General features: G+C 41.1%; 1 protein-coding gene across 1 annotated transcript; it reads right to left on the reverse strand.

The window, feature by feature from the left end:
* Positions 1-6,207: 6,207 nt before the first annotated feature.
* On the reverse strand, positions 6,208-210,027 carry PDZRN3 (PDZ domain containing ring finger 3). Its single transcript, XM_073351133.2, has 10 exons — positions 209,097-210,027; positions 199,157-199,243; positions 197,840-197,947; positions 28,188-28,441; positions 24,670-24,757; positions 16,172-16,270; positions 13,055-13,117; positions 11,621-11,722; positions 9,709-9,825; positions 6,208-8,587 (listed from the first exon to the last, which is right to left on the reverse strand). Exons 1-10 carry the CDS (start codon positions 209,811-209,813, stop codon positions 7,040-7,042), a joined length of 3,183 nt encoding a protein of 1,060 aa, XP_073207234.2. The 5' UTR covers positions 209,814-210,027; the 3' UTR covers positions 6,208-7,039.
* Between the last annotated feature and the right edge of the window lie 78,331 nt (positions 210,028-288,358).

The following is a 288,358-nucleotide window of genomic DNA, read 5'->3' on the forward strand; positions in this document are numbered from 1 at the left end:
CTGATCAAGAAACTCACCAGGTTTTCAAGACTATATGGGAATAGGGTACCATACCCCAGGAGTATAAGGATGCTTTCCTAGGCCATCTATGCAAAAGGAAGGAAGCATATCTAGCTCTGACAACCATTGCAGAATCTTACTGCTGTCTACAGAGGGGAAGATTCTTGCCTGGATTGTCCTCAACAGGCTCGTCTCTCTCCAAGTGGACTTGGTGTATCCAGAGTCACAGTAAGAAAAGGAGTACTTGTGGCACCTTAGAGTCACAGTGTGGCTTTTGGGCTGGCCATCGCACCATGGGGACATGATTTTTGTAGCTCAACAAATACAAGAGAAGGCTCATGAGCAGAACAAGGACCTGTATGTCGTTGATATGATCAAGGCCTTTGACATGGTGAAGGGGCTATGGAAACTCCTTTATACATTTGACTGCCCAGAGAAGATGATTGCTGTCATTTGCTCATTTCACAATGGTGTGATGGCCAGGGTCATGGAGTGTGGTGACTCATCAGAAGTCTTCCCTGTCACCAGAGGTGCCAAACAAGAATAAGTAGTGGCTTGTCCTTTTTGCCATTGTCTTTTCAGCCATGTTCTTGTTTGCATTCTAGGACCTGGATAGAGGTGTACACATCCAGTTTAGATTGGGTTGGGGTCTAGTCAATCTACAGTGATTCAGGGCCCATCCCCAGGTAATGAAAGAGCTATTAAGAGAGCTCTTGTTTGCTAACGACTGTGCCCTCATTGCACACACTCTTGAGGATATTCAGCTTACTATGGACCGCTTTGTCTGTGCCTTAGAATGTTTGGTTTCACAATCAGGCTGAAAAAGATCAAGGTCAGGTACTAGGCAACACCAGACCATCACAATCCCATTGTCACAATTGACAATACACCCCTGAACTTGGTCAGCAAATTCTGCTACCTGGCATTCCAGCAATGACATATTGGATGAGATCATTCAGCCCCTTGCAAAGGCCAGCTTGGAGGGAGCGTGGAGTTAACCTCAGAACCAAGATAAAAAACTCCTGCAGTGTTGTACTTGCCTCACGCCTCTACAGCTGCAAGATGTCAACACTTTACTGATGCCACATCAAACAGCTTCCCATAACAATATCTGTCCTTGTCTTATGGGGCCTGCTCCTAAACCCAATGGGAAGTCAATGGGAGTCTTTCCATTGACATCAGTGGGCTTTGGGGTAGGCCCATGCATCAGGGACTCCTAGCTCAACATCACAATCACCAGCTGTCCTCTACACATGACCCACAGAAGTTATGCATTGATGTATTGACTGTTCAGCTTCATCAGTACACGGAGCTGCCCATCTCATAGAAAATGGTTGAAACAAGGATCACGAGGCAGAGACAAGCTTCCTTATGGAAGCACCTGACTCCATTGCTACTCTGCATCCTGAAAGACACATTTCTTTAAAGTGCCATTAGTTCCGCATGTTTCCTTTTAAAAGATGCATACACCTTCATAATTGTTAGCTAATGAAATCTAAACACTCTATTCCTGGGAATTTGTCTTCAACTAGAAGCATCACCCCTCATTAGGATTAACTCTGATTAGAAGCCTAAGAAAAAATGTCTGCTAGGGGAATTAAAATCCAACCATGATGGAACCCTGAGCAGAATCTTTTCTTTGTTTGCTTGGAGTGAGGAATTTAATCACATACAGGGACCTCTGCATTGAGTTACAGCATCTGCTGTGACAATTCTGGTGTCTTACCTTTGTTTCCTGACTTCTTTCTAATTAGTTTATTTTCCAAATAAATCCTTAATACAAGCACTGTGCTGAAAACAAAATAAAGAAGAGTTTAAATTGCTTATGGCTTGCTTTATATGGCTTCCAGGCATTTGAGCAATTTTGCTAAGAAGTATCCTGTAACCTATTTCCAAAGGCCACTAGCAGATAATTATATTTTGGTTAATTTACATACTTTCAGTTTATAATCCTAATTAGTTCTCCAACCAGTAGTCCCTAGGCAATATGTAGTCCTACCTCATCTTATTTGTGATCTTTAATGTGCAAGATCTCTTGTTTTAATTTAAAAAAAACACAACAAAACGCTGTTAGGTTTGGTTGAGGGCTTTTCCATTTCAGTGTGCGTCTGATCTGGGTGATTCCATGCTGATTCAAATCCTGTTTTCAAATAAATATCTTGCACTGTTATAGATCATCCTTTATATTGGGGTCAGGAGCTGTTCCCTGCTTAAATGGGCATGGGGGGAGCATGAGTTCATGCAGAATTTGGTCCGACATGTTTAAAATAAAAATAATCACGGTGTCAAACTTATGTCAGTTCCCTTTAAAGTCTCTGGGGCTGCATGGGGTATACATAGGAAGAGAATTTGGTCCAAAATGTTCGCTTTCATTGGTCTGGCCCAACAGTGGTAGAATGCCACCATGGCAAACTGTAGGGGTTGGTGTGTGTGGCAGGAATAATCAGCCTCTCTTACTAAAAAAGCCATTTGAGGGCAACTGGGGAGAGGAAATCTCCTTGAATTTCCTCTTGGTGGAGTCTCCCAATTTGCTTCGTTAGAACAGCAGTGTTGCTTCTTCATGTAAAGGGTTTGGGCCCCTTCCATACTGATGTCCTGTGCCTCCATGCTTCCTCTGGGCCCCAGCCTTGCCTTGAACCCTGGGTTACACTCAAGTGCATGCTGTTGCCCAGTATCAAGGGAGAAGGGACTAGGGCAGATGTAGAAAAATTAATACAGCCGCTTTTGTGTAGATTTCTGGGATAACCAATAAGCATACTCCTGACTCCTCCCATGCTCAGTTCCACAGAGGGTCTTTTTCCTTACCGAACAGATCACTCCTTCCATCTTCATCCATAAAAATAATATAAAATTTAAAACATCTCTTCCAAGCCACCATGCTGAGCGAATTTGTAGAACTGTGACATACCTTGGGACTACAATTCTTGGAAAAATAAGCTAATCAAACTAAAACTAAAAATCAACAGTATATATCCACCTGCAGAAAGAAAACAAGGAACAAAATTTAAGGTTGGACGACCAGTGTAAATCAGTGCGTGAAGGAAGTTTATCCATTTCTCAACATCTTGAATATTTTAAGGTTTTTTTTTTTTTAAAGGTGTAGGATATGTCTCAAGTACATGTGATGGGGTTTTTTTTGATGGGAACGGAGAGTGTTAGCTGGTAGCTACTGCTATGTATTGAGGGTATATAATAATACACACTTCCAATCTTAATACTTTTTAAAAAGCATTTTTTTGGGGGGGGAATTTGGACAAAATTTGGCAATAATTTGGATATATTCAGAATTCATACAGGTGGACTTTGCATAAGCGAAACAAGCAAAATGAAGAATGTTAGAATTTTACAAATTTGATCCAGAAAGAAATTCTACATTTTCACTCAGCTTGTGTACAAAATCAGCCTGACTAGTTGAAGTGGCACATCTCTACTGCAGAGATTACTTCTGCAAGGAGTATGAACAGCCTGTGCTGACAGGAAGGGGCTGTTCGTCATTGCTATCATTCTTGTATGCACAAGAACATGTGGATCATTTCCCTTGCCCACTTAGCTTGGAATGCCACTTCACAGTTCATGGAGGGCTTGCCAAGATGTCTTCCCTTGGATTTTAGGGACAACCTGCATGTGGGTAGAAAACATTATCTTCTGATATTCCATCCTGGCACATGGATTTTCTTGTGGGAACCAATGTGTTTCAGGAACCAGAGTTGTGATTCAGGTTATAGTCAAATGTCTTATACAATTTCATGTGATTCCTGGGAAGATCTTAGCCGAAAACATTATTTCCTGTATGCATAATGGATTGAAATCTGATCTCATTTTTCTCCTGTGTAAATGAGGTCAAAATTGGTATAATAGTATGGTAATCCCCAATATTCCTTTTGCAAGCAATACAAAAGATTGAAATCACTCCTTTAACCATTACAGTAACTACTTTGATAAGGCCAGAAAAAAGAGTGGTGTTAATAAACATTTTCATAAGAAAACTAGCTGAGAAATCAAAATCTAAAGAGCTGCAGAATCCATAGTTTGGATAATTTTGGCAAAGATCTGCTAGATAACTAAAGATTCTAATATGAAAATTTGATTTTTGCTCTTTTTGTGGATTACAATCAGTATATAAATTATAGTACTAATAGGTAAATGTGATTTTAAAATGTTAGAAACCGTGACTTGTGTTTACTAGTAAAGAGATCCAGGAAAGGCATTGGTGACCGAGGAAATCTGTAGCCAACAATTTGAGTTAAGAATCTTAGAGTGAGTAACTTCTATTTTTCATGCTTTGGCATCATTTATTATTTCTATATTTAAATCTTTTCTTCCAGACACAAAATAATGTTTCCTGCTGTTCTGTCAATATTACATATTATCATATTTGGCACTAGATGACCTTCAGGGGTCCCTTCCAACCCTGATATTCTATGATTCTATGTGTAACTGAGGACAAAAGGATCCGCGTGAGAATGTTGTTCTAAAGGATCATTTTATTTATGGGAAGTGTCTCAATTTCATTTCTTCCCCCATAATAGCTTTTCAGGTCCCATTCAAGAATTGCACTTTGATGACACACACATTGGTACTGAGAAAGTGTTTATAGCAGAAATAATCAGGTTTAAGTATCTTTTCGTGCATGGCTTATAGCTTTGCTCTTCCACCTAGAGCTCTAAATTTTATAAGAGGCAATATTATGACATGGTTGATGTTGTAATAGTTGGGTTAATGTAGAATCATAGAAAAGGAGGGATAGGAGGGACCTCAAGAGGTCATTAAGTCCAACCCCCTGTGCTGAGGCAGGATCAAGTAAACCAAGACCATCCATGACAAGTATTTGTCTAACCTGTTCTTAAAATCCTCCAATGACGGGGATTCTACAACCTCACTTGAATGACTATTCCAGTGGTTAACTACCCTTATAGTTAGAAAGCTTTTCCTAATATCTCACCTAAATCTCCCTTGTTGCAGATTAAACCCATTACTACTCGTCCTACCTTTAGTGGACATGAAGAACGATTGATTACTGTCCTCTTTATAACAGCCCTTAATGTATTTGAAGACTGTTGTCTGGTCCCTCCTTGGTCTTCTTTTCCCAGGACTAAATATGCCTGTTTTTTTTAGCCTTTCCTTGTAGGTCAGGTTTTTCTAAACCTTTCATAATTTTTGTTGCTCTCCTCTGGACTTTTTCCAATTTATTCACCTCTTTCCGAAAGTGTGGTGCCCAGAATTGGACATGGTACTCCAGCTGAGGCCTTATCAGTGCTGAATAGAGCTGGACAGTTACCTCCCATGTTCATTTAACAACACTCCTGTTAATACACCTCAGAATGATATTTGCTTTTTTCCCAACTGCATCGTACTGTTGGTACTCATTCAATTTTGATCCACTATAACCTCCAGATCCTTTTCAGCAGCACTACTGCCTAGCCAGTTATTCCCCATCTTGTAGTTATGCATTTGATTTTTCCTTCCTAAATGCAATAACTTATACTTGCCTTTACTGAATTTCATCTTGCTGATTTCAGACCAGTTCTCCTATGTGTAGGTCGTTCTGAATTCCAATCCTGTCCTCCAAAGTGCTTGCAATCCTTCCTAGTTTGGAATTATCTGCACATTTTATAAGCCTACTGTCCACTCCATTATCCAAGTCATCAATGAAAATACTGAACAGTATCAAACCCAGGACTGACCCCTGTGCTGCCCCACTAAATATGCCCTCACAGTTTGACAGCAAACCATTGATAATTACTCTTTGAGTATGCTCTTTCAACCAGTTTTGCACCTACCTTATAGTAATTTCATCTAGACCACATTTCACTAGTTTGCTTATGAGACTGACATGTGGGACTGTGTCAAGGGCCTTACTAAAATCAAGATATATCACATCTACTGTTTTCCCCTATCCACTGGGCCAGTAACCTGTCAAAGAAGGAAATGAGGTTGGTTTGGTATAATTCGTTCTTGACAAATCCATGCTGCCAATTGGTACAAAACCATGCTGGTTGATTTGTACAAAGGAGGTAAAACATCTCCAGTGCATTTTTGTCATGATGATTTAGAATCTAGTAGTTTGTCCAATTGGTCCTCTACCAAAGGACACTTCTACTGTACTCTAGCAAAGGCTTAATCTGAACAATATAACTTGACTGAGTCTTGGGTTAAAGAAAAAATTCAAAACATATGAAATATAAAACAATAATTTATTTACTTGTTAATGTTTGTAACTAATGATTTCATGAAACTGCTTTTATAATTCAGTACATTCAAATCTACAAAGCAAACAGTTACTACAATGGGCATTTCAAATTACACAAACTGTTTTGTGTAAACAGCTTAGCTGTGCATGCACATTCTTTCAACAGGTTGCAACACTTGCAAACATGCTTTAAAATCCTTTAAAGCTGCAGTATAGTGTACTTTGCCTCAGGCCTTTCAGCTGAAACCTATATATTTCCTTTAGATACCTTTAAAAAGAAAAATGTTTAAATGCTGATCATAACTCTAAAGCCTGCTGGTTTGATAAATGTTAAATATTACAGGAGAATGACTCTATCAGGAGTTCAATACTTTTGCGCTTAACCTTGAGCTAAATATTGATAAACAGCGGTGTGTGCAGTAGTGCACAACAGCAAAGTAATATCACAAAATATGCTTTCATAAAAATACATATTTGCGGTTGCTTTTGTGTTTTTTAGGCAAAGAAAAGCATGTGTAACCTTTTATATGAATACAGTTTAAACAAATTATCTGCTTAAGTACGGTTAATACGTTTTATGATATTTAAACACTTGATGTAAAAGGTAATGAGTAAAAAAGTACACTCAGTATTCCAAAAAGTTGTGTTAATATTGCCTTCAAAGGGGATGGGCGGGTTCTGTCTCCACTTTCCAATAAAGAATGTTGGCACCCAGAGTTGTAGAATTCAGTACTTTAATTATAAAGTTGATGACTGTATCTTATATACAAAAAAAACTTGCCACATTGAACGAGGCAGGGATTTCTACCCCAATGGTAGTGTTTTATGTACATAATGCAGCAATGGTGATTATACAGTAGTCACTGACAGGAAGGAATTGTACACTCTTGTGCCATCGGGGGACTTTGTGCCATGGGTTAAGAGTTCTTGGATTGTCATCCAATTATCAAAGATTTTTTTATTCCTCTTCTTCATCATTTTTTTGTGGCTCAGTTCAATGATGTTCATCTCTTTCTTTTCTTCTGCACCTTGCTGTTCCTTTAAACAATCTAACCTGCTCTGCATCATAAACTCACGCCGCCTCCTCTGCTCCTTCGCTTTCACCAAATGCTGCTTCCGTTCCTCCTTGCTCCAATAGCGGCCCATCTTCATCTCGCTTATAGCATCGTCATCTGTCGTCATACCACTGCGCTCTTCCTTAATCTTTATGGCACGTTCTCTCAGCAGCCTGTCCCTGACTGGCCTCTTTGTGATGTAGCGGGTTCCATCACTCCTGACCTTGACTTTCCATTCCATCCTGGGTTCACTCTGGCTTGAAGAATTAAAGTCTTTGCACATACTCACTAGGCTCATTTGGCTCTGTGCATATTCCACAGCTGATTTCTGTTGTATTAGCTGCATGTAGCTCTGATAGTGCTGAGCGTGGGCTGGGATATGAGCGTGTTTATAGGGAGAGTGATGATATGGAGAGATGTAGGAGCCAGCCAGTTTCTGAGCTGGGCTTTTGCTTCCATCACTGGCTTTTCTCTCTTTGCTTTCCAGCTGCTTGTCTAGGTCCGGATCTTTAGGTGACGAGAGATAGTTAGCAGAGCCGGATTCGTGACTTTCTGAGCTAGGTAGCAAATTCTTCTGGGAGACGTTGTATGCCACTGCCCCCTCATTACCTTGACAACTGCTGCCTTCTGCAGTTCTGTACAGTGAATTGTCAGGGGAAATCTGCAGTGTGAGCGGTGTGCTTCGACAGCTCTCGCCTGTATTATACGCACTCGAGCTATCCTTGTCAGATTTCTCAGGGAGCTCTGTAATGTCTGAGAGCTCGTGCCTGCGTGCATCGATGCTTGTGTTGTAGTTACGGAATCCGCTGTTATGGAGCATCCAGGGCTCCCGGTATTGATCCTTCAGCTGTTGCATTTTATGAGCTCTCACGATATTCAGACACTCTAGCTCAATATTCCGCAGTTCCTCGTTCAGCATCTCCAGCTCCCTGTCAACGCTTTCGTGGTCACTCTTACTTATATCCAGGGCACTGTTATGATAATACAGACTGTATGGGTTGGCAGACTTGACTTGGCACTTCAGCTCCAGCAGTTCGCGGAATCTCTCACATTCATCCACTGGGATGCTGAGGAAGTCTGTGTCTGTGCAGTCGGCTGAGATAAATGACTCATTGCTGAACTGCATGTCACCACTTCCTAGAGTGTCATGACTGTAGACCAGCTTCTTCTGGCTTCCTAAAGTGTTAGAGGAAGTAGTGTGATCATCGGCATTATTCTCCTGCTCTGAGCTTTCATCATTTCGCGTGCTCTCATCTGTGCGGCCCACACCGCTATCCTTCTCGTGCTGGTTAGATAAGATAGTAGCAGTGTCTGTGGTGCCTCCATCTTCTTCGTGCTTCTTCTAAAATAAAAAATAAAAAAGTATAAATGTAAAAACTAAAAACAAGCTCTTTGCAGGTTTAAATAATAATAAAAGTCATCTGAAGTTTTCTTAACTCTATCAGTCATTACATGTTCACTTATTACCCCAGTGAGTTTAGAAAACATACCACAGACCGGATTTTCAACAGAGCTCAGTGGCAGATTTTCAATTGCTCAACAACCACACTAGGGGCTAGGTTTCTGAAAGATCTCCACTCCCATTCAGTGCTGAAATTGGGAACAAATTTTAAAAATTGCTCAGCATTTAGCAGCTCCTACTGTGACGGTTATGACCCAACGTGCTGAGCTCTTTTAAAAAAAATCTGATCTCTTATTTTTGGGGTTGAAATGGGAGCAGAACTCTCTTGAAAATCTGGTCCCAATTTTAGATCATGGAATGTTGTAGAAAATTCTGGCTGAGAACTGTAGAATTATATGTGAATTAGCATAATTGCAAATGCATTATAAATATGTATGTCAAGGAAGTAAGATGGTCTTGTGGTTAAAGTCCTGGGCTTGGGCACAGGAGATCTGGATTCAATTCTTGGCTCTGCCACATACTTTGTGTGTGATCCTGGGTAAGTCACTTGTTCTCTGCCTCAGTTCCCCAGGTGGGGACTCTAGGTACCACTGTGATAATAATTGTCCTTGACACTCTTTGTCACTATCAAGTGTGTTAAACCTGATTTACAATTAAAGCTGATTCAATTTTTCAAACACGTGGAATGTTCTTTCCAGAACTGATTTATGTTTATTAATTAGCTTCCCGTCCATCTTGCTAGCTATCATGTACCTAATTCTATTCACCTCAATGACCACAGCCAGAATGGTGGATTCCTATGAAGAAGGCTATTAAACTCTTGAACTGTGCTTGTGTTTTAAATGGGAAAAAAAAGTAGCAGATTTGAAAATGTATGCTTATTGAGATGAAGTCTGCTATACAGTTTGCAGATATCATCCTGGAACATCTAGATTTTGCAGAGCCCCTTTCTGCTTAGGTCGTCATTAAAGATACTGGTTGGTTCATTCAGTTGAATTCAGTATCAGAATATCGAGTGCGGTGTGACGTTTTGACAGTGCTGCACAATGGAGTGGCATTACCTGCTGAAGCATGCTGGCAGTAAACTGCATTGCCTGGTGGTGCTGTTCCTCTAGCATGTCCATGTGTAAGTCATCCAGAAAATCATTTCTGTCATCATCCATCCATCCTTCATCCAGCTACATGAAAGGGAATAAATAAATAAAAAAACCCCACACCAAGCGTTGTCATAAGGATGAAAACTGACATAAATATATGCTCCTTCTTGGTGGAAAATTATCAGGAGATCAGGGGAGCTGCTTTCTGCAACTTTGCTGTATATCACTCTATGTCTGGCCTATCAGTCCTCATCCTCAAAGGAAACCTGCACACTTTCAAAAGAGAAGCCTGGGAGCTTAAATTGATCACTCTGCGAGACACTAAAAAGCATGGACTGAACAGAGACACTGGATTGAAGGCTAATTACAACAATCTGTAATCCATTAACCCCCATTTTTGTCTTCTGAGGGCAGAGATGTTAATGGGCCACTCTACCTGGAATGGTTCCTTACTATTTATGCTAAACAATCTGTTCCACCTCACATTTTGCTGGGACCCTGGGAGTACTTTTCCCAGACCTGAAGCAGAGCTCTGTGTGGCTCGAAACCTTGTCTCTCTTCACCAACGGAAGTTGGTCCAATAAAAGATATTACCTCACCCACCTTGTCCCTAATGTCATGGGACTGACATGGCTACAACTACAGTGCCTACATGGAAATGAATATGCCTCTCTTCTTTATGTGCTACTCTAAGGGCAAACAATGACCTGCCACAAGGAGAACTTTTAGGATTCAATCCCTTCTTTGCATGTGGCTGCCTGCATTCCCAGTAGCAAGATCTGGCCTGTAATAATAGATTTGTGCTGTTTGCTCAGTTTAGAATACAAATCAATTCTAAAAAAAATCTCCTTGTCTTTCCTCAAAAGTCCCTCCCCCTCACTACCTCTCCCCCGCCCCCAAATTCCCTGCTGTTCCTAGAAATATAGTTATTTACTTCTGAGGTGGGTGGTTGTTTTGGTGCATGTAACCAGTATATAGTGTGTATATATATATATACTAGTTACGTGCACCAAAACAATCACCATATATATATATTTTCTATACTCAAATCTTGAACCTATTCCTCAGGCTGGGTGGTCAGGCTCGGTAGATGCCATTCCTGGAAGTACTGAAATGTTCAGTTTTCTAGGGATGTGAAAGTGGCTACACTATCCCTCCTCCCCCACATCTCCAAGGAAAGAGCAGGAGTGTCCAGGTAGCTGTGGATTCTCCAGACCGACCCTCACCCATGCCCCACTGCCTGCATGCACGATCACAACAGTTTTGAGCAAGGGGGATGCATTCACAGGACGACTATCATACTACTAATAACTATAGTAAATGCTGCTGAATGTGTGGGACACTCAAATCCCAGCCCTGGAGGAAGCAGGGTAGGATTCCGTTTCAAACCTAGGTCTTGCAGATGAGAGGAGAAAGCCATGTAGGTTAGACCTGACCAAAATGTTAATCACACTTTACATAAAGGCTCCATTTATAGATAGGACACAAAGGGCTAATAAATGATTAATAAGTGCTGGTTAATCAATTGCTATAGAATATTATAGAGATCAGCATGTTATTTGTAACCATGGCATGTAACTATCCACAACTCCTTCTACTGATGTATCTATAACCATCTGTAACAGGTACTCCTCATATCTGGAACATGGTTAATTATTTATTAACCCTTTATACACTGAACCTTAATATAAAGTGTGACAAATGTCATAGTGAACTCCCATGAACTTATTTCATGTGTTGTATGTGTTTCCAATCTAACCGTATATTACTTTTTTAAAAATAGAAAACGAAATCACCTCAAAATCCAGTTACTTTTTTCTGGAGCACAGATTCTCTGTTTTAAATGTACAGTAAGTATATAGTAGTCTCTCTGTACCTGGATTTCTGGTCTTGCTACAAGTAAGGAGACATTCTTGCTCTCTTCACTGGTTAGAAGTGCCACAGCTTCTTCTCGGTTCTGTACCTCTATGCCATTAATCTAAAAAATATATATAGTAAAAAAACCAAATCTGAGGGAAAAAAAGTGAAATAATGTTGCCATTTGGATGCTCAACTTCCATTTTGGTGGGCTCCACTGAACTATATGGCTAGATGGATTCTCATATGAGACATGCTGCATATTGTCTCTGTACACATCTACAACAGTAGAGCATGTATGTCAATGTTGTGGCAGATATTTTGATGAAGAACAGCTGAGACTGGTATCTATCCCATGTTTTTCATATTTTGTGTGTGTGTAGCTATATGGCAGGAGTCTTGTCACAGAGCTGGAGCCAGAGAGGAGGGGAGAGATATGAGTAGAATCACAACAACAGGGAACCAGAATAGTTTAATAACTGTGGATATGGTCAAGGCGATAGAATTTCCCAATGAAGACCATGCCGGCAATTAAAAAGGAGGTGGGACTTCTAGTCAGTATGATCCTGAGCAATGAAGTTCTAAAGTACTATCAGATAAATCACTCCTGAAATAGATGCTGTGTTGTGGGAGGACTGCTTACACTGGTACAGGTCTCTGTGTGTCCACATTGCCACAGTGTCAGTAGAACTATGCTGGAATGATGCTTATGCTGCTCCAAAGGAGAGAATAACTATTGGAAAAAGTGGACAGTTTCCTTGGTAGGAGACAAAACTAAGCATGGATGCATGGCAGGCTGTGCCGGGAAAAAAAACGGGTTTTGCTGGTGAAATATTCTAGTGTAGACCAGGTCTGAGGGCAGGCTAAAGAGAATGAAAACAAGCCATTAATATCGGAAAAGAGGCAGTTAATTAGGTGGAGAATACTGGCTAACTTTTCATTGCCACACAACTTCAAAATGGCTCCTCCAGTTTTACTCAGCCTTTCAATATAAAACATTTTGGGCTAGTACACTATATCTGCAACTTGACCAAGGCTACCAAAACTTGGCCCTTAAGGGTTTACACTGAGGGTGTCTAGATGGGGAGAGAGTGTGCAGCAAGCTGGGTTGTAAATCAATCGCGCACTAACCTGCCACACCCTAATTGGCTGTGTGGACCCTGCTATCATGCACTAAAGGGAACTTTCAGCGCACAGGACCAAGGGTCTACATGCCCAGTTAAACTCCATCTTGACGCACTGTCTAGACAAGCCCTAAACCTGAAAAATGGTAGCTCAAAGGAAAATCTTTGACAAAAATTACAAGGGAGGGCAGAATTATTAAGGCTACAATGGAATAAGATTCACTGCAGCAATCCTAAAATAAAGTGTGTGAAGCAATTTGATGTGTAAGTTCAAATGGCTACTGTATATCGCGGAATACAAGTAATCTCTGAATTATTTGCACACATACTTGAATAATGCGATCTCCCTCCTGCAGGCGACCATCTTTTGCAGCAATGCTGTTGGGATCAATCTGCAAAACAAAAGACTTGTAAACAGTGCTTAATTTGTAAAGAAAGAGGTGCTGGGGCTCAAGCAATTTTTTTACTGCTGCAGCGAGCCCAGAGGCACCGGGACTATGAACTGCTAAGCCTAGAGGTGCCGGGGCTCAGCCATGTCACAAATTAAGCACTGCTTGAATATGCTATGGAGGTTTAAAAGCTCAATCTTTCACCTCCCATTTTAAACATGATATTTGCAATGCAAGTAACATGGGTTAAATTGAGATATCAGTATCCAGGGCTGGGTCCATGTTTTTTATTTCATAAATAATTATTCGAGTTCTCCCTTGCTTTCATGAGAAGGGGGGAATGACAAATTTAAAATGACTGGGTTAAATGTAAAAAGTTTACTTCCTGACATGAGCCTCCAAAGAAGACAGGCTTGTATTACATATTAGAAAAGTTTGCTCATTTGCGCTTTCATAATTAACATTTTAATTTTCAAATGCAGTTCTCTGATCTATGCCTGCAATTCTTTTACATGGAATAATGGAAGGATTAGGTCCTAATTGGTACATTGTAATGGAGGGATATGTTACTTTTAAATTTGTTTTTCCCTAAATAACTATTTAATTTGAAATGGATCCACGAGTGATAAAAGGTTAGATAAGTCTATGTATAAATTACTGTTTGTTGCATAAAAGGAAGCACAGAATGTCAAGCAGGCATGAAATATTCATCTGTACCCTAATAAAAATGCTTGCAATTTTATTCTATTTATCTTGGTTTTCAGAGGAATTAAAAATAGACTTCAGCTGCATTAAGAACATTAAGAATTCTTGGTAAATTTAATCTGAAGTTAAATACACTGTATGGATCTATTTCCATGAGTAAACATGAGGGTTAGGTGTCAATAAAATGATTGTGGTATCCAGGGACAACATTTTTTTAAGGGGCTAATGATCTGACACTGCTAAAAATATACATTTTTATTTCATGGTAGAGAGGATGTGGCATTTCATGTTTGTTGGCACAGTCACTCAGAGAAACAGGTTTTTCATTAGAAAGACTGGGACTTTTCAGCTTGGAAAAGAGGCAACTGAGGGGGAATATGATAGAGGTCTACAAAATCATGACTGGTGTGGAGAAACTGATGAAGTGATATTTACTCCTTCAAATAACACAAGAGCTGGGAGTCACCAAATGAAATTAATAGGCAGCAGGTTTAAAACAAACAAAGGAAGCACTTCACACAATGCACAGTCAACCTGTGGAACTCATTGCCAGGGGATGTTGTGAAAGCCAAAACTCTAATGGGGTTCAAAAAAGAACTATATAAATTCATGGAGGCTAGGTCCAAGATGGTCAGGGATGCAACCCCACATTTCGGGTGCCCCCAGCTTTTTGAGTGCCAGAAGCTGGGAATGGATGACAGGGGATATAACTACCCTGTTCTGTTCATTCCCTCTGAAGCACCTGCCATTGGCCTCTGTTGGGGGACAGGATACTGGGCTACATGGACCATTGTCTGACCCAGTGTGGCCGTTCTTATGTTCTTATGCGATAGTTCCGGAGTAAGGCTGCGTCTACACTAGAAACTTCGAAGCGCTCCCATGGCAGTGCTTTGAAGTGGTGAGTGTGGTCACGCGCGAGCGCTGGGAGAGAGCTCTCCCAACGCTCCTGGTCATCCACCTCCACGAGGGGAATAGCTCCTAGTGCTGGAAGCGGGGCTCCAAGCGCTCCGACCCTGTCCACACTAGCGCTTTAAAGCCCTCAAACTTACTGCACTCGGGGGGGTGGGGGTGATTTTTCACCCCCGGAGCCAGCAAGTTAGAGGGCTATAAAATGTAAGTGTAGACAAGCCCTAACTCTCAAGGTGGTAGAAAGGCGCTTTGCCCTTGGACATAGTCTCCGGATTATGTTACAGGATTAGGCTGGGGTTCTCAAATTAGGGGCACAACTAGAATTTGCTTGGACATGTTTTGTTACTGAGAACAATTTATAAGAAAATAAAACTGGTTTTACTTTGCTCAACACTTTTTCTTCAAAAGATTTTGGGTTTTCAATTAAAATATGAAAAATTTCATCAAAATCAAACAGTTTCTGTGAAAATGTCCCTTTTGAGAAAAAAAGTAATTTTTCGACAAAAAAAAATAAAAAAACATGAACTTCACTTGGGAAGCTGAGAACAGATTTTTGTGGGAGTTACAACATTAGTGACACCTGAACCAGGCTTTTTATGTATATACTGATGACTCCTCCCAATTTTTCAGCCATCCCATATGACTGTGTGTGGGATTTTGCAATGGTTAGTGCTTCTCTGAACAGTGTTGTTCCATTGGAGAGAACAACAGGCCAGTCATTGGTGGCACCTTTTATAGTAGAATTATATAATCTGTCCACACACGTACAGCACTCCAGGTTATTAACCTGGAATATAGCATATAAAAAAGGTTTGGGTTGGTGCAGCTCATATGGAGGCCATAAGCTCCCGTAGCCCTCTGACCGCATGGATGGGTGGGGGTAGTTGAGCTGGGTGGGGGCCGAGGGGAGGGATCAGATTAGGTGGGAGCCTCATCAGCACAACGGGGTGTTGGGTGAAAGGGAATTGGTGCCAGATTGTCTAATGATGGCATACCTGGTTTTAGAGCTCAGCAAGATGAGTGGAAGTTCTGTGGGTGGTGGATCTAGAACAAATGTGTGGGCCTTAACTCGTAGAAATACAAATATTTGTTATTGTTAGAGAAGAGAGCACAAAAGAAGAAACATAGATGAGAAACGCTGCAGGGAAATTGTTTTCTATTTTAAGGTACAATCTTGTCTTTGGACATGCACTAAACTGAAATATTGGGTGAAATCTTGCCCCCACTAAAGTTAATGGGAATTTTGCCATTGACTTCAATGGACACAGAATTTTACCCATTACTTGGTGGAAAGGAAAATAAGCAATTATCTTCCAATTATTCCACTCCCAAATGTTTTTGGAACATCACCAGATATGACAGAATAGGAGCAGGGATAATATTTTTCTTAGCCTTTGTTTTACAAAGACAAATTGTACCATATGTAAAGCAGCTCAATCTTACCTCACTAACATAAATACCAATGTCATCCTCATCATCAGTTCGATAACACACAGTAAGGCCGAGCTTGTCCTGGCTGTTCACTCTATGCAAGTCTACTTCCTAGGCAAAGAAAAGGATGTTCTGAATAAGACATCAGTGAGTGATGAAAGCAATTTTTCAAATTCAATGGAAATATTTTGCTTCAATGATATACTGGATCTCTTTTAATTTTACTGTGAAGACCATGTTAACTTACTGAGTGAAAAGTGGATTATGTGCAGACAATCAATACCTAGGCCATTTTTGACCCTTCAATCAATATAAAGTCATTTTGAAAACGGACCTTTTATTGATCTCAAAGAAGAAAAATTACCTATATTTCTCATGGTGTCAAGACTTCCAATGCTAAAATATTTTAGAAGGTATTATTTCAATATTTTTCATAGGTTGCATATATTTTCCTGTGAATAGTGCAACATTTGACAATATTTTCTGATTTATTTGGAAGAGTACAGCATGCTGCGTTACATTCATCTTCATAGTTTTGTAACTTTCAGAGACGAATGACTTAATAAGTTGCTAAAAGAAAAGAAAGAAGCCGGTGGTTGCAAGATCAATGTATTTTCAGCAATGGGTGTGACAGTGGCTGTAGAAATATATTTTTAGCTTTGCCAGAATGTAGATTAAGCAGACAGGCCACTCTGTACCATTCCAGCATTCTCTGGTGCACAGTTAGTCTTGGAGGAATGTAAGTTTTCATTTAAAAATATATTAAGATTCTAACATTGTTGTGAAAAAACATCCTCTGTTAGATTCTCCCCATGTTCATGTGCCCTTTGCACTGGTCCATCAGTACAAAGGTTGGTAAAGCCAGTTAATATTGCCCAGCTGAGTTTTTTCCATAGTCCAGAGGAATCTCCAGCTGGCACAGTCTGCATAGCTGCCTCCTCCCACTGCCTCACCATCTCAAGAGTGCTGTGCTGAGAATCACAGAAAATTTCAAGCACTCACAGTTCTCAGACATAGGACCTTGCCTGGAATCATGTCCTAGTCGTGGCGAATTTGTGATTCTGCTGCATCACTCCTGAGAAGGCTTCCACAAGTGACATGAGGAATGATGTCCTTTCCACCCCCCACAGATAGGTAAGCAATGGTAAGGGTAGCAAACTGTTTTTAGAGGGCTCTGACAGCTGATTAATGGAGTGCAGCCTTGGAAGGGGCCATATGTTCTTTGCAGCCTGCTTTACGCTGGATGCAAAATAAAGATGCTGTGATGGAGACCTGCTGTTGGAAATGGGATTAGAGAGAGCCGAAAAACTGGGCAAAAGCATGGGACCAGAACGAGGGCATGTATGCATCCCTGAACTTTCTCACGACAAGACGTGAAGAAAACCTATCTTAGCAACTTTTGCAGCTTCTTGTCCATTCTAATGTAAAAGTCTTGATAACATAATTAATTATTTCTGAACATCTCTCAATTTCAACCTGTGGTGCCATTCATAAGGGGAAAGACAATGAAACAAGCTGATATGAATAATTTATTGGCTTGTCTTGATGACAGCTGCCAAGATGAGCAGTCTCTTGTTATTTACTTGTCAACATGTGTAATTTAAAAAAAAACAAAAAACATAGCAGTAAATGTCAATGACATTTCAGATGATATTTAAATGGTTTCAATCAATAGTATCCATGGTGAACTACAGCTTCCCCCCTCCCCTCTTATGTTACAAAAAGGTTGAACACCTCGCTCTAATTGCAGAATTTTTCCATATTTCTAAAACTTTGCCATTTTTAGAGAGGAGACTGAAACTGTTCAATAGGAATGATTAGATAAAGTGGGGCTAATTCTAATCTCAGTTATGCTGGTGTAAATCCAGAGTAACTCTTTTGATATCAGTGGGTTTATTCTGGATTTTATGGGGGAGAATCAGGCATTATGCCCCTAAATTAGGTTTAGCACAGTTCTTCTGCATTTTTCTGTGTATCTTAACAAAGGGGCGTCATGTCTTTAAGAGGGCTTTATGCACTCTATGCATCTGAGAATGTGTCTTGAAGAAAAGAATAAGAGATCATATTTAGCTGCTGTACAGGATCATCTTGTCTTCTATCTGCAATGAAAGAATACAGCAAAGTGTGAAACATGTCAGCCTCGTTAGATGAATCCTACTTGATGATTAATACTTTACTATTTTTTTTGGGAGGTGGACAAGGTATTTGTCCATTCTTGCTTATAGCTTATATTTAATATTGATACTCATTTGTTTCAATGCATTTTAAATAATTGTGCATTTTAATACATAAGCATGAGAGAGAGTCTGATGTGACATATTTGGAAGGGGATAAATCACCTCAGGGAATTTTAAAATATATATAAGGAAACCAATCTTTAGACAGGTGGCCTTTTGAAAGAAAAATCCTGCAAAAAGAGACTCAGAGCAGGTGTTTAATACCTGATTTTTTTTTTTTACAGATAATTAATTGGTAGACTTACCCTTGGGTAATCCCTCTAGCCCTGGGAAGAAGAAGAACTGGGATTTCATGTTACTCTAAATGTGATAATTTTGTGTACTTAAAAATAGGAACAGCTCTTTTCTATGTGCCTTTTCCTCAATAAAGTTTTAATGTAATCATAAAGCTTTGAAAGGTTTTATAGGTACAAGTATACAAATCCAAATTCTTTAAAGCAAAGGCTATTTTCCATATTCAGAGTCAATTTTTTTTAAAGCATAGGTTCTGTTACATGAAAAAAAATCACAATCTGCAAAGCCCAATGATAGTTTGTCCATTTGTACTGAGAATGTAAAAGTCTAGGAATTAATACTGGCATGTAAATTTTTTTGAAACAGTGAATTAAAACTTGACTCCTTTGACCTTCTACATCTCCTGCCTATCACTTCGAAGTTCCTGTACTGCAAGACAGGCAAGGCAAAGGGCTCAATCCTGCAAGCTCTAATCCTGTTGCAGATGACTAGTTTCATGTGTAGTGATTGCTGGACTGCTCCCAAAGTCCCTGCCATGTGGACATTCTTTTAGCTTAGTTTGGTGTTTTATAATAGAACTGGGATGGAGGAATATTTTGGGCTGGATAGATGCTCAGATGTTGTGGGGATGACCCCTGTAGAAGATCATAACTACATTATGAAACACATCAGCCACCTACATTGGGAAGAGGAGCCCAATGTATGTGTACGACACCTGGAACAGATCCACAGACATTAGAAACTGGACAATGGCGGTTTCCACTAGATGCTGTAATGTCAGGAGCAGTGTTCAGACGATACAAATCAGAATTACATTCTATATGTATTGCTGTAATATAACCTTTATAGACATAAGCAAAATGACCTGGATCCTTTGCTTGCATACATCAAGTAAAAGTGGAGTTTGTACATATGTTTGATGGAAATGTTAGAATACTCTCCATACTCAATATGAAAACTGCTTAAAAGAATGGCTGGCTTAGAGCCAAGGGGAGCTCAAAAAGTGTGTTGCCTGTATGACATTTATAGCAAGGCAACAAGAATGATCATGTACTATGATATTATTATGCCTCCACACACTTGTAATAATAGATTCAGAATTAGTGGTAACCGTAAATTAACCTCTATACCCAAAAGGACATTCATTCGCAACAGATTATTGAATTGTTTTACAGATGATCTGAAATTATGGCCAGTTTGCACATTTATAAAAAACCCAGACCTTTGCTTAAAAAGGCAAAAATGAGCATTAAACATTTGAAACAAATGGCTAGTGATGACTGAAAGGTTCAGAGATTCAATTTGGATGTCTAGCCAAAGCTTGAAATAAATACGTTTTTTTAAAATGAAGCTTTTTGTATGCTGAGCCTTCAGATACCAAACCAACAGACCTTCTCCTTTTCTGCCAGTCTCCACAGTGGATAAAACGTGGAGATGGGGAGATGTCAAAGCCTTTGTGATGTCAGTATGCCTACATATAGTAAGGAGCTTACTGACCACCATGTTGTAGTTGTTTCTTTATTCAGCGGGAGGAAAAAACTTTTGTTGGCTGTCTCTTGAGCTAACAGCACAGAAACTGGTCCCTATATTAGAGCATGGTGCTTAGAATGGTTCCCCTGCTTTGTGCTGAAGATGATTTCCCATTTGTACCTCAACAAGGAAGCTGATCTTCTTTCCCTGTTTCTTTTCTCTAGGAGTGGCAAAGGAAAAGATGTTTCAAGCATTGTATTTCTAAGGGTAAAGTACATTTAGTATTCTGCTGCTTCTTTCCGCCTGGGTGCCAAGAGGGCCTTTTAGGGGTAACTGAATGAAGGAGGCAACCTAGTGACAGAGGATGTGCTTTTTTTGCTTCTGTCTTCACGAACAAGGTCAGCTCCCAGACTACTGCACTGGGCAGCACAGCATGGGGAGGAGGTGGCCAGCCCTCTGTGCTAAAGAAATTGGCGGATGTGATTGCAGAGCCATGGGCCATTATCTTTGAAAACTCATGGCGATCGGGGGAAGTCCTGGAAGACTGGAAAAAGACTAATGTAGTGCCAATCTTTAAAAAAGGGAAGAAGGAGGATCCTGGGAACTAAAAGCCAGTCAGCCTCACCTCAGTCCCCAGAAAAATCATGGAGCATGTCCTCAAAGAATCAATTCTGAAGCACTTAGACGAGAGGAAAGTGATCAGGAACAGTCAGCATGGATTCACCAAGGGAAAGTCATGCCTGACTAATCTAATTGCCTTCTATGACGAGATAACTGGTTCTGTGGATGAAGGGAAAGCAGTGGACGTGTTATTCCTCGACTTTAGCAAAGCTTTTGACACCGTCTCCCACAGTAGTCTTGTCAGCAAGTTAAAGAAGTATGGGCTGGATGGATGCACTACAAGGTGGGTAGAAAGTTGGCTAGATTGTCGGGCCCAACGGATAGTGATCAATGGCTCCATATCTCGTTGGCAGCTGGTATCTAGTGGAGTGCCCCAAAGGTCGGTCCTGGGGCCGGTTTTGTTCAATATCTTCATTAATGATCTGGAGGATGGTGTGGATTGCACCCTCAGCAAGTTTGTGGATGATACTAAACTGGGAGGAGTGGTAGATACGCTGGAGGGTACGGATAGGATACAGAGGGACCTAGACAAATTGGAGGATTGGGCCAAAAGAAATCTGATGAGGTTCAACAAGGACAAGTGCAGAGTCCTGCACTTAGGACGGAAGAATCCAATGCACCACTACAGACTAGGGACCGAATGGCTAGGCAGCAGTTCTGCAGAGAAGGACCTAGGTGTTACAGTGGATGAGAAGCTGGATATGAGTCAACAGTGTGCCCTTGTTGCCAAGAAGGCCAGTGGCATTTTGGGGTGTATAAGTAGGGGCATTGCCAGCAGATCGAGGGACGTGATCATTCCCCTCTATTTGACATTGGTGAGGCCTCATCTGGAATACGGTGTCCAGTTTTGGGCCCCACACTACAAGAAGGATGTGGAGAAATTGGAGAGAGTCCAGCGAAGGGCAACAAAAATGGACACTAATGGAGGGATACCTCAATGGTTTGAGCATTGGCCTGCTAAACGCAGGGTTGTGAGTTCAATCCTTGAGGAGGCCATTTAGGGATTAGGGGCAAAAACAGGGGATTGGTCTGAGCAGAGGGTTGGACTAGATGACCTCCTGAGGTCCCTTCCAACCCTGATATTCTATGATTCTACGGGGGGGTCAGATTGCTGCGTGCAACTAAAGACCCATTTCAGGCTTTGAAGAGTGGATTTCAGTCATCAAAGTATCTATCACCAATGTTAAGATATTGGGGGAGGGGGTACACCAGGATAGAGCTTTGTGAGAGGATGGGTATCAGAGACACATGCCTCTTCATGCTGTGGAACATCCTGCCAGAGTGGTTCTTGCCTAGCATGAATTGTGCATAATAGGCTCGACTGGAAGAACTTGGAAGAGTCAAAGGGCTTCTGTTGTGTTCCCCCTTCCCTCACATGATATGCTTTGTCTCAAACTGAAATGTAACTTGGAAGAATTCTTCTCAATCCCTATACTTGAGAATAAGACACACATCCTGCTTGGACAAACAGAAAAGTTGGAAAGGGAAATAACATAGTAAACATTGAGAGAACAAGTGCACATACCCTCAGTTCAGAATTTTCTCCTTTATAGTCCAAAGGAATTAACATACTGAGGGAAACTTCTATAGTGGCTGTCTGGCAGCTGGGCTGACTTGGCTGAATAAACATTTAATCCATGACATCCCAGGGAAATCCTGCAGTGATATATTGCTTCTCTTTGAACCTGAAATTAATTCTGTCTGGGTCTCTTTGCAAAGTTGAATGTATTTGCTAACTTAAAATGAAATATTAATTCCATATTTTTTCAGTCAGATCCTTGTGTAAGAACTGTTAAAGAAATCATTTTGTTTATTTACATTTACCGAATTGAACACATAATAGTTAAATTTGAATCATGAATCAATTTTGGGTACACAATTTTGGTGTCTTTTTTTAATGATTCCAGCATAAACTATACCCTATGGACATTTACAGAAGAATGTTGCAACCTGTGTGTTTCACTGGTTTGACCTTGTTTACTTGTTACAAGTTAATAACTAGACAGTTATAGCTCATAAAAGTTTAGACAAGTTTATTTCAAATGTGATTGAAATTCAGAGCACATTTTATAGACATAAAAGCCCACAAGGGTGACTAGATGGTTTTCTTGCTTTAGACATTCCCACTACAGGCAATGAAACAAGTGCCTTTGTGGTCTGTTAAAGCACATCTATCAATAGGCAAACAAAAAAGCAACTAGCTAGTCAAGTCTTTGTTATAGTACTTTGACTCTTCCATTGATCTTAGTCTCCAAGATTTGAACAAGAATCTTTAGTGGTTTTTAAGAAATCCCATTAGGCCACAGAGATGTTTCTAATGTTCAGCTGCTTGTGTTACTGAGCTGATCACCTTTTGCCACCAAGTACTATATCAATGTCAAAATTATTAATGTTGGGATTTAAGCCACGTTAACAACTGGCTACTGAAGTGCACATGTTTAAACAATTTTCAGCTCAACTGGTTGATCTTCTAATGGAAGCAATATGATTTATCCACAATATTAGATTTCTTAAGACACTATTTTGAAAAGACAGTAGCAGAAAATGATAATGTGCTCAACATTTTCCCTTTAAATTGAAATCCATATTGTATAAAAGATACTGTACAAAGAGACATAAAAACAGAAACGTCGACAGCTGCTGCTGAGATCACTCATCCCTTGATTCTTGTCTGATTTCTATTTGAATTTTTATACGGAAACCAATTACAGCCAGACCTGTAGAATTTAGTCATCTTGTAAATTTGTAGGTGAGCAACTTCATGCTCATGGGGTGAGATTCTCAAAAAGTGCTGTCAAACTCTGCTTCCATTGAATTCAATGGTAAAACTTGCACTGATTTAAATAGTCGCAGAGCTAAGTGAGCACTGATCTCTTTGGAAAGTGAAGTGTTAGCAGGACTGAGATGTAAGAAATCAGTGGTGCACACAAACTGAATGTAACCTTTTGTGTTACATCAGCATATGGGCAACTAAGCATATATTAACCAGCTTAGACTTCAGTGACAAAGACAGATGCATTAGTCAGTGGCTACAGAAATATTAGAACCTTTATGACCAGTGTAAATGTAGAAGTAAAAATAATAACTTCAGTGAAGCTACTCATGAGCATAATGTTAGACACATGCTTAGGTACCTTGCTGAATCATGCCCCACATGTTTAAATTACACTCTCAGTGGCAGGAGAGTTGGTAGTAATGTAATGAAATTCATAAAGGGAAAATTGAAAAATAAGCTTTCGGTTGGGACATGCAAGATTTTCACAATGGAAGTGTTGGAAGTTCCATTGCTTTAAGACATTTTAAAATTGACTGGATACAACAGAAATTTTGCATTAGCAGGAAGAGGGATTTAGATGCGCTCAGATGTCTGTTCTGCTTTTAATGTCTATGATTCTGTACATCTACTGCTGTAACTTTTCAGTTATGAGAGAGGAAAAACAGCTTCGGAATTTGAGATATTTTCTTTGATCTCCTCTTACAATTTTAAAATAGCTTTACATGATTAAGACTAGCAATCTTTGTTTCCAATCCCATGGATATTTAGAAAACAAGTAATACTACTGAAACGCTGAAGTGTAAAAATAATCTATTATGAATTTGTGGTACATGTTCCACCTACCAAATCATATTGTTTTTTGCATGTAATAAATATGTAATTTCATATGGCCAGATCCTCAGGTACTGTACATCAGTATAGTTCCAAAGGAACAATGTCAGTTTACACCAGCTGAGGATCTAGCTCATCATTACACGACATAGTTGTATAAGCTTTAATGTTTACTACCTACGGAGTAACTGGAGAGAAATATGCTTATGCATAATTGTTAAAAATGTCTTTTGACATTATACATGTGTAATTGTAGTTAAATGCTAAATAAGAAGACCATGACACATGACAATATATAAAACGTTTTGAATTTTACATTTTTGTGAATAGTTATTAAATACCTCTAATTCTAACTCGTCTCTGTCCATTTCTTGATGAATGCTTCCCATGTAGTCATTTGGGTCATAGTATTCATGCACCGATGAATGACTGGAAGAACAAAGTATGTTTTAGGATATCATGCCCTGTGCTAATTAGCATATTGATCCATCTCAGTCTCATGGCAGGTCATCACTAACATGACAGACTTACAATCAGACAAACAAGTATGGGGTAGAGTGCACTGTTTATAATAATAAATACACCAAATGAAAACTACACGAATATAAAACCTGCAGTGCACCTTAAACATGATGAATACAAAGACGGAAGTAAAAGACCCCGAAAATGTTTTATAATTGTAAATTTAAAATTTGTGACCTTTCCCTCCCAAACGCAAAGCCAATCCCATAAACCAAAAAGGAGTTGCTGAGGTGAGAAGGGGGCTGCATGATGGACTGGTAAAACTAGGATGAAATTGTACGATAAATGAAACTATCACTCTGCTGATAGATTGGCAGAATGTCACATGCATAAGATGATTCTTCAGAATTTCTGAATGAAAACCTGGGGCTGCAAAAGTGCTACGGTTTTCAGAAAAGATCTTATAGCGCACATATACTTCACATCTGAGTAGCACCTTTCATCAAAGAATGTCCAAGTGCTTTGGATATATTAAGATATGCAATATTTCTGAGGGGTGCAGTTATATAGATGGGGATATGGAGGCACAAAGAGGTTTAAGTAACTTGCCAAAGAGGTCAGAGTGAATCTAGCTGAAAAGGGATTAGAAGCATGCAGTTTGAGGAAAAGATGTAATATATATGAGATTATGGAGATCAGAACTTTGACAACTTTGCACAAGAATAGCTGGAGTGTGAAAGGTTAGCACAAAGGCAGAGATCAACTGGATACAGCCAAGAATACTGGAGGCTCTCACAGTTTTGCAAATGCAGTTTGGCTCTTGCTTGCAACACCCCTACTGTTTCTTCTCCTGGTTTCTGCTAAGCAGACACTTCCAATTGTTCTCAGCTGTGTGATTACTGCTGTTTTGTGATATGGACAAATGTTCTTCAGGGAGTATGATGAGACTGCTAGGCTTGTTTTTATTTATAAACTGAGTTGGATTGCAGCCCATGTATGCAGAGGTGAAACTACCTTTGTCATCTTAGTTAATATTTGTACTTTTCTTTGAAGATGTAAAATGCTATCAAATTGCTAAGTATTATTATAATCATTATTTGGTCCTCAGTTATTGAGGATTAAAACAATAGGCTATTAGTGATTGGCAATTGAAACACAATGGGGTGTGTTTAATGGTTAGCAATTTAAACACACTCCACCCTCTTTAAATTGCCAATCATTATTGGCACGTTGTTTTTAAATTCCAGCTCCCCTCAGACAGCTGCACTATTCGCACTTTGGGGATTTTCAGCAGTATAATGCTTTGGTGATCGCCAATGAATATGAAGCACCTTTATTTACTTCTAAGATTGAAGTGAACTCCATTTGATTCCTTGTTAACTAGATGCACGTTTCTATGTAAGTGAGAGGCCATTTAAAAGCAGTATCTGCTATTTTGCTGATGTCGGGGTTGTTCTTCAAGGGTCACACTGATTTCAGTGGACATGGAAACAGGCAGCAAGAGACGTTAAATATAAAGGATCATTTTTACACTTCTTGTACCCAGGAAAAAAAAGCATGAAAACCATTTGCATCTGCAAAACTCTTCATTTGCATGCACAGTTGGGTTAGTGGGGTATTTAAGTGCCTCTTTGCAGGAACAAGCCCTTTTACGTCTGAATATGAGTTTTGCATGCACAGTTGTTCAGCTGCGGCTCAAAACCAGGCCACTGATGATGTCCAGAGTTCTAATCAATATCTCATGTGTGAGTGGCAGAGTTAGGATCAATCTTACTGATGGGCCTGCTGTTATGCAGGCATGTTGTAACCTAAATGACTTCTCTCATGAATTCCTCTTCTTTACCACGTTTATGGTGTAGTTGTTGCATTACAGTGCTTGCCTAGCAGCTGGGAATTCAGGCAGAGGTCTCCTCAGAGACTGCAATGGCATTACCATCAACCCCCGGGTATATTTCTATGGAACGTAACGTAACTTAGCTAAGAAGAAGAAGAGCATCCCCTCCAGAATGCTCTAAACTTCACTGCCAGTTGACTGTCAGAGAGCCTGAAAACTAGCCCTCAACGCAGCACTAAAATGTGGGCTGGGAACAGGGAGGCAAGGCAGTGACTTCTTAATTGAACCCCCCCTTTCAAATAGTTAATAGAAAAAAATGCCCAACAATGAAACATTCGGAACACCATGCACTTATGGACACGCAACCAATTTCTGGCTCAGTTTGTGCATGCTCACATGCCGCAAAACCCACAAGGAGCAGTACAGCATTGATGTCCATTCCTGCTCTAGGTTTCTCCTTTACAGGAACCCTCTGAAAGGAGTCTGGGAGGGCACAATGGGATTTTTTCTTATGTTTACGCTCACAGCCTGCCTGGTCTTATACTAGGAACTTATGTTGGTAAAACTACGTCGCTCAGGGGGTGTGGAAAATCCGTAGTTATTCCGACCTAACCCCTGGTGCAGACAGCACTATGTAGACAGGAGGGCTTCTGTCAACGTAGCTACCTCCTCTTTGGGAGGCGGAGTACTTATATCAACAGGAGAAGCTCTTCCGTTGGCGTTGGTAGCACCTTCACTAATTGCTACAGCAACGCAGCTGTGCTGCTGCCACGCTTTAAGTGTAGACAAGCCCTAAGTTTGCTGTTCATATCTCTCCACGGACTCCTACACTGTATAGCCAGAATAAAGGGTGCACATTAACACTGCTTTGTACAATATACGTGCACTCATTTAAAGGAAGTTACAGCCGCATGCTATGAACTAACTAGAATTTGGTCCATAATGCACAACAGTTGACATCTTTAGAAGCTTTTGTATCTTCTATGCCTCACCAGAGGCAAATGTGGATTGAGTGGTGACAATTAGCATGGATTCTATGGGGAACTGTTTCCCCTTCAAACAATGTGTGTGGGGTGGGGTGCATGTGTGTCTGAAAGTAATTATAGTTTTTTATTTGTAAGTACAAAAGCATCGAACTACCATTAACAATAATTACATTTTGATTCTAAAACATCCTTGATAGCACTGGTAAGTAATTTCAGTCCTAAAATATAATTTATGTGAGTAACATTGCTTCAGGGTTATAATAAAGTAATTAATACACCGGAACAGAATGCAGCTGCTCTTAGCAGTATGCAATTTATGGCAGCCATAAAAAATAAAGTTAAAACATAAGCAACCCAAAGAGGTAGTGAGGGGAATTACAAGCAACATTAGCCTTTTCCTTTAAAACAACTACAAACAAAAATGATTTATAGGGCCTGATTGTGAACTCAGTGGGACTACTCATGTGAGTAACTGCTCATCCGTGTGTGTGAAGGGTTCAAAATCTTGTCCTTAATGTGGTTCTTAGGTTAAGAAACACAGTGGTTTTCTAGTGCTTTACAAAAAACTGTTACTTACTCCTCAGGTAAGAGGTATGGATCTAGTACTGAGACTGGTGGAGGAGGGGATCCCATCCTGGTTAGAGCCATGATGTGTTCAAAGGTTATATCGGTCTGGGTGCCCATATCTACCAGATGAGACTCATGAGAAGGACTGAAGATCTTAGCGCGTGGGGTTCTCCTCAGGACCTGTACAACGATGGGCTCTTTGGCTGTTTTGAATGCTTCCACTGCCTGGTCATGTGTTGCTTTCGATAAATCTTTTCCATTTACCTGTGGAAAGAGTGAATGGGAAACCATTAGAAGAGAACAGGAGATAATACTTCCACCCTTTGTTTGCTTATTCATGTAAAATGCCCATGAACAGTCAGAAGTGAAAAGTCTGCTCTCCAACTTCATGCCTCATCTTTAAAAAAAAAAATTAAAAAATTGTCCAGCAGCTTAGATACCATGGTGAGAGTTGCTGTGCAAAACCCTGAAATACAGAAGTGATAGGCTCTTAGGGTCAGGGACTTGTCTAAACAATGTGGCTTACTTAACTGCCTGGGACCTTCAGAGCACTATGTACATGATAATTAGTAAAGGTAAAACAAGAGCTAGAGGATTAAGGGGACAGATAATGCAGGTTATGGAGCCTTTCCCCTCAAGGGAGGAAGGATGGTCTTTTGGTAAAGGCACTGTACTGAAATTCAGCAGATGTGGGTTCAATTCCTGGTTGTGCTATAAACTATTTGTGTGTCCTTGGGCACATCACTTCGGAGCCAGATTTTCAAAAGTGCATAGCCTATTGGCTGATAAACTCTTAAAAAAAAATCTGACCCTAGTGTGTCAGCCTCACTGAGTGTCTGGCCTCAGTTCTGTGTCTGTAATAGGGAACATGTGACTACCTAGTAAGGTAGGTCACCAGCTTCAATTTGGATTAAGCTGACAGTGGCCAAAAGGGGCACTCACTGGATGGCTATTCAGTGATCCATGTGAAATGTTCCCAGTTATTTATCTGTAGTAGACAGGCACCAACAGCTCATCATAATTGGCTCCCAAATGGTAGGCAAACCTTGGGGATCAAGGGGCAAACAGTATGAAGAAGTTTGCAAAGCCACTGGCCAGGTTTTACTAGTTTTATTTCTCTAGTGGAGAGGACTTCCTTTCCCTCTACTTCCCATCTGGCACCTTTCAGAACTCTACATTCACTTTAACTTTGAAATGCTAGAAGAGTGGTGGTGGTTGATGTCTTCATTCACTGTGTGATCTGCCTGAGACAGATCACACAATAAATGAAGACATCAACCACTGCCACTCACAGTGTTGCCAACTCTCGTGAGTTTATTGTGGGTCTCATAATATTTGGTGGTTTTCTTAAAGCTGCTGGAAGCAAGAAATTATATGAGAATCTCAGCATCCATTTAAAAACACAATGCAAGTTTCTACCCCTCATGGCTGCATAGAAAAGCTTGGCAATGTGAAGCGAGTGTAGCCTAAAGACCCAGAAACCAGGAAACAAAGACAAGGAACTGCAAAGTTCTATCCATTATTAAAGTTGTTATTTTAAGCCAATCTCAAGATATTTGGGGGCCTGAGTCTTAACTTTTGAATGCTTGGAGCTGGGCCCTTGTTGTTCATTGTGTGTACACATGAAGTGCTATGAGCAGCGCTGCATAAATAACCATCCGTATGTGTGACTTTCTCTTTCCTTTCACCATACACAAGCATTTTGTAAATGTTGACATTTACCTTTCACATGCCTCTCTGCCTATAATACAAATATGAGTTCATGACAGTTTCCAAACGAAGAAGCCGAGCACCCTGAGCTCAGTTGGCCAGAGGGTGTGGCATAGAATGCTACTCATGTGGACAAGAAGCACAGCCACACCATTCCCATCATCAGACAACTCCACTGCCTCCCTCCCTCCCTAATTTACGGACTCTGTTCACAACTGTCCTCGATAGATTTTCTCCAACTCTCCTCTCTCTTTTTAATCCTGCCCCCTAAGGGTGACCTTGTAAACTGGAGTAATAGTAATAGGATGAAATTTAATAGTGAAAAGTACAAGGTCATGCATTTAGGGATTAATAACAAGAATTTTTGTTATAAATTGGGAACTCATCAGTTGGAAGTAACAGAGGAGGAGAAGGACTTTGGAGTACTGGTTGATCACAGGATGGCTATGAGCCGCCAATGTGATATGGCTGTGAAAAAAGCTAATGCGGTCTTGGGATGCATCAGGTGAGGTATTTCCAATAGAGATAAGGAGGTGTTAGTGCCGTTATACAAGGCACTGGTGAGACCTCACCTGGAATACTGTGTGCAGTTCTGGTCTCCCATTTTAAGATGGATGAATTCAAACTGGAACAGATACAGAGAAGGGCTACTAGGATGATCCGAGGAATGGAAAACCTGTCTTACGAAAGGAGACTCAAAGAGCTTGGCTTGTTTAGCCTAACCAAAAGAAGGCTGAGGGGAAACATGACTGCTCTCTAAGTATATCAGAGGGATAAATTCCAGGGAGGGAGAGGAATTATTTAAGCTCAGTACCAATGTGCATACAAGAACAAATGGATATAAACTGGCAATCAGGAAGTTTAGACTTGAAATTAGACAAAAGTTTGTAACCATCAGAGGAGTGAAGTTCTGGAACAGCCTTCCTAGGGGAGCAGTGCGGGCAAAAGACATATCTGGCTTCAAGACTAAGCTTGATAAGTTTATGGAGGGGATGGTATGATGGGATAGCGTAATTTTGGCAATTAATTGATCTTTGATTATGTGTGGTAAATATGCCCAATGGGATGTTAGATGGAGTGGGATCTGAGTTACTACAGAGAATTCTTTCCTGGGTGTCTGGCTGTTGAGTCTTGCCCACATGGTCAGGGTTTAGCTGATCGCCATATTTGGGGTTGGGAAGGAATTTTCCTCCAGGGCAGATTGGCAGAGGCCCTGGGGGTTTTTCACCTTCCTCTGCAGCGTGGGGCACGGGTCACTTGCTGAAGGATTCTCTACACCTTGAAGTCTTTAAAGTACGCTTCAATAGCTCAGACATAGGTTAGGGGTTTATTACAGGAGTGGGTGGGTGAGATTCTGTGGCCTGCGTTGTGCAGGAGGTGAGACTAGACAATCATGATGGTCCCTTCTGACCTTAAAATCTATGACTCTCTGTCTCTTTATGTTGTTGGTACAAAAGTGGTCTTCACTGCAGCCTGGGAATATCTTCCTGTTTTTCTCTACTATTTTGGGCTACAGTTTGCATTAAAGACTCTGTGGAAAATGTTGTATTTATAGTTATTTTCATTCACCAGGTAGCAACAGGTCCCATATTCTACTTTTTATTTCAGCTGTAAGATTTCACTAGGTTAATCGTTTGAGCAAGACACAAACTGGCGCCCTGTTTACTTCTTACAGATTAGAGATCCCTCAGTGCTTGTCCACGCAGAACAAGATATTGATTCTTCCGACTATTTTTTCAAGTTTCTTTCAAAATCATTTAACCATATTACTGTATTACAAAACTATTGGGACAAGACCTCTGAATAAGCAATTTTGCATCAGTATCTTGTAAATAGCTTTTCAGATAAAACATTGTAATGGTGCCCTAACATTGTAATAAAGACAAAGGGTGTGTCTACACTGCACTCAGAGGATTTGTAGACATACCTGAGCCAGCTGGGATCTAGCTAGCTTGAATAACAATATCAGTGGAGCTGTGGCAGCATGGACTATTCAAGCACATCCAGGACCATGGGTGTGTTCTTGAATGGCTTCCCATGCTGCCGTGACTTCATCGCTTATTGCTGTTCAAGCTAACTATACCAAAGCTAGTTTGGGTATGTTTACATGCGCTGCAGTCGCACCTCCGGTTACGGAGCACGCATACCCTAAGATACCACTGTAAAGATGGGTAGAGAGATTAGATGAGCACTGAAAGAGTTCCTGGACTCCCTATCCCAGTGAGAGCCAATTTTAAAAATAGAATTTCTGAGCATGGAGTCTATTCTAAAAATCTTCCATCCCAATGCACTTCATTTTTTTAGATCCCCTCGATTGATGGATACTCACCTTACAGAAAGAACTTTATTGCTAATTGACCATTCACATTTTTACACCTAAATCCTTTGAAAGAGCTAGTCTGAAATGTTGGGAGCATCATACTGTAATTTAACAGCTCTGCTCAGACCAAAATTAGCTTTTCTGTGAACCCTCTGAATTGCTGCAGTGGCATATCTCTCATGGGTTTATCTCTCATATTGACTGACAAGCTCTTCTACAAAATTTGGGACTTCTTGCGATTCAGCAGCCAAACGTTCCATGAGGAATGACCACGACCAACCTACTTCACAACCCTTCCAGTCAATGTGTGTGTGTGTGAGAATTCTGTCTTGAACAGCTATTACTTTACTCCAAAACAGTCCCATTGAAGCAAATGTATTACTTATAGATAAGGCTATGATTTTTTCACAGAGGTCACGGAAGTCATGGACCCCCAGAGCTCTTGGCCGCTGTGGGCCGGAGCTCCTGGGTGACGGGGGGAGGGGGCGCAGGCAGCTCCGGAGCGCTCGGCCGCCATGGATGGGCATTGGGGTAACCCCGGAGCTCCTAGGCGGTGGGGTACCCTTGGAGCTCCCTGCCATCATGGCTGGTGTGGGACCCCCCCCAGAGTTCCAAGCCCCCACAGGTGGTGGGGGCCCCCGGAGCTCCGAGCAGACCCCGCAGATGCCTAGCCACTGCTGGCAGTGTGGGGACTCTGCAGTGGAGCTCCTTATTTTGTCATCGATATTTTTAGTAAAAGTCACAGACAGGTCATGGGCTTCTGTGAATTTTTCTTTATTGCCCATGATCTGTCCATTACTTTTACTAAAAATATCCGTGACAAAATCTTAGCCTTACTTATAGAGTAAGGTGCAACTCCACGTGACAATGATATCTGGGTTTGGCTTGTAGTTAACATATTGCCTATGGCAAAAAGCAATAAAGAGCAGGTTAATGTCAGTGCATAGACCTGCTCCTTTTGAGTTACCTTGTGCACATACTGATTACACTGTCATCTTAGGGTCATCATGGAGAAACTGGGAAAGGTGATGACTCCAGATTTTTGATCAGCCAGTTGAGAATGGGAGCATTTGTTATGTGCAAGCATTACATTTGCATTACACTAACAGTTGCACTGACTGCAATTGCTCAAAGTAATGAACAACATGTAAAGTTTGGCCTGGTCAAATTAAACTCGTCCAACTGAGCAGATTACTTTTAAAATAATTTGTACAGCTGTAATATTAAGTCCAATGTAATATTTTCTGTTTAAAGAGGAACTGCTGATTAGGTTCCTGCTTTTATTATTTACTATAAATTAAATGTTGCAGATGTTTATTGTGTAAAGCCTACAATTGATTTTTTAAATAATTTGTGTACAATTAAGGTAATTAAGCAATCAATTAATACCAACCCCAAGTTATATCGAGTATTTCATTTTACAGCTCTGGCCTGAAATCATTGTTAGGCAGGCAAACTTTACATGATCCACTTTCCACAACTTAATGTTATAAAAGCTAGTAAAACTGTCCAACTAGTGCTAGCTGGATCAATCATTCTGTGATCAGTTTTCTCGCAAGTAATATAGCTAATTTTTTTATGTTAAAATGTTCGCTAGAGGCTTTGCATTTCTAGTTTGCTGCATAACTTATTTCAACAAAACATAAGGTCAGTTTCCTCACCTGAATCTTAACTCTTTGTACTCTCACAAATAATTACTAGGGAGATAAGTAAGACATCATAACGTTTGACATCAGGTGGAGAACAGGCAGTAGGACTGGATCAAAGATCTTTGAAAAAAATACCTATTTTAATTGTAGTTACAGCAGAACAACTTCCAACTGCAGCATCTTGCTAAATGTTCTACAGGGTGACTGTGGGTAAAAATTAAATGAAGAAGGGTTGCATAACAGAGCGGCAAGATGTCCAATCTGATGCAGGGGGTATTTGTAAGAAAAGCCAGATAAAGCAGGGAAGATAAATAAAGCAGGGTTCAATAAGGATAAGTGCAGGGTCCTGCACTTAGGACGGAAGAACCCAATGCACAGCTACAGACTAGGGACCGAATGGCTAGGCAGCAGTTCTGCGGAAAAGGACCTAGGGGTGACAGTGGATGAGAAGCTGGATATGAGTCAGCAGTGTGCCCTTGTTGCCAAGAAGGCCAATGGCATTTTGGGATGTATAAGTAGGGGCATAGCGAGCAGATCGAGGGACGTGATCGTTCCCCTCTATTCGACATTGGTGAGGCCTCATCTGGAGTACTGTGTCCAGTTTTGGGCCCCACACTTCAAGAAGGATGTGGATAAATTGGAGAGAGTCCAGCGAAGGGCAACAAAAATGATTAGGGGACTGGAACACATGAGTTATGAGGAGAGGCTGAGGGAGCTGGGATTGTTTAGCCTGCAGAAGAGAAGAATGAGGGGGGATTTGATAGCTGCTTTCAACTATCTGAAAGGGGGTTCCAAAGAGGATGGCTCTAGACTGTTCTCAATGGTAGCAGATGACAGAACGAGGAGTAATGGTCTCAAGTTGCAGTGGGGGAGGTTTAGATTGGATATTAGGAAAAACTTTTTCACTAAGAGGGTGGTGAAACACTGGAATGCGTTACCGAGGGAGGTGGTAGAATCTCCTTCCTTAGAGGTTTTTAAGGTCAGGCTTGACAAAGTGCTGGCTGGGATGATTTAGTTGGGGATTGGTCCTGCTTTGAGCAGGGGGTTGGACTAGATGACCTTCTGGGGTCCCTTCCAACCCTGATATTCTATGATTCTATGATTCTAAGATTTGCTGATGGAAAGATTTTCCTGTCAGAATGATTCATCCCAGATTCTGGAATCTATAACTTCCAGCTGCCAAGTTTCTTTACACAGCTGGCTCACAAATCAGAATGAGACAAAACAACCCCCCGCAAACAACAATAACAAAACCCAACCCAAAGGCTGACGTTTACAAAGCTTACCAGGGGATTTAGAGACACAGTTCCCATTTAAGTTGAGGCTTGAGTATGTAAATCACCTCATCAGATTTGAAAATCACAGCCAAGTGTTACAGAGAAAAAGGACGGCACAGTGCACAATACTTTGGCTAATGAATGATTTAGAAGTGGACTGTCTCTGACATATATATTTTTGATGTTAGTAGTTTGATAAGGTTCTAATGACTATAACAAAATAGAAGATGTAATTAAATGTATTGTTTTTATGACACTTCAAAAAATTCAATTGGTTCAATGCAAAAACAGGGTTGGGATTTTGGTCTTTGGAAATGGGTAGTTCCAGGAAAGATGCGATTTATGGTGACACACAGGTAATTTATACTACGTAGGTAATTCTGCGGCTAGTAACTTCTCAACCTACCCATCTGTCTGTCCTCCTAAGTAATCAATGGATGTGTAACTGGTTCATCAATCAAGGAGAAAGCCTTGTTAGATGTCTTCTTTTCACTGTGAAACCTCTTTAAAGATATGAGATTAATCATTGTGGTTACTTGGTGTATATATATAGATAGATAGATTAGATATGGATAGAGATAGACATGTCCTATTCACACATGTGGTGTCAACATCTGTATTTTTAAAAATATGCTTCTCTTCTTAAGTAGGCGTAAATACATTTCAAAACTTAAAAATACCTTTATTGATGAACATGCTGTTTGGGGTCCCGGACCAGACTCTATTCTTAGTTGCTCTGGGTTGACATTAGTTTAACTGTACTGATTGTCAGGGAGTTATTTCAGATTTACACTAGTGTTGCTGAGATCAGAATCTGATTCCATATCCTTCAAATGAGGGCCCACAGAATGCTGCTATTTGGGAATGAAGTGCTGAAAAGAGCAGAATGGTTATTTCCCCTAGGAAGCCAATAAACTTCAGTTAGGAAGTATGGATAAGATCAATGGGGTAATGTAAATCACTGGTCAGTGTGTGTTACATGTTCCCATCTGTGCCTGATCCACAGAGGATGTGAGTTTGTTAAACTCGCTGTTACAGAAGCTGGTTCTTTAGCTCAAAGTGCAGAGAGAATCATTCTCTTAGCTCTGAACATCACTAGTTTGACTCTCAGAGTTGGCCAAGACTGTAGCCATGGCAGTAGGATATCTGGCTCGATAGTTCAGTAGAAGAGCTGTGTTAACAGGAAATCTGCCTATGGTGTGAGTGTGTGCTGCTTTGCTGATATCAATTGGAGTCCTATCTTTGGAATGATGGGACAATATGGATAAAGTGATTTATAGTAACTAGTCTCTGTGGAGCCACGCATCCCAGTATCTATGTGTAACAGATACATTCAAGACATCTTGTTTTCCTCTTGTCTATTAGGATGTAAACTCTATATGTCTTTAACTAGCAAATTACAAACAAATGTGTAGTAGAAGTCTTTAAAGACGGTTTTCTTGTGAAATGTGATTACAGTGGTGATTCAGTAAATACTTTGTAAATAATTCTGGTGTGCTAGTTGACATTTCCTCCTTCTTTTATTGTGGAATAAAACTAAAATCAATGGAAACATAAATTTAAAATGTGGTTTAACTCTACGATAGTAATAAGGGGCCATATTATATTATTGATTTGAAGCAGACCTCTTCATTAATTTCAACAGGAAGCTCTTAAAAACTGAAGGGACCATATGGACTATTTTCTAGAAAATTTATTTGAAAAAAGAAGATGGTGTGGGCCCAATTTGCAAATGTGGGCACTCAAAGAGGACATCCAAACACTCAGACGTTTGAACACTCAGGCTGGCACTTAGTGACTAAACTTACCACTTCAGTGCCTACGGGCTGATTTGAGAACCCAAGTACAAGATTTGAACATCCTGGGCCAGTTCTTTGATCCACACTAAATCTTCTTTGCATTATTCCAGTGATGCAATACACCCCTAAAGCCAGTATAGCCAGCCATGGGATCAACACTCCACTGTAGATTTTGGCTCGGGCAGAGTCATTAAGGGCTGGAGGCATGGCTGAACCCTGGTGATCCAGACCTTTGGCCCCTCTGCCCCAGCTGCAGCCAAAGATTGTGGCCTATAAATTTGTATAAATCTTTCCTGACGACACTTATTGCAGGAACAGGAATTAATTCAGGGAAATCTTATGGTCTGTATCATACAGGAGATCAGACAATTTGGTCACAGTGGTCTCTGGCAGCCTTTTAGTTGATGAACTATGCAAGCTGCAGTTGCTGCTTTTTAATCCTCAATATTGGGGCTGTTTTGTGTCTATCAGAATCTGACAAGCAATTAAACCAGGCTATTGTAGATACTCATCTCTTGCCCAGTCTGATTAATTCAGTTATCTGTGAGAGAGCACAGTAGTATCCTTTCACATTAACATTATTTCAGTTCTATTTGCTTTTTCAACTGGGGGAAAAATTTGCTCCTAGGTTGAAAATCTTGTTTGCCAAGGTTTGGCCTAAAACCTAAGCTTAAACCTGAAACAAGGGATTGTAATAAAAATGCTGACCCAACCTTCACTGTAGACCAGTGGTCCTCAAACTGGAAGACATGGAGCAATGTTCGGGCGGGGCCCAGGCCAGCCCCCATGGGGGGTAGGAAGGCAGCGCCTCCCGCTCTGCTCCAGCCCTCGCTAGCTCTTCCCCCAGCTGCAGTTCTGCTCCACCCCCAGCCCAGCTGTGGCCCCAGCTGCAGGTCCACTCTGCCCCCTGCTCTGCACCCAGGCCAGCTCTACCCTCGTTCCCTCTCTGCCTCTAGCCCTAGCTCCTGCCTCATCCCCAGTTCTGCCCCCAGCTCTGCTGCTGAGCCAACTGTGCAGTAATGGGGTGGAGGGGGGCATGGACAGATTCCATGATTGGTGGTGGGGGCGTGACAGGAAAAGTTTTGGCCCCACTGTTCTAGACACTAATCTACACAGGCAAATTGCATTGTGTTAGACAATGACCTTGAGGACTCATGTTCACTGGCACAATGTTAAACACAACTGAGCACGCAGCGGAGACAGACGATTGTCTTTAACATTTCATTAGTTAAAGTTGTGTTCTAACGTGATGCAGTTTCCAGTGGAGGGGAACGAAAAGGGCAGTGCTGCAATAGAGGCACCTAGGATTAACTGTGAATTTTCAAAACTTTCTTCAACAACTGCTTCAAGACACCGTTTTTTCCTCATTACGGATCTACCGCGGTACGTGAGGTGCAAGGCTTCTATTATTTATTATTTGTAGCCCCACAGCACCTAGGAGCTCTAGTTGTGGCCCTAGTCCCCTTTACAGTAAGTGCTGTACAAGCACAGAACAAAAAAAAAGAGTCCCTGCCCCAAAGAACTTTCAGTCTAAGGGGCAAGCTTTCATTATTCTAACAGAGTCCTTAACTGATCTGCTTAGAAAGAACTGCAGGTCAAGCCTATGGGAATATAATACGGTTAGCTAGAGACACTGGTGCAGGTAGAGTTTCAAATCTGAACAGTATGGTACATTGATATCTAGTTCAAGATCGGCATATCGGGGTATTTTCAGGTACTCTTAAAAATTGTTTAAAAAAACTGCTTGTTCTTCATATAATGAAAATTGCCAAACTCAGATCTGCAGATGGCTAGCTCAACCATTTGCTCAAGCTTTCTTCTGTCGGAGGGTAGCAGCTGTTGATATTTTATTCCTATGATTCCTAGCACTGTAAACAAAGATCACAAAATGTTTGAGAGGAACGTATTTGCACTGATATCAAGAGCTTGCTTTTTGGTTTCCATACAAAATTAATGCTCGCAGCTAAGCTTACGTCCTTCCTAAACTACATCAGATAACAATACCGCATTTGTATTGATCTAATCTGAATGGAAAACATGAGTCACAATAGACAAATGTCTCTATTTCCAATTATTGTAAAGGTGGTAAACAGATTTGTTAGGCTACAGTTTAAATAAGACGAATATAACTACATTTACTTTCTGCTGTATAAACATACATTTTACTTGTAGTGTTTGTAAACTGTATGCAGCAAAATTCTTATTTATAAATGGGTACATCTGAAATAACGTGGAAGAAAATCCATATAAACAAATGCTTTATTAGCTGGCCAACGTTTACAAATATGCATAATTTCTTAAGACACTTACTTGCCATGTAACAGAGATAAAAGGACCTTTTCATGGCAAAAAGATGGATAGATTAGCTTGACTAAAACATGCAATTGCTTAAATTCTGGATTCTTTTTTGTACTTTATCTACTGGAAATATATTCAGTATGGAGACTGCTACAATTAAATTATTAGGAAGAGTAGGCCCCGATGAAATCTATGATGGAGCTAGACCAGTGGTTCCCAAACTTGTTCCGCCGCTTATGCAGGGAAAGCCCCTGGCGGGCCGCGCCGGTTTGTTTACGTGCCGCGTCCGCGGGTTCAGCCGATCACGGCTCCCACTGGCCGCGGTTCGCTGCTCCAGGCCAATGGGAGCTGCTGGAAGTGGCGTGGCCAAGGGATGTACTGGCTGCCGCTTCCTGCAGCCCACATTGGCCTGGAGCAGCGAACTGCAGCCACTGGGAGCCGCGATCGGCTGAACCCACGGACGCAGCAGGTAAACAAACCAGCCCAGCCTGCCAGGGGCTTTCCCTGCACAAGCGGCGAAACAAGTTTGGGAACCACTGAGCTAGACAATATGAATAGTAACATGAGACAGAGACAGTTTCACATATCATTATGTGAAACTTGAATGTAGAACACACACTAAACTAGAACTGTAGTAGGGTGACTAAGTAACAAGGAAAAGTTTGTATTTTTTCACAGAATTTTCAAATATTGTCCAATATAATTAAGTTACAGTATACACTGTTCTGTTGGATTTATGATCGTATGCTATAAAGCAGTGGTGGACAACCTGCAGCCCATCAGGGTAATCTGATTGTAGGCCACGAGACATTTTGCTGACTTCACTGTCTGCTGGCACGGCCCCCCACAGCTCCCACTGGCCACCCGGGGTCTTCCCGGCCACTGGGAGCTGTGGGGGGCCGTACCTGCAGATGGTCAACGTCAGAAAATTGTCTCATGGCCCAAAATCAGATTACCTTGATGTGCCGCAGGAAATATATTCAGTATGGAGACTGCTACAATTAAATTATTAGGAAGAGTAGGCCCCGATGAAATCTATGATGGAGCTAGACCAGTGGTTCCCAAACTTGTTCCGCCGCTTATGCAGGGAAAGCCCCTGGCGGGCCGCGCCGGTTTGTTTACGTGCCGCGTCCGCGGGTTCAGCCGATCACGGCTCCCACTGGCCGCGGTTCGCTGCTCCAGGCCAATGGGAGCTGCTGGAAGTGGCGTGGCCAAGGGATGTACTGGCTGCCGCTTCCTGCAGCCCACATTGGCCTGGAGCAGCGAACTGCAGCCACTGGGAGCCGCGATCGGCTGAACCCACGGACGCAGCAGGTAAACAAACCAGCCCAGCCTGCCAGGGGCTTTCCCTGCACAAGCGGCGAAACAAGTTTGGGAACCACTGAGCTAGACAATATGAATAGTAACATGAGACAGAGACAGTTTCACATATCATTATGTGAAACTTGAATGTAGAACACACACTAAACTAGAACTGTAGTAGGGTGACTAAGTAACAAGGAAAAGTTTGTATTTTTTCACAGAATTTTCAAATATTGTCCAATATAATTAAGTTACAGTATACACTGTTCTGTTGGATTTATGATCGTATGCTATAAAGCAGTGGTGGACAACCTGCAGCCCATCAGGGTAATCTGATTGTAGGCCACGAGACATTTTGCTGACTTCACTGTCTGCTGGCACGGCCCCCCACAGCTCCCACTGGCCACCCGGGGTCTTCCCGGCCACTGGGAGCTGTGGGGGGCCGTACCTGCAGATGGTCAACGTCAGAAAATTGTCTCATGGCCCAAAATCAGATTACCTTGATGTGCCGCAGGTTATCCACCACTGCTATAAAGGGAAAGAAGTAAGGCTACTTTGTAAAGACAAAATGAAATTCGTAAATATTCAAGGTACAATCATTTAGAGGAAGTCTACTTTTCTTTTCTTTTTAAAAGGGTTGGTGGTAGTTTGGGCCTGTTCCAACACCTATTGAAATCAAAGGGATTCATTCCATTGACTTCAGTGGGCCTTGGTTCAGGTCCTGACTGAGACAAATAGATACATACAATAAGGAAAAAACAAGGCAAGATGTTATGAAGGAAAGTGAGCCATTCGCATGCAATAGACATGGGCAGAGTCTGACAATGGGAAACCAAGGAAGGGATATGAAATGACACAATAGTCCATTATGTGAGACATGATATATGTTTTTAGTCCAGAAAAGGGAAGAAAGATGATAAAATAAGGAGAAAAAAAAAGGGAGGCCAAGACACAAATCCAGATGGAAAGTCCCTTGAACCAAGTGAGTGGAAATGACGTGTTAAACTGACATCTCAGTCATATGGCTTTCATTAATTTTTATTCCCAAGAAATAAAGAGTAAAGGAAATAGAAGTTAATAAAAGGAAAAGATGACAGTATGCTATTATAGGCTGGGAACATACCCAAATGTTGTGGAGCAGAAGCTGAACTATAGTATAGCGCATTGGGCATCAGATGATGCTTCTAGAAAATAGACTAAGCAAGGCAGGGAATGTGAACTTGAATTGGTATAATATGATGATTTGTGAAGATATTTATGATGCCTATTAAAAAGGCGGCAGGACTTGGGTAGCACAAGAGAGAGAAGGAAATAACAGTGTCCACCCTGTCTCAGTATGGCCTTGGTAGGTCCCAAATGGTTCCAAATCTACTGTCCACTGAAGCTTTGGCTTGTTTCAGTGGTGGATGGACAGAAGATGAGGCAAAATGGATGGGTTTGACACAAAACAAAGAGAAAAGAAGGAGTCTGATACAAAGGAGGGGAAACTGGGGAAGATGTTGGTAGCTTTAATAATTTGTAAAGAATTTGCAACATGTAGGACAGAGCTTCCATCATGATTAACACATTTAAAATCACCTTCACCCAACAAGGACACTCCACCAGAAAAGTATATTGCATTAAGGAACAAGCCACCCAAATCTCCAAGAAAACCTGCTTCAATACAGATTCCCCCCACCAACTGTACACTCCTTGTTGTCATCTACCACTCAACACTGGAACCTATATTGGCTATCATCAAACAATTACAACTGAGACCACTTAAAATGAAGTAGGCAGTTAACACCTCTGCAGTCATGGGACAAAAAAAGGGGGGTTAGTGGATTACAAATTACATAAACCCAGTGTATTAAATCTAGCAGAGTTATGAATTTAAGTTCCCAGTCTCATCTTTCGAAGATGATGTTCAGGTTTCCTTTGAGTTTGAGGATTGAGAGGTCAGATATGGAGTGATCATTATGTGAAAAGTGTTCATCCACAGGTGATATGGTATTTTTGTCTTTTATCATTTTTCTGTGTGAGTTCATCCAAGAGTGTCTCGTTTCACCCACAGAGGAGTTGTTGGGCCATCTCATGCACTAGATGGAGGTACACAAGGTGTTGTGTAGTGCCCATGGATCTTGAAAGGTGTGTTGTGGGGGGTATTGATCATTGTAGCAGTGGAGATATGTCTGCAGGTTTTGCATCTGTTTTTTCTGACAGGTTCTGGTGTTGAATTGAGTTGGTGTGTCCTGGTCTGTGAGGAGCTTGCTTCTGATTATAAGCTTGGCAAGGCTGGGGGATTGTTTGAAGGCCAGAAAAGGGGGTTCTGGAAAGATTTCTGTCAGAATGTGGTCTCCATCAAATATCATGCAACATGTGTTAACCAATTAAAATCTGTTCCACCTTGTATTTAGCTGTGATTACTCTGTTTATCTTTTCCAGATCTGAAGAAGAGCTCTGTGCAGCTCAAAAATGTGTCTCTTCCACCAACAGAAGTTGGTCCAACAAAAGCTATTATCTCACCCACCTTGTCTCTCTCATCACTGAGATATACATACATGGACAGATCCTCGCCTGGTGAAAACTGGTGTAACTCCAATGAAGTCAATATAGTTACTCTAATTTTCACCAGCTGCGGATCTCGGCCATAATTCTTACAGAAGTTGTCAATGAGAGGTGCACTCAGTATCAAGATGGTAGAAGATGGCTCTAATTTGTTGTAAAACAACTTCTGAGAGGGAAGAATTTTTAGTATAATATACAATATTATTATTGATTAATTTGCCAATAGCCATTGTGTAAGAATTTAAATTATTAGATAAATGTAACCGTGTAAAAACCCTCTGTGTGTTTAGCTTTTCTGGCCAAGGAGAGAGGGATAACTGGCAGCCACTTAGGTAATGTTGGGAACTTTTATCAGGGTCTTGAGGGTACATTACAGTGCGTCACCCATTTTGGTAAGAGGAATTTGCACTATGCATAGATGTGGCCATTAGTGTTAGTGAATTACAAAAATATTGAGAAGCAGAGCATGTTTCTGAGCATAAATGTTTCTTGATTAGTATTTTAATACTTCTTTTATATCTAGTATTTATTAGTTGCAAAGTTAGTTTTTGGCTATAGACTAAACAAAACATCAAAAGACAAGTGAAAAATACTATATTGTTTCAGCTACAGTAAAATCTGTAATGTATGGAAAGAAAATGTTTATTTTCCCAGCTGTTCGTCAGATTGGGTTGGTTTTACATTAGTTTAATGTCATGAATAGTAAACATTTGTCTACGTTATATGGCTTGTTGGTTGTTCTATAATTCACAAATGTCACAGAGGAAAACTTTTTTGCTTAAGAATGAGTAAGAAGCTTTTCTTTGTAGAAAACCATGCAAATCCTTGGGAAACGCACTACAGAAATGCTAGTTCTTTTAGACTAGCGATGTCTGTATCTCATTTAAAACACTCTTTATGGTCTGATACACTTCTTTAGCAAGTTCTTAAGAAGCCTGCATTTTAAGAAAAAGCAGCACAACTTTAGATGTTATAGAAAGTGGAACAGCAAAAAAGCCTATTTCTAAACCTCCTTCTCCTCAAGCATTGGAGAAAGAAGGTTCAAAATGTAGGTTAATTCTTCTTGCAGCTCAGTCTAATCCTCCTTTTATTTCACTCGTATGGACAGACTTTCTCTTTTTAAAAAAGAAGAATCATATTGTTTCATAATAGACTGTTTCCATGTGCGTGCATTTCCCTTTTTCCCTGTGAGCCACTCATAACAAAAAAGTTAAGACTAAAGGAAAGTTCTTTACTTAAGACAGAATCCATTTGTTCTCTAAAATATTTAGCTTCCAAAAGGAAAATCTTGGGAGTAAGTTTAACTCTGTTGATATTTCGATGTGTTAATTAGTAACAATACAGCATAAGTACTGTCATAGCATATTGGAAATACACCTTTTGGTGGTATTCTCAGGCTCAGGATTGGTGTCACACTGCTCAAATGGGAGTTTTACCATTGACTTCAATGCTCAGTGCTTTTCAAACGATTGATCCTCAGACCTTTTGTTTTTGTGTAGCACGTTTGTCATCTGAAATGGGAGAAGAAAATAACTGCCTATTCTATCAACATTAAAAAGTATCTGCTTAAAAAGTTAATAACTGACTGGTCCATATAAAACATAGATATAAGTTTACAGGCCCTTCTCTTTAATGAATCTTTCTATCATTTTACTGAGCATGACCTTGAGGAAGCCAATCAATTATATTTATGTGTGAGATACAAATGGCAGCCATAAATTAGCATGAATTGCTCACTAACAGAATTTAGCAATGGCAATTAACCCAATTTCTTTAACTCCCCAGAAGAGCTGCCCATGTGTGCTGCAGATGATAGGCACTATAAAGTCATCTTTCTCAGCATGCGTTTCTAATGATGTTATGTTGTAATGCACTGCTCCATCCCAACTACACAGTGCAAGAGGCAAGAATTGTGTGCAAGGTGCTTTTTCTGAAGGGGATTTTATAAATTACTTTACTCGGTATAGTTAGAAGACCAGAGCCTTAATACAGGAGTAGCTTTAAAACACAGGGTCCTGTAACAAAGGATCATTACAAAGGGAGGTGTCTGAGTCAGTGGTGTGTCTCTTCCCTGAGCCATCTCTTCTTTTTGTCCTGCTGGCACAACTTTATTGCAATAATAGTAAGTAACATTAGAAGTTTTAGCAGTTAAAGTCAGGGTGTAAGGTTGCGCTGATTTAGCAAAACAGCTAGATAAATCCAGGGGCAATCTAAACCAGTGTAAGAGCATCCACACACACAGTCGCATTGGTCTGGAAAACTTGTTTAACCTTTAGCTACACCAGTGCAAGTTTGTGTGTAGACCAGTTCTTATTACAATAGTAATTTCTATTTCAGTAGCACCTGGAACCCCCAACTGAGACTGGCCTGCCGTTGTGCTAGGTGCAGTGCAAAACAACGCGGTAGAGAGTCTGCGCCCTGAACAACTTACAGTCCAATAGACAAAGGTAGTCCCCTAGAGATTAGGAATCAAGGCACAGAGATGAAGCAACTTGCCTAAAGTTACACAGGGGGTCTGGTGAAGCTGACAACTGAACTCGGGAGACACAGTGTAGTGCTTTGAGCATACGACCATGCTTCCCCTCTACCCATTCTAATGCACCACATTCTCCTTCCTCAGCTGTCACTCTCCCTTTCTCCATCTCCTCAATCCCCCTTGGCTGTCCCATCTGTTGCTCTCCTCTTCCCCTTCTCACTCCTCTGCCTTTCTTCCCCATTGTACTACTGATCCATGGCCATAGGCAGGGTTTCAATGAGGCAGGGGAGGGCTGGAGCAGCTATGGACAACTATTGAGAAATCTACATCTGAGAGGGAAAGTTGTCATCAGATGAATGGAAAAATGCTCTTGGCTATGGCTGCAACCTGGGAATGCAGGAGCTGCTACGGCTCCAACACGACACCTAGAGGTTCCTCTTACAAGCGGGCCTACTCCTTCAACAGAAGACATCTATATAGGGTTGCCAACTTTCTACTTGCACAAATCCGACCACCCTTGCCCCGCTCCTTCTCCAAGGCCCCACACCCACTCACTCTATCCCCCCTCCCTCTGTCACTCGCTCTCCCCACCCTCACTCACTCGCTCATTTTCACCAGGCTGGCTCAGAGGGCTGGGGTGTGGGAGGGGGTGAGGGCTGCGGCTGGTGGTGCGGGCTCTGGGGTGGGGCCAGAAATGAGTTCAGAGTGTGGGAGGGGGCTCCAGGCTGAGGCAGTGGGTTGGGATGCGAGAGGGGGTGAGGGCTCCGGCTCAGGGTGTGGGCTCCGTGCTGGGGCTGAGGAGTTCAGAGTGCAAGAGGGGGCTCTGGGCTGGGGGAAGGGGTTGGGGTGTGTGAGGGCTCTGGCTGTGCGTGCAGACTCTGGTATGGGACATGGGGTGTAGGAAGGTGCTCCAGGCTAGGACCGAGGGGTTTGGAAGGCGGGAGGGGGTTCAGAGCTGGGGTGGGGGGTTGGGGTATGGGGTGGGGGCGGTGAGGGCTCCGGATGGCGGTGCAGGCTCTGGGGTGGGGCTGGGGATGAGGGGTTTGGGGTACAGGAGGATCCCTTTTCAACCGGGTGTTCTGGTCAAAAATTGGACACCGAGTCACCCTATGTCTGTAGGGTGGACACTTCGGACTCTTGTATAGTTTGCTGCTTTCAGGTTAATAACAACAACAAACCAATGGTCTTAGAATCTACTGAGGCTATGATTCCAAATAGGACACCTGCTACTGCCTCATTCAGTCCTTTCACTCCATGCTGCACTTACTATTTTTCAGCATTTCATGACAAAGGGGGTGATGTTAATTACTATGTTAATTAGGAAAAGTAACTTCATTTTGGTGAACTGTAACTTGCAGTGTGGGGAAGGGAAATACCCCTTTCTCTCCCCCACCTTTTCTTAGGGCTTGCAATTTATGACAATCATATGGGCACAGCTACCGCCCACTACAAAGAGCAAGGGCTACAGGACTGTGTGGCAGTAAATTTGTCCAACTCAGACCGGCTTGCTGACTGGCATCAAAATCAATGCAGTGAGCATCTGATGTATGGGCATTCAGTTCTTCTGAGATAACATTGTATGACACGTAGGATCTAATTCACCACTGGTCTGAGTGGGCACAAGTCCATCAAAGTCAACCAGTCAAAGGCCAAATTCTGTTTGTGGTCTGATCCTGCCATTATCACTCGTGCTATGCAGCACCTGATCTCTCCAGTAATTCCCAGTCAGACCATTTGAGAAGTAAGGTACTACTCAACACAGGTAAGTTTTCACCCCAGTGAAAATCCAGAGAAATTCCAATGAAACCAGTTTGAGAACAGCGTTGGACTTTTAAGCAAATGGAGAATTTGGACCCTGGTCCCTCAAACATTCCACTAGAGAATCAGCATTTCTCTGAGACTGGTGAGAAAACATTGGTCTAATAGTTTTTTGTTGACCAAATAACAGATGACTTCTTGTTGTTTAGCTCAACAAATATTGCATCAGCACGGAGGCTTGGATTCCAGTAATAGTGTTTACAGTATGCTGTAGTGCCATTTAACGGACCCGTATATTTTCCAGTCCCCCTTTCCCTTTCACAATCCTCGACTGGCTAACCAGTTCAGAGAGTCTGAATGGGGACCCTCTTATTTGCATTTCCCCAACTAGCCTTCTATTGAATCAATCCCAGTATATACCAACGTTCTCTTGTGCTACTGAAAGCAAACCAGGACCTTTCATTTCATTATTAATGAACACAACGAAACACAATTATTAAACCTGCACTTTTTCATTGTTCCATAGGTTTCCTTTGTGCCTGCCCATGTCTGACATGTGACAGTAAAGCGCTGAGTGATTGTCCCTCGTGCCTCATCCCTTGCAACTCCTCGCCACCTGCTTGGCAGCATTAAACAGATGTATAAGTGTAAAGCCCTGCAAAACCCATCATTTCAATCACTGATCATTTTAAAAAAAAGCAAACCCGACTGTCCAAACAAAGCTGTGCCGGGTCAGCATTTTTTGTTGTTTGAAGTAAAGGGGAACAGCACGAAGAGTAAGCGAGGAACAATAAGATATTTCAGCTGCACAGTCGGTCATGGTATCCATTTGTGTCGCAAGTGACCATAAGGCATTTTGTTTATTTCATATTGCTTCGTGTTTATGTTGCTTTAACAACCAAAATATTCCTCCAGCATGGAATAAAGAGTATTTTCCTCAGAGATTCTAACAGAGGCACTGCATTATTCATCGTCAAGTGAAGAGGAAAATTTCAATTGCCAGTTTCTGGTAAATGTCTAATTAAGAAAGGGGACTTCTGAGCCACAGACAGGCGCCACAATCATTAAAGGACAGTTTTCTGAAGATTACGGGTCTACAGTCTGTCAAGCGGAGTTTTTCTTTTTTTTCCCCTTTCTTTCTTTCCTACAGCTGAACTAATTCAGCAGTAGAAAACTGCCTAGAACAAAGCCCTTGGAATTAACATCTTGTTTAAGCAAACACACGCCTACTTTGAAGTAAGTGTGATCAGTTCACCATTGTTATTGAGGTCAAGTTTATATTCTGTCACTTAACTACCATTAACTTCAATGCTACTCTTAGTTCTGAATCTCAGTTGAAATTTGTATGGACAGTGTCTGCTCAGGATAATTTTTTGATCAGGGAACATATCTCAAGTAGGTCAGTTTAATATGGTTTACATCAATTTGAAGCTAAACTTTGAAAACTACTGAAATCTAGCCTAATTGCCTATTGTCTGCCTAATTAAATGCTAGGGTACACTCAGAATACAATTAGAGGCAGTTTTCTGTGTTCCCCTAATCAACCTTTTAAATTATTTTTTTAAAGTTTTGATGTTTATATACTTATTTTACCAATCCACCTTTGGGCCCCAATTTAGGGAAGCATCACTATTCAGAAAGTGTAAGCATGGGTTTGATTTTAAGCTTGAAGTCAAATTGACTTAAGCACAGGCTTAAGTGTTTACCTGAATCAGGGTCTTTCTTTATGGCTCATTAGTTAAACTTGCCTCATTGTAGCAACTACAAGTATATGAGAATATGTGGGATTCTAATGGAAAAAAGACATTTGTCTGAATAATTTATTCCTTTATAACTACTTTGCATAACTGTTTTGTATTTTAAGCATGGAGAAGGAAGTGACTCTTCACTGCTGCTGTAAATTTGTTGTTGTAAGTTGCCAATAAAATAGAGCAATAGTGAGTTCCTTATCACTATGATTTTCTCATTGTCACAGGAAGTTGTACATTGACCTTAGTGTTCATATAGCACTGGTCACTTAGCAGCTAATTCTAGTTTAAAGCACAAATCCAATTTGAATACTATGGTTTTTACTTCTATCAGTGGCGTGTGAGGCCAAGAATGGAGCTTTCTGTTTGTTTTATTCAGAGACAAAAAGGTCATTATGTCAATTATTTATTTATATGGGAACTTCAGTGCTTGTGAAAGATGCCAGCTCCACATCCATGGTAGCGGAAATCTTTTGACTCCAGATCAAATACAATAAGGCAGTGGCAATGCAAGCTTGCACCCTACCAATGTATCTCAGCTCTGCTCCAGAGGGACATCCCAGATTGGTGAGACGAAGAGTACAGTCTCTAGGCTCATTCAAGCCTGGATCTCTCAGCTGGGAATGTCAACTGTGATGGGTGCCTTGTGTGATATGGACACCTGTCCCTTTCAGGCATTGGAGTGAGTTCCACCAATGCATTCCACATGGAACAAACAACTTATCACACAGAATCATAGTGGGAACAGCTAATCATGTGGGAAGAGCTTTCAGCCACTGCCACCGGATTTAAACTTGTGACTTCGAGCTGAAAGGGTGGGTATTCCTATATCTGAAACATTTACCCCTATTCACGAAAGAACTTCAGCAAGTGCTTTAGTCCCATTGAAGTTAATAGGACTTAAGCATGTGCTTAAAAGTTATGCATGCACTTAAGTGCTTTCTTCAGCTGGGGGCTTAGTCTTTTAATGTCAGGTTAGAAATATAAAAAGATCCACCTCAGACAACGTACTTCTATAATGTTTCTTCAGCAGTATTTGCTTTGGGTTTTATCTTACTATTAGCTTCAGTGGGAGCTGAAGGTGTTGAGTGAGAAAAATGGTCTAAAAAAGAGCTTTCTGATTATACCCCATGGCACAAAGCTACTCCTCTCCCCCACCACCCCATGATAGTACTGAAAAACATCATTCGGCCAGGAAGACAAAATCAAATAGAAGATAATTCTTTATCTTAGGTGCTGCAGATGATAATTAAACCATTGCAGGTGTAGAAGTACTTTGGAAGTGCCAGGACTTATGTATATAGTGGACTGAGCACAGTTTGCTCTTATGGGTATTAGAGGACTAGAACGAATCAGGTACTGGTTGCTTACTACAAGCTTAGCTGCCTCCAGCGACAACTGCCATTCTAGATCATTGAGATTTTAAGTTGCCACAGTCCACTTTAAATTCATAACCCAAAGCATTGATATGCACAACATCTACAATGCACTTTAATCACTAGGTGTCTTAATTTGTTTTTTATTAGGTGATTAAAGGTACAATAAGGTATGTGTTCAACAAGAGGGAAGACCATTGTTCTGCATCATTAAGCTCACAGCGGCCCAAAAAGAAATTGTAGGCAATGTGCCAAAGCCCTTAATGAAGAGGATCTCTTTGAATTATCTGTGGATAAGGAAGGGATAAAGCCTGAGCCCTGGTATATTTGATCCTCTTTGTTTTCCCTGTTATGAGGACTTACAAAGCCAGACGTATTGGACCTTCTGGAATTGTAATTTATTGAAGCATTAATTTCCCAGCCATATTAAAGCTCTTGGTCTCATAGAGAAAGTGTAGTTATGTACTATTATTAATTCTGCAAGTGTTTTCTGAATTCCTGCATGCCACAGTGCTGAAATTTTAAAAAATAAGGTTAAGAGGATTTATTTATACTAATACTTAGTATTTCATAAAACTGAATTATGCAAACTTTATCAGACAGGCTTTTTTTAAAAAAATGTTTCCTTTAGTTTCAATGTAAGTAGCAAAAGTATAGCTTCATTATACTAGACTTACATGAATGTTATAAAGTAAAAAGCTATGGTAAGAGCCATATTATTAATAAGCGTTTACATTTTATTTGAAATTAAAGTGATTCTGCATGGCTCACTAGCTGCTAAATCTGGCTGATTGATTATCAGAGATAAGTAAAAGGGTGCGTTTTAGTAACCAATATCTTGCTAAATACATTTCCTAAATATAAAGTTAACCTCACTGTCCTAGAACATGTAGGAAATGTGCTTTTGTCAAGGTATAACAGAAAATAACGTGCATAAAAAAACCTGATTGTCTTGTCTTAAAATAAAAACATAGTAGCACAGGCTTTTGGTCTCTAAATTAATTATGCACAAAAACGTGTATAAACACATGATTACTGCTTCCTTATATAAATAAAATAGAAGTCTAGTACATTAAAGGACATAATTCTGCAGAATGCTGAACAACCTATAGAAGTTGACGGCATTCAGGTCCTGGTTGGGCAAAGCATTTAAGCATATGCTTAAAGCTGAGCATGGCTGCAATGGGACATGTTTAAATGCCTTGCTGAAACAGGGCCTCCGTACCTAGCAGGCTCGTGCCCTAATTTAGCACTTGGGCTCCAGATCCTGCAAACACCTCGACTCATGCTTAACATTAGGCATGCAAGTAGGCTGACTGACATCAACCGGGACTGCTCCCTGTGACTAAACTTAAGCATGTGCTTTAAGTGATTGCAAAAAGGGGACCTGTATCTGGTAAATGATGTCAGTATGTTGCAAAGACTGTCTCTTCCTGATATCTAATGATATTTTGCAAGCTGCATAAACAGTTAAAAATATTCATAATTTGCTGCCGTCTCAGTTTGTTCTGCTTGTTGCACTTCTGACTATGCAACGCATTGATAGTCATCAAATCCAGACTGCGTGAAAACTTGGCGACACTGTGGGCTAACTATTAGGACAGACACCGCCTGATATTAACAGAAGGGTTCACACAAACAATATCAGCATCAAGCCTGCTGTTGTAGGCACCATCAGAAGCTAGTTCTCAATGGGGAATGATGTTCAAGAAATCTTGTTATCTTGCCTGAAAATTCTTCCCATTGTGACATGCATAGCAGCAGCTTAATAAGGGGGAGTGAGCTGGGATAAATAAAAATGACAGTAAACATGGTCTTCTATTTGTTTTAACAAAGTGTTTTTTCCACCAAGCAACATTGTCCTTATCAGGGTGACACAGAATTAGATAAAAACTGTGTTTAAAACTGAGTCACTTCCCTGCTTGCAGAGCATACAGGACACAGTTTATTCCCAGTGTTGTGAAGGACATCAATATGTCTTGTGATCAAATCGAGGTAGCACCATAACAAAGGCCACATGATTTTGCTCTGTACCGCTTTTGTAATGATACTCAACACCCTCTGCTGATGAGTGTAGAAAACTACATCTTATATGTCAACTGATCCTATACTGTTTGTGGTCGTTTGTGATTGTTGCATGTTCTTAAAAGGCGTTATTAACTGAAAATTCCTATTATTAAAATTTCCAAGTACTTAAGTATTTGATGCAATTTTGGCATAGTATCAAAAAGTCACATTTTTCAGATGTTAAAAAAATTACAAGGTATTTTCAAATTTTTGTTTTTGAGGTTGAAAATAAGTAAATATCCACTACAGTACCCTTCCAACATTTTACATAATGCAAACCTGCACTTCCAACCCAAAGAACATTTTAGTTGGGCAGTCAAAGTAGCATGTTTCAGACATATATACAATACAGACAAAACTCTGAGTAGGGAAATTAGAAGTTGCACTTATTTTAAAATAGGGGTGAGTACATCATCAATGGTCTTAACCTCATCTGAAATTTGATATGAAAAATAAATTTGAAAGAAATTTAGAGCCATACTTCTGGTTTTCTGCCAGCTGATACATTTCCACACACAGGGGAGCAGAAACTGCAAGAGTTAAACATAAACTTGATTTAAAGTCCTGGTATGAACAGTTACTTTAAAAGCTGAAGTCAGAAGTAAATACATGTGTTCCACAGAAAATAAGTATCTTGTAACTATTTGTAAAAAGAGACAAAACCTTTCTAAGCATCAATCATCGCAGATGTCTTTCTTAACTTGTTCAAAGAGTGCATGACCAAGCTATGACCCTTCTTGAGACGTTTTACTTAACATGTGCTGGAGAAAATGACTCTGGCACACTGGTTTGTGACACAAAGATTTAAAGCAAGTTTGATAGTGTACCCACCTGAATTTAAATATTTGATCTTCCGCAAGCACAGTTGGGAAGGCATATCATAAACGGAGTCAAAATTACACAGGCATCAAAAAAAGGTGACAAACCCTTTAATTTCCAATAGTGCAAGCCAGACTCTCTCCATTCCTTTCTTCCTACAATAACAACAACAATTGTTGCTAGGCTAGATGAGAACATTTGGTCTTAGAAACGAAATCCAGTGACATTACCTGACAAACTTCATACAGTAATTTGTACTGCTCTTCTTGCTTCTGTAGAGTGCACAAACTGCATCCCATATTTCATTAAGTGTCAGAGAAAGTCTTCCTTATGCACCAGCACAGCCTCAGAAATATTTGCTATCAAGCATGCACACAGATATCCTAGGTGAGTCAGCTGGACTGAAACAATTCACATTGGTATTACACTGACTGTTGGAAAGCAACTATGCCTGTTTCTTTCGTGCTTTCCCTCCTTCACTCACAGTACACAACACTCCCTCTACTGCTTTAGTCAAGCTGCTGTACTGTGGTCCAATGCACACGCTATATACTGCTACTCATGCATATTAATCAGTTCTCATTGACTATTCATAACAGACAGTGATACAGAAGCTATAATTGCCGGCTATGACAGCTGAAATTTCTCTAATTAACAAGCAAGTGCTTCAGTAGCAGGGCATAATAAAAGACACTAACAATTTTGTAAACCATTTTGTAGCAATTACAAATAAACATGACTACATTTTACTGTGGTCCCTCAGGATAATTCTTAGCATATTTAAGTGGAATACAAATACATTTTAAATGTAAGTCACAATGAAATGAATCTGACAGTGCAAGACTCTTACGTTCAGCATTAAATGTGGACAAGTCATGTCCTCTGTTATTATTTATACTGCAATTGCACCTATTAGCTGCAGTCATGGACTAGGACCCCACTGTGCTTGGTGCTGTACAAACACACAACAAAAAGGCACTCCCTTAAAAAGGTAGGGAGAATACGTTGGTATTTGGAAAAAAGGGCATGTTTGCATTTTAACGGTTCAATTTAAATGTTTTAGATTTAGTAGCTGCAACAATTGGAACATCACTCCTTGCTCTCATTAGGCAATGTTACCCCATATTGAGATGATGAAATATAAAGTGTGTTTGGGGTAATCTATAGCTATATCATTTTTGTGTGCATCTATGTATATGAAACATTGCATATCTATATAATGATAGCAAACAAAAGATCTGCCAAACTAACTAGGAGAATCATTTAAGCAGTCAGCTATATGTATATTTCACAGCTTCGTGAGAGATACTCTAGAGTCTATATCACTGAATTAACTGGCACAATGAATCTGGATCAAGTATTCTGTCCCTGAATGGATAATTACCCAAAAAAGTGATTAGCATTTACCAGTTGCAAGTTGTCTTTTATTATGTTATAATGGAGTTAAGGGGATGGGCCATCCAATCAAGCAGGAAAATAGAACCACTCTGATGCCAGTGTTTAAAGGTGGATGTATTGGATCTCTTATTGTGGGTCTCTAACTTGGATATGCACTCACTCAGCATGTTCAGGGCTTCTGTGGATGACTCTGTGAATTTGTGCAGGGATCAAGTGCAGATTATGCAACTGAAATCTACCCTGTGGATAAGAGTGACACTGCAGAGCAGATAGTGAGATTTTCCCACAATTTTTAGAGAGACCTATAATTCATATTTAAATTATTTGATTTCAAGATCTTTGAAAGAAAATGTGGGTAGGTTATATTTTTTATTGGGCCAACTTCTGCTAATGACAGAGACAAGCTTTCGAGCTTACACAGAGCTCTTTAAGTCCACAGCTGACTGCAAAGAGTTACAGGGAGATCTCACAAAACTGGGTGATAGAGCAACAAAATTGCAGATGATATTCAATTTTGATAAATGCAAAGTAATACATATTGGAAAACATAATCCCAACTTTACATACAAAATGATGGGGTCAAAATTAGCAGTTACCACTCAAGACAGAGACTTTGGATTTATCGTGGATAGTTTTCTGAAAACACCTGCTCAATGTGCAGTAGCAGTCTAAAATGCTAACAATATTAGGAACCATTAGAAAAGGGATGGATAGATAGATATGACAGAAAATATCATCATACCACTATATAAATTCATGGTACGCTCCCACCTTGAATATTGCATGGTACGTTCTGGTTGCTCCATCTCAAAAAATATATTGGAATTGAAAAAAGAGCAGAGAAGGGCAACAAACGTAATGAGGGGGATGAAACAGCTTCCACGTGAGGAGAGATTAAAAAGACTGGGACTGTTCAGTTTAGAAAAGAGACGACCAAATGGGGATATGAGAGAGCTCTACAAAATCATGACTGGTGTGGAGAAAGCTAATAGGGAACTGTTATTTACCCCTTCACATAACACAAGAACCAGAGGTCACCCAATGAAATTAATAGGCAACAGGCTTAAAACAAATATAAGGAAGTAATTCTGCACACAACACATAGTCACCAATGGAACTCGCTGTCAGGGGATGTTATGAAAGCCAAAAGTATAAATGTATTCAAAAAATAATTAGATAAGTTCATGGAAGATATTGCCAAGATGGTCAGAGATGCAACCCCATGCTCTGGGTGTCCCTAAACCTCTGACTGGCAGAACCTGGGACTGGATGACAGGATGGATCACTCAATAAACTGTCCTGTTCATTCCCACTGAAGCATCTGGCACCAATCGCTGTCAGAAGACAGGACATTAGGCTAGATGGACCATTGTTCTGACCCAGTACGGCCATTCTTATATTCATACGTTCTCTTGTGTTTCTCACCAACAGAAGTTGGTCCAAAAAAAGATATCACCTCACCTAACTTGTCTCTCTAATATTCTGGGACCAACACAGCTACAATAACACTGCTAACGAGATCTTTGAAATTATCTAGAGCATCCACCTAAAACAGATTCTCTGATCACTAAGCAGAGACTCTAGAACCATGAAACCTCTGCTTTGTTTCAAATGGGCCATGGTCTTCTGTCTTTGAATTTACAATATTTCTTAAGGGTACGTCTACACAGCAAAGAAAAGCCCATGGCTGGCCCATACCGTCTGATTCGGGTTCGCGGGGCTCAGGCTGCAGGGCTGTTACCTTGCTGTGTAGACGTCCAGGCTCGCACTGGAGCCCTCCCAACTCATAGGGTCCTAGAGCCAAGGCTCCAGCCCAAGCCTAGACATCTACACAGCAGGGAAATAGCCTGAGCCTCGCAAGCTCAAGTCAACTGTCAGGGGCCAGCCACAGGTGTCTAGTTGCTGAGTTGACATACTCCAAGCGCTCAAGTCACAGGGCCTGAAGTACTCAGAAGTACCTTCATTGAGGTCAAGTTAAAATTAAGCATGTGTTTTAAGTGCTTTCCTGAACTGGGATGGTGACAAATCCCTATTCCTTTTTCCTATCATAACTACATGGTGCACTTCAGTAGTTCTTAATACTGTCACTAGCCTGGTGTTTCCGTACTATATATAGGGATAGATATTTCACCTGTTGGGTCTGTCTTAGTAGCAGAGCCTACCCAACTAGGGAAAGAGGGGAGCACCCTTTCCAATAGCTGCTGAACACCTGAGGATATACACTCAGAGAAGTCAGAAAGGAGACAGAGAGAGATGCAATGAGCCCCATGACTGTGACAGGGATGCTTTCCTGAAAAAGGCCCTTGGAATGAGATTGGAAGGCTGTGATTTGTTTTCTTTAACAGATACTTTGAGTAACTTCTGCATAGGGTGGTGGTTGAACTTCTGGGATCACAGCATTTCAAGATACTCTGTGTCCTTGGGTCTTGTTATGTGCCTACCACGTTGAGGAACGATACAGAATGTCCCAGCTTAGATGTGTTTATCTACATTGGAGTAATGTGGGGCTAACAGAAAGTCCAATGCAAAGAATTCAGTTGACTTCAATGGGCTTTGGATCTAATCATACAATTTAAGGCCAGAAAGGACCACCAGATCATCTAGTCTGACCTTTTGTACACCACAGGCCACCAACACCACCCAGCACCTACACACTAAACCCAGTTAGATGAAAGTATTACAGCCCTCAAGAGACTAGATTATTATGTGCCACAGGCAGAGAATAGGAGAGATTGAGGTGCCCTAGTGCTCGAGGCCTCTGCAATGGCAGGGAAATGATTAAGTGAGATACACCCAGATCTGGCCCTAAATTACCCGGTACTTAAATATGTGATCTAGTATAAAGGTATGGATTTGATGTCCTTCTGAAAATGCTAGAGATAATAAACCTGAATGACTTAAAAGAACAAGGAGTAAATGTACTGTAACAAGCATATTATTTGGCTTTGAATACATATATTCAAGTTATTTTAAGGTAAGGGTCAATTTAATATTGCATATTTCAGAGATATTGCATAAGATGTATCTTCCTTTATGGAATGTAAATGCTGGCTCCTGACAAGGTTAACAGTGTCTCCTTAAACACCAGTTGCTCTTTAAAAGTTACATTTCAATTGTCACCTTGAGAAAATTTTCAGCAATTGTGTGTGATCAGAAATGGAAGAAGAAGGGGGGAGGGGGAGATGAAGGAACCAAAAGTTAGTTTATTGCATGATATGTTCCAGCTGCAATCCCCATAGCAAAGTATCATCCTACTATTTTTTCATACTGGTACAATGGACTATGCTGATATCGAATCAGATGCAACAAATGCCCTGGCGACCCGTCTGCATTAGAATACAAGAGCATGGGAAAAAGAATAGTTCAGAAAGTAGGCCAGGGGAGTAACTTCAGCACAGCATCGCGCTGTTCAATTGACTAGCAGAGCTCTCAGATAAAACAGGGCTCCCAGGTCCTTGGCTAACAGAGATTAACCAGGCTGCTCAGCAGCAAACAGTATAATAGGTAAAGCTGGCTGGGCTGTGAGCTCTGGTAAGTACGTCTGATATTCAAGTAAAAATGTTGATCTAAATGCAGATATTTTCCATTATCTGAACCTATTTCCTATTACTCGGTCGCTGTTCTAGGCGGGGCTGGTAGTGCAGCCTATTGTGAGACATTCCCGACCCTCCTGACTGTAAGACCCTGTTTTCAGTTGCTTATGACTTTGCTAAACTTCAACCGTTTGAGCTGAAACACTCGGTGTGTATTCTGCCTCAGGCTGGATCTTTAGGAAAATTACAGCTAAAATAGTTCAGTTATTTCTGAGAATGAGTCTAGGGACAAATAAATTTTGTGCATTGTTTTGATTAAAAAAAATACCTCAGCATTCTGTTCTTTGAGAAGCTCGAGCACCCCCATTCTTTCGAACAGGGACTTGAAATGTGTTTTGCTGTCCCAGTGAAAATCTGTCCAAATTCAGCAAAGTTTTATTATAAGCCTTTGAAAACCTACGGTGTGCAGATGCTCCATAGAGACTCGCTAGATTTTTGCAGCTTAATTCCCTGGAGATTCTGTCAACGCAATCTAGGCTCCAGCTGGGGCTAGGGGACTGAGCAGGATTTTCCCTGCAATCGCAGTTCCCAGCTGCTCCAGGTAGTGCTGAGTCTGAGTCCAGGCACTGCAAATGCAAGCAGGGAGACATTCTCTCCTGTCAGTGACCCCCTCTGCTGAGCTGAGGCAGCATGGAAGAGGAACTGCCTGAACTGAATGCAGAGGGGCAAGAACAAGATTTGTGGTGGGGGAAGCAGTAGATTGGAACAAGGAGCTTGGAAGTGGGGGGAAGACTGGGAGTTGGAGTGGGGGGACTGGCTGGAGAAGAAGACTGAGAGCTGGGAGAGGAGACTAGCACCGGCTGGCAAAGAGACTGCAATGGGAAGCCAGAGAGGGAAATGGGGGTGCAGAGACCAAAAGCCAGTGGCCGTGTGAGTGAGGAGACTGAGATTGGATGAGAAGCTGTGGGTGAGTGTAGAGGGAAGTGGGAATGGCTGGGCAAGGAGACTGGGCTGGGGATGAGAAGCCTAAGCAGCAGAGACTAGGACTGGCTAGGTGAGGAGAATGGGATGTGGGGAAGATATGGGATTGGATCAGAGACGGATTGGAGGCGAAGGGGCTGTGTCCACTAGAGTAGATGCTCCTCCAGAGCCTGGAATGGAACTCTAGCTTCCTGAGTCTGACCCTTCCTCTGATATCAGCAAATAGCTAGCAAAATGTCCCATCCTCCACTAGTGCTGGTCCACATAGAGGATGACAACCTACTACTGCTGTCAGTTACTCTGCTAACTCACGTGGAAGAGTCTATGCAGTGTATCTAAAGGTTTTAACCCTTCTGATGGCCGTGTGGGTATCAATATGATGCCAAAAGAGCACGCTCCCCTACAGAGCCTTAATTCCAGCATTCCTAACTTCTGAGTGCTTGACTTTGCAACTGTGCCACTGTACTTTTAATGCATTTTTGAGTGCATAAGAGCCATTTAAGATCTATATTACTTTGTATATATTTATCAGATTCTGTTTAAACAAGTAATTCCCACTTAAGTAGGATGTGGTGGAATCATTTTTGCCTAATATATCAACAATCTAATTAGTTTCCTTAATTTTAAAAATTTTCAAGACTCAAATGAAACACAGACAAGGGAAGAGAACAGCTGCCACCTTTTAATAAATCTTCCATTCATGTGCAATTTGAAAGGAGTAAGGATGACTACAAGGAGTGAGAAAGAAAATTGTTTTTTTCCCAGACAATAGCACTTAAAAAAAAATCTGAAATTTTAAAAATGTAGCCAGTATGCTTCAAAGTGTAGTCAATGGGCCAGCTCCATCAGCACGGTAGTGCCTGTGTGTTGAGAGTGAATTCAATCAGAATTCATGTTCAGTGGGTCTATTTAAAAGTGAATTTTCAACACTCTGAACCTCTGATAAGTACCCTAAGTGATTGATTTTTAATAATACATTTAATTATGGTGGATCTTATTTTAAAAAAATATCCCTTTTAAAAGTCTTTTGTTGGCTTTTGAGAATTTGAAAGCAAGCCAGTATCTTTCCCATGCCATTGTGTAAGTGCTACAATTAAAACAAATATATATATTCTGAATACAAACACAGAAAGACCGTAATCCTGTAATTTCTTGCATCTGGGTATAGCCACCTGCCCATGAGGACTGGAGCCAAAATATGTAAACTTCATACCAAAAGATAAGGACTTTGAAAGCAAATATAGAATGGTGCTGGCCTTACTCCTGTAAGTTGATGTTGGAGCTGTTGAGCCCTGATTTTCCTCACCTCGCTCCTCTGAAAAAGTCCCAGTGCTTCATTTTAAAATAAGTGCAATGATATGTCGTCTTATTATTTAAACCATCAAAGGAACAATCCTGTCCTCAGAGCGATGCGAAGGAGTCTAAAGTCCCTTAGATAGTCACATTTAGCTCCCATTGCTGAAACAGTACGGCAATAGTATATGAACAGATTATTGTACTAAAAATAACCCTGAGAAGCAGCTTGATTGTTTCTAAGGCTGAAAAGCAAAGAGAATTGTGTTGCAATAGCTCAGTCATTTCTGTCAATGATGACACGGTAATGTAAATTGCTGGATAATATGTCATCACTGCCTTATAGCGAAGAGAACTAGAATACTAATGGTTGTCTCATAGAGCATGAAAGGCCTACTCCTACTAAAGACGTACCTTTTTAAATGGAAATTTAGAGTGGCACATAGAGATCCCAATGAAGGATTGGGGACCTATTGTACTTGGTGAAGTACAGACACTTAAAAAGATGATCCCTGTACCAGAGACTTTACAATCTAGATTTATGACAAGATGTGAGAAGTGGGTGAAACAGACAAGTATATTTGGGAGGCGGCTATCAAGGAAGGGGAAGAGGAGCTTAGAGTAAAAGGAACACACTTTGCATAATACAACTAAAGTATGAATCTGCCACCTGCTTAGCTATCGTTCTGTAGGCATCACGGATCTGAAGACAGACACAGCTTTAAAAAGATTTATCTTTAGCTCAAGTGCTAGTGGCATCAGCCCAATGTTCTTCCAGGCCAAGTCCAGCACTGAACCCCATCTAGACCAGCTCTACGCTGGCTGTCCCACACTGTGGGAAACCTCAGCTACCTGTGAAAGTCAGCTTTAATTTCCTTTTATGCCACTAGAACAGCATAGAGTCAAAACTGAGCCCATAATTTCTGCTGGTGATATAACTGCCTTAAAATGAAAGAGTGTTGGACCCAAGATATTAAAGAGGTGAGGTGGGTGAGGTAATATCTTTATTGGACCAACTTCTGTTGGTGCTTGTCTCTCTCACCAACAGAAGATGGTCCAATAAAAGATATTACCTTGCTCTCCTTGTCTCTTTAAAATGAAAGAAACGTCTGAATGTACACAAAGTATCAATCTGGGGGTTTGGTGGAGGAAGTGAATGGTAATCAGGCTCTGCGTCTTATTCTCACAGAGTAATAATAATTTTAAAAAGAAAATTAAAGACATTTAAAAACGGCTCAGCAAAGAAAAGCAAATTATGAAAGAGCAGCACTGCAAAGTCAAACTTTAGTAATTCACTTGTACCTATAAGGTTCATGTGCTATCAAGTCTGAAATTACTTACAGACCATCTAACCCCATTGTGCTTTTTCTATGAAATATCACTTTGGAGAGCTGCTGGTGGTGGTAAGCAAAGACTGTTATGAATGATGGTTCATTTTAAAATAAAAATGTTTTCAGGAAAGGCAATAATATTCTTTTAACCATCTGAGGGCAAACAAAATGATTCAGCGTACTTCCACCCTGCGTAAGAATTATTGACAAAATACTTAATCTTTAAAACTGATAGACGTGTGCCTAAAAGCTAATAAAGTTCACCCTAATACAGATGAGCAAGTAAAATCATAGATCACAACCTATGATAGCGTTAGATCATGATCATATGACCGTAGCCAAGGGATAAAGAAAATTGAAGTGATTTAGAATGGAACCCAATAGGTTATATCTGATATTAGCCAGTTTGTGAAGCAAAACAGTAATGTCAGGAAGATACAAAGGTGTAAAATCCATGTAACTGTGTCCAAATGCTTCTACTCTTTGACCCTAATGTCTTTAAGGGGAACTCCCCTTAGGGTCAGCCCAAGAGTGCTTAATAATAAAAAGCCACAGCCAGTTGATACTGTATGACAACTTTAAATGGCTATGTGTTTTAGCTATTATATTTATGTAAAGATTTTGAGCCATTTCTATATGAAAAGGTATTAACTGTCAACTTCCTCCCAATCTACTTAAATACAGGGCAAAATAAACAGTCTAGTGTTCATTAGGCTTTCTATTAGTAGCACTTTTCAACAGCAGGTGAAGCTGTGTGTGAGTGTGGAGATTCGATGCAATTAAAGAATTAATGGTAAATAGTGGCCAATAGGAAATAAACATGGTTACTATACATATATTTTTATAGTCATTTCTAGACATTATTGATCAGTGATTAATCTGCTTTCTAATTCTCTTCCAGAAACCCCGAGAAGAAGATTCAGAAGACGGAGTGGGATTTAATGAGAGTGGAGCAAGGCCTCTTAGTGCAACAGAAACTGTAAGAGCAAGGTACTATCTTTGCAATTTGGGAATTTGTATTTCCCTTTAACATACTCTGTTGCATTAAAGTAGTGCATGAACACCCCAACAAACATGGCACAATTTTGTGCTAGGTGCTGTACAAACACACAATAAGAGACAATCTCTGCTTCAGAAAGCTTATAATCTAAGTAGATAAGACAGACATACTGGGAGAAAGGAAACATTATGCCTGTTTTACAGATGGGTAACTGAGGCACAGAGGGATTAAGTGACTGTTCCGAAGTCTGTGGCAGAGTTGGGAATTGAACTTTTAAGGTCTATGCCAGTACCTCAACCACTAGACCATCCATTCTCTCTAAGAAAGAGGACAGCTAACTTTTTATTAATCTTTCTTTTGCAGTCACAATTTTCCATCATTTGTATAAAATATAGCAACATCAATACAAATGTTGCATTTGGTCTCCCTCTATTGTATTTATGGTATAATCGTATCAGTATATGAAACTGCAATTGCATCACACCCTTCCAGCAGGAGAGTGAATTTGTGTGGGGGGGTGGAGGGTGAGAAAACCTGGATTTGTGCTGGAAATGGCCCACCTGTTGATCACTTTAGATAAGCTATTACCAGCAGGACAGTGGGGTGGGAGGAGGTATTGTTTCATGATTTCTGTGTGTATATAAAGTCTGCTGCAGTTTCCACGGTAAACATCTGATGAAGTGAGCTGTAGCTCACGAAAGCTCATGCTCAAATAAATTGGTTAGTCTCTAAGGTGCCACAAGTAATCCTTTTCTTTTTAGTGAAATAGATGATAATCTAATGCAATAATTCTTGTTAACATAGCAGGTACACTCTTCCTTCCGAACTAGATCACTTTGAAAACAGAATTCCAGGTTTCTGAGCTGATATAACATTATTCTCTTTACTGTTGACGTTATCCAGCTGAGTCTTGTACTTCTGCAGAAACTATTTCTCCATTGTCCATTTGTTATTAGCAGTGTGGTGTGTTTGGGAAGCACAGAGAATCAATATGTCAGTTAATATATTTACCTGAAGGAAAAAGAATAAATTACCTCACCAGCCTATTGTATTAGTTTACTAGGTAGGTTTATTATGTAGGTACATTTTCTAGGCAATTTCCCAACCCTTCCACAAACATATTTTGATAGCCAGTATTGATTGGCAAGATTTGAACTGAATACAAAAATATTGCATAACTATTGATAGGAGAAATGTGAAAGTACATAGGCAATCAGACGCTATGCTGGTGAGCACTAAAAATTGCTTCAGAATGAATAGTTCTGTTATCTTTCCTATCCCCTAATCCTTGGTCTTGTCATTTGCAGTACTATTCTACATCCAGAGACTTTCAGAGACACCTTACAGCTGAACTCTTTACTCGTGGTTTTGTTTTGAGATCCCCATTTTTGGAAACAGGCTGTTTTCAAGACCAGTATGAGGTTAGTAACATACGTTATCTTCTCTGCATTCTGATCATAGATACTATGAAAAACATAAGATAGATAGCTGTGATCCATTTGTGAGACATATAGGAATGAAGAGTTTGATAATTGCAAAATATGGTTTTAGATCCAAGGTATTAGTCCAAATCCAGGTTCAGTTAATATCAATGGAAAACTGTGATGGGCTGATTGGGCCTTTCAGAATAAGTTAGAGCTGTTACAATCTGGTTATGACTTCTATACTTTTAATTTTTTCTGTTTGTTAAAACATTTGTAAGTTGCAGATTGTCTAACTTTTGGGAATCAGATGTTGCAGCAAAAGTTTTTAAGAAATACATTCGTGTTTTGAGGAGATTTTAATACCCATTGTCCATTAATTCATACAGTTTCCCCTGCACTACCCTTGAACTGAGATTGTCACTCTATGATAGAACATTGTGTATTCAAATGGTTTTTTTGTTCAACTCTGCCAAAATGAAATTGAATAACCTGGATATTTTCTGAGCATAGTACTGGACAATAAATGTACCATATTGTATCTGAACATGTGAAGAGGCAGGCTCATGTAATGGGCAGTGAGGAAGAGCTCTTTAGATTACTGGAAAATGCACAATAGAAAGATCCATGGAAAAATCTGTAATGATTGCATAAAAGAGAGGAAGGGTCAACTTTATATTTAAACTCAGTTGCTGTTATGATGATCAACCCAGTTTTCTGTGCTGTTTAAAAACATTTTTTTTACTGTTCAAATGCAGAGTTTGATATGTTACAAACTATCAAGCTGATGATATTCATGGGCCTTTGAATCTCAAATTTTTCTGTGCTTCCTTTTGAATTTTGTCTTAAGTCAGGTCTTAGCAGAAAAGGGAAGAAATCATGGATAATTAAAGGTTAAAATATTCTCATTTCATGGTGTGGCTAACAAGTGAAACTACAAGTAATGATGTAATCTAACATGTCAAAAAGAAAATGAAAAGAGGAGACAGAAGGCAGGACAGAGCCAAGGGATGCAATGTGCCATGTTATCTTCTAATTAACTAACTGATCCTTTAAACTGTCAAACTCAGCAAGGAACTTCATGGCCTGGCTTCTTATTAATATTCATATTAGGGCACTAGAAGCTATGATTTCAATCCCACTGCTTATAGTTAAACATTTTTTTTTTAAAATTCCTGGCTAACCAAGGTCTCAACAGCTTCACATTCACAGGGAAATGAAGGCAGGCCACCCTGAATTCTATAATCCACTGCTGGGGAAAATTCTCTGAGGATGCATATTGATTTCTGAATTATTAAGGGAGCTTGTATATTGAAAAAACAATTATTTTTCTTTTTGCTACGAGCAGCTACGTTGTTAATCACATTGAGCTCTGCATTGTCAAATAAAAGAAACATGCACGTAACATTCTGTAAAACAATCCCACTTTTAATTTCACACACACAAATGAATATGCAATTTAATAAAACCCTGTCATAAGCAGGCCTGGATGAGTTCATTTTACCTTGTAGGTTGCAATCGAGGACCACTTCTGCAAAAATTTGAGTCCCACAAGAAAAATAATCTTTAAGGACTGATAATACAGCTTTTCTCTTACATTTCAATCTGCTGGTTTTCTCTTGCACCCAGTAGACTTGCCTCTAGCCTAAAGTCTAGGGGAACAGCTGACATTTGGCTCATTACTGCTTATCAGTTTTAAATGGAAAAGGCAGGATGTTTAAAAAATGACTGTGTCCATCTACAATGCCTGTATTCTGTTTGGGTCCAGTTTTCCATGCACATCTTTCACTCACTGTGACTTGCATGTGTGCAACGAAGGGTGGAATTAGGGCTTGATCCTGCCCTACTAAGTCCATGGGAATTTAACACTGACTTCAACAGCAGTCAGATCTCACCGCGAGCTGCTGAGGACTGTTAATTTCATTTTACACTTGCAATTCATCTCTCTCTATACACAGTATATTACATTGTGCTTTACGGCAGTACGTTCAGCAAAGGGGCAGCTGAGCTATAAATCATGGCCACATGCATAATACTGCTCATTGCAACAATAATTAAATTGTTTGAATACCATTAATGACTTTAATGATACACTTAAAAGGAAAAATGGGCTTCCAGCTCTCATTCCCCAAGTGTTTTCCCTCTATCCAGCTTCCGCTGCCATAGCTTTTCTGCCGTTTTCAACGTGCTGCGTTAGGAAATCAAATTTTCAATCCATTAAATATTTTCCATAGTGAAAAGTGTTAAGTTTAACCCATGTTCGCCTCTGTGCCCAAATGGGGAAGGGAGCAGGTGCACCTGCATCCCTGCTGGTGTTGGGGGGAGGAGGAGAGAAGGAAGAAGTGCTACTTTCTTCTATCTGACATTTCTTCTTCCCGTGGACCCCCTCTCCAGGGGCTGAACAGCAAGTCTCTCTTGGCTTCTCCCCCCAAAACCCACGGGCCACCAAAGCATAAGTTTTAGCAGAGAATCTGTAGTAACTTATGCTCTGCCCCTGAAATGGTTTGGAAACTCCATTGGTGTTGTTCCTAGGATCATTACTCATGCTGTCCAGAGGCTGCAGTGAGTCAGACGGAGTAGTTAGAGGCAAGAGACATCTTTCATTGCCTTTGGCAGACCCCTAGGATCACTAGGTTTGCCTCTATTCTCTTCCATGAGGACAAGCTTCACTTGCCAATGCTGCAGAAATTCTGTGCCTGAGACACTGCGTGTGTAAGAAAACGTACGCACACATAGATAAACACAGAGGTCTTTCAAAACCCCGGTGTTCTAACAACAATGGATGGCCTCTCTGGGTCTTCCTATCCAGATAAAGTACATAGATATTTTCAGATGTTAATCCAAATATATAACCCTGCACACACATTGTACACTTTGAATATGACCTATTGTGTGTGAATGAGAGGCTTAATAAAAAAACATTCAAATACATAAACTGTCCATCAGCTAGGTTAACATCAGAGACTGAACCGCCAGACCACAAATGTTGAATATGTTGACTTTAAATTTCTACGGGGAGCATATGTTATGGATCAAAGAACACACTGATTAATCCAACAGAGACAAAAGGCTGTCACTTTGGTCATGGTGGCATGATACCACCAGTGTTTACTAAGGAAATAAATAAAAGGGAAAACACGTCCTGGTGGAAAATTAGCCATAAAGAGAGGTTACATTCAAAAATACTGTTTTTATTAGGTGAAATATGTTTTCATCAATAAATATTTTGATATTTATTATTTTCTAAATGCCATCTTTAGCAATACTGGATTTTTTTTAAACAATTATTACATATCGCTTTGCTCTGGTGAGGTTTATATTGAATGTAATCAAACTCGGTGTTTCTAATTGTTGTAAAATCTGACTAGATTTAATTATATAAACCATCAAATGTACTCATAGGGAACCGTAAGGATTTGGGATTGCAGCAATGTTTTATTATATATTTGTTTTGTTTACAACCCTATAATTATACAGAATCTTATTAAACTAATGTGTCGGGTGGAATGCCCTCAACTCCTAATAACATCAGTAGGTGTGGAAGACACTTCAGATTTTCCAGATCCAACCCATTTAAATATTCATCAGGATGTAATCCGAGACATGCTAGTATTCACATTTGAAACCGATTTCCCTCTATGCGCAAGAAAACCCCTGGCCAGCAGAACCAGTTCAGCTTCACATGGGAGTTGGGTATGAGAGTCAATTCCCCATGTTCTGTGGACCCCACCTCTCTAAAGGTGGGGTCAGAGATGCTTCTGTGCTTATCCAGTGCTGCAGGGGCTGCACTGGGGCTATGTTAGCTTACTGTTGAGATGTATGGCCTTGGGGGAATATTCCTTTCTTCCCTGTCTGACATAGAGACACTCAATGCCCATCCCCTCTCCAGCGCGGTCCTAAGTTTGGGACATACTGCACTGTGCCATTTTTGAGTTTACAACAGGAACATTTTAAGCAGTCAGAGTATGTAAAGTGTCAATTCTCAGTAGCACCATTTCATTTATACCGTGAAATGTGCACAACCGCTTCGTTAAATAAAGACCAGAGTCTCAGATTTTCTAACGAGCTGTGCACCCCCATTTACTCTCCTGAAAAAATATCTGAATGGGACGGCTGGGGGCTGAGTATTTCTGAAAATCTAGCGTGTTGTCAGTTTCTAAGCAGAAATGCATCTCTATAAGCAGAAACAGACATTTCCTTGTGCACTATGTTGTATTTGGGAAATGAAATGCTTAGCTCAATCTTACTTCTCTGATATTTCCACCTGAATAGTCCATCAGTTATTCTTATGGAAGCAGTTACATAACACGCATCTTGAAAGGTTTCTAAAAGATCACTGGAAAAACTAATGCTAAGTACTTTTTTCCAAAAGTCGGGCTCCTAATAAGGTATTGTAATAGGTCTATTCATGAACTGGTTTTCTTATGTTGCCTGGTACACCTTTTCTTCTCCAATTTGTGCATCCTTCCAAACCCCTCGGCACGCATAATTTTCAGGAGTACTTACAAGTTTCAGATATTTCTGCTACTTTACATAATCTCTGTACTTCATTTTCCATTTCTTTCTTATTACGCAATAGCTTTTGAACTAGTAAGAAACATGGTAGGTTCTGAATTATAAGACTCTGTTGCAAGCCAAGTTTCAGTGTTAAAAATACGTCCTGTGGCTTGAAAATGTACCTGACGCAATACACAGTGATGGCTCATAGCTTGTAGATTTTGGGATGTCTACTCAAGAAAAAAGATCCGGCGCAGTGATTTCTGATTATTCTTAGAGACGGAGGAGGGGCTTGGTGATTCCATCATTTGCATTTTCAGCTTCCCTGAGAGCCAGTGTGTTTAGCTCTGTAAAGGATCAGCTCTCCGATCTACCTCTTGCTGTACAATGTTTTAGTTTGTGTACTGTACATTATATATATATACTCTTCTCTGTGGATAATATAACTTTCTGCAAATGCATGCATATTTAGCTGCTCACTTGAACTGATAAATTATGAGAATTTTCAAAAGTGCTCAGTATTAGCCAGTTTCTGCTCTCACTGAATTCAGTCGGCCTTTTTACCACTGATTTCAGTGAGGACAGTTAGGCCAACACTGCGCACTTTCTGAAAATATCTCTCTCTCTAATACGCATTGTGTATGTGTATTTTATTCACAGTATGACATGTACATTAGATATGTCAGAAAATATATAATATGCCCACCTGCAGTATGTATCTACACACAAACATTTTATTTACCATAAAATAAAGCTATGATGCTTTTTCTCCTTTTCCAGGGGAATTATTGAATTGTTACTACTGTTCTATACTGGGTGGATTCCTTTAACAAGCTGCTAATCTGTTGTGTTTTTAAGTCAGTTGTATTTGTCCTCCACTTGTTCCTCTGCATAATTTAAGAGAAAAGCTGGCCTACATGCCATCCCATCTCAGATTTGATACTTGTACAGTGGCAAATAAAATCTCATACTGGGTTCAATACTACAAGTACTGAGTGATCTCCACTCCCATTGACTTCAGACACAGCACAGGGTGCCTCTAGCTTTGCCAGAGGTGCTCAGAACCTTGCAGGATGGGGCCTGCATTGTACACACTGATAAAGGTTAAAAAAATGTATAGGAAACTTATGATCCATTATGGTGCTTGCCTACAGCATTCCTCCTTCAGGAAAGCACGAGTGAGGTCTTGGTGGTAAATTCCCATTGTGCTACTGGCCTGATCAGGTAGCATGTTGATTACTAGAGCTGGCCATTGGGAAGCAACATATTGCTAAAACGTACCCTGAGAATTGTTTAGAGGAAACAATGCTAACACAGAACTTTGAATGTATAATGGAATCAAAAAGTAACAGTACTCAAGTTACAGTACTGGAACAAGTTATGCCCTTGCTCAGGGAAAACTAATTAAAGTCAACTGAAATTTTGCTTGAGTAAGCTATAAAGATCAGGGTCTATATTAATCATGAGCCAATTTGTGCACTGCTAATGGCATTAGCAAAAACACATATCCATTGGAGAAGAGGGGGAAACAATTCTTCCTATTTTATTTTTTAAAAACTGAGTCACTCAAAGAAAATCTATGACCTTATTTAGTCAAACTATAAAAGCTTGTTACTTATCACACACTGACGTATTGATTCTGTTTAATCTTCCCCCTTTCCGACACTTCATTTTCTGTTATCACTGTATAACACCAATTATAGAACACTGAGCAGAGTGTGGTGATTGGCCAATGTACATAACCAATTTAAAAATCCTATTGTTCGCTGGAAAAACAATTAAAAGAACATGTCTATATTATATCTGCTCATATTATTATTCTCGCAAGTACATTTGAAATCTGTAGCCAAGTAATAAGACTACATTAACATGCGCCAAATAAAAAAATCTCAGCTTTAATATGAAATTAACTCAGTTTCATAGGTTTTCAGACATCAAAATGTTTGGTGTACCAGGCTGTTTTCTGTCAAAAGGACTTATCAGTACAACGGTTCTAAAACAGAGCAAGCATGTAAAAAGCTATTAAAAATGAACTATAGAAAGTGGGCATTTAGCTTTAATACTGTTGTTTATCCAGAAATACTTTGTTATTTACTAAATTTTGAAGGTGAATACAATTATTAATCTAACTTTCCTCTTTGTGGGAAAAAGCACATGTGGATGCAGATGTAATCAGGGCCTTTTCTTTACTTTCTCACGCCTACTTATAGACATTTTATAGAGCTGAGGCTATCTTCAAACATGTGGTGAGACCAATAATAGGAATTTACAAAATGGAAATTCCCACTAACTTGGAACTCTGCTCTAAGTTTTTGTATACAAGATTAATCACATAGATACTGAGTTTCCAGAAGGATGCAGGGTTCAGAAATGCATGTCTGTGAAGTTTATCTGGAAGTTAGTGATCATGTCCTATTTTGGGTCTTTTTCTTCAGTAGTCTTGTGAGGAAGTGCAAGTTTCTTCATGCTATTGTCTTAGAGTGCACTTCCAAAAGACTCTCCTTTAAGCCCCAAAACTCAAACACTTGAAGAAATGAAGATGTAATAGTTAAACTAGAATAGTCAGGGCTTGCCTAATTTCAGGATCAAGGGGCAATTTCTGTAAAGCAATCTATGTTCTCAAAAAGAAACTAACAAACCTCTTGATGTAATGCACACCGTAGCGGTCTTATACCCCTGGTATATTTTCACCTTTCCTGCCCTACATACAACAACTTTTCACCCTTAGTGTAATATGATTTCCAACTAGGATTAGGAACCAATGCTAACTGATGTAGTTATTTTTACAACTATCCCTTTAAAGTTCCTCTCTGATCTGAAGTGCTATGGAAGCTTTATCTAGGGAATTTGGGCGAGACAGGGTTGGGATAAGAATCATTGCCATCAAAACTGCTGACATAATTTTCATGGTGCTTTTGCCTGCTTTCCCTTACTGCAAGCGACTCTTCCAAGAGTTCTAGACTCATGCAGTAGAGATCCAAAAATATTTTAAATGACTCTGGAGTTAAGGGTAATTTTTAGTCTTGCTATCAGGGCAGAATAGAGCTAATGACTTCTCCGTTCACTTTCTAAATCTGAACTTCCCCACTGTAAATTCAGACATAGAGGGGAGGGGAAGAATTACCAGCTGGTTTTCTGCCCAGCAAACATACATCTCTTAGTGGTGGGAGGCAAGAATTGCTTTTATAAAAAATAATACAAACACCAGCTACCAGACTCTGTAAGACACTGGTGGGGATTGTGAACACCTAGCAAAAGTTTACAGAACCTGCTATGGTCCCAACCAAAATGGAACTGATGACAGCTATGTCAAAACCTGTCCTGGGATACATGCCATGCAGAAAGCTCCCACTGGGTTCATCCAGGGATAGATACCATTATGTCATAATGGAGCTGTTAGGCGGATCATTTTGACACAACGGTATTTGACAGTGTCCCTTTTCCAAATGTAGACCTGTTGCAAAGTATATTAGTGAAAGGATACAGCACTCGGTACTAGGGGGATAACCTCCTTGTTACTCTCGTAATTATTCGGATTAGGCTACAGGATTTGCTCAGCTCAGCGTACAAGTGTTGCTCAGATCTGGTAGATAAAAGATATGTATTTTTAACCCTTACTGCACATAGCAGGCATATTACCCTTAACCATGGCGATAGTTTCTTAGGTCCCATAACGTAGGGTGTAAATCCTGCTCTCGAGTTTCAGAATGTGACTAGGATTTAAGTATCTGTTTTGTGTGATTAAGAGTAATTTTGAGCAATTAAAGAAAACAGTTCACTTGTGATAGGTGGCAGAAAACTAAAAAAGATAATTGCTCTTTTTAGCCATCTGTGTTAACTGCCATTAGCAGAATTAAACTGAGATTCACCACTTTAAAATTTGAGGCAGAACTCCTTTTCCCTTAACTGAATAATATAACATGGTCTGAAGACTAATTAGAAAAAGTAATTTCAGCCTGCTTGCCATGAGGTGCCTATTTATTAATTTTATTAGCGATGTCAGAGCTCCAAGATATGATAAATTAAACCACCACTTGCATTAAAAGTCTATGAATATTATCAGGGCTCAGAAAAACTAGTCATTCCTTGTGAGTGGGAAATTTGTCCTGGCAAGTGAGCAGACCCACATCACCAATGCCTGAAGAATCTGAACATTCATTCATGAAAAAAAAAGTTTTTAGCTCTTATGGTTGCAGAAAGAACCTTCTAAATGCAAGGCAAGAGTAAAATGACGTAATGTTGTCTCCCTGAAGTTGCGGACACCCCGAGGGCCTGTGCTGTTGCTCTCCGCTTTGGGCATGTCTCCACTGGCGATGTCAAAGCTGTGTGTGTAGTTGTCTCATAGCGCTGGGAGAGAGCTCTAAGAAACCCACCTCCACGAGGGGGATAGCTCTGGTGCACGGTCTACACTGGCACTTTACAGCGCTGAAACTTGGAGCGCTTGGGGTGGGGGGGGCGTGCTTTTCCACACCCCTGAGCGAGAAAGCTGCAGTGCTGTAAAGTGTCAGTGTAACTATCGAGATCATGCTAGTGCTGTATCTTGGGAAAGCTACGAGCAGCTGCACGAGACATACTCTCTTTCATCCTGAAGCATCTTTGCACATATGGGGAATCGTTCGGCATCACCATTCATTCTGGTCCCTGGCTTGTTCCTACAGGAAGCCAAGCCTGGTCTGTTCCTGTATGTGATGTCCTTCCATTTAGTAGATGATCAGTCTCTAGGTAGATGATCAGTCTCTAGACTGGGCTGTCCTTGCATTATTTTCTTTGGCATCTGTCATAAATATAAAGGGAAGGGTAAACCCCTTTGAAATCCCTCCTGGCCAGGGGAAAGCTCCTCTCACCTGTAAAGAGTTAAGAAGCTAAAGGTAACCTCACTGGCACCTGACCAAAATGACCAATGAGGAGACAAGATACTTTCAAAAGCTGGGAGGAGGGAGAGAAACAAAGGGTCTGTGTGTCTGTCTATATTCTGTCTTGGCCGGGGATAGACCAGGAATGGAGTCTTAGAACTTTTAGTAAGTAATCTAGCTAGGTACGTGTTAGATTATGATTTCTTTAAATGGCTGAGAAAAGAGCTGTGTTGAATAGAATAACTATTTCTGTCTGTGTATCTTTTTTGTAACTTTATTTCTATTTACTTCTATTTTTATTAAAAGTCTTCTTGTAAGAAAACTGAATGCTTTTTCATTGTTCTCAGATCCAAGGGTTTGGGTCTGTGGTCACCTATGCAAACTGGTGAGGCTTTTTATCCAACATTTCCCAGGAAAAGAGGGGGTGCAAGTGTTGGGAGGATTGTTCATTGTTCTTAAGATCCAAGGGTCTGGGTCTGTAGTCACCTAGGCAAATTGGTGAGGCTTTTTACCAAACCTTGTCCAGGAAGTGGGGTGCAAGGTTTTGGGAAGTATTTTGGGGGGAAAGACGCGTCCAAACAGCTCTTCCCCAGTAACCAGTATTAGTTTGGTGGTGGTAGCGGCCAGTCCAAGGACAACGGATGGAATATTTTGTACCTTGGGGAAGTTTTGACCTAAGCTGGTAAAGATAAGCTTAGGAGGTTTTTCATGCAGGTCCCCACATCTGTACCCTAGAGTTCAGAGTGGGGGAGGAACCTTGACAGCATCCTATCATCAATTTGTCTCCTGCAGTGTCCCCACCATCATAATCTTTTTGATAGTTGCCAATCTCGTATCCTGATTTTGCATTCTACTCTCCTCCTAACTTCTTCAGGCAAGTCAGTCTAGGACAGTGGTTCTGAACCTTTCCAGACTACTGGACCCCTTTCAGGAGTCTTGAGTACCTTAAGTTTCACCTCACTTAAAAACTACCTGCTTACAAAATCAGACATAAAAATACAGAAGTGTCATAGCACACTATTACTGAAAAATTGCTTCCTTTCTCTTTTTTTTACCATATAATTTTAAAATAATCGATTAGAATATAAATATTGTATTTACATTTCATTGCTTTTTACTTGTGAGCCTTGTCATTCAGCGGCTGGAGAGCAGTGGCTGCTGGCCAGGCACCCAGCTCCAAAGGCAGCAGCACAGAAGTAAGGGTGGCAAGGTAGGGTATCGCCACCCTTACTTCTGCACTGCTGCTGGTGGGGTGCAGCCTTCATAGCTGGGTGGCTGCAGATCGGCGGCTACTGGCCATGACGTTCATGTTGTTTGGGAGCGGAAGGGATCGGCGGCTACTGGCCATGACGTTCATGTTGTTTGGGAGCGGAAGGGCTATTTTTTTAATCCCGCTCCTGTCCTGCCCTGGATAGGGTGGATTGGCCTACCAAACACGTATATCCGAAACTCATTTTTTATAGAACCAGTACATCAAACAAACTAATTGTCTGGATTTTGAGTCAGATCTATAAAGTAACAAGTGGAAATGGTCGTGGATTTTGGAGGAACAGCTAACCATATTACACATATTGCAATCTGGAGTGTTAGATCCCTGCTTGCTCCAGACCAGACTGAGCTAGCAGTGGAGGGGGCAAGTTAAGTTTCCCTGGCTGCCATACAAGAGGCACATTGGTTCGGTACAGGAGAGTTGGCAGTTGGAAGTTACTTTCATGTATTCTGAATATTCAAGGGGACAAGGGAAGCATAGAGCTAGGGTTGCTATACCGGTGGGCAAGAGAACAGTTGCTTCAGCTAACAGCTGGAAACCAATGTCTGAGCAGATTGTCATAGCAAGGTTTACTACTGCCTACAATAAACTATGCATAACTGTGATCTGCTGTTACGCACCCACAAAAGTAGAAGGAGAAGAAGAGAAGGATGGTTTTTATCAACAGCTGGCTAGCATTGTAGATGAGATTCCTGATCATGATCTGATTCTGATACTGGGAGAGGTGAATGTAAAGGTTGCTAATATGCCTGGCAAACCGAGATAGGCACTGAGTTATTTATGGGTGAAGGTGAGGCAGGGGAGAGGTATAAGGGAAATGAGAGCATTTCTACCCCACACATAGTAACCAGAAGTTGCTGAGTGAGGGGTAGAATACTGGAGACCCTCCCTTCTTCTAGCAGCTAAGAGTCTGCGGGGGGAGAACAAATTTTCTTTTACCACCCAGCAGCTTAAAATGTACATGACACTAACTAGGCAGAGGCTGATACAAAAGATGGAGCCCATGAGGAAGATCCAGGGACAGCACCTAGACTGAAACCTAGTACCGTACCTTTCCCTTTCTTTCCACTACCTGGATATTGCAGGCAGGCTGGACTTCTCCCCAAAGGGTTGCCTCTAGTCCTTGCTGATGAGACCACCCATGCTTGTCCTTTGTATCTATGCTTTGCTTAGTGAGTTTAGTCCTCTGGCTTTAGAGTGTAACCTTTTTGGGGCAGGGGCTGTCTTTTTGTTGTGTGTGTATACCGTATTAGCACAATAGGGTCGTGGTCCATGAATAGGGCTCCTATGCACTATGATAATACAAGTAATAACAACAATAGGAGTCTGGAAAATTTTTCACTATCTGAATATTGTCCTTGGCTACTATGGTCATACCCCTACAAAGCCATAGCAACAGCCTCTATGCTGCTAAAACAAAAGGGTGCTACTGAAATACTATGAAATTTCCTGAACATCTGTTGGACCTTTGAGTAATAATGTATTCTCAAATAAACTGTCAATTCTAGTGTAAACACTATGCTAATCACCAGTGAGAGGTTTCATTTTCTCACAGGTTCATCCTGTCTAATTACTGCATCTTCTGTAAAGACTAATACTAAGTACAAGTTCATTAAAAAAATGAAGTGATAATAGGGGTGGATTAGATTAAAGGCATCATATCTGGGTTTTAACCATTGTAGTCACCAATTATAAAACTGGGAATAATGTCATGGTTCCTTGCTTGTGTGAAGTAGTTTACAAGTGCATTTTTCAAACACTTGAGTATGTGGTTAATGACAGACCTTTTGTCATGGTCTGCTGAAATTACTCTTTAGAGGGGGAGGAAATATGCCTCCAGTAACTAAGTATGTAACTTTCAGGTGGAGTTTCACATAGGTTAATAAAGTATGTAAAGGTAAGACAAGATGTTTCAACAAAACGATCTGAAATTATCATTAGAAAAGACCAACATAAAGGGACAGATCCTTAACTAGTATAAACTGGCATAGCACTATCAAGTATCAAGGAACTAGACTGATTTATACCATCTGAGAATGTGGCCCCATGGCTGGATTACAAATTCTCAGGGGTAGTGCTTGTGTGATAGGTTTGTTGGTTACACAGGCTACTGCCTGGTGTAGTTCAGTTCTCCCTGCCAAAATTTGTGTGTGTGTGTGAATATGAATAGGAAACAAGGTGAATTCAGTATCTTCCCATGTTGGCAAACTCAGGCTTTCTGTTTCTAAGAAACATGAAGACTGACTCAGTGTTAAGCATTCCAACATATGCATGGAACCTAAATATAATTACTAGATTGGTGCTGGTCACTTTCTAAAGTGATGTAGGACATCTGCAAATGCACTGGTTATTTTGAGAGGTGGAATAACGTAACGGTGCCGTTTGTTGCTGCCAAGTTTCTCAGACAGTTGCACAGGTCCAAGGTGGCAATACCGTGAACATACTAATAGAAATTGGGTCTCTAGAGATCTGTCTTCTGTTTGTGATTACTGTGATAGAGATGAGGTGGCTCTCATTTGGTGGCTTGGCAACTGATGTCACCCTCAAGTGCTGGTCCACAGAAATAAGGGATGACTTCTGCCAGCTAAGGAGATATCTACTTTGGCATGAGAGGCAGACTTGTGATTTTGGAGCTAAAGAACCCAAATACTGGTCTCAGCATTTCAGTGGTTGGCAGTGTGTGATTTATGTAGAACGATAATTATCTGAATGCTGTATGTGTATTCTTTACAGTAAGAGCACAATTAACAGCCTTATTCCTGCTCTGGAGGGGTTTTCATGTCCATACACCCCATGTTTGTCTTTCTGAATGTGTATGAAATTAAACAATAAAATACACTATTGTGTATTATAAGTGCTATTGCCCACTTGATTAGCAACCCAGTAGCCAGAGTCTTGAGAAATGAAATATGTATAGATAGATTCTGTATTAAATTGTTCATTAGGTTGTTTAATTGTGATCCATACATCACCCCTATTTGTGATCCATACATCACCCCTATAGCTTGCACGTCTTATTTAAACAACAGAAAATATTTGCTATCAAGGAAAAATGAAACAAGTTTAATTCTAGTAAATAGCTGTCCTGTTCTATATATTTAATGTGTAGCTGCTCCAATCTGCTCTGCACACCGGTGATACCGGAAATGTTCCTCTTTGTTTTTGTGTGCAGGTGTAAAGTCCTTTCTTCAGCAGAGGATAGTTTTTTTTTCTTTTACTTTAATTGAATATATTATCTGTAGATCTCAGCTCTCCAGGTGCTTTCAGCTACCATGTCCTCAGTTGTTTATATTTAAACTAGATAATTTGATGTACTTTATACCTAAGTAGATTTTACAATTTATTTTAATAAAAAATATCAAATTGCCAAGGATTCTGGTTTGGAATATAGCAATCAATCAGGCAGCCCATTGCATCTCTTCTTGGACCTCAGTCATTAAACAGTTAATATCTCAACTAATGCATTATTGCAGAGATATAAGCTCTGTTTCCAATGAGCACTACAGATCACTAACATGACACATATGCACAAAAAAGTACATATGTCAACTGGCAAGTCAGCCACTGTCTGGAGTTCCCCAAGGGGAGGGATTCATGCATGGGGCTGCCAAACGAAGGGTCATGATTCAGTCTGGCAGGGGGCATAGCCTGGACACATTTTTTCTTAATTGCCTAGCTGTCATCTGAGACATGATCCTGGGTGACATTGTGGCTAGAGCAATGGAGAAAATAAATACACAGAATCTCATATGTACCAGACTCTCAAAACGCTCTGTTTATTTGTTCAATAGTCATTATGAATAAAAATAAAAATAACTCTCCTTTCACGTCTAGCCATAACTATTGCCCATCATTTTGCCTGTGTGTACAAACACACACAAAACTACATATTAAGAATAGCACAGCATAAAAATATGATCACTTTTCAATGTTTAATGTTCCACTTTTACATTCCATCTGACTGTGCCTTATGTTGTAACTTCATCAACTATGGGGAGAAAGGTTAAAGATATTTGCATTTGCCTGTAAAGCCTGATGGCTGGGAATGTACAAACAGTTTATTCACAGCAGGAAGCAGTGTAATTGTCCGTTCTATTTTTCTCTTCTAAAGAGTAATTCTCTGGTGAAAGGGGAAACTTCCCTCCTCCTCCTCCCCCCCCAAACACCACCTATGTTAACAAGATTTTACAAATTTGGCATATGGTATCCTAACTGAAATGAGTGCAAATGACCTAGCTGTTGCAAGGTAAGAAGACAGGGTACAATACTGAATATAGTGAAACCTGTATTATGAAACCACACGAGACTGACAAAATAAAGTTGATTTAATGACGGTAGTGTTTCCAATAAATGTGGAAAAGAATTGCACTGAATACACATGGGGATACTTTAGGGGTAGTCTCTTTGGAGATTTGCCTAGTAAGGAAGGTTTCAGAGCGGTAGCTGTGTTAGTCTGTATCAGCAAAAAGAACGAGGAGGACTTGTGGCACCTTAGAGACTAACCAATTTATTTGAGCATAAGCTTTTGTGGGCTAAAGCCCACTTCATTGGATGCATGCCGTGGAAAATACAGTAGGAAGATATATATATACACACAGAGAACATGAAAAAATGGGGGTTGCCATACCAGCTATAACGAGACTAATCAATTAAGGTGGGCTATTATCAGCAGGAGAAAAAAAACTTTTGTCCTGATAATCAGGATGGCCCATTTCCAACAGTTGACAAGAAGGTGTGAGTAACAGTAGGGGAAAAATTAGCATGGGGAAATAGTTTTACTTTGTGTAATGACCCATACACTCCCAGTCTTTATTCAATTCTAATTTAATGGTGTCCAGTTTGCAAATTAATTCCAATTCTGCAGTTTCTCATTGGAGTCTGTTTTTGAAGTTTTTTTTAGGTCTGTAATTGAGTGACCAGAGAGATTGAAGTGTTCTCCGACTGGTTTTTGAATGTTATAACTCTTGACATCTGATTTGTGTCCATTTATTCTTTTACATAGAGACTGTCCGGTTTGGCCAATGTACATGGCAGAGGGGTATTGCTGGCACATGATGGCATCTGTCACATTGGGGGATGTGCAGGTGAACGAGCCTCTGATGGTGTGGCTGATGTGATTAGGTCCTATGACGGTGTCCCTTGAATAGATATGTGGACAGAGTTGGCAACGGGCTTTGTGGCAAGGATAGGTTCCTGGGTTGTACAAACACCCATTTTTTCATGTTCTCTATGTATATATATCTTCCTACTATATTTTTCATTGCATGTATCCGATGAAGTGGGTTTTAGCCCATGAAAGCTTATGCCCAAATAAATTTGTGTTTCTCTGAGGTGCCACAAGTACTCCTCATTTTTTTTTTCAGTAAGGAAGGGTCTCCTGTACAGGTTTTGTTGTAATAGTGAAAGATTGAAATATGTCCCCAGCTAGCCAGTAATGGATATGGCTGATAGAAGGTCATCATAAGGCCTGTGAGGTGAATGTGTGCAGATGGAGGAGAAGGGAGAGATCTTTGCAGATAGGCAATGTGGTCAGATAGGCAGCATGGTCTGTGGTCTGAGCAAAGGGAGAGGGGGCTAAGAATTCACATCCTGGCTCTAGCAGGTCCACTGAACCAGATCTTCCAGTGATCACGTTGCCCCTTTTTACCACTCAGGTGTCAGAAAGGGGCCATAATCTGACTGTAAATGTCTAGCAGAGAATTCCCCTGGCCTAACGGAATTGTCTGCTGGGTGTAAGTGTGTCTGTTCCAGCTCTGTGCTTCTGCCTCATTTCTACAACCGTCAGCCCTGCTGTAGGGGAATATTTAGAGTATGAGGATGAGGGCAGAAGAACTCCATTTTGCCATGGCAATCCTCTAGTGGCCTAGGACCAATCAGACCCTGAGGTCAGCAGCAGAATTTAGAGCCATCTGATGACAGCTCTAAGTTTCATTGATGCTAGGCCCCAAGAGTCAGGGAGCCTTACCCAGCACCCTAATTACCCTTTTTTATCCTGCCCTGACACCGTCAGGTGTGATACAAAACCTAGTAACGCTAGTCTTTTAAGCAATCATTTACTAGCACTGAGGGAAAGGTCTTTGTTTTACTTGCCCACAGCATGGTCGACTAAAGCTGTGTACTCACTGTGTGATTATCATTAACAGTGAGTCCAGTGCTTGAAAGGGTCAGCCATTTAATTGCATAAAAACAAAAGTTTAACCACAAAAGCTGCCAGGTATCTGTACAATTATCATTTATCAATGGACGCAATATCTTCAGGCTATGTATTCATCAAATGTTTATTGATCTAAGCCTGGGGTTTTTACAGGATTAGAAAATATTACTTCCGATTTAAATAGTGTTTAGAGGACAGAAATCAAATACCAAGCAGTATTTATATCGTTACAGTTTTCTTAAGAATGGCCCAATGGAATAGTTGGAAAACAAGAGGCTTTCCTGAATTTTCTCGAGTAAAATTTGCTCCCAAGAGAAGACAACCAGCTAATTATTTCAAAATAAAATGGGACTGATTTTCAGAGATTGAGCATCTGCTGTTCCAGCTGACTTCATTTGGAGTAGTGGATATTCAGGATCTGTCTGTCTATCTGATATATATTTTTTTCCATCAGGTTGTGGTGTTGGGTTGCTCTGTGAGAGCCTGATTGCTGGAGTCTTTCCACTGACTTCAGCAGGAGCTGGCTAAGAAGCTAGTACTCATGGTTCACTGCTATTTATTTAAAAGTATAAGTAGCACTGAAGAATTGTTTTTAAGGAAAAAAGCATATAAAGGTCCTTCTCCCTGCCCCAAACAGATATAATAAAACAAAGAAAGGTTGTAGGTTGAAATGTGGGTTTTTTGATCCTGGTAGGGTCGATCAGAGAGCTTGATCATGTCATACTAAGAGTTTCCCTAAAGGTAAATGTGCACTTCTGGATAATTCTCAGCAGTTCAGTCATACCTGCTAAATCTAAGCAACTTAACTCCCGCAAGAAGTTGTCTGCTTTTCAGTTACTAAAGTATTTAATCATTTCAATTACATTGAGCACATTTTCAGTGGGTCAAACCTGCAGCCTTTGGCCTCATGTCAGAAATATGCATTTAAGACCATGCTGAAGAGCTTGACTGCATAGGAATGGCTTGACCACATGCCTAAGTGCTTTCCTCAATTGTGGGCTTTGCAAGAAGATAATGGTACTGTGACACTCCTCCCAGAGAGCACATTCCCCAACGTTCTACACCATTTGCCTTAGTCAGTTCATTTCTAAAGAAAGATCTGTGGATCACACTCAGACTTAATGAGACAGAAATATTTCTATCATTAAGCTAATCTTATCGTGAAACTCCCTGCATTTTTGTTGTTAAATCTGGAAAGTACTATTATTTAATGTTTCACCTTCGCCCTGTTATAGCCTTGTCCTATATACAGCCATAAAAGTGTGGAATTTGTTTATAGGTGTCCTTCACTTAAAACAGGCTTCAGCTTGCAGCACCAATTTGTCAGTGACTAAAGAGCCTGAGGCAAGGAGTAGACATTTACTTACAGAATCTTCAGACTATTTTAAATAGGCCTTTGGGACCTTACAATTGACCAGCCTACAACATGCCCCTCTGTAGCATCTCACAGTGCTATTTCTTTTAATTGACTAACCTCAATACTGGCTGTTCAAAATCACTTTAACCCAAACATGCCCCCGGTCTGACGCTCCTAATGACCTTCCCCTGGCCCTAAACACATATGGCTGAGACAATGCAAACATCATTTGGAAGATGAGTAAATTCAATAACTCAATTACCACTGCACCAAAGTAACATTTATCAAACACTGGCCACAGCAGTTTGTATCTTTAGCTCCCTGCATTTCAATGGCTAGGCATTTGACTGAAGGTAACTAATCAATTTAGGAATGATTAAATAGAAATTTGTAACGCTCAGCATTATTAAACCTTCAATCTTCATTACAACTGCTTAATGATTACATCATGGCTGTGTAAAATAAATTGACAATAGCTGGAAACAATCTCATCATAACTGAAAGTGAAAATATTAGAATAGCATTCAATCACAGTCTAACAGAAATATATACGTGCTGGGTTCCAAACACTGAGACTCAAAAGCATTTCAAATCTGAAAGACCAAAAAAGTAACACACTAGCATCTAAGACTGAAATATTTACATTAAAAAGTTGTATTTGGATCACCCATTCGCCTTAAATTCAGCTGAATCTGATGACTAGAGATGAACAAACAGGTCTAGAAAAAAATAAGAATGGCCTTCTATGGATTGTTGCATTAATACACTGATTTATATTTATGAAGTGCTATATTAGAAATGTAAGTTAATTTATTGAAGGAAAATTATAAGTGAAGTGGCTTCTGCTCTTTGGCCCCTTCAGGTTGAATTACACCACTCTACATTTTATCGGTAGCCTGATAGCTGGTCTGTCTTCTGCAACCTTTAGCTTCCAGAATTGGAAGTTTCACAGCACTGGTCACTATTCTACCTTAACACTCAGATAGCAAAAATAAAATATACCTTTTCTATACCTCCCATTTCCATCTCCTCAAGAAACTGAACGCTCATATTCAAGAGACCCCCCGCGCTCCTGTTCTTGAATGATTAGTAAAGTGAAAGCAAAACTGGAATAAAAAACATTTTTTTAAAAAGGATTTATCAGTGATTTTTTTTTTATTATTTAGAAAAGGTTATACAAGCACAGAAATATTTCCAAAACAAGTAATCGTTAACAGTTCGGTGGGAAAAATATTATTACCCTCTACCACAAGGTTTAAAACTGTCCAGGTTACTAAAACTGGCAATGTGAATTAGTTACCAAATACCAAATACTAGAGACACAAGGTGGGTGAGGTAATATCTTTTATTGGACCAAATATTGGTTTTTATACTGCAGCATAGATATAATAAAGCAAATGTCCTTAGCAATCATAAATGTAGCTGCTTGCTTCATTTTCTAAATTGAGTCTGGAGAAAGGATGACTACATTAAAGTGGAATAGGTCTATCATTTTCTTCCAATCCCAACTTTACCATGATAAAAGCATTTAGCAAATGCTGTCATTATGTCAATGGTCTGCTCTTTTTAAGCTGAGGGAACAGCTCCCATTAAACAAAAGCAAGTCAGCAAGGGGTCTACCCATTCTCGGTCCTTTATTTATTTCTTTAAACTCACTTTTGCCAAGTGAATGGGAAAAAGAAGATGAATCTTCTGGGAGAATGAAGGAGCAAGCTGTGAAATGAACCACAGAATAGACAGTGTGGCTCTTGGCCCTATAAAGTTACAGCACACACGCCTACTGTCCCAGGATAACAAATGAAGACACGTGTTTAAGGCTTGAGTGCCAAAGGGTAGCATTATTAAAGCATGGGTCATAAGGTTAAATGCACAGTTATGGTCTGCTTAATTAATTTATTTCTTAAAACCACTAAGTTAAAATATAAATATTTGGGCTAAAACTTAAAATCTGTGTTTCTTTCCACCTAAAATCTCCATGTATATGGGTAGCACTATTATGCTCATATATTAAATAAAATGTGTTCACACAAGGAAAGGCCCTTTCATGTGAGCTTCCATTTCTTTTCCACTAATGAAATGAATAATTATTCCTTAAGGTTCTGGCATCCAGCCACTTTGAATTCTTGGTATCTGGTCACTGTGAAGATTTTATTTGTTGGTGTTGTCTGTATCCCATCTCATAAGACACAACCTCTCAGCTTGGTTCATTAAAAATTATTCTTTAAACTGTTAAATGGAAAACTGAAAAAAAAAAAAAAGCAGGAAATAGGGAAATATTAACCTGAAAAGTCCAGGAAAACACTCCGAGCTCTGACTGAATACCAATTTACTGCCACCGGCCAGCTTGTAATGAAATACAACTATTGCTGACGGCTGATATGCTTATAGAACTGACTGCAAGATGTACCATGCCCAGCAAGGATTTGATGTATACCAAAAAAGAGGTCTGCAATAAAGGCTCCATGGTGCAGAGTAATGTGATGCAAAGTAAGATACTGAAACTGAGACACACACACAGTATGATGTGAGGGTTACCTCTAGCTCCCTAAGCTGTAGGAATTTTATATTTCATAGTTTTAAAAGCAATTTCAAATAAACAGGTGCTGCCTAATGAAATAGGTGTATGTGTGTGTCAAAACTTCAGTTCTTTCACACAGACTGGAGGTGAAATCCTGGCCCCATTGAAGTGCGAGTCTTTCCATTTTCTTCAATGAACATTGAATCAGTCCTAGGGCACCTGGTTCTAAAGCTGATGGACATGAAAAATAATCATAATAAAAATAATTCCCAGAATATTTTTTCTGAAAAGTATGTGGCATATGCAGAACACATGAAGGTGAGACATGGTTTAAAATTCTGGAGGTTCTATCAGGACCATCAACATAAGTCATTTGTGGGATACAGCAGCTGTCCCAAACTCATAGAAATAGAGCCTGTGTTCACATACTCTCATGTACTCCCTGTGTATGATGGAAAGCTTTTATCAGTATGACTTTGGTATACCAGCATTACTCCCACAAGTGAGTTCTGTTGATTGTCCCCAAATTGCCATATGTTAAGCACAGCGGTATTAAAAACCATGAATTGGTTGGAGATTGGAAAGCCCATAAGATCAAAAAAGCGCCTTTTATCTCAAGATCACTGGTTTGAATTTATCCCAGTGACCGAAAGTCGTTACCACCTGACTGCTGTTCAGGGGCCTATGTGAAAGCATTCCGTGGGCTCAGACCAGTAGCTAGTGAATGTAATTAAAATCTCATCACAACTGGCACCCTTGATAGGAGTCTGAGAAGATAACTGGAACTATTTAATTTACACGGTGAAAGAAGTTGCCTCTTACTCCAAAGCAACAGGCTTGAGTTGTACTAGAAGGACAGCGAGAGAATTTGCTCTGTCACGGTCTACTCCAGACTGTACCATGGATCTCTAAAATCACAACACCCTTGTTTGTAAAGACAGAAAAGCCTGCCAAGTTTATGCAGTGGCATGTAACGCATTTTCTCCACTCCCATCCTCAGGGGTCTGATCCAAAATCGATTAAGTCAATGGAAAGACTCCCATTGATTTCAAGTGGCTTCGGATCATGCCCTAGTGTCCAATGTAAATTTGGAAAAGTCAATAAGTCTAAGTTTCAACAGCTTTCTAGACTCATAGACTTTAAGACAAGAAGGGACCACTGTGATTATCTACTCTGACCACATAACAACAGCCAGACTGAGTCAGACCAAAGGTCCATCTAGCCCAGTATCCTGTCTTCCGACAGTGGCCAGTGCCAGGTGCCCCAGAGGGAATGAACAGAACAGGTAATTATCAAATGATCCATCCCCTCTTGCTCATTCCCAGCTTCTGGCAAACAGAGGCGAGGGACACCATCCGTGGCTAATAGCCATTGATGGACCTATCTTCCATGAATGTATCTAGTTCATATTTGAACGCTGTTATAGTCTTGGCCTTCACAAAATCCCCTGGCAAAGAGTTCCACAGGTTGACTGAGTGTTGTGTGAAGAAATACTTCCTTTTGTTTGTTTTAAACCTGCTGCCTACTAATTTCATTTGGTGACCCCAAGTTCTCATTTGGTGACCACCTTCACTTGCAGGCAACAGAACCGCACTCACCAACTCCTGTAACAGACCCATAACCTCTGGCTGAATTCCTGAAGTCCTCAAACCATGATTGTTTTATAACCAAGCACAGTGTACATCACAATCAGATTATATGTATGGCGTTGTAACAACTGTACCCAGAATGCCGCTGCTTTTTTTTTTTTATTTGGAGCGGTGTGTCAGTGAAGAACAACAGTGTCCTCCTTTAAGCGTGTTGAGTTGATCTAAGGTGGTGGCACTGTCTGTCAGCAAACCACTGTGTAAGTATTCTTGTTTTAATTTTACAGGCTAATTAAATGATCCTGAAAGCGAAGGTTGGATAACAGTGGCATAGCCAGAATTGCAAATCGCTACTACAGTCTTTTTAACGTATCTCTGTTGGTGCTCCCAATTCTGGCCGGCAGTTCCATTCTGGAACTTCTCTTGAGCAAGAAATGCTAAGTGTGAATGCTGCGGTGCTTCTGCACGTGCACCGATGGGGTATTTATTTGCATTCACTGCCAAACCCAGAGCAAGAACTCTAATCAACCAACCCAGTGTGCTCCCTACTCCTCCCTTTTTGAACACTCATAATAGAGAGGGAATTTACTTTAGGACTGGTACCTTAACTTGACTCTCTATACACATTTACAGTATTTACAAGACTTTCTTTATAATAAATCACAGGTTATCATGGCATCTACTTAATGACAAGAAAAAGATCAGGGAGAAGCAAACCGCTTCTTGCTTAGTTAATTTTGCAGAGAATCAGTGCACACAATAAACACTAGCAGATCAACATCCAAACTCCATGACTCTTGGGCCTTTTTCTAATTATAAGCAGTATTTACACCTTATCTATCTAATCTGTCCAACTTGAATGTGGTGTAACAATGAATCACAGCCTATGCTGAATTTTAGCACAGCACCAGAGGTACTGAAGTCTCAGATATACAGCTTATGCCTATTTATCAGGGAGAGTAAACAGTGCACCTTTTCACGTTTAACTCTGTGGTTTGTTTAGATTTTGCAGACAGTTTTAAGACTTGTTACTGTCATATATCCCACTTATTTTGCACTAAAATTAACTGCAGAATAATTGAAAGCAGATGTAGGGTAATAATGCAACAGACAGGACTGTCTTGTTATCAGCTCACAAGATAGCAGACAATCCTTTCTATCTTCTCTGCAGAGAGATCTTTTGTAATGATTAGTATTGCAGCAACATATTACTCATGCTAGGGGTATGAAAATCTACCATCGTAGGGTAAAGAATACAATCTTCGGGAGAACAGTAACAGCTAGGACTCAGAGTAAAGATATTTGAGTTCAGCTCTCCAAATTTCCGTGTTTTAGTAATTTTATTCATTTACTTTACAGAGAAACAGAGAGTGCAACGTGGAATAGTAAAGCTGATCTGAAATGTTTCAGCTAGATGTATTTTAGTGAGCCAAGGTAGTGCTCATTTAGCGAAAACCTCACAGTGGTATTGGGTGCATCACTGAATAAATGCAACTTCTGCTCCTAAACATCCAAGTGTTTATGGAGCAGGATAAATTTATCCCTGAGTTCACAAGATGCTACTGAGGAAGTTATCACTATTCTGTTTAACGTTTTTTCTAGGCATTTATTGCTGGTGAACTGTGCCTAGCATGGCAGTTAATCATTTGGGCACATCAAGCATTAACTGTTAGCAATCTGACTGGCCCATCACTGTTTTCAGTCAGTTTAAAGGCTATATACCTAATTATACCCATCATGTGGATAGAGGTGAATAGTGCAAAGGATACTCTATTCTGATTGCCGTGTTTGGAACGTCAAATGCATAACTGAGATGCTTGTCATCTGGGATAAATATAACCCTTTGGATGCTGGCCCTCCTTTACACCTGCTGTCACACAGTAATTTATAATCAGAGGAATGTTTGAAGATTACAGTATTTGGTGGATTCTGCTGCACAGCAGGTGCATTCCACCTGGATGTACCCAGCACCTTTTCAACTTGTCCAGCAGCTAAATCAGTCACATTTATAAAAAAATCAATACAAAGGCTAAGGTGGTTTCTTGAATGCCACTTTTCTATGCCTCTTCCTCGCATTTCTTTCTGAACTGTTAGTATGGCTGTGTATCACAGTCAGAAGAGAATGGGAAAGAGATTTAGATGTCTGTTTGGCTGGGTTTTTCCCTGTATAGTTTTCTCTCTACCGATTGTTCCTAAACAAGACATTATGGCTCAAACGTTCTTGCTACCTTAATGTTCCTTGTACAATGCGCATTTAAAGTTCTATTTACTTCCTTCTGAGTTGCAACAAATGCAAAAACAAGCAAACCCCAAAGCATTAACCAGGTGAGATTTTTTTGTAAGTGACTTAAAAATCAAACCCATTTCATTAATTTTTTTAAAGCCACTTCCTGGCCAAGGTCTTTGTATGGAAGTTCTCAGGCAAGAGCAAATTTCTGAAGCTGAGTTATAAACCTATGAAAAATGGAATTTACAATGTAGGTACCAACACAGTCTTAATTGTATTGGTGCAAATGATGCCATTCTAACACAATAATCAAATGAGTTTCATATAAACTGGTCTATAATCCAATAAAGCAACAGCCTCTTTTTTTAACCTTTATCAATCTCAATCTGCAATATTTACATACATTTCACAGAAAGGGGATGAAAGGGAATTGGAAAAACTGACAGGCAAACTGAGATAAGTGAGAAATAACCCATCATTATGGGAAAAGACGCAAAAGGCAGCATTATGTAGAAATTTTATCTAGTAATTAATGATCTATCTGGGAATAATTACATGTGACTCACTGCTCCCATTTTCTTTAAATGAATTTAAAAGCTATTAAATATTCCCTCACCAATAAACAGCAAATGAGATACTGCTTAGCAGCTTTTGTCCACAAGAATTTTATCTTAATCAGTGGCTATGGATAGCAATGAGGAAAAGTGGTTTGGTGGATACAGTTGTCATGTAGCTGAGAAAATGCACACTACAAGGAATGTCTAAAAGGACTGGTAATGGCATATAGAACTTTGCACTCTAGGTTCAAGCCAGGTGAGGTCTGAAGCCATAACACCCTCCAGTCCATGTGAGGTCGTGTGAGAGGTCTTCTCCATCCAGCTTCTGTTGGCTCAAAAGCATAAAGCTGGTGCATTGGTATGGACTCCAGCATACGGAGCAGATGACCAAGATACCTGAGCTGCTGTTGAGTCACTTGGAAGGACATTGGAGGCAGGTTGGTCTGACGCCTGACATCCTCATTCATAATGTCATGAAACTGCTATATGCCTTCAATGCATCATTGCTGTTTCATGTTGAATGTGTCCAGCTGGCAAATTTGTGTCTCTGTGGTGGCCCAGATTTCAGAGCCATACAGAAGGACAGACATCACTGCTGCTTGATGCACACACATCTGAGTCCAAGCTGATATGTGGTGTTGATGCCCTGACACTTCCAAAGGGTGTTTCACTCTTACTTGGACTATACTATGAATGTTGTTGTCAACTGAAGCTATACTGTGGCTTATGTCCAAAGGAGGAAGATGGTCTCAGGACATTTCCTAGCAGATAGGGGATGCACATGAGAAACAACATCAACATTTTACAATGCTATTGGACCTGGTTGGCATTCTTCCCATGGAAGTTTAGGATTGAATGAGTATGACAGCTGAACTACTTTCTTACTAACCCAGTGGTCACAATGGGCAGGATGGTATAGGTGAGGGTCACAGTGTTTACGCTGAGCTATTCTACGGACAAATAGTACGTCAGTCTCTCATGCTTTCCAGTTCCAGTGCAGCACATCCTCTTACATTCATTTTATTTAAAATCAGTTGGGGAAAAGTAACAATAAACGAACCCAGCACGGTACCAGACATAGGCGCCGACTTCCCCTCTTTCCTGTGAGTGCTTGACCCCCCGCCACGTCTGCCCCCGGCCCCGCCCCCACTCCACCCCTTTTATGAGGCCCTGCCCCCATTCCAATCCCTTCCCCAAATTCCCCGCCCTCTCCCTGCTCCTATTCCAACTCCTGCCCCAAATCCCTGCCCCAGCCCTGCCTCTTCCCAGGAGCATGCCACATTCCCGCTCCTCCCCCTCCCTCCTGGAGCATGCTAACACTTCCAAACAGCTGTTTGGCGACAGCCGGGTGGGAAATGCTGGGAGGTAGGCAGAGGATCAGGGACACGGTGCACTCAGGGGTGGAGAAGGTGGTAGGGAAGGGAGTGAGGGGAGCTTGGCTGCCAGTGGGTGCAGAGCACCCACTAATTTTTCCCCATGGGTGCTCCAGCCCTGGAGCACCCATGGAGTTGGCGCCTATGATGCCAGATACCACCCAGAATAGAAGTATCTGAGAGCTTCCAGCATCCCAGGTAGAGGGACAGATGCTTTAAGTTTTGGTTGCCAAACTACACCACAGGTCAGGTTCTACAGACAGATTCTGACTGTTTGCCAGAAGCTGGGAATGGGTAACAGGGGATAGATCAATCGATGATTTCCTGTTCTATTCATTCCTTCCGAAGCACCTGGCATTGGCCACTGTTGGATACTGTTGGATACTGTTCGATACAGGATACTGAGCTAGATGGTCCTTTGGTCTGCCCCACTATGGCTGTTCTTATGATTAGCAACAATGTTAATGACAAAATAACACTGTTCAAAATATTCCTCATCTTTCAGCAAAATGGCAGATGAAAATGTATATGTGTTTGGTGCCTGCTGTCACTTAGAATCCAGCAGGCACACAGGAGTGTGTGTTGTGCACACTGGTCCTCATGCACATTGTTAGACATGAAATTAACCAGATGTGGTTCCAGCCTGACACACATCCTGGAATCTGCAACTGTCACAAACTGTCCTTCATAGTTTTTAAAAAGTTAAAAAATAATAAGGCTTTATTATTCAAAGCACTATCTATCTGCAAGTTTTAGTTCACTGAATAGGAAGAGAAAGGAGGGGCCAGCAGTTAGAATGTTAGCCTGTGACATTGGAGACCTGAGTTCAGTTCCCTGCCCCTGCTTTGCAGACGTCTCTGAGCCCAGACAAGCCACTTAGGCCCCAGGAAATCAATGGGAGTTAGGCACTGAAATACCTTTGAGGATATAGATCTTACTCATTCTCTGCCTCAGATCCCTGTAAAACAGGGATAATGATAAAATAAAAAGGGGGATAATAAATCCCTATTTCACAGATGTGTTGTGAGGATAATTACATTAAAGATGGTAATGGGGGGCATATAATAAGCATCTAAGATAGATATGTAACTCTCCTGGTGATGAGACCATTAGCATTTACTGAGCACTGACTATGTGCGCAGCACAGTACTAACCTATGGCTAAATCGTATCCTTGCCCAAAAGAACTTACAATGTAATTCTGACAATATGACCAGTTCTGGAGGGGAGCAGGCACAAGTGACTTTGGTTGCCTCTGGTTTTGGGATGCCCAAGTTGAGATACCGTACAGTGTTTAAAAGGCTGAGTAGCCAGTCTCTGAAAACTCTTTAAGGTGCGTCAACTAAAGGCCGGCAAAATTATTAACCCCTTCTGAAAAATCTTTGCATGTGGGTGCACACATTCTCTCCCTTTCTCTCCTCCCTGGATCTCCTGGAGAAATGGCTTGCTGAATAGCTTTAGGGAATACCTGTGTTTTAAGGAGAGTTCTGCAGGAATAGAGTGAGGTCTTCCTGCCATGCACGAAGTGGGAGAGAGTTCACATGCAAGGGGCCATCAACATGTCGGAAGGTACAAAGATGAGAACGAGCCATGTTTGAGCAGCGGGGGTGGAGAGAAGAGGGAGAGAGGCTCAGGAGAAGCAAAAGGAAGAAGACAAGAAGCAGGAGGGATTGCAAGCAGATGTGTAAGCAGAGAGGGGTTGTGCAGGTGAGGGCAGAAGCAAGAAACTTGCTGTTTTAGCAGGATAGAGCCATCAAAGTTACCTGCTTTTGTTCAACTGCAGCATAAACATCTTCTTAGAAAACAAAATAAAACCTTTCTAAGCAGAATGTGGCTAAGTATATTATTTTAATGGAAAAAACCTGGTATAAAGCACCTTAACCTGCCCTCCCTCCCCCCCCCCAACCAAATCCCCCTACTAAATTGTTCATTAAAATGTTGCTTGACAATTGCCATTGTGGACTCTTTGCTGTTATCTATGGCCAGCATATATTTGTGGAAACCTTTAAAAGGCCCCCATCTGGCTTTGCCACTGAATTTGCTCTAATTGTGAGAGGTGAGGATGTGCTTGCACCTCATTAGAATAAGCTCACTTGCCTTTGAGTCTGTTTTATAATGGCACAAGTCAAAGAAGCATCACCTTAATGAGAATCTTTGTAACATGTCACAAGGAAATGTATCTCAGCTTCACTTGCAACATAGAATCCCACATAAAAATGGAAACCCTAAGTTCCTTTTTATTCATTGTCTCTCTCTCTCTCTCTCTATCTAATCACTCTAAAATGGTGGTTGACCCTACAGTACTAGGATTTTACTATATATTTTAAGTAAATTTTAAGTGTGAATTTTTGCATATATCTGTATTATCTTACTAATATATGAGCTGATCGCAGCAACGTATTAAACCACAACAGAATCCTAATTCTTCTGCCATAGTAAGGAAGCAAACAGCTGATCTCACTACCTCAACCCCCAAAATTCAAGGGGGGAAAAAATCAACCAACTAGCTGAGGATTAAAGCCATTAAAAGAGAAAACAATAAACATAGCAACAAAGAAAGGACAAGACATTTCAGTGTTCTCTCAACAAGGCCTTCACCTACCTTTCTTACTCACACTCACAAACAAAATGAAACTATTTTTCCTATCGGCTGTGAAGGAAGAAAAAAGGAGACACTGTTACTGTTACTTCACTTTCGTAAGTGGTACTAAGATATATGCCCTATAATTACCAAGAGACTATATATATATATATATTTTTCTAGGTAATTATATGGAATATATATGGGGGGGGAGTGCCCACCTTCTTCTGCTACATTTGTGATGCAACCCACACATCTGCCATATCAGAGCTACAGAGCCAGATTCTCAGCTGACAAAAGTGGGCCCAGACCTCCACTGAAGTCAATGGAGCTATGGCTAGTTATACCAGCTGAGGATTTGGTTATCAGTGTTCAAGTTTAGTACGGCAGACTTCAGAAAGACTGGTTGGTTCAGGTTGAGTTCAGTCCTCTCCTTCAGCCCTACATGTGACACTTCACTCAGGACTTGTCTTCCCTGCAGAGTTAACACAAGTTATAATTTAACTGTTGCTCCTAACTGGAGTCCTGCCACACCCCAAAATCCTTACCATGAGTTGGGTAGTGCTTTTAAAGTGCCTGTCAAGGGCTATGGGCTACAACTTGAGTTAGACTGACTTGTCAGCTGCTAATGCAATAATTCTGTGTAGCTCAAGTGTTATTTTGCATCATGGCTCTCTCACTCAAGGTGTCAGCTCACTCAAGTTAACCATGCAGTACCTCATAGGTAGACCATGTGTCAAAATGGGTTGCTCACCACTGACATAATTTTTTGGACCAGCTCTAGTTTGGACACTTAGCATTGAAGTGAAACATCTTCCAAATTAAAAGGCAGTTTAGTAGAGTAGAACTGAAATGGTTATTTTCATTGTCCACAGTTTAATACAACAGCTACACATTTTAAATATAGCTCTCTTGAATGATTTATTCCTGGGGGAATTCTGTGCCACTGCACACATGCATAATTAATGAGCCACACATATTTTTAATCTTTTGTGCAGAAAAAAAGCATCTGCTGAAAAGTTGCTGCAGTTCCACCTTTTTCCCACCAGTGGGAGCTATGGCACTAGAACAGAGCAGCATCAGCAGAAAATAACTTTGGCTGAAAAATTGCTGCAGTTCTGCCTTTTGTCCACCAGAGGGCGCTGTGGTGATAGACTAGAGCAGCGGCTCCAGGCCAGCTAGGGAAGAGAAAGAGGCTGCAGTGCCTTCTTCACAGCGCCTCTTGGGCCAGATCAGGAGACAGGGGCTATGGGGAGACAATGTGGGGCTGCTGGGGGGGGGGTCAGACAGGGCTCATAAGGGCTAGTGAGGGAGGACAGACTGGGGCAGGTTCTGAATGGGAGTGGAGGCACAGGGCCACAGGGGGAGGGGTTGCAGGGCGACATGGAGATGGGGTGGGGATGCAGAGCTACAGGAGGAAGGGGGATGGCTGTGTGGGGGCACAGAGACACATGGGGACAGGGGGAGGGGGTACAGGGCCACATGGGGATGGGGAGAGTGGGTGTCTGAGTTGGGGTGGAAGGACACGTGGACTGGGGCAGATGTTCTTGATTGAATGGGAGAGGCTAGGTTTCAGCTACGGTCTGCATGGGGGAAGTGCCCTAACAATCCCTCACTACCCCCCCCCCCCAAAAAAAAACCCCTGTTCTATACTTTTCCCACCCATACCCAACAACCATCCACGTTCACACCCAGGCTTCTTCCCAGCAATTACTTCCCTCTCCATCAGTTCCTCCATTACCCCTGACTCCCCCAAGCCTTTGAATTGCTTCTGAGGGGTGTGGGAAATATGGTTCTGTATTGTAGTTTAAATGAATACAACTCAGAGTTCTCTATTAATATGCCTAGTAAGGAATCTATTTGTCAAAAAAAAATTCCTGAATCTTTTTTGTTGTCAGTATTGTTACAGATATACTTGCTAACAGGTATTTTGAAATAAATAACCAAAAATAATTGAAACTGCTGTGATTATATCATGTTATTTTGAAAAATAAAATACACAGAATTTTGCAGAATTTGAAAATATTGTGTGCAGATTTTTAAATTTTTTGTTGCACTTTTAATTTTTTACACTTTTAATTTTTTGGCACAGCATAAATAGTTTTGGGAATAGGACCATCCCATAAAATCACGTGGTACACCTTACAAAAGTCACTGTTGCTCTGGTTCTTTCCCTTCTTTAATTGAGGAGATCCATATAATAATTGTCACATTCACTTATATAAAGCTACTCCAGGGAAGGTATGTGAACATAATTTATGTCTGCCTGTGCAAGGTCATTAGCTCACAGAAGAAGTCTGTGGCAGACTTAATCCAAATCTCCTGAGTCCCAGACCAGGACCACAAGATAGTCCATTCTCTCTAAAGTCCCAATTCAGTGATCAGTCTGACAATATAAAAGAGGCCCAAGTGAAGAAATTATATGAAGTTAATTGAATCAGATTATGAGGTTACTATTTGGTGAGAAAAGCGGTAGTAGGATCTATGGATGCTGAATTAGCTTTTTTCATTCTGTAATCTTCCATGGGTGAGACTGGATGATCATGATGAGCCATATTTGAGCCATTAGTGATTATCTTAGAAAGTTTTGGAGAGATTCTAGAGGACTGGAAAAGGGCAAATGTAGTGCCAATCTATAAAAAGGAGAAGGACAACCTGGGGAATTGCAAATCAGTCAGCTTAACTTCAGTACCCAGAAAGATAATAGAGCAAATAATTAAGCAATCAATTTGCAAACACCTAGAAGATAATAAGGTGATAAGTAAAAGTCAGCATTGATTTGTCAAGAAAAAATCATGTCAAGCCAACCTAATGGCTTTCTTTGAAAGTGTAACAAGCCCTGTGGATAGAGGGGAAGTGGTAGATGTGGTATATCTTGACTTTAGTAAGGCTTTTGAGTCTGTCTCACATGACCTTCTCATAAACAAACTAGGGAAATATAACCTAGATGGATCTACTACAAGGTGGGTACATAACTGGTTGGAAAACTGTTCCCAGAGAGTAGTTATCAGTGGTTCATAGTCAAGCTAGAAGGGCATATAGAGTGGGGTTCTGCAGGGATCAGTTCTGGGTCAAGTTCCGTTCAATATCTTCATCAATGATTTAGATAATGACATAGAAAATACACTTATAAAGTCTGCAGATAATACCAAGCTGGGAGGGGTTGCAAGTGCTTTGGAGGATAGGATTAAAATTCAAAATGATTTTGACAAACTGGAGAAATGATCTGAAGTAAATAGGATGAAATTCAATAAGGACAAATGCAAAATACTCCACTTAGGAAGGAACAATCAGTTGCACACATACAAAATGGGAAATGACTGCCTAGGAGTATTGCAGAAAGGGATTTGGGGTTCATGGTGGATCACAAGCTAAATACGAGTTAACATTGTAACACTGTTGCAAAAAAAAAAAGCAAAAAATATCATTCTGGGATGTGTTGGCTGGAGTGTTGTAAGCAAGATGGAAGTAATTCTTCCATTTTACTGCATGCTGATTTGGCCTCAACTAGAGTATTGTGCCCAGTTTTGGGTGCCACATTTCAGCAAAGATATGGACAAACTGGAGACAGTCCAGAGAAGAGCAACAAAAATGATTAAAAGTCTAGAAAACATGACCTATGAGAGAAGATTGAAAAAGTGAAGAAATTGGGTTTGTTTACTCTGGAGAAGAGAAGATTGAGGGGGGACATAACAGTTTTCAAGTATATAAAAGGTTTCAGAGTAACAGCCGTGTTAGTCTGTATTCGCAAAAAGAAAAGGAGTACTTGTGGCACCTTAGAGACTAACCAATTTATTTGAGCATGAGCTTTCGTGAGCTACAGCTCACTTCATCGGATGCATACCGTGGAAACTGCAGCAGACTTTATATATACACAGGTGGGCCATTTCCAGCACAAATCCAGGTTTTCTCACATCCCCCCCACCCCCATACACACACAAACTCACTCTCCTGCTGGTAATAGCTCATCCAAACTGACCACTCTCCAAGTTTAAATCCAAGTGCTGGAAATGGCCCACCTTAATTATCATGCACATTGTAGGGAGAATGGTCACTTTGGATGAGCTATTACCAGCAGGACAGTGAGTTTGTGTGTGTGGTTTTTGGGAGGGGGTGAGGGGGTGAGAGAACCTGGATTTGTGCAGGAAATGGCCCAACTTGATTATCATGCACATTGTGTAAAGAGTTGTCACTTTGGATGGGCTATCACCAGCAGGAGAGTGAATTTGTGTGGGGGGGTGGAGGGTGAGAAAACCTGGATTTGTGCTGGAAATGGCCCAACCTGATGATCACTTTAGATAAGCTATTACCAGCAGGACAGTGGGTGGGAGGAGGTATTGTTTCATATTCTCTGTGTATATATAAAGTCTGCTGCAGTTTCCACGGTATGCATCCGATGAAGTGAGCTGTAGCTCACGAAAGCTCATGCTCAAATAAATTGGTTAGTCTCTAAGGTGCCACAAGTACAAGTATATAAAAGGTTGTTACAAGGAGGAGGGAGAAAAATTATTCTCGTTAACCTTGAGGACAGGACAAGAAGCAATGGGCTTAAATTGCAGCAAAGACTGGACATTAGGAAAAACTTCCTAACCATCGGAATGGTTAAGCACTGGAATAAATCACCTAGGGAGGTTGGGGAATTTCTGTCATTGGAGATTTTTAAGCGCGGGTTAGGCAAATACCTATCAGGGATGGTCTAGAGAATACTTAACCCTGCAATGAGTGCAGGGGACTAGACTAGATGACCTCTTGAGGTCCCTTCCAGTCCTACAATTTTATGATTCTATCATGGTCCCTTCTGACCATAAAGTCTATGAGTCTATGGTTAAATGTGTGCTGCTTCCTGAGACCTGTAAGCCCTCAAAGGCCAAATATGCTAGCTGCTGAGTAAGAAAGCCTGTCCCAGGAAGATGGCCCTCTGAGTAAGGCCAGAATGCATGAAAGAAGAGGGAAAAGCCCCACAGAAGAGAATCATCTATCTATTTGGGGGAGGGGTGATGATATTGGAAAAGAAGGCAAACAGACCACAGTTTAAAACTGCCAGTTGAAGTGCATTATTTACCTAAAATCTGATGATGATGCAAGAAGTAAATTATAACCAGTAAGAATCTTTAATTTCTCAATCATGCTCAGGGCCAACGGCTTATTAAACTGAATTGGCTCTTGGAAATAAATCATGCAGGAAAGCCTATTTTGGCACTGCAAACAAAGTAAAATGATTTCATTTTACCATGGCATCCAGCAAAATTACCAATAAATAAAACAATTGGCAAGGCTTTAATGTCCAGAAGAATATATGACAGAGTAACAAACTAAATCATGCAATTGCTGCCATGTTATGATGTGGGTAATAGGCACAATGGACCCAATTTTCCGAACTTCATAATAACCTGAAAAGCCCAACGGAGTGCTTGCTTTTTGCTTGTTTATTTTGCTTCCTTAACAAGGGCTCATGATTAATTTAAACTGTATAATTCAAGAACAGTTAGATCATTGTTTGGGCAAGCTTAGTAGAGTTTTTAGATATACAAATATGGCAAGGTGTATTGGAACAACTGTGTAAATGATGAAGCAGCCATTGTATTTACCTTTGTCCCCTTTACTGACTTCATTATCACTTAGAATCTGATCTTGCAAACCCTTACTCATGATCTGAAGTGGGTGTGCCAGAAGAGAAGAAACATGCAAGGCATACCACACACATCACTGCTCTGTGCAAGGCCCTAGAGAATTACCATCCTTGAGCATCAAGGAATGCTGAGATAGCTTGGCTGGACATCTATGGGACATCCATTGCTAAACGCTTTCGGAGCAGTCCTGTTTCTGCGGATGGAGGGTAGGGGACAAGAAACATGGGCAATGTTTAGCCCTTCATCCACAGGAGCAGGGCTGCTCACAAGGGGTGTGGCAATAGGTATGCTTCTCCTCCATGTGAGAAAGCTCCTGGGAGCAGGCTGTACCTTATGTACTGGTGTAGCAATGGACACTCTCTCCCTTTGCCCCAAGGAACTCTGGGAGACATTCTACTTGCCTGAGACAGAACAGTTCCCTGAGATCTCTGTAATGTGCTCTGTATTGCCCAAACAATGGCCTGTGTCTAATGATTATGAGAGAGCCCCCGCTAAAGACTATTTATATAAGGGCTGGAAGGATCAGGTCTTCATATTAATATCAGCTACTCTACAGTTCACCAGCACTGAATGCCAAACGGAAGGTAAATCTGACCATCATCAGGCATATTGTAGTGGAAACAAAGATCCGGCAGAAGGCTAGTTCCAAACTGGGTGTGTCTAAGCATACAAATAAATCCACTGTCAACCTTTTAAAGGGGCATCTCCCATGCCATGAACCGTCACTGTGTTCATGAATGTCTGTGCCCACCATTCATCTAGGATTGAATTTGTGCTCTGAATAGCAGAGTACGGTACTTATTTTTTTTAAACAAAATGACGGATGAACAGGCCCCTTTAATGGACAAAAGTGTTAAACAGATGGAATGTACAGGTGGGATCTACACTCATTATGAATGAAGCCAGCATACGCATGTCAACACCTCACCTCCAAGCTTGTAAGCAACTACTTGGTGATGAACAAAACCGAATGTTTCAAGCAGGGATCAGATGGGAGGCAGGGGAAATAAATCTGTTTGAAAAATAGGAACATTCTTTGTGAAAATCTTAATAAAAAATGTCAAACATGGATTTTGTTTTTACTGGTTCTTTAAAAGGGGTTTGGGAGAAGGGTGATTGGGTGGGGAGTGAAGGCATTATTCTCTAAATCTCCATCTACCACCAGGCTTTACTCATGCATGATGCAAAACGATAGGCCACTCACAATAGATTGTGTAGATCTTCATAATATGCTAGGCATTTTTTCTTGTGCTCCGTGACAGCAATGAAATAGTTAACAATGCTGACATTTAAATTACCACTCTCCCTCAGAGTCAATATCCAATTCCAATGCCAATTCGCATTCCTCTCAGAGCCATTTCACATTGTGTTCTCTTAGACAACACTTTGTCAGCTGCCCTTCAGTTCAGGTATTGAAGGTTTTCTTTGTAACCAGAAGGGCAAGAGACTGAATATTGTCTTTTTTGTTTAATGTTTTTATTTCATACAGGGGAAAAAAACCTTAAAGTCAAATAAGAAAAACAAAGGGACGTACAATATAAAGCCATATTTGTCATATCAAAAGAAGCCACAGGAAACAAGGGAAAGATGACATGCAAGAACATGGCATGTGAGACAGAAGAAATACCCTACAGAGCCCAGAGACTTATGTTGAAATTCTGGTCTCACTGTAGTCAATGGAAGTTTTGCTACTATCTTAAAAAAAAAGCTTAGATTCTGGAGCACAGGATGGCAGCTACCCCAAAAAAACACCAGCTTGCTGAGCCATGAGATGCTGACTCAGTCCAAAACCCGTTCTGAGCCTGGGGCTGAGTATTATTTTTGGCATAATTTTGCACCCTCTCTTATTTCATTAGCCACAGTGTTATACAGGGATTTGTATATGACCCAAGTGAGAGAAATCTGCAAATAAACACTATGGTGGCGGAGGGAGGGGGGGATCTATGATAGTGGGGAATTGCCAGTAAAATGCTGATAGCAGTGGAAGAAAATATAGTGGAAGGGAAAAGCACAGAGAAAAGTCTCGTAGAGTTTTTGGGAAAGGAACAGTGATGAGAGACAGGGGAAATGAGTTATGATCAGCTGAAACAAGGTCAGCTGGCTGAGATACGTGGAGAAAGGCAGCTCAGGGCTGAGGAGTTGACAAAGGCATGCTAGCTGACCTGCTGTAATCTGAGGACCAGAAAAGGAATGATGGTCTAGTATTGGAGGTAACATCCAGCCCACTGGCAGAGTCCAGCAGGTGGGGGAAATCTTGGAGACGCCTTCCTAAAAGGAAGCAGGGAAGAGGCTGACAGAGAGAGCGACTGTGTTCCATCCAGATCGATTGCAGAACTGCAATAAGTATTGTGGACAAATCGACAGCTAGAGCAAGGGAAACTGCAGCTGGAGAAGGACAGACTATGACTGGAAACCCAGCTGCTTGCAGATCAGGAGCAAGAGACAGCAGACTGGGAGAAGCAGCCCCAGCCTGACAGCAGGACAAGGATCATCATCACCAGCTCAATACGGAGAGACAGCGCCAGCAAAATCCTAGTCTGGTAGGTGGAGCCAGACCCCAAGTACCTGTCCCAGTATGTGGCATAGACGCCAAATTATTTCAGTGCTTTAGGGACAGGAACGTGTTTCTAAATGCTTTTAAAATGGGGCATGACTTGATCCAGGAGGAGATGGTAAGGTACCTGCTTCACTTCTGTCAAAGACAAAGGCCCCAGATATTTTCACTCAGGTGGAGAAAGTGGACTATAAAGATTATGGGCTATGTGAACAAGCTTTGATTGAAGAGGTTAAATTGACCCCTGAGGAGTATAGGAGAAAGTTTCACGGAGTTAAAAAAAAAGAGGGGGGCTGGGGGGAGGATATGACCTATGTTGAGGTGTCAACCCAAATCAGTGTTACATAATAAAATGGGGAACTGGTTGGGGAGTTATCACTGTTGATGAGGTCTATGAATGAATAGACTTAGAACAATTCTACAAACTCTGTCACCCAAACCTAAGATAATTTTTTAATTGACAAAGAGCCTAGAGACGTAACCCTACCTGGGAAACTGGCAGACCATTATGTGGATAGTTGGCCCAGGTTTGATAGAAAGCCTAATAGGGATGGAATGAGATCAAAGGACAGGGACTGAGCCCATGCCAAGACCCAGCATCCAGAGGGAGGGAAACCACCTCTGAGAAGCCTCAGGATGAGTGGGGGGAAAAGTAGTAGTCCATCTGTGTCACTTTGCTCAGGATTGCAGAATGAGGCCCAGCACAGTGCTGAAAAGGCCACCTGTACCCCAACCTCACTGAGTTACCTGGGTAACTGAATCTCCAGAGGGAAGGAATCAAACAGCCCATCCACAGATGGCATATAATGTTCATACTGAGCCATCACACCCCAAACCACTACCCATCTGTGATGCTGCACCCTTCTGGCTACAGATCCATTGGACCCCCCATGGAAGCACAAGGTGATAGTTAATGGGAGGATAGTCTTTGGATGGAAAGATATTGGGATTACTAACACTATAGTGAAACCCCATGTCATGAAACTCTCAAATGCTCCCAGGGTGTGAAATCTGGATTAAAGTTCCCAGTATAAAAGCCTTCACTCTACCTACAGCACAGACCCATTGTGGTGTATCACTACATGTAGCAGTGAAAAGCTCTGGCCGGGGAGGCAGTTGGACACTACACTCCTAAAATTAGCAGCGTTGATGGAGGAAACGCTGATCACATGCTTAGAGAGCCGTGTAGGGCATGTATCCTGAGGTTCTGTCATATCTTTCCTCACCGGAGCAGAGCCTCACTCTTTTAACTGCTATTTATACCCATGCTAGGGGGCATGCAGTGCATGTATTCTACATGCCATTGTCAGTGTTGACGTAAATTAACCTAAGACTATTTTTCTCCATCCAGTGCCTTTACATAGATACAGTTATAGGCCATTATTTTATTCCTTTGCATATTGTACTAGATAGAAGCACCTGTTTAGGTGCAAATCCCTTTTTATTGTACCAAATGATTGAGAGTTCTCCAAAACCTGATAGGGTGAAATTCACTTGTGTGTAAAAGGCTAGCACTGGGCCTGTGCATCCCTTCCAATTTCTATTCTAAAGGGATAAGTGGGATTTAAACAGTGCATAGGCTACTCATTGAGAGTACACAGTTATTCTTTTTGCCAGGTCTGGGATTAATGTGCAGACATAGAATCATAGAATATCAGGGTTAGAAGGGACCTCCGGAGGTCATCTAGTCCAACCCCCTGCTCAAAGCAGGACCAATCCCCAATCAAATCATCCCAGCCAGGGCTTTGTCAAGCCTGACCTTGAAAACCTCTGAAGAAGGAGATTCCACCACCTCCCTAGGCAACCCATTCCAGTGCTTCACCACCCTCCTAGTGAAAAAGTTTGTCTTAACATCCAACCTAAACCTCCCCCACTGCAACTTGAGACCATTACTCCTTGTTCCGTCATCTGCTACCTCTGAAACAGTTTAGATCCATCCTCTTTGGAACTCCCCTTCAGGTAGTTGAAAGCAACTATCAAATCCCCCCTCATTCTTCTCTTCTGCAGACTAAACAATCCCAGTTCTCTCAGCCTCTCCTCATAAGTCATGTGCTCCAGCCCCTAATTATTTTTGTTGCCCTCCCCTGGACTCTTTCCAATTTTTCCACATCCTTCTTGTAGTGTGGGGCCCTAAACTGGACACAGTACTCCAGATGAGGCCTCACCAATGTCGAATAGAGGGGAATGATCACGTCCCTCGATCTGCTGGCAATGCCCGTACGTATACAGCCCAAAATGCCATTAGCCTTCTTGGCAACAAGGGCATGCTATCGACTCATATCTAGCTTCTCGTCCACTGTAACCCCTAGGTCCTTCTCTGCAGAACTGCTGCCTAGCCATTCAGTCCCTAGTCTGTAGCGGTGTATGGGATTCTTCCGTCCTAAGTGCAGGACTCTGCGCTTGTCCTTGTTGAACCTCATCAGATTTCTTTTGGCCCAATTCTCTAATTTGTCTAGGTCCCTCTGTATCCTATCCCTACCCACCAGCGTATCTACCACTCCTCCCAGTTTAGTGTCATCTGCAAACTTGCTGAGGGTGCAGTCCACACCATCCTCCAGATCATTAATGAAGATATTGAACAAAACTGGCCCCAGGACCGACCATTGGGGTACTCTGCTTGATTTATCCATCTTATTTTCCGCGCTAATATGCCTCCAAGCTGATATTACTAATAAAGGAATCGAGCATCCAGAATTCACCTGGATGTGTGGTTATCCATTGTTGTTGGCCAATATGTTACACAGAGTTAACCACAGAGCAGCTGCCAACATTTAAATGCCAAATCACTCAATGCCCAGACGTGGTGAAGCAGTGGTGAGATATGTCCATACCGGTCTCCCTATGAGTGTTTCAGTGCTATAAAATAACTGTTGATGAGGAAAAACAGAAATCCTTTATTCAATCAAGGATCAATCTGGATGATACTGACTGCAATGAACTGTGACAAGCACATGGGTGGCAGAAGGGTCCATCTGATTAGGAGTCCACCGGAAAATGAGATATGTTAAGAAAAGCTACTAACTGCATTTTACTTAGTCTTCTCTACAGCAGTCTCCAAAGAATACAGTTCAGTCATCCTTGTCATTGCTTGATATGAAATGGGGCCAGGAAGGTGAATGATTGTCATCTTTTGCATTCCCATGGGATTGTCAGCAACTTGGAATGTCTCTTAAAAATACGACCAATGACCTCATTAATCAACACCCCACTTTGCAAAGATCTACAAGGACTTGTAATAAGGCACTGCAGCCTGTTAGATTACACCATTTCCCTCTCTACAGTTCGATCACAGTTTTCTTCCTTCATTTTTTGTACTTACCAAATGGTGAGAATTCTAACAACACCTCTCAATAAAATATCTGGGAGTTATGTACATTTGCACTGGCTTATGATGTGAGTTGTGCTATTTCTCAGGAAAAATATACCTTATTTGAGAAAAAATAGGCAATTTCTTTGGTACTTGCCATGACACCTGACACCAAAGTGGGAGGGAACACAAATGTTGTGGAACTAAGTATTTGCCCTAAATATAGCCATGTCCAACACAACCTTGAATGTATCCATTCGAAACATATTAACCTTGAAAATAGTTATTGGATCCCTGTTTCCAGCTCTGTCCCCTTTCCACTGCTCTTGGGTGATGTCAAGCCAGTACAACTGGCTCTAGGTTACCCACTCCTCCTGTATGCCAGTCCAGGTATAGGGCTGTTGTGAGGTGGCCAATGGCATGGTTAGGAGAAAGAGGTCAGAGCAACGGTACTCCAGCCAGTGTAATCTGGACCATCCTTTAGGCTGAGAGAATGGGCCTAAAAAGGTGGCTTCTTCCCACAGCTGACCTTCAATCCTGTGTTACTTCAGTTTGGCTGCATCTGGGGATCTGGTCCATATTCTTTATGCAGTTTTACATAAAGGGCCAGATCCTGCTCCAACCGAAATTAATAGCAAAACTGCCGTTGATTTCAGTGGAAGTAAGGTCAGACCCAAAGAAACCAGGAAAAAAAAAAAGAAAACAATAGGGATGAAGGAGTTTTTGTCTAGCTATTATTCATCATGGCTGCTGCTGAACTGCAAAGCAACAACCACAGCTTTATTCCAAACCTAAGTCTGAGGTTTAGAAATTGCTGCAGTTACAGGACCGCAGAGATTTACCCCATTCCAACTCCACCACCACCATTACAACAACTGCATGTTTTAATCATAGAAAGAATGTCGCCCTCATATTAAAATGATCAAAACCAGTTTTTAGGGCATGTGAGTCAGCAAAGTCCTTAGAGGGTAAAAATGTAGCGGCGGCAGTAGTCATTGTTTCATGCAGAATGAAGAGAGAAAGTAATTCACTGTCGTTTTGTGTTGGGAATAGAATAATATATGTGATTTTCCAGTTTGAAAAGGTATTTTGTAATCCTATTTACTGCTGAGTTAAACATTCCATTGTTTGCCATGACTAATCCATGGATTTGAAGGGGAAATTCCACTTTAAGGTGTAATGGAACTTCTTTGCTCCTCTTTTGAATGAGTATTAAATAACACCATTGTGAGGATAAATTTGCTCAGATATTGTCCAGCATGTGCTCTAACATACTGATCATAAGTACAGTGAAATAGTGGGTGCTTTGGATAACAAATGCAAATTATGTTACTCTAATAAAACCAGTAGAATCTTCACTTAGAGAAACCTTCTAATTAAATGAATAAAATTATTTTGAAAAGATGTTCAATGAAGGGCGCAGAATAGGATTATTCTACTCCATCAAGCATCCTTTTGATGTTTAATGAATCCCCAACGCCAGGTAAATTATGGTTTTGTGTTCACTGCACACTTTTAAATGAGATTATAAAGAAAAATCTCCAATAAAATGAGTGGGCCAGATATATTTATATAGAGGAGAGACAACCTCTACGCTGATCATTTGGAAATGTGATTAGCCAATTAGTTGACTATATAAAGAACACTTCAATAAGTGCAACACTATTAAAAACAGACTGCCAACTGGTACTTTTTGGAATCACAGTGCTTATGCACTGATTAGTGGGGCCTTCATGTTAAAAATGTTAAGATATTTATTAATGAGCAGTAAAAATGACTAAATATTAGCAATGTAATACAGTCCCAAGAATTTGGGTAGTTCACTGAAATTCTGTAATGTGCATTGGCACAATACCTAAATGTGTCAGTTTAAGAGTTCAATTTTCTCTCAGGCTATACATGTAATTGTATGTAACAGATACCACAGACATGGAGGTGATATCAATGCAAAAGTGCTCAGGGTCTGTCTGACTCGGCTTCCAAGAAAGTCAATGGTCAAACTCCTGTTGACTTCAATTGACACCCAAATAGCTAACACTAAGTGCTTTTGAAATTCCCACCTGTAATAAATTGTGATGCCATGTGATTCATTTACCTTTGTGAGCCTCACCTGCCCACTCCTCACTAATCCATCTTCCATGAGACTACTATCAGCATTCCAAACTTCTAAGCTGCTTCTTTCAACCTTGCAAAGATCGGTTTTCTCCTCTTTCCCCTCGGCTCATCGCCCAGGATGGGGGCAACAGTCAGACTTGGAACAGTAACATACATTCCAAACATAACAATATCAGATCTTAAATTCTGTTATATCTTGTGAACCTTTAGAGCTAGAAGTGGGTCCTTTCTGCCAATAGGAAAGGGAGAAATCTCGTAATTGCACTACATGTTGTTTTTCATACGTATCATGCAGCATCTTATAAACGATGGGTCAGATGGTGCCCTCTTATGTCAAAAGTCAAGGGAGGGCCCAAAGTGGGAAACTCTATGAACTTGAAGCTGTCGCACACTCATTTCCTGTGGTGGCTGAAAAAAAGGGTGTGCCCTCCAACTTTGCAGATGTCCTTGGATTGAAATTGCCCTTTTCTCACTCAAAATTGCCCTATTCTGTTCATTCCCTCTGAAGAATCTGCTACTGAATATTGTCAGAAGACAGGATATTGGACTAGCTGGACCACTGGCCTGATCCAGTATGGCCGTTCTTATGAGTCATTGGGAAAGTGGAGTTAGAGAGAGAAGGCCATGATGCTTCTTAGGCTCAACAATTTGGGAGTTTTCGTAAGTTTTCTGCTATTTTTTAACCCCTCCATAAGTAAAATCGGAAGATCTGTGTTAACAGCTATATAATTTTCATGGTGAGCTCTGTAAGTTAAATGTTATTTGTATTAAAATATCTATAGTTTTGATATAGGTTATATTACTGAGAAACTTAACAATCCTAAAAATGATCAAGAAGATAAGAGTCCTGTATACTGTAGGTGTACTTTATGGGATAAAACTTTCGTTTCACAGAAAAGGTTGACACTTTTTTTCTCACCAGAACAGTAGGAATATCAAGATTACAAAGATGGGAAGCTTATGGGTGGTTGTACTTTTCTAAAAGAACAAAATTTATTCTCTAAAGTACCTTCAGACCATTCTCCAGCCAACCCTGTTGACCCTGCACCAACAGGAAAGCCTTGATAGGACACGATTTTATACTGTGTTAATATAAATGAATATGTCAAACTCATGATTGTATTCACCTGTTCAGTGTAGTGCAGTCCAGGGGGAGATGTGTAGAAGTAAACTTACAAATACTTTCACTGATATAAAAACAGTGAGTTTAAAAAGAATCCTAAATGTAAGGTTGATCTGAAGTCAATGGGTGTCTTGCCCGGGCTTTGGCTCAGGTACTAAGGCCTGTGAAGTCACTAGGTCTTCAGCACACGCCTAAATGTTTTGTTGAATAGGGAGAGACTTAAGCATGCACTTAAGCTCTTTGCTTTATGAGGGCCTTTAGTACTGTATCTATACACTGAGCTTCGCTTGCATGTAATTGTCTCATCACAGGATAATCAATTTATTCATTCTGAATTGCATAATACTGCATATCTGAATCGCATAGCCTTGAACAGTTAAAGAAAATGCAGATAATCTTAGCAATAGGAATATCAGTGCTTTTCTACAAATACCTTCCTCTTGCATTGTTAATACTGTTTAGAGGAAATACAGGGTGCCTTATAATATTCTTCACACCATTTGATAGAATTCTTCAGAGAAAGATTTAGTGGTAAGACAAATTTCCTTGCTTGGTAAACACTTCTAAGATTTAGGGGCCAGAGTCTCATCTGGTATATGCCACTGAAACTCCACTGAAGTCAGTGAAGCTACGACAAATTACACCAAATGAAGATCTGGCTCTAGATCTCTATTTTCTAAGCTTCAGGGGAGTCAGAAGATTGTGGCCAGACTACTTTCTTGCTCCAGGAAGAAGACATATAATATCCCAGGGTATGTCACTGTCACTGGCTTTTTTTAAGCCTCCAAATTCAATCTGAAAATTCCGTCTTGGTTTTTAAAGCTCTGTAGAGTTTCTGCTTGATATATTTAGAATCTCTCTGAGATTATAGTTAGTTACTTTTTCATCCACTTTGTCTGATCCTCCAGTCTTGGCCTCCTCTCTCTTCCTCCTTCCTAGTATTCATTTACAGCTGATAGTTGTTATGCTTCTGCTGACCCATCCATTCTTGGTTGAACTCTCTTCTCCCCTCTTTTCCCTGTGAGCTGAATTACTTTTTCTATTGAAAACTTCCCTTAGACCTTTCCACTATGCTTTAGCTTTTTGGCCTTCTCTGTCAAAGGTGAGAGAGGTCCTCTCTCTCTCTTTCTCTATGCGAGTTGATCTAGACTACAACATGATTTATTTTTTATGATATTACTAATCACAATAGTACCTCATGTTTATTACCCCAGTGGTTCTCAACCTTTCCAAACTAAAGTACTCCTTTCAGGAGTCTGATTTGTCTTGCGCACCCCAAGTTTCACCTCCCTTAAAAACTAGTTGCTTACAAAATCAGACATAAAAATACAGAAGGGTCACAGCACACTATTACTGAAAAATTGCTGACTTTCTCATTTTTACCATATAATTATAAAATAAATCAATTGGAATATAAATATTGTACTTCCATTTCAGTGTATAGTATATAGAGCAGTATAAACAAGTCACTGTCTGTATGAAATTGTATTGATTTTGCTGGTGCTTTTAATGTAGCCTGTTGTAAAAGTAGGCAGATATCTAGATTAACTGATGTACCTCCTGGAAGACATCTGCGTACCCCCAGGGTACCCCTGCATACCCCTGCTTGAGAACAACTGTATTACACAACTGAACTGCACTGTATCTCTGATATGCTAGAGTTGATCTACTCCATGGTATCGTTTACTCAAAGTTTATGGTATTCTAGTGCCATCTAGTGAAACACTGTATTCACGGTGGTTACATGTTATAATAGTTCAAGGAAGACATTTATTCCGGTGTTATTAAATTGCACAATATTCATTTCCAAAAGCCGTAACACTGAAAGTGTAATATATCATCTCTCAGTGATGCTGGTGCTCTCTGTGTAAACTTCAGTTGCTGATTAGAAAAAAATGGCACCGTCCCATGTAAAAGCACACATAATAAACTTATTGATTAGTTTTATGTTCTGCTACAGCTCTTTCTCTAGAATGATGTTTGGTTTCCTATGGTGGTCTAACTGTACATGACTTAACATTCCATTGCAAATAAAAAGCCTAGTTCTTAAACTCTTTAAGTCCATTCCAAGTAGAAACAAAGGACCCTAAATTATTTTAACCATTTTGTAGACTAACCTACAACTTGTATAATCAGTCTCAACAAGCTGTTTACATTATTTGCTATGCTTAGAAGAAGATGTGTAAGGGCCGGTTATCTACCTTAAATAGTTTCTTAAGGTCATAAATCCTGAACAAGTTCTCATTTATAACAGATGGTTAAAACAGCTGGAAATGCAGAGCAGGATTCCTTGGCTTTAGATTGGTAATTTCACATTTTTTAAACCTCAAGAATGTATGATGCATTACTCCTCGGTTCTAAAAGGCTGTTGAAACATCTTTCAGTTTAAACTAATTATTAGTCCTGAATACGCTTGCTTTACTCTGTGAGTGACATTGCTATCCATTAGTCTGCTTTAGTGAGAAATGAAAAATATGTCCACCTGTTCCTATTTGATTACAGAATTTGTTAGACAAAATGGGTACAGCTTTAAATGATACACTGCTCTTAAACACAAGCAATATGCATAGATTTAAAAAAAAACCTGGAAGTTGTTTTAAGATCCTACTACTATATCCTGTTTTTCTTTTTACTATAGCTACAGTGAATCTTCACGCTTCTTAAGGATACAGGTTTCATGATCGGAAGGAAAAACTTGTCTATAAGCTTTTATCAATATCTATTTCCATCTCATGGTTCTGATCCAGAGCCCCTTGAAATAAATGAGAAACCTTTCACTGACCTCAGTGGGCTTTGGATCAGGCCTGAAAGCATAGGCTTTCCCCACAAAGTGAGAATGAGCTGTAGCTCATGAAAGCTTATGCTCGAATAAATTGGTTAGTCTCTAAGGTGCCACAAGTACTCCTTTTCATTTTGGAATTGGTGGTGCAGTTGAAGTTTCAGTTTCCATGGAATGCAACACAAAATAATATTTTACACCAGTTTTATACATATGCTGGAAATCTGATTTCAATTATTCCTATGGCTGCTTTATTTGGTTTCAGGAAATCGGTGGATATATATTTACATGTCCACATTGTTACTACATTAGCCTGTCTGGAGTACCATGCTACCTATAGTACCTGATTTTCACCATTCATTTAAAGTGTTATGAGGTTAAACACACCTAGGAAATAGGATTGTCGAGCAAGTGTGTGACACATGAGCTTGTATAAAACTAATGGTGATTTAATTAGTTGATAATAGATCATTAATTATAATGCTAGAGAAATGAAACACATTGTAATAGGAACACATAATGGAACTATTGAGGAAGAATGGATTTGTTTTTACTAAGTACTCGTCTGGTGGGAAAACCACCTGTGCAAATAGCTGGCTCAAGTCAGATGACAAGCAGATTTTTTATTGCGCAAAAAAGGTTTCCGTTTCCATGACGATGCACCGAGGTCAAAACAGCAAAATGTATTTTTTTTCTGCAACAAACATTTAATTCACCACAACAGGTTTAACATTCACGTTTATAATGTGTCTAAAATATATTTATTAGCCAGCAATTATTTAATACAATGGCTTCTGCCCAGTACTTACTGTGAGTGGCTAGGGATTCAACTAGAAATGCATGAGATCTATCCTAAGACTCCTGACATTTTATACAAATGCTGTAATGCAGTTTGGCTCAGAGTAACCTACTGTGAACTCGAGGGAAAACCAAGCAAATATTTTAAAAATTACATAAAAGTTTTATTTAATTGAATTCAAGCATTTATAAAATATTAAATTAGGTCATATGGTTAGGCTATACACTATTTAACATTCTGACCAGCAATTATATCGACATATAATTTAATATTTAATGACATTATTTAGAAAAATGGTTTCTTGATCTGAGGGCCAATAATCTTTATTTATAGGGCCTTTTCTCAGACTGAGGATGGAAAGTACAAATGTGTTATTCATTAACTCCTGTGCTGTTACATGATCAGACGACCAAATCACCACTTCACCCGTAGGGCGCATAATCCAAAAAAGGACGGGAGTCAGCAAAAAAAGAAAAATATGTGTTCTCATTTCCAGGGTTCCAAATCAAGGAAACAATTGGTAAATCTTTGAAATAATGAGGGTTTTATTCATGAGAGCTGCCTGAAAGCAGCTCTGAACATGAGCTGAAACCATTTGCCTGAGATTTGATGGAATTACATCTTACAGTACTCAGCCAAAGAACAGCAACTCCTGCTTTCCCTCCTCCATATGGTACCTGAAGGCTTACTATGAGTCGGATCCAAAGTCCACCGCATTTTCATTTACTTGACAGGCCTTTGAATCAGGCCTATTGTTCCCTGGTCTCTAGGGGCAGCAAGTTTTGATGCTGACTGAAATAATTCTGAGCCGGATAACACCTTAAAAATTGCCATTTTCCCAGTGTTTACATTCATTTTTGTTTTTGAGGGACTCCCCTGGGACTCCTTTATTTGTTACCACCCAGCACACTTACTTCAAAGACTCAGTGGCACAGCAACCTTTCTTTTTGGCTAAGAATTCTGAAACAAAAGACAAATGGGACAATAACAAAATAGAGCCCACAGCTGACGCACATGTTAAAGCTGGGTAAACCATTTCTGAGGGCAGCTTTCTGGTCACTGGGTGCTACAGGAGTAGCCAGATGGATCAGAACATTTCTCACTTTTTCTGCAACTCCACTCTCATACTGGAAATTCACTGGGTGGGAGAAAGAGGAGGGGCCTCCTGTCTCTCTAACAAATAACCTTCTACAAGAATCATAGGTTTTTCTTTGATATCATTGACGCACAACTAGTGCTTAAGAAGATGTACTAGTCCTGAAGGAATTTATACTGGGATTTCTAGCTCTGGTAGTTTGAAAGATATCAGAGCTTAAAAATCACATCATTCTTAATGTTATCTTGATCCCCCCCCACATCCCGCCACTTCAATTCCAACATGGTTCAACAAACAAATAAAATAGAGATAAGTGCCACAGTTATAGCACTAATTTTGAGCTCCTGAGTTTCTCAACACAATAGCTGCTATGGAGCTAGTTTGACTTCCAAGGGACTTCTTGCTTGAGTAAGGTGAACAGATCTGGCCTGTGGTCTACATCTCCTGAGCTGAGCCTAATGATGTTACTATAGAGAGGGTTCTTTGCAACAACAGTGAGCTGGAGAGACGGAAAAGTTAGACCCTGTAGTGGTCTATTACTCTAGGAGCCCTGGTGATGTCTGCTGTGACTCTTTTACCAGTAAGGTGTTGCTAGATGGCATTTCAGCAAAGAATTCAGAGGGACTGCACTTATGGGAACTACAGTGAAACAAAATGACCTTCCATTCCATTTTTCTAAGATAAATCCGTCTATTATGAATGAATACGTGCAACTGTATCAATGTATTTTAATAAATAAAAGGATTTTAAAGAATTCCTGAAGATACATTGGCTCTTGTCAACTGTTTTTTTTTGTTTTGTTTTATTCCTTAGGACGGTAGAAAAGCCTCTTCCATCTCCTCTTTCAGTAAGAATGAGTTAAACTGAAATTAAAAGTAACTGTTTGCAGAGAATACAAAACAACTCAAGTTAGTTAAATCCAAAGCAGGCTGTGAAGAGTCACAAAACTTGGTGACTCGGCAACAAAATGGCAGATGAAATTCAATGTTGATAAATGCAAAGAAATTCACATCAGAAACCATGATCCCAGCTATGCATACAAAACGATAAGGTTTAAATTAGTTGTTACCACTCAAGAAAGAGATTTTGGAATCATTGTTAAGAATTTTCTGAAAACATTTACTCAGTGTATAGTGGCAGTCAGAAAAGCTAACAAAATGTTAGGAACCATTAGGAAAGGGATAGATAATAAGACAGAAAATATCATAATTCCACCATATAAATCTATGGTATGCTCACCCTTGAACACTGCCTGCAGTTTTGGTCACCCTATCTCCAAAAAGATAAATCAGAATTGGAAAAAGTACAGAAATGGGCAACAAAAATGATTAGGGGTATGAGGGGAGATTAAAAAGAATGGGACTGTTCATCTTGGAAAAAGGGGGTATATATATCACAGAAGTCTATAAAATCATGAATGAGGTGGAACAAGTGAATAAGGAAGTGTTATTTACTTCTCAACGCACAAGAACCGGGGGTCACCCAATGGAATTAATAGGTAGCAGGTTCAAAACAAACACAAGGAAGTACTTCTGTACACAACACACAGTCAACCTGGGTACTGTTTCAGAAACTGCTGTGAGACAGAGCAGCCCCAATGCTGCTCTAACTTTTGACTGCTGGAATAAACCCAGATTTTTGGAGTACAAGGTGCTTCAACCATGTCCCTTCCTATCCTCATAGTGCCCTCCTTTTTCCACTGTCACCAGGGAGCAGGTATGGTAGAACTAGCTATGCCCTATCTCCCCTAACTAAACCTGCTATCTATCTAGCTATCAATCCTTCCACCCACTGCAGAAGGTATTAACTGTTCTATGTCACCATTTGCTTCCTCCCTCTGAGGGGAGGGTGGGGAGAAGGGAGGAGTGAAGCTCCTTGACTTTTGCAATGCTTATTTCATTTTTGATTAACATCTTTATCCTATATCTCACTTGCTATATAATCCACAATAGGGGTCCAATCCTGCAAACACTGCTTCATGTGAGTAGGAAGTGGGGCCATATATGCCAATAAGGGCTTGAAGGATTGTGCCCCCAGTTTGTAAGATTTTACTTGCCATATTAGTGTTCCCTTTATTTCGTTTTGTGTGTTGGTTTGTTCTGAATCTAAAATAAAATAAAGAACAGAAGTGTAATTTACAAAGCTGGCAATTTGTTTGACCAAGGAAACAAACCATCATTATGACCAAGGTGTTAATTGGGATCCTTCCTGTGATGGTGCTGGAGAAGCTGAAAATAATGGCACTTGTTGGTTCTGACGTCCACAGAGATGGTGATTTTTCATGGACTCCAGGACTATCTTAGGGTTTGGCTAAAATCACAGAGCAGGGATCACTGGGAAATTGGGCAGGGATTAGAAGTTAGGCACATGAAGAATATATCTTTGTCTTGGACCAGCTGTTTCCTCATTTGGTTTGCGACTAGGGCATGCTTAAACTGTCAAAGCAAGGGACGTGAGTTGATAATCTGCCCTCGGAGGTTAATGGAACCAATGCATTTCTCGGTGTCTCTGAAGCAGAATGTTTCTCAGTGACAGAACTCTCTACTAATGGCCATCCGTGACTTTATTATAACCTTTTGTCTTCTATTGTTGAAACAGCGGTCTCTAAAATTACTGTCTCCACCAGCTGTGCTGTCACAGGTCACAACGGTATACAGATAACCTGTAATGAATGATGGAAGAGAGAAGGCTCATTTGTGCTAATGGCAGAGGTCTTCAGGTGAATTTCTTTGACTGCGACATACACAATTTTGGAAGTCCTAGGTTGCCTCTGTGTAGGAACTAAAGAAAGTCCTTCCACTAAAGCACCCACAAAAACTCACAGAGCAGAATTATCCCAAGAAGGACAAAGCCTAATAAACCCTGGCTGGTTTCACTTGGTTAAGTGTCCTTGTTGTGGTGGATTTGCCTGCTGTTCTGCAGAGAGAAACTCTTGAATCTGGACTGATATGTCTAGCTTTTTGAGGAAGTGTTAACTCCACTATATAGATTTACTATTTAGGGATATTGTTAGATCTTTTGCTGCCCCTGTATGGTCAGGCAGCAGTTGTGGTCAATAGTCAAATGTGTCCTTTCTTAGCATATGGTCTCTGCTGTGGTTAATCATGTCTCAAAACTAGGCTATTGTGAAGTGCTCTCCAATCAACTACTGTTTGAGACCATCTCAATGCTGAAATTAATACAGTATGTGGCTTCAGGTATATTAAGTGGTACATTATTTAGGTAGTACATACAAATATACCTTAACCTGGTTTCCTCTAAACTTTCAGTGGAGTTTAAGAATTTCAACCTACAAAGCCCTAAATGGTTTGAGACATAATTTGTCCCCACCTCTGTTGTGATCAGCTGGGACTCTTGAGCTGGGACACCCCTGGTTTAAAACAGAGGAGGCTGATGTCAGTTGTGGAGCTTGCTTCCCAGCTTGGTCCACCACAGCCCTGTAAAGCTCATCTCTCCTTTCAGGCATTTGGGAAGAGCGTGGGTTGAGAAAGACATGGTTCAATGTGGTTGATATTATAATAATATTAATTATTATTATTATTATTATATATTTATAATATTGTCTGGATTTTATTTTTGCATGGTATATTTTTATTATTAATACACCTAGAATGCATGGCAGGGTGCCTAAATGGGGATGATTTTATCCCATAAACAATGCCATATGCCAGCTAGAGGAAGGGGCATCAAATGAAGATTCAATATACTATCCATTATCTGCTGTAGAATTCCCAGTGAAGTCAATGTCACATGTAAACACCGTACAGAAATTTTTGCTTTCCATTGCTCTTCTAATAATTTAGAACAGAATTTTCAAGGAGGCTCAGCACCCACAATTAACCATCAGATTTGCAAAGGAGCTGAGCTCATTGGGATCATAAGTGTCGCAATGGGAGGTGACTGGTGCTGAGCACTTGAAAATCTGGACCTAAGTGAGACACTCTGAAGACTGTGAGCTTTATTGAGTCCATCTGTGATAACCAGAAATAAACAAAAACCTAACTTCCTCTCTAAGCGAACTGTTATAAGTACATATTCTTTCACCATGTCACGTATTTGCAATCCTAAAGTAAAACTTTCCAGCTGGGGACTATGTCATGGTAGTATAAGTCACAATGTAGGCCACAGCATGTTTTTGTAGTCTGAAAAAAATGGTGTGATTGATTCTAGAGTCAAAGTTCTGCAATATCAATTTTCAGATGTGAATCAAATTTTACGGGTGTTTATAAATCTGAATACAGAAATTCCTAATCAAAATCTGATAGAAGTTAACTATAATGGTGCACCTGTGTTATGAATAAGAGCTAGGTTGTGATTTTACAATTCTCTCTCAGTATGGGATGACATGTAGCTGCACTGTCCCAGAAGCAGACTAGAGAACGAATTGTAACTCAGACCCTGTTTAGATAGGGAAAAGGGGTGTGTTTAAATTAGGTTAGCGTAAGTCTCTTGAAAAGCCCTGTTAAGATGCAGGCTAATATGTCTGAAGCTGTGTGAACTGGCAACGTTGTGTAGCATAAGCTGGAAAAGTCTAGTTTGCATCTTCACTTGACTTTTTAGCCATATTAAGGAATCATGGTTGAGCTACCGTGACTGGAAACGCCCACCCTTTTTGCTCATCACAACAGGCCCTGGCAGTCTCATTTCTTCTCCTGCTCTCTGCCTGCTCTGGTGGGGAGTAGTAAATCACTTCACCCCTTATCACCGAGCAACTTGCTTTCCCATATAGGAGGGGTGGGGAGGGACAGAGACAGGGCTCCTCCCACTCTCTGCCCCTCGCTACGCTTACGCAATTGCTTTCAGGGGGAAGTATTTGATGAACAACCCCTGCTCTCCCCTCCATGGCTGGAGTTGCAAACTGAACCAGGGTGAAGGATACAGAGGGACCTAGACAAACTGAAGGATTGGGCCAAAAGAAATCTGATGAGGTTCAATAAGGATAAGTGCAGGGTCCTGCACTTAGGACGGAAGAACCCAATGCACAGCTACAGACTAGGGACCGAATGGCTAGGCAGCAGTTCTGCGGAAAAGGACCTAGGGGTGACAGTGGACGAGAAGCTGGATATGAGCCAGCAGTGTGCCCTTGTTGCCAAGAAGGCCAATGGCATTTTGGGATGTATAAGTAGGGGCATAGCGAGCAGATCGAGGGACGTGATCGTCCCCCTCTATTCGACATTGGTGAGGCCTCATCTGGAGTACTGTGTCCAGTTTAGGGCCCCACACTACAAGAAGGATGTGGATAAATTGGAGAGAGTCCAGCGAAGGGCAACAAAAATGATTAGGGGTCTGGAACACATGAGTTATGAGGAGAGGCTGAGGAAACTGGGATTGTTTAGTCTGCAGAAGAGAAGAATGAGGGGGGATTTGATAGCTGCTTTCATCTACCTGAGAGGTAGTTCCAGAGAGGATGGTTCTAGACTATTCTCAGTGGTGGAAGAGGACAGGACAAGGAGTAATGGTCTCAAGTTGCAGTGGGGGAGGTTTAGGTTGGATATTAGGAAAAACTTTTTCACTAGGAGGGTGGTGAAACACTGGAATGTGTTGCCTAGGGAGGTGGTGGAATCTCCTTCCTTAGAAGTTTTTAAGGTCAGGCTTGACAAAGCCCTGGCTGGGATGATTTAATTGGGTATGGGTCCTGCTTTTGAGCAGGGGGTTGGACTAGATGACCTCCTGAGGTCCCTTCCAACCCTGATATTCTATGATTCTATGAAGACCTTTCTCTCCTGCGTGATTGTGTAAGAGCTGTCACAACCTAGTCCGAAGAGTAACAAAAAGTGGTCTATTCTTCAGTGATGATCCAAATATATGTATTTAAGACTAGCACTTAAAACCAACCCTTCACTGTATTCACTTTAAAACAAACCTCTAAGAAGTTGTGCTTGTCCTTTAGATGGCTAAATCAAGTCTGGCTCTATCTATAATCACAACTGATAACCAGCCAGGTATACAGTTAATATTTCTATTTCACAGAAAGCAGAGGTGTTAACAATACAGCAGCTTTCTGAACCAGAAAGTAAACTTTTGACTAGCAACTATGTTTGAAAACATAACTTGTGTGTTCTTGGAGAGAGTTAGCACAGTTCTTTAGAAAACCATAGCAAAGATCTGGAAGAAGGAATTAATATAACAGTTCATAGCCCACATTATACATGCTTTTTTCAAGCGCATCTTATGCATTAAATAAGGCATGTCTCTATTCAGTGACTGTAACCATTTGTATTTTGAGGCGTTAGACAAAAAGTAAAATATTTTGCTGCTGCATATTAAGGCTATAAAAGCATTGCTTAGTAAACCTATCATGAGCTAATAGCCATTCCAAACTTCAGACAGGAAACACCTGGACTTCTGTGGTAAAACATCTCTGTGAGTGTACTGTACATTTTGGAACAGATCACTTTGAATTGTTAATAAATATTCATCTTGTTGCAGTAAAACATTCTCTGACCAGTTCTATAAACATTGGTGCAGCAGAACTAAATACGTGCTAGTCAGATTTTCCCTAAAATTCATACTGAATTTTTCACAAGTACACTCCAAATTTAGAACCTGTGGACAGTATATGGTGATTCTATAGGATATATTGATTAAATATTTCAGGAGCTGTTATATTTATTCCTTAGTAGCACACGCTCTTCTCTTTGATTTTATGTTTCATTGTTCAGTGAAACACTAACTAAAATAAAGACAAGTTTTCTTGTTTTTGTTTTGTTTTTCTGAGAAGAAATTCTACTTTGGCAAACAAGAACTTATGAATTCCACTGCCTGGTGGCCTTGATTTGAAAAGAAAACCTAGATGTGCCACTAATTAAGTTAAACAGAAAGTGCAAATCCCCAAACCCTTGTTATATAAGTAGATCTAAAATACACATCTATTCCTATTGAATTTTGTGAGATTGCCTATGTGAATAAGGGTTGCCAGATTGGGCCATAAATTAGCATCTGATTTCAATTAATCAAAGCAAATCTATTCTGAATGGAGGGTGAAAATCCAGCTTTAACTTTTTGTGCCCAGGTACAGTATTATAACCTCATAAGGCAAAGAGGCTGGATAGTAAAAGACTGAATGTAAAGCTGGGAAAGAAGTTATACTTTAACAGAGATAATTAAACAGTTTTGCCTTAAAAACAGCTAAAGGGCCAAGGCATTATTATGAACCTGCAGTTTAAAACAATATTTAAAATAGTATTTGAAGCTTGTTTTCTCAAATTATCTGCATACTTCGTTCCTGATTCAGGAGAGCTACCCTACTCAGAAAAGACCTTGAGCGTATGCTTAAGTTCCATTAGCATGTGCTTAAAGTTAGAGTTTGCCTGAGTGCTTTCCTGAACTGAGGTCATGAACTGTAGAGTACTGAAGTTCACAAACAAACTAATAAACAGACTTTAAAATAGTAAAGAGACGGTGTATTCCCTTGCGAGAGCCTCTGGTTCCGGGAGACATGATCCACTAGTATGTGTGTTTCAGAGTAGCAGCCATGTTAGTCTGTATCCACAAAAAGAAAAGGAGGACTTGTGGCACCTTAGAAACTAACAAATTTATTTAAGCATAAGCTTTCGTGAGCTACAGCTCACTTAATCGGATGCATGCAGTAGAAAATTCAGTGGGGAGATTTTATATACACAGACAACATGAAACAATGGATGGGACCATACACACTCTAATGAGAGTGATCAGGTAAGGTGAGCTATTACCAGCAGGGGGTGGGGGGAAGGAAAAAACAAAACAAAAATCCTTCTGTAGTGATAATCAAGGTGGGCCATTTCCAGCAGTTGACAAGAACGTTAGAGGAACAGTAAGGGGGGGGGGGGGGAAATAAACACGGGGAAATAGTAATGTCCAGAAAGTGGATCTCTTGTGTGGACTGGTCTAGGCTGAGATTGATGGTGGGATGGAAATTGTTGAAATCATGGGGGAATTCCTCAAGGGCTTCTTTTCCATGGGTCCAGATGATGAAGATGTCATCAATGTAGCGCAAGTAGAGTAGGGGCATCAGGCAACGAGAGCTGAGGAAGCGTTGTTCTAAGTCAGCCATAAAAATGTTGGCATACTGTGGGGCCATGCAGGTACCCATAGCAGTGCCCCTGATTTGAAGGTATACATTGTCCCCAAATGTGAAATAGTTATGGGTGAGGACAAAGTCACAAAGTTCAGCCATCAGGTTTGCCGTGACATTATCGGGGATACTGTTCCTGATGGCTTGTAGTCCATCTTTGTGTGGAATGTTGGTGTAGAGGGCTTCTACATCCATAGTGGCTAGGATTGTGTTTTCAGGAAGATCACCGATAGATTGTAGTTTCCTCAGGAAGTCAGTGGTGTCTCGAAGGTAGCTGGGAGTGCTGGTAGCGTAGGGCCTGAGGAGGGAGTCTACATAGCCAGACAATCCTGCTGTCAGGGTGCCAATGCCTGAGATGATGGGGCGTCCAGGATTTCCAGGTTTATGGATCTTGCTGAAGTGAAGAAACACATTGACAGAGCCAGAAGAGTACCCAGAAGTCACCTACTACAGGACAGGCCCAACAAAGAAAATAACAGAACGCCACTAGCCATCACCTTCAGTCCCCAACTAAAACCTCTCCAACGCATCATCAAGGATCTACAACCTATCCTGAAAAATGATCCCTCACTCTCACAGATCTTGGGAGACAGGCCAGTCCTTGCTTATAGACAGCCCCCCAACCTGAAGCAAATACTCACCAGCAACCACACACCACACAACAGAACCACTAACCCAGGAATCTATCCTTGCAACAAAGCCCGTTGCCAACTGTGTCCACATATCTATTCAGGGGAACCATCATAGGGCCTAATCACATTAGCCACACCATCAGGGGCTCGTTCACCTGCACATCTGCCAATGTGATATATGCCATCATGTGCCAGCAATGCCCCTCTGCCATGTACATTGGGCAAACTGGAAAGTCTCTAGGTAAAAGAATAAATGGACACAAATCAGATGTCAAGAATTATAACATTCAAAAACCAGTCGGAGAACACTTCAGTCTCTTTGGTCACTCGATTACAGACCTAAAAGTGGCAATTCTTCAACAAAAAAACTTCAGAAACAGACTCCAACTAGAGACTGCTGAATTGGAATTAATTTGCAAACTGGACACAATTAACTTAGGCTTGAATAGAGACTGGGAGTGGACGGGTCATTACACAAAGTAAAACGATTTCCCCATGTTTATTCCCCCCCCCCCACTGTTCCTCACATGTTCTTGTCAACTGCTGGAAATGGCCCACCTTGATTATCACTACAAAAAAGTTTTTTGGTTTTTTTTCCCCCCTCCCTGCCCCCCCCCCCACCCAATAATAGCTCACCTTACCGGATCACTCTCATTACAGTGTGTATGGTAACACCCATTGTTTCATGTTCTCTGTGTATATATAATCTCCCCACTGTATTTTCTACTGCATGCATTTGATGAAGTGAGCTGTAGCTCCCAAAAGCTTATGCTCAATAAATTTGTTAGTCTCTAAGGTGCCACAAGTACTCCTTTTCGTTTTTTGCGTGTGTGTATGTATGCATATGCTGGAGGTAAGACGAGGTTCATAAAGGATAGCTTGGCATTTGAGCCATGGGAAATGTCAGGCCAGCACTTTGGGAGCAAGTGAAAGCAGGTTAACATGGAGGCCTCAGAACTAAGGTGAAAATGAGTGGCCAGAACTGCACTATTTATTGGCAGTGCCTTTTCAGCAGCCCCACCATTTGAGGGTTGTATAAGCAAATGAGCAAAAACTCTGTAAAATTCCATGGTCTTTTTCTTTTGAAAATTAGACTGTTTCTGAGTGAAATGAAATTATGTCTGGCCCCTCTGTAGGGAGGGAGGAGAGGAGACCCATGAAGGCCTGGGATTTTGTGTACACACACAAGTTGTCTCTCTTTAAATATACTGGTATAATTAAAGCAGTAGAACCCTCCTAGTGTGGATGCAGTTATACAAAGGTTTATATTGGCACAGCATATTCCTATACAGGAAGACACCTTTACGTCGGTATAGTGTGCACATTATGGGTTGTACTGATACAAGTGTATGGGTAAAAAACAAAATCACAACCCTAACTGAAAAACAAAATCTGTGTATAGAGCTCACCCTAGCTGTTGGCCACTATCATAGCAACACTAACTTGATTGTTTTAATGACAGTTAAGTTTGACAATGGTGGGAGATGTAGTTGAGAGTATGTTCTGAATTGTAAACTGTTGTGGTGAAAGGTAATGATAAACAAATCTGTATGCATCCTGCAACATATGCTTACAACTAAAGTTAAACTTTAACACAGGATTTTGATCAGGTTTAAGGAGCTGTTTCTAATGTTTCACTTGCTTAACTAGCAGCTTTGTAAAGCAAACGTCCTAATATTCACATGGACGTAGCAGGATCCATGGTTTAATTTAAATAAAAGGATTCACTGAGTTTCTGTAAAAATCTATTGTGGAGAAAAATGTAATTTTTTTCAAAGCATTATAACACTCAGGAAAATAAGATATAAAAAATCTAGGGAAAAAAGCTGCTTTTGATTGAGCAGAAAAATGAAACAGTAAAGTCTGCCGTGCACCGACCAATTTTCAAAGTCACTTCCATTTCTGACAGGTTTCAGAGTAACAGCCGTGTTAGTCTGTATTCGCAAAAAGAAAAGGAGTACTTGTGGCACCTTAGAGACTAACCAATTTATTAGAGCATAAGCTTTCGCGAGCTACAGCTCACTTCCTCAGATGCATATCGTGGAAACTGCAGCAGGCTTTATATATACACAGAGAATATGAAACAATACCCCCTCCCACCCCACTGTCCTGCTGGTAATAGCTTATCTAAAGTGATCATCAGGTGGGCCATTTCCAGCACAAATCCAGGTTTTCTCACCCTCCACCCCCCCACACAAATTCACTCTCCCGCTGGTGATAGCCCATCCAAAGTGACAACTCTTTACACAATGTGCATGACAATCAAGTTGGGCTATTTCCTGCACAAATCCAGGTTTTCTCACATCCCCCCCACCCCCATACACACACAAACTCACTCTCCTGCTGGTAATAGCTCATCCAAACTGACCACTCTTCAAGTTTAAATCCAAGTTAAACCAGAACATCTGGGGGGGGGGGGGTAGGGAAAAACAAGAGGAAACAAGCTACCTTGCATAATGACTTAGCCACTCCCAGTCTCTATTTAAGCCTAAATTAATAGTATCCAATTTGCAAATGAATTCCAATTCAGCAGTTTCTCGCTGGAGTCTGGATTTGAAGTTTTTTTGTTTTAAGATAGCGACCTTCATGTCTGTGATTGCGTGACCAGAGAGATTGAAGTGTTCTCCGACTGGTTTATGAATGTTATAATTCTTGACATCTGATTTGTGTCCATTTATTCTTTTACGTAGAGACTGTCCAGTTTGACCAATGTACATGGCAGAGGGGCATTGCTGGCACATGATGGCATATATCACATTGGTGGATGTGCAGGTATACGAGCCTCTGATAGTGTGGCTGATGTTATTAGGCCCTGTGATGGTGTCCCCTGAATAGATATGTGGGCACAATTGGCAACGGGCTTTGTTGCAAGGGTAAGTTCCTGGGTTAGTGGTTCTGTTGTGTGGTATGTGGTTGTTGGTGAGTATTTGCTTCAGGTTGCGGGGCTGTCTGTAGGCAAGGACTGGCCTGTCTCCCAAGATTTGTGAGAGTGTTGGGTCATCCTTTAGGATAGGTTGTAGATCCTTAATAATGCGTTGGAGGGGTTTTAGTTGGGGGCTGAAGGTGACGGCTAGTGGCGTTCTGTTATTTTCTTTGTTAGGCCTGTCCTGTAGTAGGTAACTTCTGGGAACTCTTCTGGCTCTATCAATCTCACAAATCTTGGGAGACAGGCCAGTCCTTGCCTACAGACAGCCTGAGTCCTTGCCTACAGACAGAGCTATTACCAGCAGGAGAGTGAGTTTGTGTGTGTATGGGGGTGGGGGGGATGTGAGAAAACCTGGATTTGTGCAGGAAATAGCCCAACTTGATTGTCATGCACATTGTGTAAAGAGTTGTCACTTTGGATGGGCTATCACCAGCGGGAGAGTGAATTTGTGTGGGGGGGTGGAGGGTGAGAAAACCTGGATTTGTGCTGGAAATGGCCCACCTGATGATCACTTTAGATAAGCTATTACCAGCAGGACAGTGGGGTGGGAGGGGGTATTGTTTCATATTCTCTGTGTATATATAAAGCCTGCTGCAGTTTCCACGATATGCATCTGAGGAAGTGAGCTGTAGCTCGCGAAAGCTTATGCTCTAATAAATTGGTTAGTCTCTAAGGTGCCACAAGTCCTCCTTTTCTTTTTACTTCCATTTCTGATAACTTTAAAACTACTGAATCAGTTTCCTTCAGAATTGGCTTGTTTGTTAGATCGTAAGCCCAGCGACAAAAGCCACATCTGAACAAAATTGCTTTTACAGTTGTTTTAAAGCACCCAGAACTCAAAAATGGCACGGCTAATTTTGCTGAAACTTTCCCTGAAATTGAACAGGGGAACAAAAGCCTCCTGACTTTGAAAAGAGATCAGGCATGAAAAATTCCTGGCCAAGAGGAAATTGTTTGAGAAAGTTCTAAGCAACTGAAAAACAGTGGATTCTACTCTAGACTTTTGGACCATTCTCATCACCACCATGGTATATAAGTACCCTGAAATTTCAAACATTTTGTTAAAAATATTTTAAGTTTCTTTGTCTGAGCACTGGGAATGGAGGAGGTGGTGTATTAGTCAAAATTATTCATCCAGGTGGGAAGGGAGAGATAAAAATCTACGTATTGTGTACACTAAGCTGCAAAATGAATTGCTCTGATAGTGTAAATATCCAGTAACTTAATACACTAAATAACTGAATCTATACTTATAATATATATGACATCTGCTTTGAAAATCTTCTTTGAATCAGCTTCATATTTCAGCACAATGGTAACATACGTGGTGTTGGATTTTTTTTTCAATTACACTTTCCTGGTACTTTGTAAAGTGTCATAATCCACCTACAGTGGCTGGAACACCCTCCCGGTCAGCTTCCTCACTCATCTCCTTCATCCAATTTCTTAAACCCCACATGATCCAGGACATGGGCCAATAATAGCGATTACCTGCCACTGTCACTGTACTGTATATACCTGTACAGTACCAGCGTGTACTTCACTGTTGCAGGGTCAGGCTTTTTATGCAATATGCAAATAATCATATATAATCACTAAGAGCCAAATTCTAGAAGTGGCTTCAATCCAATACATTTGCACCCAGTTTTGTGTCTGCAAAAGCCCACTTGCATGCACAGATCAGGTAGTCAGAGGGTTAACTCCCCAGTTTATGTTTGCAGTTTTGCACACACAACTTCTGCAGACATATTTAGCAGCTGTTTTTGAAAATGTGACACTAAGGAATGAAAACGTATTGACGGGCTGGGAGTATATCTGTCAGGCTTAGTACAGTCTAGTGCCAGAGATGATATTGGTTCTTGAGTTATATCAAATTTCAGGGAATATTGCTACCCACCTGTAATACCTCTAAAATTAGAATGAGTTTATCCGTGCACGCATTCTGTGTCTCATGAAAATATACCTGAATAATCAGGTAATCCAATATCCAAATACCACAGGAAAAAAATATGGGTTAGGTACCCACAACACTCAAGGAAATACTCATAAAATGAATGGATCATTATCCAGAAGAAGTGCTTATGAAATAAATTCCTGGTGCTTCCTAAATATGGTCAAATCAGCACTGCCACAGCCAGCTTAGCAGAATAACAAAAAACACCCCCACAAAACACACAGAAACATGAAAGGGATGTCACAGGAGATGAAAGGAGACAAGTGAGAGGTGGGAAAGCTGCTTAACTGGACAAGGATCCACCCTCCCAAACCATCTGAAGTGAAGCAATAGGCATATTATGTGGTCTGCACATAGATCAATAGCATATCTGACACTAAAATTGTGTTTGCTAACTGAGCATTCAGTATCCTGCCTTTTTTTTTTTTTTCCTTTTTTTGTTGGATGATCATCCACAGGTGCAAAGTGGGTGGGGGTGGAGGAAGATTAGTTCATCTGCTCTAGATAGATTTAGTCATCCCCATTGTCTTTTTGGTCAGTTCCATCCTCTAATGGGGGTTGGGGACTGATGTGAACAAGAGTTCCCACAGTCTTGGCAAGACAATTATTATTACAACTAATGTTGGGAGCTTCCATTTTGTATCTACTGTGTAACTGTGCCATCAAGAGCATTGAAATAGAATAGAATATCAGGGTTGGAAGGGACCTCAGGGGGTCATCTAGTCCAACCCCCTGCTCAAAGCAGGGCCAATCCCCAATTTTTGCCCCAAATGGCCCCCTCAAGGATTGAACTCACAACCCTGGGTTTAGCAGGCCAATGCTCAAACCACTGAGCTATCCCTCCCCGCCATAACTCCATAGTATTACAGAAGTCCAAGCAGAGAACAGCAACTTTCCCCCCCAGAACTGGTGATGGTGGTCTTCTCAGTGTTGAACACTAACAAGCCTTACTTAATACCTTGCGTCCTTTCATTTTAGAATGTAATCTACCTGACATGCAGGGCTAGTTTGATTTTTTCCCCTTGATAATCCTGCTTCGCTCTGCAGTGTTGAGAAAAGGCTCAAGCTATCAAAAAGCTCACCTGCTCTCATGAATGACCTGTTTGTGCGGCTGCCTTTGCCACTGGTCCTGCTAATGTGAACGCTCTCACTGTTACTGTTTAACTACAGTCAATTAGCTAAAGACTAACTGTGATGTGCTAGGAATATATTTTTTTTTTATTTCATGTGATGGGACTGACCCAGAGTAATGTACTGGGTAGACAGAGGAAATGGAGGACAATGATTTGGTTCCTAATGTTTTAGGGAAAACAGCATTATCCAAGTGATTTAGGTGTGCATGGAGTAAGGAGCATGATGTCAATATTACCCTTTAAATAAGGATCAAGAGATGCTGCTAACATGTCTTTCCTTACAAATATTCTACTTACAAAGGGTCTGAGAATGGCTTAGAAATCAGGTTTCCTGTACATGTAACTGCAACAGTATTTGTATCATTAAAGAATTAACTCCTATTTTTTCTAGTGAAATAGTCATACACAAGGCTATGCAAGGCGGCACACCTCAGTTACAATGACTTCTAAGTGACCAGTTCAAAAAGGCAAAGCATGCTAACTGAACTGGAAATTAGATCTTAAAGGGCAGATGTCAGGACAGGTGTCTGTTCAAAAATATTAAAATTTCAAAAAGCTTTCAAAAATATTAAAATACAGCATTTCATTTTTCCAGAAGCCTCTCAACCATATACCCATCATGTGGATTGCCAGTGGGTTGAAACATCCTGCTTACAGATATGTTTTGTCAAATTTTTCTCCCTGAGGCCATAAGGCATATTCTCAGAAGCAGGTCACTGATTTTCCAACCTACTTAATACTTCTCCTTCCACTAGCAGTGACTGAGCCCCTTACTTCAATTCAGTGTGTTTACATGGGAAAGTTTGTCTACATGAGAAAGTTGTATCAGTATAACTTAAGGTGTGAATCTAAACCAATGCAGTTAAACTTGCAAAAAAGGCTGCATGGACACACTTATTTCAGTATAAGAGCTTCAGTTTCGCTTAAGTCAATTAGGAAGAGGCTTAATTATACTGAAGTAAATCCATTTTATACTGAAATAAGTGTCCACACAGTCTTTTGAATGGGTTTAAACTACACTAGTTTAAAAGCAGATTAAAGTTAAACCAGAGCAACTTCCTCATGTAGACAAGCCCTCAGATTCTCTGACGTGCTGAGCTTTTACACTCCCTATAAGTGGTCTAACATTCCACTGTAGTCTATAAAGAGATGAGGGGCTAATTCTAATTTCGTGCACAATTATGGAAGTAAGATCAGAACTGAGTCTAGTATATTTATGAGATGAAGAAACAAGTTGTTGATGCAAAATTTAAAAGAACATTAATTTTGCTTCTTTAGTTTTAATATTCTACATTATTCAATAGAGTAAAAAACCCACATTTGCAATGGCATGAGTCATTATATTGTGCTGGATGCAGCTACACTTTCCATTTTAGCAAAGAACATCAAATTTGGTACTGAAGTCTTTTTTTTTAAAGTTGTGTATGTGTGTAACAGCAATTCAGGGGCAATCACAGTAAGATCTAAGCCTTGTTCTGATTAACAAATTAGCCAGTTCTAAACAGATCAAGTAACAGTCAGGAAAGCCAATGACCCTTGAAAGCAGGCTTAAACCTCCATTGGGCCACTTATTACAGACCACTTGCTCTGGATGCAAACAATGTCAGGTGTGCCTTTAGAGCAGAAAATCTCTTTATTAAAAAATGAAAGAGCCCTTGGTCTTCACTGGTTGCTTTGATGTAAGATCAGTTATTCCAAATAAGAGGGATTTTCAAGGACGAGACCCACCAAGTTGGATTCTGTATTTAGAAGTGGTCACTTTCACTGGCACACTCTAATTTAATTAATTCAGATTTATGATGAAAAGTGCTCTGTTAGTGGCATTCTTAACTGGGAATGCAAAATGAAAAGCATTCGTATTCAACTGAGTTTAAACTTTTGGAACGGGGCCAATATTTCATAAGGTCAAACAGAGCAGAAAAATAAAGGTGGATATGATGCTGGTTAATGCCGAATAATTCAGTTGCCACAATGAGTGAGTACCCTTTTGAAAATGTGTGTATACTGCAGTATGGGCCTGGACCGATGCCCATTGGAGCTCTTTCATTGACTTTCCTGGGCATTGGATGAGGCAATTTCTGAATAACGGTTGCCTCAACTAATAGCTGGAAGTTTTTTCTTCTTCTTTGGTTTGTTCAACACATGTTCCCTGTCAGCTCAACCTTCCAAATGCCAAAGAGTTCACTGTCCATTCAATATATACACTGCGTGTTCAGCGACTCCGACTGCTGTAACAGAGAAATGGATCCTCCACTGAGGTAAACTAGCATAGCTCCACCAGCTCAGGATCTGGCAGGATCTTGCTCAAAGTCAAGGGTCTGCTAAATACAGTAAAGCGTACATAAAGTTAATGGGTCATCACAGTCTGACAACACATCATCTAAAAACACAAACTCCAACTTCAGAAAAATAAACAAACATCTGAAACAGTTTAAAGGCATTCATGAGAGGATTACCTTTTTCATTTGCAGAGAGACTATTCAGTAAAACAAATAATCCAGTATACGGAACTTACAGGTGTTATAGGGATTTTTTCATTACATTTCACATCCATTATGGATTCAAAACTCAATTCTTCTTCCAAGGCTATGCTATCATATGGTACAGCATTCAGTCATGATGCTATACCATATGCACTTCCAGCTCAAACACGCAACTTAGATTTGTTTTCATGAGAAAGTGAAGGGCCTGGCCTTGCAAATACTTTTGCAGGTGAGTAACTTGAATAGTTACATTACAGTTAAAATGTGTATCAATACAGACTGGAAACCTTCAAACCTGGAGCACCTTTCTGCAATACAGTTTCCAATAATTAAAGAAAAGGAGTACTTGTGGCACCTTAGAGACTAACCAATTTATTTGAGCATGAGCTTTCGTGAGCTACAGCTTACGAAAGCTCATGCTCAAATAAATTGGTTAGTCTCTAAGGTGCCACAAGTCCTCCTTTTCTTTTTGCGAATACAGACTAACACGGCTGCTACTCTGAAACCAATAATTAAAGAGAAACTTTCTCAGTAAATATCACTGCTAATGAAGCAGCAAAATTTGATTAATTCTCCAACCTTTATATATCAAAACTTATCCAGAGTTAATTCCTATAACCTACAGGCTATGGAACAGACCTTACACTCTTTACTCAAATAACACTCCCAAGAATGTTAATGAATTTATTTCAGAATGGGATCTGAGATACAACGTAGTAGGACATATTTTCAGTGACTACAGACTCCTGGTTGCCATTAGAAATGGATTCTGAATTTGATTTAGTCCTATTTTGGTAGAGGGAGATGAAGATATCTAGTGCATCTGGTCACCAGATGATCTGTTTTGTTTTTATTTGTTTGTTTTTAAGTATTCCCTTTGAAAATTTAGCTGACATTATCAAGGAAACAACAGAGAAAAATCAGCCTTGTAATTAACAATTCTTTGTCAGTAGAACAGTAGAACAGGAATTGTTGTCTTTGGGTCTTTGTTGCCCTGGAGACACCAGGGAACAGAACTGTATCATGCCAAATGATGTATTTTTGCACTAATTAAACTATTTAAATAACCTAGTGTTGTTAATAATTAAAAATAAAGGTTATCAAGAGGAGTTTGGGGGGGGGGGGGCGTTACCAGAGAAGGAAAATTACCTTCTGGGAATCTAGTATTCCTGATCACTGCAATAATTCTCAAATGTAACCTGGTGATCATTTATTAATATGGTTTCAATAGTCCTTATAGGGCTTTCTTAATAGCTCTGTTTTGTTAAATGCACAGCTGCAGAATGTCCATTGTTAAACAGCATTTCTTCCATCTACACAACACCAAGTAGGTAGGGAACCTCACAATCCTTTGTGACAAAGATGTCATGGCACCACCATTACATGTTGATTGCACTGCTCTTCATCCTAAAACCTCCAGTATCCTGTGGTGAAATTGAATATGTAAATAATCCAGGAAGAGGATGAAACCAGTGCAATGGGTACAAATCTTAAAGTGTGTTATATATATTTTGTATATGATATATTATAAGCACGACTGCTTATAATAAATAATATACAAATTTAACTACTGCTTGTAGTTAAAGTTGCCTGACACTTTCCCTTATAAGACTATGTTTTCAGTTGCTTACAACTTTACTGAACTTTAACCAATGAGCTGAATTTTTCCATGCTGGTGTCTGCCTTAGGCTGGAATATTTTATTTTCTTTTTAAGTTTTTGCAAAATATGGTTCAGCTGTTTCTGACAACAAGTTTAGGGGGGAAATGTTGTTTTATCCCTTGTTCAAAAAATGAAAAATCTCACTGCTATTTCATTGAAAACATATAGTACCTAGCTTTTCAGCAATTTAGTAGAGGTTGTCGCCCTGGTGTCAAGGATGTGCCTTTTGCTCAAATGCCCAAATTTTGCCTAGTTAAAAAAAATCTCACCCCACATCGATTCAGTGAGACTCATTGGAATTTGGCAGCTAAAATCTCTGAAGATTGTATCTGTACTGAGCACATTCCAACCAAGGGCTGAAAGGCTAAATACGATTTTCCCTGCCATTGCTACAGGGAAAAAGATACAGGGCAGAGGAACTAAGTAGGGAGACTTGTCTCTCCTATGCTCTCAATGCTCCCCTGGTGGCACCCAAGCAGTAGCTTCACTGAAATATAGAGGAGTTGGGGGTGGGGAGGAGTGGATTGGGACATGGAGCATAGGGTAGGAAGATTGGCACTGGATACTGTGTGTGTACGTGAGAAAGAGAGATACTGAGACTGGCTGAGCAATGAGACTGGGATGTGAGGGCTGGGGAGGGATTGGGAAGTGTTGGAGAGACAAGACAGGATGAGGAGCCAGAGGGGTGAGAGACTTTGATTGGCTGGCAAAGGGACTTGAACAAGGACCCCAGGGAGATGTGGTGGATATTAGACTGGCTGGAAAGGCATGAGAAATGAATGGTCTCATAGGTAAGGTAGTTGAATGCTGCCCAAGGGACTTGAACAAGGACCCCAGGGAGATGTGGTGGATATTAGACTGGCTGGAAAGGCATGAGAAATGAATGGTCTCATAGGTAAGGTAGTTGAATGCTGCCCAGGAGAACTGGATTCAATCTCTGCCCTGCCACAGAGTTCCTGTGTGATGCTAGACAAGTCACTTAAACCAAACTTCTAACAGGTGGCCACTAACTACATATTCCACATTTTATGGGTGCCCAACTTGAGATCTTTGGTACAATTTGCAGAAATACTGCAACTGAAGTCGTACAAACTTTGAACATAAAAAAGCAACATATTGCTAAGTACTCTGGAAAATCAGGCCCTAGGTATCTCAGAAAGGTTATCCAAAATTAGAGGACAGTTTTGACATTAATCTTTCTGTGCTGCAGTCCCCCATCTGTAAGATGGCAATAATAATGGCCCTTAACGTAACAGGGGTGTTATGAAAATAAATTGTTTGTGAAAAACTCTGATGCTACACTGATGAGTACCATAGAAAAGCCCCAGAGGAAATTAATAATTCTGCACTCAGAGTAGAGTTTAAATGGTGTGCAGTAAGTAAGGCCTGGGGCCACACATTGAACAATGAAAAATTGCATATAAAATAGCTGCTCATTCAGTGAGCACAGTCCACCCTGTAGAAAAAATAGTATGTTTGTATGTAATTAATAACTGTATCATAATGCACATGCATGTTTCCTAACTTTCTGCTGCTTGAGTCTGCAACATTAATATTCTTTGAACATATTATTTTGTGCATAATATATATGAATGTATATGTAAGGTTCCTTTTACAGCACATTACGGAGCTACTTGCAGTTTGCTTTAGAAGTTGCTAAATGCTCAACAGACTCAGGTCTGCACACACAATAACCCTTAACAAATTACTCTTGCTGATATTCAAGGTTGGAAGGGTCAAGGTCAAAGTTCAACCCTTTCTGATGTCAAGGGCCTTCCACTAAAAACCAAAGAACCATGCAATGTAGGAGTGCTCCTTAATGCCAGCTGCCAATTTGGCTGCTTTAATTCATGCTTGGCTGGAAGTTGACTGGGGACACTAGCTTACATGAGTCGCCAGTTTAAAGCGCCTGCTAGTTAATCCTTCAAACACTGCAACTACTCCTTTCATGCCATACATTGTGAAGATTAAAACTACCTGGCATTCTTTTTGAAGTTTACAATAAACCAGCTCCATAGCTTAAAGCCTGTAACTGCACACAAGAATGGGATGAATAGAAACAAATACATGAACAATATGGACATTATACTTTTATTGTTTTCCGACAAGTTTTGAGTGATTACTTAACAAGAATTATATAAAGCATTACGTCAATATAGATTACATCTGGGTTATAGTTGGAGTAATACCGCAAAGCAAAGGGGAAATTTTCCTTCTGATTTTTAGACCTTTTTTCTCTTTAGCCAAGCTTTTATGTTCCTTAATGAAAGCTGGCATGCCTAAACAGATTATAAAGTAATATCCAACACATTTTATTATTGCTTTTCTGAAAAGAAGTTAATATTGAACATGAAACAAAGCCTGCTACTTCAAACTTTGCTAAACTGTATGATAAATGTGATATTTGTAATTCCGACCTCAGCAGCATTATTCATGTTTACATATATTAGAGACTATAAAAACATCACAAAATGAACAAAATATTTGTAAGATGACTGTCAGAGAAACGGTTATAAATTAAACCTGTTTTTAAAAAAACAAGAGTCTTTACATGAGACAGAGAATGTTATAGATTCATACTTGATCATTTAAATTAATGCCAAACCTATGCCACCAAACAGTGACACGACTGGTGAGATAAATCCACTGAAAGATAAACAGAACATTAATAAAAATAGTAGAGATTACACAAATGATACAGTTTTCATTATTCACTATTTAATAGATTAACTAACTCTCAGGCTGACAGAAAAGGAGTACTTGTGGCACCTTAGAGACTAACCAATTTATTTGAGCATAAGCATTCGTGAGCTACAGCTCAAATAAATTGGTTAGTCTCTAAGGTGCCACAAGTACTCCTTTTCTTTTTGCGAATACAGACTAACACGGCTGTTACTCTGAAACCTCTCAGGCTGATGTGGCTAGTTTTGGATTTGAGCATAGTGAATAAGGTTGTGTGAGTTCATAGGACTGACTGCAAAAAAGTATTTATTTTCTGTATTTACTCATATTTAGAAAAAAGGAACTTGCTTCTAGTTCCTTTGCTGCCTTAAGAGTCACCAGGTCCTGAGCAACTGAATCCTGACATTTCTGTTACATTAGTATCTTTAATAGACTCCTCAGTTCACTACACAGAGGAGCTTCCTCCATCAGGGCACTTAACTCCTCCCTGTGACTGGCTGTCAGGTGGGGCCAGAGTGCTAAGGTGCCCACTGTTTCTGGGCACCTTTGCTTAATTTCTCAAGTATGAAGTTGCAGGTTGCTGCAAATTCTGTGAAATGGGTCCACATGGGCCACAAGCCCTGCCTCTCTTTTCCTGTCCCTGTGTGTCACCTACTTTTTCTTTGTCATTCTCTCCTCTTCACCATTCTTCTTCTGACCTTTTCCCTTCTGCACCGTTCTTTCTCTACAGTTCTTTCTGGCCCATAAGTTCTGTTGTGCTCATACCCTCTACCATATCCTTTCCTCACTTAAAATGGTAACATATATGATTTTTCCTGAAGGGACTTGGGTTGAGAGGGAGATCTAAATACTATATATTTTTAAAGTCCTTCAGTCTTTTAAATTTTAGGGCTCATTTTTGCATAGTTCACATATAAGGAGTCTCTGTGATTGTACATGAATATTTGACAAATGAAGAGAGACTGGTAATATCAGTTCTCTTCATTTACTGTTTCTCCGTCACCATTTTTATTTTTTCACCCTTTTCTAAAAGTATCTGAGGGGTCTGATTGTTTCAGCCTTCAATCAGGGTCTTGGAGTCTGGCAAATATATTGAAGTTACTCTGGGTGCTGTCCCTTAATTAGTCATTTCCTTTTATCTGTTCCTCATAACTGTGTTAAGATACATTAAAGTGGGCTTGCTAATCTTTGTATTGTCCTAGAAACCTTTTTTTCCACTGCTTTTGGTATGCTTTCTTTATCTGCTAAGTTAGATGCTGGCATGATAACAATCTGACATTTATGTTCTTAATGAACTTGTCTTTCCATGGTATCTTTCATCCAGATGGATCCCAAAGCAGTTTGAAATCTACATAGACCCATCTGAAGAACAGCTACCTCTATGTTGAAGTGAAGTAACTGTTTAACACTATACAATACCACTACACAAAAGTTAAGGACAGGAGGTAAAAGTTATACCATATCCTGTTGAAACCCCAAAGGGAATCTAGGTCAGCGGATTGACTAAAAGAGGAATTTGGCCAGGATGCTGGAGTTAACACCTCTAATCTTCTAAAATATGCTATAAGATTTTCTGTACTATATTGTCTTCTTGAGATCGTATAGCTGCTTTTCCACATAAATTAGATATTTTTCTATATTTACCTTAAGTAACTCGGGGAATCACATTTTCGACAAAGCTAAGTATGTCATCTGTGTCCTTCCTTCATAAAATACCTAGAATAAACATGCATTATTCTCCTATTTCAATCCTCTGCTCAGTCCAAATGTTTAATGTAATCAAGCTCAAAGGTAAAAGTAACTACAGAATAAACATATTGCTTGGCCCAGCACTTTCCATTCCTTGAGGTTCATTCTCTGACCTTCCGATCGGCCCAAGTCTTCCACTCTTAAAGACAAGACAGAATGATATCTTACTTGGTGAGTATTTTCATTAGAATCAATGTGTCTACGTACAAAGTACACAACACAACTCAGGGACTGTGATGGCGAAGGATGGGTGGTTAGAATCTGCCTCCATGTGATTATCTGTTTTAACAAACTCTAAACATCCACCTATATTTTCTTGTCCATGGTCCATTAGTTTCTGCAACTTATCTCTTACTCTGAAGATCTTCCATAAGGTTCTGTCAAGGAGTCTGAGGAGAAAATATATCTTGAGGTGATGCTTGCTGTGAATTTTTTCCTTATAGAATTGTCCACTGTGCTTTTCTAATGGTAGTTTCTGCTTTTAGTTTACTGATTAGCTGAAGTAGTTCAAACGTAAGCACAAACCATCGTTCTAAGCAGCAGAAATCTTTTCCTGGCATATAACACGTTTTGATTTCAATTCTGCAGATGAGCACTGAAGTTTTTCCCATTGACCTAAGACATTGTAATACAAATTTTGAATGTTGTTGCACTTCTCTGAATTGGAATGAATGCTTGGCTCCCTGGGTTGGTGGCATTTGAAATTTATTTGGAATCTATGCCCTGAAAACTTTTTTTCTATTGGTCTGAAGTAAGCTTGTGAATTTTACAGTATGCTTATTCACATTTATTTGTAAATGTGCCAGAGCCATAAGACGATCTCTTGCTAATGTGCTTCCCATTGTTTTTTAAAATGCTAAAAGAGGATAAACTTTTCTTCTTATTTTAACAATTTTCCCCCTGCCTTAAGCAGAAAGTCTGTCCTGTTCATAATCGATATTTGAGGATGAAATAAATAACTCATTTTCTATTTTTAGCAGCCTTTTCCTTTAGCAATCTACAGATCAAAGTATATATAACTTGTATACAATAAAAATAATACATTTTTGGATTCTAAACAAATTGAGTATTTTTTTTCACTTTGTGCTTCATTAGCGCACTCAGTCATCTGCACTCAGTCATCTGCTATCCCTTAATTAGTCATTTCCTTTTATCTGTTCCTCATATATATCAATAGCTAGTAATGAAGACTTTTAAGCAGGAGGGCAGAAGCACACTAATACAACACACGTGAGAAACAGTGCTAATTTCAACTTTAAAACTATAATTAGTTCTTTTAACAGAATCATTTGGGATGGAGATCAAGTCCACCTCTTTGCCAGTTCAGGGTTGTTCTCTATGTGAAATTTTTCCGATGCTTTGATCAGTCCAGAAATGTACAAGCTATGTGAATTTTGACCCAGTTGTCTTCCTTTTATGTACAGGCTACAAGAAAATACTGTAAATGCACGATCAGGCGCTAGAAGAAAAGGTAGCATTATAATAATGTAGTGGACTGAAAATCTGCTACCTGGCCAATACATCTAGATAAATGGATCAAAAGTGAAGTGTAAGGAATATGAACATTGACCTATTCTAATTTAAGACCACTACAAAATAAAAATAAAAAAGAGAAAATAAAATAAGGGCTGAGTCACTCAGTTGGTGTAAATAAATCATCATGTGCTGATTCACACCAGCCAAGCGGCCCGACCCATTATGGTTTTTTCCAACATACCAGTGACATGGTGCTAACCTCACAACACACGTCAGTGCAGTATCCATTATTCTTCAGCATTTTATTTACACTGTATTAAATTGTTACAGCAATTTCTTCAGCTCTCACCAGTATGTTTCAGTTCACTGGACAGTACTTGGATACATGTATATTTTGAGGCTGTTTGCTGTTAAGGTAAAAGTATAAGGTTTAAACTCACTATGTAATGCTCACCTCTTTATGCCTTTTCATGATTTGCTCTACTTATATATTATACTGTACAACTGAGTGGTGTTGGCATAAGACTCAGCTGGTATGTTGATTCTAGAATGCAGCACTTATGTATGGTTGCCTGGCCTCTTTACTCAGGTTTATAGTGTAGTTTTGTACTTCATAATGTAGGCAATTTTTACAATATAACAACTGTGATAATAAAAATAAAATTGATACATAAGACCCCTGCTAAATAATGAAGTCACTATTATGCTTAGTTTTACGATGAAATTTTGTGTAGCAATAAATGTTATTATAGAGTTTGTTGTTAATGTGACTAACCCCCCAACTAGTGCTAACCCTTCAAAGGAAAGGTTCTGTAAAATGTAGGTAAATGACATAATGCTTTGCAACTTAACACACATTACAATACCACAGATAAGATTCCAAATGATGCGATTACATTCTGGATAACATACATACTGTAGTTACTGCCCAAAGTGCAAGCCCATCTGCTACATGTACACACAGCTGCCACCTCCACATAATTACGTAACAACGAGAAATCTGGTCAACAGCCATTTTTTCCTGATTAACTCAGACAAGCAATTTCTATTTAGCTATCAAGGAAGATTCAAATGCAAGGATCTGGTATGATTGTGTGTATTTATTTTACAAGTTATATTCATTTCCATTTGGTACACTCCCAGGGCTTTTAGCAAGTTGCCCTTGAAGTCCTCTATGTTTCAGAGTTTGAGAGAGTTGGGGATCTAGGTGATTCACAGAATGTAAAATCTCTGGTATCAAATTTAATGGAAGAAAAAATGGCATTCAGCCTGACTGATAATTTCTTTAAAAATGCATCACTTCAGGTCTGAAGAAAATATTATGCGACCCTGTAGAATTACAATTGCTATCCAGTGCAGCTCACTGGAAACAGGTAAAGCAGAAAGGAGAAATGAAAACTTACTAGAGCAATAAGCTCTCTAAAGTGCTACTTTTTTAAAGAAAAGCAGCAACTTTGATAAAACTCTGATCTTCATGAATCTTCCCTGTAACCTCAGGTTTCAATTTTAACAAGTTGATTTTAATCCTATAAGATTAACATCAAAGAAAAAAGATTCACTGGCAAAGTTAAATGAAGCAACAATGAAGGACTTATAAAAATAAGGCCAATACCCACATCAATCCTTCTGTCTTAATTAAGTTTATGTTTTCCTAAATACTTTTGGCAGGAATTAATGCACAGTGGCCTAAGCCAAAGTAGTGCATATTAACCTAAGTGCATTTTTTTAAGTTTACCTTCTCTGACTGGAGTTTAAGGCTGCCATTTTAAAGTATTTAACTTTTTGCCATACTTCATAAAGTCTAGCTCCTGTAGGCTGTTCTTTAGGTAATTAGTTTTGTCCTTTTAAATAAATAGAATCAAGCAGCCCACAGTACTACGCTGCCAGTTTCACTGACACAGTCTGGCTTTATGAGCAGATGTGTTTAGTAGAAGACATAAATAGTATCAATGAAAATATGTATGATCAACAATTCTACGGAACTGCTTCATGTGTGTTCCCTAGCCTTCATTTAAAGCCCTACAGGGAGCAGTACTTTAGAGCAGTGTTTCCCAAACTTGGGACACCGCTTGTGCAGGGAAAGCCCCTGGCGCGCCGGTCCGGTTTGTTTACCTGCTGCGTCCACAGGTTCGGTTGATTGTGGCTCCCACTGGCCGTGGTTCGCTGTGCCCGGCCAATGGGGGCTGCGGGAAGCAGCGTGGGCTGAGGGACATACTGGCCGCCGCTTCCAGCAGCTCCCATTGGCTGGGCACAGCGAACTGCGGCCAGTGGGAGCCGCAATCGGCCAAACCTGTGGACGTGGCAGGTAAACAAACCGGCGCGGCCCGCCAAGGGCTTTCCCTGAACAGGTGGCATCCCAAGTTTGGGAAACAGAGGTTTAGAGAATAATACTTTGAGTTCTCCCCATGCTGAGGAGTTTACATTTCCCTGGTTATTACGTATATCTCCAAAAAATGGTGTGAAAATGTAATCCTGCATATAAGTGGTTACTGATATTTAGCTGTGTGGCTCTCACTAACATCTATGAAAGTTGTGTGGATAAATTCTGGCACGCCACATTGAGCATTAACTGCTCGCTGCTCACTAACGAAACAAAACAGGCCAAGAGTAGCATATTGCTCTCTAAAGTTGATGCTTGTTCACAATGCTAGACATATGCACTCAGAGCCACTGCAAAATATAACAGGTGGATTTTTCCTGTTCTAATAACAGAACAGCTGTTTATGTTTGTACTTGACTGAAACAATTTGAGGTATTGGGACTGATAAGCCTTGTAGGTTTGAATCTGAAAAGACAGACAGCAGCAGAAACCTTTCCTTAATGGGCTTTTTTGGTCACCTGTTGATTTCTTCCCTGTTCTTCCAGATATGCCTTATTTCTGGGGGCCAATCTGTTAGGAAGGAAGTTGAATACAACTCCCAGAAGCCTCTGAGGAGACATTCAATCCCAGTGGAGAGAAGGAGCTGTCACAGGGCAAAAACATTTTTCAGCAAGTCGAATTTGGGAAGTTTGCAAAGCAAAGATGAGTGATTTTCTCATACCCTTAGTTGTAGCTCCTACTAATTCCACTGACCTTCCCCCTTCATAAATTTATGCTTGCTGGCTCTAACAAATCTGTATGTGCCAGATTTACAAAGGTATTTAGGCACTTAAAGATAGAGAAAGGATGAAAGTCAATGGGAATCAGGCATCTAACCAAAGCCGTCCCTAGAGGGGTGCGGGGACTGGGACAAATCAGCCTCCCCGCTAGTCTCCTCGCTGTCTGCTCGGCGTGCCCACCCTCCCGGCTACCACTCACCTCCTCACTTTTGCCTTAACTTCCTTCTGTTCAATAAACACAAATAGTTACGCCACATCGATCCCCAATAAGCCATTGTGACAGAGCCTGGCATACACTGATTTCCTTAATAACTACCATCCACTAAGCAAGCATACCATTGATATGAAACAGTTTTATTACATTAAGCAGAGACACAAAGCATTAAAATTATTTTCTTATTAATAAAAAACAAATGCGTCTACATTTATCGACACTCCAAATGGTACAAATGGCCCATAGGGCTTTTTGCAAAGTTCTCCCACTGCCCCCAATTTATGGACATTTAGAATTTGTTTTTAAAAGACAGGAATTCCTTAACCAATTTGTGACATTTGTAAACATTTTGACAGTTCCTGTCTGCATTAGCCTTACTGGGATCCAGCAGCAGCTGTTCATTTTTCATTCATTTCCCCCACATCACGCCTGGTCATGTTCTGATGGAAGGTATCCAGTTCAAAGCCTCAGTGATAGAGAATTTCAATCTACAGAACCAATACAGATGCTGCAGTACAAATGTCCCTTACTTTGCCCACCCCCCATGCCTCAGTCCCTACATAGAGGGAATACCTTTAGGTTTAATTCAGTCTCTATGCCCAGTCAATCCTTTGCTGGAAATCTCAGCAGAGGCAAAGAGGCCAACCACTGCCCACTGTTTTGACGGGGTTTTTACATGCATGCATGCGTGCAAGCGTGCGTGTGTTGTAGAAACCTGTCTTGTGGGAACTAGTCTAACATATCTATACAAACTAATTTCACAGAGGCCACTGATTAACTATCAGATTGCAACTACATTTGGTCCCTACCAGTATTGGCTAGATCAGTGGTTCTCAACCTTTCCAGACTACTGTACCCCTTTCGGGAGTCTGATTTATCTTGTGTATCCCAGGTTTCACCTCACTTAAAAACTACACACTTGCAAAATCAGACATAAAAATACAAAAGTGTCACAGCACACTATTACTGAAAAATTACTTTCTCATTTTTACCATATAATAGGTTAGGTGCTCCATCATGGGACAGTTTAATGGATAAGAACTTTAAGTTCTGGGTGTTCTGACCCAGTTATAGACAGACACACACACACAAGAGTGGAAATCTATTACAATACCTTTGGAGAATATACTTTTTTTACTTAAGTTTCTCACTTCAGTTTTCCAGCATAGACTTTCTGGAGTCTCCACAGCTGTTTCCAAATGACCACAAAGACAGCTCTTAATGGATTGAGAATGGGAAACAGGCTTTACATTTCCTTGTACTGTACAATCATGCACTGGGCACACTTCATCTACATTGTGGTTGTCTGATCTTTTGTAGTTATGCTATTAGTGCTCAGTGGCATAGCATTACCTTTGGAAATCAGGCATCCTGCTGAGAAAGTGCTAAGCTTTTGAATCATGACAGATGAGTTTATTTGGAACACAACAGATACACTGCATCCGTGTACTCAATCCTTTGGTGACATTTTACTATGGAAGATGCAAAACTAGTTATACGGTTACACTGTACTGTATTGTACTCCTTTTATTTGTTTTTTGTTTCTTGTGGATAACAGCGTCTGATCAGCATTTCCTTGTGTCCTCTTTAAAGCAGACACCAGTTTAAAAAGTCCCAGGGGTGTAAAATTTATCTCTATATGAACCTATGCAACCGCAGGACTACATCAACTTTTTTTCTGCTATGAAATTTAGTAGCGTCTTGTTGAAATCCTTTAGATTTCTCAGATGACTTTAATTTTCCCCAGGGAGATAGTTAAGATAAAATTCAAGAGCCTGGTAAAGAACTGACAGGCCTAGCAATAACAGCAATGAGTATAAAACATTTGATGATTATAAAGATGTGAGAACTTTAAAAAAGTGTTTTTTCCCTCTGACATGCTGTTAACCTCTTAAGAATTTCCTCCGTGTTTTCTAAAAGACATTTATATGCTTAAAGTGATGGTTCCCATAGCAACAGTAATTTGACCCCTTAAATATATATATAGTATTCTGCATGATTGTATACACAATTCAATATATATACATAATGTGACTAAGTTATGGTTCCCATAGGAAGCACAAATTTGAATTTCCTTAATTGTGCATTTCAGAATATTGCATTAATGTGCTGCAATCCATTTTGCATTTAATTTCCTTTTTATCATAAACAGGGCCAAAAAAGCATCAGTGCGTTAAGTTCATCATGCAGACATTAGGTCACACATTTTAATGCACATATTATATCGTCTCTGCTGATGTAAATTCATGCAATCACTGAAATCAGTGGTGCTATGCTGAAGAGCTGTAGATTCGTGTGCATTTGGACTCCTTTTAAGAAGGCATCATGTCCCCGCAAGGTTGACAGATCTTCTGCAAAGTCGCAGGTGCTGCCAATTTTATATTTCACGAGCCAGATCCTTAGCTGCCGTAAGTCAGGACAGTCCTATTGAAGTCAATGATGTTATGGCAAGTTACAGTGTGAGGATTTGGCCCTGTGTGCTCTGTCATGTTCAATGCATTCCCAGAACATATGAAATGTGAGATGCAGCTGTTGTCCAGCTATACCGGAAGAAGAACAGGAGACACATGATATGGTTTAATCAGGCCGTAACTTTATTATTAGATATCTGAGACTACCCATCAGATAAAGTGTACAATGCAGGTAACTCCAGGATCATTTCAACAGCTACCGGAGGCTTCCGTCAGCCCCCTCCTTTTCCCATCCCAGTCCCACAGGGACCTTACCATCCCCTTGCCCTTGAAAAAGGATTAAGATGGGCTATAAGAAAGGAGGGGTGCCGCACTACCATACGAGCCCCGAACCCTCCCACTCTCTGCCATTCTGCTCCTTTAACAAACACCACTTTTTAAAGTCCTTTTCCAAGCTATTTATCTGGTCACTGTATCCCTTCCCTATGGAGTACCAGCACTGGACATCTGCCCCACACTTACATAATGAGTTGCAACATCATACCTAACTCCTTTCCCTACTCATCATAACAAAGTCCTCCCTGAACCCACCGTGGGGAAGGCAAAACCCCCCACTCCACCTTGGCTAATCTGGTGATGAAGGAAAAATTCCTTCCCAGGCCTCCTAGAAAAGAGCGGCTAGCACGATGCCCAGAGCAGGTCCTGACCAAACCTGGTATTTTGCCACCTCCAAGAGGAGGGAGGGTGGGTGCTATTCTACCTGGTCCAGGGAACAGGAGCTTAAGATGTGGTGATCCAGCAAAATCTAGTAGTCATTCTGGCCTTCTCCCATGGGCTTCTGAAAGACCCTGCCGTGAGTTGGAAAGTGTGGGAGATGGGTGGCTTGTTACAGCTTGGGGAAAAGGGCATCTGAAGTCTTTAGGGGCTGCCACTGATTTATGTGGATTTCCAGAGAGATTTGAGCTTGCCATCTTCAGGATAGACATAGGGTAACATTTTCAAAAGCACCTAAAATGACTTAAAAGTCTATCTCATTGAAAGTCAATGAAACTTTGTCTTCTAAGTACCTAAGTCACTTTTGAAAATAGGACTTAAGTCCCTAAGCCACGTAGATACTTAGAAAAAAATTACCTTTACTCAATAAGGATGATAATGTGTGGCATATTCTCTGTACAATCTATATGTTCATTTATAACTTCTTTATTTCTCCAAAGTTGGCAACGTGTGCCTTTCACACATCTATCAGGTTTGAATGTTCAAAAGCTGAACAGTGTTTGTTATCTGAGCTCTGAGTGCTAAAAAGTGTCTGCAATTAGAATTTTAGTGAGTAGAAAACAACCGTGTTTGCACACCTGTAGAGCACAATGATGGAATGGACTTCCTTCGAACTTTCCAGAAATATTCACCCCACACAGAGAAACAGGCATGAGAAATTTCACTTGCTTTGAGCTTACAATAATTTTCTGTCACCATATTTTCTTAGCATTTGATATCAGCATGAATTATGCAACCTCAATTTGTGTAATGTTGTTTTAACTGATTTCCCAAAAACCGTTTTCAGCACATTCATAAGTAAACAGTGAGTGAATCTTTCACTGGAAATCAAACACAAAACCAACATTTTCAAATCAACCTATTTTTAAATACTTCCGCACCTCTCCAATATCAATTGTATCTGGATATTTTTAAATGTCATTAAAATATGCACTAAGTGTTCTACAGGGATTCATACTGCTACCAAAAATGGAGACTGCACCATGGTTTTCTAATGTTAGAATTGCAAATGGTCTTTTCCCACTATGCTTAGAACAAACATTTGCCACTTTTGTACACTCAGAAGAGGCCTTCAGAATTCCTGTTTCAATACTGTAAATGTATCTGAGAGATACATTTTATTTATAAACGGTTTCGAGAAGGGGAAAGAGGGAGACGAGGCACAAAAATAAGCCAAAAGTGCTCTTTCTTGCTTTCTGTGTTAAAGTGTCTCAGTGAGTGCTGTGCCAAGAAAAACAAAAGTCCAAAGCAGTGAGTAGTAGGGAGATCTTATTACAGCCATCGAGCACGTCTCTTCGTCAAGAGACGTTGCTGCCTCTGGCAGGGGGAGGAAAAAAAGGGGGAGAGAGAGTTGGGCTAGAACAGTGTGTTCTATAGCACACTTATATTCTTTTATTCATTACGGACAATGGCCCAGTTCTGCAGCCCTTACTCGTACAAACAGCCCCAATGAAGGCAATGGGGTTATTTACATGAGTAAGGTAAGCAGACTCTGGCCCTAAACGTTGAATAGCTTTTGCACATGGGGGAAGTGGGAAGACAGTGAGATCTCTAAACTACCCTTATGAGCAAAGGTACATTCATAACTCAGGAAGGCTGAATCTTCTACTGAAACTAGTTACCTTTGCCAGGAATCAACACTTGGCCACTGTGTTTGGCCCTGTCTTTTCAAAATCTTCAAAATGTGCCTAAAATATATATATGAGAGAGAGAGAGAGACAAAAATTAAAGTTTTTATATATTTACTTTTTTTTTCACTATTAGTCTTTTATGGAAAAAGCAGGTATCTACAGCCATATGGTATAGCTTTAGCAGCAGTTACTTAGTAACAGCAGCTTGAGACTTGTCCTACACAGCTGTGCAGGGAAATAAAGGAGGATCTGGCACAATTTTATGCTTCCATGAGACTTCTTTGTGTCACCAGTCTGTGCATAGCAAGGCATAGAGGGCTACGCTCATACAGATGAGGGGAATGGGTGGAGAGCAGCTGAGTAAGCAGGACTGGGGAAGTAATCTATTACTGGTATGGGACAGCAGAACATTTCTTCCACCTTGGAACAAGGGGGAAACCAGGAAAGGAATTCTGATGCCTTCGTTGGCCAGGGCTGCCCCAGGGAAAATGCAGTGATGTGCTGTCCCCTACCCAGGCTTCCAGGTAAAGTCCCAATGTAGCCTTAAGAGAAAAGATCTGACAGGGCCATAAGAAACTTAAAAAAGCAAAACTCCTCATATTATTTACTCAAACCTACTCAGTATTATGGAGCTGATTTTGCCACCTACACTCGCTGAAATCAATGGGGAGCACTCCTGGGGAACAGGATACGTCCACAGAAGCATGAATGGTCACACTGGACCTTACGTGGTTTTGAGTTCACAAAAAAGTGAGGGACAAAATCATTATCTTGAGCCATGTATGGACTGAGCAGGTGCTGCATGACCTTCCACAGCTTTGCCAATGACCTACAGCTACCCTGCTATTCCAGTCTTTGGCCTCCCCTAAGTGGGAACTGCCAGTCTCCTGAGGACATCAAAATTGGAAAGGTTGTTAATACCTTAAGAAACACAGACCACTTTCAGAAAGACTGCCACACACTATGGAACCCACCAGAGAGACAGGCAGGACTAGAGAAGTAGAGCTGTGCTGTGTCTTGGAAGGCGGGAAGATAAGAAAGCACGAGACCTTAAAGGTATAGTGACTTCAATGAATTAACACTAGAGCTACACTGGTGTACCTCAGAGCAGACTATGGCCCTGTGTGTTTATCCCAAAAGCACAAAGAGCCATGAGGGGACCTCCACGTGACAAGGAGAAGAAAACAATTGGGAAGAGGTGGATAGAAGGACAAGGGAGGACAAACTAGGAATAGAGAACAAATCACGTGAGTGATGTTTTGGAAAGTGTACTCCATGTAGCAATGGTGAAGCCATACTTACACACAAGCCCATGTTACTGAATTTTCCATTGTAATGGAGTGTTTTACTTTCCCATCAAAGTCATCTTTTTATTGCACTAGGTCAAGCATCACTTTCCTTTCCTGATTGTATCTTTGTATGCTATGGCTCTGTGCCCATAAGTTAATTGTGTTCTAGTGGGTTTCTTCATTAGGAAGGAATAGCAACATGCATAAAACTTAAATGGAAACTCTTACATTCCAACTCATTGAAAGGACTTACTTCTTGAACCTAATTCAGAGATCTATAATAGTATTTGCAGGAGAAATATAACCAGTCCTTCATGTCAGACTACATCCAATGGTCCTGATTCTTGGGTCTAACTAAGCTACTCTCAAGACTGGTCCCAGAGGTGGGAGGCAAGATGGCTTTATGCCACCTTTGATTCTTCTGATCCTGGGACTTGTTCAGCCCTGGCAGAACCTGGAGCAACTTCAGGTTCTCTCTAAATTGTGCCCAGCTGCCTAAGGTCCCAAAGTGCTATTCTTGCTACTAGGGATTGCTGTAGAAGACTGTGTGATGATTTGGCTACAGTGCTTCCTTGGGGTTTCAATCCACCAACTAATGCAGAAATGAGCATAGAGCCATGACCTCATCCTGTCTCTTTGAAGCTGCTAGTACTAACATTGCCAGTTCTTGAGTTATCCCTCTTCTCCATTTGAGCAAGGGGAATGATTATGTGGCTCTTACCACAGACTTACATGTGTACTCTTTGTGGACACTAGAATTATTGACAGTATTGTTGAGTACGTGCTGGAGTACTTACCTAACACACCTTATTCTTCTGAAAGGACAAGAATCTTTATTGTGGTTTCTATGTGACTAAATTGTTTTCTGTTATTACATATTCCAAAACACAGCAGAAGTAGCCAATGTAATTTGAATGAATTTTGTGAAATGTACAACATTAACTACTAATCCTTTTAAGACCAAATGGAGACAGTAAAATCTAGTGGTTTGAGCAAAGGAGCTGGGTTTTGCTGGGTCTTTCTTTGCCACTCACAATAGCCTCCCTGTGCCTCAATTTCTCCATCTGTAAAAATAAGGAAAATGGTATTCACCCATCTTTGTAAATGCCTTGAGATGCTCTGATTACAGGTGTCTTACATATGTAAAATATTATTAAAATTATGTATAGAGTATAAATAAAATCCTCTCAGCTGAATATAGACCCTACAGTTTGATTCCTCTGAAATACAATGAACTACAGTGGCACATGTACAATCCTTTTCACACAGTGCATTCCAAGGCCTGGTTATACTCCTTAAGAAAAACAACCCAAAAAACAAAAGTTACTGAACTCTTTCAAAGGAGTTTATCATCGGTATAAAAATAATAGTAATCATAGAATCCTAGGACTGGAAAGACCTCGAGAGGTCATCTAGTCCAGTCCCCTGCACTCATGGCAGGACAAGTATTATCTAGACCATTCCTGAGAGGTGTTTGTCTAACCTGCTCTTAAAAATCCCCAATGATGGAGATTCCACAACCTCCCTAAGCAATTTATTCCAGTGCTTAACCACCTTAACAGTTAGGAAGTTTTTCCTAATGTCCAACCTAAATCACCCTTACTGCAATTTAAGCCCATTGCTTCATGTCCTGTCCTCAGAGGTTGAGAACAATTTTTCTCCCTCCTCCTTGTAACAACCTTTTATGTATTTGAAAACTGTTATGTCCCCTCTCACTCTTCTCTTTTCCAGAGTAAACAAACCCAATTTTTTCAATCTTCCCTCATATGTCATGTTTTCTAGACCTTTAATCATTTTTGTTGCTCTTCTCTGGACTTTCTCCAATTTGTCCACATCTTTCCTGAAATGTGGCGCCCAGAACTGGGCACAATACTCCAGTTGAGGCCTAATCAGCGCAGAGTAGAGCGAAAGAATTACTTCTCGTGTCTTGTTTACAACACTCCAGCCTTTTTTTGCAACAGCGTTACACTGTTGACTCATATTTAGCTTGTGATCCACTATGACCCCCAGATCCCTTTCCGCAGTACTCCTTTATGGACAGTCAATTCCTATTTTGTATGTGTGCAACTGATTTTTCCTTCCTAAGTCAAGTATTTTGCATTTGTCCTTATTGAATTTCATTCTATTTACTTCAGACCATTTCTCCAGTTTGTCCAGATCATTTTGAATTTTAATCCCTATCCTCCAAAGCACTTGCAACCCCTCCCAGCTTGGTATCATCCACAAACTTTATCAGTGTACTCTATACCATTATCTAAATCACTGATGAACAGAACCAGACCCAGAACTGATCCCTGCGGGATCTCATTCATTATGCCCTTCCAGCATGACTGCGAACCACTGATAACTACTCTCTGGGAATGGTTTTCCAACCAGTTATACACCCACCATTTAATATGCTCCTACATCTACAGCCTTTCATTCAGCTGTCTCCCAATGCACGTATAAAATTTACTGCTCAATTGTATAGGTTAAATCACTTCTCTTCTGATGGTACTTTTCCCACAACTGAAAAACAGTAAGCCTGGAAAAGCTACACACCACTACATAACCAAAAAGGTTATAGTCAACTGAAACACAAGGAGATACTGACAATGTTAGAAAATCAGGAAATGTGGTTTGGCTTTTACTCTTGTAATGTATACCAAACACAGAAACAAACAAACAAACAAACACACACACACACCAGGGAAAGCAGCTTGTTTTTATGATGGAACATTGTATGCAAAATTCTAATCCAGGAGGTATTTTTACAGATCTACAAAATAGCGTCAAAACCATGACAGGCTTCTCAGTATCCCAAGTCATCAGGCGTCTTTTCTTTGCAGACTGCATTTGTTTACTATGGCTCAGGGCCAATATTGTAAATGAAGCTATAGTAAGTCATATTCGTGCACTAGTGTTTAGTGTTTCCTTCCCCACACCCCTTTTTAATTCTCTTGGGATAGTCCCCCCCCTTCCATATTGTACAAGCCCTCCAAATCCCACACATTTTCTATCCGGTTTCTCTCTCTTGCTTACCCCCTCAGCAGAGCCTTTCTGGGTGGCCAGCTCAGTCTGGAATTTAATATTCAGGGTCTAAGCAGCAGGAGGTCCTGAGGAACTTCACACAAGAGTCTTTAATGTTTTCTCTTCATAGATGGACTTTCCTTCTCATAAACAATTCAGTGCAAAAACTCCTAGTGGTAAGAGGCAGAACCGCAATAGAGGTTGGGGGATTTCTTTAGCTACAACAAACTCCAAAAGTGCTCCTCACCATCCACTGATTCTTTTGTGTGGTGGAGTGGCAGGAAGAGGGTGTAGTATGAAATCTGATGATGGTGTGAGAAAGGAGCCCACATTTCAGCTATAAAGTCCCCATGGTGATGTCAATTCGTCCAGCCCTTATAACCCTCTTATAATTGTTGCATAACCCCAAGAAAAAAAAACTTAGTTTTATTTGCTTGATGATTTATACTGTCTAGAAATCATTAATATGATGCAGATTAAAAGAAACTGCAAGTTCCTCAGTATCTTCAAACAATGACACTGGGTCAAATTTACTCTGTACAAAAAAGCGTTGTTTTCTTTTTAACTGACACCCTGCAAATTCAAGTTGGGATCTGAAAGCCAACATGGGTATTTTCTTGCTCACCAGTTCACAACCAAAAACTGGATTCTGCACTTAGCCCTTGTCAATTACCTTATGCTGTTGAGGATCTATGAGTTAGGAAAAAACAGCTAAAGTTGAGGCCATACAAAACTTTCCTTGTTTAGAGCTTTGTTACGATCTCCAAACTTAGCCCAGCTATGAGTGAATGTGGCTTAGTTTTAAGCAGACTTGGTCCAATACATTGTTTCACATTAAAACCATGTGGAATTGATCATTTCACATTCTTCTGACATAAAATCTGGTGAAACTTGGATGGTTTCACTTCACATTATTTATTCAAACCTGAAGTGAAACCGGGAAGATACAAATTTACCCACGACTTAAAACCAGTTCTTATGAACCCTTTGCAAACTGAATCGAGGACGTTTCATACTGACCTACCAACCAGTTTGCTGTAGCCCTGATATTTTCTGGGAAAGCACAAGATATGAGGAAAAGCAGAGACAGAGAGAGAAACTGGGCTTATGCTTAATGCACTGGACAGGGACTCAGGGATCTGGGTTTTCTGGCTGATTAACAAACATGTTAATCTCTGTGCATCAGTTCCTCATCTGCTAAAAAAAAGTATATTACTACTCCCTTCCTCCGCCTGGTTTGTCTATTTAGAATGTAAGTGCTACGCATTTGTACAGTGCCTAGCACAAAGGGGCCCCAACCTCGTTTGAGGACTCGGGGCACTACCACGATTCAAGTGAATAATAATACTGGTCATAAGGCTACTCCTGGTGCTAGTTCAGGGGAGAATCCAGCTTGCTGCCTCAAATCCAACCCAAATCAGTAAGTCACCCAAAATTATGACCATCATGGCTCTGAGCCTTTGTGACATGCATTGTGGGTTTCAGTCAAGAACTGAGTTTCACATCACGAAAACACAGCACCACAACTGGCACTGCGTTGACTGGCTCAGCAAAGAGGCTCAATATTGACTGGATAATCGAGACTGTAATCCTCTCTTACCCATCGGGACAAGGAGGTGGGAGCTGCAGAATAGGACTTACTCTCCAGGGTTGTCAAGCGGATACCTGAATCAAGTGCAATAAATTCACATGAAAAATTCTGAAAGAGGAGGAAAAACAGCAGGAGTGAATTCCACACAAAGAAGTGACTTTTTTACGACTTGCTCCTTCTGTGCGCCAGAAATCATAAGAGGACATTGACGAAGCATGCCAGTTAATGTTTAATGACTGGGGCCTTTCACAGCTTTGTCCATTATGCTCTAGGTAATGAGAGTAGGCTGACTGAGATGTTGAAGAAGTGCTGGCTTTTGTTAGAGCATACATGAATACAAATGTAATATTTAGTAACAGCACACAGCACTATTTAATGGAGCTTTTAAAATGTCATTTCAAGAGATGGTAATTTAAGGCCTTAGCCCCAATGAATTTTTAAAATAACGTAAGTTCACTGCAGATAAATGACAGCTGTTTCAAAAATAACAACTCAGACAGTTATTCTTCACCATGTTAAACTGTCTGTCCCATTTCTGAAGGAAAACAGTATGCTGTTTCTAAGGAAAGCAGCTGGTTTGAGTTGATGAAATTTGCATTATCTTTTCTTGGAACCTGATCATCAGCCTTAGGTTGTGAAATCTGGAAATATTTCACTGAATATTTCTCATCTGATTTCCATCAGCATGTGGTCACAATTTACCCTAGATTCCCATTAGCAGAGGTAAATACTGAAAGCAGGACATTGTCTGACAAACTTCAGGGTATGGTAGCAGGATTGTTTTAGCCATGTTGGATATTATAAAGGATATTATAAAGATAAAGGATTATCAGGATATTATAAAGACAAGGTGGGTGAGGTAATATCTGTGACTGGACCAAGTTCCCTTGCTGAGACAGCTTTCAAGCTACACAGAGCTCTCCTTTAGGACTTGAAGAAGTTGGTCCAATAAAAGATATTACCTCATCTATCTTTTTTCATTAAACTCCAAGGTATGACTGTCAAATCCTAGATATGATAGAAATGTTCAAATAACATAAAATGTCTTTGAACTCTGTCACTTATGAAAGACGTTGAGTCATAACCCTACAATGGTATAAAGGGATTATATAATATACAACTTATGTTTGGGAAAGTTTTCAAATACATCATACTTAAAATTTCGAAACATCTGTGTTTTGCTCAACAGATTTTCCCCTACCCTTATTACTAATATTAAAAAGGTATTAAAGTTGTTTTAATATTGATTTTTAAGGGCTTTCTTCCTAATAATTTCTCCTTTCCAATTTAGAAATTCCTGCTTCAAAGTCATAACACAAAATGTTCATCTTCTGTCCACTCTCCCATTGATGTATTTTACCCATTAGAAGTATCAGTCATTACTAATGAACACACATTATGATATCATCAACACGGTGTTATGGGCCAGATCCTCACCTGGTGTAAACTGACATTGCCCCACTGAAGTCAATGGAGCTATGTTGAGTTACACCAGATGAGAATCTAGCCCCAGGAGATCACTGGAGAATCTAGTGGGAATAGCAGCTGGGTTCTGAGAAGAAGAATATTCAACAATTGTGGCAGGAATTCAGATAATTGTTAACGAAGTAAAACAGTATTTTGTTCAAATCTTCTCTCTTCGTAATCTGCCAAAGGGCAAATAAATTTGTATAAAATAAAATGTACAAAACCCAGGAGATTACTATTTTAAGGCTGAAAAAGCACATCTAGATAACCTTCCTGTGCCAGAATATGTGTGGTTTAATGACAGGTTTCAGAGTAACAGCCGTGTTAGTCTGTATTCGCAAAGAGAAAAGGAGTACTTGTGGCACCTTAGAGACTAACCAATTTATTTGAGCATAAGCTTTCATGAGCTCACGAAAGCTTATGCTCAAATAAATTGGTTAGTCTCTAAGGTGCCACAAGTACTCCTTTTCTTTTTGTGGTTTAATGGTATGAGCAAGGGAATAAGAGCTGGGGTTGTAGGATAAGAAAGGGACTAAGTTCTCTTCCTAACTTGTCTGTAATCTTAGGCAAGTCTCCGAGAGCAAACAACTCAGCAAAATGGACAGGAACTCACAAAATGTTTTGGTGTCAATGAACCTACATTTTCGCCAAATAAAATGTTTTGGTTACAAATTGTACCCAGCTCTACTTTTGAATGCATGAAGGGGGGAAAAAAAGAGAGTCCTGGAACCTCAACACATTTACCAGGAGATACTGTAGATGCAGAAATGAGGGTCTGCATCCTGCACAAGTTACTGCTCTGTGTACACATCTGGCATGTAAGTCAATGTCAAAATCCACAGTGACTTCACTGGGGCCCTGTTTAATAAACTCAACGGGACTACTCACATGCTTAATGTTAGGCAGGGGTATAAGTATGTAGACTACCAAGTGTCAATGAAAAACTTCAGTGTTGCCAAGAGCATTTACTGAGAATATCATGTTCACTAAAGTACTGATCTTATAAGTGAGACCTACTCTATCTATTCCTCAAACCTCAGTTTTAAAAGTCATTGTTCAGCTATAAATATATATATATATATAATGGAAGAGCCAGACCTGTGCTCCCAAGATTGTTCTCTGTTGGCACAAGTCACTAACTGAGCACTAATAAAAAGCATCTAAGCATGGTTGGGTTTGTTTGTTTTAAATGCTCAAAGTTCCAGGAGAGCTGGTTAACCAAATATTGTTCTTGTTATTCTAAGATGCTGCAATAATACCAGAAAACTTCATAGCTAGGCTTTGGGATGCTATTTCTGCTGAAGTAGGGACAGCCCTTGACCCCACACTTTGCCATGAATTAACAATTAAGAGTAAACTAAATCACTGGAGTTACCTAGGGCCCAGATTTTTAAAGATATTTAGGCACCGCAGCCCTCAGTGTCAGAATGCCAACTGATTTAGGAGCCAAAATGTCATTTTACAAAAGGGATGTAGGCATTTAGCAGTGTAAATTCCCTTGACGGTTGATGGGATTTAAAAATCAGGGCCCTAGCTTCCAAGCAGGTTTTCCACATGAAGGGAGCCTATAAACCACATTTGCCAATAAAGCGCACACTCTTTAGATAATTCTCATAGTTGCATCTTGTGAGAGAGGCAAGTCACTACTTCAAAATCAGTGATGGATGAACAATGTGTGCATCTGCAATAAAGATTTCTTTTATTGATAAACAAGGGCCTGTTATTGTTATAAATAAAACAGCTCGTGGTCAAGAGACTGTTCTTGTTTTGTAGATAAGCCACAGAGAAACCTTCTAAGAATGCAGACACAAGAACTGGAACCATGTGATGAAACAAAATAAAGGGTCTTGTTATGAAAGCTGTTAGATACAGATGACATAGCACATATTTATGACATGCTTGTCACCATGCTTCTCAGCAGTGCTTGGTAGAAAAAAGAAAAGCAAAAAATTACCTGTCTGTTTGAGAAGAAAATATGTTTGTTCTCCCCAATTATGTACAGAACCATAGAGTATTGCTGTTTGAGTGGTCAGTCAGATGCTTGTTCCCTAACGAAAGTACTGGCTATAAAATACAGCCGTAAGGGAGTCAATGAAAGGTAAGACTCAAATACAACTCTCATTGCAAACAGCTGGATTTCTACTCCTGGAAATGTGATGTATGCTTTGCATAGTTAAATAACATATTATTATATGCAGTTCATATACCTGTGTATAAATAACTATTACAACAATTAACAGCTCCTTTTGCTAAGCAGGCAGTTGATATTAGATACAGCCATAGTGATCGAGAGTCTAATCCAGGAGTGCTGGAACAATTTGTACAGTGGGTGTACTGAGAGCTATTGAACCAAACTATAAATCCTGTATATGAGGGAAACCACTTCAAACCACAGGGTGCGGCAGTAGCCCTAGTTCCAGCACCTATGGTCCAATCCAATTTTCACTGAAGAATATCATAGTCCCTCATTTACTTTTATGGCAGTTGAATAAGGCCCATAATCTTTTATTTCTTGAAACATCTATAGTCAAATGGAACGCTCCTTCAGCAACAAATTCTCTTAAATATTTCAGCACAGTTGGATTACAACAACTTCAGTGCTCTTAGCCTTGGAGACCCTAATGTCTCCACAACAAACTTGTGTGCAGTAAGATCCCAGAAAAGGAAAGACTTCTCTCAGAAATGTGATGAGATTTTTTTTCTTTTCACTATCATAGGGGTAAGATGTTTTGAGTTTTCAGTTCCATGCACCTATGTTTGTGCAAACACTAAATCATAAAATCATTGTTCTGAAAAAATATGTGCAACACATACATTCATGTACTGTATTTAGTGGTAAATAGCAGGCTCACTTGGGGACTGTGAAGCAAGTATTTGGATCAGGGATTCCGGAGCTTTGACAGGAACCACTATTATCTATAATTACACAGAGCCCAACCTGCGTAACATCACGTCATTCTGTGAGGTGGAGCATGGGGCATAAACTTTGAAATGTTTATCACTGTATATGTGATATTTCCATGAAGTACTCTTTGTACAACAGTTCATTTCATTAGATACGCATGTCGGTCTCTAACTGGTCGTTAGTAAACAGTGAAAAACCAAATGGCTTTGCATTCAAGAATGTAAATTAGCTTCATTCAAGGCTTGTTAGTGACACAGGGTCTGGGAAATGTTGGCACATACCTGCCTATATTCATTTTGTTTGCTGACATATTCTTTTCTTCATTGCATTAATGATTCAGTGTCTGTTTCCAGTTTTTTGACACTAATGCGAATGATCATAATTTATAGTATGTAACTTTATTAACAGGAAATTCCTGGTTTTTTTTTTACAAGGGCTACTACCATCCATAGTTTGTACCTCCCCAAAATACTTACTAATTATTTTTAGATCTTGCCTTACAAACAAAGTCTTAGTTATAAAAATTGACAAATTATTTTTTTTATGATCATGGTCTGAAGTACTAAATCATGACCTCAAACCCAGGAATTTCATTACACTTGGTTATGTTGTACTACCAATTCCTAATCAGAATTTTCAGTTAAAATCAATGGGAGCTCATCTTAAATATCAGGTACACAATATGGGATATTGTTATTCGATGACTAGCTCCACGGGTTTAGTTTTACCTGGTAACCTTCCTCGCTTGTTGCCTGAACTAAAATGCAGTCAAATTCTGCTCTCAGATACAATGGTCTATTTTCTGAGTAACTGCATTGAAGTCAACAGTTACTTTGCATATACATCAAGTGTGGCTACGAGCAGTATGTTGCTCATGTTCTTTAGATGCTTTTGTAATACTTACTGAACCACTTCTTTGTATCTCCAGTAAGAGGTATTTAAAACCTTTGAAGATAACCAAGCCCACTTAGCTACCAATAGAAGTACCATGCATGGAGCAGCTGCAGGATTGGGACCCAAGTGTGTCATACATGTAACATTCATAAGAGAATAAAATATAAAGGTTACTATCAAACGTATTCCCCTCACTGCATAAATTGTTTCATTGCAATAATAAGTATAGCAGTGACAAATCAGAGAAACTGTTACTTAAATAACTATAGCTTAAATGTATTGTTTTTTGCTTCAATAATAGGGGAGATATAATTACTTTTTGCACCTATTTACAACTGTCATATACTGCCAATGTTTTGTGTCATTAACAAAAGAAGTCACGGCACTCTTCTAGCACATGGTGTTATTTGCCCACTATAATCTGCTACAGTCAGCAAATGGATAAACAAAGTGTTTCAAGATCTGGGGCTGAACCTCTGCTGGTGTAAACTGTCATAGTTCCATTACACCAGTTGAGAATCTGGCCCTGTTGTTGCAAGTATGAGGGGATTTATTTATTTTCCAGTTAAAGGTAACTGTAGTAAATACTAAATACTATTATTCATATACTTCGCTACTTAGATTTTCAGAAAGCCTTTGACAAGGTCCCTCACTCAAAGGCTGTTACGCAATGTAAGCTGTCACAGGATAAGAGGGAAGGTGCTCTCATGGATTGGTAACTGGTTAAAACATAGGAAACAAAGGGTAGGTATAAATGGTCAGTTTTCAGAATGGAGAGAGGTAAATAGTGGTGTCCCCCAGGGGTCTGTTCTGGGACCAGTCCTATTCAACATATTCATAAATTATTTGGAATAAATAATAAATAACCTTCCACTAACACTTTCCTTTAGACCATTAGAGAGGAGAACTTTTTTATTACCGGAGGGTGAAGATTCATTCTTTAGAACATCCCATGTTAACCTATTTAGGAAGTAACACTCCCTTCAACTTCAGATAAAAGCACCATTGCATTCCTTCATTTTGGAGATAACATGGTGCCTAACAAAAGCCCCCAGAAGAGACTCCTGGACTAGTAGGGAAATGAAAAACAATGATGCTATGTCTAAAAGAGATGCAAAATTATTGACATGACTTCAGGTAAGTACTGAAGGAACATGCAGGCAGAACTAAGTTGTGGCGGGTGTTAACGTTATAAGGGACGTTACAACACAGTAATTGCGGGGTGTAGGGTCTGGGAGCGAGTTTGGGTGTGGGAGGGGGGTTAGAGCCAGGGTAGGGCGTTGGGAGGGAGTTTCGGTGTGGAAACGGGCTCTGGCTTGGGGTAGGGGGTTTGGGTGCAGGAGGGGGTTTGGGGTTCAGGTTCTTGGGAGGTACCTTGGGTGTGGGAGGGGGATCAGGGCTGGGGCAGGGGGCTGGAGTGTGGGAGGGGGTTCAGGATGCAGGCTCCAGCCAAGCGTTGCTTACTTTGGGAAGCTCCTGGAAGCAGCTGGCACGTCCAGCTCCTAGACTCTGGGGTAGCCAGGCAGTTCTCCGTGCTGCCCCTGCCTGCAGGCACCACCCCCACAGCTTCTATTGACCACAGTTCCCAGCCTATGGGAGCTGCGGAGTCAGTGCTCGGAGCAGGGGCAGCGTGCAGAGACCCCCTGGCCACCCCTGTGCCTAGAAGCCAGAGGAAGATGCTGGGAATATGTTGCTTTAAGGATCCACACGGAGCCAGGGCAGGTAGGGAGCCTGCCTCAGCCCCGCTGCACCGCCAACTGGACTTTTAGTGGCCTATTAAAATCTTTCAGGTTGGTTTCAGCAGCCACTGGGAGATCGAGTCTGATTCTGGAGACTCCGTGCCAATCCAGGAGGGTTGGCAACCCTATTTATTCATGCTGGGGGAGAGTTTCAAAGACACAGCTGTGAGTTGGGCACCCTAACTGACTGACCTGCAATGGGAGTGGAACACCTAATAGTCCTTTTATATCTAAATTTAATTCCTTTGGCAAAACTTTGCTTCATGCACCCAAATCTGGCCGAGTTCCTGCCAGAAAAGATTTGCTTACCTTGTTCTGTATACATAAGGCACTTGCCATATTACAGTGGGAGCTCTTAAAAAGTTCCATCAGTTGGAAAGATTCTACTGGCTCCAGAGACTAGGATGACCAGATAGCAAGTGTGAAAAATTGGGACGGGGTAGGGGATAATAGGCGCCTATATAAGAAAAAGCCCTGAATATCGGGACTGTCCCTATAAAATCAGTACACCTGGTCACCCTACCAGAGACAAACCCTTTCTTTAAAGGAGGATATTCCCTTAGCACCAAAAGAATCTTTCAAATTGGAAAAACTTTCTAAGGGGACCCACTGTGTTTTTAAAAATCTTCTCTTACTTGCGGTTTACAGTACAATCTACTGGAAGCCTAAAATTGAAATCTGGTTCTCCTTCAACAGGCATGCACATTTGTTAGTAATTTAGGGGTTCTCATGAACTTTGAAACATTTGCTAAAGACATACAGAACTATATGGGTTTTATAAATATGTATAAGAAAAACAAACAAACATAAAACATGATGCCTCCCTAGTTTAGCAGTGATCCCTGCACATCTCATTTTAAAGGTGTCTTTTCCTCCCTGGCCTATGCAACATCACCCACTTTGCCACTCCAACTCCTATCCTCAAACCCCTTCACTGGCTTCCTTTCGCTTTCTGAATCAAGTTCAGTATCCTTGTACTCACCTTTAAGGTTCTACATGCAAATAAACCTACTCCTGCAAGTGAGTAGTCATCAGTGTGACTACTCAGCTGAGCAACTCCCGTTTTGCTTGAGTGACAGTTTGCAGGACTAGGCCACAGGAGAATACTCTGAGCAAAGGGATTAATTTATTCTTGAAAAATTCTATAATGTTCAATAAGCATAACAGCATCTCTTTTCCAATCCCCACACATGGCTTCTTTTTGCCACTATTTTTCTTCAGAATATTATTCTGACAAATGCCTGGGAAATCCCACTTCTCTAATTATGTCTCATTTCTTACATGTTTCTATTATAGAATACCAAGGTACTGATACCGTGGGGTATCTTGTTTGACACAAACGATTTCTTTCCCTTTTGTTTGATAAAATCCCTCTTCAGAACTTCAGTACAAAGTGGAGATTTTGTGATGTTTTGCATCTGAAATATCATGTTTTTAATGATGTTTTAATAACAACATACAGCTCAGCCTCCTAACATTTGTGTTTCCTTAATTCTTCAGGATAACCAAAAAGATCCTACTCTCTATTAATCACACACAGAATCCAGGCAGAGTCCAGCAAGGCATGTGCTAAAAACAAATGCACCCAATTCTTCTCCATCTTGCACTGGTTTTACGTTGGTGTAGCTCTCTTGAAGCCAATGGAGTTAAATTGGTATAAAACCATTGCAACACAGTGGAGAATCAGCCCTAAACAATTCAAATGTTAACCTCAACTAATGGTATGAACCACTGCACTTACAGAGGCTCATAATTTCAAACTGCATTTTAAAGCTTTACACTAACTTTGGTAAAGAGTGCCATAGATGCCTCAGTGCCTTTCAAGGATAATAAAATAGGCTGCTTTTGCATTTTATTTTGCACCTGGAAAAGATTGCAATGATCTAATAAAAGGAAGGGGTGGTGTTCTGGAGCACTGCATTTCATAGTTATTACTCATTTTTGTTATGAAGAAGAAAGAAGCAAATTTCCCATATGCTTTTAAATAGTACTGTCAACATACTGTATTTCTAAATCAGCTTAATCCATATTGCTATATATGGAAACCATGTTTTCAATACTTCTGGTGGGAGTTAGTTAACTATGTGCTAAAACTCTATGGTATATAAAAAAGGGAAAAAGCTTCATGAATCAAAAGCAGCGGTCAACTGCGAATAAGTAGACTTCCAGTAAGAACTCACTACTTGTAATCACATCTTGATAGTCTAATACCTTGTATAAAACCCAGAACTATTTTCTGCATCTTACTGCATTTGCAATTTGGAGCCTGAAGTCTACCCTCCTATAGCTACTATTTCATGCAATTTAATTTATGGCCTAAAACAGAACTGGCTTCCTACTTGTAACTTCTGGTATATTTATTTAGCAGGTGAGTGCTGAGGATACTCATGCATCCCTTCTGGAATTATAGTGTGCAAGGCGAAAATATGATCCAAAACAGGAAAGTATAAGCTGTACCCCCATCAAATCCTTACAAATTTGCAATATTCTTGGCAAACATTGAGTATCATTTCCGCAATGATCAATGTTCTAGACAAGGAAGAAACAATATTTATTCAAGTGGTGCAAAAGCAGCTTCAGTTGTGGCTTCTGGAGGTCCAGATGCACCAGACTGCCTGTAAATAGAGTCCTGCAAATCTGTGGATATCCGCTTTATATCTGCATATATTCAATCCATGAGAATGCAGATATCCGTGGACCATATTTGCGGATTGTGGATCAGATGCAGATATAAATTTTGTATCTGTGCAGGTCTCTACCTGTAACCACAGCACCCAGCTCACATCTCCATTGTACAAAGTATGGAAGTACTGTAGAAAGAGCTGATGGTGTTGGATGAAGCAGATAGATAAGTACTGTAGAAAGAGCTGATGGTGTTGGATGAAGCCGAAGGATCTTTTTCATCTGATATACTGTAGATGTCTTTAGGGCTTGCAGGGCTTATCAAGTGATTGTTTTGCCTTAGGGCTGGGGAGGCCTGTTGAAGGGGAGATACTTTCAGCTGTCTGTTGGACAGCACTTCATTTGATGGATGTGATTTACAAAGGGGAAAAAAGGTGTAAGTGGTTAGCCATGATTGACGGATGCAATAAATCTAAGATGATACATAAAAATAAATAAATAAATCATGGTGCTGCACATGCAGTCGTATCCCCGCGACTTCCACACAGGCCTGTGAGCTCTGGAGAGGTGTTTTTCTTGCTAGTGCAGATGCAAAATAGCATGTGGTTAAATTCAATCAAAATGACTGAGCAACACAGTCATATAAACATGGATCAAAACCATAAGAGAGTTCTAACCCCCAAAAGACAGATGTTGTGGTGTCAAAATTCGCCCACATGGTTACATACACCTGAACAGCACATAGATTCGTAGATCCCAAGGCCAGAAGGGACTACTGTGATCATCTAGTCTGATCTGCCTGTATAACTAGGGCCTGCCAAATTCACAGTCCATTTTGCTTAATTTCACAGTCATAGGATTTTAAAAATCATAAATTTTCATTATTTCAGCTATTTAAATCTAAAATTTCACAGTGTTGTAAGTGTAGGTGTCCAGACCTAAAAAGGAGTTCTAGGGGTGTCACTAGTGTTGCCAACCCTCCCAGTTTTGCCAGGAGTCTCCCAGAATCAGCCTCTATCTCCTGGAGGCTACTGAAGCCAAACCGGGAGATTTTAGCTGGCTTAAAGTCTGGCGACATAGAGGGGCTAAGGCAGGCTCCCTGCCTGCCCTGGCCCTGCGCTGCTCCCGGAAGCAACCATCTCATTCCTGCGGCCCTTTGGGAGAGGTAGAGGGTCTCAGTGCCCTGCCCCCACAGTTCCCATTGGCCAGGAACTGCGGCCAATGGGAGCTGCAGGCGTGGTGCTTGCAGGTAGGGGCAGCGTGTGGAGCCCCCTGTCTCCCCCCACAGGGACATGCCAGCTGGGAGCAGCGTGGGGCCAGGTCAGGCAAGGAGCCTACCTTAGCCCCGCTGCACCACCAACCAGGAGCTGCCCGAGGTAAGCGCCGTCCAGCTGGAGCCTGCACTCGTGCCCCAGTCCTGAGCCTCCTCCTGCACTCACACTCCCTCCCAGAGCCTGAACTCCCTCCTGCACCCCACCCCACCCCCCATGCCCCAGCCCTGAGCCCCATCCTGCACCCAAACTCCCTCCCAGAGCCTGCACCCCGCAACCCCTCCTGTGCTCCAACCCCCTACCCCAGGCTCAGCCCGGGGCCCCCTCCCACACTCTGAACCCCTCAGCCCCAGCCCAGAGTTGCACCCCAACCCCCTGCCCCAACCCAGTGAGAGTGAGGGTTGGGGAAAGCGAGCAACAGAGGGAGGGGGGATGGAGTGGGGCGAGGCCTCGGAGTAGGGGCGGGGCAGGGCTAGGGCCTCAGGAAAGGAGCGGGGCAGGGTAAGGATGTTTGGGTTTGTGTGATTAGACAGTTGGTAGCCCTATGTGTCACAAGTTTATTGTAGGAGGGTACTGCTACCCTTACTTCTGCACTGCTGCTGGCGGCAGCTCTGCCTTCAGGGCTGGGCAACTGGAAAGTGGTAGCTGCTGGCTGGGATCCCAGCTCTGAAGGCAGAGTCACCGCCAGCAGCAGCGCAGAAGTAAGGATGGCCTGGTCTGGTATTGCCACCCTTACTTCTACGCTGCTGCCTGCTGAGCCCTGAGCTGAGCCCTGAGCTGAGCCCTCAGTCAGCAGCCGGCACTCTCCGGCCGCCCAGCTCTGAAGTCAGCAGCATAGTAATAAGGGTGGCCTGGTATTGTATCACCACCCTTACTTCTGCACTGCTGCTGGCAGGGCGCTGCCTTCAAAGCTGGATGCCCGGCCAACAGCCACTGCTCCCTGGCCACCCAGCTCTGAAGGCAGCGCAGAAGAAAGGTGGCAATACCACGACCCTCCCTAAAATCACCTTGCGAGCTCCCTGCAACTCCCTTTTGGGTCAGGACCCCCAGTTTGAGAAACGCTGGTCTCCCCTGTTAAATCTGTGTAGTATAGGGTAAGAGCACACACAAAACCAGATTTCATGGTCTGTGACATATTTTTCATGGCCACAAATTTGGTAGGGCCCCATGTATAACACAGGCAATAGAATGTCCCCAAAATAATTCCTCAAGTAGATATTTTAGAAAAATACAGCAGCTATCCAATGCATGCAGATTTCACTATGTACCTTCACAGATGCGTATCAGCAGTTTAATATCAATATGACATTCATGTTTCTACTATTACATTGTTTCCAAGTATTTCCCACAAAAGAGGATTATTCTTATTTGCTATTTGTAATGCGGTAGTACCCAGACACCCCACTATATTTAGGAAGACGTGGGGGCCCTGACCACACCTCCTTTTTGGAATATAATGCCTCCATTTGTTGGGGGCCTCATGAAAAGTGAGCAAACCCCAAGCACTGCATTTTGCTCCCCTTTCTCTCCCTCTATTCGCTCCCCTGGGCTGGTTATGTGTTCTCTTTTTTGGGGGGGTATAATTTGTATTTCTTCTAACTTGCAGCTTTTCTGCCAAATATGCTGTGTACCAGGTAGACAACTGGGCTTTGGTTTTCTGCAGTATTCACCTTCTGATTTGTTTGCCAAATATGGGCCTTGAGTGTTTTTGCTGGACAAGGCAAAGACTTTGAACAAATAGAAAACCTCTTAAAGACTGCATGCCCAACACTAAGCAGGGTTCATTTCAGGCTGTGGGACTGCACTCAATGGTTTTGTGTGATTTTTAGCCTCTAGGTATATCGGGCATTGTCCCATCACGATAGCTTCTGCCGTGGTTCAAGAGTCTCCTGGATACCTCTTTGGCTTGCTGGCATTGCAGCTCCACTCTCTAAGTGTATACAAATCCCAACCCTCATGGGAAGGCTGTGTGTGGGATCCCAGGATAGGAAGGAGACAGCATCTGAGAGGTAGTTAAGCCCCCTCCCATGGACAAAGGGTCCTCTTCTCATGACAGTCCTGGGAAGGTAGTACCCTCACTCATGAAAGTGGGAACTAAAGCTAACTTATATCTATTCTATAGAATAAACACATGTAGAAGAAAATTACATTACCATGATGAAAAAGTTAGATTTTCTTTTGCATCTAAACTCCCTCAGTGCTGTGGAATTGGAGATGGGCATTCAAAAGTCAGTCAACACTTGCCCTGCCCCCAAAATAACTTAGAGTAGCCTAAAGGTTGCTCTAATATATGCCTCTGGCCTAGGGACATTTCCACTCTACACTGGTGAAAGATCAACATAGCTCTTTCACACATCCATGCTCTCATCCTTAACATGTCAGGGATGGTCAGATAACACTTAGTCCTGCCATGAGTACAGGGGACTGGACTAGATGACCTCTCAAGGTCCCTTCTAGGAGAATTCTCCACTGGCCATTTGCTGTCAGTATCCATCCCCTTTGCAATACCTGAGTGGCTCAAAGGGGCCAAATCATAATGCAAAATCTGTCCCGTTCCCCAAAAATAAAACTATTAAGAAAATTTTGGAATTGTCCATCTAAAATATAGCTACTGATACATAGGTAAGCCTTTAATGATGTTAGAAACTGCATAAAATTATTTGGAAGAGAATCTTGCATTGTACAAATATTGTATATTATACAGCCATAATCTATTGTCTAGTTTATATTCTATTTGTTGTTAAATATTAATGGGTAAGAAAGTACAGACATCAAGTAGTACCAGTATTGTTATTGTGCCAATGATGCCATGGCAGGGAGATGGATGTGACCGGAGAATGTGTCTTTTCCATCTCCAGTTTTGATGATTTCATGTATGTAACACTCATCATGCTCTAGTATGTGTTGATCACATGGGTTAGGTGCCTGTAAACCACTGGATAGGTTACCAGTCTTTGTCAACTTCTTTATAAAGCTAAACTACAAAACATACTAACGTTGCACATAAAAGCATTTTAGCCAAATGTCCTGGGCTAACAAAGCATTTTGATAGTATTTCCCCAAGTACAGCTCCCAAGCCCAGGAATGCAACACAATTGGTTCAGCATTCACATGTGAATCTGGTCCATATTCAGGAGTTTATTTCCACAAGGATATTACAATTCCCCTTCACACGGATCTGGATTCGTTCCTCTATCTGTTTGCCCAGAGATTTAGGATTTGTGTGTCAAAAGAGCAAAGATGACATCTAAGGCAACATTTAACATTATTTTAACAAAAATCAGAAACAGGGCTATTTTATAAGAACCCACAAAGCAAAACCTGCATTTCTGAACATTTAAATTTACTTCACTGGTTGAAACCATTGAAATCATTTGAGTAAAAAGTATGGAGTGCTGTTCTAGGCAAGACTCTTTAAAGGTTAAGTTGTTAGCTGTCACTGTTCAGTTCTACATTACATTGCTGCTGCAGGAAGGGAGCTCTGAGTACTCTATTTTTCCAACTCTGCAGCCAGACTCTCTATAAACAATTTCCTGCACTGGGTTCACGCAAGAGACTAAATTGTTTCTAAGACAAGGAATGCAGTTAACCACAACCGATAGACAAATACCTTTTCTTGTCACTAATGGATTACAACACTTTTGCAAAGCCATTTAAACCTTACAGACGGCACATTCTGCTTTCTAACAACAGTATGTGCACAGAATTGTTGTTACAGCAGCTTTTCATTATATCTATTAGCAGCAATAAAAATGGATTGTATTGAAAAAAAATTCAGGAATGCAACTTTGTTTTTTTTTATCTCCTAAATCTCCAAACATTTTATAGCTGCATAGGAAATATTATGTGGATCCTGAAAGCCAAATACTGCCCTCTTGATCTTAAGAGAAATGCACTGGTGGATCAAAACAAGTCTGTGGGTCGTGCATGTTACGAACTGAGAGGCCTCAACCAAGATCAGGGCCCCACTGTGTTAGGCATTGTGAGTAAAAATGTCAACTGTGTTTGTTCACATATTAAGAAACTTTACCTGCCCCAAAGAGCTTACAACCTAAGTAGACAAGAGAGTCAAAAGGAGTGGGAGGAGTTAAATTTGATTACCTCTATTTTTAGATGGAGATCTGTGGCACCAAGAGATTAAGGGTATGTATACAGTATGTTTTAAAACCTGCGGCAACGATTCTCAGAGCCCAGACTCAAGCTCCCGCTACAGCACTAAGAACAGCTATTGTGGATGTTCAGGCTCTGAAGCCGGGGAGTGGGAAGGGGTGGGGGAAGGGGGAGGAGTGGATTTCGCCGCCCGAGCTCCAGCACCTACACAGCTGGTTTTCACACCATAATATGAGCCCCACACAGAAAGTCTGTGGCAGAGCTGGGGTCTGAAGGCAGATCTACCAAGTGCCACAGCCACAAGACTGTCTGTCCTCTTATCAACAGATTAAATGCAACAAGCAAAGAGTTGTCACAGGATCTACCGCTGTATGTTATATCTATAAAACACTGTCTTTGTGCAATCTTACATTTATTGTTTCTTTCATCTGAGTACTATCTGAACATGTTTTCTTTATTCCTGTTGAAAGGCCCCAAATTGCTGAACATCTGCCCAGCAGTTTTGGGCACTTCCTCTACATCACAGCAGTTTGTCTCCGCTCAGAGCAGCAGATTGCTGATCAGCAAGGCTGCACCAGGCAGATTTAATCTGTGTCTAGTGTTTTGGCCTCCTCTTGGAGACTAAGAACATTTTGTCTATACGGAATCTGTTCTCAGCCAACACAATCAGCAAGAGCCCTGCTGTCAATATCAGTGTTTCCAACTCTTGTGACTTTATCGTGATGCTTATGACACTTGGTGTCTTTCTTAAAGTTTCAGCTTGTTATTAAGTGGGAATCTCAGCTTTCATTCAAAAATGTAAGTTTCTTGCCTTCATGCTTGGGAAGAAAAAAAAAACTTTTAAATATGAATCCTAAAGGCTCAAAACTAGAAGACAAAGAAACGTATTGTTTTTAAAAATCTTATGATTTTTTAAAGCAATCTCCTTATATTTTGTGGCCTGACTTGTGCTTTCTGAACACTGGAGACTAGCAATTCTGCAGTGTTGAGAATATTTTTGAGTTACAACGGTTTTTCAAGGCTATATTGAAACTACTAACAGCCACATTTAATATAAAAAACACAATTTACAGAGCAACACTGTTAATTCTGCATTCATATTCTTCTATTCATAGCTGAAACTAAATGTTGATTAATAATGTAGTTCCATACATGCAGCCATTCAAATCCAGTTTTGACATCCTGGTATACTGATCCTTATCAAAGTCTGGCCATATTAGCAATCTAATTACATAAGTATTATGATAATCAGCTAACACCCTAAATCAGAAATGAAATATGGACAAAACAAACACTTTCTACTTGTTAATGTAACCTGGCATGCACAGGTTACTACATAATGTATACAGATCTCTCTCCTTCTTGTGTATAATCACAGTATTCATACATACCCTTTATTAATTCACTCCATTATAGCTATCTGGGATAATAGAGACCCTTTAAGCAACAGTATGTATTTCACAGCTTGCAAGTAGTGGCCCTGTCTTCCTTTTTCCATACACAAGCAGTCAGAGACTTCCAGATAGGCACAGCCCTCTCTATGTTTCTGCTCCACTACACTGAGGGGCCAGTGGCACAATGAACAGTTCTGAGGGTGTGCAAACAGTTCTTGTTGAGACTAACCGTGCACAGGAACAATTGTATACCAGCCACTGATCCTTCCCTTCCCCACCAATCCCCTCCGTGGCACAAGCAGCCTGCCCTGTTACTGGCTAGCTGCCCACCTCCTCCACAGGCATGGGAGTAAGGGAATTATTGCTACTCATGCACTCTATGTTGCCAGTTGCACTGCATCAAAAGAGGAACACGTGCACTGTACAGCAGCTCCTCGCTGTGGCCCCATGGAACTCCCATTTTTGTGGCTGCAGTAGGGCTAGAGTTCAACTAACATAAGAACGGGCACACTGGGTCAGACCAATGGTCCATCCAGCCCACTATTCTGTCTTCCGACACATGCTTCAGAGGAAATGAACAGAACAGGCAAGCCTTGAGTGATCCCTCCCCTGTTGTCCACTCCCAGTTTCTGGCAAAGAGTTGCTTACACAAATGGGGACCATGGTACCAAGTAGCTATCTTTCCCCCTTTGAACAGTGCCTCTCTCCCTTCTGTGTACCTTTAGGCACCTTTTACTTCTCTATGTACGGCAAATGGGAAAGGGTGCATACGGCCCCGAGAGCACTGGAGGAAGCCGGGGTGGGGAGAGGGGAAGGTCAGTGTTTCATCTGAAATCTGGTGTTATCACCTATTTGAGTCTGCCTTCCTAAAGACAGTAACAAAGGTTGGGGGAATGGTAAGAAAAAAATTGGTTAAAAAAATTATCAGGGAAGCTCCAGAAGCATAATATTTAAAAGATAAAACTTCAAAACAGTCATAAGAAATAGATACCGCCGAGATCCCAAAACCTGGAAGAAGTTTGCTCTTGTGGTAAAAACACTGAACTGGGAGCCAGATGAACTGAGTTTAATTCTCAGCTCTGCTCAGACTTCCTGTGAGACATTGGGCAAGACACTTAATCCCCCTCCCCCACAACATCTCTCAGTTCCCATCTGTAAAATGGTGGTGATATTGTTCCCTAGCATCCAAGAGTGTTATAAGGATAAATGCATTGACTGTGAAGCACTCATATACTGCAATGCTGGGATCCTTAATTAAACAGATAGACAGCAACTGCCAAAATGGGAACATCCCAGTGGTCTTATTAAATATACACACATAGGTGCTGGAACTAGGGGTGCTGCTGCAATGCCTGGCTAGAAGTGGTTTCCATCATATGAAGGGGTTTCAGTTTGGGTCAATGGCTCTCAGCACTCCCACTATACAAATTGTTCCAGCACCCCTGTATACACATCTCTTTCTTCAGTTTACCTGTGTATTCTCTCAGTACCTTTTGTATGAGATAGACAAACTACCCTATAGAAGTAACGTGCAAAAATGGTTAGATGTGTTCAGATGGCTTTTGTGTCATTTCTAAAGTAGTCAAAATCATGTAAAATGATGACTGTGGCTATGGCTATCTTCCCTTATTTTATTCAGCTGTTCTAGCTGTTATACAGGAATGGTATAAAGTCCCTAAAACTCAAGCTTATGCTATTTATACTAATCTTTTCAAATGGGATGCCTAGTTGTAACAGGTGCTATTATTAGTAGGTGGTCTGTAGTTACTGGGTTAGGCCTCTGAGTTTTTTATGGTTTTTCTAAATCACTGGTTTGCTCTATGACCATTTGTGGGCCAGAAAATGAAAAAGAAATATAAAAAGAACACCAAAACCAGAAGAAGCCCCCTGCATCACACAAATAGATCTATCCATTCCAAATCTAGGACATCCAAAGTTCTGTTCACTACCTGTTTAGATCAGTGCCTGCTAGAATCACAAACCATGAAGTTACCATTTACTTTTCCAGAAGTAACACAAGACAACTCAATTTTGATTATGTTCCCCCACCTTTAAACATGGTACTGATGTAAATGATGTGCATTTAGTGAACAAGCAAGGAGGGTGATGTAGAGAGAATATGTAAGGGAGCAAATGGGAAAGCCAGAGCATCTTTTCTCCATGCAAAAGTACCTAGGTATCTGGGCCTCATTCTCCGTTGCCCTGTGCCATGTGTAGTCACTTATACCAGTACACAGTGGGTATAAAACATGGCCAAATCAAGCATTTGCACTTATGTAAATGACCACATAAGGTGCAAGGCAGTGAAGAATCAGGCCCATGGGGAAACTTATCAGAAATTATCTCTTGTTTAACGTATTCAGGTCGCTCTCATTGTGATGTGTACTGTGCTGACATAGGCTAAAAGTAAAAGCTTGAATCTAACCCACAGACTCTTAGGAAAGTCTAGTCTAGAACCATTAAGCTACCAACTTGCATTTATCATCAGAAACCCAGATCAGAGTGCCTAACAGTTTGAAGGCCAATTCTCAGACTCATCTGTGCTTAGCTATCATCCCCCATGTTACTGCAAGCCACCCACTCCAATGTAAATAATTACACAGCCACAATAACTGTGCTACCTTCAGATAAAGCAAGCAATAATGTGTCACTCTGCGGCTTATATGAGTAACGAGCCCTTCATGAATAATGACTATGTTTTCATGCTAAATCCCTAAACATATTTGTCTAAAACACACCTATGTTATTTCCTTTCACACTGGAAAAACTCTGGTTTCAACACAAACGTCAGACATAACAAAATGTTGAAACCCTTAAGTAAACAGGTTCTTGGGGTGGTTCTCTTGGAAGTACATTTTTTTAGAAACTGATGCCATTGGTTATGAAACTTGCTCTGAACCATCAGCATACCTTTTCAATCAAAGTAACCGCTGTCAGACTGACGTAAGTGCTTCCCCAGGATGAGAACTCCTAAATGCATTACATGCCCTTGCCTTACCTCAGAGTATGTAGCTGTAGCTATAAAATCATTAAAAATGGCAACAAACTGTGGTGGTAGGTTATTGAAATATTGTGTGCTGAAAGGAAGTGAATGAAGCAATGGTTTCACCCAGGGCTGATGAAAGGAGGGAAAAAGTAGGACAATTGTATCTGAGCCCTGAACTCAGGGGGCTCCTCCGAAATGTCTATAACTGGGGTGAAATGGGAGTGGTGGGACCCTATTGAACATGATGTCTCTGTGTCTCAAATTTATCTTGACAGGCCACCCAACCTACATTCCTTGCACACCCAAATCTCCCGTTGCAAGTTTTAGGTACGAGGGAATAAAGAACAGGGCTCTGTTCTTCTAAATGGACTCAATTTTGGTTTACTTTTTAAGAGGTATTTATTAGTTGCTAGTTTATTACCAATGTTCAAAGAAAACATTTGCATGTAAGCTAAAATTCACAGATCAATATGTTTGAATAATGATTGTAAAGCCCATTGTTGAAGCTGCTGCTTGTTTCAGTATGGAAACACAAGGATAGATTATTTTTATAATATCTGGCTAGAGGTGCTATGGTCATGCTTGAGGAAGCAATTTCAGTTTAAGACTTTGTTTTCAGGCACTTGAAATGTTTCTGAAAAAATTATTATTTTGGCTGAAATTTCTCATGTTTGTTCTTAGCCTAGAGGTAAACAATTCTTTTTATATTATTAAAGCATGTGTAAAATCCCATTAGCTGTTTTTGAGTTACCTGAGCATTAATAAAAATTAACACAATTTTCACTTTGTCAGAAAATTGTTCAAGTACTTTTTAATGCATAATTTAACATTCCAGTTTTAAAATGTAACAGTGAATACATACAGAATCATTTGTACAGTTGCTCCTAATGCAAAATGCATGGTTTTTTTTTCATTCTGAAGAACATAATTGGCTGAGCTATGAACTTGTGAAGAAGTAAAAATTATTTTCCTTACTATACAGGGTTTGATTCTTCTCACCTTACTCTGCTTTTATTCTGAGGTAAAGCCACTGGTTTTGTTTAGGCTAATATATAAAGGTATGTTGTTTGAATGTGTTTGTTAACACATTCTAATGAACATGATCTAAAAGTCCAGTGTAGACAAAGCTGTGTATACTTTAATAGATCCTAAACCAGTCAAGTTAAAACCTAGGCTTCCCGGAGGCTTTAACTTGAGTAGTTTAGCACATGTTAAAGTATGCAGTGCCTTGTCTACATTCAAGTTTTAGAATGTGTTCGTTAACATGATCTAGCAAACCACCTTTAAATACCAGTCTAGACATAGACTTCAGTAGAGTTACTTAGGATTTTCATCAGTGTAAATGAGAGTGCAGGTTTGAACTGGGATCTATAATTGTGTGCGGTTATTCAGCCTCCAGGAAGGGCTGCTTTTGTGGTTAGGGCACTGGACTGAACTTGAGAGATATGGGTTCTGTTCCTGGCTCAGCCACAACATTCATTGTGACCTTGGGCAAGTCACTTAACCTCTCTGTGCCTCAGTTTCCCCCTTTCTCCCAACCTTTCTCTCAACAACTTAGCTTGTAAGATTCGGGGGACAGGGACTACAGTCTACTCTGTGTTGTTCAACACCTAGCACTCTGGGGCCCTGATCTCAGTTGGGGCCTACAGGCACTACCGGAACATAAATAATAATAGATAACCTCCCAACTCATCCTATAAAAATTATGTAAGGACCAGGATAAAGTGAGGTAGAAACTGCCTTTGCTTTCTGGTGGAAATAGAAAAAATATCTTTGTCTGGCTATGAATAGTGAAATAAACCCACAGAAGCCAATGTGAACCTGCATCTCCATGCACAGTCTCTGTGTCTTCCTGATACATCATTTGAACAAGTACTCAAGATATACTGTGACACCTGAAAAGAAAACAAATAAATAACCATTCTGATGCCATAATGTAACACAAAAAGAGTCTCTCTGTGTTTTGGCTCATGGAAGAGACAGACACATGTATCTGCTATCCATCATAAATGGAACAACGTAAAGCTACAGTTTGTTCGCACATCCTCCAGGCATGAGTGGTTCTGAGGATGTGAGAAGACCAGAAATGGAAAGAGCAAATGCTCTTTATCCTAATGCAACAGTTGTCAGAAATAACAAGCCAACTGTAGAACTGTCAGATATTCGACACTTATGTACAATAATGTCGAGAGTCTGTGCTATATGCACGCTGCCTCAATTCGCTTCTGTCCATGCCAATGTGCTGATCTCCTACTGATTTATACCAATACTAATATACATTAAACATGGGCTGGCTCTTTATATTGCTAACTGACTCTCTCTTTACGCATACTATACAAAACTTTGATATCAATATTGTGCCATGGTGAATTCAGAGGGGAAAATTTGTAGACGCTGAGAAGATTCACCAATAAATTCTGAAATAATCACTTTATTTTGTTTTTAGGAGCCTGAAACTACAGCATTATTTTAGGGATGCAATTATAAATATATCAAATTAAAGTATTTCTTTCACTTCTTCAAACTGAATCCTCAAATAAGCCTTTAACTAGATTAGCTATGTAGGCCTGCGTGCAGCTGGCTGTGTCTCATTATATTTGGCACTGTCCTTCTCTCTGCCGTTTCAATTTTAGCAATACAACCAGCTACCACCTCACTTGCCTTTGATTGTGTAAAGTTCTCTCTTATCAGTCACTGTCCAGCCTATGATTCCCCTCCACAAGAAAGTATCAAGAAGGGGGAAAGCTACAAGAAAAGACTGCCCAGTGGCAGGCACAGGCTTCCGCCTCACTTGATGGCATGAGGTAACCAAAGAGAGGGATTAAGTTCTGAAGGAATTATATACCCCCTAAATGGGTATATGTCCAAAAACATGTAGGCTGGTTTAACTGATGATGCTTTTCCCCTATTTGTGGCCACTAAGCCCTATCTTATGCCTGACCAACACACTGTTTTCTCTCCTTCACAGAGAACAAGGGAGCATGTATGTTTGAGGGTTGTCAAACACGTTTAATTCCCACTCCAGTGCCCACTGAAGCTCATGAAAAGGCTCCCATTGACTTGAGTATATGCTGTCTCAGGTCCATAAACCAAATTCTGCCTTCACTTACCCCACTAATGAGGACAATGGGGTTGCACTGGTGTAAATGAGGGCAAAGGTTAGCCCTTGAGGTAAAACATCATTCTTTTAAATTATGTCCCAAAAATATCAAAATGAAGTGCAAATCAAAAATAAGTTAATCAGACTCTTAGAGCCTTTTTCTTCTACCCTTATTCATGCCGAGTAGACTGACTTCAATGGAATTACTTACTGTGAGTAAGGGTTGCAAAATCAGGCCCTCAAAATCCAGAATTTACAGGGAAAACAGTGTAAGTAGCGCTATGAAACTTTCATGCTTCAGCATTCTTGATGTCTGTCCATTACGGTCAATGAAAACTCGGATTTTATTAAAACAAGAGGCTAGACTGAAAATGTTTGTGTCTCTCTTTTGATGAGGGGGTGACAGGAAGGTACCTTGATTTGGTACTTATTTATCTTGGTATTTATCTTGTTACTTTCTGAGGGCCAGATCCTTGCCCCATTGAAGTCAGCAGGAGCAACATTTGGCACTAGATAATTCTGCACAGACTGCAAAAGGCCATGGAAGCATTTGGTACAGATCTGTGTGCAATACAAATGTATACAACAATCCACACCCTGACAACAGAGCTAATTTAGTAGCCAGCTCTTCCCCTCTATGGCTTGATCCATCTGAATCCACCACTTGATCCACCACTCCACTGGAGTATTTCCATTGCTTCAGTGGGAGTTGAATCAGACCTATATGCTTGAATAAAAGCTTAAAAGCATAAACAAGACACACAGCTATGGTGTGTGTCACTATTTTACATCCAGTTAGACTAAGGGAAGCAAAAAAAAATTATGATGCATGAATGATAGAAATAAGAGAGGTTTCAGAGTAGCAGCCGTGTTAGTCTGTATTCGCAAAAAGAAAAGGAGTACTTGTGGCACCTTAGAGACTAACCAATTTATTTGAGCATAAGCTTTCGTGAGCTACAGCTCACTTCATCGGACGCATGCATTTGAGCTTATGCTCAAATAAATTGGTTAGTCTCTAAGGTGCCATAAGTACTCCTTTTCTTTTTGAGAAATAAGAGATTTACTCACAACTGGTTATTGTTAAAAGCCACCGTGAGTCTGACTTATGGTATCTCTCACCTACCTAAATTAGACATATTTTGTGCAGTTGAAATGGAAATGTTGGAAAGATTACAATTTTTATGAACTGCAGTTTGACTCCTACCACCTGTTGTAAGGAATCAAAATAGACTATTATATCTTACCACATCCCAAAACTCCAGTAAAGAGGTTCCTAAAAGGGGCACTCCAAACACTAATACTCCCCACCTGGAGATATGAAAGCTTTTCACTGGTGCTATACTCTTAAATATTCATAAACTCAGCTGATGTGAAATTCTGTCTTAATTGTAAGGAATAGAAACATGTTCATTCCTGGAAGTAACAGAATCTTAACCTGAGCAAGAAATGCTTTGGTTGGTTGAAGAGTTTAGAAGTGAAAAGGCTTCCTATGACACCTGTTAAAATCCATCACCAATCACTTTTGCTTCACTGAACTCAATAGCATTTACAGAGTAATAGCTAAGCATGTCAGCGGAAAACATAGCAACCATAAAGACATCTGTTTGTCAAGTGCCAAGGGAACACCGTTGTTTTCCATCCTGTGAATCTTGCACATTTATTGACTTGTTTTATTCACATAGGGTTATGTCTTCTATGGTTTTGTTTTAAGGTGTTACAATGGATCTGTCTACAAATATTCTGAAGACACCAAAGCTGCAATAAACAAAGTCCTTCTAACTATAATTACAGAAGGATTATTGCAAAAGAATTAAAAAGTTTTCTTCATCCCCACTTTGTGCAAAATTGATACTGTCTTTTAAATAAATATAGTTATATTCAGTTGGCCCAGTGCACTGATGTGCAGTTAGACTCCTAGAGTGACCTAGGGTGAGATAAATGCTGTATATACATTGTTTTGGGGGATCAAATAGTCTTGTCTATTCAATTTAGGTTCTTATCTTGTGCCCATTACCAGGGTATCTGAATGCCTAGAACACACAGCAGTGAAAAGTAACCTGCAGGAGAGGTAAAAGAGGCAGAGTGAACTTACAGAAATTAAAATGTGGTCAATTTAAAGACATACTATTAACTGAATCTAACCATTTAAAAAAAAGTTTAAACTAGTTTCTGGTAACACAACTGTGCTTTTGTGTTCCAATGACAATTTTTGTGGTTTTGCAATCACTTTTTCCTATTTTCAATTTCTTTTTCTTCCCCGAGTCACTGTGTTAAAGACCCACACAAACAACACAGGAAGCTAACTGAGCGGCTGACCATATAGGGAAGCAAAGAAACTGTTATATGCACAAAGCAAGCTGACTGAAAAGGAGTTGTGTTTTTTTTTTCTCCAATTCCTTTCAATTATAGCTATTTTAAGTGTTAGCTATAACAACATAGGTAAACACTTTTGAGACAACAGTAACTTTAGAATTCATGGGATCCCTTTAAACAGCACATCAAGTTTCTTTTGCTAATTTGTAGCCAACAATATTAACTGTGAAAATGTTGAGTTACTTAGCACAAATCTGTTGTTTGAAACACTTGTGTTTTAGTATCTCTCTCAGTTGGGCTTTACTTTAAAATCACAATTGTTATCACTCTGTATCACTTTATTATGACCTTTTCTGCCTTCTTCATCTCCTCTGAAAACTATATGCACAAATAACCAGACTGTATTCAGAGCCAGGATTGGAAGGAGGATGCATTTGTACGTTTTCTAGGGACATTTAGGGAGATGTGTTTAAAATTTGGCCCCAAAAGTTTAGATAGATTAGAGAGATATATCACCCTCTATCTAGCTAACCTCCTCTTAGAGACTACAATGATGGATAGAAAACTAAGCACTTTCCAGGTAAAACTAGGTCTGCAAGGTGAGGTCCCTTAGAGGATGTCTGGAGTGTTCTGCTCTTCTACCTTCCTTATTAGAGGAGGCTCATCTTAGGATATAATTTTTTTCTTTCCTTTTTCCCATATATGTTACAATATGATTTTTTCCCCGTTTAACTGTACAATAAAGAGGAATTTAAAGTCTGATCTATTGTTGAAAGCACTATACACTAATATACAAACTTTTTATTTACAGAATTAATGTAGTGTATTAAACATATAAAATAAATAGAGTATATTAATTCTATACATAAAAGCTTTATATACACATTATTTACATAACTCCATGATTATCTTTACAGTGACAGCTGATATGGTATAGAAGGAATTTTATTGCTTTACATGATGTTTTGGTTTAAGTTTTGATTGTTAAATATAAAGTCATAAAGAGTACCAGAATGCTAACAAAACTCAACCAGATTATTTTCTAGTAAATTTCTGACAGGTTTTATTTATTTGTTTATTAATCTTTTACATAGATTCTAAGTCCTTTAGAATTTAAACTTGACCCAAAGTCTCAGCCTTCCTAGGTGGTCTGTAACATTAAACCATCAACCATTAGTTTTATGTTTTCCCTTATAATGCCAACAACAGGTTTTTTTTTCACTGGCGGGGTAGGACAGCCCTTCTGTCTAGCACAGTAAATTACAAAACAAAACAAAAATCAAGCCCATTTGTGGTTTTATAGATACACTTCAGTGCTTTTAATGGCTGAAATCTGACATTCTTTTTACACAATAATATATTACAGTGTAAGGCCTATGAAATGATAGATAAAATACTTGCCAGGAGACAAATGAAAAATCAAAGCTATCCACCAATTTTTTACTTTACAATTGACCTTGATCTAGATATTGCCTACTTGGTTCACCCAACCAAAAGAAAATGTTTAACTATGGATCTGAACCATTAACTCTCATGGAATTAAGAGACAAACTTAGTTACATTAATCAGGTTACCAAAACAGCATTTATAGTTCAAGAAAGATAACTGGGTAGGAAGAAATCAAAACAACACAATAATAATGCTAAGTTTTATCCTCTTATATCAGTCACACAAAAGAGAGCACTAAAGGTCAATGTATGCCAGTTATCAATTATTATTCCAAGTTCTGTGTAGTTATATGGGCATAAAACAAATAAATAATTAAGAACATAAAATCTTATGGGCAACGTTTTTCAATATGGAATAAAGACAGAATCACAGAATTTTTAATTTTAATGACTGAATCCTAATTGTGGGATTATTTTTATTATGAAGAAACAAAAGAAGAAAAGAATATGCTTTGTCATCTTTTTAATAGGCAAATAGCTCTTAATGTCCTATAGATAAGAATAGCTACAAGAACAGTACATCAAATAGACATGCTGCACTGTACTTTATTTTGTGGAGAAGGCTCATGCACCAACCATAGGCATATGTCAGGGAAAAAACTCTGAAACTAATTTTTAGGTTACAAATCTCAAGTTTAAAATAATTAAAATTCGGGTAGCTAAAAACATAAATGTGATTGTATGGCTTGGTCATGGGAGGTCTCAGTTACACATAGTGAAAGAATGGACTAAAGTAGTGGTTCCCAGACTTGTTCCACCGCTTATGCAGGGAAAACCCCTGTTGTGCCAGGCCGGTTTGTTTACCTGCCACATCTGCAGGTTCGGCCGATTGCGGCTCCCAGTGGCCGCGGTTCGCTGCTCCAGGCCAATGGGAGCTGCTGGAAGCGGCAGCCAGTACGTCCTTCGGCCCGCGCTGCTTCCAGCGGCAGAATAAGTTTGGGAACCACTGGACTAAAGTAAAATCTGACACCGTTTTCTTTATAATCCTCAATCCTTAGTTGTAACACATAAAATATTTTAACTTGGATTTGCTTATGAGTAGCTAAGGTTTTACATTTTAACAGGTACTTTAAAATTAATTAATGAAGAAACTGTCTTACATTTGCAAATACATGCAATGATGTGGATTGTTTTAATATGCGCGTTAAGCACCGTACTAGATTTTGCCACCCGTGCTAACAGGCCCCAATTATTCAAACACTTACGCACATACTTAGTTTTAAGCCCATGAGCAGTCCCCTGGGCTTCAACGAGACTAATGGTATGTTTAAATTAAGAACAAGTGTAAGTGTTTACCAGATCAGGCTTACTTCTAGAGTAGTCCCAATGGGCCAGATTGTGATATTTTTACTTACGTTGAGTAGCACCTTACTCTAGAAGGACTTCAGTAGGACTACTTATAGTGTAAGGTTATAGTCTTTGTGAATACAGGTTTCACAGCCTAGTTCAGAGTGAGTAATGGAGACAGAATCTGCTCCTTAGTAAACAGAAGCTAAGAGATGCTGGGTCGGACCCTTACCTGATGTGAAACACCCACCCCGTTGAAGACAATGGGAGATTTGCCATTGACTCCAGTAGTGCCATGGTACATAACAGTATAGTTCCACTGAAACCAAGGGACATATGCTAATTTACACCAGGTCAGGATCTGGTCCCAGGATATTACCAACTTTAAAAAAGTATCCTTTATTTTCTCACTGCATGCTGCTTGTTTAACAAACAAAAAAAAGTGTGTTGTCTGATTTACTTTGAGTGAGGAATCTGCAGATTTAAAATGTGGTTTACAATTACCAGTCTGTTGGCTAAAACAGCAGGGGTGAATATAAACAAGACCCTTTATTCTGTTAGCATTTGTTTAACAGTATAAACATGAGTTTAGGTCCACAATCTTTTTCACACTTAGAAGCTGATGTATCTCATCTAGTTTCTTGTGAATAGGAATGACGTTGAGTGATTATTGGTCCGGTGGCAAAAAGCAGTCAAGACCTTTCCCAAGACCTCCATTTATAGCACTGATTTGCATTCTGCTCAGTGATAGCCTAAGTAAATTCTACTGTGGTTTATCGCTTCATTGACAGCTCACTTTAATTAAGCAACTGTGATAAAGGCATTACTTCCTGAAAACTGTATGGAAACTTCTTCTAAGGGTGCGGTGGGGAGGGGAGCCAGCTTTTAGTCTTAGAGGTTTTTTCAGAGATTTTCTAAAGGAAGGAAATGCAATATTCACAGCCAGACAGAAATGAGGAGCAAGGGCCAGATTCTGCTGCCCACACTCATGCTGTGAATAAAACCTTACTCTGCAAGTATTCCCACTGAAATGCAGAGTAAGACACTGCTCAGTGTAAGTAAGGGTGACAATCTAGAATAAAGAAAAGGAGTACTTGTGGCACCTTAGAGACTAACCAATTTACTCCTTTTCTTTTTGCGAATACAGACTAACACGGCTGCTACTCTGAAACCAATATAGAATAAGAAAAGGAGGACTTGTGGCACCTTAGAGACTAACTAATTTATCTGAGCATAAGCTTTCGTGAAGTGAGCTGTAGCTCACGGAAGCTTATGCTCAAATAAATTTGTTAGTCTCTAAGGTGCCACAAGTCCTCCTTTTCTTTTTGCAGATACAGACTAACATGGCTGCTACTCTGAAATCTAGAATAAGTGCATTTCTTAGGTCTGGATAATGGCTATGGGGTTTGTTGTTGTTTTTTTTAATATCTATGCTCATATTATGACACCAACACTCAAAAGAAGATACACAATCCAAGGCATCAGAGACTAACTGCGACTGAGAACTCAGTTTATTTCTCCAAATATGGAGGGATACAGGGTTTCTCCAGCACCTTAGCTTATCCGTGAAATTTCATTTCAGCTCTAGAGAAATACACTTCCCCCTCCCTGAAGTCCTAAGCTCCCACCCATCCCCAGCCACAGATAAGTTACCAAGATACTTCTGGTTAATCTAAAGAGTTCAGGGAACTAACAAAGAACCAAGGGAGCAAGCGAGCAGGAAGGCAAACTGAGAATACTGTAACAGGAATTCACATTGTCAGCTCAGTGAAAATAACTTTAATAGTCTATAAAACTTGGAGATTTATGGGACTCCGCAAGAGGCTAATATTTTACCTATCTCAGTTTTTGACACCACTATCCATTCCTATGTTTATTGCTAATTTCTAGTCCCAAAGTTTGAAAACGAAATGACCTTCATCAGTTGTACAATCCACAAAGCAGGCAAGCAAACTCACTTTTGGAGATCTTAAAGCAGCTGACAAAAAGGGGAACCTATTTTAATTGTTCACTAAGGGTAAGAACTGGTAAAAACTGAAAAAACACCAAACAGTTTAGTTGCTAGAAAAGAATCCATAATAGAAACAGCCAACAATTCCCCTGATGCAGAGCAGGCTTTGCCTTCAAAGCTTTTAAAGTAAGGAGGGAGGCCAAAATGAAGGGGAAAGAATAAGGGTTGTGTAAAATTTTTAAAAAGGCAAGAGCATGTGCTGACTCCTTAAAATACAAGACAAGAGTCAGCTGTGTGGAATTACTTAAAAATAAAGCAAGAATTGTTTGTGGGATATTGTCAATATGGAAACCATACCTCTGTCTGAACATTTTCCACCTACTTTTGTTCCAAGTTAGACCTAAGTTTACAATTACTGAAAGAGGCCAGATTTAAATAAAGATTTCTTTCGGCAAGATTATCAAAAATAGGTGCCTAAATTTATGCTCCAAAAGTCTTAATTAGCCTTCTAAATAAGGCTTGCAAATGCTTAGGGTATGTCTTCACACTGCACTCTAAGCCTAGACTCTGATTCCAGTTTGAGCCCAAGCCCCCCTTCTGTCCACACACAAATCAGTCTGACTCAGGTCAGCAAGCACTTAGGACTCATGTACTAGGACCCTGCTAGGGAGGTGGGTCAGAGCATAAGTCCTGCTGTGACTCTGGTCCAAGCCCTGTCATTTTTCAGGGGGATGCAAGTCAAGTCGCAGAGCCAAATCCAAAGGTCAGTATAGTACAGCATGGATGCGTTAGTATGGCTAGGAGATCTGGGTCCATCAACTGTAAACCACGGTTTACAATGCAATGGAGGTGCTCAAGCAGGGGTGCACAAGCTCAGGCTTAGGGTATGTCTAAATTGCAACCAAAAAAAACCTCCCACGGCATCAAGTCTCAGAGCCCAGATGAACTGACTGATGCTCATGCTACAGGGCTAAAAACAACAGCAGAGACATTCAGGCTCCGGCTGGAGCCCGAGCTTTAAGACCTATCTCCCATTCCAGGTTTCAGAGCCCAGGGTCTACTGTAGCCCCATAACTCCAGCCCCTCAACTCACTTGCCTCTGAGGTTCACTGCCACCCTTTTTTTGCACTGCAGTGCAGTGTAGCCATACCTTTAGGTATATACTCAAGTCTAAGCACTTCAGTTGTTCCACTAACTTCACCGTGCTCTTTCCAAAGAGCGTCCCCCCACCCTGTACTCACACTTCTTTACTGTTGCTGTGGGTATATAAAACAGTACCAGGAAAGTGAAAATTACTATTTCAAAAAAATTAAAAAATGCAGTTGTGAAAATCATAAAAAATTGATATGCCCAGGAGGATAATCTAGTCTCGTCTAATCTATTGGGGATAGCCCCAGTCACTGTAGTTTCTATATGCTGATCCTCTATACAGGGAGACTATTTTGGGTAACAGCAGCAATCAAGATAACCCCTACCTGGGGGAGTTTGCCAACTAGTTTTAGTGCTGCTTTATCTGCTAAAAAGCCATCACTACTTTGTTTTGTTCAGTACACAACTGGGATTAGTTGACAGTTAAAGTTGTCATTTCAAAGGGCATTATAGGGAAATTTAAAAACATTCTAATGAACAAAAGGAGGAAAACAACGTTTTTTAAAAAAATTATAAATATATGACTGTTATAATATGTATCTGACAGAGTTCTAGGATGATTTTGATACTTTCTGTCCTTGACTTTATTTTAAGTGTCATAGGTACACATCTGTATTCCATTCCTTTATGAGATTTACTGAAGACACACAATAGATTAATGTTAGACTTAGATTTCAATGCACGGTAAGAAGGAAAGTGAGAGACAACAAAATGTGCAAGGGCAGACAATAGGCTCTCCTGACTAAACAAAAGGTTTTTTTTTTCTTTGCAAGAAATCTGCATCATAAAACCACTGCACAAGAGAATTCTTCCTTTATTTCTTTTCAGATTTCAGCAAACTGATTTTAAACTTCTATCAACAATCTCCAGTTTTGCCACAGAACTTTTGCATATATGCTATACTGTGCACCAAACAAGCTATTTGTTAAAAACAAACACACCACCACCATAAAAAGCTGTGTTGGAATCATGCCTGCAGGAAGGCAAAACTAAGAATATTACAGAGCTGCTCAGTGGAAAGACTGCTATTGACTTACAAGTGGGTTCTGGTTTAAAACATATGCAGCCAAACTCAAGGCAGTATGGGTGCACAGTCTGTAAATCAGTTCACAATTTATCTTTATGTCAGACAAATCCTGGTTTCCACAAAGATTAATATCATATTGTATCACTGATATTTAATGGGATACTCCCAATGAGATCAATATTTAGAATAAAAATAGCAGTTATTTTTCTCTTTATTAGCGGGGGAAATAGAGAAGTGGTGCATCTCAGCATGCCATATAGGAAGAACAATTTACACTTTTTAATGTTCTCTTTGTCTTGACAAATGTCTGTTGGATCTGGCTCTAGGCATGGTTTCCATAACCGGGCTACTACAAAACAGAGACTAGTCCTACTCAGATGAAAGTCCATGGTTCTTTTTTTCCAATTACTTAAGTGGGAGCTAGATTGGGTCCATGGTTGCTATTCAACCTTTACTGTATTTATGCTGATATGAGTCTCTGTTTATGCACTTTTATCTGTCGCTTGCCATTCCTCAACCTGTCATCACCAGAAAGTGATGCTCTCAGACACAGAGCATCAGCCCCAAGAAGTCATAATTCTGGCAACGAAACTGCATTTCTGAAAGTACTTTTTGAATGACATCAGGCTGAAATTAGACCGCGTCCATGAATTGGAACAACTAGGCTGTGGGTATGAAGTAAACAGAGCTTAGATAGCAAAAACAGTCCACCCTATTCGCCGTTTGGCAGGCACCCATGACACATCTAACGAAGTATCTTACACTTTTACTGTGTCTCAGATTTCAGCATGAAAAGAGAGGAGCATTAAAGAAAAACCTTTTTAAAAAATCAGTTATTGAAATATATTTCACATAGTCTTGTAAGAGGTTGAGATCAGATGATCTCTTTGTATGTTTCTTGGTGGCGGGGGGGCGGGGGGAGGGAATGTGATACAACTCCAAGTCGTCATGTGATGTGGCAGCTGCTAAAGTTACTGGTAATTTTTATTAGTATGGCAGAGAGCCGGACAAAGGTCTGCTCTGTAAGCAAGGCCTTTTAAGAAATAAACTAAAGCTTCCTGAACTGATGAGCCCAAGCAGGGCTTAGTTGATAGAGGGGGGTTACAGAGGTCGTGCTCCAGCTCAAGTCCGAATGTCTACACCACAATTTTATAGCCCAAGTCAGCTGATGTGGGCCAGCCATGGGTGTTTACACACCACCGAGCACAGTTCATAACTAGAGCTCCTACAAATAATTAACAGTAGTAATAACATATAGATCTAATGGTACTGTCACACTGCGCAAATGGCAGGATTGGACACACTACTTCCACCTGCAGTCTGGAGTAGCGATCATGGGGTGTGAATTTGACCCTATGGTATCCTGCATTTCTTTCCTCTGCAGCACACATACCTCTCTGATATCTTTTGCAGGGTAGGCAAAATGAATTATGCCCATCTTGGAAAGACCAACTTTCACTATAACAGGTGAACTTTTATTCTTCTCTCTTTACAGAGAGAATTGTTTTATAACCATTATTAAAAGCCATACAATCTTTCGAAAGCTAATATATAACACAACTGCATTTACGTTGGATACTAAAACACATACAGATGATTTGAAAGCAACACTTTAAGTAATACATTCAGTTTAAAAGCCCCAGTGCTGAAGCAAAAAACCTGAACTGCTAATGTTGTCGGCCCAGTACCATTTATATTTATGAGGGTCTAACAACTTTACAAGCCCTGTGGCTGCTCTCAATAGTGAAACCTGAAATAATAAAAATATATTCTATTATTAAAAATATCAAAACATCATGCATAAAGTACAGAACCAGACAATATTACATTGTAATTACAGAAAACTGGTAAGCTGTCACCTCTTGAGTATTTAAGTCAAAGAACTGCAGTTAATTATGAACAGCTTTAGTGTTTTGTGGTGCAAAGAGTTAATTAACTGAGGAAGAAAACTTCATGAAGAAAAGAGAAAATGAATTTAATAACTTTACTGCTATTCAGTTTAACGTAGCAAATTTGATCAGTTGCTAATCAAGCATCTTTATTTCCATCTTTTCCCTTTTGTCTATAACACAAACGATTTCTTAACATATGCTAACAACTAGCAATTCTTAAAACACCTACTCAACTGAATATTGAAATGTGTGTGTTGTGGAGTAAAATAATTGTATTTGATTCAAATGTTAATCAGAAGCAACTTTGCATTATTTTTGTTACTAGAATAGACCCCAATATCTTATTCAGTTACTACATTGTGTACATGATACTGATGAAATATGATGTTGTAAAAACACCCATGCATGAGTCCAGCACTGCAATCAGATGTGCATGGATATACCTCTGTACTGATGCAAAAACCCACTGAAGTCAATGAGGTTCCCTGTGTGGTCCAGCAAGATTCAACTACTGGATCAGGACCAAAGACCCTTTGAAATGTTGATTTCAAGACTGGGTTCCACTGACACATCCAATATATTAACATTTTCTAGAAAATCTCCACATTCCATTTAATCCAAATGGAAAGAAGCCATGCAAGCTCTATTCAAGCGCATTTTGAATGGCAATGATCTGAACATACAATCGCTTTTGTAGTTAATTTGCGCTTATTTTATTCATATCTTTTGATACAATTGACATGGTAATTCATTGCACATGTACTAAATTAAGGATGATTGCGCCTGATTGCCCAATTATTGTAAAATGCACAAACTGTGTGAAAATAGTTGATAGGACAGTGCATGTTTTCTCTACAAAGCCTCTCACAGTACTTCAAATCTAAAAAAAAAAAAAAAAAAATCCAACAGATAATCATAACGGTTTGGCTTCAAAATGTGGAAAACTGAACAGAGAATGATTTAAAGCTCAAGGAACTGTACCATATGTGAAAGGAGATTAAATCATCTCATTGTTACGTATTCAATATGTCACATTAAAAGAAAAAGGATCAGTCTAGTGGAATTTGACATATTTCTATTTTGTCCTGAAGAATGAAATAGGAAATAGCTATTTATCAGTTTTTCTTTGAAATAATAATAATACAAATGCATTCAACTGACATTATCAAAGCCTAAGCACTTCCTGTTTTCTTCCCAAATTGTCTAAAGAGTTGTTCCTTCTGCTACAGACATTAATAGCTACACCGGAGACAAGACGTCCCGAGAGGGTCAGATTTTCCATTGCCTTCTGTAGTCTTTTACCACTGAGCAAAGTGAGTCTAATATGGGTGCAAAATGCTACCACATCATGCAGATAGCATTTTGCAGTCACTTGACGGTTGTAGATGGCTAGACAAGGTTCGATGCAGTGGAGAATCAACATTAGAGAATGTATTCTTCCTAATCACTTCCTTTATCTCTCAAGTCTTGTTTTCTGTTACATAGCAGCACAAACAAAAACACAGATCCTGTTATGTAACTAACTCCTATACATGGGTTTGGAACCTACACCCCACCTAAACAACAAGGAGTCCGGTGGCACCTTAAAGACTAACAGATTTATTTGGGCATAAGCTTTTGTGGGTAAAAAAAACACACTTCTTCAGATGCCTACACCTTACCTAGCAGCACTACGTAGAGGAGGAGAAACTTAGGATCTGTAGTTACTGTAGCTCCATGGAGCTACGCCAATTTACACCAGCAGAGGATCTGGCCCTTTTTAACATTGCATATTATTAAGGAAACCAAATTAAAAACAAAAAACAAAAAACCATGTTCCCACTAACTTAAAAGGGTTGTCCGCTTACAGTCACAGCATGTCTCTAGTTTATTCCTGGGTTTGGAGCTCCTTTTGGATGATTTCATTACCTCTTTTTAATTTAAAGATACCCACGAGGGAGATATTTATAAGCTTCTATGGATCCAAAATGCCCACAATGTGCACAGTGTCAACATGCTGTCGATTTTTATTAAATGGGCAGAGAATGGAACGTTGCCGGTGTACGAAAGGGGACTCATCACTGCTTCAGAAGTTACAGCATGAAATATACTTACAGTTGGGGAACTCCAGTCTCATAGTTGGAGAGAGGAATTTAATAATACAGTGAGCCCAACAGAAGGGCATTATTTTCTTTCTTTGCAGTACTTTTTTATTTTCCTCTTCTCAAGTTGATTTTTTCTGTTTGTTTGAGGTAAGAACTGTAGTACTACTTAAGATATTATATTACAACTCTCTCTTTTTTTTTTTTTTTAAATGTTGACCAGCACTCCATTTGGCTTCTCTCTTTGATTCCCCATCTCCCTGCCCCAACTTAGACTGCAACACTAAATCCTTCAAGCTAGAGAATAAATTTATTTTTGGGGGGGGGGGGGGGAGGAGGGAGAGAAGAAATAGAGTGAGAACCAAGGCCTCATGTTTTCATCTGGACTTATAGAGTTTTCCCTTAAATTTGTTACTTTTCTCTTTCATCAGTTGCCAAGTTGCCCCATCCTGCCTTTAGCACAGACAGGAACATGCTGCTCCTTTCTGAGACATCATTAATAGACCTGGGCAAATGTCTCTACAACTTTCCTGCGAATATGCACAAAAATAAAGAGTTGAATGTGCTTCCGCTGTGTTAACAGCCCTTTGGTGTTCACTCCTCACAAACAGGCTTAGTGTGCTTGAGTGTCCTGGCAGGAACATTCACCCAAACAGCCAATTTTAAGGAAAAGTCTGAAAACATTCCTAAGAAACACACTTGTAAGCACACATATCCACACAGGAACTCTAGTTTCAAGAGCTGAGCTCCTCCATTCATGGAACAGAAACAATACAATGGGACTTAATCAAAACTAAACAGTTACAATTTTAAATTTCAACTAGTGAATACTTGCAATGAATTTCTCATGAATAATTTACAGAGCAAGGTGTATTTGTAAAAGTAATGGGTGAATAATTTCAAATTAATTAAAGAGCCCTTCCAAGAAAACAGTAAAATTCTCATAGGCAATTTGCAAACTGAAGGCTGAATTCCCCTAATACATTATTTTATTCATTGCTGATTATTTGCAAAGCAACAGAGCTGGATTCTGATATCCTTGCTCATGTTAAGTAGAACCTTACTCCATGACTGGTGACAAAAATGGGCCTCCTGGAGTACGGGTGACAGATGCTAACTCTTAGTCATTGCTGGTAGCTTTTGTACATTGCATTGTGCTAGGGTTGCTCTACTGGCGATTTATTCAGCCCCTTCAACTTGGAGAATAAGGGTCAGATTAGTTAGCGGTTGGTTGATTAGTTAGTAGTTAGCCCTGCACAGTTCTGCAAGGGGAGGAGAGGGTGCAAGAAGTTCTTTTATTGCTCTCTGCACACAATTCCATCACTGACTGTCCTGTGCTAGTCTATAGCTGGGACCCGGCTCCTTATCAAGAAAATGGTGCGTGAGAGGGCTCATGGCCACGTCCTGCCTGCTCTTCTAGCAGAGCAGAGCTTGCATGGGGAAGCACCTACAGCACCTTGGAAAAAGATGGCAGAGCAAAAGGTTTTGATGACATATCTTTCATTGGAGTTCACCAGTCTGAGGTGAGGAGTGAAATTCCAGTTGATCAACTCCCAGCCACAGCTGCAGTAAGACATAAGTACGATAGGATTGTGCATAGAGCCCTAGATCCTGGAGTTATACGAGTACCTCAGAATCTCAGCTCTCATTTAAAATATAATCCCTCATAATTGCAGAGTAAATCTTAAAACCGTGAACAAAGTGTAACGGAGCAGAGACACAGATTGACACAATAGCTCTGAGGGGCGTGGACTGCCCCAGCTCCAAGACCCACTGCTTTGGGGACCCTTGTCAACACTGCCCCAGGAAGGGAGAGGAGTACAGCAGGACCAGCCTGCTCTCCCCAATAGATGCACACTTGCCACTGGGGTAAGTGCAGGGCATCCCCCTGCTGCAGCTCTCAAGGGGAAGGGATCTGTGCTGCTGTTCCTGGGCAGGAATCGTGGGATCAGAGCCGCAGAGGCACCAAGGTGCTTTAGGCCCCTGCTCCTAGCCAGCGGTCATCTTCCAGGATCAGGGACCATTCATAGAGAAACGCCAGCAGTCAGCAAGGAATCCTACCACTCCAGACGAAGGGGAGGAAAGAGGAAACTGTCAACCTCCAAACTGCTATCTTATCCTCACACATGTTAGCAAGAAAACCTGCAACTAATCCAAATATCTGGGCTAGCAAATCACACCCTACACTAGGCAACCAGGTGAAACCCCTTTTAGCTCATTATAAAATTAAAAGAGCCCTTGCCTCCCAATCCTAGCTGTAGATGTTCCTCAGCATGCACATTTTATTAATACAGAACTGAGTATCATGCACTTGTGATCTTTCCTTCTGGTGAGTGATCCATCCGTGGGTGTCTGATGCAGCGTCCGCTGTGTTAATTTGGCTTTGGAGCACGTCCACAGGCTACACAGTTAACACAGCTGCCAAATTCCGTTTACTCCATGACGTACTCTACGTAAGATGAGAAATGGCACTGCTATTGGAACAGGCCCTACGGGCCAACTCTACCCCTAGTCTCACCGAAGAACAAACGACCAAATATATCTACAAAAACACAGGACGGTTCGCTAAAATGTGTGAATACGCTTATGTGAAGACTGGTGATGAAAACCACTCAAGACATAATAAAAAATCAGTCCATAATTCATAGTAAATGAGTGTCCTTTGGGGGACGAATCAATCAAATCATTTCTGCACTAAGGCACATCCCTGGCTCCTGAAACAACAAGCGCTCCAACAGACAGCATGATACATGGGGCATCTCCTCAGCTGGGATACGTTCTCCTAGCTCTAGTGAAGCCAGTGGGGTTCCGACAATTGACACCAGCTGAGGATCGGCCCCCAATATGTTTAAAAGTATGCTGATGGGAAGTATTTATTTGTAGGGGATTTAATAAGCCTCCTACTTCCTACGCTAGTACAGAAGCTAAATAAACGGACTCACTAGCTACAGTCAGCAGAGAATGTCATATTTAATCTATAATCCTTCAAAGCAGATGTGTTTAAAAAATTAAAGTAAATTTGGCCTCTACCTAGTTGAGGAAAGATCACATGCTCATCTATGGAATGTGAGCAGGCCCTTATTCAGAGATGTAATTAGCTGCCATTTTGCTTCCATAACAAAAGCATACTATCTGATTATGGATAACTTCTAGGTGTCCCTACAGTGCCTACTTTCATCTCTTTCTTACACAGGATCCAAAACTGCTTCTATTGAAATAAGGGCAAAACTCCCATTGACTTAAAGGGGGAAGGAACCAGGCCTCTTATGTGCATGTGTTTGTGAATGCGTATGTAACACAATCTCTTGCTACAGAACATGTTTAATGGAGCACTAGTGGTTTACTGTATTAAGTACATTAAACTATAATTGCTCTAATTGCAGTTTGCCTTGTATTTATAAACCACAGAAGTTTATGGTGTGAGCAAACAGAAGGCACAGCGGTCCTGCCATTAGTGTTACTTCCTAACTTTGCAAGTAAATGTGGAAGACCTGGAAGCAGATTTAGGCCAGCCATTGAAATTTACTTTAGAAGCAGATTTCTAGATAGAGGCAGTTATGGGTAAAATGACCACAGGACAGGGATCCAGGAACTCAAACTTCAAAAACATACATAAGAACGGCCATACTGAGTCAGGCCAATGGTCCATCTAGCCCAATATCCTGTCTTCCGATAACGGCCAATGCCAGGTGCTTCAGAAGAAATGAACAGAACAGGCAAACATCAAGTGATACATCCCCTGTCGTCCACTCCCAGCTTCTGGCAATCAGAGGCTAGGGACACCCAGACCATGGGGTTGCATCCCTGACTACCTTGGCAAATAGCCACTGATGGATCTATCCTCCATGACACTGACTTCTTCCAGGAGTCATTTCCCTCTCCACCTCAGGTTCCCTCCCATCTGTAAAATGGGGATAATATTTACCCTACAGGGACAATGTAAGAATTATTAACTAGTTAATGTTTGCAATACAATTTGAAGATGTAAAGTGGTATGTATGCACCAATTATTATTTTTGAACAGATACTGTAAAACAAAACACTGAATGGCATTTTGCAAGGGGATGGGACCTGTATTTTCTTTATGTGTCTGTTATGTGTAGTGTTAAACTCCTGAAACTTGCAGCATTCATCTAGGGCAGAGGTGGGCAAACTATGGTCCGCAGGCCACATCCAGCCCGTGGGACTGTCCTGCCCAGCCCCTGAGCTCCTGGCCCTGGAGGCTATCCCCTGGCCCCTCCCCTGCTGTCCCCTCTCACCCGCAACCATGCCGGCAGCACTCTGGGCGGCGGGGCTGCACGCTCATGCAGGGCAGTGTATCTGGCTCCGGCATGGCTCCCAGACATGCTGCTCTGAGCAGCATGGTAAGGGGGCCGGGAGGTTGGATAAGGGGCAGGGGACTTGGGGGCAGTCAGGGAGCAGGGGAAGGTTGGATAGGGGGTGGGGTCCTGGGGGGGGGGCAGTCAGGGGACGGGGAACAGGGTCGGTTGGATAAGGCAGAGGTTCGGGGCGGGGGCAGTCAGGGGACAGGGAGCAGGGTGGGTGGGTTAGATAGGGGGTGGAGTCCTAGGGGGTGGTTAGGGGCGGGGGTCCTGGGAGGGGGCGGTCAGGGGACAAGGAGTCGGGGGGGTTCGATGGCTGGAGGGGTTCTGAAGCGGGCGGAAAGTGGGAGGGGGCGGATAGGGAGCGTGGGACAGGCTGTTTGGGGAGGCACAGCCTTCCCTACCTGGCCCTCCATATAGTTTCGCATCCCGATGTGGCCCTCGGGCCAAAACGTTTGCCCACCCCTGATCTAGGGGATAGGTCCTTAGCAGTAGGGATGTGTACTTCATGGCATGCTGTTTCCTTACTACTGTTGGGCTAAATAATTAAGGCATTGCTCGTGTCCGTGATACACAAGCAGTTAAGAAATAATTTTCTAAGGTTACTGAAAAAAATGATTTGCTTGTTTTGCATTTAACTTTTTAAAACTGGTGAGAGAGGAAATCCAAACCCAACCTACATAAGGAAACCAAGCTTAAAATGATCTGAGACATTTTTCAAAATCTTATCTTGGTATGAAACTGTCACGGAACAGCATTTGAAAGCAAATATCAACATAACAATAATTTACTATCCGTTATAAATAAATGCCACTATATTTGTCTCCACATCTTAAAAAACACATAATCCCTGCTCAGCAATTTGAAGCTTTTTGACAGTTTTGAAAATGAAAAATGGCACTCCTTTATTAACAGGCTCTTCAGAATGCATTTACAAGAAGACATGCAGAAAGGAAAGGTTCCAAAAGAAAGCCGTGCAATTCACTTTTGATATAAACTGTAAATTCTCTGTGATCAGAACTGTAATTAATTCTGGAGTTGCTGTGCGTGCCAGTTTATGCTTTTGGATTGTTTATCACACTGAAATGAGAGTTCTTTTTAAAGGATTCAGTTTAAGATCATGCCAGCAATGTATATAAAGCTCTCAGTTTTAAATGAGCAAATACATAATATTCTAGACTCTCGATACTTGGGTTACCATCTCTCCTCTGTGTTCTCCCTAGGCAAATGTCACCAGCTGAGATGTAAAAAGAAAAGGAGTACTTGTGGCACCTTAGAGACTAACCAATTTATTTGAGCATGAGCTTTCGTGAGCTACAGCTCACTTCATCAGATGTTTACCGTGGAAACTGCAGCAGACTTTATATACACTCAGAAATCATGAAACAATACCTCCTCCCACCCCACTGTCCTGCTGGTAATAGCTTATCTAAAGTGATCAACAGGTGGGCCATTTCCAGCACAAATCCAGCTTTAGATAAGCTATTACCAGCAGGACAGTGGGGTGGGAGGAGGTATTGTTTCATGATTTCTGAGTGTATATAAAGTCTGCTGCAGTTTCCACGGTAAACATCTGATGAAGTGAGCTGTAGCTCACGAAAGCTCATGCTCAAATAAATTGGTTAGTCTCTAAGGTGCCACAAGTACTCCTTTTCTTTTTGCGAATACAGACTAACACGGCTGTTCCTCTGAAATCTGACAGCTGAGATGTGTCTGCTCTCTGTTCTTAGGTTCCATTTAGATCCTACTGCTGTGCCCTCTCTGTTTGCAGAATCCATCTACAAATCTACCTCCCTAAAGACAACCACCAATGCTAGTCTGTAGCTACCTGCAAAGGCTTTGTATTTGGGTCAATTCAAATATGTTATTCTGTTTTCATTAGCTCTCCCTTATCTATTCTCTTTCCCCCCCTTTCATTTTGACTGTTTTTTCCTCTGGCATGTTTGACCAAGTTTATTTAATAAATATTCTGTGTTATCAGAGCATTCTATGCACAGCCAAGAATGATACAGAAGGGATAGATTTTTGCCACTCCACTTTGAATAGGACCTTACTCCACAAGCAGTCACTATGAAAACTATGAGAATAATTGCAGGATACGGTACTACTTAGTGTCAGTAATGCTGGTGAAATTGAGCCTCAAATAAACAAAATAAATGTTTAGAATCATCAATGGAAGATAACTTCAAACAATTACCTTATGGCTATGCCACCGACTCTTGCTTTGTTAGGTCCAAGTTTTTACTGGCTATACACAGTTGTTAAAAATTAAACAACTTCAGCTTTGCAACATGATCTAAATATTCATCTCAAGGTGTTTAGATTGTGTAAACTAAATATGAAGGTGATAAACATGGTTCAGATGCTTTGATAATAAGTATCCTCTACCCCCTTCTGTATTAGGGCTATCACAACGTACGAAACATAGCTTACACAGAAAGCACGTATCTTAGCTTTGAAGCGTCAAACATTTGTTTAGGTTGAACACCCACAGGAAGCAAAGATGATAAAGCACAGGGACCATTTTGCTGTGTGAACACAAAGCAATGTCAATGATTTGGAAACTGTGTGCTAAATTTTGCCTAGAGGTGTGCAGACACTTAATGGCACATGAATTAGTAATTCAGGTGTACTGTTGTCAGCACAGCTGGTACACTGTAGGGCTAAGTGGTGCTTTTACAGTCTGCCCTATGGAAGGGGTGACACACAGATGCGGTGCCCCAGGAGCAGACCAGAGAGTCTCCTGCTCTTCCCTTGTTCTAGGTAGGAAGTTAGTTGCTTCATCCCTTCTGTGGAGCAGCTTACTCCCCTTATGCATCTACGCAGCTGCTCCAGCACACAACCATGTGTGTGGGGTGACCAGGGCTCCTTTCTTGCCCAATTATTCGTAGCAGTAAGTATCAGGAAAGTAGCTCTTCCCACGCCAGCTGGAGTCGCAATCTGAGCGGGTCCAAGCAGGGGAGCACTGAGGGCCTTATTCTCTGTGCGGCCAAGTAAGGGCAGCAACAAGCTGGCCTGTACGGATCCTGCACAGCAACACAGACACCAAGGGCCAGATATCCCTACTCACCTTGAGTAGTACCTTACTCCTGGAGTAGTCCTACTGAAGTCAGTGATGCTATTTGTGGAATAGAGTACTATTCAAGGTGAATAAGAGTACCAGAATTTGGCCCTAGTCTGTGCACACGAATAAAAGCTGGAATAAGTCGGGGGAAGACTGGAAACCAGCTACTGAGGGAGACAGCTAGCAAGTGAACAGAGAAAGGACAAGGGGGACTCCATGGCCCCACTTTCAGCAGGTTGCACATATCTAAATTCTGTATTGCATTGCTATCTACATGCCTGGAGCCATGGGGCTTTGGTAGCACATGCGGTGCTCAGAATGTTTCCTCCGGGGATCAAAACCAGAACCTCTTTGGGTGCATCTGGTACGTTATTAGTGCTATATAAGCAATAATACAACAATAAAAACGTGTAGTCTCAGAAGAGGTTGTTAGCCACACCCTAGGCACAGCATAAAAACTCAGAAAGCTAGAGACAAACAGATATTCAGGATGCTTCCCAAATCAACCTGCCACAAGCCTTAGGAGGGAAGTGGAGCTCAGGTAGGAGCGGTGTGTTGAGGGCAAGGGATTCCAGGCAGCACGGCAGCCCCAAGACAGGCTGCTGTAACTTAGGGCCCCAGACCTGTCTAACTTACAGCAGGTACCAGAGAGCAGCCCAGGATCAGGAGTGCACAAAAGTAGCTTAGATCCACACACTGGGCTGTGAGTTCAGAGCTGCACCTCTTAGAGAGACAGCACAGAATCTTACCCCATAAGTCTATTCTACTTTTCTGTTCTCTTCAGCTCCTTCACTACGGTATCTGATGCATCCGATGAAGCGAGCTGTAGCTCACTAAAGCTTAGGCTCAAATAAATGGGTTCGTCTCTAAGGTGACACAAGTCCTCCTGTTCTTTTTGCGGATACAGACTAACGCGGCTGCTGCTCTGAAACCTGGTATCTGAGCACTTACTCTGGCCCATGCTAGCACTGCCAGACTCTAAACACTCAAGCTATGTCTACACTTAAATCACTACAGCATGGACCCTCGCTGCACTGACAGGAGTGGTTCTCCCTGCTCTGTAGTTAATCCTCGTCCCCAAGAGGTGGTAGCTAGATCAAAGGAAGAAATCTTTTGGTGACGTGGTGCAGCCTACACCAGGGGTAAGGCCGCCTTAACTATGTGCTAGGGGATGTCGATTTTTCATATCGCTGAGTCATGTAGCTGGGTTGACCCAACTTTTTAATGTAGGCCTGGCCTCAGAGTATATATACTATACTATAAACAAACAAACAAAGCGTTCTTAACTTGGTCTACCTTTAACCCACATTAGCTAACTCAAGTTACAACAGCAGTGGAGACATTGAAGAACTTGCGCAGCTAGTTAGCAGCTCAAGTTCCAAGTCTACAGGGCAGCCTGGGGTTGAACTGAGATAAAAACTGTGTTGTTGTTATCATCACTTTTATTTGAACCCAAATTAGCTCCCTGGAGCTATTTATTTATTTAGCAGTGTAGACACACCATCAGAAGTGGGCATACTCCTCTGCCCTCCAGGAGAGGACGCCATGGAATGAATGAGGCAAGGGTTCTATAGAAAAAAAAATCTATGTGATCATGTAATTAAATTTTATATCATAATTCATATGCACAAAGAGGCTGAATTAAGGTTGCATACGCCACATTGATGTTGGCGTTTCTTGACTCCTGAGTAATTGATTTTGAAACCTTTACACTCCTTTAACAAAGTTTGTGTGTAACTGTATACAGTAGAACCTCAGAGTTACAAACACCTCGGGAGTGGAGGTTGTTCGGAACTCTGAAACTTTTGGAACGCTGGACAAAATGTTATGGTTTTTCTTTCAAAAGTTTACAACTGAACACTGATTTAATACAGGTTTGAAACTTTACTATTACATCTTAATTTAAACAAAACAAGCACAGAAACAGTTTCCTTTCTGTGCCAAATCTTTTTTTTTTAAACTTTCCGTTTTGTTTTTTTTTTAGTAGTTTACATTTAACACAGTGCTGTACTGTACACTCTTTGCTTCTCCCCCTCCACCCTGCCCCGCTGCCTGATTGCATACTTCTGATTCCAAATGAGATGTGTAGATAACCGGTCACTTTGTAACTCTGGTGTTCATAACCCTGAGATTCTACTGTATTTAAGACAGACTTACCTACAGATAGGGTTATTAAAAATGTCATATTATTAAAAAATCCTAACTTTACAATTATATTTTGTTTTACAGGAGAGATTCTATACAGAGAAGATTTATATGGAGTCCTTCTCAGAGTTTTGCAGACACTTTGTAGTTACATCATAAGCGTAACTTAAATCAGGGATAGCACTTCTAAACCACTCCACAACTAAGTTCTTATCTTTTAATGACCATGCTACTGTGATTCTATTCTTCTCCTCCATATTATAGTATATTAATTAATATTTTATACTCCCTAAATTGCAAAAGCAATTTACCATAACAGTGCAGAAAATAGCAAATACACATTGTCCTTTGCCAATAGAAAATCCTTAACAGCTGTTTATTGCTCATTTGCAAAACATAAGAGCAATGGAATTCCATTACTTAGAGAAACTGACTGTTCCATGATATCCTTGGCAACTAAAGCTGTACTTATCTTTTTGAACAATAGACTCTTAAACTTTCCTCCTCATATGAAAATAAAAAGACAGTAAGGACACATTTTTAACTGTAAAATGCTCAGATCTGACTCTCAATAAATTGCTTTCTGTTTCATGAAATCTAACCCTCTTACCCCCCCTCCCCTCTCCAAAAAAATCACTCACTGCAACTTATGAAAAACATTTCAAGCAACCAACTATTTAACAGGAAGGATATTTTAGTGAGGTCAAGACTTTAGGAAAATAAGATGAAATTCAGACTTGCAGTCTGAATAATATTAGGAGTCCAGAATAACATTAGAGAAATTACTTAGGCAAGCTTATAACCATCTGTACCAAAATTCTGGAACAGAAACTTTTGTCTTCTATCTGTTCAAAACATCTTGCTACCCGTGAAATGTCTTAGAAACGAAGCTAAATAAAGTCACGGTTTATACAACAGATATTCCACATGTGGTTTTAACTAAATAACTTACAAGTCTCCAATAGCTTTAAAAAGAAATAACTGCAGCATACCAAATAGATGCTAACTCCTCAAAAAGCCAGGCCATGTACATACCATCCATAATCTGGTTTCTATATTTAGATAAGAGCTCTACCTAAAGCCAGGAAGGTCAGCATTGACTCTAGTCAAACACATTTTAGCAGATATCTCTTCTAGACAACATTTATCATACTACATCTCTCCCAATTCCATACCCCACATTATGCCTTACAGAAGACATGAGATGGAACTTGGCCTATTAAAAAAGACTGGACAGCATGTTCACATACCTCAATAATCCTGTCGTGAATCTGCAGCCCTCCTTCTTTGGCAGCAGGCCCACTGTCAATTATTTTCGATATGAAAATTCCTTCACTAGATGAGCCATCTTGATTGTCCTTTAGGGATGAAAAGAAAAATATATCATTGTACCTTATACTAGTTCTTATACCAGCTTTAATTTGTCTAAGGCTGAACCTTGTCAATGATACAGCACATGAGCTACAAAACGCTCCGTGCCAACCTAAAGTAATTAGTTACTATGGGCTAGATCCTTAAGTGCTGAGTACCTACAACTTCCACTTAAAAATGCAACCAAAATCAGGCTTCTATTTGTTATCTCACTTTACACTGATAGTTACCTAAAGCCAATTCCTGAGAGGAGCTGATCCCCTCCATCATTAATTTGTGTAATAAGTATATAATGCAAGAGAACAAATGGTTACTTTTTTCTATCCAAATTGGAAACTGCAATGGAAAATGAAATAAAACTAACAAGCTATTCTTTATGTCCCAGTGGGCCTGCGCAATCAGCTCCCATAAGTGCCAGCAGCATAGACTGATGATGCAGAAGTGTAGTTAAAATTTGTTAATGGAGGGGGTTTGAGGGGAAACCGCAACCGTAATCTGCCAAGAACAAGCCCAAATTTCTGTTACATTACTGAGAGGCAAAGAAGCTGTTCTATCAAAGTTAAGCTGTTTCCTTTCTGAACTAACAGGACAAATTAAAATCCACCACCTGACCTAATTCGGGTCACATGATGTTGGATCCAGCTGGTCAACATCAAGGGGGAAAAAATAGTAATAAGCGTTCCTGTAAGAAGTTAAGTCCTGGGCACTTGCACAGGCAAACCTTCCACTGACATCAAGGAGTTCAGGACTGAGCAGACTGTGGGTTGTTTAAATTATATCCTTTCAGCAGTACAGTGGGCTGTTTAGTGTCTGATGGAAAGGACGGTAAATTTCTGAAGCTCCAACGGCAAATGCAGTTTGAAACAAGTTGTTAAAGGACCCGATCCTGTCAGCACTGAACTCATGGGAATACAAGAGTGTGGTCTGCAGGAATGGGCCTTATGCGCTTCAGCATTGTTTATGAAATCCAGATGTGACAGCATATCCACATCACTTAAGTGTAACTAGCTGTGATCATGGATGAAAAACAGTGATATGGGGAAAAAGGAGACACTCCATGTCAGTTTGAATATAAGGCATGTATACATTGAAACCATCTCCTACAGAGCCAAATATGTAGTCAGCAGCATTTCTTTCTCCGAACATTGATCTGCATGCTCTCCCTAACAAGAAAAGGCAAACACATTTTAACGTACCATACATGGCCGGCCACCAATAATATTAAATCCAAGAGACCCAGAGTCACGATGAAGGACAAGAGTCAGTGCTTTAGTCTCTTCACCCTAGGAAGAACAGGTAAAAGCATTCAAAACATGTGCATATAGGCAGATGCTAAGATGAGTCATGCTTCCATCTAAATATTTAGTTTGCTGATGAATTCCAGGGGAAGCTGTTTATGGCCAGATTTTCCAGAGTGCTCAAGACCCAGCACTCCCATTGTTCCCACATTCCATCTATTCCATTGTTCTCAATAGGAACTGCTGAGTGCTGAGCTCTTTTGAAAATCCAGAATTTAAGATGTATGCATCATTTTATTTTGCAAGCTAGAGCAATGAGAACCCTTTGCTGTGTAACGTGGCTCAGGTCCACAGCCATAGCCTAATGGAATAAAAAAAAATGTCCATATGCTATGTAGTAATTATAGCTATCTGATGTGATCAGATTTGGTGTGTGGTATGTAAAAATCTTCAGGGTCACCTATCGTCTGATACCTGCCCCCTCGGATTCTTTTGTGATTGATTCTTGGGACGGCATTTTTATGTTGCCACTCTTTATCTTGCTCATTACATTACGTTGTCCTGAACTATGAGTGATCCAAAGCAACAGCAGACATGAAGTGTTATGAAACAGCAAGTCTCTTGTGACTATAGCAGGTAAAACTGAGAAAAAGCATCAGACTCCTAACTGTTGTTCAAAGTGAGTATTGCAGAGAGTAATTCCTTTGAGATTCTAATTATTTCAGATCCTGTCTATAAAGGCTTGACAGTGATAATAATAGAAAACCTCCTTCACTGAGAATTCCAACTCCCAAAATAGAAAACCGTACAGTAGCATGTCTCTGATTAGACCGGTAGGAATAATATATTTTATGTAGAATGTGCAATAGAGAAGAGGTGAAGGAGATACTCCACTTTAACATGATCTGTTGTCCTGTCCCGTGTCCCAAGGTTGCTCCCAAACTTAGGAATGTCATTGGCTTATATAATAACATCCTTTCCAAGGAGAAGTTGAAACATTGTGATACCTCTTAGTTGTGTCAAATTATATGGAAGGCAAAATTAGATGCCTACACTGATAATGACGAATTTGAATCTTCAGAATCCACTAATTTCAGTCTCAGTCAAGTAGCAGTTAATAATAGCACCTTAGGGGTATGAGGGGGGAAGCCCCCCACTTGTCTTTCTTAAGGGTTTCAGAGATGAGACTGTGCAGATATTCAGAGTGATATGGTGCGTGTCTAAGTATAGATAAGTTCTTATCAGAACTTGAACATTGCTACCTGCAGATTTCTTGCTTTAACTAAAAGATGAAAAAGTTATGAACACATAAGAATTTGAGGAAGTTACCTTACAAGTCTAGTTTTCATAACCAATTAATGACATAAATTAAAACAGTTACTTAGCAACTCAATGCAGATGTTTTTAGTTTGTGTATTTTTCTTTTCACATATCAATTTAAAGAGGTCAATCAAATGTCTAAATGTCAAAGCAATCCGATATCGCTGAATCACTCTTGCAGGGAAAAAAGCGTCGGGGCCAAATTTTCGGTTGCTGTAAACTGACAGAGCTCCACTAACTCAGCAGTGTGACAAAGGGACTCCAGCAGCGTACCCCTTTGGTGTTTTCCCACAGCTGCCCAATAGCACCCCGTTAGTGGAACTGCATCAACATACATCCGCTGAGGATTTGGCCTATAATGTTCCTCAGGTGTATGTGCTCATTTTCTTTCCTGCAAATCACATAAGTAGATTGAGACCTGATCCCAGGAGGTATTGAGCATTCACAGCTCCCATTGATTAAAAGTGGATTTGCACACATGCAGCATTAATCAGAATCAGGCTTGCAGGGAGGAATGAAACACTAGGTGTTTTCCTAGAAATCTTCAAACCCAGACATGAGATAATATTTCAAGGAGAAAACTTTCCAGTCCCGTGAGACCACTTTTAAGGTCTGGTAAGTTCAATATTTGAAAGACAGGTATGCCATTGTCACAAAAGCAGTTTACCCCTCCTTTCTTTTATACTACTTTATGGAGGGAAATCGACAAGGTCAATCAAGAAACAATGACCATACTGCTCTCAGAATGGTTGCTGTAATTAAAACTGAATTAAGTACTTTCATTACAACTCCTGATTTTGGGGTGGACATTATACTTTTAATACCAAGGAGAAAGGTGTCCACTGTTGTTTTTCTCTCCCCCTCCCCCCCGCATCTACAGTTTGAGCTAAGCATGCAGGAGGATTTTAGAGCAAGCTGAAAAATTGTTTTAAAAAAAATGAATTTTTTCCAACTTTGTCATGAAAAATATCCTTGGTAATTTTTAAATAACTCCAACCAATTCCAATCTGAATCTGAATCCTTCCTGCACCATCAGACGTCACTTACAAGGTCTGCCATCCCTGTTGTCACTCAAGGCTGCTCTTTGCATGTCCTCGTTGCTGTGTCCCATAAATTTTCCCTCTCTCAGTCGTGTTTGACAGAGGGCCTCCGGCAGCGTACCCCTTTGGTGTTTTCCTCCAGCTGCCCAGTAGCACGCCTGCCGTGGCACATTCTCTGGCTTCATTCTTAAAATATGTTCCAAATATTTCTGTCTTCTTGTGTGTATAACTTTGGATGTAAGGAGTTGTTGAACTGTTGACCAGCTCTAATGGCTTTGCATATTTTGTCCACCATTTTTACTGCAGCCGAGTGGTATTATAGTAAAGAATTGCATATGGCAATGCAAAGTGATTATTCCACCATATGTGCTAAAATACGTAGGCACAAGGGACCTTGTAGTGTGGTGCTTTTATATTTTGTTACTTTTGCAGATTCATATCTGGGGTGGGGAGGCTTTAAAAATCTTTTTATGTACATTAATGAAGCCACAAAGATAATGATTCTTGTAGGGCTTGGTGACTCTCTTCTTCCCTGAAATGTCTTATGTTCCAGTGAACCAAACATTATACAGTGAAATGACTGGAGGTGTAATGGCCAGCATCCCAGCCCTGCCCATATCATCTGGTTCTGCAGCAAACCTGATGGTTCCTGGCATGCTGTATTCCTACACCTGAGGGCTTGTCTACACTGTGAAGTTGTCGACAAAACTTTTGTCTTTTTGTACTTAAAAAAGTCCCCCCGTGAAAGACAAAAGTTTTGCCGACACAAGTGGCAGTGTAAACGTGGCTTTGTTGGCAGGAGCGCGCTCCTGCTGACAAAGCTAACGCCACTTGTGGGGCTGGAAGTATTTTGTCAGCAAAAGCACCAAAGTATCAACAAAGCATTTACACATGCTGACGTTTAGTGACAAGGCTGTGTCAACCCAGCCTTGTCACTAAAAGCTGCGTGGTGTAGACAAGCCCTGTGTAAAGCTCTTAAACATAATTCTGGAAATTACTGTACCTCCCACCTGAATATTTTGGAGCTAATAAACTGTCTCCTGCATTCTATTCTATATACTAGAAGCTTCCTCATTTCTCTAGTGATACTGTAGCTAAGACATTTCTTACCAACGAGAGAAACTCTACTCCTCCTGATAGAGGAATACAGGCTAACAAAACTATGCCAAATTGTATAGTCAGGGACATATTCTAAGAAAAATAATCTGCTTTTACAGCAGAACCTCAGAGTTATGAGCATCTCGGGAATGGAGGTTGTTCGTAACTCTGAAATGTTCGTAACTGAACAAAACATTATGGTTCTTTCAAAAGTTTACAACTGAACATGGACTTAATACAGCTTTGAAACTTTACTATGCAGAAGAAAAATACTGCTTTCCCTTTATTTTTTAGTAGTTTACATTTAACACAGTACTGTACTGTTTTTGCTTTTGCTTTGTATCTGCTGCTGCCTGATTGCGTACTTTCAGTTCCAAAGGAGGTGTGTGGTTGACTGGTCAGTTTGTAACTTTGGTGTTCGTAACTCTGAGGTTCAACTCTAGTTTTCAGCAGTTTGGTTGCCTTTTATAAAATTAAAATTCTTGAGGATACTGCCTTCATAAAGACCCCAGCACTATGGACCAGGTCCTCCACTAGTGCAAACTGACAACTTCCTTGATTTGACTGGATCTACGCTGAGGATCTGTCACATATCCATTTTACCTACCTATGGACTCCCTCTCACTGCAGTATCAACGCAGGTTTGAATCCAGTAAAATAAAAAGGGCATAGGAGTTAACACAAGGGACCTCTGTTCTCATCTTTCTGGATATTGGCTACTTGTACATTTTAAAAATGTAACCCTCTGTGTTTCTGTTAGCGTGTGGCTTTTACGCTGGGCTCTGAAGAAGGTCAAACTTCAGCACAGCCTCTGGTTCGCAGGGGGTTCCGTGGCCTAGGACCCAGCTCCAAAAACGCCGTGTTAATTCATCCTTGCTCATTTCTTCCCAACGGCTTCAACATAAACCATGTGCCTATATGCAAGGGCAGAATGCGACCAACCTTATCAATAGGTTTGAATGATGTTATGTTTCAGTGAAGAACAAGCACAGTTTAAATAGCCTGAGGTTTTCCTTTTAGATGTATTCAGACTTTGATGTATTCAGACTGACTTTCTTTATCAAATGAAATATTCATTTTGGGTGAAACATCACCACCTCCCCTTCAAATACACACGCACACAAAAGCCCTCGCCTCTCGCCACCTCAATCCTCATTGCCGGCCTCTCCAAATGCAAGGCACACTTCTTAGAGCTTGTTTTCAATAATAAAAACACACAGCACAGCAGACATGAAATAAATAAATACATATTTAAAAAAACGCTCACACTTTCTCCACAAGGACGAAAAAGGAGAGGAGGGAGGGAGAACACATGCAAGTCATGTAACTTAATGCGCATCTGGAATGTGCTCAAACACTATGTAGATCAGATGGTATTATAAGAATCTGTATAAAATCGAATAAAACACCTGATTAATTGGGTTTTGTGCAGAGATTTCTGCTGGGATTATATGTATGAAGGGGGATGGAATTCCCTTTTCCTCAGTGGATGGACAGTCCACAGCCATATTTCCTCCCATGCAGGTTTTTGAGCTACTAGATCTACATAATTGCAGTGGCTCTGTTCCCAGTGCACAGTCCACTCCCCTGCCCATATGACATTCTATTCAGACCCCTTCCACAGCACAAGGATCATTCTTTGCACAGCTGGCCTGTTTTTGATCCCTTAGTGCAAACCCATCATGATGGTCAGTTGGTATAGAAGTCCTTGTGGGCATCCTCAAACCACCATTTAATTTCCCCATTGATTCATACTTTGAATAGAATGGTGAGAGGCATCTCTTCTATCTAGAGTGGTTCTACATCTCTACCGATGAGCGATAATTCAGTCTGGAAAGCCAGAACATTTATTTTTGCCTAACCTGCACAGAGAACTCAGGCCATTGTAAAATAAATAGATGGAACAAATATAATGCGCACAAACACATTAACACATTAAGTTCATTAATGACCATTCTATTTGAGTAATAACCTTGACCAAGCAACTGCAGTTTATAGCAAACATTTGAGGTATAAATAATAATAATAATGATAATGACAATGCATATTTTGACTGGGCACAGCTATTTCTGAACCTGGAATCAAATGAAGAAGTCAATTATTCTATATTGTAATACTCCTAAACCAGGTGTTCTGGGACCAGAAAGTGTCTGTCAAATATATGTGCCTTGCTTGGTGTTTATAGCCTCCATCCTGTGCTGCACATATTATGCTGGCATCATTGTCTGAATAAATAATCCAGGACTAAAAAAAATCTAGAAGCAAGCCACATCCCAAATTGGTGCAAAATCTCTTGTAGTAGGTGATCACCTTGTCAACATGGTCTTTTTCAAAAATCTCTAGTGCACAAAGAAGCATGTTTCCTGATTGTACTTGTTTTGACGCTGGGCAGACTGAAACTGTTAACACTGGAGAGTTGCCCAAAATGCCGTGAAAGACATGTAATTGACTGACCTCTAGACCACAAGTTTGTGGTGACACAACACCTTTTGGCTTTCTGCACGTTACGCACTGCTTCAGAAAACTGCATAACAGCCTTTTTGTAGCGGGGCTGAAAATGAACCCAGTCATGTTAGTCAGCTGCATCCAGAGATTTGATAAAAGTATTGCTGGAAATTACACACTGTGGACATTATCATCTATTTGTAACAGGACTGTGACATTTCACTCCATATTCTTTATGAAAATACGCTTATGATATGAATATGACATCACTGAGATGTATTTTACGCAAGATGGGTCTTATAAGATATCATTGGAAAGGTTATAATTTACAGAATGTGATTATCCAATTTGTATGCCTGTATCATTTCTGTACCTGAAGTTAGGAATATTGACTACATACCTGTATTTCAATTATGATACTCTGGGTGACGCCCACTGCTAACACTTCAGGTACAACAATGGAAAAGCCAGACAGGGCGGATGGCCCATCGGCAAGGACAATGGACTGTGAAAAGGCTTGGCCTTCCTGTGGACAGTCCATACCGCCACTGACTCATGGCTGCTGTGATATTACCGAGTCAGGTGGTCTTGTCACCTGATACTAAACATTACCTGGGACTTCTTGTAACTTTCCACTGGAAGGGAAGGGGAGTGATGTAAATTATGTAAATCCTATTGTAACCTTATGTAAATCCTATTGTAAACCTTATGTAAATCCTATTTAAGGGGGGGAAGGAAGGCAAACTAGACTCCTCCTCTCCATGGACTGTCTGCCCCAGAAGAAAGACTGCCAAAGCCACCAGACTGTGACAGGGGTCTGGCCTGAAAATAAATATAACTGGAACTCTGAACCACAGAAACTTTGCAACCTGGCTAAAATAACATTTAGGGTAAGAAATTACATTTTGTAACCTGTTTCCTAAGTATACTGAGTTTAGCTTGCATGTTTGGTTTCAATTGCTTAGTAATCTCTTATATTCACTTAAAATCCACCTTTGGTAGTTAATCAACTTATATCTTGTTTACAATATAACCCAGTTTATGCAATTTCTAACGGGAGGGGGGGTGGAGAAGTTGTGCATATCTCCCACCACATTGAGGGAGGGGGCGAATTTCATATAACCTTTGGGTTTGTACCCATTAAAGGGAGTGGACATCAGAGTGTTGGAGTTGAATCTTTCCAGAGTGGATCTCCATCTCTCTGTGCAGTTGGGTGTGGCCCTGCCTGTCTGCTTGACCGAAAGAGGCTTGTAAACCTAGCCCAGCAAGGCCAGGTAAAGGGGACCCAGGCTGGCAGAATAGGCTGACCCAGCACATCAGGTGACACCCCAAAAGGCCCCATCACAAGTACCTTTTCATAAAACTGCATCCCTAAATAATGCAACAGCAAAGTTATCAGCAGAGTGAGAGAAATTAAGAAGTACCGATAAGGCAGCAAAGATGTGGTTTTGGATCAGATTTAAGATGATGCTGATGTGGTACAGAGATACAAAAAGACAATTCCAGATGGTGGGAGCTGTAGAGAAGGATTTCACATCAACTACAGAGCAAGAGGGGGGACCAGATGAGTGGAGGGAGCAGAGCAAGAGGGGGGACCAGATAAGTGGAGGGAGCAGGGTCAGGTGCGGAATGAGAGAAATGGGGGGAGGGGGAAGAGATCTATGAGTTAGGGGTTATGGTTGAGTAAATCCAAAGAATGCTTTAAAAAAGAGGCAGTTTTGATCTGACTTGGATCCACTGAGTGTGGGGTCTGTGATTTCTTTTACCAGTTTCATTTCGTTATTAGCCTGCATTGTCTTCAAATACCATCTACAGACTTAAAAAAGCACTTCCCCTATTGAGATGTTGTTGTTGTTTTCATCTGACAAACAGTGATCTTTTTTCTTCCCGTTAATTTCTAATTGGGTAGAAGATTATAAAAAAGTTTTGTTTTGTTTACATTGCTGTTTGAACATTAGCAGCAGCAACAAAGATGTCAGTGCAGCTCTCTGAACAGAGCTTGACAAGTTTGCTGTTGCATCTGTGGATGTAGTAAGTTGTGAAAAGCCCAAGATGTGTTCTCAGTGCTTTCATCGTGAAGTTAATTGGCTTCTTGGTGCTCCCCTCATGTGGAAGTATTGTTCTGATTAATAGTTTGGGGTCACTGAAACCCTGTGCTGTATAACTCTGCTTCCTGAAGAATCTGCTTCTGGTCATCTTGATTTTATCAGCAGCCCATTCCAGGTAGTTCAAAGTCAAGATAAATTTAAATTAGGTAAATCCAACTTTTGAAAACCCTATTATAGATGGTTCAGAGAAAAGAAAGCTCAAAGTCAATGGCCCGTACGTGGACATACAGTAGAAAGTCCACAGTATTTGGCTTCACATCATGGAAAGTTCATTCCTAGCGGCTACTGATTGTGCGCAGTTTATTTGAGGTGTGTCTGTGTTGTGTAAGGGCTAATCCCAGTGACATCATACTGTGGAAAGCCATATTATGGAAAAACCATTCTGAATGATTTAAGGTTATGGAATGCTGGATCTGGAAAGCGCTGGGTCGCCAAAAGTCTTTTGCAAATGACTCTGTTTAGTGTTATGCCCAGCAAGTGGACTTCTGGTGATTCGCTATCATTGAGAGTCTGGAAAATCCCATTTGTGGTGTTTACAGGGTTCTTCGGGAAGTGGAATGAGAAAAGGGATTGTGACCTGGATACATGATCATCCCTATCTTCAGATACTACTGGACTGGTCCCATTAGAAATACATAGAAACAAACTGGTAGTTAAAGAGCAGAGCTCAACATCATATTTCAAATGACTTTTTTTTTGTTGTTACGCTCACTTATCAAAGCAATTACTTAATGACAAGCATAACATTCCTGACTCTCTCTAGCACCCTACATGTCAGTTCCCCAAAACACATCAAATAGCACACGTAACTCCGTCATTCCCCAGGTTTCAGTGAAAAGCATTACCTCCCAAAACCCTAACATAATAAAACACAGAGATGGTAGGAAACAATAAACGAGCTTAAAAAGAAACTGTGCGCAAACTATGTGGTGTGGGGAATGTCCCAGAAATGAGTGTCACTTTAACATAATCCATGACGAGAACTTGAAGCACTTTTTCAAAATCACAGAGACAAACACGTTTCTGAGTAGCAGCCGTGTTAGTTTGTATTCACAAAAATTAAAGGAGGACTTGTGGCACCTTAGAGACTAACAAATTTATTTGAGCATAAGCTTTCGTGAGCTACAGCTCACTTCATCGAATGCATCCTCACAAAAGCTTATGCTCAAATAAATTTGCTAGTCTCTAAGGTGCCACAAGTCCTCCTTTTCTTTTTGAGAGAGAAACACGGGAACAATATATATATATATATATATATATTTTTCCCCCTGGATTCTGATAACTCCCTCTTTCTTCTCTAAGGCCTGTTTCTTCAGTTGGTGGGGAGCAGCTAAGCCGTAAATATTTGCCCTTCACCCAGACCTGCCAGCTGGCTGAGGCTGCAGCTGACAGGCAAGGCGGTGGGTGAGGAAGGGGGAGAGGAAATAGGTCTCAAAGAAAAAAAGAAAACCTGATTACTTACCAGACCTGCCTCAAGGGGGAAAGAGAAGAAAAGTGCTTTCAACAGGGTGCCAGACTCACACACCCCCCCTCCACCCCCACCGGGGAGCCCCGAAGACTGGCACTTGGATGCTTCCCCCCCCCCCAAGGGACTTTTCCCCCACTAGTGTGTCTGCCCCAAGGCTGTGGCTCAACCCCAGGGTGAGGGATAAAACAAGCTGCCCACCTGACACCTCCCCAGTGGGGGGGGACGGGGGACGACACACACTCCCAGTCCAACTCAGCCCCCTGTGGGGGTGAAAGTCGGCGCGGGGGGGAAAGGGGGGGAAGGGGAAACGGAAGAGGGGAAGAGAGGGGCCAGGGAGCAGAGAGAGAGAGAGGAGCCCCTGGGGGCGCCGACTCCCTGGCCGAGCCAGCGGGGCCGCCCCCACCCCACCGCCGCTTTACCTGGCAGGGCGGCGCGGCCAGGCTGCGGCTGAGCGAGTCGAGGCGGGCGCTGTACTCGGTGAACTTCTTCTGGTAGCGCAGCGCTGTCATCTGCAGCTCCAGCTGCACGGCCGAGAGCTGGGCCAGCAGCGACTTCTCCCGCTTGCCGGCCCGCAGCGCCTCCTTCTTCAGCTCCTTCTCCAGCCCGCCGACCTTCGCCTGCAGGCAGCGGTTGCGGCCCTGGAGGGCTTCCAGGCAGCAGTGGCCGCCGGCGCGCAGCTCCCGGTGGGTCAGCACCAAGCCGCAGCCCTGCTGGCAGACGCCCCCCGGCCGGGCCTCGCAGCTCTCCCGCATGTGGGCGTCCACGTCGCGCAGGTTCAGCACCGCGCCGCAGCCCGGGTGGCGGCAGCGGGCAGGCGAGTAGTCGCACCGCTCGGCGTGGGCGCCCAGCTGCTGCAGCTTCACCACCCGCCCGCAGCCCCGGGCGCGGTGCTCGCACTTGATGTCCAGCTTGAGGATGAGGCTCTTGAGCGGCAGGACGTGGTTGAGCTCCTTGGTGGAGATGCGCCGGCAGCGCACCGGGCAGCTGCCCTGCTGCACCACCCAGGGCAGCACGCAGCCCGCGCAGAACACATGGCCGCAGGGGGTGGTCAGCGGGTCCTCCAGGACTTTGTTGCACAGGTTGCACTTGAAGTCGGGGTCCACCTCCCCGCTGAAGCGGTCCAGCTCGAACCCCATGCTCCCAAAGCCGCCCGCAATGTGGGGCTGGGGCTGGGGGGGGGAGTTCACACCAGCCGCCCTCCCCCCCCGACAAGGGGCTTCAGAGGGAAGCCCGCCCGGCAGAGATCCTCGGCAAGGATGGCCACCGCGCTCCGGGTTCCCCGGCGGCTCATCGGGGGCAGCCCGGACTGGCTGGCTGCAGGCTGTCGACTGCCTCCACGAGTTGCCGGAGACTTCCTCGCGAAGGGCTTGGGAGGAATCCTCGCTACCGCATTGACTCGAGTGAATGCGCACGGCTTCGCGGCGCGCGAGGTCTGCCCCAGATCTTCCTTGGTCAGGGCTGGCAGCGGGTGCGATCGTGGGTGGGGAAAGACCCTGTGGCCCCAGCTTTTAGCAGGGGGAGAGGGGGCAACAGTATCTTTGTTGCCCTCCACACACACCAGTTTCCAGCTGCCTGGAGAGGGGAGGGAAGCAGCGGCAGAATGGGGGCCAGAGGACAGTGCTTGTGTTCCCCCCCCCCCGTGTTTTCTGGAAACTGGAAAACTGCTCTGTGTTCACCAGATATGGGGGCAGGTCCAAGGGGGGCTTCTCGAGGAGTGGTACTGTGGAGAACTCAGGGTGGGGTGCTTGGGGATGGGGCAGGTGATAGGGGGACTTGGGAATCTGGGGGGACTGGCTCCAGGTCATGAGGGGACTTTAGGGAGGGAACGTGAGGGGAACAAACGTGATGGGGGCCCAGGTAGGTAGAAGAAGGGATATGGGGGAGAGAAGCGGGGTCCTGGGGTGGACTTTGAGGAGGAGTGACAGGGAGGGTTGAAGGTTCTAGGAGAACTAAAGAGGGGGAAGGGAACCGAATGGGAACAGTTACAAGAGAGAAACTGAAGGGATTCGAAAGGTGTGAGTTAGAGGCAGGCTTGTGTGGGCAGGAAAAGTCACAGAGAGGGGTGTGTAGTAGCCAGGTTCTGGGGAGATCCTGGGGAGGGGAGCTGGGTGTGAGGGACAGGCACCAGCAGGGCACTTAGGCAAGGGCTGTTTGTGGGGGAGACATAACCGGAGGTGGGAGGAGACACAATTTAGAGAGGGCAGGTACCTGAGTGGGTGAAGTGGGAGTGCAGGAGTTGGAGGCTGGGGTAAAAAGATTGAGGTGTGTAGAATATATCAGGGCAGGACTTGTTGGAGGACAGGTGCTGGAGTGGGGGCTAGGGGAAGCAAACTGATATGGGCGGTGTTGGGGAAGAGAGTGTGAAAGAGACTTGCTAGACTTGGGGTTGATGGGGGAAGCTGGAGCACTCATGTTAGAAAACCTAATTTTGATCTCTCCAAGAGATGAGTACAAACAGCACAATCCAACGGTACACTTCATATCTTTATAAAAAGGCATGTATTTTCTATGTTTGTGTGGTCTATTAATGTCCTATTAATGTCAATGGGAGTTATGTGTGTATAGGCCCAGGGAAGTTTAGTACTTTTGAAGTCTGTTTCCATCCAGAGATAATCTAAAGGCATTTCATATAGAGCTATAAAGTGCAAGGGAGGCCACATCTGGAGTACTGTGCAGAATGTGGGGCACCATATTGCATGTTGACACTGAAGAACTGGAAAAGCTATACATTAGCATTGCCTAGCTCAGATGGTAAAGTAGAATTCTCCCATAATTCCTGTCTACCCATTCCATTTTGTTTGCTCTTTTAGTATGCCCTATTTTACGGTAAATTGGGAGCACAACTAGGACCAAAGGCTTCAAGATGACCTTTAGTATCCAACTATTATATCATGGTAGAATGATTTTCTGAATGTCTGTGATGATTATTTGTCTGGAACTGACCTTTAAAAAGTTGCAGCGTAGTAGTCACATCCTTACGTTATCATTTCAAAAACCGGAGAGTGTTCTCCAATACTGTCCGTTAGTATGGGACACAGGACTCAGTGGGCAGGTATCCCATTGACTTCAGCAATGGGAGTTTTATCTGAATGGCACCTCCAGGATTTGTCCCTGTGTAATATTCCCTGTTCTGGTAATGCATGCCATATAAGGGCCTGATCCAAAGGCCACTGCAGTCAATCGGAGCCTTTTCATTGACTTCAGTGGATCCTGGATCTTCAGTGGATCGGGTCCTAAATAGTGTAGGCCTTGACTACACAGGGATATTGACCAGCATAGATATTATGGAATAAGCTAGTCTGCAATAGTTATTCCTTCATGGATACTCTCTTCCAAAAGAAGAGTGTCTTTATTCTGGAATAATTACTTCTCTCACAAAGTTTATTGCTCACTAACTATCTGGTCAATTTCCTTGTGTAGACAAGGTCTTACTCAAATATTTTACCATTTAAGTTCTTTGGGGCCGATACTATCTCTTTTAATGTTTTTTATAGTACCTAGTCCCTTTTGGACAATATTACACTACATACATTGTCTCCCTTAAATATAACTATTACAGATTAGATTAATTAGTTTAAAAATCTTAATACCACAGTATCTTCCCCTGTTCCTATTGAAACCAATTGCAAAACTTCCATTGACTTCAATGGGAGTGAAATTAGGACCAGGGTTCTTAAAAGTTATTAGAAACTGTACAAATATCTGGATGGAAAATGTTGTCAAGAGCTTGTGTAATGTTTTCATTTGGAGTCACACCAGGCAGATGCTGATGGGGAATTATGTGATCCACTTTAATGCTCCTTTTATGTGTGCGTAGGCTTTTATTTATGAATTGAATGAATTTTGAAGAAAGCTTTTGCAGGCCACCCACCATGTGTCACATCTTTCCTTTATAAATTAGTTTGAGATGATGACAGTTCAATCAGTCTCCTTGCAGTCGTTACATACAGCAGAAAACTGTGAATGGAACTTTTGCCGCTTGAGACAGACACTTAAATTTAGTTTTCTGTGATGAAAAATAATCCTCAACGTGAGCCTTAAATGTTGTTTTTCAAAGGCTGAAGTTTGAAACTGAAAGAAGGTTTGGTTTCTACTGTTATTGCCAGCAAGGCTGGAATTATGCTGCCACAACTAGGGAGGGTCCTTTTCATTTAGCTGGGTCTTTCATCATTAGAGGTACGGTACTGGGGTGGGACCACTTCTTGAACCCTTAGGGCTCTTTCATTTAACATTGATGTCCTGTCATAAGCATGAGGGCACCTTTTTGTGTAACCGGGAAAAAGTCCAGGCATAATTCCAACACTAGAGGGTTTATGTCAAGCTGGGTTGGTGCTTACTGGGGTTCTACAACACAGGCTGTTTGTTCAATCTTCCTGTGTTTCTGTGAGGCCAGAAAGTTTATCAACTTCAGAGAGAACTGAATGGAACTGAACTGGGGTACTCATTCAGCCTAAGTAGGTTTGTTCTGTTATTATTGAGAGCATGATTTTATGTTCACTTCTGAGATTTCTGAAAGGAAGTTTCCTTTTTATAACTTTCTACCTTTTTTTTTTTAAAAAAAGCTTTTCAGTGAAGCTGGTTATGCAGATGTAGCATCAAAATTTTCTCTATAGCAGATTTGGCTCTATATTATCATGATGTTCTGATTTATTTCGCTCCAACTAAAGGTAATATAATCTGTTCAAAGAAAAGGAGTACTTGTGGCACCGTAGAGCCACAAGTCCTCCTTTTCTTTTTGCGGATACAAACTAACATGACTGCTACTCTATAATCTGTTCAGTAGAGCATGATCTTCCCCAAACCTTATTCTTGGGCTTACCTCTGTATTGCATCAGGTAGATTCTTTCTGAAATTTGCAACTCGCTATGGCCCTGATTCAGCAAAGTACTGAAGCACATGTTTAACTTTTAAGATGTGTGTCTAAATCCCCTAGACAGGTTTGAGGCTCTCAGCCACAATTTTGGTGACTGCCAAACTGGATACAAATTCGCAACTTTGAAAGTTTCCGTATCCTATTACGTGGGCCTCTGATCCATCTAGCAATCCATATTTTCTTACATGATGTGTGTGCTTATCGTCCTCTAAAAAGTAAAACCTTTTTGTCTCAGGCTTTCATTTTTATTAGCAACAGAATTTATACATGCATTAGTAAGACACATGCAACATAAAGTTACAGTGAAAGAGGAACAAATAGAGTGTCAGAGGGTTGTTCTAGAATAACACAATGGGGCTCCCATCAGGGCACTACCACAACACAAATTATTAATCATAATATATTTGCAAAATAATTTAAGTAATGAAAATCTTTACTTCAGTGAGGTCAGGACTTCATCCTACACATGTGCATTGGGGGTTGGTGGGGGAGTAGGGAGAGCTGTTTAGGAGAGAATTATATATACTGCAACAGAGTAAAATAGAATAAGAAAAAAAACAGTCTAAAAGGCAGATTAACTGTGTTATTGGTGTTGTGTTATAACAAAAGGAAGTAATATCACTAATCTGAATAAGTGTAGTGCTTTTTAAAGGAGTGTGCAAATGAGGAGAAAGACACCACCCAACAGAAACATGAACATCTTTCCCTTATGGTCCATAATCTATCTATCTATATTTGTAGCCCAGAATGCTTTTGGTTTTGAATAACATGTTTCTATATTATTTTTAATATGGACAGCGTTAAATATGAAAAGCTTTGGAACAAACACTTTATATTTGCAGGGCTGCTTTATTTATTGCAGTGTATTTACTCAAGAGTTCAGTTCTTTTTATCTAGATACTTACATAACTCTGACTCTCATTGCCAAAGTACCTGAGCACCTACAATTGTTACTGGATTTTATTCTTAAAACTCCCTGGTGAGGTAGGGAAATATTAGTCCCATTTGCACATGGGAAACTGAGGCGTAAGGTGGAATAAATGATTTGTCTAAGGTCACCCAGGATGTCTTTGGCTGAGAGCCAAGAATGAAAGCCCGGTCTCCAGAGTCCCAGTCCAGTGCTCTAACTACTTGATCAAATACAGAAACTGGTTTTCAGGGAGGTGCTTGTTTTTACACATTTTGTTAATTGCCCAGGTAAGCTGACTGAGGCACGAAGCGGCCGAGTTGCTTGCTCAAAATCACACAATGATTCTGAAGTTCAGCTGAGGCTGTCTCTCCGGAAGCACCTTGCACCCAGTCCTTTGCTCTGACTAATAAGCCACAAGAATTTTGTTTGTGAATGTTCTGACCTGAACAAAAACATGGTTGAATTATTATGCAAACCCCACATACTGTGCCATGTCATTTCTTTGCATTTTGCTCTCTTATTTAACCAATTAAAAGAGAAATAAGTTAACATGATCTATGCCTAATTCCCTTTCACACATCTTACGTGCTGTAACTAATGATAACGTTTAAACCCAGACTTTAATTAACTCTGTGGTTATGAATGGAACATAAAACATAAACGCTCATTAAGGGCTCTATTCTGTGAGAGGTTGCTAGCCCTCCCTGTACAGTGAATTCAGTAGTAGGGGAGGCCATTCTACACCTGAGAGAACAGGGATCTGAATGAATTACTATCATAATGCTGTTATGTCTGCAAAGAAATCATGTTCAAGGATCACACAATGCTCTCTTTGGGCAAACACAAAGAGATCCAGAAAGCTCAGAAGTGTGTGTGTGGAGGTTATTTCTGAAGTCCTTGGGCCCAGTCCTTTTCCCACTGAAGTCAGTGAAAGAATTCCTATTGCCTTCAATAGGAACAAGAGTAAGCCCTTTTTCACACTAAGAAAGTGATACTGAATAAAGTGAAATGTTCACTTTTGGCTATTTGGTATCAACAACATTTCGTTTAACAACAGACATTTCGGGACAAACTTTCCTGCTTGTGCATAATGTACATGTGCATCAACTTGCAAAGTCAGACACTGGCATGTACAGATTGGATTGCTAGTTCTGCAGTTGCCTAGTTCACTCACTCAAATGCATGTTCAAATTTTGTGCAAGCACAGGAAGGAGTCTGAAAATGTACCTCTTTGTACAGAAAAATAACTCAAGGGAAGACACCACTGTTATAACATAGGATTTATTTTTGAATTCTTGGTCACATGAATCTAGAGCTAGAAAAAGGTAAGAATAATGTTTTGCCTGTGATGATTCAAGGAATTTTGAAAAAAGAACTCGTTGAAGGGAAGAAGTTTAGCCTTTTAGCTCATGGCCTCTCTATAGTTTCTATCAATTGTTCTTTGATTACCTTAAAATGTGGGTTCCCATCCTGGAGTTACCAACTTTCAGAGAGGTTGTGAACAGACATCAGGAGATCATGTTGACCCTGTTGTTCCATATTGCTAAATGGGAAAGTGGTCTGGCTGGATGGGGATGGGGATGGGGATGGGGTGGGGGACAACAGTATGAAATGGGGCCTTGGTATGGAAAAGGCTGAGAACCACTTCCTTCGAACATTTATTCAGAGATTAATTCAGTTCTATTTGGTAGGTGAACTAGAGTTCCGAAAAGTGATTTTCTTTCAATGCTAAAAGATTTCATATGAAATAAATAAGCGTGTTTGCACGCAATGTGGCAATTATGTCTCTCGCCTGAGCTGTACTATAACTTCACAATGACAATTTAGAGAGAGAGTGCTGCTTGGAAGATCACAGATTTTATGTAGGTCATAAACTCAAGATATCTGTAGGAAACTTCCCACATCATTAAATCTGAAAAGTGTGTATGGCTGTGTTTCGCATCCTGAAAACTAAATTTTGTCTGTTAAAGATCTTGTTTTCTGTTGCCGTCAATGATATCTCATCTAGTGGACTGAATGACTCAGGGGATATCAGGGAGGCATGGAAACTTCCACTGTGATACAAGTCTGTTCTAGATTGGTAGCAACCTAAGGTTAACCTGTTCAGAATCTAATGCGTCCTCAATCAAGTTCCAGAAGGAGAGTGTCAACATTGGAAAAACAACCTTCTACTGGCAGCTTCAGTAGAGAGGACAACAAGTAGGCAAGGGGACTGAACTACTTTCTCACCTCCAAACTGACCCTTTCAGTCATACACTCAGCCAGAGTGGTGGGGTAGGGAAGTTTACTCTGCCAATCTGCATTTTGTGGGCAAACACAGCATCTCACTCTCTGGGGTTGTGAATCTGCCGCTTTCCAAATAAGTACTAATGCAACTTACCTGAAAAAAAATCTACTATGTTATGTGTTTTTTGTTGTCTCTTGGTCCAAATTTAGCACTGCTACAAAAAGGCTCAACTCTCTTTATTTCAGTGAGGTTGTCCCTGCCTATTCCAGCAGTAAATGTGGCTACTTTGAAAGTAGCCCATATTTAGAGAAGAGATTTAAAGCTAGAGCTTCTCTTATTAAAGCCAAACATTGGTATTATAGGCATCATGTTTATAACTGAATGTGCAGCTGTCAATACAGAATACAGAATTTGCTAAATTACTGCAGTTTACAGTAATATAGAATTTAGTCCCATTAACCTATTCAATCTATGGATTAATTAATGATATACTGAAAAGCTTAATCTTTCAAGATCCATTGGGTTTCTCTGCAGTGTAATAACAGTTACCCAATTCACACTGGTGTCAGTGAGAAAAGAATCAGACTATTATGTGTAAATTCTGATCACCAATAACTCGGTTAAAAAAAAAGCTGCAAATCCTAGATATTAAACAAACCTAGTTTTGTTGTTGAGAGACATGAAGTATTTTTCAAGTGTGAGGGGTTAAAAGAAGGATACGGTTCATTGAGTTTAGAGGTAGGAAGAGTCTTCCTTTTTGAATGAGCCGGGTCCTTTGGGGATGCTAAAAGGCTTTCAAGGCATGGGTGAATAGGTAAAGAGGCCCTCAAGGCCTCCGCATGATGGCTGTTTTACTTAGCTTTCGCACTGGGCTGGAATGGAAAACATGAGAAACATTTTTTTTAAAGCCATACCTTTGTTGTGAACTACACAGAACTTGACTATGTTCTTTTTTGCACAAACTGCTCTGCTCCTAAGCTTGACTCAGGTCCATTTTAATTAGATTGTTAAATGTTGATATTCACAACTATCCCTTTCTAATTGGAAACAGTCTTCGCCGCTCTCATGAATGTTTCAATTCCAGTCTTGTTTCTCTTTTCCAAATGTCCCAGTTTTAGCAGCTTCCAAGGGTTTTTTTCCCCCTGTGGTTTATATTAAGGATGTCCTGGAAACTAAAGCTTGTAGACAGTGAGCAGATTGAAAGTGTAGCTAGTATTTCAAAGTTCTTTTCTGAAAACTAAAGCAAACAAGGATCATTCAATTTCTACAGTCTCTGTAGTGCTTGTCGGGTTTATTTGTAGAGATGACATCACTTGAGGCTCACAGAAAGAAAATTACTAGAGCTGGTTCAAAATTTAAAAAACTAATTTTGCAAAAATTGTCCACATTGTTTCCATTTCAAAGGGTTTAAAACAAACCAATTTTCTTCAAAATTATTTTGCAACTTTTGTGCTAATTTTTTTGTGAAATTTTCATTCAAATGTTATTGAAATGGTGGTTTTATTTACTGACCACCCACTTTTTGAGAAACAAGAAGTTTTGGTTAATAATGTTTGCATTAAAACTTAAGGAAAAGTTTGATAAAAATGTAATATGAATGTTTTTATGAAAAAACAAAATTCCAGTAACATCAAATTTTCCACAAAAATATTGTTTGAGAAAAGACTATTTTTTCTATTAAAAACCTTTTTGTACAGAAAAAGTTGTTAGTGAGGGGGTGGAGATGAGACAGACATAAAGGCCTATATCTTAGTGAACACTGTGAGCAACATAACAAAGAGAGAAGCAAATGGAAGTTCCAGAGGAAGAGGCTGATGGGTTCTAAGAAGTGAAGAGACTCCCTGGAAGAACAAAGGTAATCTAATCTGGAAGATGTTTTTAAGGACATCTGTATTTGTATCAAGTTGATTCAGCCATCTCCAGAAGGTCAACAACTTCACCATTTAGTATCACTTCTGTTTCTTGCTTGTTTCATATACTTCTTGTGGTTAATATTTTATGTGGCTTGTTCCCTAACCCACACATATACACACTGAAACTAGCCTTCACAGGGCCTGAAATGGGTTTGGGACAAGCAGCTAATGGTATGGTGTTGACAGCACAGGTGGCTATGTGCAGGAAGCACTGTTTGAGATTTATGGGCTAAGTGCTCCCTGCCTGTTCCACTGGGGGTGGGGGGGGTGGCTATTCCCAACTATTCCTGCCCCAAATGAGATGGTTGCAAGAAGCTTGTATTCATATTCCCATTAAAGGAGATGGCATGGCACTTGCCAGAACTAGTCAACTAAATTTGCTACGGTATTTGAGTGATTTTTCACTGTAAGTATAGGGAATACAAAAAATAAGGTGAATGCAATGTGGTAGAGATCTATTGTATTCCCGCGCCATATGAAGTTCTTTCTGGACTTACAGTACTTGACATATTTGGACCAGTGACATGAACATGTGTAAGGGAGACATATTGCTGAATGGGAGGAGGTTCTCAGCTACATTCTGGTTAGAAGAGAAGGGGTTTCTGGTTTTGAAGAGGTTGGGATCCACTGACTTAGTGTGACGTTCACTTCTCTGACATAAAGCCCCAGTACTCTGCTTCTATGCATGTGGAGTATGGACAAAAAGGAAGGCCAAAGCTACCCCCAACTCAGGGCAGTGTGTGGGGATACGCATGACTTGGAAAATGGTCTCCGATTCTTTGCAACATGCACTTGATCCTGCAAGGAGTTAAGCATTCTTGCCTCCATACAGCAAAACACTTAAGCAAATGCTCAACTTTAAGCATGTGAGTAGCCCCACTGATACATATGCTTAAAGTTATGCAAGTGCTTTGCTGGATCTGGGCCAGAGTGCTCACTACTTTGCATGATTGAGCTCCAGTTCCACAGGATGCTGGGGCCAATGGATCTTCATAGTCACAGATGTTTGGTCCACCCCTACGGTGGTCTTCTGCAGAGACCATTTCCATGTGACTTAGGGAACGCACAGACACCTGTGTGGCTGCTTCACAATCTGAATCTTTGCTTAGCCCCCCTCCTCAGCTCATAAATGGTGTAAAGGGCTTTGCACTGGTCCTCTGTGCCATTGGTGAATTTCTCTCCTACAGTATAATATCCTTTTACAAGTAACAACTATTGGAAATATATTATGGAAAAACTTTGCAATAGTTTTATAAATGCTCCCTAATGGAAAATGAGTTGAACAGAGCATGAATAATAGATATGGAGAGTAATTTTATAATATTTGTATTGTTACAAAGCAATGTAAACTTGTGAAGGCTAAACTGTGGTACGGCAAGCAGAAATCTTCCTTAAATAGCTGGCATCAGGAAACTGCTGCAGAAAGGGGATTTGGTAAGAAACACATCATGCGCCATACTAGTTATTGGTTGGATCTGCCTCTGATACTTAGTAGAAACCTCTGTTTGTTTCACAGTCTTTGGGTGACAGCGTCGATCCTGAACAAGCTTGCAGCCCCCAACTTTAGCTTTGTGGAAGCGATAAGTAGAGCTGGTCAAAAAGTGGGGATGAAATATTTGTTAACATTTTGGCTACATTATTTTCCTGTTTCTGTCCATTAAAAGATCAGTGGAAATTTTTACTGGAAAAAAAATCAAAATTTGTGGATGGCAAATGTCCAGTTTAATGAGCCTGCTGTGTTTTGACTCTTATTTTTGCTGAAAATTAATCAATCATAGGCCCAATTATGATGCCGTGCACAGGCAGAACTCCAACAGAAGACAAAAAGAAAAGAGTTATATTGCTATATAGGTTTCAGAGTAACAGCCATGTTAGTCTGTATTCGCAAAAAGAAAGGGAGTCTCTAAGGTGCCACAAATATTCCTTTTCTTATTGCTATATAGGTAAACAAATTCCAGAGCATTGTAAATAAAATTACAAATTGGTACTGTACAGGAGGTTAATACCTTCCAGTAATTTTGTACTAGAAAAGTTGCTGTGGAAATGCGCCACCTTTTTTCTAGTGTGAAGAGCAATATTGCAATGCTGGCAAAGAAAATTTGGACTGACGGGAAAAAATCAGGAGCTGATATAAGTAAATTGTTGTTCCTCAGAAGATTATTGAAGCCTGATGAAGTGAATTCTAGGGACTGAGTCAAGTCATTGAATAACAAGATATGAAGTAATGGAATCAGTGAAAGGTAACAGTCTGGGTGGCAGAGTTAAATGATTTATCTGGTTACAGCTATTGTAAAGGCAAAGGTGAGGGTACTGAGTTGGTGCAGACAGGTTACCTGTCAAAGGGAAAGCTGTCAAAGATATTTCTGTTCATTTAAATTTGCATATGTTGTTAGAATACCTTAGTTGTTTTCATTTGCAAACAAAAATACCTGCCATAATCACCGTTTAGGAATATGGTATTTAGTTCTTTTGTGGAATGTTAGATGGTGTACTTATTAGATCATCTCAGAAATTTATTGACGTCTGATGTACCGCTAATGATGAAAAACAGAGGCTACGTTTCCAAAGTTAGGGTGACACCACTAGTTGTTTTTAATATCTTAGGTCAGATATTTCATGCTCCTCTCACTTTCCAGGGTATGACTTGGCTTTTCTGAGGACCATGGTTCTTGTCTAGATCTGACAGGGAGCCAAGAGCCAAATTAGTCTCTGCTGTAAGTCATTAGCATTATACCAGGGAGGAATTTGGCTCAGTATGTCTGGAATACATTTTTCTCTTCTCGCTGTCCTTTTCGGACTTATCTTCCTTTCCTTTGGTCTCTGTCTCCTTTTTTTCCACTTCTCCCATCTCAATCCCGTTGCCAGTTTCCTCTTCCCATCTTTAAAGCCCTCCTTTCCCATCCCACCCACTCTCTCCTCATCTCCCAGTTCATTCTTCCTCTTTCCAATGAACAGCATCTGGTTTTACTTGGGTGTCCTTGGTAGGCCTTTTATGCTTCTTACTAGGTTGGCTTCCTACCAAGCTAAGATGCACAACTTTCTGGGTCTAATAGGGCCTTGGATGATAAGTTTTAATGCAGTGATTCTCGAACTGTGGTCTGCAGACCACTGGTGGTGCATTTGAAAACTTCCAGGAGACTCATGGGACTGCTCCTGTCACAATAGCGAAGAATATATCGGTATTCAAGCACTGAAGCTTCTTGCTACTCGTAGCCCAGTCTAAGATTTATTTAAGTATTCCAGGAGGCAATGTGATGACTAAACTTACAAACAAGAAACTCTTGACTGGACTTCGCGTAGCTGCTTTATGTCTGTCTTTGTTGGACATTTCTGTGATTTATATTCAACCTTAATCAAATGACACAAATACCCCAGGATGACACAAATACCCCAGAGGACAGACCGAAGCTACAAAATTATCTGGAAAGAGAAAAGCAGAGGAGGCTGCAGTGTACATTTGTGTGCCGGTAAATGTAAAGCCTTGCACCCAGGGAGAAGAAATAAAAAGTGACGTGAAGGTGGTGGAGAGATGTAACCCGGTAGCTACACCCATCTCTTAAATTATGTTATCTTCCTCTTCGTCTCCTTAATACCGTTCCAATTGTTTTTCTTTTCAAGCAGCCAAAATTTGTTACCTCGGAGAAGGTGTGAATTTGGGATTGAGAGGCTGGGAGGGAACATGGCCAAAGCAGGGATCTCTGTCTCAAGCAGTAAGTTCTCAAGAAGAGGAGAACTGCTATGATGATAAACAAATCACTGCACGCGCAAATTGCAGGAGCGTTCATCAGTTTTGCACAACAGACTGCAAGCTCTGGTGTAAAGCTATGGAGGAATTCATGCAAAATAACAAAAACTGAGTCAAGCCCAGTTGTTGACAATAGAGAGGAAGGTAGAGCACTGACAAATTTCTTGAGATATGCTGGCACATCTCACATCTGCTGTTGGAATCTGGCCATTTGGTAGAGTAGTAATGAAGGGAATTGATTGTAGAAGCAACATAAAATTTACTCTTGTGATTTCTTATCAAAGGATACTACTAAACTCAATTCTGCCTTAACACTCATTTGGGAATAAATTAAACTCTTGCATTAGTATTTGTTGTTGATTTTTATCATATGGTTCTTCCACTCAATTGATTGTTTTGGGACATAACATTGTCCCAGCATGTCTTCAGAAATATCAGTAAATGCTCATATATGCTCCAAAAAGGTGCCAGTTAAATATTCCACAAAGTGTTTGCAGGTCATGTGCAATCTTTTCTCCAGTCTCCTCCAGCTGTATTTTAACATTGATCTAATGTATCCCCAATGAGCAGTTAGCATTTTTGTGACATTAAGCATAGTTTTTCCTGTTTCCACGTATAAGCTAAGTGAATAGTCAGATTTGCAGAAAAGTAACTGTACTGTGCTCCTGTTTACTAAAAAGTTACTCTGTCAAGGTGATTGTTCTATTTTTTTGTAATGTCTTTACCTCTGATAACATTTGGAATTTCTTGAGGGAGGAAAAGATATTTCTCTCTCAGTTTACTGTATTTTTAAACTTTTATTTTGAACAATGTAGAATACACAGTCATAGGCTCCCATTGACTTCTGCAGGCTCTGAATCAGGCCCATAAAGCCCTGCATATCAGCCAACCAGTGATTTTATGAATGGAAATAAATGCTAGTTGTAGACAGCAAGGGGCATAACAATTAAGTATTGCTTCACAATCATAAACATCTTGCTTGGCTCACAAAACTCAGTTTACTTTGGGTCTTCTTACCAACAGTCCTTTAGTCGTGCTACCTAAAATTGTTAAACAGCATTAGCTGCAGAATGACTGAAAAGAGCTACTAAGATGCTCATCTTTTTATATTGTTCATTTAGTCTTAAATTTCCTTGGCTCCAATGGACCACGACAGTGCTGCTGCAAGGAGTGGCCTGGAACTAGAGAAGTTGCAATCAAGAGTGTAGTACAGTAGTTCAGTCTTGTAGTGGCAAGATAGCAAGTACCACATCTGACGGAACGGGACACAATCTGCAAGCCAGTTGCAGATGGATAAAAGTGTTCCTGGACACCATAGCTGCATGATATTCTATCAGCATGGTCTAGATCAGTGGTTCTCAACCAGGGTCCCGGGGGCCCCACGAGCGGGGTTCAGGGGGTCCTTCAAGCAGGGCCAGTGTTAGACTCACTTGAGCCCAGGGCAGAAAGTCAAAGCCCCACCACATGGGGATGAAATCTGGGGCCCTGAGCCCTGCCACCAAGGGCTGAAGCCAAATCTTGAGCAACTTAGCTTTGCAGGGGCCACTGTCACGTGGGGCCCCAGGCAATTGCCCTGCTTTCTACCCGCTAACTCCAGCCCTGGCTTTTATATTCAGAAAACCATGCATATGTAGGGCTGTGGGGTTTTTATCGCATGTTGAGGGGCCTCAGAAAGAAAAAGGTTGAGAACCCTTGGTCTAGATGGTAGACCTGTGGTAGAAATGGAAGGAAACACCCCCTCAGCAAAAGGGCACAGATAACTGTGCCACATCTTCTGGTTGCTTCTGCTAACCGACAGCACCACCATCACTTCAGTCTTATAAGGAGTGGGCTTCAGGCAGTTAGCTCACATCCATGCCCCCATCTCCTGTTGTGGGCCGTCCTTAGAGGGTCCCATTTCTTCTCTTGTCTAACTTTCCAGCCAGTTGAGGGCAGTGGTATCACACAATCCCTAGCCAGTACCATACAACTACTTACTATAAGGGCAATGATTAATAATAATTATCCCTATGGACCACAGTTTTACATGCCTGTTTATATATTTATTTTGATTAGTTGGTTTTCTGATTTTAAAAAAATTGTTGCAATGTCATTTCCAAACAAGAGAGAAAAGTCTGGTCGGTATCCAAGGTACGAAGCCAGTTACGGTCAATGTGATAAAAACATGCGTGGCTCACTAAGGATAGACTAAGGAAACAGGGAGAATCAAAAAGGCAAATAGCAAAAACCAGTGCTTCATTATCCAAATACTTTAACGTTAAGAGGTAAAGTTGTACAGTGCAGAATAAACACACTACACCTTCTTCCCGTAGAGTTCATTATGGAGCCAATCCTCTGAGGTAATGAGCACCTTTAACTTCCATGGGTCTCATCACCAAGTTTATCAGACATCTGCCTCCAGGGGAGTTGAAGGTACCTATCCTTTTGCAGGAGGATCTCAGCACCTTGTCAGATCAGGCCTTTTGTAAGGTTTATAAAAATGAAAGTATTGCACAATTACCAAGAATCTGAATAATCTTCCATAGGACCTCTTTTTGTAGCCACCAAGCTTTGTCTCATATCAGCTATGATCCACTTTGCTTTAACTGTCTGACTTCATGCACTGTAGCATGTTATCCTTACTATCTGTTTAATCCAAGCAGGAATAAATCAGTCTCTGGAAATGACAGCCTTGTGGGGGGGGAAAGAAAGTCTTTCATTATATGAAGTAGACTTTGGGTTCTTAGAGGGGTATTGTTGTCCTAAGTAGACTAAACAGTTGTTGCATGACTAACCTGCACCAACATATGGAGCACCTTTGTTGTCTTTGTTCTGTTTTAGGTTGAAATAAGATGTCAAAGTCCATTTGTCTCCTAATGTGTGAAAGTCAAGAAAAGAAATATCTTCTTTGTGCTACTGACAATATTCTAATGTCCCTGGGCTCTAAGACGCACAGTGTATTCTGCAAAAGTCAGTGCGCATTTCTTGTTCAAGGTTGATTTAGTCCTGTTTTTTACTGCTTACAGACATTGACTTTTCAATGTATACATTCTGAATATGCAGCTGGGAGAAACATACAGGTTGAAGAAGATTCAATGTTGCCTAAATAAGATGACAGGCTGTGCTCTACTTGTGTGGGAACTTGGAAAATGTGTGAGTTTAAATTCAGTGTCCTTGCAATCCTCCCCTGGGAAGGTGTGCTGCTTCTGCCTGGAAATGGCAGGGTCTTCTTTCTTTCCATAGGAAAAAAATGAAACCAAAGTATTACAGCTCACAGGAGACTAAACTCTTATGTGCCACAGGCAGAGAATAGGAAGGACTGAAGTGCACCAATGCCCCTACAAGGGCAGCAAATTGATTATGTTAGGTACATCAACATGATAGCAGCAAGTGACCCACACCACACACTACAGAGGAGGGCTAAAAAACCCTAAAGGTCACTGCCAATCTGGCCTGGGGGAAGGTTCCTTCCCAACCCCGCACATGGTGATTAGTTAGACCCTGAGCGTGTGAGCAAGCACCAGCCAGCCTTCTCCAAAACATGCAGTGGTCCCAAGCTCTGTGCAGATCTTGTGATACCCACAGGAGCCAGAAACATCCTTGGGAGGACCAGCAACTCCACAACAACTCAATTGGCTTCCCCACCCCTGTGGCAACACAACCCATTGTCCATTATCTTTGAAAACTCATGGCGATCTGGGGAAGTTCCAGAAGACTGGAAAAAGGCTAATGTAGTGCCCATCTTTAAAAAAGGGAAGAAGGAGGATCCTGGGAACTACAGGCCAGTCAGCCTCACCTCAGTCCCCGGAAAAATCATGGAGCAGGTCCTCAAGGAATCAATTCTGAAGCACTTAGATGAGAGGAAAGTGATGAGGAACAGTCACCATGGATTCACCAAGGGCAAGTCATGCCTGACTAATCTAATTGCCTTCTATGACGAGATAACTGGCCCTGTGGATGAGGTGAAAGCAGTGGACGTGGTGTTCCTTGACTTTAGAAAAGCTTTTGACACTGTCTCCCACAGTATTCTTGTCAGCAAGTGAAAGAAGTATGGGCTAGATGAATGCACTATAAGGTGGGTAGAAAATTGGCTAGATTGTCGGGCTCAATGGGTAGTGATCACTGGCTCCATGTCTAGTTGGCAGCCAGTATCAAGCGGAGTGCCCCAAGGGTTGGTCCTCGGGCCGGTTTTGTTCAATATCTTCATTAATGATCTGGAGGGTGGTGTGGATTGCACCCTCAGCAAGTTTGTGGATGACACTAAACTGGGAGGAGTGGTAGATACGCTGGAGGGTACGGATAGGATACAGAGGGACCTAGACAAATTGGAGGATTGGGCCAAAAGAAATCTGATGAGGTTCAACAAGGACAAGTGCAGAGTCCTGCACTTAGGACAGAAGAATCCAATGCACTACTACAGACTAGTGACTGAATGGCTCGACAGCAGTTCTGCAGAGAAGGACCTAGGGGTTACAGTGGACGAGAAGCTGGATATGAGTCAACAGTGTGCCCTTGTTGCCAAGAAGGCCAATGGCATTTTGGGCTGTATAAGTAGGGGCATTGCCTGGAGATCGAGCAACATGATCATTCCCCTTTATTCGACATTGGTGAGGCCTCATCTGGAGTACTGTGTCCAGTTTTGGGCCCCACACTACAAGAAGGATGTGGAAAAATTGGAGAGAGTTCAGCGGAGGGCAACAAAAATGATTAGGGGACTGGAACACATGACTTACGAGGAGAGCCTGAGGGAACTGGGATTATTTAGTCTACAGAAGAGAAGAATGAGGGGAGATTAGAGAGCTGCTTTCAACTACCTGAAAGCTGGTTCCAAAGAGGATGGATCTAGACTATTCTCAGTGGTAGCGGATGACAGGACAAGGAGTAATGGTCTCAAGTTGCAGTGGGGGAGGTTTAGGTTGGATGTTAAGACAAACTTTTTCACTAGGAGGGTGGTGAAGCACTGGAATGCGTTACCTAGGGAGGTGGTGGAATCTCCTTCCTTAGAAGTTTTTAAGGTCAGGCTTGACAAAGCCCTGGCTGGGATGATTTAATTGGGGATCGGTCCTGCTTTGAGCAGGGGGTTGGACTAGATGACCTCCTGAAGTCCCTTCCAACCCTGATATTCTATGATTCTATGAACCCCTGTAGCCGTTATGCTGTCACTGAGCTGCCCCCAGCTGGTGGCTGCACCAAAACTCCCCAGTGAGGTCCTAGCATACCCTATGTTAGAAGTTAATCTTTTAGAGCCTGGTCTTGCACCCACTGAAACCAATGTTAACCCTCCCTGAACTTCAATGGGTACAAAATCAGGCTGGAAGGGACTGATCTTCTATACACATAGCACCAGGCATAGTACTGTCTAACATACGTAATCCCGTTGACTTCAAAGAGGGCTATGCCCAGTAGCAAGTGTTTGGGGGATTGGGCCTGAAGGCCAAGATCCTCCAAGGTATTTAGGTGCCTTGCTCCTAACCTTTTTCAATGAATGTTATTGAATAGCTGGAGGATCTGGACCTAAGCAACTAGCACCTGAAGTGGCTGGGATCTCAATCAACTCTGAATACAGCTGGATGCATGATGATGATAAATATATCTTAAATAATGTATTGGGACAATATCATGATATTTGTCATAGAAATTATTTGATGAATATTATTCAACCTGGTCTGGTTGTAACATGGCTCAAAAACTTTGTTGTGTGCCAAGGAGCTATTTTAAACTAGGTTAAATCACTGTCCAATGTCTAATTTAGTTGGACATTGCCTTTGAAACCGCTAGCTCTTCGCTTGAGCCTCAGAAAGCTCACAGAAACATTTCTTATTTGTTGTAGGGTTTAAAAAAAACCACCCCAAACCCTGCAGCCCTAATTAGTGTTATAAATTCTGTTTTTCATAATGGAATTGACCTAACCCTAAATGAGTGAGTTTTGCATTGGATAAAGAGAAGTTTCACGTTAATTTTTTTTTTTTGCCCTGTCAGTAACTGTCTGCATTTTCTTGTTAGAAACGTAGACATTTGTGTCTGAGTATGAGCTTGCTCATTCAAACTCAGCATTATCTTCAGCTCAGGCCCCTAGCAAAGTCATGATCCCATGTTTATGACTAACCTGAATAACGATAACATTAAAGGAACTATTTGCTCTGCCAGTAATTTTCTGAACTCCCCATGTGACTAATGATCTTTGTTGGAATAATAGCTTTCCTCACCCTTGCAACTCTTTTTCTTTAACTTGAATCTTCAGTGAAATCACAACCCTGTATTTGTGACTACACACTGAGTTACTCTAGAGATTATTAGTGAGACAAGGCGGGAGAGGTAATATCTTTTATTGGACCAACTTCTGTTGGTGAGAGACACAAGCTTTCAAGTTTACACAGAGCTCTTCTTCAGATCATTATTGTGATGTCACAAATTCATCCTTATGATTTCATTGCAAGGTCAAAGAGAAATCTGCTCTATGGGTCTGATCTTATTCTTTTAGAAGCCAGTAAGAGTTTTGCCACTGACTTTAGAGGAAGCAGGACTGGGCCCTCAGTGATGCGGTGTTAGTGAGAATGTCTGGAATGTGAGGGCCAGATTGTGCTCTCAGTTAAGTTGGTGGAAATCATAACATCAGAGAGCAGTGGTGCTGAAGGCAATGGCTTTACTCTGATTTTACCTCAGTGTAACTATGATAAGAATTTAGCCCCATTGTGACATTATCTGATTAAAATATGACCATATAGATCATTGCTGCTACCACTGTTACATAATTGCAACAAATCTTTGTACAAAGTATATCAAGTAAGGTGTCTATGGAAAGGTTATGATTTACTGAATATGATTATGCTATTTGTATGCATGTATCCTTTTTGTATCTGAAGTTATGAGCATTGGTTCTATACCTGTATTTCTAAAGTGTTTGCTTCTGGGGAGCACCCTCAAGGTATTTAGCCTGCACATTTTGAAGGGACTAGTCAATTTAAATGGCTCACCAAGGAACACTTAATTCACAATGGACCATGGGAGAGCCTATGTACACTTAATCGACTTTCCTGTGAACATTACGTCTGGAGTATAGGTAATGGCTTCTGCTGTGACTAAGCAAAATCATGTATGGACATGTGACTTGCCCATGTGACCCTAAACACCATCTTATTCCCTGTAATTTTCCACAGAGAGAACAATGGGTTTCCCTTCACTTGGCAGAGTCTATAAAAGGTGCTGGAAACATCTCCATTTTGCCTCTTTCCTGTTCAAACCTCTGGACTATGAACTTATACTAATGGGAGCATTCTAACCAAGGGACTGAGGACCTTCCAATGATTTGGAAGCAACCAGAGACTTAACAAGCCAGCAGTTTATTCCATCACTGCTACAAACCTGATCCAAGAACTTTGCAATTGTTGTGTGTATTTAATTCCTTTAACCAGTTTTAACTCTCACCTTTCTTTCTTTATTTCTATAAATAAAACTTTAGATATTAGATAGGGTTTGCAACAGCGAGATTATTGGGTAAGATCTGAGTTATATATTGACCTCGGTATGTGGCTGGTCCTTTGGGATCAGAAGAATCCTTTTGTTCGATGAAATTGGTTTTAAATAACCACTCATCATTAAGTTTAGTGGTTTTGGTGGTGATACAAGGACTGGAATGCCTAAGGAGACTGCTTTTCTGACTTCTTGTAAGCCAATGTGGTGAAACATAAATTTACTTTTGTTGCTGGTTTGGTATATCTTATGGGAGAATAACCACCAGTTCTGGGGTGTGTCTGCCCTATTTCTCAGCAGTTTGTCCTGAATTTGGTATTCTCAGTTGTGACCCACGGACGCATGGTGACACCCACTATTGATTCAGAGGAGATGCAACCTTTTAGATCAAATTCTGCTCTCATTTACATGCTCTCAGTTACCTTTAAATAAAGCTGTAGCAAGCTGTTATTCTTGGAAAGACTGTGCATTAATGTTGTATGTTTTAACTTATCTAGCTTGCTAGAAGTCCTAAGGTTTGACACCAGGATAAGTACTAGCTGTGATAATGAACAGATCCATATCATTGTGCAATTCCTTTTAAAAGGGCTCAGTCAAATGGTTGAGGAAAATCAATCTTTTGTTCAACTGAATCCGGCTATATGGGGCAGCGATTAAAATGGACAAAGAATGCCTGTGTGGGGAAGCTTTTTCTACCAAAACAGAAAACAAAACCAAAAAACCCAGCCTGGGCTAGTTCATACAATTGCAAAAAGTATCAGAAATAAATGGAAGATTTCCATACTCTCAACTTGGCCAGGTGATACTTTACAGCATTGATTTTTTTAACGGCGTGAGACAAATGGGTATTGAGGATGACTGTTTAAGTCTTCTCTGCTCAGTACTGAGGCAGTTAGATGTACCCTTTTCCCAGGCTGTTTATGGTTAGAAGAGAGCTAGACCTACAGGCAAATTCAAGAAAAAAAGAGCTACTGATGGATTTAACTTTCACAGATTGCTTGTAAGATCTTTGACAAATTCCACCACATATTAAACAATGAAGTATATATGTGAATAGATATAATGTGCGTGTGATAAATGACAGAGCCATATGATAACTTGAATTCATTGTACTCTGTGCTCACCTATGCTCTGCCTACATATCCAACTCTTCCTGGACTACTTCTAATGCCCCAACCCTCTTAGTAACTTCAAAAAGCTGACATTTTCAACCTTTCCTTTGCCGTTAGTCTCAGGTTAGTAACAATAACTGGCACTCAGAACCTGCAAAATCAAATCAAATCAGTGCACAGGTTTGCCTTAAACTGACAAACGCCAGGAGGCCAAAATTCTGCCCCGCCTGAAGCCAGTGGGTTTTGCATAGCATGCAAATCAGAGCAGAATTTAGCCCCGGAAATTCTGACAGGAACTTGTGTTGTAAAGAAAAAAACAAAGCAAAAGCTGAATGGTGTCTGGTTGGACTAAAGTGCCTCAGTCTTGAGCTGTAAGAATCTGGATGGTTTAATTCACACCAACACAGGAATCTTTTTAACAATCTGGCAAGACCCAGTTCTGCCCTCAGTTACATCTGTGGGGTTCATTTTAAGATCTTTAGAGCAAGGGCTGTTTCATAACCATGCCTACCTAGTGGGGTACAGGAGTCCCACAGAGCTGTGCCCTATGGCACACAGGAGTGTCAGACGCTTTGCACGCATTCTAGGGTACAGGCTGCCTCTATACAACACAGCTACACTGATTCTGCTACATCCAGGGCCTTCCAAGCTTGTAATTGGTGTGGATGGAAGGGGTGGGTTGAGGATGTGCCCCACTATGCTAATTCTTCTTGAGAATCCATGCTAGTTGGACCTACAGTAAGAAGGCATTTAGGGCACCTATGGCATGCTCCAGAAGTCAGTGAGAGTTTGTCCAATGACTTCTGTGGGCTTTGGAATCAGCACACAGTAAAGGTGCTGAGAGCCATTATTTCAATAGAGGGACTGTGTATATAAATGTCAGTTGAGGGAGCTAATGTCTTTATAGTGAAACATGGTAATCCATTAGACTATGTATTATGGTTGCCAAATTTCAGATGGCAAAGATAAATAAAACCCATTGATCAAACTTTTTTGGGAGAATAAACTTGCTCATGCTCTGAGCGAATCTATGCTAAATTTAGCCCAGACTGTGTTTTTATAAGAAAGTAAAATCTCCCTGAAATGAGTGGAATAGTGGAATAGCTGAAGCCATGCAGTTGTGAATGAGAGCTGTATGCTAACATGAAGCAGTTTGTTATGTTATAGGTCAAATAATTCATTTCCCAAGTTCATTTCCCATCTCTTCCGAGGTCACCAAAAGTGCATATTAACTTGCTCTTTCTCTAAGTAGTCTCTTTTCTGTTGCTTATACCACTGCTGAAGATGAATAGTGATCAGCAATCTAGATTTCAGTTTTCTCTTTTGTTAAGTGAAATTAGCACTGATGAAATGCACCAGATCAAAAGCACTATGTACAGATGATCCCTGGTTAGCCATGTAAGAGGCACACAGAGTCAGAGGCAGTATAGACTTCCTTATGCTGCCATCGAATCTTAGTTATGTCATACAAAACACCTATGAGAAGATGGGTCAGGCTTATTCAGTGTGTGCCAATAGCTCTTCCTTTCATATGACATCAGCTGACCTGCTTAGATTAATTTGGGGTCAAATTGTGCCAGCCTTACTGAAATGGAAATCAGAATTGAATAACTAGAATGCAATCACTGAATTTGAAGTGATGGCTCTCAGGGCCACATTCTGATTCTCTTTCTCACGTTAAATACTCCAGGAGTAAGCCCATTGATTTCAGTTAGACTAGTCGTCGAATAAGATACAATCAACGTGAATATGGTGGGCACAGTCTAGCCTTTGTCTCTATATTGGGGGACCTCTCCCCAGATATTGATGTACTCTGCTCCTCCATCTGTACTCTCACTCCTAGGGTAGATTCTGATACTCTAACTTACGTTGAGTAGCACCTTATTCCATGAGCAGTCTTCTTGAAATTAATGGGTTTTATTGTGGAGTAAGGTGCTAATCAATGAGTGTAAGGGTGTCAAAATCTGGCCGTAGTTACTGTGGTTAATTTGAATTTAGTATTAAAGACCTAATATAGTTAGTTTTAGTCCTAACTTTTTAAGAGCTGCATGACAGTATGGTTGAGCATGCAGATACCATATTACCTTTAAACTTCTTTAATGCCCTACGTGTCAAGGGATTGCAATCTGTCCTTTTGTTGCCTTTGATTTCTGAGCAAGATATGAAGTAGTATTCCAGTGTCAGTGGGTGCTGTGTAGAAAGACGACCATTACTAAGCTGTTGTTCACAATGTAATGAATGGACTGCCTTTGATGAAAATACCGGTTGACTTTGTGATGTGGGAGAGAGAAAACTTATGAATTGCTAAGAGTGACAGGGCTATGGCACAAATGATTACCAGTCAAATGCATGCTTCTTTAATGGAAATCGTCCTGGAGATTTCACTAAAAATGAGAGATGGGGGCCCAATGGTATCAGTTGAGCTGCTTGCTCCCAGACTTTGGGAATCAGTAGAGACTAAGGACACTCAGGACCTCAGAAGATCAAGTCTTAAGAAACAAAGGAGTAGCCTGTAGGGTCAGTTCCTTTTTACAGTGTGTTACAAAATATGCACATCCTGGGAAGAGGAACTACAGTGTAAGGAAATAAAGTGCAGGATGAACTTTCTCAGATTCTCATGCTCTTTCCTCTTCCTCTTGTATTCCCCCATGAATACTGTAGTCACATGAATTATAGCTGAGACCAGAAAAGCTGCTCTGTAAGACCAAAGGCTCTGTTGGTATCACCATTAGCTGTGCAGTTATTCAGATATTTTCCTCTACATCATAGAAACGTTTCTTTGGGCTCAACACAGATAGTTAGATGAACATGTCTGATTGGATTCTAATTAGTTTTATAAGGGAATACCAAGAAGAAAAGGCCCATTGGGCCCCCATCTCTAGTTAAAGCTGAACTCAAGCAACGAAGTTAAAATTCTGATTGGCCACACCCAAGTTCAGGCATTTCCAACAGGACCTGAGTAGTGACATTCAGGTGGAACCAAATGTTCCCAGAGTTCAAGGGGGGTTGATTCACTGTTCCACACTGGACTCTTCTGACTTATGAATAGTTCTTAGGCATGAGCTGGGTGTAAATGACCAACTTCTTTATTGGCAGGAAAGGGGAGACTAGAAAGTTTCTCATTCCTCAGCCCTCTGAAATGATAAATAATCCCAGTTACCATAAATAAACATTAAAGAACATAACTGCCTGGCGGAGCTGCCTTTTGCACGTGTATTGCAAAAGGATGCCTGACACTTGAGAGTCTGCAAATTTCTTTCTCAGACAATGTTGATGTTAATCACTTTTCAAGGGCAAGGTGATACATTTAATGGTAGCTGAAATGTCTGATACCTTCTCTTCTGCCAGATGGTTATTGTGTGTACTGCCCTCAACCCATCCATGAAGATTAACTAAAATTTATTATCTCCAGTTTCTCTTCCAGGGTTAACCCTTGGAAAGATTTATTCATTCGTCCCTCCTTCACAGTGACTTTAAAGAAGGGCATGAGCTTAAAGATGGCTTGATTTGGGATGTGATGGTGACCTTGACTTGAAAAAGTTCCTATTGCCCTGTTTTCCACATTTCATTTGCAAACATATTTCTAGAAACGGGTGAGAGGAGTCACTCATTAGGGAACTGCACGGTAAAATCAGAAACGCTGCTTCGCTGAAAATGAGTTTCAACCCAGAGAGGGATCCCACCTGCCATCAGTCTCTTTCTGAGCCAGGCTCCACCTGGCCCCAATATGTCTCTGTTTATACAGTTTCTCTTTAAATAAATACAGTTGCCACTGAGATGTTCAGAAGCCTCTCAGTGCTCCCAGCAGTGCTCCTTTGTTTCTCTCTCCTGGAACCCTATTTGAAAACACTGTTCCTAGACTCTGGGAAATGAGCGTTTATCGACCTCAGCCCCTCTGAAGTTGATAAACAGAATACCATGCTCCTTATTGACTTTCGGCCTTTTGGGTGATACTTCAATATGTGAGGTTCATTAAAAAATCACAGCATAATATTTTATTAAAAAAAGAGGTTTTCCCTGGGGTCCTCATCAGAATTTCCCCTACCTCACAGTTGCGTTACGTGCTGTGTAGTGGATAGCTGCCATTCTCCTCCTACAGATGCATTAATGTTTCAGTGATGATGTAAGCATTTCAGCCCTAATCCTGCAGACACTTCTGCACATGCTTAATTTTAAGCATATGAATAGTCCCATTCAGATCAGTGGGCGCATGTGCAAGGATATGCCAGTTTTTGAAGTACTCTGAAGTATACTGGATTCGGCTGTGCTTATAATTTATGGAATACTCTGGATTCCTTTGGGCTGAAAGAGGCTCAGGAAATGTAATATTAATACCTGCTTCCTTTGATTTCCAGCACATCATAGAGAATCTACTTTTTAGTAAAAGATGCCCAGATAATTTTTTCAGTTCTGTTGGGAAACTCTAGAACTTAAAATTCAGGAAAGACATGGAGTGTTTAATGTTATCGGTGTGATTGATCTGGGTACTATTCCATAGAATGTTAACTGATTAAATCAACACATGGGACTGGGAAAATTAAGTCAGGCCCTTAATGTTGTTTTGATATTCTCAAGTTTAGTAATGCTTATACCTTTGGAACATGAAAAGACTGTCTATTGCAAGTCTTCTAGGAGGTCGCTGGAGCCCATATGAAAATTATTAAATGCTGCTTATAATGGAACCAAATATCCTTGGAATCTGATAGCAGCAGTTGAATGGAAACTTCAGCAATTACCATATTCATGTTTCATGCTAAAATATTTTTGAGATCAAGCTTTCTTTATTAAAACAATGGTAATAAAAATAACAAAATTACTCTATTTAAAACAAATAGAGCTTAATTGTATTTGAGAGAGGTTTTTCACTGAAATCTTTATTTTGCAAGGGTAATACATTGCAGATTTCTTTGCTGCACTATTTTGATTCATTCATTAAAATGTTTTTAATTTTAGCATGTTGTAAAGATCCAAATAAAAGCATGTTGGTTACATAAATACAGACTCTGTGGAATCCACAGTAATACAGTACTTTTGGAAAACTGTCAGTTATTCTGAAAAATATACAAAGACCAAACCACAGTCAGAATTTTCTGTATACTGTAAACATTCTTACAGTATGGGTATAAATATCTCCTCTTTGATTCATTGCATGCCAAATTTCCTAGCAAAGAGTTAGAAAAGGAACTAAAGAAAAGAGATTTTAAATTTAGCAAGAATCTTAAAGGCAGTAAAAGCCAAACAAGAAAAAAGCTTACAAAGTTCTAGGACAGTATACACAAGGAAGACCCTACATTTATAATAATAATACTAAATAATATAATCTTACTTTTATACATTTGTATCCCAAAAGTTCTCCCATGGCTTTGGCAAATTTAAGAAAATGTTACGCACACTATGGTTAGAGACCACTTTATCGAGCTATTTCTGAGCAAAACAGGACAACTGCTCTGGAACACAGCAATGTTTTACAACAGTTTGACAGGAAGTGAAGATTACCATGTCCAGCTGTTGAGACTGCATGCAGTTTAGTTAGGCAGAGTCCTAAATATTTCAAGACTAGATTCCAAAAGGAATCCTTTTCCCATTCCCACTATGGTTTGTCTGGTCAAGTATCCTGTCTCTGGCAGGACTCAGTACCATCTGCTTTAGAGAAAGGTAAAAGAACCCACCTAGTAGACCATGATGGAATATCTTGCACTAACTGCTGTTGGCAAGTGGGTAGTGTGTGCTTTAAAACATGAGTGTTTATAATATTGGCACTGTTTATTATCCTATCTGTAAGGTGATGAGTCACTCCTATGCTAGGCTCCAGCCAATCCATAAACCAGGAACTGGTCTTGAGACTCCCAGACCTGGTATATAAGTCTCATAGGCGGAACAGCAGATCAGTCTGCTCAGTGTCACTCTGGGGCTTGGAACTAACTCCTCTGTAACAGTGGCAACCGAATCTTCAGGCCCTTACCCTGCTCCAGGCCTGTTCTTAGTCCTGCTCCAGCCCCGCTGTTGCTCCCAGCCTGCTCCTAGTCCTGCTTTTGCTTCTATCCTGCTTCTAGTCCTGCTCCAATTCTGCCTGGACTCCTGATTCTGGCTCCAACCACTAAGCCTGACCATCCCCATCTCAGTTTCTGACACTATCTAATATTACTGCTGATGGTCTCATTATCCAGATACAAGTTTAAGCCCTGCTTTTCAATCCTCCTATGCTCTCAGCCCCAGTTATATCTTGTGGCAATGAGTTCCACAGGATGTTTGCCTTTAAATTATTTTATTTCATTCTGAAAGAGGGTAAACAGGAGCACCCAATTTATCTTCTCTACACCATTCTTTACTTTGTATACTTCTGTCATATCCCCTCTTAACCATTGCCTTTCAAAATAGGTGAGTTGGAGAGAGATGGGCATCTTGGATGGTTGTTGGGAAAGAATCCTGAGACAGCTTGGCAGGTGGTGAGACTATGGGGGTAGCTTCATGGGGCTAGGTGTGGGGGAGTGCCTCAGGCACTCTTGGGGGGGTCTTGGGAAAGGGTTGGGTAGCCCCCACCCCCATGTTCTCCCATTCCCAGCTGTGGCAGTAGGGTAGCCACTTACTGCAGCTTCCTTTCCCCTTCCGCTTTCCCTCTCCTCTCCTCCCACCTGGCTGCTTCATTCCAACCATAGAGAAGTAGGAGAGTGGGGGAAGGGAAGTTTCCTGAAGAGCTGGCAGCATGGCAGTCCTCTGGGCTGGGAGGAGGAACTGGAGGTGAACCTCTGCAGTCTCCTTGCAGGATGCAGCATTTAGCAGGGGTGAGGAGAGTGCGTACAGAGACATGTGCCCTTGGCAGGCTGGTGAGTGGAATGTTTACATTAGAAACCTAACATTAATTTAGATTGTTTCTAACCCTGAAAACATTTGTCTTTTTTTTTCTTTTAAGAAGTGCTATTGTCCCTTTAAACTAGGTGTAAAATGTACGGTTTTTACATTCGTTGGGGCAAATAAAATCATTCAGGCAAAACTCCTTTTAGAAGCCCTTTCTCAGCTCTCCCTATTCAGGCAAACCTCCCAGTGCCTTTGATGCCAGTTTTTTCTGAGTAAGGACTTCAGGATTTGGCTGATACCAAAGAACTAACATTAACTTTACCTGCCATAAAAACCTGCCGGTATGGATTGTTCTAAAAAGGATCCTTTTTTTAGCTGGTCTGGAGGGGCACATTGTAAATATGATTTAAACATGTTTCCTTGCTACTACTGTCTGATCTTATCGTCAGATGTTACCATGGACTTTGTCCATGCACACCCTGGAAAGGCCAACGGCTTGAGAACATTAGCTTACATTGTGTGAAAATACCTCTAACTTGCTTCATCTGGCCTGGAAAGCTGCATTAACAAATATACGGAAAAAGGGAAACGTAAATGTTACAAATGCGACCTCACCCTCTCTTGTTGCTTGCAAATTAAAGTTTTAGTTCTGCTTTCCAATTCATTGGTCTTGGAGCTCGACAAAGTGACATTTTTTTCTATCTCTGTCCCTTCTGGGATTCTTCATGTTTCGAGCTATCCTACCGACGCTAACTTTAACGACATGTCTCTGAGCCCAGTCATTGTGCAGAACTCTGTTACAAGAGAAAATAAACAAATCCTTTCTAGCTTTTTATATGTTAAGAGTCATGTATATGTCTACAGTATCATTTTTCAATTTACAGATTGCTGTAGAAACTAGCAATCTATTCAATTTTCAATGGAATTTTCTTTTCTGCATAACCTGTTGCACACCAAATTGTATGTGGTCTCTGTAGCTGCTGAGTGTTGATTTTGTGTGTACTGTCCTCAGAGAGACAACATTAGGAAACAAGTGCTGTACCACTCACAAATATTTGAATGGTGACATGGGCTGAGAACTGAACTCCATCCAGTCTCAGGCAAAAGTCAGAAAATGTTTGAGTGAGGGCTGCAGGATTGCTCCCTGGGTCTTACGTTAAAGCTCATTTAGGAGTTTTCTAAATGTAGAAGCATCACATGCTCAAACATGGAGGAGGCTGGAAAATCATATAGTAGTTTCTTGCATTGTAAAGATGTTTAAAATGAATATGGAAAATTAAGTAAGGTAGGTAGTAATTGGGGCATGGTGGATCATTAAAACATGCTGACAGGGTTACAAGCGTGCTCTTATTTTAAAGGTCTTAGGGTCAGATTTGCAAAGGTATTTAGGTGTCTAGCTTCCATCTGGTCCTTAGTACCTTAATGGAGGAGAGCTGGGAAGAGCTACTGTAATTAGACAGTGAATGGCCTGCAGGACCTTGGTTTGAAGAATTGCATACCTGTGGATGGTAGTCAGACAGGCAGGCATTTTTGCAGATTTGGTGGGCCATAATAGCCTTATTTATATTTATTGTTTCCTATCTTGTATGCACACTGTATTTGGCTTCTTCACAATTTCTTTCTTCCCTAATATGGGCGAGGGGCTGTATGTAACTGCTGATTGTGACTTCTCATGGGAAAAGGGAAATATACTGGAATTGTACGTAGGTGCCACAGCATTGATCACACAGATCACTGCCAAATTTTCCAGTGTCTCCATTCTGTGATAAACAGATTGTCCACAGAACCACATTGTCCCCAAATATGAATTACTTGAAATAAAGCTTTGGTTGACTCATAGGTGAAACAAAGGGAGATGAGTGGAGAGAAACTGTGACTTCATTCTTCCTGATTCTTTATATTTTATTTTTTTAGTAGTTTATGTTTAACACAGTACTGTCCTGTTTTCGCTTTTGCTTTGTCTCTGCTGCAGCCTGATTGCGTACTTCCGGTTCCAAAGGAGGTGTGTGGCTGACTGGTCTGTTCATAACTCCGGTGTTCGTAACTCCGAGGTTTGACTGTAATCCCACCCCAAGCAGAGTTTCTTTATCCTGAAAAGGGGGAAGACTCAGCGGTCCCATGAAATCCACTAGGGACTTTGTTATTGCTAATTGGTTTTACCTGGAAGATGATTAGATGCTCTGGTAATGGGTGGCAGTATACAAACCTGAGATAGATAGAGTCTGAGTGATGTGGAAGCAGAAAACACTTTTGGAGTGTTGTACCATGCATGTTATAGCCTCAACCCGCAAAGGCAGGGAAGCCACATGGACACTCCATTGCCAGAATTATGGAAATTCAGGGAAATGTTTCTGAAAGTTGGTATGTTTAGCTGAATGAATTATGTATACAGGAAGAGTCTGGATAAGGTAAGGCATAAAAATCAGATGTGATTAAAAATATATGTGGACATACACAACTGGAAGCTATGTGAAGTACAGTAGTTGAAAGAAAGTCTTTAAAAATTCCATCAATGAAGCCCTTAATTTCTGTCGAAAAAATGTCTCGGTAGTACTGTTTTGTGTGGGTATAAATAAAAGTCTCCTGGTGGTGTGGGTATGTAGATAGAGGGGGCTTTAGATATTTTGTATTATCTCAGCTGCTGTTTATTTTCTGCTTTTGTAGTCACTGCTGATATACACTCATCTTTCCCATGTGACTTTGCTTAGAAACAAAAAAGAGGTGCAACCAGAACAGAGTAAAGAAGCCACTTCTTTTCAGATGCAGTAGCCTTATTGTTTTAAGCAGCACTCAATATAACCAAATAATTTAGAAGTCGTTGACAGTGCTAAAACACATCCCTCCCTGTGCTTTATATTAACACATAGCGGTCAGATTCTCGTCTCACTTTTTATTGGTGTGAATCAGGAGTAACTCCACTGAAGTCAATGAAGTTGCACTGGAGTAAAACTGACGTAAGTAAGAAAAGAATAAAGCACTTAACCTTTTCACTGAAGCCTTCCATTTTTTCCCCCAAAGAGAACAATCGCAAGAAATGGTAATGGTCAGAAAATTACAGATATGTTTAATATACAATTTAGATACAAGGGACACTTAAAAATTATGACTTCCATAAAGACATCCACCCTGATTCTCACTTACACTAAAAACACTTTGCACCACTCTGCCATTGTAAAGGGGCCTTAAAGAGAACGTACAGTTCATTTTATATTTATTGTCAGAGAGAGGCTACGTCTACACTGCAGCTGGGTGCGAGTCACCCAGCCTAGGTGGACAGATTCACGTTAGCAGGGCTTGAGTTAACACCTTAAAGACAGCCGTGTGGACATTGCAGCTCAGGCTCTCAAGCCCACCTGACCCCTTAGGTTTGAGATCCCAAGCTGCAGAGGTCAAATGGCTCTTTTCAGAGCACTAGCTCAAACCCTGCCAGTGCAAGTCCTTCTACCTGGACTGGGAGGCTTGCTTCCAGCTGCAGCGTAGGCATAGCCAGAGAGGTGTAAAGAGGCCTCAGTGTCACTGAGAATCAGGACAGTGACTGTATTTACCGACACTTTCTGATTCAGACAAGTGTACATTTTTTTTAAGATAGTAGAATTATTTTATTATTTTAAAACAGAGCCTATACATAAAATATACATAATAGTCTTACAAATGCTTTATGCTCATATTGACAAGCCTAGATTCATTTGAGGCAGCTCCGCTGCATCCGTACTGTTGATAGCATTGAGAAGTGCACATGCTTAATTTTGCCCTTCTGTTTTTCTGATTATTTTGAATTCCAAGTAGGGAACTACACTTTGACCCTTAACCTTCACTTTAAATGAATCTGAAGTCTATAGATCTTCCTTTTTGACTGTATCTGAAGAGAGGTGTGTCAGAGACATCTTGTAACATTGTGGCTGCAAGGTATCCTTTATTAATTAAAGAAGTTTTCTGAAGAAGTTCTGATTCAGTTCTATAGTCAGGGACAAACACGGCAAAGAAAGGCACATTGTTCCTGCACACAAAGGCAGGCTATCAATTTTCATAAATCTGCATTCCCAAGACAACTGTTCAAGTCTGGTGAAAGGTCCATTTCTTTGAACCTACATACCAGAAAGCTTTTATTTCCCCACTCCTCAGCAGACAGAAAAATACAGGTTAAATATATCAGACCAATGTAAAGTTTTAAATGATTCAGTGAAAATAATGTATCTTAATTTAATGATGCCAGGTACTATATAATCCCCGCCCCCCACCCCCAAAAATAGAATGAAGAAAGCATCAAAATATTACCTGTGAAGCCACACAACAATTTGAAAGATTTAATTTCTCTCTCTTTTCTGAGCTCAGCTTTTAAACTTATCTATCCTCCAGTCCTAGATGTTATAATTAAAGATCTGGCTGATTGGAAAATGCTTATTTTCCCACCGAATAGCTCACACCAACAGTCTAAGCATGAATACCCTGCCCAGACGAAATTCCATTATTCTGATTATTCTGATTGCTGTTTTCTCACATTTAAAATTAGCAATATTTAGCTACAATAGGAAAAAAAGATAGGGAAGGGCTGATGTCTTGTTTTTTAGCACCACAATTTAAAGCTCTCTTCTTTGGGTACCACACGAATTCTTGCCAATGTTGGATCATTTGACCATTTATAATGTAGATTTGACATTTTCTCTATTCATTTCTAAATGTTTTAATGCCTAAAACAGTGGTTTTCAAACTTTTTGTATTGGTGACCCCTTTCACACAGCAAGCCTCTGAGTGTGACCCCCTGATAAATTAAAAATGAGGGGAGGGTAATTTAATTTAATGGGGGCTCAGGGCTGTCAGCCCCACAGAGCTGGCAGCTTGCTACCCCATGTAACTACCTAGCGACCCCCTGAGTGGTCACGGCCCCCAGTTTGAGAACCCCTGGCCTAAACACTTTTCTGACTTGGAATTTAAGCTATTTTGGGTGTCCCCTCTAGCTTCTTCCCATTATTTATTTATTTATTTGTATTATGGTAGCTCCTAGAAGCCCAAAGTGAAGCTGGGGCCTCTTTGTACTAAGCGCTGTACACACATGCAACAAGAGGCAACACATAATATGAAGAGTTTATAATCTGAATAGATGAGGCGATGAGCAGAAGAAACTATGGCTACTTACACTGTAAACTCTTTGGGGCAGGCCCTATCTTTTTGTTGTGTTTGTGCCATGACTGGCACTCCTAGGTGCTACTACAATACCATTTGTTATGAATAATAATTAGTATGATTGTCTCCATTTTTCAGATGGGGAACTGAGGCCCAGAGTTGCTCAAGGTCACACAGGATGTTTGTGACAGAATGGGGTAGAACGCAGAGCTTTTTGTGAGGGGAGGGCGGTGGTAGGGGTTTAAGGATAGAAGGGGTGATAGTGTTGTGAATGTCATTATTGTTTGGCAGTGTTTTGAAGTTTCCCAGAGATGTTCAGATTCTGTATTCACCTGATCTCCACTTGAAGTTCATTCCATAACCAGATCCCCACAACTGAGAGCATGATAGCTTCACTCACCAGAGTACTCTATTCTACAAGTGGTCCCACATAAGGGAATGGGATTCTTTTTGTGGAGTATGGTGTTACCCAGCGTGAATAAAGGTATCAGAGTCTGGACCAATGTGAGTAGCTGGGCCAAATGAGCTACTTTTGGGAGACGAATGAAAATATTAAAGGATTTTGGCTTGTGGAAGAAAGACATAAGCTAAGGGCTGGTCTACACACACATATTGTACTAGCATAACTATTTTGGTTAGGGTGTGATTTTTTTAAAATTGAAACAGTTATACCCATCCAGTTCCTAGCGTGGGGGGAGGGATAGCTCAGTGGTTTGAGCATTGGCCTGCTAAACTCAGGGTTGTGAGTTCAATCCTTGAGGGGGCCATTTAAGGATCTGGGGTAACAATTGGGGATTGGTCCCCCCTTTGAGCAGGGGGTTGGACTAGATGATCTCCTGAGGTCCCTTCCAACCCTGAGATTTTATGATACCAGTATAAAGGTGCTTATGCCTGTATCACTTATTCCTCTTCCCATATTGGAACACCTCTACCAGTATAAGCAGTTTTATATCAGTATAGCTCCATCCACACAAGGGTATTTTGCTGCTTTAAATATACCAGTATGTTAAAGTGGTAACAACTTTTGTATGTAGAGAAGATACAAGTTCAAATACATCTATTGTGTTAAAACTCCTGCTTTAGATTTGTTAGGTATTGCCGGGTTTTTTTTCCAAATTTGGTCAGAATGAGTTTCTACATTCCTCATTTCTAGCTGCATCACTGTAACGGAGGAAAGCTAATACCCCCACACTGGCCAGATATTTTAAAGAAATCTGGGAAGATTTAGCCATGGAAAAAATGACCAGTCTGACATGACTCGTAGGATAGCTATTTGGCTATGTGGCTACATATTGTTACTTGAACTGGAAGAAGTATCTGGCGTAAGAAACCATCATCTTTTGCTCCTTACTGAAACTTTATTGACCTCTTCCTGCTTTGTTTGTTTTGGCTTCTCTGTCGATTTTAAAGAACATTGGATGCTTGGACCCTGCTGTTATTGTATATTTAGATGTTTATGACCCGTGTGAGTGGGTCCAAATCCTCTGCCCAATGCCTGGCCTGAATAACTGGAACAGATGCTAAACAGATGAGTGAAGGGCAGGGGATAAAGGAATCCACGCGTCCAGATTGGAGTAGCAGTACTCCCACCTAGAGACTAAAGGAAGAGCTGAGAAACAGTCAACCAGTCCCACTGGGACAATCCCTGACATTGGCTGCTCCATGCCCTGTACTCCTCCTAATTGTATGCGTAGGAGTAACTTTCCACACATGAGTAAAAAAAGAGCTACAAGAGTGATTTGAGATCTGGAAAACCTGCTTACAGTGAAAGATTTAAGCGGCTCAATCTATTTAAAAAGTTAAAATGTGATTTGATCCTGGGCTATAAGCTCTTACACAGGGAACTTTAATTTAGCAGGAAATGGCATAATGGGCTCTAATGGCTGGAAGCTGAAGCCAGACTAGAAATAAAGTACAGTTTTAGCAGTGAGAGTAGTTCACCATTAGAACAGTTTACCAAGGGATGAAACATCGAGGGTGTGTCTGCAAAGCCTATGTCAGTGAGCCTCCCAATCTGCATCGATAGACCCCTGAAGTGTCAGAGCCTGAGCTTTAGCCCAAATGGCAACTTCACAAGCACTCCACACAGCTATTTTTAGAGCACTAGTGTGAATCTCAGAAACCCAAGTCTGTGGCTCCAGGCCGGGAGGCTCGCTGCTGCAGGCTGCTGCCAACAAACCCCTAATGTCTTCCTAAAAGAAATGCTCTAGCTCAGCAAGAAGTCATGGGGCTTGATGCAGGGACTGCCGGGGAGGTTCTGTGGTCTGCATCATTCACGAGGTCTGATGAGATGATCCCAATGATCCCTCTGGCCTTAAAGCCTATGAATCCACAAGTAGTCCTTCTGAGTTCAAACAGGCTGACACAGATATAAAGTTAAGCACGTGTGGCAGTATTTGCACGGCTGGGTCCTCAGGGACCAGATTGAGTTTCCTTTAAAAATTTGACTTTAAATATTACCTCAAATCAATCAGTAATTCCCCCTGTTCTCCCACTAATATTTATTTCCCCACATGTAAATAGAGGGACTATTCAGAAAGAATTTGATTTCCTACTACTCAAAAAAACCCAACAACACACAAGCATAATTATGTGCTGTACATGAGAGAGAGAGAGAACCCTCTGTAAGGGTTACTAAGTTGTTGCAATAACATATAGTGACACTTAGTTTATTTTGCATTTACTGTTAACAATGTGTGTTTTATTTGGTCCCCTTTCCAGACAGTTTAGGGAAGTTTAGCTGAGTCTGAGAGCGAGGAGAACTAGAAAAGCAAATGTACTAAGCATATGGAGGTTTTTTCTCTTGGCGTGTGGGTTTTTTTCGAGCAGTGTTTGGTTGAAAGGGTAGTGAAGCATTTGGCATCATATATTCTGTGTGTGGTACTAATTTTTTTCCCTGTATTGTCTAGATATGGTGGGGGATGGTCACAGTAGGAATAAGTCTGCTACTAATGTGGCAGGGTGTGCAGTCTATTTATTAACCTATGGACGGAGAACCCAGCCCCAGCGTCTTCTCTTAGGAGCAGGCTCCCCTGAGCCAGACACTGGTGCTTTTAGGATTAGATCTTTAGTACTGCCAACCCCAAGTATTCAAAAATCATGAGTTGGGCCTCAAAAAAATATGAGATTAAAAAGGAGTTGAGCCTTTAGGATTCACCTTAAAAAAAAGAAAAAGAAAGCAAGCAAGCCAGGATTCTCATGCACTGTAATTGCAAGACTCCACAAGCTGGGGCTTTAAGAAAAATCACCAAATATTGCAAGAATCATAATAAAATTGCAGATTTTTCAGAGTCCTAGGTGAGGGAAGAGTCTCCTTGAACTAAACTCAGAGTCTTAAAAATGAAGAGGAGGGGCTGCTCACTAGAAGCCAGAACACAGCGAGCTGTAGACATAAAGTTGCCTGTTTTGAGTTAACAGACTGGTAAAATACATGAAGGGAATGTGACCATATACTTTGCAGGTCTGTGCTAGTTTGTGTGAACAAAAGCCCTGTAAATTAAGCTGAAACCAAAGAAGGCAGTGTTAGTTAGTTAGTTCTCCTAATTGCCTAACCTGGGCCTCCTGTGATCTTTGTCTCCAGCTGCTCAGGGTACGTCATGCCACATACTTAATAATAGCATAGCATTGTGGGTATCTGAATGAAGAAGATGACACCAAGTTGTCTTTCAATCCAATGCTACTTTAAAGCAGCCAAAATCCTCTCCCTCTTCTATAAAACTGTCTGCAAGCAGTTACACTGGGTAAGTTGTTTCTCCTCTCTGTACCTTACTTTTCCCATCTATAAAATGGGTACAATGACAATAATGACACCAAGCTTCCATTTTGGGACCTACTCATGAAAAATACTACACAAGACCTAAGTGGGGGTACTTTTTTTTTTGTGGGAAATAATTTTAAAGCATTATATAGAAAACACCTTTCTTCCTTCCTATATATATAACACCACAAGTTCATGTGTTGACAGAATGGGCCAACTTCTCTACTGCTGTAAAAGGGTGACGCTCCATTGACTTCAGTGGAGTTTTGCTCATTTACACAAGCAGAAAATTTAGCTCAATATCCCAAGTGATCTGCTAGCAATAATTGTTACACTTGGAACAAATATTGTATTCCCATATATCTGTCTCACAGTGCTGATGCTTACAGATGCCCTTTGTTGTAGAGATAAATGGGCACATTAATTTAGTGTAGCTGAAATCATATTTCTAACCACTTTAGATATTGAAAAGCAGTTTGTCCTTTGATCTTCATATCACCACAGCACTTTCTATAGTATTTTAGGGGCCTTCTTAATCCTCAATGCCCATATTTGTGAGCGTATGTTCCTGCTTATTCATAGATGTTTTAAAGCTTCTTAATCATATCTTATGACAGTCTTAGGGTCTCCAGTTCTCTGACAAAGCTAAAGAACCTCTGGCAGATACATTTATCTTTCTTGGCGCTATGTCTAGGGGCCAATGTCTGCATAGTGCTGAATGCCATTAGTTCCTGTTGACTTTGAAGGGAGCTGTAGTCTCTCAGCACCTTGCAGGAGGAGGCTAGTACAGTATAGGACCATAAAGGACCTGTCAACTCAAAAGTATAATCACACCCCTGAAAAGCATGAGATTTTTTTTAATAGGAAAAGAAAAAACAAAACCCAGGCAGTGTCTGGATAATAGAGAAGATTTGAAAGGCCAAGTGCTAGATAAGAAACTAAGAAAAGTAGAGGATTTCATACTATCTGACTGAAATGCTTCTATACTGAATGACAAATATTGAGGTGACATTGCTATAAATAGGTTCAGGAAAAGCTAACAGTGTAGGAGTTAGCTGGAGAAAGCTATCCAATTGACGTGATGCACTGTAGCCTCCTCAATCTAGAGGCATCTGATTCCTCAGCTTTCCTAAAAACAGAAAATATTTTTGAGTTCTTTCCAACTTACAGTTCAGCAAGACAGAGCAGGGAGTGGGTTTTGTGCGAAGGCCGAGTGGGTCACCAGAAAGGCAGTGATTATTAAATGTTTTAAATAGAACAGACTGAAAACGCACCTAGTGAGATAAGAGAGATTCATAGGACTTGTAGATTTCAAACAAACACATGACTCATCAATTGGCCATTTGTTAGGTGAGTATTTTGCTCTTTCCCAGCAAAGTGGTAAGACTCCAGGGGGAGAAACTTGTCTCAGGAAGTGCAAGATGTGTGAACCTGGAAGGTTTCCACTGAAAAATGGAACAAGACAAGGCTGTGCACTGCTACTGCCAATTATTTTAATGTCATACTGGATTTCATTGTGTTATGCTGTGGATCATAGGTACTGATGCTTTATTAAGGTAGCAGGAGGTTTGCTGACTGATCTAGGCCATGTTCATGGTGTGGTTTTGATACAGAAGACAGCGGATAAGGGGCAATAAATAACAATGAAATAGGATCTGAAGGCAAGAAAGGTCAGTTCTCTCATTTGCTGCCTAAGGTCCAAATATAGACTAGTAACCTGGGTTGACACTGACCGAATTATTATACTGTAAAACCAAAAAGAGTAAAGGGGAGAGCTGTGTATATTGGGGCAGTCAGGTTTGGATTAGATTATACACTGAGTGGGAGGAGAGCAGCTCTTTGCAGCTAAAGGTTTTGTGGAATATAAATATAATTGGAATTGCTTCTGTAGCTTTCTGCTCTCTCTAATTGTTGAGGCTGATCCAGACAGGGTAAGTGCAGCCAGCTGCTTTAGGGGGAAGCCACAAAGTGCTAGGGATTCATTCTAGTTTAAGGTTTTTATCCTTAACCTGCTGGGATCTGAGTTTGGGGGAGATAGGTGGGAGATCCCCAGACTGTTGGCCAAAGATTACTTAGTTTTTATTCACTCTTTATTCAGGCTTAAGTGCACAATTGGGAGGGAATTGACTGGTCCAGTGGGCAGATGCTTGGTTACCCTGTGGCCCAGCCTTAGCCCGCTTGGGTGTATGTTTTTAAATACAAGTCTGCCTGTTTCTGCAGCCCGCCTCACTCCAAGCCACTTTGCAGTTTGTTTCTGCACCGAACTACCAGCAAAAAAGTGTCTCTAACAGCTACAGTTCCCTGCAGCAATCTAGGCAGCACAGATTTGTAAGGGAGCTTTGCTGCAAGTTTCCTCCTGAGCATTCTAGCCTGGTGAGAAAACATCTTGCTTTTTTTGAACTGTGCATCTGTCACTGCTGAGGGCAGAAGCAGTTCAGTGCCCGGCAGTGGTCCATGGCCACAGTTTGAGATCCACAGCCATGTGTAAAAGTGACAGCTGCTTTCTCATCAAATGTACACTCTAAACAGGAACACGACAGGCTCCTGCTATACTTGGGACCTTGCTGAGCTGTAGGGTCGACACAGAGCTCTGATAGAAGGGTGACTGAAAACTGAGAAACCCTGATACAAGCAAGAAAAGGATTTGGGGAGCCCTGCCACAAAGGTGACCTATTGCTTACATTTTGCTAGCCAAATAGAAGACCCGGCGGGAGGTTTTGTTGTTTGTTATTTGTGTCAGGCCCTGAAAGAGGGGAAACGGAGGCACAGCAACCCTGGTACTGAAGCCTAAGTCCTGCTTGGCCAATGTGCTGAGCACCCACAATGCCAATTGAAGGCAATTGGAGCTGCGGGGGCTCAGCATCCCTGAAAATCACCTCTCAAGTTGGGCATCCCGATTAGAAACCAATTGTAAAGCATAATCCTAAATCCCTGAGTGTATAACAGAATGGTTGTGTTGAGGACACTAGGGGAATGAATATAGTTGGGAAGAGAAGACCTGGAATTGGGAAAAGAGGCAAGAGAAGCTGGGGGCTTGCATGGGTACCATGTCAATTCTTTGCTTGGGGATCAGTCCAATTGGTCATGCTCCTGAATGCAAAAATATTGATCTGAAATGTAAAACATTAACTTAATCAGAATAAATATTGACCCTGGAGGCCAGTTTGTTCCAACAGACTGAACAACAGCTATAAAGTCAGACAAGCAAGCTAGGCTGGTTGCTGAATAGGACATTGTTGGGCTTCCCAAGATTTTGAGCTGATGTTTTAATTTCCAGTTATAGAATATTTGTCACATAAGATTCAGGGTGACATTACAGCACTGCAAAGAAGAATTTATTGATCTACCAGAGCTATTAGAATTCACAGAAAGAAGGCATTATGTAAATTAAAGTGAGGTTATTTTGTATGACTTAAGGGAGATACACTTTCCTTATTTGCTGAACAAAAGGGGGCAAGCTAAAGTTTTAGAAAGTGATTTAATAATTGCCAGGGAGAACAACAACATAATGCTTCCGTCCAAAGGGAAATAGATCAAAGGTTTCTTGTTTAGAGAGAAATTAATTTTCTCTGCATTGCTTCCAACTGTTATACGGCTGCTTTTGCCACATCATCAGTCCTAGATGTGCATCGGGATTGGAATGCAAATAAAGTTTTTATTGTGGCTTGCAAAAATGTATTCTGTTTTCTCCTCTACACATAAGGAGGGAGGGAGGGATAATCTTAGCAGCAGGGAACTTTTCCGAATCTGTTTCTTACAAATATGGTATAAAACGGTACAAGAGCGAGTTTTGAGGGTAAAAGGCCCTTTGCAAATAAACTGGAGGTGTATTTCAATCAATGCCTTTTAAGAGATGTTACCAGCCTATTAACACTGTTTCCTTGAAACAGGGTCAGATCCTATTGCTGGGTGAGACTCACTCCACCTGCATAAGCCTGAGTGTTTGTTTGAGCTTTAATTGCACAGGAGTGGAGAGGGCTGGATTGAGGTGCAGCCCTACAGCCATCCTTTTCTCCTCCTACGACTGGTACTCCAATCCATAGGCTGCAATGGTGGCATACAGTGGTCTGTTTGCATGGGTCCACTCTTAGTGGTTCCTGCTAGAGCTGACCAGAAAATGAGAATTCCATCGCAAAACAATTTTTGAGAATTTGACATTTGTCTTTGTTCTGTATGGCAATGGAAATGATGCTGTTCCAACTTTTTTGTGAAAAAAAAAAAACATTTAAATGAGAGGCAGCCCCCCCTCAGAGCAGCCTGGTGATTAGGGCATTTATCTGGGTGGTGGGTGAACCAGGGTCAGTGCAGCAACTTGAGCCTCTCTTTGGCTCAAGGAATATTTATTTTTTACACAAGGTGGAGCAGCTTCAGTAGCAGAGAAACTGAGGCCTTGTTTACATTGTGGGGGCCGGGGGATCGATCTAAGTTACGCAACTTCAGCTACCAGAGTAGCAGCCGTGTTAGTCTGTATTCGCAAAAAGAAAAGGAGTACTTGTGGCACCTCAGAGACTAACCAATTTATCTGAGCATGAGCTTTCGTTGGATGCATACCGTGGATGCGGCATGCATCCGATGAAGTGAGCTGTAGCTCACGAAAGCTCATGCTCAAATAAATTGGTTAGTCTCTAAGGTGCCACAAGTCCTCCTTTTCTTTTTGCGAACTTCAGCTATGTGAATAATGTAGCTGCAATCGATGTACTTAGATCTACTTACCATGGGGTCCACACTATGCAATGTCGAGGGGAGACGCTCTCCCATCAGCTCCCCTTGTGCTTCTCATTCACATGGAGTACAGGAGTCGACGGTCGATTTAGTGGGTCTTCACTAGACCCACTAAATTGACCGCTGATGCATCGAACCCCCGGTAAGTGTAGTCAAGCCCTGACTCCATAGTCCAGTGATTAGGGCTCTCATGTGGGATGTGGGAGACTCAGATTCAAGTCCCTCTTCTAACCCAGGCTGAATGTGAATGCCCTCAACCCTGGGGGGTTTTGGCTATTCTGGGGTGTGTATCTCTCTCCTATTGTATCTAGAAATCATTTTGACAAATCAGTATTTAAAAAGAAAGAAACAAAGGCCAAAAAAATAAACCCCACTACCAACCAAAACCCAACCAACCACTGCCAATTTCTCATCAAAAGATCCCGACCAGCTCTAGTTCCAGCCACTCTGGGGACTGAAGCGGTATGAAGGGCCTTTTGCACCACAGTGAATTTAATCTAAAGTGCACAAAAGGCCAAAGAAGATGAGCAGAAATGCTGCTGGGGTGCAGATCCACCTAATGTGGATTCTGACTGTTTTTGCTGGCTTGGGCCTATTGCTTATGGTGTCTTGGATTAGTCTTGCCTCTTTCTCACAAACTGTGCTTTTCCAGACCATATCCTAATGCTCACTTGTATGTTATGGAAGGATTCTGGCTTGCAGGTGAAGTGGAAAGGTGCAGTGTTTGGGCTGGTGCTGGAGGCTGCCAGTATGCCTCCAGATGCAATAGACCAGCATAAGCAAGGATAGGATTTAGCCCATAACATCTGGGACTAAGTTAACGAAAGTTGCCAACAACATTCAAGATGATGTGAAACAGGATAATGCTTGAGATCCTGTAGTGGCCTGAGCTGTTGTAAATGCCTGCTTTATTTTTAAAAAATGAAATAGCACCGAATCCCACTTCTATCATCAATGGAAAATTGCTTTTAAAATGAACAACGATGTTTTTTTCCCCCCTCCAAGTTTCACAAAACCATAGACTATTTTGGGAGGCTAATAAAGACTTGCTGACGTCAAAATGTTATATTAAAGGCAGCTGTTTCTAGTTAGCTTATTTATCCTTAACCACTTTTCCTGATGCTTCACGATAAGACTGGGATTAGACATAGATTTCTAAATATGAACCAGTCAATTATGGATTCCACCTTTCCCATGATGAGACTAACTACCAAATACCTCCCCTCTAACACCATTATTAATTTACCTGTTTTGTGGTTAAATTCAACAATATCATGTATAGTTGATCCAGAAATTTCAGCCACTTTTAATACAAACAAATTCTCAGTAAGAATATTGGGTACAAATGCAATATGGCCTCTGTGTGTGTGTGTAAAATTAAGCTGCTGGAGTCTAAGACTATTCAGCAGATAGAAATGCAGGTCAGTGATTAGAAAGAGCTAATTGTATATCCCAGAGCTTGAAATTTTAGATCAAGAAACTCTTACAATAAATAGACGAGCGTTCTCCATGTTAATTGTTCACCCTTCAAACCCTCAGTGTGTTGCATATAATGGAACTAGGTTCTCTGGGGAGGCAGAGTTTTGCTGAGGAAGGAGGGAAGGTGACTTTAATTTATAGCTCCTGTATCCTGGGCCTAATTTGCCCCGGCCTGACACACCAGGACAAGTTAAAGCATCCTCAGGGCTGCTCTAAGTTACATCAGCAACCCCCAGAACCGAGGGGATTTATCCTACAAACACCTCTTTTCCACCAGAAGTTGGGAGAGGGTGGCAAAGGAGCTGCTATGTTGGCTCTATATAATCCAACGAGAACGATGGCTTGCATTGCCAGAGTGGCACAATGCAGCCAGATTGGGGCTGAGAATCTGACCCAGTCATGTGGGTTTTGACCCATTTTTCTGCCTCATTGAGTACAATTTTTCAGTTCAGCAATTTTTTCCCTCTGGTGGCTGGATTTGCCTCACATCACATTAATATCTCCATATGATGCCATAATGTCTTTTTACAGTCTTAATAGTATTACTTATTTTCATATTTAGCCTAAGGCTTCATTTGAAGGATCCAAAGGTGTTATAATAACTAACATTCCACCAGATGTGAAGTGCAATCACCAGTCACTTCAGACAAATCTTTTTATAGTTTTCGTTCTATAATAAAACAATAAACTTGTTGTTTAGATGAAGACTGATGCATGTAACTTTGCCCATGTAATGTAGCTTTTAGGATTCTTGAACCTTCCAGAAAATGATGTGTAAGTAGATTAGTATGAGTCCAACTGTACATTTAAGGGAATATATTTATTAAAATGCACTTTGGTAATAAGAATATGTGGTACTTTACACAAACTATTAAAAACATATTGGGGCCAGCCCCGCCAACCTTACAGATGTTGAGCGGTGCTTTACTCCCACTGAAATTGATAGGTTACTTTGGAAGAAGGTGCTATGCAATCTGAGTAAAGGGGCCAGAATTGGGTCTGTTATTTGAATGAACTGATATTAAGAATAGGTTGATCGTGCGGAATATAAGAAGGCATGTCTAGGCCTTGCCTATGTAATTAAAATGATGTTATGTTCTCAGAGGGCTACATCACTCCTTATTTGGGGCTGTGCTGACCCAAGAGCAGAATGGGAGCCAGATTGTTACCCAGAGTCAGAAGCTGCTTTCTGTTACCCCTACCCCCCACTTCCGTTGTGGGTATGGATAATGCCCTGCATAGGCGCCGACTCCGTGGGTGCTCCGGGCTGCCCCACCTCACCTCTGCCTCATCCCCTGAGGGTGCAGCTTCTCCGCCTCCCTCCCAGCGCTTGCCACCGCAAAACAGCTGTTTTGGGACGTAACAAGCTCCGGGAGGGAGGGGGGAAGAATGGGAACGTGGCGCGTTCAGGGGAGGAGGTGGGGAAGAGGTGGGGCTGGGACGGGGACTTGGGGAAGGGGTTAGAATAGGGACAGGGAGGGGGCGGAGTTGGGGCGGGGACTTTGGGGAAGGGGTTGGAGCAGAGGCGGGAGGGGGTGGGACAGGGCTGGGGCAAAGGGGGATCAAGCACCCACCTGCACCTGTCGAAATCGGTGCCTATGGACTGCCCTGTGCCAGCTCTCTACTGGGCAGAGCACAATTCCCTTTGGGTCAGATTTAAGGATCCAGCATTTCTTAACCATGTATACCAGGGAAATATAAAGGCCCCATTGAGGTTCCTCTTCCATCTGTGCTTTATGGTAGCTGGCACAGGGGAGTAAGAGAGTAGCTTAGGTGCAGCATGGGTCTCATAATAGGGAGGTAGGTTAGAATATATGTCAATTTTTTTGACCCATAAAATTGGAAGTAATTGAAAAAAGTTAGTGGCTTCTTAGAAGGTAAGAAAATCTGACAGATAAAGTGTTTATATATCCAGACTTGGACTTCAAGTTTAAATTAAACAAATATCACCATGCTAATAATAAATATTTTACAGCATCTTTCTTCCTATGGTCCCAAAGGGTATGTTTACACTGCAATAAAACACCCCTGGCTGGCCTCTGTCAGAGGACTCAGGCTTGCAGGGCTGGGGCTGCGCAGGGCCGCTCTCTCCTCGTGGGGTATCAGAGCCAGGGCTCTAGCCGGAGCCTGAATGGCTACACTGCAATTATTGGCTTCGCAGACTGAGCCAGCGTCAGCTGATGTGGGCCAGCTACAGCTGTCCCGTGGGGCTTTTATTGCCATGTACCCATACCCAGAGGGCATGAATCCCATACCAACAACTGCATTAAGCGAATGTTGGGGTTTCCCCATTAAGCACGCAAAAGCAAAGAAATGCCAGAGTTAAAGTTTCTGACATGACCTGAACTCTGCTTCTTTATGGGTATATATGGCACTGAGTTTGGTTCCCTACCTTAAAGCACTAGACTTCTGCTCACACAAAAGAAACCTCCCTCCCAGAGAAGCATTACTTAGCAGGTCGTCGGCAAAACAAAGATACTTGTACTCATATGCCCTGTCCATTGCTTAGGACTTCCTACACAAACCCCAAACTACAAACAAATACAGTCGTTATCTCCACAGCAGCCTGTGTGGTTCAGTTCCCTCTCTAAGTCCTTTTGCAGTATGTCTGTCTTTGTTAGAATGGAAGGGGTTTCAGTATCATGCAGGCAATTGTCATGGCTCCTGTCCCTTCATCGAGGCTCATGCAGCCTTCACTTTTGGGGGGATAGTTAGGCTGCAGTGCACCAAGCCTCTCTGATAGATAATACCAGCTGTCGACCTCTAAACACTTTACAAAGGCGTTTTCAAGAATTGGGACCTGGGCAACCTAATGCGTGCAGCTGGTCTCTAGTAGCCTGCCTGATTGGCTATACCGCCTGATTGGTGGGAAGAGTCAGCAGACCAGCTCTCAAGCCCAGCAGCTGCCAGTGTCTGGCTGCCCAGCTCTGAAGGCAGCAGTGCAGAAGTAAAGAGTGGCATGGTATGGTATTGCCACCCTTACTTCTGTGCTGCTGCTGGCAGGGTGCCATCTTCAGAGCTGGGTGCCTGGCTAACAGCTGCCGCTCTCCGGCTGCCCAGCTCTGAAGGCAGCGCAGAGGTAAGGGTGGCAAACTCCACTGTTACCATGATCCCCACTACAATAATCTTGTGACCCCGCTGCAACTACCTTTTAGGTCAGGGCCTTCAATTTGAGAAATGCTGGTCTCCCCAGTGAAATCTGTATCGTATAGGGTAAAAGTACACAAAAGACCAGATTTCACGGGGGGAGACCAGATTTCACAGTCCATGACGTGTTTTTCATGGCCGTGAATTTGGTAGGGCCCTACACATGAGTTAACAAAGGGCTGAGTGGATGAAAACAGGGCTAGCTTAGAAACTATCACACAACGTGCACTAGAGCTGTGGTTCTCAAACTAGGGCCACTGCTTGTGCAGGGAAAGCCCCTGGCGGGCGGAGCCTGTTTGTTTACCTGCCGTGTCCGCAGGTTCGGCCGATCGCGGCTCCCACTGGCCGCGGTTCGCCGCTCCAGGCCAATGGGGGCTGCAGGAAGGGCGGCCGGCACATCCCTCGGCCCGTGCTGCTTTCCGCAGCCCCCATTGGCCTGGAGCAGTGAACTATGGCCAGCGGAAGCCGTGATCTGCTGACCCTGCAGACGCGGCAAATAAACAAACTGGCCCGGCCCACCAGGGACTTTCCCTGAAGCAAGCGGGAGCCCTAGTCTGAGAACCACTGCACTAGAGCAAGGGTTAATGCTTTCTTTATAATAACTCCAGTGAAGCTGCTCTCCTTTCCCCACTCTACCGATGGGACAGCTGAAGCACAGAGAGTAAGGATGAAATTGTCAAAAGTGAGCTGTGGTTCAGAATGCCTCCATTTTTGAGTATCAAAATGTAGACCGTGAAGGCCTAATTTTCGGAGGCACCGAGAACCCGCAAGTCCAGTCCAAGTGAGTGTGACTTGTGGGTTTCCAGCCCCACTCAGGGCAGAGTAACAGAGCCAATGGTAGAACGCTGAATCCTGAGTCTCACTTCCCTGCTTGCAGCAGATAAAACTCCATCCCCAGTAGTGATTCCTTTGTGTAATTGGCATTAAAAACCTATCAAACCGGGTTGGGGAGCCGAGTCCCGTAAGCAAAGTCTGCAAACTCCTAATACAGTAACAACGGAAAGAAATGCTGCTATGGACCTCTGTATCTTTCAGCAGTCTAAATCTCCCTGAACAATTATATTCCTGCTAAAATATTAGAGTGCATTGGCACGGAACCAGGTTGGACATGTGAAGATTTATCTTTTACTAGCAATTGGTCTGAACTCAAGTACAAATCATTCTTATTTTTGTTTTCTAAAAACTCCTCTTTTCTGCTTGATGATCATACAGCGAAAAGCACGTGTCACCTGTAGGAATCACATTAATTTGCAGGTTATTCTTTGAGTAGAATAGTTTCTATAGATGGAAAATTGTTCTTCACTCAACTTGCATATGGATCCTTTGATGCTCTTTTGGATTCTTCCTTTTAACCTTTTCCATTTCTCAGGGCAAAGGGACTAATAGTATACAGCGGACAGGGTTGTGCTTCTCTCAGAGGGAAGAGTCAGTAAACATTTACTTTGAATAAATGTGAAGGGCATGCACACCCTGAAATATTTCCAAGAAAAGAGTCTTTGTGTTCAGCCTGGATCCTAAAGACTCATCATGGGCACAAGTCCTCAGTACTTCATTTTTGCCTGGGCTTGCCAGACCCGAGCCCCGGCACCTCTGGGCCTGCTGCCTCAGTTATGTATTTTAAAAAATCGCTTCAGTCCTGCCATCTAATTGCTTGAGCCGCGGCACCTCTTTCATTACAGATTAAGCACTGGCTGTTCTGCAGGAAGGAGTAGAGAATAGGTGGGTCTACAAGCTATATTTTTGGTGCTTCCATTAGGAAATTCTTCAACAAAAGATCTACATGAGAGGCAGAGTAGTCTAGTGGATAGGGTAGTGAACTGTGAGTCATTAGACTTCAGGTTTATTCCTTACCCTGCCATTGACCTTCAGGGTGTCATGGGCAAGTCACTTCATGTCTCCGTGACTCTGTTTCCCCTCCCATTCTTTGCCTGTTTTACCTTTTTGTAAAAAGACAAGTATTTCTATTAAAAAAAATAAAGTAAAATTGAGAAAAGTTGTATACAAAATTTTGTATGGAATCTTTTAGTATTTTAACTAAACAAAACAAGAAATGTGTTTTGTCTTTTCTCTTTTTTCTTAAGGGGGGAAGGAGACAAACTGGGGAACAAAAAACCCAAAATGATTTTTTGGGGAGGGATGTCATCAAACCCCCCACCCCCAAACTCCTCCACTTTTAAACAAAACATTTTTTAAACATTTTCATGTTGATTGAAAGGCCATTTTTCACTGAAAAAATGATTTGACAAAAATTTAAGAGCAGCTTTACTATTTGGTAAGCTATTGGGGGCAGGGTCTGTCTCTTACTATGTGTGCAGCGCTTGATCTCAGTTGGCACCTCTAGGTGTTATCAGAATACAAATAAATAATATGAATCCAGGAGAGTCAAAGCTCTATTGGGTCTTGTTATGAAGAACAGGAAGGTTATTGCAGGGGAGGACAGAAGAAATCTTTGACAACGTCCTCATTCCTCATGTTTTACATGTTGCTTGTCATTCCTGTTTGAAGCTAATCAGTTTTTGGAAGAGTGCGAGTCACCTTCTATTCTGAAAGCAGAGTTAGATGGGTCTCTCTTTTTATTTCTAGGAGAATTTGATCTACTGTTTTCCTTGTTGGGATAAGGTTTTGGGCTAGCCTGAAGAACAGAACCGTGCAGTCCTATTATTTATTTTTCGGGCCTTCCCAGTGTTTAAACACTCAAGGTGTGAAGCACCCTCTTGTCTCATCCATGTGATAATCTGGTCATATTATGAATGCCAGTTGGTGACTTATCTCATGCATGCATATTTGCATCAAGAGAGCCAGCTGTTGGGAATGACCCCTCCTTATGATCTTTTCAAGCAGAATCTTTGTCGTGTTTCCATTGCAGCACAGTTAGGGAGCACCTGAATTGTATTAGGGCTATAAATATTTCACTCTGATGCCTTTATGACTCTTCTTTCCCTTTATTCCTTGGTCAAAGGGACTGCACCTCCTGTGGTAGAATCATTCCTTTAGCAGGACTGTAATTTATGGCTCCTTATCTACACACTGGGAAAGCCAGAGTCTGGAAGCAGTCCAACGTTTACTAGAGTAACTTACAGGTTTGAATTGCAGTGGAGTTTCGGTAAAACACCTGGAGTGAAATCCTGCCCCATTGAAATGAATGGGAGTTTTGTCACTGATTTCAGGGAAGCCAGGATTTCATCTCAATGAGCAAAGGGTAGTCCCCAAGTCTGAAAGCCTAGGGAAGCGAAAAATATCATAAAAACCACTTGAGGAAACAACAGATGCTTACATGTGCTAATTATTTTTCATGCTCACTTTCTGTCTAGTTAGTTTCACTCTTGGATGAACATCTGGATCTCCAAATAAATAAGTACTTGTGGCATGACAGACTTGGACTTAATGGGGAAAGCATCTTGCAGGGGGAATATAAAGGGACTTGTATATGAAAATGTGGAACTTTCCAAGAGCTCCTGTGTTAATTTTAATGATTTCAGTTGAATTATTTCCTGCTCCATTACTTCCATTTCTTTTAAAAGGACAAGAGTCAAATTCCTGCACTGACAGAGAGCTATGTAAATCCATAGTAGCACCACTGAAGTCTACCAAATCTCTTTTGCTTTTTAGTGATATCTTCCAGTGCAGAGTTTGACTTCAATTCTCAATCACTTGTCTCAAATCCCCGAGCACTAACTTATAAATAATCCTTGAGGGGCAAATTTCACACGCAGGAACTGGAGAAAATGTTTGTTCACCCACTGCATCCACAGAGACCCACAGTCAACCACAAGCACATGGGAAGGATGATGGTATTACTGGGTGAAATACTATTATGGCAGGTATCTCCTGGTGACAATGTTACACATAATCTTCCAAGTTCTATTTCTTAGCATGTAAGCAAGTTTTGACTCCTGGGAAGACATGCTGGGTTCTTGTTAGTATCTGGATTATGCAAGGTTTTTCTGTGCAGAGACAGCTGTGGGAGAGAGGGAGCTACACAAGCAGCTGGAGAGTTTGTTCCCTGTCTTGGGTTCTGGTTAGAGTCAGTTCTTGAGGCAATGTTGCTCAATGTTCATTGGTGGTAGGGTGAGATTGCTGGAAGAGGGAATTGCCCCAGTTACTGTTTGGCTGTCTCAGGTAAGGACTGATGTTTAAGTGTGAATAAAGCAAGTTACACTTAGAATACACCCAGTCTCCACATCACTGATTTCTCCCCCACTGGGAGGCTGAACTGCCAGGTCCCAGACGTCGGCTACCGTTAAGCAGTGGGGCAAAATGCTGGTGTCAGAATGCGACACTGGTGCTGGAAGAAGGGACCATGATATTATGGCCTGTAGTATGCAGGTGTTCAGACTGTGGCCTTGCAATCTTGGAATCATTGGATAATAGCACAAGCATAGCTATCTGTTTGCAAGTGCTGGATCAGAGCCAGCTGCAGGCACTTGGGCGGGGCAGGAATTGGGGCAAAGAGAAAGGAAGCAACTTCTCAAGATTCTTCTGAACCTCTGGAAATCGACACATTTCCATGAATTGTTTCAGTTTCAACAAAAATGCATTTTCTTACGGAAAAATGTTCTGTTGGAATAATCCCAACCAGCTCAATGCTTGGTGGATTTTACTTTCCTTTTCCTTAAGCCTTGTTTCATACCCTTTAGTTAACATTTGTGCCCTGTGTGGAATGACTGCCAGTTTTATAACCCAAATGTGGAGAACGGTAACACGTAATGAAATTCACATCAAGAGTGCAGTATACAAAGCCTTGTGAACTCCATCAGCATGACTGGCCCCCCAGTGAGTCACAGCCGAACGATTAGAATCATCTTCTGATGCGGGCAGGCCTTCTGTTGCGGGCAGGCCTTCTGATGCGGGCAGGCCTTCTGTTGCGGGCAGGCCTTCTGATGCGGGCAGGCCTTCTGATGCGGGCAGGCCTTCTGTTGCGGGCAGGCCTTCTGATGCGGGCAGGCCTTCTGATGCGGGCAGGCCTTCTGTTGCGGGCAGGCCTTCTGTTGCTTTGGAGGGTTCTCTCTCTCCCTCCCCCATCCCTGGCACCCTTTACAAGCATGCACAGAGTTATGAAAGGTTAAAAGGAATTCCTGCTCCTCAATGGCTAAGAAATACAGCTGAAGCACACAAATCTCCAAGTTCTAAGGAATTTCTTTTTGCCCCTGCCTTGTCAGTATAGCTATTGATTCTGATTGCCCCTCTTCGAATCCAGGGTGCGCTGCGAGGAGAGATCCCTGGACAGTGGGAGGCTAGGGGGCAAATTCCCCTACTCTAGAGCTCCTGTACTTGCTCAGAGTACTTGCTTCAGAGCTGAGCATAACCCAACCGCTTTTAAACAGTGGCCCTGTACTGAATCCGTTTGGTTGCTGGTGGCGCAGTCTGGAGCATCACACCAGCTGCATGGTTGTAATGCCACTGAAATTTGACCTGGCTGTCCCTCTGTACAGATGGAGGGGCAGCCAGGCCAAATTTCAGGGGGCGGCATTGAGACCTGGTGCATGGGATCACACCACCACTCAAATTTGGTCTGGTTGCCCCTCCATCAAGATGGAGGAGCAGCCAAGCCAAATGGTGTTGCTACCTGATGCACAGGGAGTCTGTTCCTATGTGACCGGTTTCAGAGTAACAGCCGTGTTAGTCTGTATTCGCAAAAAGAAAAGGAGGACTTGTGGCACCTTAGAGACTAACCAATTTATTTGAGCATGAGCTTTCGTGAGCTACAGCTCACTTCATCGGATGCATAAAGTGGAAAGTACAGTGAGGAGATTTTATATATACACACAGACCATGAATAAATATACATTGTAAGGAGAGTGATCACTTAAGATAAGCTATTACCAGTTCCTGTGTGGCGGAGCTCAGAGGAGTCTACTGAGAACTCGACTCCTGGTGACACCAGCGCATGTCCTGGGTAGGTAAGAGAGAGGGGAGACCCAGCATCCCTGTGGGGCAACGGGAGGAGGGAACGAGCGAGGACTGGAATAGGGTCCTTGCTGGGGGCCGGCACTGGAATTTGCCCCTCCCCAAAACACATCTGAATTGGTGCCAGTGGAGTCATGTAAGTGCAAAGTGTTATAGAAACACAGGAGGGTTCAGAATACCCCTCAGCCCAGAGCTGTGAGCTCCTCTGCTGGTTTCTAGCTGCTTGTTGAGTGAATTTCTGCAGGGGGCTGTGAATGTCATCACCTCCGCAGACCTCGCATGTGCTGTTGTAAATGACACTTCACAGAGTGTTTCATAAGTTCTGCTGCCTCCATTTGGGCTCTCACACATTTGCTCTTTTTTCTCTCTCTTTTTAATCTTTGAAGTCACGTGTTAGCTGCTATAGTTTAGGGGTCACCTTGTGAGGTGGATCAAACTGGAGGAGGGATAGAAGTTTGAACGGGCAGTGAGTATATTAACCCTTACTCTGCCTACATGAAATAAGTTCTGCTAAAGCAGCATTCCTGTGACCACAGGCTGGACACAAGTTACCCACCCCCCTGACAACTATTTAAAATGACTGCAGCGCCTTCGGAGAGGTTACAAAACCCTTTAGCAAGCTGTTATCTGCACTGGTATGAACAATGGTGCACCACCTCACACTATCCACCTTGTTCCATGTCCACACACAGCTTGTCCATCCCCGAGGGCCTGTGGATCACTGCACCAATTCCATAATCCCTAGCAGAGATCCCTGGCGCTGTGGAATAAAGCCCATGGTACACAATGTCTGCCTCTGTTCATGTTTTTGGTTTACCCCATTGCCTGATCTGAATTGCCCTGTCCTGAACAAGGTGGGAAGGACTACATGTTACCAGGCCCTGACACATAGCAAAGAGTCAGCAGTTCCTCTGTGCGCCATGCCACATAGCTAGTGCTGGCATAACCCACAGCTCTGCCCCAATGCAGATTGACATGGTGTGGATGATCTTAGTGCATGACCTTAGTTAGCCTTAGTGCAAGTAAATGCAGGCCCAATGGTGGTGGTGTTTTTGTGGGTGCATCAATAGATTGTGTACATGATTTGCAATGTCTTGCATGGACCTGTGGTACAATACATGTCTCTTAGGGTGCTGTATTTGTGGTAGCAATGCTCCAGTTTTCTCTTGTAGACAAAGTGTAGGTGTGCAGATACTAATATGAACTTCCCTGAAACTTTGAATCCAAATCTGGGCTGGGTTATGAATGTTAAAGCTTGAGCTTTTCATTTAAAGGAGACTTTCCAAGAAAACTAAGCAAAGTTAATTCTCCCTGTGTCCTTGTATGGTTTGAAACTGGAGGCATTTACAAACGTGTGGCCAACTTGAAGTTTTCTGCCCGTTTCCAAAAAGTGATTCTTTTAGCAAAAAAGGAAACGTGTGATTAAATGGGATTCTACTGTTTTCCCCTTGTGTTCAGCATTTGCTGTTTCTGTTAGGTCATCAGTCACCATGAAACCAATGTATAACTTACAGACTGATTGCAGCAGCTGCTTGAAGCACAGCTCATAACCTCAACCCCCCTCCTCATAACAACCCAGCTATGCAGTTAAACTTAGTTTAATTTGATCAGTATATTTGTAATGGAAAATTGTACTGCAGATGAGCATCCCAGGCCAAGATTTAATCTGGTGTAAGAAGGTGCTGTTGTACAACAGTAACTTTCCTGGGTTTGAGTAATTAAAATATAATCATATGCAGGATATTTTTGTTCACAACAAACCTACCGGATGTCTGAGAGAGAGAAAAGCATAAATGGCTCCACGTCTTTTTTTGCTTTAGATTTGTTAATCTTCTGGAATTCATTTGGCCAGTTTCACTTAGTGTTGCTCTCAGTGTTTCTAGAGCATGAAAGGTGCTTGACTGACCATGACTTGCAAGATCACAGCAAACAGTGTCTTCCTACCGGTAAGAAAAAAAAATCCGTAGAAAGGGCACACAGCCATCTGATTTAAGGAGATGGGGGTTACCCACCGAGGGAGAAAACCCTTTTGTCCTATTTTCTGGTGCTGCTGTGCGCTAGTTAAGGAATGGAATAACCCTTTAATCACGGACTCTGGAACTGAATGGCGTGGAGGTGCATATCTATCTCTCGCAGGTGCCTGTATAGCTCCCATTACTGCAGTATCTGAGCACATCATAATCTTTAATATATTTTTCCTAACACCACCCTCTGAGACAGGGAAGTAGTAGGGAAACTGAGGTACAGAGACCATGGACACAGAGGGAGTCTGGCAGAGTAAGGAATTGAACCCAGGCTGGTGCTGTAACGGTTGATCATCCTGCATCTCTTGTTCTCTTGTAGTTAAGCTAGGGAAGAGGGGCTGGTGATCTACTTTCAACTCAGCTGTGGAGTGCCCTATGCCACTCTCCCCACTCATGCAAGTCCTGACGTAGGATGTACTAGGAGAGTGCCCGGGGGAGGAAGAAGTGTGTTGGAAGAGGGAGAGAATGAGGCTGGAGTGCTCTGTGCACCAGCTATTTTACATCAGTGGAGTGCTATGTACGGGCCCGGCCAAAGTCACCATGAATTAGAGCACCCCTGGGACAGCAGAGGGCTGGGCTCAGAATTCAGGGGGAACAGCAGTGGTTTAAAGCTCCCTTCATCCACCTTTCCCCGAGTCTGTGCCTCTGAGCTGCTACTTCTGAGAGGCCCAGCTCAGAACCACTGTGTTTATTATTATTGCCCAGATACTGTTGTACTAATTTAGATGGAATAAATGGGCCAAAACAGTTAACTTTAAACAGTGCTAAACAAGTTTACGCATCTCCTTGTTTGACAGACTTGTAGATGGTATCAAAGATGGTAATAAATGTCCTTTTGGGGAAAGGAAAAGAAGTGAAGTGAGCCTATGTCTACACTACCGCAGTAAGTGGACCTATTTTACGCAACTCCAGCTACGTGAATAATGTAACTGGAGTCAACGTACCTTAGGTCGAGTTACTGCGGGGTCTACACCACGCGGGGTTGACGGGAGAAACTCTCCCATTGAAGTGAGCTGTAGCTCACGAAAGCTTATGCTCAAATAAATTGGTTAGTCTCTAAGGTGCCACAAGTACTTCTTTTCTTTCTCCCATCGACTTACCTTACTCTTCTCATTGCGGGTAGAGGATAGGGGTTGACTGGAGAGCGATCTGCTGTTGATTTGGTGGGTCTTTACTGGACCCACTAAATTGACCGCCAGTGGAACGATCTCAGCGCGTTGATCCCAGCTGTCGTGTAGATGTAGCCGGAGATGGGCTAGGGCTGTTGCTGTTGAAGTCTGATCGCATTCATCTCCTGTTCTGTTTGGGAATCAGCTGGAGCTGGTAGGGTGGCAGCGTCATCTGGGTCCCTCTGTCTCACCTGGTCTGGCCAGGACATCTCTCAGGATCAGGATGACAAAGGCCTGGGGTCCCAGGAAACTGGTGGAAGTAGCAGCTAGAATGGTGAAGTTCTCTCTAGTAGCCTTCATCTGTTTTCCTTTGCTTACCCTCCAAAGTCTTCTTTAAGGACCCGAAATAGGAGTGATAGATGGAACAGCCCATGTCCTCATTATTTTGTCCACCAGGTAGACCTAATTCCTGACACACCAATTTTGGTTTCATTAATTTCCGGTTCCGCCTCATCCATTTTAACAAGCATGATTTTACCAGTCCTGGAACCATACCAGTTGTTTTGATTAATTCAGTTTTTGTCTCCTTTTCATACCTGATCACAGGGGTGAAAGTATGGGGGCCCAACTCCGGGCCCCTGGAAGGGGTGGGGTCTTGGGTGGAAGGGGTGGGGCTGCGGTCAGCCTCCCCCAGCCAGCCTGCCCCTCCGTGCTGCCTGGCCCGTCCCACCTGGGGCTCTGGTGGCAATTTAAAAGGATCTGGGAGCCCCAGGCCAGCTGCCTCTGCCCCCATATCCCCTGTCGGTCCCTACTGGCCGCCGACGGGGGGCAACAGGGGCTGCGATGTTAACTCTTTAATGTCGGCTGCATACGGGCCGGTAGCAGCTTTTTACTGGTACGCTGTACCGGCCCATACCGGCCTACTTTCACCCCTGCCTGTTCATAACATTCTATATGGAAAATAACTTAGCCTACTTTTCATGGTGAAGTCAGATGCAGACCAAAAGTTATAGGTTCTTGGGACACCTTAGAGACTTTCACATACTTTTTACAGTTGAGCTCACAATTCAAGTACATTTGTAGGCTCAGTTATCACAACAGTACTCCAGAGGAGATTGGAGCCTTATTGTGCCAGGTGCTATGCAAACAAATTCTCCCTGCCGTGGAGAACTTGCAATCTAAATAGACAGTAAGGGGCAGATTTACAAAAGGGCCACACACCCAATAGCTGCCATTGAGAAGCATGAGGCCTGCTGTAAACTGAGAAAATCTGACTCAGACTTAGGTGCCTAAACGGAAGCTGAGTTTTTTTTGAAGATCTGGCCATGAGAGACCAAGATTAGTCTCTAAGTCACTGGGCCCTGTTTATTTTACAGGGAGGTCCGTGATGCTAGACGCATGCAATTCCCTCGCTAAAAAAGGTTTCCATTGTTTGGTTGAGACTCTGAACGTTTCTGGCTTTCCCACGTGCGTCTCATTATTTGTTGTTTATTCATCTACTTGAAACACATTGATATCGTTAAGCTGTTCATGGTGGGAAACATACAAATGAAAAAGTTTGCTAGTTGCCCTGCGATCAGAAAAATCTCCCAGCAGGTTTACTGACTTAACTCTTTTTCTTCCTTTTTCAGTCTCTCTCTCATTTACTAAGTCAAAACTCTCTCCCTGAGCATGGGATCAGACAGACAGAGCAACCATTGGCATTTCAGTGGGAAATTTCTAATGGCCACTGGACTAGCAGTGGGAGATTTACATTGTGAGCCATTGAAACATTCCCACCTATCACAGCAAATTTACGCATCCATGCCAAGAGACTCTGATCCATTGGGAGATTATGCTCCCATTTTGGGCCAGATTGTTTGCACCTCACTCTCACAGTTACTTCCACAAGTAGTTCTGCTGGAATAAATGAGACACTGTGTGTGTGAGTCACTGATCCCCGGTGTGAGTCAGGACTCTCTGTCTGGACATCTGGGAGGTGGTACATTCAGACTTGATCTGGTCCCTGACTGGGATCCCCAAGTGCTACAATAATACAAATAAATGAATAAATAGCAGGAGAGGTAACCATCTCTTCCCTGATGACACACTGCAGCAGGTGTTTGTGAGACCCTTAAAAGCATTTCTGTGCCAAGCCCAATTCCATTGCAAACTGTGGGGTTGATCTTGCAGGGTGCTGGGCACTTTGGCCTGATCCAACAAAGCACTTAGGCCAAGATTTTGAAAGGTATTGAGGCATTGCTTCACTCAGCATTGCTAGGCCCAAGTGACTTAGGAACCTAAAGGTACATCTACACTTTGAGCTGGGGGTGTAATTTCCAGCTTGAGGAGGGAATCCCGCGCTAGCTCTGATTATGCTAGAGTGCTAAAAATAGAGTGGAGCCATGGTTTCAGGAGTGGCTAGCCACCCGAATATGTGCCTAGTGTCTCAGCTGGGTACATACTTGGGCTGGCTAGCTGCTTCTGCCACTGTTTTTAGCACACCAGCTCAATCAGAGCTAGCACAGGTAGGTCTCCTCAAGTTGGGAAGGACACCCCCAGCTCAAAGTGGAGATGTATCATGTGACAGGGTTGGGAAAACCCCATCCAGTGCAGGACGAGTGTCACACTCCTAACTCCAGTTTATATACTCACCCTTCTTAGCAGGGCAGTGCAGCCCAATGGCTGAAGTCAATAGGTTCGCCCCCTTAGTGGGGCAGTAAGGTCTAGTGGCCACAATCAGTACATTTGCCCCAGGAAGACAGGGCAGTAAGGCCGAATGGGCAAATCTATAGACTCTGGCCTTCTCAGCAGGGCAGTGAGGCCTAGTGGCCAAAGTCAGTAAATTTACCCCGGTTTGCAAGGCAATGTGGCCCACTGGCCATCATCAATAGATTTGCCCCAGTTAGCAGGGCTGTAAGGCCTAACAGCCAAAGTCCATAGGTTTGACCTTCTTAGCAGGGTAGTGAGGCCTAGTGGCCAAAGTCAGTCCAGAAGGGGGCCACCACACACAAGGAGGATGGCAGCCCTAGTAGGGGGGTCCAGGCCCTCCCTCTCCACTGGACCCCAGCCCAGGGCCTTGGTAGTGGCAGGGGCGTGTGCCACTGAGTCAGCAGGGGGGTTCCGACTAAAACACGCTGATTCACAACTCCGGTTCACCAACCAGTCCACTATCTAAGTTTCCTGGGCTGCTTCCTACCATAGTTCCTATGGCTATGGTCTGGGCATCTCTACTGTCTCCGGGTTCCCCAGTCTGTGTTGTCCCCTGCAACTCCTGACACAGTGGGGTTTCGGTAAGTACCTTAGCGTCTACTTGGGTTATAGCCTCTCCAGCCCCCATGGCCTCAGCTGGAACTAACAGAGCACATCCTTCCTCCCCATGTCCTTCCTCCCTGGCAGTCAGCCCCAACTGAGCTGAGCTTCTCCCTTTTATACCAGTGCACCTGAAGCATGCCCAGCAGAGTAAAGGGGGAGTGGCTTCTTCAACCCACAATGTAGGGTTAACCCTTCCCCGTCCAGTGCGGGGTGAGTGCGCCCCATCACACACACCAAGTCTCATTTTCAACAGTGACTTCGGTAGGACTGCTCACAGGCTTAACTTTAAGCATGTGCTTAAGTCTTTTTGCTGGATCTGGCCAGAGAGCTTTGCAGGATCAAGCCCTTTAGAACCACATTTTCCTTTGAATTAAGCCCTATGCACCCTGATTGCAGTGAATGCGTTTGAAATGGTATAGATAAGAGTAGAATTTGGCCTGAGTGTACATCACGGCAGAAGCCTGGTAAACTGGATGTTTGTTCCTACCTTTTCAATATTGCATTAGCATGATTGTTTTCTGCAATAAATTGGTTAACATGGTATTAAAAGATTTTGTCTTTATCGAGCTGTCAAAGGACAAAATCACAATACACATGCTGGCTATGCTGGCTAATTAAGCAGCTGATGTGTAATTTGTCAATATTAACACTACATTTTCTGCTGGCAGCTGCTACCCATCTAAACTCTAGTATGTGTTAAATAGAAGGTGGATGTAATACTACCACCTACTGGTTATCCTGCAGTAACACACCGGTTAAAGTATTTTGTATCATTAAGAAATCTTAAAGATCATCTAAATAGGACTACAAGCAAATTCCACATCTCACACTCTGTGCTCAGCCACGTGGTTCCACACTGTCCAGGCATTATATACGCTGTAGTGAACTGCTTTGGATAATGACAGGGACCTTTCAACATTTTGTTTTTCCCCAAATCAAACGTTAACCTAATGTTGTGCTTTCTTGATGTCTGTCTGTCTCACTCACACATTTGCAACTGGCTTATGAAGGAAAATTCACTTCGTCTTACTCCTTTTTTATTCTTGAGATGTGGATCAGTTTAAGTAAATCAATTTAAAAATCAGCCTGCAAACTATTGCAAATCCTGAATATATATGCACTTAGCCCAGTTTAACCCTTCCACGAGCAGTTTAGCTTGCATCACTGAGTTGCTGAATTAAGCTAAATGTATATAAGAAAGGATTAAACTAGGTTAAGTGCATCTATACGAGGGCTTTGCCTCAATTTACATGGATTGGCTTTTAAATGGATTGAGTTAAATCGGTGCACATTTCTAGTACAGACAGTCTTAGCTGATATTTCTTGGGACTAAATTTCAGCATGAGATAAGCAGCCCAAGTGAGGAATGTTTGGGGTTGGATGTATAACTTGGCATGGAGTGGATTTTCCCACATTTTAGGTTGGGTCCTTTGATGGATTGAACACCTCCTTAGTCTTGGTGCTAACAGGTTCTCAAAAGTAGACACGTTCTGAGTAAAAGTGAAGTTACAATGTGCAATGGAGTCAGGCTCTCCTGACCTGACTCTGCCTTGAATGACGTTGACATGAAAAACACTGAATCACATTGGCCTCCATCTGTACAAAGACATGGAAGACATGACTGTACATATGTATTTTCATACATTTATCTGCCAGTCTAAAGGTCCCTGTGCAAGCATTAGCACTTGAGAATGCATGTGAATTTATGACATTCCCTGAAGATTTTTGGTTCCATAAATTTAAAATGCTGGCAGGTTGGGACAGATTTAATCCTGTTTCCATATGTTTCATGGTGTATGTTGAGAGAATGTGCATATTTTACTCACACCAGCACAATGCAAATTCAAAGCTTTAAAACAATGCTTTTCCATGTGAAGAACTACAAAAAGAGTAGATGACAATTAATTTGGCATCCTCTATTTGTCAGGCTCCTGGGGCGAGCGAAGCTGGTACAGTGTATGTTAATCAGTCTTCAACACCAGGAGCAAGAAACAGGGAAGAATTAAAGAGCTGACATCAGGTGGAGTAATTAATTTTGTGGTGCATGCATCACTCATCATTTATTATTTGTATCACAGTAGCACCTAGGGAAACCAACCAAAACTGGTCCTTCATTGGACTAGGCACTAGACATACACACAGTGATACAGTCCCTGTCCTCAAGAGCTTATGATCTAAGTAGACAAGACAAAGGGTGGACTAGGAAATGAAGGCACAGTGAGATGAAGTGAGTTGTCCAAGGTCTCACAGGAGATCAAAGGCAGAGCTTGGAATGGAATCCAAGAGTGAAATCCTGACTTCATGGAGGCCAATGGCAAAATTCCCAGGCTCCCAGGGCCAGAATTTTGCCCCAGGTCTCCTGAGTCACAAAGAAGATGCACCATGAGTCCTGCGAGCAAGCAGGAATGACACTCATCGGAAAGAGGGTGTCTGGCCTGAAAGAAGCTAGTGCCCAGATGTGGCCGCAAGGGAGCTCCCCAACAGTGAATGAACCTATTACAAAGGCAATATGTTTTCACTGAGTGATGCTCTGAAGGCTCAGTTAGGTTAGCACATGCCCATTTAATTTGTTGTGTATAAAACTTATTTCCTAAAGTGTTTCATGAATAAAGCCTCTAAAAACAAAGCTGGGCATCTAACTGCTGGTTGTGTGCATCAAATTGCTCCAAATGGAGCACTCTTATAGTTCTTAACTCAACTAAGGGACATTTTTGACCACTCCAGAAGAATGGCTGTAATGGTATCTCATAACTACAGCTTCAGAGTTTACATAATATGCAGTAATATCACTAGAGCCAGTGTGCTGTTAGGCACTGAAATCACGTTTGGTTTAAGTTTTCATATTTTTTGGTATTCTTATGGTTGAAAATAAACACGTAAGGGGTCTTATAGCTCAGAACTGCTTGCTGGAGGGGCTTAACTTCATTGTCTGTTCTAGTCTACATAAGTGCTTCTATTCTACATAAATGCACATCACATCACCATATTATCTAAGGCACAGGCCCACAATGGTTTTTAGGTTCCTAATGTCCAGTGATTTCAGTGTAAGTTAAGAGCCTAAATACCTCGGTGTGAGTGGAAGGCCACAAGAGTGCATTAAGTGACATGACTAGCATCTGTCACATATAGTTGGTTCTTTCTGTCATCCTGTCCCCATGGCAAGGATTGTGTGTGCAGTGGAGGGTTAGTTTCGGTAGAGTTTTGGGTTGGGTGATTTTTTTCCAATGTCCATGCAGCTTTGTGTCGATATTGGAGAAGGCAGGTGCAAGAAGTGTGCTCCGTGCTTGGAGTGGAATATGGGAACCAACTCTTCTCAAATACAATTTCCCCTCAAGTGTCCCCCACGCACTGACCTTCAAGGAAATCCTATAAGAATGCCAGACTCTGTCATCCTAAGATAAGGAGTAATTTACAAGTTCAAAGACGCATCACTCAGCTGCCACCAGCTTACTTCCATTTCGACGAGGGGCCTGTTAGCTGGAGTGTCTCGGCTTATTGCTTCAGCCATGGTATCACACAAAGAGAGAAGAGGTCTCTTAAGTAGCTGGGACTCAAACCAATTAGGGTTACTAAGCCATGTAGTTGCTCTCATTGGGCACTGGGATAGCTACTAACCATTTCATGTGGATTTGACTTGGTAAAGTGTAGAATTATCTAAAATTCCCTCTTTCTATGAGCTTGATCAAAGTGCTTAGAATAATAACGCAAGTACTGTACCTAAAGGAAGGGATAAAAAAGGAAAGGGGACCAAGGTAGAAGTAGTACAAAGTCCAGTAAGGACTAAGAGAGGACAGAATTGTTCTTTTCAGTAGAGTATTTATATAAAGACAATAAAAAAGAATTACTGATTTACAGAAGTAAATGTAAGTCATAGAAGTATAGAATATTAGGGTTAGAAGGGACCTCAGGAGGTCATCTCGTCCAACCCCCTGTTCAAAGCAGGACCAATCCTCAACTAAATCGTTCCAGCCAGGGCTTTGTCAAGCCGGGTCTTAAAAATCTCTAAGGAAGGAGATTCCACCACCTCGCTAGGTAACCCATTCCAGTGTTTCACCACCCTCCTAGTGAAAAAGTTTTTCCTAATATCCAACCTAAACCTCCCCCACTGCAACTTAGAACAAGGAGTAATGGTCTCGTCATATATGTCTAAGGCTAAAATATCTTACCAGAATGTTTGGCCAGATTCTTTCCTGCACGGAGATCTCTTTGGTGCAGAAGAGTGTAGAGGAGGGACCTTCAGGGAGCTGGTTATGTTGTCCTGATTCTTTGCACTATTCAGCTCCAGTCCTATCCCCAGTGTAGGTTAGGGTAGAGGCTAAGGGTTGCTCTAACCTATGCCACCTGGCAATGGTCTCCAAGGGACTGTCCACCAGTTTACAAGTGGAGGAACATAATGGCACCTTCCCATCCCTTTCCACTCTGGCAAGCCCCCAGTGCAGCGGTCAGGCATGAGAGCCAACTGTAGTGGCTTTACACCCTTGCTAACCCCAACTGCTGGGGGATCTCTCAGCTAGTCGGATAGAGCCAGTGTCTGGTCCTTTGGCACCAGCTGATTGGCATAAAGAGAATCTGGTCCTGTCCCTCTCTGTTTTGTCCCTGCTTGGCATGAGTAGTGTAAACACTCTTAACAAGTTTGTGTGTATGTCTGCAGGCACTGGTCTTGCAGATTTTGTAGCAGAGGGTTAGCAAGGGCTGCACTGAAGGAGTGGAAGAGATTTTATTGTAATGAAAACTCTCCGTTTTGACAAGAGAAGGCTCTGTGCTGGCTACTAGGCAAAAAGTAGTTAAAAAGTGACCGCCTTAATATTTGCTGCACTGGCAGTTATGAACCACAAGTCTTTGAGGGCTTCCCTCCAGCTCCTCCACAAATTTGAAATTCAAATCACTTGGATGGGCCCTAGTGCTGTTATTCATCAGAAACCTCAAAACCCCCAATTTGTGTCTGTCCATCTTCAAAATTACAAAGGATGTATTGGTATAAAAGAAAAAAAAAACCCTGAAATAACACTGAAGGGAGTTGTTACATACAGCGAACAGAGCCAGATCTTTATTGCTCACTCTCTGTCCTCAGCTCACCTCTTGGGGAAGGCTCCGGGCAGATAAATTTTGGGCAATGACTACATTAGTTTTGAACTGCCCCGTTTTTGCTGGCTTGTCTCCCAGCCTTCAGGCTCAGATGTGGCTGTCCCTCTGTTTGCTGCTCTGGGGCCCGGTGCAGTTGCAGGGAGCACCTTCTCCCATCTTTCTCGCACCTGTGCAGCAGGAAATAACTCTTTGCAGTCCTTCACGGCCTGGTCTAAATAGATGGGTGGCCTGCTGGTGCCACTGGCGGCACTGAACAACCCAAATGGGATTGTGGCTGGGAGAGTTGGGGTTGTGGTGGTACCCGGCCCAACCTGCACATCCCTCCATCAACACTCAGGTTCTACCTCTGCAAAATGCACATTCCACTAATTCTCAGAGTTGTAATTTAGCCCTTATATGTGGCCAGTGCTTGTTTTTGCTGAGCCCTGAATAAAGTAATGTACAGGTCTCCTTCCAGCTCCCTCCTCCTTCCTGCCTACCCATCACCGCCTCTTGTGGGCAGCTGTGAGCTCCTCAAGCCACAATTCAAAACAGACCCAACTACTGCAAGATAGCACGATGTACAGTGCGGAGCCTAGGACAGGAAACCAGTTCTTATCCCAGCCCTATCACTGACTTGCAAGATAGCACAATGTACAGTGAGGAGCCTAGGACAGGAAACCAGCATCCCTTGAGTTCTTATCCCAGCCCTATCACTGACTTGCTTTGTGACCTTTGGCAAATCACTTCAATTATCTGTAAATCATTTCCCCCACCTATAAAATGAGGATAACAACAGCTATCTTACAGGGTTTGGGACTGGGAGTTCATGCAGGCTTAGGTTTGTGCACCACTCTAAAGATGTAGGGTGAGACTTTCAAAAGGGTTAGCCCACCTCTATTCTCAGTGATGTCATGATTTCAAAGGGAGCAGGAGCAGGCCAACAGTGCATGCTATTAAAAAATCCCAATTTGCATGGAGATTCAGGACTGAACGGCTGCAATAGAAAAACTGGGCATAATTTTCCAAATTGCCTAAGTCTCATTTTGAAGAGGTACTATAAGAGTCTAAGGGCTTGTTTACATTGCACTGCAGAGAGGACTGTGGGGGTGTGAATTGCAGAGGTCATCAAAGAGTTGCACGGTTACTGCCCTGTGTTTGAAAGAAGGCTACATTAATGTGAGCTAGGTATCTTTTAGTTAGTGCCAGCAGCATTCACATTGTGCATTTAGAGTGCAACTCCTTGGTGTGCTCTGCAAGTCACACCCATGTAGACCATGCCATGATGCAGTGTAGACATAGCCTAAGGGTCACTGAAAGTCACTGTTGAAAATGGGACTTAGACTCCTAAGTCATTTATTTAGGCACCTAACTCCCACTGATTTCAAAGTCAATGGGAATTAAGTGCCTAAATACCTTTGAGGATCTGAAAGCTCTGCCCTAGATCCAGTATCTCAAGTGTCCCTGGCTAGCTACATAGCTCATTTTTAGTATAAAGATAGAAAGTAGCTTTGGATGAATACTACAGCAATCTGGAAAAGTGAAATGCTTCTGGTAATGATGATGGTTTGAGGGCTTTAATCACTATTCTGTGCCAGGAATTGGTCAGCTGAATTGGCAGCTCATTTCCTCATTGTTCTCCATTTTGATTTATGACCAGGCCTGAACTTTTCCCTCTCTGGAGAGCCCAATAATAATTTATTTTCTGCTCCTCAGACTTAGTCTTAGCCAAACTTTCCAAAGTGGTGTATAAACTTATGCTCACAGACTGAGTAGCGGCACTAACTATTCAATTTACACAGAAATAGAGAGCACAGCTTTAGAGGCTACTTTGCAATGTTAGATTTTGGAGAGAAGTGAATGTTACAGATACAGCTGGGCAAACTGGGAAAAGTTTCTACAAATATTTGTTCAGTTTTAAATATGATTTTTGGTTCATCCATGCTTGTGTCTAGGGCGGCTCAACACGTTTCAAATTTTGGAATTTCAATGGGAAAAAGTGGGAAGGGGAAATATCGTAGAAATCACCACACCATTTTCCCCCAAATAACTCTACATATGACACTTTTGCGTTGCCATTCTGGGACTCTTTGGGGTTTAGGGTAAAACTACCAGCGGCATCTAAGTGACTAAGGAGCGTAAGTCCCAATGGGACTTTTTTACGCGTGCTTTAATTTTTTTTTACCCTTTGAACTTTATTAGTATGAACAGCCATGGGATGCACATTTTTGGCTCTAATCCTCAAATAGTCACTGAAAGCAAAAACTAAATTGTATATTATTTTTGTCAAATTTGCAATTTGCACTTTGTGTGATATTGATTAATTACATAAATTAGCTGAACTTGTTCCTGTTTCCAGACTGGATGATTTATGTGGTTATACCACATATTGAAAGATGCAACATGCAAATGCATAATATTACAGTAAAATATGAAGTGCCAAATGTGTATAGTGTTGGTTTATAAGTTACAATAACATAGTTATACACATTACTGTGAGAAGGACATAAATTCACACCGTGTAGAGGTCAAGCATAGGAGTTTATTATGTACAGCGCTGACAGAGTGTCACCTCGCTTATTAGGCTCAGAGACTCTGTTAATCAATTGATTACAATGGAATATATGGATTTTTTATGGGTGGGGAAAGTGACGGGGTAGGCAGTCCCACACCCCCGGATAGGTCTAGCTGCAAGACATGATAGCACAGTAGCCAATGGTCAAAAGGTTATATAATGTCTCCACCCATGGTCTCAATGTTAACACATTAACATTTAGCATTTAATTAGTACTTTAATAAATGTATTAGTATAGAATATATGTTGGATTTAATTTGGGGTCTATAGGAATGAAGTAGCTCCTTTGATTGTCCAACAGATACATATCTAGGGGTAAAAGCAAAGAAACAGTGAAAGTATATGGCAATAAAGATTGTCTTTCAAGTTGCTTATTTGTGTTTTAAGGCAGGCATTGGTTCCTGGGAAAGGGAGGTGGGAGGAGGCCATATCTTATACTGACATGCTTGAACCTTTCATAAACTCAAGGTTGGATGTGTGGGAAGAACATCTCCCTACAGAAGAAACTAACACAACAGAAACAGGACTTTGTTCTATTTTCAACTTTGAATAAGACACAATTATTGCCCCCAACATCTGGCCTTTTGCTGACCAGGCATATCTTAGCAAAAGCAAGGTTATCTTTGGTTATTCTGCTTTCTCTTAGCTATTGCTAGGCCTCTGACCTCTTGTCCAAACTCTGGACTTTGGGCCTGTACACAAATCCATATACCAGGTTATTACATCAGCAATGGATTTTAACCCTTCACTGTGTAAATGGCAAGTTGTACATCTGCAATTAAGAAAATCTGTAGGCCAAGAATTATTTGCTATAAAAATCTGTGAATATTGAATAATGAATGTACTGGAAAATGTTGTGATTTGTTAGTGGACAAGTTGCAAAGACAATGCCCAGTCCTGCCATCTTTCTTCTTGTTGTGTAGTATCTTACCCTGGGGGCAGGCCCACAGAAACCAAGTGACGTGCCCAGCTCCAAAGAGCTTACTGTCTTCAAGAGCTGAACTTGCTATGGCAGCTGCTTAGTAATCTAGGCACAGGGTACTTGCAGGACTATAATTTTTCTATGCCCTATCATGGCAATTGAAATAGATTAGGTTAGCTTTGTTCTGAGGGTCAATCCTGAATTGTTCAAGGGTTAGTCCTGAGGTAGGGCCTTGCCTATGAAACCGCCATCATGAGGATGTCCATAGCGGATTCTCTGTGGCTTTATATGGTTCATTGTAAAGCAAGTCCTCATAGTTTGAATCATTTTATTCTGGCCCATTTACTTATCTTTCTGTCTGTTGTGAGGAGGTGGGGTTTGGAGTTTGTAAATAGACCACGAGACTGGTTTATGTTTATTTCATTATTTTATGCCAAAACACAATTTTTATTGAGTGGAACTTAGGCCCTGATTCAGGGAAGCACTTAAGAATGTTTAAGCTTGAGGTCAAGTGCTTTCTGCAGGGGATGCTGTTCTGAAGAAAGGCTTTAGTAAATCATCCACATAGTACACCATGCAGTGCAGGATCTGTCTTTGTCTTTACTTCTACTGCAACTCTATTAGTTTTTCTTGAAGTTCCTTAAATGAGGGCAAAGAGGACAATAGCTCCACAGTTGCGTGTATGCCCATTTTGATGCACATATTTCAGTTTTGTGGGTGGTGAAATTCACCCCACTCCCACCCCAAAAGCTCTTTTTTGGTTGTTAAAACTGTTCTTCATTTTTTGCAGAACGAACACAACTACCCAGGATACGACGTGCATAATATGAGATTATCTCCAAAATGAATGGTATTGGTAACTTTTTTGCAGGGCTTGACCTCTTTGCTCTCAAAGACGAACTGCGTTTGTGTATCATTCTTGGCTGGTTAACGTGGCCTGGTAGGCTTACTGTGCTTAACATGGCATTGAGGATGTATATCTAATTATGATTACAATTGCTACTTGGTTTTGCCACTTAAAAGTTAGTTTTATATTGAAAATTGCATAAAGAGTTAACTTAAAAATTCAGAACGAACTCTTGCCATTTTTCTGCTTTTGCGGTTTTATATACTTCCCCCTCTTTATGGCGATGTGCGGCCTTTGGTGGATTTGGATATCTTTTCAAGCTTCAAAGTTTAATATATTCAGTGCTGTAATGAATTAATATCATTACACAATTGTGTGTCTTATGACTAACGGTAACAAGGAAAATAAATTAACAGTGGCAAATGTATATTCTATGCAAATGACACACATATTTCTTATGTGTTGAGAATTTTTGTGTGTGTTTTTTAAAATTCAACCAATCCATTCTTATGGACCTAGAAATTATTAATTTAGGGCTCAGCCATGCAAGATCCTGAAGCTTCTGGCCCTGATCCAGCCAAGCACTTAAGCACATGCTTAAATTTAAATATGTAAGAAGTCCTCCTTAAAGTCAAATGGAAAATTGACACTGCTATATATTAATGTCTTGATAGGATTAATAAGCAAGGATGTGATTGTTTAAGGGAGACATTACATAGTTTACTACATGCTTGAGCCAACTCCCACTGAAGTCAAAAGGAGGTTTTGGAAGTTGGAACACACCCTTATATGACACCTGAAGTTATTGAAAATGATATTATTTAATAATGTTGATCTTGATAATAAGTAGAGTGTAAATAGAAACATGAAAAACAATCCCTTGATGTGCAGCGGTCACATCATATTGCCTTGATTTAATTTAATATTTCTGTCTTAAGTTCCATTCTAATACAGAGAACTGTCACTGTGATTGAAGAGCTCTTGTTTTACCATTTATCATTCCCTTTGTTGAACAACATAAAATGCTGGGTCTTCATCGTCTAGCGTGAGCTATATATATATATATAGTCAGTGATTGCTATAGCATGCTGTTACAGCAATATAGCGAATCACATGCATTTATACAAAACAAATCTGTTTACTGATTGATGGCAGCTTTCAAAGCAGTTTTCTTTCCCATGCATTGCATTTCATTGTATTCATTTATTATATAATTTGTGCCTCTTCCAATTCATTCTCTTTTTCATGTTTTCCTTATCAGTGTCAGTTGTAGTCAATAACTTGTCTAAAACGACTGAAGCCCTAATTTACGGTATGATGACATACGGTAGATACACTGCTCCTATTAGAACCTGATGAAGCCTCTCTATTAGTTTTCTCTGTGTGCCAGGGAAAGGCACAGAGGATAGACCTTTGATGAATAAAGCATATTTTCTTACTTAGCTCTTTTTCCTAACTAGCTCAAGTTTTAGAAATAACATTGGTTGGCCAATGAAAACACTTCTTTGATAGTGGTGAGGAATTTAAGATAAAAACCAGCTGGGAAGGGATTTTTTTTTTTAGACAAAAGGAAACAACTTTGAACTCTATAGACAATGTAGCTTAAACCCAAACAGATGTGGTTTAATCTTGTTTTTGATCCTCTTGTAGATTTTCTTTTAAAATGCGTGCATGTGCACAGAAATGATGACTTTCAGATGTCTTGACATAATTTGTCTCTGTTAGAGTATCACCTTAGTGCATAGATCATGTGTGCCAAATACTTTGAACATGAACTGAAGGGTACCAAGTAGAATTTATGTTGTTCTTTTGGCTCTGCCCTGCAACTGTGTAAGAGAAGCAATACAATCATACTAAAGTAAAGTCTCAACGAGAAACTCAGATGTGTTTTCCTAGTTCTCAATAAATCATTTTACCATGCGGGTCCCAGACATATATATCTAAATAGGTCTAAGCGGAAAAAGATGGCACAGGAATTTCCAAGATAACAGGCAAATTTGAGCCAAGCACAATGCCATCTTCTTGCTGATAACTGGTAGTCACATCTGGTGTTTTCATATGTTAATTTTTTCTGTACATTACCAAAAGTGGAAGTAAACATTGAAACAGACTTCCTTTCAATAGCTAATCCCCTTCACTTATGGTATAAATGCTCTAATGATGGTGTATTTCAGCACATGTTCAAATCAGCTTTGAACTTCAAAGGTTTGTGCAATCATGACCCTACTTCTTCCCATGGACGAACCAAAGGATTGAATTCAGAAGACTCTGCTACGTATAGCAATATTGCACAGATGTGGATGCCCCCATCACCATATCACGAATCAATAAGGTAGTTTGAGAGAGGGAAGATTCAAAGATGCATGTGGGGAGATACCAGAGGGCCAATGCAGGAGGCAGACAGTATATAGAATGGCCAGTCCCTTGTTAGGCAGAGGGGATATGTAATCAGAAGAAATAATGGAGAGTGTGATTCTCCCTTCCACTTAGGACTGGTCTACACTAGGGGGGAATCGACCTAAGATACGCAACTTCAGCTATGAGAATAGCGTAGCTGAAGTTGATGTATCTCAGATTGACTTAGAATCACTTACTTCGCGTCCTCGTGGCACGGGATCAATGGCCGCCGCTCCCCCATTGACTCTACTTCCGCCTCTTGCCCTGGTGGAGTTCCGGAGTCGACAGCAGAGCGATTGGGGATCGATTTATTGCGTCTACACTAGACACAATAAATCAATCCCCGATAGATCGATCACTACCCGCTGATCCAGCAGGTAGTGTAGATGTGGCCTTAGACTGGTGGAGGGGAACAAAAACAAATGGAACTGGATTGGGGGAGGACAGGTAGAAAATGTAGTAGCTCCTTGACATCCTTATTGTTGCCAGCCCTTGCAATTTTCGCATGGGTCATACAATATTTGGTGTTTATTTTTTTAAAGCCCCAGCTGCTGGAATCAAGAGATTACATGAGAATCTCAGAAAAAAGTATGTTCCTAGCCCTCACGTTTGCATCTTGAAAATGCAAAGTAAGTGTCCTGTAATCTGCCAGCAAAGAAAAAGAACCCCAAATTCACGATTAAAAAACATCTCATGAGTTTTAAGGCAATCTCATTTTTTGTGGGGACTGACATAATTTTTGGACACATGGGGCTGGCAGTACTGCTTACTCTCCCATCCCAGTGAGGCCGTTCTACAGGCCCAGGTCCTGTTTTCTCATTATACTGCAGCCCCTTGGTGTAAGTGACTTTCCCTAGTCAGCCAACAAGAGTGCTAATCCTGTCCTACAGTTGGAATCTGTTATTGCTCTTTGTCCTGCAGGTGGGGTATCGTGTGGGTGGAGTTTTGAAATAAACCAGACCTTTCCTGCTCCATCTTGCATGTGTGGGTTGAACTCCAATCTCTTGCCTAATGCTGTCACTCCGAGCACAACAATCTGGAGCTGGGTTTTTATAATTATAGATAAAGTTATCACATGATTCATTGTGAGATTAAAAGACACATCTTGTAATAAAGTAAATACAGCCATGTATACTGGCCTTTTAATGTGATTTAAGCAGCAGTTTGGCTTAGCAGAGAGCAGGAAACTATTAGCAACTCATTCTCAGTGTCTGATGGAAGAGTAACTAATGCTGCTGTGGATGTTTTAGGGCTTGAAGCTCATCCTTAGTTATAGCTTTAACTTATTTTTTCAGCAGCACCTGCCACTGACCCATTTCCTCCCAAATCTTCAGGTTGGTGCCACCGTGAAGGGGTATTTTTAAAATTCTGCCTCGCCTCCCCCATTGGTATCTTTTTCTACACAAACACAGGGATTTTTAAAGTGGAAAGCTGCTGGGCCATTTTTCATAACTGTTATTGCTATTAGAGATCAGGGCCCTATTGTGCTAGGGGCTGTACATATTATATATAGCAAGAGACAGTCCTTACCCTAATCAGCTGACAGTCTAAATAGACAAGGCATGCAAGCAGCATCCACTTTCTTCTGTGTAATGGGATGGAAGTACTTGTATTTTTATGGCATCTTGTGAATAAGCTTTTCAATAAGAGCCTTAAAAGAAAAGAAATGACAACTGATATAACAAGCCGGGGTTATGGTTCCCCTATGAAAGGCTTCATCCTGTACCGCATAAGTGAGGTGCCAAACTACCCCTGTCTGTCACCAGGAGTCAGGCCTACTAGGGAAGGACACACAGATCTGTGTCTCATTAACACGGGAAGGATTATGCTTAATAATCTCATGTTTCCTTAGACCCAGCCATTCTCTGTTCCCACCCTCCTGCCCTTTCTACTGTGTCCACTTGCAGATTTGAGAGCAGGTGTGCAGGAAGCTTGAGTCTGATTGCTGGGAGGAGGACTTTTCCTAGCTCTTAATTTCCATTTGTCTGCAGCCTCTGTTTGAGCTGGAGCACCAGAGCCTTTAACATCCCACCGGGTACTTTTCATAGCTCCATGGCTGGTCTACAATAGTGCTTCCATTTGCATTACCACTGGTGGACCTGTATGGGGAGTAGCAAGAGTGGAGATAAATATTTCCAATGTACTGCCAAGCTGAGAGGAATCCAGTGAACAAGACATAGAACAAATGTCTGCATCATCTGTGGAGGAGGCAACATACCTGCTGAGTGAGCACCTTTGTTTGCAGCTGAGCTCCCGTATCCCTGAGACGGCACGAATGTGAAAAGCTACTTTTGCCCCATTCCCGTGGCAGTTCAAATGAGAGGTGACGATTGATGTGCAGAGGGAAAGGCGGGGGCAGTGACGAAGGGCAAGAGACGTAACTTACTCAGAGGAAGTTTGGAAAACCAGCAATCACCGTTCCCCTTAATGATTTGCATATTCAGAGCAAAGGGACCTATGCTTATTTATGAGCCGAGCAGTAAATTATTAACTGCAATCTAATAGCTTTGGCTACGTGATAGCAGATGAGTTGTATGTTTATGTTAGCAAACAACGTATCTTTTCATACCGGTTTGTATTTCAAAACCTTGCACAGTTTTATTGGAGAATTTGCATGCGTCTTAGAGTACTTCTATTAGGGCTGGTCAAAATTTTTCCAGCTAAACTGTTTTTGATCAAAAATTTGGGTTTCGGATGACATGGCCCTTTTTGCAAAATGTCTAGTTCCTGCTGAAAGTTTAGATTTTTTTTTTCAAAAAATCAAACACCCAAAAGCTGAAATACTTTGGTTTCCAGATGAAATTGTTCAGTATTTGCATTTCTGCTGAAAATCAAAATTTTCCATCCAGCCTGTATCTATATGTGTGAGTATTATAGAACGATACTTCCTTCTCAATCTATTGCTACATGGAGAAAAAACATGGTTTAAGTGCTCAGTCATGCTCCCCTTGAAGTGAATGGCAAAAAATGTCCAGCTGATATGAGAGGGAACATGACTAGACTCTTATTTGCCTCTGAAATGAATGAGGGAAGGACTGAACCCCAGCTATCCACAACAAAAAATCTTTAAAACGTTGCCTAATTACAACTTACCTTCTTCTACTATGACCAGTGTATGAGTTTTCAAGGAGATTGAACTATGTGGAAAATTGGAAGTGTCGGTAAGAAGCCAGTTTTGGGCTACAGGTAGACAAAGAAATGTTGGGGTGGGGGGGAACCAAAATGACAAATCAGGAAATTGGTAATGATCCAGAACTCAAAGTCAGATCTCTCTCTCTCTCTCTCTCTCTCTCTCTCAAAACCATTTGCAATAGAATTCTTCTTATTGTTCAGAGTAAATCTAGTAATTATCTGGTAATTCAGTTTTTCAAAGCGAAGTTGTAGAGGTACAAAAATAAGTATTTATAATGGAAACTGGTTACAATTTTTAGCTAAGCAGAGGCTACTGCCTTGGTACAATAGTGAAGGTTGTAGGTATCCATGTGAATATAAACTATTTATCTGTTTTGATAGGGTTTTTTTTTAATCATGGCAGCGCTGAGATTGCCCCGGTCAGGGATCTGGACCCCGTTGTATCAGGTGCTGTACACCCACATAGCACAAAGATGGCCCCTACCTCAAATAGCTTATAATCTGCATAGATGGCGGGAGATAACAAATGGATACAACAAATAGATGGTGGAGCACAAGTTACTGAGAGACAACCATGGAAACCATTTGGACTGTATTATGTTTAAAAATATTGTGCTCATGATTCACATTTCATCAATTGAGCTGTGTGGTGACTTTCACATATATACATTGTGTTTATTTTGAGGGTCTTTTATTTTAGACCCACCTTTCTTATTTGTAGACAAAATTTGTACCGAAGCACTGAATTCCTTAGGAGTTTTGACTAAGTAAAACCTAACTAAGGATTTTAGCAGTTGGCCCATCGAAATTAGATTAACGTTATGTAATCACAGTTCTATTTTTGAAATAACTACATTGCTAAGGTGAATGTATATGTTATGGGCAGTGATTTACAGTGAATACTTATTACTAGTGAGACAGCAAAGTCAGTGAGTAAAACATGTCACTAATGGGAATCCGTTAGTCTAACAATTTCCTGATCAGTATTCATCCTGCTTTTAGAGCTTTGGTTTCAATTAAGCTCTCATTGCTTCCAGCTAGATAATCTGACCATTGTGGTGTGTTCTTTATGATGAAAGAAGCACAGTGAATTGCCACTTCAATACTCAAAAATGTATCCTACAGAACTTTCCATCCTGTCCCACCCCCCCAGTCAAGGAACTCGGCTGTTGTAATTGAAACATGCAAACTTCAGATAGCTGGGATGGGAGATCTATTCGAAAAAATACTGTTAATGAATATACTAATAGCATACGCTCAAAATGGGAACAAAACCGTAGAATTCCAGAAACAAAGGAAGTCTTCCTCATTTGTGTCTACTTGCCTATATTTAGTATACCAGTTACTATGGTACTTAGGTATACTAGCTATGATGTTAATGGAAGGGTACCCATGCTATAGTTTCAGCTAAGATGGCCCCACTTATGTTCTGCGAGAATCGTGCATGGCAACCATTTTCTAACATGATTGTAGGTAGGCAGCACATGATTTCCCTGATCAGTCTGGACAGGAACATCATTAAACGACCACACAAGGAATCTCAGACTTGCAGTAGTATAATGACTTATCTCCACCCTTACCACCCCTCCCCCCCATACAGGTCCATGAGTGGTAATGCACATGGAAGCGCTATTGTAGACCAGCCACAGAGCTTTAGCCACTGCATTGTCTAACCCTATTCTGAACCGGTTAGCTAATGTAGTAGCGAAAATGCCAGCTGCTAACAGCCTGTCTACAAATTGCCCTCCACAACCACAACCACAACCACAACCATGATAGTTCTGTGTGGCATTTTAAGGGGGAAAAAAGTCTAATGTAGACAAGAGTTTTCGAACAGTTTCTCAACATGGTTGTAACCCAGTTGGTATGTAAATTTTGTCTGAATCCCACTAAATCCATGTAAATCCTATTAAAACTATGTTAGGACACATCCCCTTGGCCTCCATGAAAGTTGGATCAACCCTATAGACTAATTTATTTAGAAATCACACGTACCTGCATTCTTTTATTCAAATAAAATTAGGATGTTTTTAGCTAGAGTTACAGCTTCATCATCTTCCTGATTATTTTATTTTTGGAACACATAAGCCCCAAAACAAAACCTCCTCACCATCTGTTGTTTACAGACTACTGCATCTCAGGGAAGCTTCCTGGGAAATAACTACATGTATAGTGTTGTTGCAACCTGGTGGAGGCAATCAGTAGCAGGCTGGGCTATTTAGAAATGAAGTTAGTTATGGGTATATACACTCATGACGCCTTATTCTGATCTCTCTGACAGTGGTGTAATGTCCATGGAGTTACTCCTGATTTACACCAGAGTATGTGGGAGGAGACTAAAGTTTACTTTGGTTCTTTAAATCCAATGCGATCATTCAGGACAGAGTATGGATAGAAAATGATCTATGATACCATTCTGTATCACAGATAAAAATTTTAAATTATTTAATAGCTTGTTTGCTATCTTTGTGTAGAGGATTAGAGGTGGGGGAAGGCATTAAAATAGGATTTGGCTCTTCTCTCTCCCTCCTCCCCTTTTCTTTTTGCTTCCTTCAGTAATCCTTAAGGAAAAATGATGCTTTTGTATCAAAAATTTACATAATCTTAAAGGCCTACTGTTCCCAAAATGCAAGAATTCCTGTGCAGATCTCATAGGTTTCAAGGTACAGTGAGTTATTTTTGTTGTTATTTATTTATATTACCATAGCACGTTGGAGCCCTAGTCATGGACCAGGACCTCATTGTGCTAGGCACGGTACAAACACAGAACAAAAGGATGGTCCCTGCCCCAATGAGATTATAATCTAAGTGGGAGACAATGGATGGAGACAGAATGATGGGGGAATACAAGGACACAATGAGACAATGTTGATCTGCATGGTAGGCTGTGGTCTCTGCCCACCAGTGGCCTCACCATATTATGTATGTTATACTGCTGGTATGGTTCTCGTTGCCTTGTATTACATTTTTGGATTACTTCTGGCTGATAGGACAAAGCAGAAGGAAAGCTGTCCTAGTAGGGCTGCTAGGGATTTTCAAGATGATTCTTGGGTGGCACACAGCTGGATTTACCCATCTGGTGGTAGGCACCAGCATAAATATATATCAGAGTGAAGGCACGCCATAATTTGGCCATGGATATATTTGACAGTGTGTATGTGTATATATATATATATATATATGTGTGTGTGTATATATATTTAAAAGTCAGGTGACAGCAGCACAGCTCTGTAAACTCATAGAAACCATTCATGATAACGATGTACCATGCCACAGGAGAGTGAATGTAATCTATCCATGGGATGATGGCCAAATTATGCATCCCTTCACTCTGATATATTTTGTGCTGAGCTTTTAAACAATCTTTCCTTTCTTTTGTATTGGGTGGGAGAGATACATATTAACAGCACTGGTAAAAAGTGGTGGAATTGGGGTTGAGACACAGAGTTTGGCTCTGGCTTAAAACTTTCTCACACATCAAACAAGTTTGGCTCTAGGTGAAATTTTCACCTAAGCCAATTAGAAGCCTAAATCCCAGGCTCCTAAAGTCACTTAGGCGCTTTTGAAAATGTTATCCCGAGTGTTTTGGATTGGGCCCCTCTCTAAAAAGTATATTGGTAATGCTCACCCTGCCATCTCTAATAGTGTTTGGAGGGGACTGACTCGTTCTATGCATTCTAATTCTGACTGACACTCCAGACAACACTGTGACAATACAATATAATTAACTAGCTTCACAGATGCTGCAGCTACATTCTATATGAAGCATGAATTTCCTTACTCTTTAATGTTTAGCTTTTAGTGTTCCATTGACCTACCAAGTTATCAAGAAAAAATATCATGCTCTGTAAATGTTTACTACAGAAAGTAAAGCAGCTACATTGTGTTTCTTCACTTTTACTAGTTAACATATGACACACTTAATTTTATGTGTAAGCTAAGGGATGCCAAGTAATTATTTGTTGTCATGGAGATAACATTTGTGAAACTCCTACCACTATTACGGGATGAATAATGCAATGGGTTTCATAACACTCCTTCTCTTCTATGGAAACGTTAGTATTGAATTCCATAGTAGAGTTTGTTTGCGTTTGACTCTCTGGCCCGAAATTTTAATTGGAAATAGGTTTTTTTTGGTACACATCCATGTTGTATACAACCCTCCCCTGTAACTTGCCCCGATGGAGGTGTGTAGATTGCAGTTGTACAAACATGTGAATGGTTTCAGAGTAGCAGCCATGTTAGTCTGTATCTGCAAAAAGAACAGGAGTATTTGTGGCACCTTAGAGACTAACAAATTTATTTGAGCATAAGATTTTGTGAGCTACAGCATCCAATGAAGTGAGCTGTAGCTCACGAAAGCTTATGGTCAAATAACTTTGTTCTAAGGTGCCACAAGTACTCCTTTTCTTTTTGCAAACATGTGAATGTAAACCCAGTTTCCATGTGTGCTTTGGGGTATTTGGATATCAATCTTTGTCAAGCACACCCCAACCCCTTTGCTCTTGTGAAAATTTGGTCCTATAATATTATTTAGTGTAAATTATATTTAGGTAGCACCTAAAGATCCCAATCAAGGATCAGGGTACCATTGTGGTAGGTGCTGTACACACACGTAATGAAAAGACAGTCCCTGCCCCACTGAGCTTACCATCTATGTGGGGTATTCTTTTGCTAAGTGATTTAAAAAGTGGTTGCTCTCAGTCACCATGCATTCTAACTCCTCAAACTAGTAATAATGTGACATGGTTTTGAAGGTCCCTTCCTCTGTGGTATCTGGGTGAAATAACATTTCCAGATAAGATGCATCATAATCCTCTGCAGCCCAGAGCTTTAAAGACCGAACATGAAGAGATACTGTGCTGAGAACATTGAAGGTCTCCTGCCTCCTGCTCTGGTTTATTTTCAAAAAGTGTTATCAAATGCCTGTAACTCTGATATTAACTTGTTATTACTGGTATTACAGCAGGGTCTAGATGCTGTAACTGAGTTCAGGGCCCATTGTGCTACAAACAGATAATAAAAGACAGGCTTTGCTCTCAGCAGCATACAGTTGCAATGGACGGCACAGACAAAGGGTGTAATGGAAAACACAGGCACAGGAACGTGAAAGGACTTGCCCGGATCACGTAGCAGATCGGTGGCAGAGCTGGGAAAAGA

This window comes from Lepidochelys kempii, chromosome 7 (genome assembly GCF_965140285.1).
Source record: "Lepidochelys kempii isolate rLepKem1 chromosome 7, rLepKem1.hap1, whole genome shotgun sequence".
Classification (NCBI taxonomy): domain Eukaryota; kingdom Metazoa; phylum Chordata; order Testudines; family Cheloniidae; genus Lepidochelys; species Lepidochelys kempii.

Excerpts from the sequence above, each read along its gene's own strand:
- PDZRN3 (XM_073351133.2), bottom strand. The coding sequence starts at position 209,813 with ATGGGGTTCGAGCTGGACCGCTTCAGCGGGGAGGTGGACCCCGACTTC. Across the intron at positions 28,442-197,839 it reads TTCACGACAGGATTATTGAG|GTAAATGGAAAAGATTTATC; the intron begins GTATGTGAACAT and ends CTCTTTCCACAG. Across the intron at positions 9,826-11,620 it reads TAGCAAGACCAGAAATCCAG|CTGGATGAAGGATGGATGGA; the intron begins GTACAGAGAGAC and ends CCTTTCATGTAG.